Source organism: Dermacentor silvarum, chromosome 6, assembly GCF_013339745.2.
Source record: "Dermacentor silvarum isolate Dsil-2018 chromosome 6, BIME_Dsil_1.4, whole genome shotgun sequence".
NCBI lineage: Eukaryota > Metazoa > Arthropoda > Arachnida > Ixodida > Ixodidae > Dermacentor > Dermacentor silvarum.
Window position 1 is genome coordinate 147,014,384 of NC_051159.1, and position 208,824 is coordinate 147,223,207.

The following is a 208,824-nucleotide window of genomic DNA, read 5'->3' on the forward strand; positions in this document are numbered from 1 at the left end:
AGCAATTTAGAGAGTATCTCGCACAGTTGCCGCGATTAATGTGACAATAAACAAGTACAGTGGTGCAATATTTGCGCGTCGTGTCAACAAATAGGTCGGCAGTTCGTAGTAGCAGACATGAAATTGACGGTTACTCCTAGATTACATTTCACTGCACTGAATAACTTGTTAGAATGCCCAGAATTAGTGGAAGAGACGAGGCTGTCCTTGACGGACGGAAACACTGGGTGGCTCAGCGCGCTACTATGGAGGACTTATCTTCCCACAAAGACACCGGATTTTCAAGAAATAGGTACTATAGTCTCCTCCTGAAGTTTCTTGAAGATTCCCATGTATTAGGTTCTTAGGGTGGGGGAAGGGGGGGGGGGTTAGAAAGTAGTGTAGGGCATCAGCAATCATTTCAAGCAGTAGTTATTCTCAAAGGGAGCCGGGTAAATTAACGAAACTGTAGCATTATTCCTCTTGGTGACTATAGATCTGCTTATGCTGTGATTAACTCAGGAGCGGATGTACCGCGGCACTTAAACATGACTCAAGACAACCGTTTAAGTCTGAATATCATAGAAAAATAAATGAAAAAGCAATCCTGGAAACATTCTGACCAAGGGATTATAAGAGATTAATCAAGTAGGAATTTGGTGTGAAATAATATTGCCATTGGCATCTTAAATTCCAAATATCCCCATATTTCGACTCATAATCGTAAGGATAACGGAAGAATATGCTATGAATGGTTCCGTAAACCTGTGTAGCAAGCTTTAACGTACGAAATATACCGTATGGCTGCTTAGCATAACCTTTATCAGTACATTTCTTAATGCCCACTACTTGCAACCAGAAGTGATACCACACGTTCCATTTTCCCTCTGCTCTAGGCAACCACCTGTCGTGCTTCGAAGCTTCTGTTGTCACTTTGTACTAGCAGCCGCTCGAACGCTCTTCCAACAAGGGCGTTTGCTTTGGAAGTGCATATAAACATAGTAAATACACATAAGGGGGTTCTTCGTCTCAAGTCTTTCACTCGTGCGGAGACGGTGAGCTCTCCCGGTCCGCTGATTGGTGCTCGCAAGGTGCTGTATGTTGCAGAAAGATAAACTAGCAAGAATGGGACGCCATACGGCGATTAGACTATGCAGGAATTTTAAGAGTGCGTTTGATATTTGAACAAAAAAGTAATAATGCTTTATTCGTACATGGACAAAGTTCCAATGAACGATACAGAAAATAACGTTTAGATGGATGACCCCGTGTTACCGTAGGTAAACTTGCCCAGTTCATCCACCGCAGTGAAGCTAATGAAAAGACTGGAAGCACACGGGCCCCTGGGCCAGGGCTCGCGCGCATGCCCACTGTACGCGCCACCATAGTTCCGGATCTTATTTTCATCACAGCAGCCGGCAAAACAGACGTAAATAACATGACGATTGCTTGGGCAGCACGCTGAAGTGTGACCTGCCAGGCTGCTTGCTGCTTGCTTTTCGTTACCGTGAAGCGCATTTAAGCTCAACGCTTTGAGCCGATGGCTGTTTAAGCTCTCTGGTAAATTTGCCTTCACTAACACTTATCGGTTATAACTGAATTCAGTAAAAAACTTCGGTGGACCTTCCCGGTTTTCTTTCCATTATTATTTGTTTAGCAAGTGAGGCCCAAAACTTTGAAGCCTGGTCATAATTAATTTGGCAGAAACCTGTCAAACATTATAGAACAAAATCAAGGTCGAACTTTCAATTTTTGAATTTCGTGCCAAGCATTTGACGTGCCAGAGCGTTAGTGTGAAGTCACGGATATCAACGCATTGTCTCGTATTTGCACTGTTTTGGCGCCGAAAATTGTCAGAAGTTTGCTACGAGAAGTCTATATGGCTCCTTTAGAATGCAACGTGGACCTTTATCTCCGAAAAACAATTAACCAAGCCCCAGTAGACGCTTGCACTGTCCCTGACGTCACAGTGGGCGGGTGCGAGAATTTCAATCTGGCATCGAAACCGGTCTTTCGTGTTTGTATCGTTTCATTGCTTGGCAAGCCTCCGCTGAAAAAAATAGTAGGCTTTTTTTTTATTATATAAGCTGAACTTACTAATAGAACCTAATGATTCTCTTTACTGTTCCTTTAAAGATGTCCTTTTTTCTTCTCTCACGAATAGCTGGAACAAAGTCTAAATGCTAAGGTACAGACGGGATTACCTGAGAACATGACCGAGAGCTCGCAATCACCGCTCGAACCTATTTTACGATTAGGAGGCAGGAAATTATTTCATGGAACGCACGCAATACCAGAACAATCGCTGTAAGCGGATCTGGAACAATTGGGGAGCGCCTCAAGCTTCAAGACTGCAATGGGATTGCGGAGCTACAACCGCTTATCACATTCCCGCCTTAAGTGACCTTTGTCATTGCCGCCTGTCTGTGTTCGTTCACTATATATGGCTGCGATAATCTAAACGTTTGCTCTTCTCGACATCAGCTTCGCAGTGTATCCTTACAGAGCTCAGGCTGGCCTGTCCGGTTCTGGGGTTCATGGTTCGGACACAGGCGTTACAAAAGGGTCGTTAGCCTACGCCACCGGTGTGCCTAAAATCGTGTAGCGGTCCTGCGCTATACCGGGGCGTCGGACTAATCTAGTTAAGCGGACCCATGCCGCCGCCGGTCTCTATCGCCGACATTTGCTTGTGGGTGAGCAGGTGAGCTTGGAATGTTGAAGGAAACGAGAAACGGGTTTATTTTACAAATGTCCTCCTGTTTTACCCTATAAAGCATGCAGTCATGCGTGCGGGAAAAGGCGCTAGTGCAGGAGCATGCAATTTCTTGGAAGTCGAGTCCGTTAAAATGTCATTGGAAATCGCACAGTCGCAGGTGCGCTATGCGCAGCATGAAATGTTAAGCATAGCATTTACAAGGAATAATGAAATGAGGTTATGGCGACATAATCATCGGGAGATAATATTTATCTAAAGTTACGTCAGAACCTTGAAAAGTGCAGCACAGGCTTTGCGTTTCCTTTTGCCGGCAAGAACTCTCATTTCAAAGTTATATTTATGCGGCACCTCTGTTCTTGAATTCCAGTCATCCGTCTAGATGAAAACGGGAGGGGCATCAGGTTGGGACCTTAAGAAAGCAACTGAGGTGTGAGCAAAGGGCTTCCCACGAAGCATGACCTTTACGTATCTTCTGCATACACACCCCGATTGTTTCACAGAAGCCGTGCAATGTCCCGCGGAAAAGCAGGGCACGCTATATCGATCGAGAGCTGGCCCGTCTTCACCGGCGTCGTACGCGGCAGAAATAACAAAAGTAAATAGAGTGATAACGCACCGTCGGCCAACACCGATATGTGCCTTTATCGCGCGGGCTCCATACGTGCAAGCGGAAGAATGCACCCCGCGAACGCTGCTCTCAGACACCTCGACGAACGCATTTCGGCGAAGCAGCTATGCGCGTGCTCACGACGGTGCTTGCGATTTTATCCCTGGTGATCGGGAAGGCGATCTCCAGCGGTGGCGATGACTCCGCTGAAGTTCACGGTAAGCTTTAGAATGTTTACTGCAACGTTTTTGCGTACCCGTTATCGTATCACCGCTAGCGTTACCAGCGGCCTAGAGTCCCATCTGTGCAGGGGTGGCGCGAAAAAGGTTTTTAGCGCTGGCGCAGCTAACACACCCCTGAAGCGATAACAGTATGGTGTACTGAAGCGTTCTATTAAGTAACAGAACCGCCAGCGCGATAACAGGACCATTTCTTTGGGTTATTTCCATAACGCCGTCTCTAAGGCCTCATTTTCCAAATAAGGGCTTCACGGGTTTATCTTGAGCTTGCGAATCGCAGCGTTGCTTCCACATAGCGGAGACCTTCTGGCACATCGCTTAATCACGCAAGCTTGCTCACATCCCAAGGAACGCGCATGTTCGCATCTTTAGTAACTGCACTTCCTACAAACGCGCTTCCTTTCATTGTTCCCAGTTACTGTATGAAGACGACGAAACAGTCACCGAAATTGCGTTTAATGGCCCAGCATAGAGCTGTAGTGCGTGGACAGAGCTAAGCAATTTAGAGAGTATCTCGCACAGTTCCCGTGATTAATGTGACAATAAACAAGTACAGTGGCGCCATATTTGCTCGTCGAGTCGGCAAATACGTCGGCAGTTGGTATTAGCAGATATGAAGTTGACTGTTACTATTACATTGCATTTCACTGCAGTTGATAAATTGTTAGAATGCCCAGTATTAATGTAAGAGCACGAGGATATCCTTGACGGAAAGGAACACTGAGTGGCTCAGTGCGCTGCCATGGAGGACTTAATCTTCCCACAAGGACACTGGATTTTCTCGAAAGAGGTCCTCCTGAAGTTTCTTAAAGATTACGATCTATTAGTTGACTAGGTGGGGAGAGGGGGCGTGGGTGATGGTTATAAAGTATAGTGTAAAGCATCAGCAATCATTTCATGCAGTAGTTATTCCCAAAGGGAGCAGGGTAAATTAATGAAACTGTAGCAATCCTTGTCGTGGTAACTTTAGATTTGCTTATGCTGCGATTAACTCAGTGGCAGATTTACCGTGGCACTTAAACAGGAGACGCTCGGGCGAAGCAATTGCCGGCAAGCATCTACAAATCTGCAAGCCTACATCCTCCCGTAGCTAAAACCATCCTTTTCCGTGATGTAAAACAATAATATTATCTGTAATTTATGACGTACTTAACCATGTGTTTAAGAGGCAATTGTCTAACCTCAAAGTAAAAGGACAGGATAGGGGTGTCCTAAGCGAATGGAAAGTACGCTAGCGAGTTTTCTCCTTTGTTTGAGTCAAATTGTGCTTACTTGTTAATTGATCAGGATGACGTACGCGCGTGCGCTGTGGTTCATTGGGCAGGAAGAGCTTTCGCGGCGTTTGTGTTGTACGACGAATTCCGAGACTTTGTTGAAGCGCTTCCTACGCACGCAATAACAGGAAGGAATATAACGGTCAGCTCCGCATATCCATAAATGAATATTCTTAAGTTCCTCCTCATCATATTTGACGGACAGGTGACAAGGACGCTTTCACAACTTTTAGAGGTACTGTTTCGAAAAGGTTGTGCATAATATGGTCAACATTAAGCGGTTTGTAAATGCCATGTGTCAGTTTTCTCATTCAGGAACTTATACCTGACGACACCCATTATTGATACTTAATGGAGCATCCAGCCCACCTTCATTCGTATGCAATGTTACTTCGTATTAGGTCTGTTCTTCCTGGAATCCAATATTTCGCTCGCGCAGCGCTATAGGTGATTGTTGTGGACTCCCATAAAACCCCTTTATGATATGCGTGACACGAATAGCTCTTTCATACAGTAGTATTGGCCAACATGCAATTCCTTCAACAGAGCTTTGCAAGATGTACGGAAAAAAGGCCTGCGGAAACATACCCTGCGAAGTTCCACCTGGGTCCAACGACACGCTTTTATGCAGGTGTGAATCTGGTGAACAGTACTTTGACGCCGTGGAGAAGAAATGTCATGGTGAGTACTACTACATAGTTTTGTCGTCAGTGTTATGTTTGTACACAAAACGCTAATGCTGCTTAATCAATGAAGTGAATCGTTGCTTAAAGAGCACACTGACGTAGCACGGTCTGATGACGTTTTCAGACGCTTTTCTGAACCAAAAATAGTCTGCATTCAATCTCTTCATCAATACTATAATAAATAGCTATAGTCCTGGCGGTGAAAACAAGAGAGGAAAATAGGGACCGTAAAGTTTAATTTTTACGTTCATGCCTGCTTGAACAGTGGGTAGAATCACACGCACGCACGCACGCGCGCCTCCCCCCCCCCCCCCCCACACACACACACACAATACGCTGTATTGTGATCCCCCCCCCCCCCCATATTCCAGTTATCAATTTCCAATTCTATCATGGTCAAACCATAGCGTTAGCGTTTTAGGACTGCTTACTTCATGAAAGTGAGAATATGAGAACACATAGTGGAAAGTGAGAACACTTTTCCATAAGATATACCACAATCCAGTTCTGAAAACCAGTTCGTTACGACCCCATTTTATCGTTCAGTCCACTTAGATCACCACCATAAGGTACACGTTACTACTTGCCGCACTAACACTTCTTATTCTTTCGTCCCACCCACGTCCAGTGACTGGAACCACCTTCCCTCAGATATCGTTTCCATTTCGGACCATGAAGTGTTTTTTTTTTCTTAACGCGGTTCTTCGCATTGTATCTTCATTCCTACTTTTGTTGTATTAGCCTAACATTGTCTCGTCCTGTGTATTGTAGATGTTATTAGAATAGTACATATTAATAAATTTTGTATTTTGTTTACTATTTATGTACCCCACTCCCCTCTGTAAAGCTCTGTGCGCTTGAGGGTAAAATAAATAAAGAAATAAAATATTCATCCACCTGAAACCATCATGAAGGTATACAAAGGGGACCCGAACAGGTTCAAGAGGATAAGAGCTTCGCAGATGAAGGAAATTTTATCCTGTTCTTTGGATGGAAACTAAGACAAACGCCTCTTCGGGGTCGTCTCGCTGCTAGTCACCCTATTTTTTTTTCTTTGTGCTTCGAAATGTCGATTGATAAGGTCTCGCTCTTCAATTTGCTAGCCTCATGATTGGCTCCGACGGTAGAGCGATAGCCCCGGAAAGCCGTTGGTCTCGGGTTCAATCCCTCGAGCAGGCTGCATTTCTGGAGTTTTACGTGCATTTCCTTTCCAACGGAGAAGCTTTTTCGAGAACCCCGCATGAGTTTCCTTTTTTACTTCATGCTGAACTCGGTGGGTTGCAATTTTTCCTTATATGTTTCACTAACAGAGGCGTGAAAGTGATGACCCGCTATGGTGGCTTATTAATTACTGTCTTTGGCGTTGCGCTGCTAAGCCCTAGGGTGCGGGATCAAATCCCGTCAGTAGTGGTCGTATTTAGATGAGGCCGAAATGAAAAAGGACACCCGTGTACCGTGCACTGAGTTCGGTGCACGTTAAAGAACCCCAGGTGGTCCCCGACTACGTTGTGCCTCATAATCGTGTCATGATTTCGGCATGTAGAACCCCAGAATTTACTTCTTTAACTAGATAGGTGTATCTTTCAGAGTTGAAACTTCTGTGCATCTATGCCTGAAAATTGTTAGCACATTGAACTTTACCGCAAGGTTCGTTGACAACGAATATAAAAAGAAAGCACTGCAGTTAAGTGCAAGAGACACTCACGGAGGCTCTTTTCATTCTATTCCAGACAAAAATTCGTGCGACACAAAGGTTTGCGCGATGGGATGGTGTCAGCTCGATGAAAATGGACAGCCTCGGTGTGCGTGTGAACTAGCGGCATGGCTCACTCCAGATTGCGAAGGTAAGCTTACAAGAAACTTAATGACGCTAAACGAAAACAAAGTGTTGACACCGAGCACTGCAGCTGTTAGCGTCCCAGACAGGGCCTTGCCCATTTCTATAAAAAAAAAGACATTCTCACCATCACGGCCTTAATAACGGCTAAGGATGTGCAGCAGCTAAGTAATGCTGCAACCTCGTTAGCTTCCTCTGAATTCAGTCAGTGATAACAACTTTAATTAAAATAACAACTTTACTTTCTTAAGACAGCAGCTTTAATATTTGTTCTTCAACAAACCTTTCCCGAAAACTCTTTACAGGAAGCAAAATTTCGATGTCAGAGTGGCGCAACAACTTTTTAAAACTTGAAAGCTGCATCAATGGGCATATTGTAAACCAGTAATAGCCTTACTGAATTGCCGTTCTTGCAGTTGCACCTGAGTTTGCAGAAAGATGCAAAAATGGTAAAGTAGAGATCATCCAAGGGGCTCCCGAGTGTGTCTGCGATAGCGAAGCTGTAAAAAATGGCTCGCGTTGTATAGGTAAGTGTATTTATATTTCATGGAAAAACAATGCGCGCCCGTCGGAAGAAAAAGCGCGGTTGAATCAAGGGCGTCGCCCCGTTGCATTGTGCGCGCAATCTTTTTGACCTGTGCGAGGAAAACAGTACACACCATAAAACGCCGACAGAAACTATCTGGAGCTGACCGCCGAAACGCACTTTCGAAAACGTAACCACGTGTGCAACGCGCTAATTGGCCACGCAGAACCACGGTGCAGGACGTAATTCATTTCGTCACCCGTCATTGTTGCCAGATTTCTGTGCGGTTTAGCTGCGATATGAAAACATTAAAATTTTCAAATTTTCTGTCACCCCAAGTGCTCCGAAATTTCGCCAGCTTACTACGAAACGCATACAACTTAACAGGCGATGCGTAATTCAAGCTCAAAATTTTGGTATCAGTTTTGCTGAAGGCACTAAAAGATCGCTCCAGTCAGTAGGCGACGGTTTCGTGGATGCAGTCGTACGCTTTCTGAAACTGTTGAGGCAGATGTTTCATGTGTGTGTGAATGAATGAATGAATGAAACATCGATGTCTCATTTAGGGGACACGTATATTAATCATCACATTTTATACCGTTCTTATGCGAATCCTCATCGTGTTTCAGTGACAACTTGCCTCAACCCCTCCAAAACATGCTCTGAACTTTGCAAGGCGGGACTTCTGGAAAAGGACAATCGCTGCTGCCAAGGGTGGAGCCAACCCAACTGCGAAAGTATAGCAACCTTCAACACTTACACTTTAGCAGGGGGCAGTAATTCATGGATATGCGAAAAAAACATTGCCTCTCTTTCTTAATCACTTCAGCTGAATTATTAGCCGGTACCACGCTAAAGCTATTAATTGCAACCATGATCATGTGATGTAGCAATACCCGCGCGCGGCAATTCATAATACTGAGCAATGCAAAAGTAATGTATCTACTATCACGTGATGACGGGGTGACTGCTGGAGTAACCCGTGCTGTCCTAGACATGATTCGGGCTTATCTTCAAGTCTAGTGTATTACTTTTTTTATTCTACTTCGCAGAAATAAATCGAGCGAAGGTCTTGCGCAATACCGAAAGAAAAATTGTTCGTAGCAACCGCTTGTCCTTGGATGGCGCCATTCGCCAATTATATGTATATCAGTTATCACAATTGGTCAGCGCCTGCGTTACCAATTGCAAGCTCCTTTTGTGCAAACGGACGTCATCAATGCTGTTTAAACATGGGCCCAGCATCCATGTTAATTTCCTTGTTACCTTACTAAACCGCCAACTATTTCTCTGTTATTACGTGTTTACGCAATATTGTCTACCAGGGATTTAAAATACGTTTTGTTACTGCTTTCACTAGCACTTCCTGCCGTATTGATAACCTCGTGTGTTGCTGCTCGTCGTCTTCCTGTTTTTTTCCTCTCTCTCCCTTACTGATACTTTATGAAAGAGTTTTCTTCAATCGTCTGTACCTTTCAGAGCCAGATGCACAATATTGTTCACCTGGAAGCATCATGACAAAGGAGAAAAAATGTCAAGGTACTTATTGCGACGCGTTCTTATTCTTAGCCGAAAAACATTTATGTGGAGTAATGTATTGACTATAGCCTAAGAGTGCATCCGCTAATTTAAAAAATGACTAGCTCTTAAGCATAAGGTGCTTCATGTTTTAGGAGTGTGTTTTCATGCGTTATGCCATGTGCCATAAACTGTCTTTACAATATCAGTATTGCTCTTTTCCGGCTATTAAACAGACGCTTGCTCTACAAGAGACGCCGACATCTTATGTCGTCATGGGTGCAAAAGTACTCCTAATGGCAAGAGACCGTTTGAATGTAAATGCCCGCAAGGTTATGTAGTGGCAGAAGACGGAGTCACATGCAAAGGTAAGTACTTATGCTGATTTCCCAGCGAATAATTAGTGCAGTTCTAGTTTATATGTCATATGCAAAGTGGTGATCTCTAGAATGTAATAGTCTCAATTGTCCCGTGTATATATATATAAGGCGCCTATGCGTCCGCTTTTCTTTCTTTCCTTTCGTTTTTTTTTTTTTACTTGCAAGCGAAATACAAGTGTGCAGTGTACACTACAGCAAATGTATAGGATTAGGAAATCATTGCTATCAATTTCCCGACACAAGAAAGTGTGGTTCACTTGCGCTTGGGCTACTGTACTTTTGGTTACCAGGATGCTTAAAAAGGGCAAACCAAAATCCGTTGCTCGGCATGCTTCTTAAGCCATCGTGTTCAGCTGCCAAGCGCAGTGCCTGTAGAAAAGATTCTAGATGACTGAGGGGTTTTAATATCCGGATTCTGCATTCGCATTATCGGAGCAGCCGTTGTGGCGAATCCAGATTAAGCCTTCCCGCAGCCAACGCCACTTAACACTCAGTCCACTTATTGCCGCTAGATTAATACTCCTTGTAAAATTTTTCCAAGTGTGTGCTGGTAGTACTGTTTGTGGTTTATCCGTTAAGTGACCAACTATTTAAAAATCGAAGGGAAACGGTGAATACACGTATATTAATTATTACTACATTAATTACTTCCGGTATGCTATGAGGTTAATGACCAAAGTTTAAGTAAGCTCAACAGCTCTGGGGCACATAAGTTCATCAAAGCTCGGTGACATAGTGCCTGCATTGTGACTCAATTTCTTATTGGCTTACCCGGGGGGTCGTTACGTGCCATTAATTAGTATCAAATGGCACCTTCGCGCTCAGACATGCATGTCTACTTTGTCGCAACATTGGCTCCAAGCTAAGGCTTCCCATACTGGGCCATTGATGATCAATTATTTTTTGTGACTATTTTATCCTGTTCAGAGTTCTGAATTATGCCTAATATCAACAGACACACACTTGTGTTCTTGATGCATGTCATATTGTGTAATGGGTTATATCTGCGAGAAAAACCTGTGGTTCCGCTCGCCTTCATTTCTGCTCGAAATTTTCCACAGTGCGTGAGTGCACGGATGAGCAAAAGAAAACGTGCAGAGCAGATCAGGAGTGCCATATCCAATTCAACGATAATGTACGTTGCTCTTGTGGAGTCCATGAACGTGAACATGACGGAGTATGCACAGGTAAGCTTGCACTAAGAATATGTTCTTGCCAAATCCTACAGCACGGGTGGGTACCTAATTGGAATTAGGTTATCGGACTAACGCTGACAAGTTCTGAGACTGGGCTTCGTTGATACGGCTGCTTATTGCTGTGTTAAAAGAAGGCCAAAGTGCTCATTACGCACCTTATAATGTTCTCTCTTCGAAACTTATAATCATTTTCGTGAGCTCTACGCACCCTTGGAATATTAATTATTTACCTACGCTCCTCCAATGTGAATGTAGCCTATAGAAGCCGCAATTTCTTTACCTCTACTTCGCTTAAGTTTATATATTCTGTGTCCCTCGTAAGCGACCATTTATAACAATACTTAACGCCACGAAACTGCGTAAGTAGGTAGGATTCACCACATAAGTGCGATATCAATTACCAGTGAGCCTTTTAACCTGTTTTAGCTGTTTTCACAATTTCGTGACATGCTGAATCTGGGCTCATAAATCTAAACGAGACGCTTAGGCAAGAAAAATCCTGATTTTCATGTTCTGTGTCTTCACTTAGCAAAGACGCGTTAAGCTTGTCGCTATCTCTGGCACAAACAACCATGCTATGGTTGGTTGGCACATGGCAGTTCTAACGAGGGTGACAACTCCACGAATACTCGTGGGGCTGCATTCATTCAGGTGCATGAATTGAATTTAATGCAATTGAATTCTGCTGATTTACGTGCCCAAATTACGATATGATTATGAGGCACGCCGTAGTGTAGGACTCCGAAATGACTTACCACCTGGGATTCTTTAACGTGCCCACAATGCTCCATACATGAGCGTGGTTTTTTTTTTTTTCGTTTTTTTTTTTTCAAATAGCCTTCATTATACATGCGGCCGCCACGATTAGGGATTGAAACTGCGCCTTCGTGCTTAGCAGCGCAACGCCGAAGCCACGACACCACCACGGCGGGTGTGCATAAATTGGAGATTTATTTGATTGATTTATTATTGGCTTTTGATGGCACAAGGGTTAGTTCTGGCCAAAGAGCGCCAAACACACTGGTGCAATGAGTTAACAATGGTACATGTACATGGAGACAACGATGTAACACGGCCATAAAGAGGCCTAGAATCAGTCGAGGTATAAATGCATGAAATTATATATATATATATATATATATATATATATATATATATATATATACTAAAGATATTGCAATGACAAGTGAGGTGTGAAATGACCATAAAATATTTGCTGCGAAGTGATCATAAGATAAACATTTAGGAATATGCAAGCAGCACTGATGCCTCAACCGGGTCCTTGGGCGCAAGGGCAGGGAAATACGTGATCTAAATAAGCGGCTGTGCAACGCATCGCTTGAGTGTAGAACATGTGCGCCAACATCTAAGACTAATTTAGCGTCAAAGAGCGGGTCATTGCCTAGGAACATTGCTGGATGTAGCATAACTTGTTGAAGGTGTGGTAAGCAAAACTTTTTTTTTCTGTGGGCCTCTAGTTCACGACATTCCAGCAACACGTAGATGACAGTCAGCGTCGAGCCACATTTACTACAGATAGGTATCTCATAAACATTGAACAGGTACGAGTATGTACCATACGTTTGGCCTATTGTAAAAGTCGACCGATGAAAATCTCGGTTATTCGTATTTTTGATATGGATGGCCGATTTCCTAACTGTGCTTTAGGGACATGCAGCTTATTAGATATTGCAGTGTCGCATAAGCCTTGTCAATAGTTCCTAAGGGTGTTCCGTAGGAAAGCTTTCAAATATATGGCAGGGACAGCTTTAGAGGAGTTAGTGGCTTTTCTTGATGCAACGGTTTTGTCAGCAAGCACACTGCCCTCGATGCCTCCGTGCCCAGAAGCCTAGCATTTTGTGACATGCTGATTAGACATGTATGTTGTAAATAGGAGTCAATAAAGATAATTTAGTGCTGGATTTTTACTTTTATGAAACTAACTTAAGAATCTTACAACACTTAAAGTGTCAGTGTATATATTGGCTGTTTGTATCTTCGTTTTCTTAATATGGTTCCACGTGGAAAGACAGACAAAAGAGACTATTTACACTGCATTGACAAGAGCAGTGCAGCCAGAGACCAAGATAGAAAAACCAGCTCATGCCAAACCCAGATGCTCCTTTTCTTCTTCATTTGCGCCATGTCTCCTGAGCGTCTGTTGCATCGCAACAAAACCCCCGGCCGCGAGAGCACCATCCCGGTGCCGTTAGATATCTGTAGAAAGCAGACAGTTGTAGGGCTTGAGCGCAGCGACGTGGACGATTTCACTGGTGGTCGGAGCGGCGGACGTTGCCAAGCTGGCTGGAAGGATTTTGTAGGTGACATCGGTGGCTTGACGAACCACGCGATATGGGCCTTTGTAACAAGACAGGAGTTCGTCTCTCGCAAAGACCTACTTGACGGGAAGGCAACCAAGGCGTGGTAAACAAAAGTTGCCCGGCGAAAAGTACACGTCATGGTGACAGAGGTCGTAGAGGCGCTTCTGGTTCTTTTGCGACACTGATAGGCGAGCGCGTGCAAGTCATCGAGCGTGGTCAGCACGAGCGATGACATCGCGGGCATATTCACTTGTCGAGGTCGTAATCGATGGTAGCAAGGTTTCTACCGGTAGCGTGAGTTCACGGCCATACAAGAGGTGAAACGGGGAATAGCCGGCAGTGTCAAGGCGAGAAGAATTAGTCTAAGGTAATGTAAGGTAGAGCGATGTCCCAATTACGGTGATCGGCTGAAACGTATTTCGCCAGCATATCTGTAAGCGTCCGGCTCGGTCAGGCCGTTGGTTTCTGGATGGTATGAGTTAGTAAGCTCAATCTGGAATAGAGCAGACGCGCGTGATGTAATCAATTACCTTCGGCAAGAAGGTACGGCCTCGGTCTGTGAGCACTTGACGTGGAATTCTATGCATCAAGATGACGTCGTGTAGCAGGAAATCTGCCACATCAGTCGCGCAGCTGATTGGGAGAGCACGCGTAATGACGTATCTAGTCACGTGGTCAGCAGCGACAGCAACCCACTTGTTCCCCGGCGCACATAATGGAAAAGGGCCGAGGAGGTCCAAGCCGAGACGACCGAATGATTCTACCAGGATTTCAAGTTGCTGCAGGTAGAGTGTACTAGATTCTAGTACACTCTACTGCAGGTAACCAGTGGGAAACAGGGATGGTTTCTTGCGGCGTTGACATGGCTCACAAGCAGTGACGTAACGTCGCACTGAGGGTGCAAGACCGGGCCAGAAGAATCAGCAGCGTACTCTGTCGTAAGTTCGAGACATGCCAAGACATCCAGCGGTGGGCGCGTCGTGAAGTTCCTTTAGAACGGTCGAACGGAGGTGCCTTGGGATGACGAGGAGGAGATCGGGGCCTTCGGGATGAGCATTACGACGGTACGAAGTACCATCCCAAAGAACGAAGAGGTGTAAGGAAGCATCGTCGGGTGCGGATTCAAAAGTATCGATGTGCGCTTTGAGTGAGGCAGCTGGGAGTCGTGGCCTCGGAGTCCGAGTTCGACGTTAAACTGCGGGTCGCTCTCTAGCCTACGCCGCCGCTGCTACCAGTTGTAGTAGTTGGAGTCGGGCATATCCAAAGTGGTAGCTGGCCCATGCCGTCGTCCTCCTCATCCACGCTGAAGACGTTGTTGAAGGGAGGAATAGGTTCTCATCGAGAACGAAGAGTACTGGGTTTATTTACATTATTTACATGAGAAGTAGGAGAACGAGACGTTACGTCTCATCAGTCTAGCATGACTGGGTCGAATCACTGGCTACATCTCAGGGCAGATGGGAGAGCACTCGGTGAGCCGCCAAAGTCCGCTTAAAAGCCCTCTTCCTCCAATCGGAGCGTCTAGAGTCACCGAAGGTCCGCCTTGAGGGCGAGGGTGCGCACAATCCCCCGGCGCCTTCGTTTCCCGACCACGTTCGGAGAAGTGCCCTCGGGCACACACTGCTCACTCCCCCACAGAAAGGAGGGGACACTCGTAGACAGGTGGCTTCGCGCCTGACTTGAACTGACGCGTCTGTTGTTCCTGGAATGGCCAGCCATCGACGAATTTGTTTGGAGAACGGCCTTGGCGGTCAGCTGGTCTGTCGAGCGGCCGTGAGAAAGCGTCGTAGTAGAGGCCCTTTTCCAAGAGTCTCCTCCTCCTCCTAGCGTCGTGACACGTACTCTTTGAAAGGTGTAGAGGCACGGTGTCGTCGCTGATCTCTCCCGGCGGGACGTTTTTTAGCCTCCCGAAGCGATTCGTCGCAGGCAATTGGGAGATACTTCCAAGATCGCTGCCCCGTTGGTCGCCGAACGTAACAACATGTGGCCAGGCGGGCGTCTAATTGGCGTGCATGATCAAGCATCCTTAGCGGGCTACACCACAATCCTGTAATCCAAGCGTCACGGTACAAGGCGTTTATACATTTTTGTTAGGCACTTTCATTTTTTATTATACAATTTTTAAAATGTTTCTTGTTTTCAGGCACTTAGCCTTGTACTTGATGTGGGTGATGAATCGAGTATGACACCTAAAAACGTGCTCCGCGTTCTAAGGTAAGCGCTGTCAGTTAAGTTTCATACTGGGCTCTGGGACCAGGCCTATCTTCCTTGTAAAAAGGACGCGAAGGTGTTTCTGAGTATTAATGTTAAACCCATTCTCGTTAGCCCATTTTGTCACTTGTTTAGGCCGAGTTGAACGTGTCGCTCACAGACGGCGAGGCTCCACGATTTGAACCGTACCTGCCCGTCGTCACCGTATAAACGATAAAACATACATAGTGGAATTGACGAGCGTAAAAATTCATGTTTATCATAAAAAGGGCACATCTAAGTACCTGACCCGTCGGTACCGTGGTTTCCTGTGTAAACGGTTTGGATAAAACATTACCGTTTCAACCATCATACCGTATTCGTGAAGCAGCGCACTGACCAGGACAAAGTAGAGAGACACAAGAATACAAGACACTCGCTGCACTCCCAACTACTTTATTATCGTGTCTCTCCACTTTGTACTGGTCAGTGCACTGCTTCGCCAATACGGTATGATGATTAATCACCAACTCGCCCAACTTTGCACATTACTGAACTTCATTACCGATTCGAACCCGGAATGTCCGGTTTGATAAGTAGCTGTCGATAACGGTGAACTTGTTTCCACGAACACCCATTACCGACAAGTCCGACAGGATCCCATAGCACCACGTGGTGTCGTAGGTCCTGTCCTTGTCAAGGAACGCACACAAAAAAAAATTGTGTATGAATAAATGCATCATAATGTAAGCCCCGATGCGCACAAGGTTGTCGGCCACCCTTCTCGGAAACCACATTGGTATGGATCAAGTAATTTGTTGAATTCTAAGAAATGTAAGAGACGGCGATTTAAGATATTTTTGATTAGCTTACACGGTAACGTGTTAACGCTACTGAGCGGACACTTGTTACCGAGGATGGCCCTTTACCCTGCTTCAAAAGTGAGAGTACTATACGTCTCTCCAAGCAGTTGGAAGTAAAGCGGCCGCCCATATGTTGTTAAAAAGCGCGAGCAGTGTTATTTGTCTATCAGGATGATGGTTCTTGGTCTTCTCTTACACGATCTTGTCAGCTCTCGGTGTAGAGCTCTTGCATGCATTCAAGGCCGCTATGTAATTCGGTGATATTGAAAGGACAGTTGCATGATTCCTTTTGTCTGCATTGTTGTCGAGAGACATGTTCTTCTATTTATTTGTATTTAAGGAATGATTTGGAATAATGCATGGAGTTCTCACCTTCGAAGTGTTTCCCAAACGCATCTGCTTGGTATTCTAGGCTGTTCCCTTCGTGGTTTACCAGATGCAACGGATTGATTGACTGACGCTTTAGCCTTCTGAACGCATTCAGTACTTTTGCCTCCTTGGTATGGGAAGTGAGGCCTGAAGGAAATCTCTCCCAGCTTACTCTCCTAGCCTGCCATATCGTCCGCCTTCCTTGTTACTTCATCTGTCTAAATTAAATTAGGTTTTCCGCCGTTGGACATCGACGCAGTATGCCCTAAGCTTTTCAGTTCATTCATTTCATTCATCTTTACCCTCAGGGCTTTAGAGTATTACAAAGAGGATGAGAATTCTCAATCTGATCACGAAACGTGCATATTTATAAAGCATGTGCATGCTGTCAACTTCACACAACTGGCCCAAGAGGCATAAAAAAACAAAACAATAGATGTGAATGAACCAACTTATCTGTCGGTACCCGACCGTCTGTCTCGCCTTCCTTTGCCCCGTCTATCGCGCTTAACTATAGTCAAATATGCATCAGCAACTGGCCCCAAATTCGTACTTTTTAAAGTAAATTTGTTCGTTCTTTGTTTGTGTTTGTTCGTTCGTTTCTTTGTTTGGTGTATCTCGGCGTTCTACCAGGAAACATGTAACTTACATGACTAGCCATTTGGATGTGGAACGAACTTTTCAGCAGCGTCAATAGTAAACACGGTAAAATATCCTACAGCGTCCTCTGTGTTACAATCGCGTATAAGATCCCGCGATAAGTGAGCAGATTCTTCAAAATATTTCCGATCAGCAGAGGTAAGAGAGAGAAAGCATGCATAGAAAGGCAGGGACGATAACCAGAGGCAGTTCCCAATGGTTACCCTGCACGGGGGCACGGAGTAGGGGCCCAAAACGAGAAAGAGAGTGGAAGGGAGAGATATATAGAGAGAGACAAGCGCAAACAAACCATGTACACTATAGAGCGGTAAGGGGGTCAGTTTTTAAAGTCTATCTTGAAGACCCCTAGACCACAGTAATCTTAGTAGCGCGACTAAAACCTTCAACGCGGATGTTCTTTGGGAGCACTGGTCTAGAGATTTTAGTTCTTTAGTGGACGATTGTCGAATTGGTCCAGCACTTTGCCCATCACTTCACCTGAGGCAAGTTTCCAGTTAGGGCTATGCGGAGGAGGGTCGTGTTGTGACATTAAGCTTAGAATTACTGGGATGTGGTAACTCCCTAACGGCAAGACTGAAATCGCCATCTCTGCCATACTGACTGTTTTACAGAGTGCCATAAGATGCGAGTCTGTTCACCTGCTAAGTTTGTTTGTTCAATGCGAGAACATGCGTATATGAAGGCATTGTATTGTACCACATGACTGTTTCAGTTTTCTCTAAACGTCTTTACAAACCACAGTCGACGTATATCAATGGTTTGAGAGTAATTTTGGTTATTATTATTACGCGCGCAAATATTACTAATGAAAAATCAAGCGCTTTTCTTCAAACAACAAAAAAGAAACATTGAGGCTATAATAAGCGAAAGAACATCAAAATTTTCCTACATGGGCTTCCTTGCATTCAGTCCACAAGTGGGACAAGTGCTGCGGTTTGCCGGGCCGACAGCAGCGCCATTGTACGCCATTGAGAAGTCCTGAATTGCTTGGCGACTATCACCCGGATACATGAGTAGGCACCTTGCGGCACAGGCGCATCTACGCGTTCCGTACGTTACTGGACATCTGCTATGCGTCAATCCCCATCTTATTCTTCTTCACTATCACTCGGTGCACCTTTGAGGAACCGAACGGTAGTTTACTTATGGTGTTTAGGAATGTGGCTTGTGTTTTCCCAAAGCCAAACTCTCGCCGCTACGTTGCGCTGCATATGAAACATATATGCTACGTTTCTTGTTTATCGCAGCGCTAACGCAGGTACATGGGTTGGAAGAAAACGTTTCGTGGTTCCTGTGTATCGAAAACATTTATTGTCGACTGTACGTCACGCAAAACAATGGCGATTGTTTGCTTAATATTGGGGTGAAACGTTGTCCAACATCTTGCTGTGGGGTGCTGCAGAGTTTTATTGCGATAGCAATTATATGGACACTTCAACCGGATTTCTGCCGTAGCCGTCGCCGTGAGGTTCCCTATAGATAAAATCTTCGCCGCGCGCCGTATGCCCGAGCGTAAGCGTGCGGGGACGCGCGCTATCACGGAGAGCGAACGCACTCAATCACCCACGCGCAAGCAAGGAAGCGGAAAGCCAGCGCCGGAGGGAGCGCGGGGGGGGGGGGGGGGGGGGGGGGCGCACTTCTACTCTGCCAACAACCGCGCTCATCGCTCGCTCGCCCGCACTGTCTCTTACCTCCACACGGCTCTGACCTTCATGCGCCGTGCATTCGCCGCTCATTTTCCGTTGAAGCGATAGACCGCACGTACCTTCGCCCGCGGCGGCGTATGCGCTCGCTGCCAGCGTTTTGACAGTCGTCTGCAGTCATTCAGTGTGATCTATTCATGTTTGTTTGTGCGCGCTCACACCACGCTTGTTCATTCAGTTAGTAATGGTCGGGCCACATTTTCCAACGCACGCTACACATGCAATGCTGCCCGGATCGGCAGTGCAGCACTACAGGTGTGTCCCTTCGCACGCGCTGCCCACGGGAAGCGCTTCTCATCAACACCACCGTTTCACACGCGCCTTCTCGTGGTCATCGAGTCTCTCTTCATGTCGGTCTACTTACGCCGCAGCACACCTGCTTACTTAATCAGCTCATCTTTACTACAATTCATATTGCTACCAAAGCCGCTCGCTTTACTTCGTATGACATTGCTGTGTTGCTATCGCATTCATTGCTTCGCCCTTAGGGCGAAACTGTGACATTTTTATTTGTTGTCGACAATGAGTGCGGCCACATACTTTATTGCACTTAAAAAGAGATTTTAAAAAAATCTGTCAGCAACAGATGGGAATCATGAAGTCCTACTCAAAACAGTGCTACCTGGGCTACATTTTAGACTCATTTCCTCACGCATTCAAGCTATCACAAGTGTCGAAGCGAACGCCTTGCCCTTTTCTCGTCCCACACAGGGCACCATATCCACAGCTGAAAGGGACTATACAGCTTTTTTTTTCCTTATTATTTATTTGCCTGGGTAGCCACGCATAATAACAACGGAATTCAATTACACGTAAACATGAAGGCCTGCTTCAAGCAGATACTACAACAGTGACTTATGAAATGTGTTGTCCATGAACCATGATTATTGTGGTCAGGTTTGTTTGTTTACTTGACTTCTGTGAAAAGCGCGATAGGCGGGACAAAGGCAGGCGAGACAAACGAGACAACCGCTATACTAACGACTATAAATATTTTTTGGAAATGTTTGCTGCAGCAGGACAATGCACGCATGCGCCTAGGACTCTCTGAAACGAGCCCCGCAAAAAAGAGCAGAGTGCAAAAAACAAGGCGATACGACAAAAATTACATACAAAATGCGTGCACAATTTCATGACGAAATGCGAAAAATGCAAAGCATGTGTACACTGTGAACTACACACAACTGGCCCACAAGGCAAGAAAAACTACAGATGTGAATGAACCTGCTTAAGCTGTGGCTACCCAACCTTCTATCTCGCCTCCTTTTGTGCCGTCTATCGCGCTTCGTCGTAGTCAAATATGCAATCTCCAAATGACCCAAAATTCTAGTCTTCTAAAGATTTTTTGTTTGTTTGTTGTTGGTTTCTTTGTATGTTTGTTTGTGTGCGCAAGGAAACGATAAACCTGGTCAATTCCTAAATTCACATTATTAAGTAATTTTTTTAAAAACTGTATTGGTCCCACCCCATACCCAAAGTAGATCTAACGCTGCCGAAAATGAATTTTTCGCTGTCTATCCACAAATCCTGCCAACTTAGGAAGGAACTGCGTAAGTCGCAAATAAATCGGCTTTCGATTAGCGGTGGCGCGCCCATGCGCAGCGGAAATCAGACATTTTTAGAGCATCTATGTTCCGGAAGCTCCTGCGGGCAGCGGTACACGTTTTAGATAGCAGATGTGCACAGCAGACTTCACGTTACTGTCACTGTAGCACTGTTCACCCTGTTTGTTTTGTTCTGGAGGATAGAAGGGTACACATATATGTTCTCATGATATGATGAGATAGGAAGTAGCACAAGAATGACAAAAAAGAAGGGCTAAAGAACAGAGCACTACTATATACGCCAATATACGGCGATATGTTCTACCTGCAAGCACGGTTCTTTAATGTCACTCCTTTCTCTGCCCATAACTTATGTCACACTCATGAAGTTGTATACACCGATGTTCACCAACCGGCACCTTCACGCCATGGGGCCATAAATAAAATTACAACTTTCAACCGCTCTTACTCGACGTGAGGAAACCTTACTGTGCGCCGTGCAAATATGCGTTTTTTGTACGAGCGCCTAGAGAGAGAGAGAGACAAGTCTAATGATATGAAATGCAGAGAGGTCGGCCTGAGTTATATATTCCTCTAGCCAGCTACTCGGCGTTGGGGGAAGGGGAAGAGGGAAAGAAAGAGGGAAGGAAGAGGCACATTCACCACTGAATGGAACGGCGGTCAGTGGCCAATATACCACATTTGGCACTGAAGAAACATTGAGAGCTCCTACTGTGGGACTGTCGATCACGAAAACCTGAGGCTTGCTCTGGTTTTCATGCGAAGACGACAGGCCTCTTGCAGAAGTGAAGATGGTGAAGGTCCTGGGACCATTGCCTCGTGCTACTGCGATGCACAAAGCCGTAAAAGCGCTGGTGCGATTCTTCAGATGCACTTCCCTACATCCCCGCTTGTGACTGATTGAACGATGAGTGCTTCTGCATGTGCGTGCGTGCTGTGAAATTTTCTTTCTCTCTTTTGCTACTCATACTTCAGCCCCTTTCCCCCTGTCTTTAGACCGGGCCACTAACTAGACCGCCTGGTAAACCTCCCGGCTTTCTCTTATCATTTCACTTACTCTCTATCTACCTAGAAAATTATACGTATCTGCTTGTTCCTTTAGATAGATGTGGGACAAAGGAATGCCATCTGAGCAACACATACTGTGGGATCTACCATGGAAAAGAGGACTGCAGGTGTCCATGGCCATACCAAAATGCCGGAAATTGCCGACTAGGTAAAACATGTTTGTGTTGTTTAATTTTATACGATGAAGTCAAAATCTGAACTTGTAGAAATCATGTTAACTGTCTCACATGTCACTTCCTGGGAGCGGCGCGAAGAATGGGACTAGACTAGAATAACACAAGTGCAGACTATCATTTAGGGTTAGCGCCATATTGTGTTTGTATATACATATATTAGGTGTGTGTCGTTTTAATAAATGCCTATTGATAGTCTGCGCTCTTCTTTCTTCAGTCCAGTCCCATTTTTCGCTCAGCTCGCAAGAAGTTACGTAATATGCAACAACAAGCTCTATTTAAAACATTTCTTAAATAGATGTCGCAAATGTTATTCTGCGCCAGCCAAGTTCATACAGGCATAGTCGCAATCAGCGCTAAAAAATTGACTTTATCAATGTATGGTATCCCCTTTTCCAAAAATATTAATCATACCTAACAATAAATAATTTTGACCGGCATATGTTCGGTCATCTTTCTCTTGACTTCCTTCGTTTTCCCCCGCGGAACGAAGGAACATTTTCCCCCGTTTTCCCCCGCGAATCGTCAATGAATCGATGATTCCTTACGAATAACGTGTCAAATTAGTGCCCATCGCTGTGGGCGTCTGCCGAAAACAGCACATTCACCTGATATAGCACGTAGCTGTAGCTCTTTTGTCTATTAGGTCGTTGATCACATGTGTGCTCAGTAAAGCAGCGTGCGTTGTCTTGCATTGATATTGGATAGTGGTACGAGAGTACTTTTACTTTGTAGAGTGAGGACTTCTTGTCGTTTTTGTATCGTGGGGAGATAAAAAGTAACCACTCGTGGTAACTAGGGGTAACGCGGAAGACGTTGGCCGGCTTCCACCTACGGCAAGGCTTTTCGTCCACTTTCTTTACCTTTTTATTGAGTATTTTTACATTTCAATTAAAAGAAGAGCAATAAGTACCTCCTACGCATTTCATGCCTGAATTTTCTGTTTGCTTCATATGGTTGTAACTAACAAATCCAGAACCTCCCTGCTTCTTCGAGCTCACGAAATAGCGAGGGCCTTGGCTTTGGCAGCCTTGACGCCATGAGGTAGCATGGGGGGGGGAGGGGGGGGGGGGGGAGGGGGTTTGTTTGCCAGTTGCCTAGTTGCCTAACCCTAAGTTCACGTACTACATGATACGCTTGCTGTTGAAAGGATGTTCCACATCCCCCGTCATGGCCATGCGTGGCGCTGGCTAATGCTCCCAGGGATAATCTTGCATATGTACACAAATGACAGGAAGACGGCCGCCGCAGTAGCCTGTTGATGAATCGCCGCACACGTAATGTGAAAGACGTGGGTTGGGTTACCCGGGATACTTTTATTTAATTTGTTGTTGTCATATCTACATTTCAATTGAAACAGAGCAGTTTATTTTCTCTATGCATTCCCTGGCTTCTCTGTAAGTTTGCTTCATATGGTTCTAATTAACAAAACATCAAGCCCTTCGATTCCTTTAATTCTTGTCGCTTACTTGTGGCATAGTTGTGTAGCAACAGACGAGGGAGTACTTCAGCTATGGATGGATGGATGGATGGAAAAACTTTATTTTGGTCCATTGGGTCGCGCCAGTTGCCTAGCCCGAAGCGGGCCGCCCCACGTTGGGACCAAAAGACCTAGCCTATCGGCCGCTTCGCGGGCCCGTTGGACTGCCCATAGCTGTTCATCTAATGTGAGACTGCGTAGAGCTGCGTCCCACCGATCTTCAGTGTTGTCCTTGCAGCTATGGAGATTAGAGAAAAAAACAAGCACATATTGCGGAAATAAGCTTCTAACGCACCGTCTTTTTTGTGAACAAGAAGAGACGTAAGACTGCACTTTGTTCGAAACACCAAAGTGGGCGATAAAATTTAGAACCCTTCTTAATGTCATAAATCAACATAGGCCTAAAAATTCAAAAACAAAATGTGATATAAAGCTGGGGGATATTCTTTGCAGCATTCTGGCTCCGTTACAATCCATTTGTATGACACTGCGAAATGTTCTTTCTTTTTCTTCATATTAAGCTGTTACTGCAAAAGGCAGACAACAAGATGGCGATCATCTGGGCTCTTTCTTTTTCAGATGAATATTACTACATTGTTTCCTTTAAAACTAACGGGTCTCTCGATGCTGAAGACTGTTCTCGCATTGTTATGAAAGCGGTATGTAGACATTTGTTCTTTCCAAAGGCGTACGCCTTTATATGCAGACATTTGTACAAAGATGTCTCTCGGCTTAAGCATTTCATTGAGCTCAGTAATTAGAGGCATCCGAATTTTGAATAGTAGAATTGAACAAGCGACACACGCCTATGCGAGCCGTTGCGTCTAAAGCAAGTTCGAGAAGTCAGAGTACGCTTCGCCAAAGGTTGCTGTGTACATTATTTCTTGCGCAGGTTTCTATGCGCTCACACTGTTATAAACTACCATTACACATAGGTAGAACAAGAAAAGATGTCATGCAAACAAACAAAATACAGGGTGTTCATTTTTAGGTTCTACGGAATTTTTAGAAATCGCCTGTGGCAGGTAGCGTAATTCTTATCATTGAGCTGGGTTATTCGACGAGACGGACATTAGTAGCAAATTGAAACACATATTCAACTAATTAACAAAAACTCACTTCCTAATAATTACCTTCCTAGTAAATTACTTTACGGCACATATTGCAATTAACGAATTGTAGCCAGTGAGCTTGTCAGGCGTATCCACTTGGAATGAATTTCCAGAATGACACCAGTTTGGAGATATGCGCCGTCAAACTCGCCATAAAATTGCGCTGTTGTTCCACTTCTTTTTTTTTTTTTTACTAATATGCTGTTTTATACATTGAAGCACAGAAGTAACTAGAACGCCGATGTATTTCTTCCCACACTTTGGGAAATTACATCTCAAAACTGGTGTCATCCTGGAAAGTCATTTCAAGTGGAGGCGTCTTGCAAACTCACCGGCTACAATTCGCAAATTGCAATATTTGTAGTAAAGTAATTAACTAAGAGGTTCATTATTAAACGTGTGTTAGTTAGTTGAATATGTGTTTTGATTTCTCGCGCTACTAATGTTCGCCTCTACGAGTAACCCAGCTCAACGATAAAAATTCAGCTACCTGGCACAGGCGATTTTTAAAACTTCCGTAAAGCTTAGTTTTGAACACCCGGTATACTTGCTTTGTTAAAATATATTTCCAACACGAATGGTCATTCACAAAAACAGGGGTTGCAAAAGGCTCCATTTACACTGCTCCAGAATGGATGCACATATAGAAAAATGCTCTTTTTTTTCCTTTCCTGGTGTCCAAGTTGACCAGTGCTAAACGAGAATGGGTATTGTTTTGCTCAAAACATGCGCAGCGGCTATGCATTGTGGGAAACGCCTCTATCCCGCAGCCCACGTCAGCAGGCCTCTGTCTCGGCCCAAGGGCGCCCAGCCGCATCTCGCGCGTCCGTAATCTTCTTCATCCGCAGTTTGGCTCTTATGTCGCTGATCATGTCGGCGTTCCCACAGCATGGAGCTTTCTTGCATCACATTTCAAAATAAAGCCACCTAAGAACGGCTATGACTTTTTTTTTTGCCTTTCAACGCTAGCCTTTCATATTGGCTTGAAGGTAAATTGCATGTGAGCACGACCCTAACAGTCCATGGACATTGTTATTTCGACAACAATATCTCCATCTTTAATTCCTGCTTGTAACCGAAGTCCGCGTCGTCTGGCTCGTTACAATCAGCAAAGCATGTGGACTGTATGCACATAATTTATTCAACGGTTACCGAACGTGTGATGTCACGGGCGAGTCAACGTTTCGACAAGGGATTTGTCTTCGTCAGGAACAAGAGGACATCAAGGGTATTTGTGCCTGACGAAGACAAGTACCGTTGTGGACACGTTGGCTCTTCCAGCCTGAAGCTTTGCTTGTTCGGCCACTGCTAACCAGTTTCAAGTTAGCATCTACCTGCTGAACGTTTGTGCTTAGTTGTATACACACAATTTATATCTTAAAACGCTGTACGATAACAGCGCGTGCGTCATGTGCATGGATTGTGTGATGCTTTCTCCCCGCCCTGGCTATTTCTCACGCCTTCAAATGGGCGACTAAACTGTTGTACTTTTGTTATTTTTCAAGATGAGAACGGCATTCGGTCGTGACTTGGTCAATGTGGACGTCCTGAATTGCAGGTATTTCGCTCATTTCTGTGTGATATCTAGTCGCGTGCGAATAAACTTACCGCTTCATAAGCGTGGAATAGCCGCATTTAAAATGTTGATTTACTACTGTAGTGTACATTTATCGTAGTGCCTCCATGACATAAAGAGTCTGCATGCAGTAATTTACCGATGGATCGAAAATGTTATTCTATCTTCAACATTCATTGACAGCATAAGCGTAAGAAAGTGGCTTATCGCACCGTCCGTCTATCGGTTGGAATAATAATGTGATTTTCGTTCCAAGCAGTTTTTCCATGTAAGGCTGGAAGCTGCTCTAGAGACAACTATACCGCGATCGTCTACGGCGACTCTGAGATTATTAGAATAGTAATTTGAGATAAAAATTATTTTTTCTTGCCCGCTTACCAAGGTTCATAGCAGTAGTTGACATCATAATTCGCGCGATAGCAGCGAAATAAAATTATTAGTTTGCTGCTACTTCTCATCCTATGTCACCAAAACTAGTTACGGTTTCCGAATAAAAAAGCACACAGCAACTCATTATGTTCTTCATAATCTTCTTGTGTTTCTCCCACATCCCTATGCAACGCACATAGCGAAGATATGACCATCCGGCTGGTATTCAACAAACTGCCGCCGACCGCACTGCTAAATCGTCTTCGGGCGTGCCAATACCCAGATGGCGAATTTTGCATCTTTTACCCACGACTAGCCATCCTGAAGAATTCCGTGAGTGGTAAGTTGCCGATTTTTCTACAGCTCTCGGCAATCTTTCTTAGTATAGATATGCTAGCCTGGCAACGCATGTTTACGTATTCACAATAAATCAGTTATATTTCTATGGTGTGAGTTCTATTCTTAAGCTGCTAGTCTAGGAAATTCGATGGAATATAAGAAAGAAAAAAATCTGTGTATTCATGATAAGAGTATCCGCCAAAGAAGATGCAATGTTGAAGTCTCTGGCGTAATGATGTTTATTGCCACTGAAAGAAAATAATCGCGGCACGCCAGAATGCACAAATATCTGTACCTCAAAAGCATGGGCATGGAATGGAGAAATAAATCAGAATAACTTGTAACGAAGTACAGGGTTACTGGAAGTACAAGTACACAGCCTATAGTCACCATAAAGAAATCGAGAGAAACAGATGGTAAATTTGATGCAATGGATGGATGCAAAAATGTCCGCTGAGATTTTAAAAAATACAAGCAAGAAATGGGGAAAAATTTTGCACGATAACACAATGGGCAGTACTTTCGGTTGGGCAGGCCAGATCTGATTGCCTGAGGACAAAAACATACAAGGGCAAATATTCGCAATAGGATGATGCATTTGTATGCTGGAGGAAAAGTCCGGAGATGACTCCGCACATTTTAATGAAATGCCAAGTTATTCACCCAGCCAGGACCCACACGAAACGTCCACCTTCCAGGAGCGTTGAGTTTCAAAGTTGATAGGAGCGTCAACTGATCAGAGATGCTTAGAAAATTCGTGAAAAACAAAGCAGGGAAGAGATGGAACCGGCCGGGTCGTTACATGCATAGGTCATTTTTGCAAACAGAGAGATGATTCAATAAATATTTTCAAAAATGAAACAGATCGGCAACATGTTGCACTGCCGTAGGCGTAGTCTAACCTGATAGGTTCAAGCAGTCTAGGTCACTATTTGCCGCCGCCCCGTTTGAAAGGGAATGTCATTAGAAAACATAATCAACAATCATGATTGTGTCGATGGAAAGTTTCGAGCACAGGGACGCCCTAGATGACGGCGGTTAGTCTAATTTTAGTAAGGTGTAGCCGTGAATCTTTTACAGATTTTAAAATTGAGGACCTGTGTGCCGGAGCGCTGAAGAGAGTGGAGAGGGAGTACAACGGAACGAACAAGTGCGTCCAAGATGGTCACATGATTTCGTTCAAGTGCACCGAAGGATACGTGGAGAAAGAAGTTGTGCGGACAGAACGCGTGAGCCGTTCCATCTGTGAAAGTAAGTCCCCCCCTCCCCCGGGGGCCCCGCGCGGGTAGCGTAAACAATTCTTAGCAGCAAACATGTCGGGTAAGAATCTGTGGTGCAACGTTTCGACGCTGGATTGCTGCAAGAAGCACGCACAAACTTTACGAACACTTCACGTGGTTCGACAGATTAAAATTGCTTATGTTCATTCGTGTTTCGGGCCTAGTGTTTGTTGTGCTTCGTAGTGCTTGCAGTGATCGTGCTTAGTGTGGAGGCGAGTTGCAGGGATACCGAGCCAAAATACAATGGTGATCCTACGTTTAGTGGTGGAAGGACCTTGAACTTAAAATTTGTTTTGATTCACAAAGAACAAGGCTAAAGGTGTTATTCACACCTGACTAAGGTCCACCCTCCCAAATACAATGGACTGACCAAGAAGGCCGCCGACCAATGAGCGCCGTAGATTGCCTGCCCGGTACAGGCAATCGCTAATCACGTTTGCACGGGTTAGCGACCGTTCTTTAAGTCTTCATGATGGCGCCCTCAGCATTGACAGCGCTAGAAGAATTGTGAGAGATTTCAGGGGCTGTGCGACTACATGAATATGCGGAGTCGTTTGGTGGAAATATTCCTTTCACGAAATGCATATTTTGCCTTCTTCCTTTTTTTAACAGGCAGCACTGGTGGCTCGAGCACTACGTCTTTCAGTTCAGTGCTGTCGACTGGCTGCGCTGCTTTGCTCATCGCTTTGAATTTTATTTAATGTATGCAAATAAACATATTTGATCGCTGAGGAGTGGGCGTGTTGCAGCTTTCTTCACCGCCGAAGCTTGTGTGGTAGTTCGTTGCCTGTTGCAGATGCGCTTGCTTGTAACAGCAGCGACACTACTTCAAACGACTCGAATATCCCTGATAGAACCTTTCTGCCGTTAGGGCCTTACAGGATGAGCCTTCTTTTCAGTCTAAGAGATCGTCTGTATTTTACGTGTGCCACTTAAGTGCAGGAATTTCTGGCGTCGACCGATAGTGCCATCTGTCGGTAGCAAGAGTAGAGAGAAAGAGAGAGATAGATGCTGTCGTGCATGCAAGCACGAGATGTTTTCGTGGCTGACGGCACAACGTACTACTCCAGGTGTTGGGCGAAAGATATGATTTACACTGTGATCCGATAAACTCACAAACATCACATGCACCTATAGACAAACATACACTCAAACAGACCATAAATGAGGCATCACTCAATGTAAATCTTCGCTTATAAATTGACTGTAGCACGATATGCACTCAAATTGCTTCACTAATGTAACTTATAGGATAACCTCTCGCCGAGCGGCAAGTATAATTTATTTTCAGAAACTATTCTCAATTTTATGGCCACGTTTTGTTCCTATGAAGCTCCACAACGATGTGCTTAAAAATTTTATTGCAGAGAACTGTACTTTGAAGCTTTGAAATTATTTCATTGATTCGACTCTAAGATCAGCAGAGCAATAAATGCGGCTTGTTGGTTTTTGATAATTTTGAGAATGAGCTGACACGAACAGAGACAGACGCACACGGTCAGGTAAAATGCCCAAACGATAATTTGCACAAGCACCATGCGTAAACAACCACCCCCCGTTTCATTATTCATCTATTTCAAATACTCCGAACCCCAACCATAGGGGTTGTGGCCAGACGGGTACAAACAACAGCATAAATATAAATGTAAGAGAATGATAAACTATGTTCTTTAAGCTTACCAAGGAAAATGAATCAACAAGATAAGTATACATGCGTATATGTTCGTCAAGAAAAAATAATGTCGTCAAGTGCAGCTCGTAGTTCTGGAACATGCTGGAGTTTCTCCAACTAATTTTGTTCGACTATATCAGCGTCAAGTTCATTCCATTCAGAGACTACTCGAGCAAAGGAGCACTTAAAACTATTATTCCGGTATTTAAATAGAGCTAATGTACATGGACATCAGCGCCGAGTAGCATATACAGAAGAAAATTTATCACAGTATGGCTTTTCAATAGACGCTTGACTACCTTAACCATTAAATTCATTTGGCACAATCGATTTCGCTCTGAATTTCGCTTCAGATTAGCTTTGCCAGTAGATTAGAAATTGATGTTCGTCCGTATAGCTGTATTTGTTTACATAACTTTTGTTAAAGGGTGCCGAACAACCTAGTGTAATTAAAGACAGGTATTATAAAATATCTATAGGCAAGAAGGTTAGTGTAACTGGAAGCGTTACAAAGGGAACGTTTCAGGAAATAAAGCTTAGAAATTAGACACGGAGTAACACGCTGATATCAGTTGAGATTATCGCAAATATGCAAACTGAGGTAATCGAAATCCCTAACACGAGGCAGTAGGTTTCGATTCGCTATGTAATAAAAGGTCAAAGGTTGTTTCTTATTAGTCACTGACCTACTTACGCATTTCTCATATTTGACAGATACCTGCAATTAGATCAATTCATTTACTTCTGACTGAAGCTTTTGCTCACCATAAATAAAATTTATCTCTGAATACACTGCGCAATAATCAGCATACAATCTGACATGAACCATTATATTATCAACAGCATTATTAATGGAAATCATGAATAATAACGGGCGAAGCAATGAACACTGTAGGACCCCTGATACCACCTGTAACATTTCTGAGGTTGTATTATTAAACAGGACCGTATCGCTACCTTGGACTAAAATTAGACTCGACCCAGTTACAGATATGTGTATCTTTTAACGTACGCCGTAGCATGACAGCCAGTTTAAAACGACAAATATTATGTACTGATTTGGAAAAGTTGAAGAAAATTGCATCTATTTTTGTAGGATTGTTAATAGCTAGTCATGCGTTATTTCAACGACATGAGTTGAGGTAAAAAAACTGCTACACCCATGTTGAGATGCGGCCAGAAGTGAATGCCTATCCAAAGAAAAAAAAAAAGAACGCGACGTGTTTATGAATAATGTGTTGCAGTAATTTACAGCACGTACAAGCTGAAACTATTGGACGGTAGTTTATGATCTGCTGTCACCTTGTTTGAATAGTGGTTTAATTTTACAATGAACCTAGTCATCAGGCAACGCACCAGTAGAAAGTGATTAATTAAATATAGGCAAAATAAATCTTGACGATTCCGCATATATTCCCCCCGATCCCGCATATATAACTTCAGAAATGAGTTGAATATGTTGCCTAGACCAGCAGATTCCCGCTCATTAATTTGTAGGAGAATAAGAACACCGGCTTCCGAGGTTTTAAAGTCATCAAGAGGGGTCTAAGCCTTTTATATTTAAGAAAACACTGTCTTGCTCCATTTTCACGCACGAAGACAAATTCAAAGTGCTGGGTAAAATCTTTAGGAATGGGATTTGTATCCGCACTGGGGATTTATATTAGCGGTGTCAATATATGACGTCCTAGGATTAATAGCCTGCAAAACCACGTGGGTGATTCTTTCACTAGATTGCCTGAACGAACTTGAGAAAAGTTTCCAAAGGGGAAATCAAAGCTGAAACCCGGACTGGTCCGTGGGTTGTTGGCTCGCCGAGGCCTCTACGAGCTAAGGTGTATAATTTCGCGGACAGCCGATCTCGTATGCGATCACCCCCGGCACGGTTTGACCTAGGCGATTTTAACCTATGGTCCACCCCGGTTTCAGCTTTGATCCCCCCGTTGCCCTTTGGGTACTCTGACTTCCACCACCCGCTTTATTATAATGTCCGGTGCCCACCTGAGACCTCCGCTTGCGGGCACTATTTTTATTTTTGTGTGCTAAATGATCTCATTGCAATACATGTCGATATTGCGGTGAAGCTTACTTAAGCACATCCGCATTGATGGAGCGCATATAAGCTCCTTCTCAATTTTTCTACAGTTAAAGAAAAAGAAAGCTATAGATATGATGTTGAGTCTTCTTTGCATGGAACATTCCTTAGTGCGCTTAGTCGCTGCGCATCGTGTTTATTTTCACAATATCTTAGAGCACACCATGCACAGCTTTCCAGCGGGAGCACTTGAGAGGAAGAAACCAAAAGGATCGCAACAAGCTGTGCGCCTTCTTCGACTAAAACGTTTGCGTAAATAAGGCGTGGTACGTGGATGTTCATTCGACCGACTACTGTTCTAGAACTGAACATTGAGGACTGCAATTGCGTTGTCGCTGTATTGAGCTTATATATAAGGCTCGGGTTTTGCATTTTTCAGGGCCATGTGGACCGGCCGAAGCTGAGATGTGTTCGTCGGTCTTGGGCAAGTGCGAAGACAAGACCGGCTTCGCAAAGTGCTCCTGCCCTGAGTCGTTCGAGTGGAATGCAAAAGAAAGGGCTTGTTTTCTGGGTACGGAGGCACTTATTTCTGTGTGTTTACTGCTTGTATATATGGCATCCCGCTTCACTGAGTATGCTTAGAGTAGTTTAAGAAGCTGAGGGTAACTTAAGAAGAGAGAATATATACACTATAAACATTTTAGTACCCTTATGGGTGTGTAAATGGTGTTCGGTTCATTGCATGGCAAACCCCTTCAAATTTTATGGTGTGAAATCAAATCATTGATGAGAACAAATGACTTTTTGGGGGGATTCTTGTGGTAAGTAAACATGACGACACGAACGTCTATGACAAGAAAACTGCACGAAATAAATTATAATGGCTATCGCTGTCAAACCTAACATGTCAGATAGTTAGGTATGCACAAGTTTGCCGGAATTAATACACACTTTTAGACTACGGCTTTTCTCATCACAGGTGTGGTTTGAGCTGACTGTCACATGCGATAATTTTCCTATAGCCTCAAAGGTAAAGTTCTTAGCCAAGGGGCAGATGAGCATCATTAAGGGTGTATGATTTTTCAATCTGTACGGGACGTAGTACCTGAACTTCCTCTTTAAAAAAACTTTCTTGGACAGCGCACAGGATTATCTGCCTCATTTACCTACTACTCAAGGCTCCAAAGTTTTGCAAGTAGTGAGGTCATAAGTTCAACGTCTATTACGCGCTTATTTTTTGTTCACCTTAACACCTTATCTATATCGCATGTTTTACTTCTGCGTCATGCTTTTACGCAGCGTTTCCAAAAGTGGGAACGCTGCATAGATACAAGATAACCAGAAGTTCACGCGATCTGTTAACACCCATTTTCCCCCGATGCCCTCACGCAGAGCACGTGTATTGGTACAGCGTGTCTTTCAAGATAGCGAATGCTTCTAGAACGGCTCAGTACAGCGTCGACGACTGCGCTGACAAGCAGAAGGACGTGGAAGAGGCTGTAAGTACGCCACAAGGAATCTCTCACTCTTTGATTCCTAACGGTACACCAAGGAATACTGTACTTCATTGCACTTTACGCATCGGAAGTTTTGAATGACGCCGCAGGAGAGGTGTTGGGTCTAGTTTGGCTATTGGGACTTGTTTTTTCAAGGGTAAAATAGCGCAATACGCCGGACGGAGAGCAAAAGACAACAGCAGCGCTAGCAGCTTATGATAATTTTCATACTAAGGCGCATGCCCACTATACGCCATATCGCGCCAACGCCGACTAGTTCTTTAAGATGATTGTCGCGTGTTCATGATGACTATGATTTCCATACTATGGCACATACCAAAAACGGGGACTGGTCAAGAAGTGACGGGTACATTTCAAATAAATAAGAAATAAATAAAACATAAGCCTCCATAAGACATGTCACACTGCGTAGCATTGGTACGCCAGAGCACACGCACGCTTGCTTCCTTTAGAATGAAATGGGCAAACAGAGCATTTCATTACGACGAGGAATTCGCTTCGCACAGATTCCAACATCTTCGCTGGATCTGTGCGTTGTCTTAATATATGTGCCATTCATTCATTCATTCATTCGGTACTTTTGTACAGCCCTCCGCGACGTAATAGAAGTTCTGCAGATAAGCAAATCTATAGACTATGAGCACTTCCATCAATAAGTACGATAAAACACAAATGTAGGCGCCAGAGCGCCAGTGTCGTATTCTGTGCGACAGAAACACACATCAACAGTGTCATGTACTTCTTTGCCTGAGTCCTTGTCTGTTTTGCGCTGTTGCTTTCCTAAACAAATACAGGACTGCAATGATGGTGCGTTCGGAGTCACTGGATGGGGATTCATTACCATGAAAACTGAATATTAACCCCTCTCAACCTTGTTTAATGGTTTCACGCACCTCAGACAAGAAGATAAGTGGCTGATATGACACAGCTGGACGAGGGCAGAATGGCTAGCACAAGTCTTTCACCGTTTGAAATGCGTTTACAAAAGCTATGCAACCTAACTTTCACGTGCGACAATTTCAAAAGTTCGCTGCGCAGGAGTTCGCTGCACAGACACACAGCTGCAACTTGTGGAGCAACCACGTTCGAAGTTGTAATAACCTGAAGAAAAAAAGTGTGCGTGACACAGGTGGCTCAAGACTTGACTCCGCACCTCACGCACCTTGCGCGGAAACGGTATACCAACCAAGTACCACCAGACCATGCCACGGCGGAATCTCGCGATTGCCAATGCGCACACGTCAGGCAATTGTACTGGAAACCTATCGCCGAGATAAAGGTCCAACTTCAGGCCAGCTTTGGTTCCGTCTTATCTATTTTGTTTTACATAATCCCTTCAGTGCCTTTTTTTTCTATCTCTCTTTATGCTTTCTTGCGCAAAGAGCGGAAATCCTCGTGGGAGTGTTTGATAGGTTGTTTGATCTCCCATGACCCTTATGGTCATTTGTTGTACTAGTTACATTTTCTAATATACCTTGATCCTAATGAACCTGGTCATTGATATGGCAGGGTAGAGTAATAATGAAGTCATCCCCTTCTACATCGTTCCTGTTCAGGTCCGAAAACTGCACTTTCAGCTCAACCATGTCCAAAGTCGGCAAGGTTTGATTAATCGAAAGAAGAAATGCTGGCCCAATGCAGAAAACCAAGTTACTGCCTCGCGTAAGCATCGGGCTTTTATATACGTTGACGTGACAATTCTGAAAACAGCACTTGCGGTGGAAACGGTTTAGCGAAACCAACAGACGTTCAAGAGGATGGTAACACAAACTAACCTGCACAGATCGAAGAAATTGCACAACGGTGCACGCCATAACGCCGATTCCACGCCTTGCGGGGCAAATGCGCAGCCGGCTGTCGTCCCTGTGTCACACACCCCACACTGTTTGTAGTTCAAACGATGAGAAAGTTGAATACTGGGTGAAGTCACACCACTCGCTTGGCGTGCTCGAAAAGCGTCCGTTGACTAAAAACGCCTCGACACGCCATCGTCAGTGCCCTCACACTTGCCGTCACCGTCTATCGCTGGTGACTCTGCTGCCACCGGTGAAAAGCGGGCTGAATAAGGTAACGGAGGCAGTCCTTTAGGTAAGTATACAAACAACTTGGACTTGGCGGAAAGACACTGCGCAGAATGTCCGTGATTTCAATCCTCGCAATAGATCTTGCATGCGTGCGCGCTAAGGCCAGGGAAAATGCCACGGCGTCCTGGACGAATTTTGCCGACGTCGGCCAACTTGGGGCGTTACACCTGCTACTAATCTAGCTTGCAGAGCAAACTACATGGGGCGGCTGGCATGACGCTGATTTCAGCCGCCCGAGGAGACATAGAATTTTGACATAGTTCATTCAGTTCGGCTATCTCGGCAGCGACACAAAATCTTTACTTTTTCCATGATCGGCTTACAGCGAGAGAGTTACTCGAGGCGTACCATATAAGCAAGAAGGGACAAGATTGTGTCAGCGACACCTCAGTTTATCTGCACAACAGTGAGATGAGGTTTATTGACCAGCGTAGGTAGGTTGCGTTTGACATAAACAAGGTGGTTTTTTTTTTATTTTCTCGCGCACGCGCAGTGGTGTATGCCTGGGTTGTACTTATATGTGGTCCTTGTGGAATAAACTTTATTTGCAAGTCTGCGCCCGTTCTTGTCCCATGCTGTCTCTGTGGTCCGTTTTTTCGCGCAGTTAAACAATGTTCGCTAGTATGTACCAACTCGCCCAACAACAAGTTCTTCGAACCTAGATAAGTTCTTTCTTTTATTCATTTTTTTCACATGGGTTAAGTTTGTTTTAGTGTGAGAGCTCAATATTTTCTTTCTCTCTTTTTTAACTTTGATCTATTTCGAGGCTCTCGGTCAAATTACGGATAAGTGGTGGAATATGTTGTCTTCAGTCGGTGATGCAGGTACGAGTCGTGGGAGAAGAGGAGTGATTTACTGGAATAATAAAAGAGTTAGATGGCCACACAGGCTGACTACGCCACACAGGCTGACTACGCCACACAGGCTGACTACGCCACACAGGCTGACTACGCCACACAGGCTGACTACGCCACACAGGCTGACTACGCCACACAGGCTGACTACGCCACACAGGCTGACTACGCCACACAGGCTGACTACGCCACACAGGCGAACTCGCACACAAGAATAGCCACACGTTTTCTTCCTTCACCGACAACTGCTACGTGGGTCCCAAGCTATGTTAGGCCCACTAGCGCACTGCATGAAGAGCGCTTTCCAAAAGCACAGTCAGCCTGTGTGGCCATGTAACTTTTTTTATTATTCCATTAAAACACCCATCTTCTCCCACAACTTGTGCCTGCATCACCGACGGCAGACAACATATTTCAATATCATTCGCTAAAAGTTTTAATTAAGAATGACATACCATTTTCTAAAGCCCTTTCTATGCAGACCTGAACACAAAGAGTGAACAAATGCTCGATCTCTTGTATATATTTTCGTTATCTTCAGGTCTACCTGCCACAGCGGCCGCAGCAAATCATCGAGCGAACCAATATTCAGTAACGATTCAGCGGTAAATTCGAGTGAAATGTGTGAGCATTATGTCACACCTCTTTGAAGTCCCGGATCCATGATTGAAACCACGTTTACCACATTGCAAAGTGTTGTTCAGGAGCTCACTCGACAAACGTCTTGCCTCTTCGAGGAGGCAAGACGTTTGTATATATATATATATATATATATATATATATATATATATATATATATATACTTTGACACTCCTAATGCTGACGCCTTAAACCATGGCACTCACGCAAAATTAACGTGCGAAGCGTGTTTGATATTTCAGATGCAAGAGCTTTATCCCCAGACGCTGCGAACTGTCAAGCTGCTCGAGTGTTCGTAAGTGTATTCTCTTTGTGTTCCTAATTGATCCCTCTATGACGTCGTCAAAATAGCTCAATCTTTCCAAAGCGTACATATGTTTGCGCACAGTTTCCTTTGACATTGTTTGCACGCATTGAATTTATGCGTTTATATATATATGTGCGATTATATGCGTGATTATATTGATTATGTCATTACTTTTACAAAGAATTATCTTTACTATATTTGTTTATTCTGTGCCCTAGTTGTTGTTTTTTTAGAGTACAACCATGACATGTTAATACTGCGTCTCCGCAGAGCTTGCTTTCGCAACACGGAAATTGGAGTTCATTTAGACAATGGTATGGCTTTATACAGTTCGAGAATTCTACCACCGGAGGGCGATTCATCAACAGATGCGGCTCACACACTACTGTACGCAAGAAATACGATTCCGGATTGAAAGGGCAGTTGATAGCGTACTAGGTGCGACAGACAACGTTAGCCAAGAAGTTAAGAAAACGTGAATGCAATGTACGCGGATAAACCTTTTGTAAACCTACACGATATTGTTTGTAGTATCAGTGCCTTTTTTTAATTCTATGAATCGCGTATTTATTAAAGTAACTATTTATCTTCGCAATATAAATGAGAATTTTTTGAAATTAAGATTCTTGTGCAGCCTTTTGCTTGTCAACTTGTTCACAGTAAAAAAAAAAAAAAAAACACAAGGCAAAGGCGGGCTGGAAATAAAATTATTTCGTATTAATTTGGACCACCTGAGGACCTTGAACGTGCACCCAATGCCCGGCATACGGGCGTATTTGGATTTTGCCGCCATTGAAAGGCGGCCGCCGCGACCTCGTCGTGCTTATCAGCGCAACGCTATAGCTGCTAAGTAACCGCGGTGGGTGCGCATTGGGAATCGAAACAGCTGCTTAGCGATACCAATAAGCGACGTGACGACGTTAAAGAGAATGCCCAGCTATCGTGCTTTGATGCCTAAAGCCAACAATCATTGGTGTTCGGTCACTTCCATGAAGGCAACGCACCTGGGATCGAAGTTCGTCCGCGTGAAAGGTTCTCGGGCACTCCTGCGCCGTGATGCCGACAGCCGCGATTTCAGACATCGGTTTGAGCGCTTTTCTTTTTTTCAACAAGCAAAAGAAAAATGGAAAAGTGAAAGACCAAGCGATAGGTGGCTTTGTACAACGCAATCTGATGTATTCGATAATGTTCTAGATGTTCCTAATTTAAACATCACAACTATAGTCTTTTCGCATATTGCCGGTCAATTCTAGCTAAATAACTCATAGCAAAAGTTATAAAATGCCCTTGCTTTCTCAAGTTAACTGCCAACGACAACGCATCCATCTTCTTCGCTGTGATTTCATGTTACTTTTTCAGAGCCTTGATAATGGTAGGTAGGATTGTGTAGCGAAGAGCAACAATCATACGAAATTATGGATTGCCCTAGAATGCATAACAGATCATTTATTTTCGTATACTGCATGAAACTGAGTCACCAACGCGATCAGTCAAATTTACTGTTGATTCACTGATTATGTTGTTTATTACGCGTACTGCCCATTTAATGACTCTCCACGCAACCCTAACATCTTGCAGGGACGAATACAAACTGGAGCTGAACTTCAAAACGCCACAAGACCAGGTTTCCCTCGAAAAACTGCAGGCCTGTGATGACACCAAAGGAGAAGACATTTGTTTTTTTCCACCGGCTTTGTACGTAGTCAACGGAAGTGTGTCAGGTACTTGGTTGAAAGGGCTTTCTGGTGTTATTCCGGGGAAAAAAAATAGCCCGTCTTTTTTAATTATGTTCTTTCTTTTTTTTCGGCATCGATAACACGAACCGCCACTTGGCGGTAGAATTTGCCATAAAATTTCATTCAGTCTAACTAGAGGGATCTGTGGCGTTGGTTTCAACGGGAGCTATAGGGTCCCGTAGAAACCAGGTTCAGACCGCATGGGAGTGATGGGTAAGTTTATGGATTTGCCTAAATTTCGTCCTTCAAGCTTCAAACGGCTACCTGACTTTGTAAACTCGTCGTTTTCAACAAAGTTCTGTGTAATAAATAATTAAATAAGCATCATTAAAATTGTATGACGCCAGGATTCTAACACAGGACCTCCTGCACAGAAGCCCTGATATCGAAGCCATTACGCCACGAACGCATGCATCGACGAGCGGCATAGAACGACCGTATGAATTTTTCGCGGGTCGAAGCCGCTGAGGCGCTTAGCGCGTTTCGATTTGGCCGCGTCGACAGGCTGGAGCGGTGCATTTAGTAGCGATTGTGCGTGTTCGCAGAGTCTCCTGCACTTGGAAAAGTACAGGTTGCACTGAAATTTAGGACAAAGCCACAAGAACGTCTGAATCCGCAAGCACGAAAATAAGGCAAATCCATGTACGTATACCAATCAGTCCCACAGTGACCGAACGATTGCAGCGCCAGAGCTCCCTGTAGTAATTATTGTAAGGCACTCTGTGGAATTTGCTCACTTGCAGAATTGCAAAGTCAAGACAGTTACTGAGCAGTGCACAGTGACGCTCAAGCGAACACCCATTTGGGCAATGGTTCGGTAAAAACTCAGTTACGGCGCAGTTACGCTATTGACCCTTTTTCGAGGCGATCCCATGGGCGCTGCCATGATTGATCACGTGCTGATGCGTCTCTTGCTATAGCCTTAGCTGCCTCCGTTGCCTTATAGTGCCTGGAATATTCCAGGCACTATAGTTGCCTCTGTGTTTACAATGAATGTACGTACATGACGCCCGGCGCCACTCAGGAAACCTCTGTTTTGGGGTATATCGTAGACACTGACTTGGTGGACAGCACGAAACTTTGGCCACAGCTTCATAGGACATGTAAAAGCGCTTTCGGAGCTCATTAAGCTTTGCCCAAACGGCGCGAGCAGCGTAAATGGGGCTTGTTCTAAAAGCGAGGCTAAAATGTATTTCAAGCTATCCAAACTTTCTGCTTATGAATGGAATCAGGATCAGTGTGTTTTGCTCTTCATTCTTTATTTGGCAACTACTTTGAATCAGCGGCGTATCACGTTTCTGACTCAGTGAAGTTCGTCGATGCGGTCACTATTTGATTATTTTCTGCCTAATCGTTCACAGGTGTGCTCAGTTTCAATAGATTTGTTCTTGCTGCACACAAGGTGGGAACGTAGTTGTTCTGTACTTTGTAATAGCTTGTAGCAAAGATGTATTATCGCATGTAACTCGCTTACTCCTGTGGACCGTCACGAAACATTCAGTTTCGACCATCCCTGTGCTGTCGGTGTAGTCCCTGTCACCCATGCTTTGGCGCATTGGTTCGAGTGTGCGCCCATTCACATATATTTAATACGTTGAAGATAAAGTGTCCGTAAGTTCCGTGCGAGATAGGGTAGATGTGCTTAGATAAACTGTGCTAAATTTAATATGCCAGGAAGCGGCGCTACTCCCGTTTTCATTATTTAACGAGCGGTACTCACTCTTGCCGACGTTCCGGCGTTGAAGTCTTTAGAGGTTAGCGGCACAACGCTGGCAGATTAGTGAAATTTTTAGATCCACGAAGAAAGTCATGCATCAAGAAGGGCCGGCAACACAGGCTGTCCGTAGGTAGCAGCGGTCCGTGAACGTGGTCACACATATTCATTCCGTTCCTTAAAATGCCAGTCACTATTTTTCCAGCCAACTACTCCACACGTCTTCAATCTCCCGCTCCACATGTTCAGCAGGAATGGAGCACATTGCATGAGCAAAAACCCAGTTGCATTTGCGACAGCTGATAGCACAGAAACTGGGCAGAAGCGGTAATGCTTTCGTATTCGTGCGCTTTCGCTGAAGCAACGTGCGGCGCACCGCCGAAAGCGCCACCTCGTTTCTTGAGAACAAACTGACTGTTCCGCGAAAAGGGTCAATACGCCGGGGCAATGTGGACGCTCTAAAGCTTAGTCTAGCGTCAGCGCGCAGCCAGCGTACCTGGCGGCCACGGTGTAAGATATATACTCTTTAGGTGAGGACACTCGCCAGACTTGATCGACCAGATAAAGTAGCAAAGGCGCGCGCCGACCGGCCCGGTGACGGCAGCGGATACCTATCGGCAGTACGACGCAACTTCCACACAGAAAACTTTTTATTGGTTTAATTTCCCGTTGTTATAGCAACCGGCGGTTCGCGGGAAATCCGAAATGGCTGAGTGACGCGCGAAAGTAGGTCACCGGGGAGAGGGCATGTGCGCGTTCCTTGTCGGCGCACGCTTTCGCCTGCGTTCTAACTGAAGTTGCGCCGTTGCGCCGATAGGTATCCACTGCCATCACCGCCCCCGATAGACGCGCGCCCTTGCTACTTTATCTGGTTGATCGCGTCTAGCAAGCAAGCCGAGAAGTGTCCCCACCTAAAATGTATATATCTTAGACCGTGCTGGCGGCGAATAGTGTGCTTTGGCTCAGTCATCGCTGGAATAGATGACAGGGCACAAATAGAACGCGTCCCATCTCACGCCGGAGACGCTAGACCAGAGTGCATTGCGCGCTATCTTGGCGGGCCGGCATCATGCTGCAGCCTTCAGTTCGAATGTACTGAAGAGATTCCACTGAGTTAGCGCCTTTGCAGCCTTCGCCAAACGAAAAAGCGCTCACTCACCGCGCACTTGTGCCCATGCACTGATCACCGGGTTGCTGCGTACAACGTTCAACATCCCGATCTCTACAGGGAACACATTTTCGGTGATCGTAGCATCGTAGGCGTGTCGTATCCCACTTTGCTGGCAGCTGCATGGCGATTCCATTGACTGATAGCTGCGGAGTTTGTGCGTTGAGTGCGTGCTATTTAATTACGTATTTATTTATTTACTTCTTGCACGATAGTGTCATCTGGTAAGGCGTAAATTTGCATGGAAGTAAGTTTGTTTATTGGCATAGCAATTTGCGTAACTTCGTTAGTTCGGTGGAATCGAGTTTATTTTTTCTCTTTCTTTTGTTTTCTCTAAGTTTTGCAGCGAAGATCATTCGTAACCGAAGACGGGCTATTTGACATGAAATAACATTTCTTTTTTTTTTAGCAAAAAAAAAAAAAGAAGTAAGGCGATTATTTCTCACACGTAAGTCGTTACTTAGCAGCCAAATTATAATAGAAAAGAACGGAAAAGACGCAGGCTGTGATAAGAAGCATTGCGTGATTGCCGTACTTTTTAGGTACTATGACGTTGGTAAAAAATAGACGTGTCTGACAGTTTCAAACGCCTTCACTTTCTATCGCCGGCACGAGAACTTTTCAAAGGAGGGCAATCGTGCGTCCTCTAATGGATTCGCTTGCATACGTTACACTGAACACACTGCATCCGTGCATCCCTCTGGTGCTTAGCGGATACCAGAAACGTCATCCAAAGTAGGCCGCCTTCTTCGAGGGCTGATCTCACCTACAGTCGCGGATGCATGTCTCAGCTTGAGTGTGGGTTCATGGTCCCCATATAAGTTCACGCATTTCCTATATTACGGACTCAGGCTTTGATTCCTGATTTACGAACTGGATACTAACCTAGGCCTGGAGGCCACTATTTCAATCCTAGAGACGCTTACACCACCACCTTACACAAGATAATCGAAATAGGTACAGAAAACGCATGTTCTACCACCGCCCCCAATAAATCCCAGATTTATGACCGGCTAATTATTGCAGATTCTTTAAGCCACTAATGAAAATGACAGCAGCGAAGGCTAATGAAAATTATGTATTTATTTTGTTCACAGCTGCAACAGAAGAGAACCTGTGCGACACCTACTTGAAGGATGTAGCGCAGAAATTTGGGAAGCAGTACGAATGCGTTAAGAACGAGAGTTCGTACGCCCTGAAGTGCACAAAGGCGTACAAAACAATGACGTCATACGAACAGGGAGCTCTTAAGGTCGACGTTTGTGCAGGTATGTTTAATCAAGAAAGTCACAGCTGAGTTTTCACACATTTCCTGTTGTTTTTACATAATTAGATGAACGCTTGCTTACAACGTGCATAGGTTTTCTCAAAAATGCATACTAAGCTCCTACAACGACGTGTGCAAAAGACTACACACATGTCCTTATTATCACCTAAAGGGCCAATAAAATGAAAGATTAAACGAGTTTAGACTGATAAATTATTCTTTCAAACATCTATACTCGTTAATTTCGCTGTAATAGATTGATTATTTGAATATAAAATGAAGATGACAGTTTTGGATGTTAATATTCCGCCGGAACCCTAGTGCCGGTACGTCAGTTTGACGTCACGGATGTTTTTTTTTTTTTTTGCATCACCGATATTGTTTTTTTTTTTGAAGTTGATATTTGGCACTTTTAGAATTCCATGCAGTCAATTTTTGCCGACAAAAATTAACTAGGTCCGAGTAGTCACCATCAAAATTTAGGACTGCTGTCACTATAGGGTTTTTCTACATTCTTTGTCTGAAACTTTCTTTTCTGGCCCATTTATGAATTGAGAGGAGAACGGCAGGTGCCACCGTCTAACCGGCACTGACATGCCCTTGTATACTGGTAATAATAATAGCAAAATTAAAAAAAAATTAACGCAGCGTTGGGACCCCCTGTATTTCATTTTTGCGTCTGTTCTGTCTGACTAAGCGGCTTCTCATAGAATTACTTTGTTGGTGTTGCAGACGTTTAGGTGATTCACTAATACAGCTGAAATAATTATTTTCTCTTAGCGTATCATTACAGTTTTGTATACGTAATATAGTGAAAACGAAAAAGACCTACGGACAATAGAGAGCTTTAGAATAGGGGCCCCTAAAATGTGGGGCCCCAAAGAGCTTTGTGGGTGTTAGCGTTGGGGCATGCAGGAGCGAAGAGCTTTAGAATAGGGCTTTGCGTTTGCGGATAGCGCCTTGCGCTTGCAGCGCCACTACGGTGTCAAATAAAAACTATTAAAATATTAAAATAAAATGTACCATTCTATAATAAGAAAAGTAATTTAGACTTTCGTGTTTTCTCGTTTAATTACAATTGAGAAATTATTTTGTTAGCAGCAAGCAACTTGTTTCTTAGTTTTGAGTAACCAACTTTACGTGCCTTCACCAACCAAGTTAATCTGTGTTAGGCCTATACGAGCCATGAAATCGGCAATCTAATTCGGATTCAGCCATGTCTAATGAATTAATCTTTATTACACACATTAGTTGAGAGAAAGCGATAACCGCATGGTTATCGTTATCGCATGGTTATAACCGCAGTCACTTCTCCTAGCTTACGAACTTCACGAGTTACCGCGAATCGAGCCCAGTTTGGTGCTAGGTTAGAGCCGTCGCTTTGATGGGCGCCGCCATGTTTGTTGACGCAAAGCTTTTGGGTCAGCTTTTGGGGATCATGCTAAATAGGTGAAATTACGTGCTCGACGCAAAACTCAAACGCAGTTTGCGTCTCGCACATGCGCAGTGGCTTCAACGCTATTTCTTTGGGGTCCCCCAAACGCTTGCGGCCCCTATTCTAAAACTCTCTAATAAAGCCGCGCCTGTGGTTGACAGTATATGTTCCAGATCAACCTCCACGGCCATGAGTGGCGCTGGTTACCATTCCTATAGTGCTAGGTTTACTATACGCATACACAAATACCTAAGGATATTTACAAAGGAGGGGGGGGGGGGGGGGGAGAGCAGCCACTGCCATAGCTTCATTTATAGACATTCGCACACGTCATGCCAAGGTTCTGTGTTTGGCAAGCTGTCTTTCTTTTTAAAGCGATGCCTTATATGTCTAGGCGCAATGGTATATGGCTAGGCGAAATCGCCTGTGTGCACAAAACTATCATCATCAGCATTGGCTCGAGCGTCATCGTCTTCTTCCGCAGCTGGCTCGTTGGCGCCCCTCGGGTTGCGCTCGTGCTCGGCAGGCGCTCGTGCCACTGCTCCCGCGTTCGTCGTCGTCCTCTGCTTCCACAGCTGCCTGCGTTGCCGCTAATCCCTCCAGCGCAGAATTTCACTTCTCTTCTGTTGTCGTAATGGGGAGGCCGCGTTTACGGTGGTATGAGCCATTCATTGTCTTATGTAACGGACAAATTTAATTTTGAAGTAATTTAATTTCGAAGAATCGCAAGCGGCAATGGCGGGCGAATGCTGCTAACCACGGCACCGAGCAAACTCGAGATATGGAACGCAAGCGACAACGGCGGACTGCGGGCATACCATCACTGACGTCATTCTCTCCGTCGCAGACGAACGTCTGTGTAATTGAGAAGTACTTTAATGAACCCTCGGGATTAAACCAGTGATAAAAACCGTAGCCGCAGGTTTCAGCTTCGCTGGTTAACCATCTTCACGAAGTGGAAGGGCCGACGAATTTCTTCGCTTTCATTTGGCTTTTCTTTATTATTTCGCCATTTCAATTTTCAGCTAGTTCAATTCAGTTGCTTTCGCCTATGCTATCATTATGTGTTGTCTTCATTTAGTTGCTAGTAACAATGAACCAACCCCTTAGCTCCCTCCATTCTTCTTGCTCTATATAAATTCGCTTTGTTAATCGGACACACATAAAACACACCCGCCGTGGTTGCTTAGTGGTTTTGGCGTTGCGTTACTAAGCACGAGGTCGCGGGATCAAATCGCGGCCGCGGCGGCCGCATTTCGATGGGGGCGAAATGCAAGAACACCCGTGTACTGGGTGCACGTTAATGAACCCCGAGGGGTCGAAATTAAGTCCCCACTATAGGGCGTGCCTCATAATCAGATAGCGGTTTTGGCATGTAAACCCCCTGAACTAAATAAAGCACATAAAACAATAAGAATCATTAAGTTTTATTACTTCTTAAGACACATTTAACGCGTTCTCACTAGTTCTCCGAAGGAACTGGAATACTAACGCTGTAGGTTAATATCTAACTAATAAAGCATGAACGATGACAACTCCAGCAACAACACAAAGCGAGATTATGGGAGCTAGATAAATAAGTATGAATGGCAATTTCTTTTTGGACTCACTTACGGTCCTTCACACTTATCCCTTCACTATCCATCGAAACGAACGAACGCGAGTTGTGTTTTCTTTTCAGAGCGAAAATGCGAGGAGTACTGCACCGAGCCAGAACGGCAGTGTTTGGAAGGGAAGTGCGTCTGCCACATAAATTACGTCGAATCCGCCGAAGGCGTCTGCGTTCGTAAGTACTTTACCTCTAGTTCACGGATCATATACCGAATGCGGAGATTCTGCAGCGAATCCATATGAATCTAAAGGGATTTTTGTGCAGCCTAGCGAAAATAAAAGGAGCGAAAATGTACGACCAATTACGATGGTCGCGAACACCACTGGTTGGTCAGAGCTCGTCATACATCTTGCCGAATTTTGATTTTCGTTAGGTGTCGAAAAAAATTAAAATAAAGATAAAAATACGTGCATTGCGCTGAGTGAATAGTTCAGTGGAGTACTCGTATGCTTACATTGCTTAGTCACCGCCACCTGTCGTGTACACACAACTCTGCATGGTAACGAACGAAGTACGCACGCGACCGCGACATTTCCGAAGTACTGCGATACCAAGGAAACTACGCGTAACAAAAAGGATGTGTGGTATTCCCATTCCTAGGGAATGCTCTCATTCGCGGCTTGGTAAACGTGTTTTAGTTGCATGCGGAATTGGCGATCGAGGTGTGGCAAGTGGAATAATATCACAAATCTGTTCTAAACTGAAATATACACTTGTGCTTTCAACGATCTGCATCACGTATACACTATACATAAGAGGCACTTCTTATACTTTGGTACAGTAAAGCATCATACAGGGCTTGGTACATAAGATGTAGGTAATTGTGATAATAACAAAATAACTAGTAAAAATACAGGTATAAAAATAGAAACTAATCAAGTACATATATACAATGCACTCAAGCTACATCGTTCTGAATTGATTCATGATCATCATGATCACCACTCTATTTTATGTCCACTGCAGGACGACGGCCTTTCCCAGTGATCTCCAATTACTCCTGTCCTGTTGCGCTAACTGATTCCAACTTGCGCCTGAAAATTTTATAATTTCATCACCGCACCTAATTTTATGCCGTCCTCGACTGCACTTCCCTCTCCTTGGTACCCATTCTGTAACTCTAATGGTCCACCGGTTATGTGCCCTGCGCATTACTTGGCCTGCCCAGCTCCATTTTTTCTCTTAATGGCAACTAGAATATCGGCTATCCCCGTTTGCTCTGCGATCCTCATTGGAAATTTAGCTTTCCGTTCCAGGAAGAGCACTTGCAGTTCCGCTCGTGTTTCACGGAAATATTGTATGCAATCGGTGTTCTAGCCGATATAGGAAAAGCGCTGTACTGTCTCCTATTTTACATACATGACTAAGCCTTGGTTTTACTCCAGCTCTCTTCTTTTTGATTTTATGTTATGAATTGCAGGTTTAATTCGTGTAGCCAGCGCCACCGCTACTATCTCGTTCTAAGTTTTTACGTGGTTGTTTTTGACGTAACATCTTTTGTAAGTGAATACTCGTCAGGAGGTGCTTTACGAAATAATGCGGAGAAAGGGTGTACAGGTTCGAGTGTTACCTTATCCTACTGAGACCAACATAACTGCAACATTTGCCGCCATTGTTTAGCGCAGTGTAGCACCTTAAATAATCATCACTATAGCAGCCCTAGACATTTGTCGCGTCTGGGACAATTTCTTATTAAAAAGCTGTTCTTGTTCAGCTTTCATTCCTCGCTCTTGGTTTCGAAGGGAATAAGTGGTAGCTTCGGGTGCCTAGGCCCAGGGCGTATAAGAGCCCTTCTCTACGCTGAAGTACGGTGACTTGCCAAATGGATAACTGTGATTCTTGATTGCTTTCTTCAGCAATATGTGACAAGAATCCTTGCAAGAATCGCGGCGTCTGTGAAAGAAGTGAAAAAGTGTCCTACTACTGCCGGTACGTTTATTTGTGCATTACATGTTCAGGTTCTTATAGCGTTCCTTGGGGAACCCTTACGTATATACGTAAAATAAAAAAGATGAACTGAAGTGTCAATGTTTAAATGGCAAAAATATTGCACGACTGCAGAATGTTATCCATGACACTTAAATATTATTATACTTATTACACCTATTACGCAAACATAAATCTACTAATGTGAAATGCGAGACCCTCCGCGTGCGTGCGCGAGCTCACCGTGTCCTTCCTCCCCCCCCCCCCTCCTCTCTCTATCTCATCTTTCTATTCCCTCTTTCCCGTCCCCCAAAGTAGGGTAGCCAACCAGACGCATTTCTGGTTAACATCCCTGCCTTCTATCTTTGTCTCCTCCTCTCTACTAATGCAAAAAAAAGCAATATGCTTGTTTTGGATTATGTAAACATGATTACTTTACTACAGCTTCATCTATGGCACAGAAACATTTTGTGGAAGTACACATAAAGTGCGGGATTCTTTGATTATGCTCAGGAGAGGATTGCCTATGTAATTTGGATTTCTATCACTACTTTTTTACAGGTGTCCGCCGAGCTACACAGGGCCAAGTTGTGAAGTTCATTTCGAAAAGTACACTGGTATGACATTTTTATGACAACTCCAGAAAGTATTTTAATGGTTTTAGCTTAATGAGCCCGCGATTATTGGGTACGGCTTTTATTAGCCGCTGTCTATGAATAGGGGATTTTATTTTCTGATATTGATTGTCGTGGCCTTCTTTTCTTTTGCAATGGGCTCTCACATTTTTTATGCTGGTGTAAAAAAATGTCAGTTTCGCAGTACTTTCGCAGCTAGACGGTAAAATGACCTGAACAAATGCCGCTACGTAAGACGCACTGCTGCCACGTCACCGATTATGGCACGTGGCTTCAGTAAATCATCCGACCCAGAACGCGCGATACCGCCGTTGAGAGAGCACCGCGCTGCAAGGAAAAAAGAAATAAAAAAGAACGAAGAGAATAAAAGAAAATAGATAGTTTTAGAATTTGGGACCCAGGACTCCGGGTCACCACGCCGCGTTGGGTAGGCTGCTCTTGGCTTTAGAGGAGCAGCAGAGTTTGAGAATTGCGTCAAGCGCAGGCAGCGTTGAGTCGAGCGCTCGGAACGGTAAAATAAAAAGGTGCTTGAAAGTAAAAAAGTTGAAAAGTTTTTCTTACAAGTGAAAACAAACAGAATGCATTTTTAAGCAAAATGGGCAAACAGTAAAATGTAATCAACGTAATAAACCTAATCACTACGTTAGTACTACAAATTAGGTATGCTCTTTCGGGCCGAGCAATACCACGAGGGTGACCTAAGATGGTTTGGGGACACAAGCTAGTTTTCGATCTTTTTGTCTAGGGTCAACGCAAACGCAAGAACCCAATACTGACTTGGGTTCTGTGCAAGCGCGCTTGTGCTCCGCAGTTTTGTTGGGTCCCCAAACCACTTGGGTCCCCAATTCTAAAACTTTCTAATATGGCTGGGCTCATGACGTAATTGCGACGCTGTTCGTCAGCTATGATATGGGAGCAGACCGGGAAGGAATGTCGCTAGTCGAGGCAACAACAGAGAGCGTCTCTGTTGGCAGGGAAGCTCGCTTCCTGGCAGCGTGTTAACGCGACATTCCTGTTTCTACCATCGCCTATAATAATAAACCAATTTAAAAAACATTCTTGCGTTAAAATGGCTCCATAGACGCCACCGTGCGACTTACAATGCAGAACCAAATTTCCAATGGGGCCTGGTGAGGAGCTCTTTAAAACAATATACGAGTAGTTCAAGGAATGATACATCCGACTGTAACACTGGAATATGAGCAACTAAAGATGAACTTGTAGAAGCATAAAGAATTTGATGTATCCGGACGAGGCCCCATATCAATGTTGCAAGGTTGTTGCAATGTTGTATTGTCTGTCAAAACCTACTTAAGAGAGAAGAATTCATTGGCATGGTTATATTATAAAAATTGATTGCTTAGAGCATTTTTATTGTTTATCTTGAGCAAGCTTTTCAAGGGAATATCTTCCGGTTTCACAGTGAAACTCTGGAAGTATTAGAAGGAAGCTTTTGGTGTAGATCGCATGCACACCTGGGAATTTCATCTCATATTCTGGCGTAGCGAAGTTTGCAAAAAACTGGGGACAACGCACTGACCTCTCGTAATGATAACCTTGTAAACTTTTTCAGAGATATGCATATTTTTCCTTATGAGCACCCTATATAGTTCAGAAAGGTAGAAGTAAGTCCATGTCCCATTAAACTTCGATGCTTGGGTGAACCACACCTTGCACCTTCTATCACTTCTCGGAAAAGGCTGTTACTTAGTTTAAGGTCCAGTTGCGTGCGTGCGTGCGTGCGTGCGTGTGCGTGTGTGTGTGCGTGTGTGTGTGTGTGTGTGTGTGTGTGTGTGTGTGTGTGTGTGTGTGTGTGTGTGTGTGGTGTGTGTGTGTGTGTGTGTGTGTGTGTGTGTGTGTGTGTGTGTGTGTGTGTGTGTGTGTGTGTGTGTGTGTGTGTGTGTGTGTGTGTGTGTGTGTGTGTGTGTGTGTGTGTGTGTGTGTGTGTGTGTGTGTGTGTGTGTGTGTGTGTACGCGCGCGGCAAACTTGTAAAGCGTTACCTTTTGATCGAAGCTGAAAAGTACATATTTCTGCGTTTTTCTTTACAGCTGCACAGAGAAACATTACTATTGTTGGCGTGATTCTTGGAGTGTTCATTATAATTTGCCTCGGCATTTCTGGCGCAGTAATTAGAAGGTAAGAAAATAGCCCCTCGAGTCAGCATTTATTCGATATATGATTATGATTTTCTTTACTCTGGCTAAACTAATATAGCAGAACAGCTACGTATAAAATAAATTGAATCGTGGTTGTTAACAACCGCGAAACTTCACAGTGGGTTATAAAAGACGTCGTAGTTAGTGGCTCCGGGTTTATTTCGACCCGGTTTTCATTCTGCTCCCGTGATTAGCACTCCCACGATCGGGAACCAATCTCTCGGCCTCGTTCTCAGCAACAAAACGCCTTAGCCACTGAGCTTGCGGGTTTGTTGTTACGTATCAGAATGGATCACAGGATTGCATAGTTTTGAATTTTGCACCTATGTTGTACATTCTCTTTCGAGCACGCCCCCAAACCCGTCCGAGTCCGAAATCATTTTAAATTTGGTAAGTGAGACTAAGTAAACTTTGTTGACTAAAAAGGACACGTTTTGGCAGAAACTATACTACGATCTTGGCGCTCAACTCATGTGGCCATTTCGCCCTACATGTGCTAAAGAAATAAACTACTTCATAGCTGGCATGTTTTGCCAAAATTTGAACTCGGAAATTGTAACATGGTTTGGTAATCGCCGTTCTAACAGTTTTCTTATACAGCTATATGCGGTCTCGAAAAATTGGCGTCACTTAGTATTCAACCAAGTACGGTACTTACAAGGTACCGCATTCCGCTAAGCGTTTATTTCTCAACAAAATTTTAATGATCTATTCGAATTGAACCACATTGGCGCTAAAGCAAGAAAAAAAAGCAACAAAATTGTTAGCATATGTTCCTCGAACGTGCAGTTTCTCTCCTGAAATAATGAGGCAATGTCTATCTGCCACACCAAATTACGCACAATTCATGCTGTTCTAACGAGAGAAAAAAAACGGAACGTTTTGAACGCGGTCGGGCTGAGAAAAAAAAATGAGATAAAGGTATGGCTCATACTCAAGAAGTTCGTAATGTCGTGACAGCTTGTGTGTCTTTTTTTTATTTACAGGCTAAAAAATAAAAGTGTGGGCAATGAAGACCTTTAGCTTGAAGTTCATATAGAAAACACCTGAAGCAAGGAACAGAGTAACGTAAGTGAACTCTGCCAGCAATGTACACCTTGTTCCGCAATTTTTTTGCCACTGCCCAGCTGCTTCAAGGATGTAAAAAGAGTCGTCAATCTTTTTCCGTGTTTCTTGCTAATATGTCAACCTTTCAGCCTATGTGAAATATTTAGCTTAATTTGTCATGCAAGTATGGCGATTATAACTATATTAAGGCGTCAAAAACACACAGCACACAAGAGAAGACAACAAGACAGAGCGCCACTCACAACTGCTTTATTTTATGGTGTCTTCTCTTGCGTCCTGTGTGTTTTTTTTTTTTTTTTGGCGCCCTAATATAGTTATAATGAACAGATACCAACTTTCCCAACATCAAGTTCTCTTAAAGTATGGCTAAAATGAGCGCCCACATACAACGTAGGTGTAGGTTTTGCGAGCATTCAAACAAGTGCCACAATTTAGTTTTAGATCTTGTAACAGCTGTAGCTAATGTATAATAAAAGTGACTAGAGCGAAGAAATAGAAAAGGCGCGGACAACGAGGACGTCTCTTGTCTTTTTCTGTGCTGTAGTCACTTTCATCATGGTTTACCAACCCTAGTGTCCGTTCTTATACATTGTTCTAATTCATCTTGAGGGAGGGCGTTGTGTATGATATTCACTTTGTCCCAATGTAGAGAACTGAAGACTTTGCAAAATTTGACCAGTACTGGTATAGTATATGTTTTAGTTTATTATAGGACAATAACTGGGTAATTTACTATTATTTCTGAACTGAGTGGACAATATTTTCGCTTTGTAAACTACAGTGTGCGAAAGGTTCGAAACGACTTGAAATTAAATGTGTGCTGTGTCTTGTTTCGACATACAGCAGGGAGACCCATAAAATATTATTCAATAAAATAAGCACCCTCCTGCGATAACTAAAATTCGCTGGTCGAAATTTCGCATTTTATGAAGATTGCAGCCCATCATCGCACACAACAAGGCATCTTAGCACGTTTTCTGAGTCCTAGTTTCTGCTGCCTTTCAGTGTTTGCCGATATTCTGGGGTGGGAAAGAAGGCCGTACATTTCTTGTGTACTGCAGTCGTACAATTCACAACCCAAGGAGAATAGAAATATCGCAAAGATAATGTGCTAAAGCAGGACATTATAGTTTCAGTTTGTCTCAGTTTGTCATGCGAGCAACTTCCGCCCTATTGGAAGGCGTGTCGTAGTATCTCAGAAAATAGTGGATAAATAATGCGCATATGCAGTCCCTCTGAATGACAGAAAGAACTTTAAAAGTTTGCTGCCAGGCACGCGCTGTAGCACCATAAGATGCACAGCACTAGGCCCACAATTTCACTTTGTCTCAGTTTGTGCTTTGTGTTTTTGTGTCAATGATTTATTACTAAACTCAGCTTTATTTACTCTATGCAGGTGAAGAACATTTCTCCAGTTCAGCTGCGGCGCTATTATAGCCGAAGTTTGGATGCATTATGAATGCTGAAGAGTTCCGCAATGGTTCTGAAGCTTACTTTCGTATTACATGAACATTTGGTCGACTGCTATTGGCGATTCTATTTGAATAGCATCGAAAAAGATAAGCGCATAGTTAAAGATCGCGTATGTTAGTAGTCTGCACGTACGACTCCGCGTACACAAGGAATTCTTACGTAATGTGGACAAGCGCGGTTATTTACTGAATAATAGTGCCAGCAGGATTGAAGAAAGTGGGCTTGGAGCGCGAAAAATCTTTATAAGTGGTTGGTCCACGACAGTGATTTAGGAAGGGCGCCATTTTTGGTGCGAGAGGAGCCGTTCAAGTGATAAAATTTTCTGTTAGAACTATGCCTAAATTTATGAAGTAAAATGTTTCTATTCAAGCTAAGGACACGAAACAGAAACGTATATTTGAAATAACTGGTAAATGCATTTTATTTTCATTACATAAGACAACATTTATTGATACGAGCCCACGATCATTGTACGGAGCTCGTTCAACGAGCTATTCTTTCGTGGCAACGCTTACGAAAAGCAATGTACGTGCTCGGATTAATAAATCACGAACACACGAGCTCATTTTACGGTTCGTCGTATTATTCTGAACACACACACACACACACACACACACACACACACAAACACACACACACACACACACACACACACACACACACACACACACACACACACACACACACACACACACACACACACACACACACACACACACACACACACACACACACACACACACACACACACACACACACACACACACACACACACACACACACACACACACACACACACACACACACACACACACACACACACACACACACACACACACACACACACACACACACACACACACACACACACACACACACACACACACACACACACACACACACACACACACACACACACACACACACACACACACACACACACACACACACACACACACACACACACACACACACACACACACACACACACACACACACACACACACACACACACACACACACACACACACACACACACACACACACACACACACACACACACACACACACACACACACACACACACATAGGTACAGAACATCTTTGTCGCTTTATTACTTTTGCGTTACATTTTATATATCCCATTTATGTGGGTGTTTAAACACCACCACAACAAGTGATAACACTGTCACCACTGCGTCACCGTCCAGTAGATACCTGGCCACTCCGGTATTTCGGGAAGCGAAGGAGCGGATGAAGGTGCCCAAAATGGATATCAATGCTGAAATTTTAAAATAATGCTTTTTTTTGTTTTAGTTACAATTGCCGACGTTTCGGATACGGCAGAAATATGCTTATGAAAGAAGGAATCGGCTCCTGAGTGTGCCATTTTACCGAGATTCTGTGCGATTGGTTGACTCCGCAGTAAGAGTAAGATTGAGAATTCCGCGACTGCTGCCTCCTCAATCAAAGAGACATATACCACCGGCTTCAACTGAAAGTAGCATTCATAAACAGTTGTGTGTACCGCATATGGCGTATCACCGATTCCTACTGTGATAACTGTGGCAGTATAGAAGCAGTGCACCACATGTTACTTGAAAGCTCCGCGCACCGCGACAACCGATTTTGTTTTGAGCGTCACATGGACAAGATTTGTCACGCTGCAGTAACGTTACGTGGCATCTTATAGGTAATATGCCCTGCCCGTTTAAACAACGGGAGCCTTGAATTTATTCTTCTGAAACATCTGATAAATTGGCCTTCACGGAAAGCTTTAAACAAGGTTCACTTCATGATATAGAAAAGCCTGAATTCACCCATCGTCTAACCCGTGAATATCATGTTTAGTTTACTCGACATTTTATATTTATTTGTATTTTCTTTGTCCCACTCTCGTCTAGAATCTTTTAATCGCCTTCCTCCTTTCTATGCAGAGTAGCATATGAGCGGTCGTATGCCCGCCAGCAAACATATCTGCCTGCCGATAAATGGCTTCTCTCTCTCCTCTCTCTCTCTTGCTCTCTAATTCTGGCTTTTTCGCTCATCACTGCTATATGCAAATTAGAGATCTAAAGGGCTATTAAAAAGAACATATTACAAATGTCCTTTGCATGCTGACTTCCATTATTTCATAGTAATGTTTCGATGGACCAGCAGAAATATTGCACTCCATTGTGTCCACAACTCTACTCGTTCGTCATTGGAACTACTCCCCTTCGCGTACTAAGCTTCTGAGTGCTTCTTTTTTAGGAGTAATTTTGTCCCCCTTCGTCAGTGCAGGGTAAAGAAATATTGCAAGATACATCATACTTTTCTGCATATAACGAAATTCTCTTTGACCAGTACTTAAATGTATCAAATCCCATCAAAGTGCATGAGTCGTACACGCATAAAGCTTTAGTTCTGAAGCTAGCTCCTTTCATGGAGCACAGTTGTAAATGTTTTAAATTTTCACCGTGTAGAAAAAAACTGGCAGGATGTTGCTACATGATAAACCCTCATGAGATGTCCTACGTAAATTGCAGCCTTACTGTTCTTGTTTTTGCCTCGTTAGGTTACGCTTCATAGCGTAAAATACGTAGCGGTTACTTACCGTACTTGAGATCCTTAAAAGAAGAGTTGTTAGATGCGCTCTGAACAGCCCTGTACACTTCAAAATCGTCGCAGTGTATTTATTGCAATTTTTTATATGATGGGCATTGCGGCATTATTGGCATGTTTATTCAATGGTTGTCTTATTGAGCACGTGATATTTCCATAATAACTCATGAAAATAAATCAGCTGTGTTGCAACAGCATGTTTTCACATATATATTCAATATGAATATAATCCCGAATATTCGCAGCAACCATTGATGATCAACAAGTCACGCGCAGGCTTCTCCTTTATTTGTCCTGCGCCCGCCATCAGAAGCTAATTTCCAAGAAAAAGAATGCAGAAATCGTGAATGATACTACACGAGTGTTGCCCTCATTAAGTAACCCGTTGGTGCTGCTGCAACGTGACTTTCACGTAGCAAGGTCAATGCTTAGCTGTCATCATTCATTGAGCTTATCCAAACGTTGCATGGTGCTTCTTTTTTACACAACGATACGTCATCTTTCCAACTGCGCTGTTTGTTTTACCCGCATTCACTTTTTTACAACTGAAAACTAAACACTGTTATCCCAAATGCGAAGTAGAAACCGTCCGTGCTAGTTACTCAAAGTTGCACTTTATATATTTTGAAAGAAGGACCTTCGTATTTCGCGTCTAAAACGCCCACATGATTTGAGTACAGACACGTTAGTTAGACAGGCAATTCATCGTCATTATAGTATTGTTAACATATTCACAATATTAGTTACAATGCGCTCAGTGGTACACTTGTTTAATTATAGAAAGGTGAGTAAGCATATGAGCGACAAAGTTTCAGTGGATGGAAAATTCGTTTGCTATTCCCTTTGCACACGGATCTCTACGCGCGAGGCAAACAAAAGCTCAATAAATGTAAGAAAAGTAAGAAAAAAAATTTTTCGAGTTTTAATTTGCACAGACAAAGAAAGCGCTTATTCTACAGAAACCATAAAACTGTGCGAGTTTCTGTCTGGTTAGGTTTCTGGCACGAATTCCCCTAAAGGCATCGTTAACTACCACTGTTAACGAACGAATTCTCTTTCCTGCGAGAACAAATTCGGGTTGTCCAACATTCATATGGCACTGCACTTTTGGGTACGTGTTCTCTAATAGGTAATATTACCCGCATCGGAGCCTAGAGAGGATAATGTCTACTAATGCTTCGTTTCCTCCTATACGTGTCCTAGTCCCCCCTATGCTCCGTTTAATGCATAGCAGGCAATGACACCACTGGCGTTATAAACAAAAAAATATTGCGTGACTTATAAAATGTATAGACGCGCATCATCTAAATCTATGTAACATTAGGTCTTGTACTTTATGTAGCAATATATAGCGTAATGACTGCACGAAAGACATCGCACATCTGAAGCTGTTGACAACCAAATGAGCGGAGCGACACACAAGTTGCCGCAGCGCCCTGCTTACGCTCGTGCCCAGAACACAGTACAAGTAGCGTACTCGAAACACAAACATGCACAAATAATAGGTGTCCTGACGTAACGTCTCGTCCACGTTTTGTACATTCTTATTTTTCTCCGATATACAAATATAGCACTCAATGTAGACTGCTTCTAGCATCTGTCTATTTGAAGTTGAAGTTAAAGTTGAATTTGAAGTTTATTTCTTTCTTTGTTACAGAAAAAGGAACAAGAGCTCAAGGCCATGTGGCCTGACAGAGGCTCTTGCTCCTAAGCGCGTTCGGCAATTATATTCAAAGCAAATACAGCACAAAAACGAGTGAGGGCAATGTAGAAAATACAAATAAACAAGACCGATTTATACAATTATTACATGAATATACATTCTATGCTTGAAAAAAAATTATTGGTACGTACTTTCACATGACAGTGCAGATAGAAACATACATATACAGTGCATAACAAAATGTCAGTACAATAGCATTTTATTTATAATGAATTTGAGAATGTAAGAGAAAGGGTTTTATACATTCTTTAAAATGGGGTGCATAAAAAACATTTTTTTGTTCATCGATGTTTAGAAGCATAGGTACCTGCTCAACATTTCTTTCCGGTGCCACCCAGTGATCTGAATCATATAATGGTCATAGCCTGCAAGAAAAAAGCTATTTTTCCTAATAAATGCGTGATGTGAGGAAGTTGCTACGTTCATAATATTAGCAAGGCCTCATTATTGTTACATTCGCCTGGATAAGTACCTATATTCGTCCATAACTATACTATACCAGTATATGACAAACCTGTGTAGGCGAACCTGGATGAAGCGTTTTCAATAACGAAAGCGTGAAATTCACTGACCGATAATGATGCAAAATAAATTATTCATAACGAACGGCATGCACTGCTTTCCCCGCATCTGATTGGGGGCGTCCACTGCTAGCGCCGCAATGCCTTTTGCATGCGCGAAGACAGCGTTCAGAAGAGGTATTGTTTTTGTCGTTCTTATAATCTCAAGCACACGCGCAAGAATGCACGGAACACTGCCAGAAGCTACCAAAAGTGTACTGGAAGCCGACATTCAGCGAAATGTACTGGAGCAGGTCTACAGAATCTCGAGCATTGAGAACGCCACTCCTGCTGACATTTAGAAAGTGTTGAAGGCAAAGACTAAAAGTACTGCCGGCTACGCGTAGTATTGTTTCCAATAAAGTAATTTCGTGATTGCTTTTTATCCCCCCCCCCTGCATTGGAAATAACAATATTACCTGGTGTATCGAAGTATGTTTAGCGAATAAGCTTTTTCGTCACAACTTGGTTAGGCTGTATCCAATTTCTGTTGCTTCAATATATAGCATTTACCAGTGTGTTTATGTAAGTAGTTTTAGCATCTTGTCGTTTAATAATGTGCCACCGACGTAAACCTCCTAACTGATGCCCATCAGCTTAGGTTATGTAGTCGAATACGACAAGTAGTGAAAATCAAGTTGAATGACAGGTGCCTTTTGAGATTCGGGATTCCTTCTTGCTACGACTTTGTGAACTTGGTCTTACAGCTTTTTAGTAAAGTTTTATTAGAGTTCTGTTGTAGTTTTTCGTACTTCTAACTTGGCATATTTTTTATGAAGCGCTTGGAGGTCAACAAGAAGAGTTTCATTCATCTGTCACATCACTTTTTTTTAAAGAGAACTAATTCTATTTCAGGTTGAGCAGATACTTCAGAAGAACACGTTTGTGTTTTTGATCTTTTTAAACAAGGAAAGAATTTGCACCTGAGCTTCACTGTTATTCACAACTGAACCGTTGTGCACAATTTGTTGTGCCAAACAAACTGTGCGCAATTTATAACTTCCGAAGATCCAGTTTGGTATTTGGCGTAAGCTTCTTCTGTGTACTTCTAACACTTCTCCACACTCAAACTGGTAATCATCCTCACGACTATGCAGCGGCAGCTGCAGTCATGGCGGCCAGTAACAAAAGCGTTGTAGACGACACCGTGACAGCACTTGATGGTCCAGGATCTACAAATAGCAAAATACAAATACACAGTGGTGTAATGTCTGATCAAGAACACCGGCAACAGACTGGGCTAGTCGAATAAGAAATGAAGCACTTTGCTCAGGTAGCAGAAAATCTACAAGAACAGCCACTTTAAAACACTGCGTTATCCAGTGTGGTCGAACAAGGAATGTGGCTGGAGCCAACGTTTCGACTAGTGAATTGTCTTATCCAGACTTGCCCTGATGACAAGTCCCCTTCTAGAAACGTTGGCTTCAGCTACAGTCCTTGTTCGACTAGTGTTAATCACTTCAAGCCTCCAACTTCCTGTGAACGTTTGTTCTTTGCGTTGTCTACCATATCTTTCGAGTTTTTGATGTATTGCCCGCCAGATTTGTTGCATTTCCATTCATGCATATCATTCCTACTTTTTTGAACAATAAAGAAAGGCACTCCATCGAACAACCACAGTTAACGCTTCTATCATGTGTTTTTTTTTTTTTCACGAAAACAACGTCATGAAGAGAAATTTAAAGGTAGCTTAGCTAAAGACATCATTTGCAGTGGTAAAGAGGATGAGTTGTGTACAGACGTTGAACTGAAGCTAGATGTTCTGGCATGATGAATATAGACAAACTTATTAATTCTTCTACAAACCTGAACAACCTTGCGACGTTTCAACTTTTCCTTCAGGACATTTGCAGACTGCCTTTCCATCCACTGTAACACACTCCGCGCCTTTCTTGGTGCACTTCTTTCTGACTTCTTCACTGCATTGAGACGAAGCTGCAAGTTCATGTGAAAGGGGCTATGTTAAGGTTGTTGGTGTATATGGTTTAAAGTTATTTTTCCTTATCTAATGCTATAGCACCTCGAATGTACTCTAAAAAAACATGTCTTATTATTTTAAGTTTTTTTCTTATGCGGTAAGTAAACTAAGTAATTACCTGCAAGGTGTCCATACCCGAAGCTTTTATTATATACGAGTGCTTGCAGAGGTCATTGCTGAAACCATGTTGGCGGCCTTTCATTTATTGGTATTTCACGTTCATTGTTAAGAAGTATAAGCTTGGCCTCTTGTTCTACTATATTTATCTAGGACATGTCACCATGCTTTTATTGATACTTATTACACTGTTAATAACTAAACATATTCAACTAAAGAAAAAAGATACACTGAGAGCAGGGAACCCCATCTTATGTCAAGATAAATACGTATGTGTATAACATGAACTTGTAAAAATTATTAAAAATTTCAAGCATCGTTATTGTAAGAAGCATAATTTTTTTAATATTTTAGCCTTGCAACGAGAAGAACGTTAATGATATTTCGGAGTTCATCTGCTGTACACTCAAGACTGAGAAGCGAAATCTCTGTTTAAATAGTACTAAACAAATTAGTATACCGGGTGTTTCAACGTAGAACTTAAGTAATTTAAAAAAAAATAAGCGTTTTGAAATAGTAGGCTGGTTCCTTTCGAGACATGCCGTCAGCAGTAGCGACCGCGGGGTGACGAGTGATACGTGGTAAATAGTCGCTTATTAACAAAAAATCATAATTTAAAGTTTAATCATTTAGTTTCAGTGGTCTTATCGTAATTGGGAAATTGGAGCGACATCTCTGCACAGGCCATATCCACCTTTATATCTGGAAAAATTCGATTACCCGTGGAGCTGTGGCACGACGAACTTCGGCTACCAGAGTGCATGTAATCGAAACTGGGAGGCTGCAGCGAGCGCAACGCCGTGCCACTCGAGGCAACGTTCTGCTGACGTTACCTAGCAGCGGGCAGCCGGTGGCCAACCAGCGCGTTGCGGCTCCGAGCTCCTCAGTATCGTTTCCTCCGCTATCATTTCCTTACTCCATTTCCTCGTACGTATTATAACTGAACTAGAAAACCACAAGCGAAAATCAGCTCACAACAAACTAAAAACCAACTTAAGAATAGTATTTCAATGTTAATATTCTGAGGTAGAGGTGTGTCAACTTTGTTAAGCGTTCTCTCGCTTTTATTTCTGCTTCCTGTTGTGTCAATATTTATGTGTTGATGGTAATAAACGTTAAGGCGAGCATGGATTCTTCGATGTGGCATGTTGAAAATACATCACGCAGCGGCTGGAACAAAGATCCGTGAGAAACCAACAATAATGATTGTCCGAGGCAGCGTTAGGGTCTTTGAAATGTGCTGCTGCAATGCCGTTCAATTGCGCCTTCAGCACCCAACTTTCTCTCGCACCCCCCCCCCCCCCCCCCTCTCACGCTTCTTCTAGCTCTGACACCCCTGACCACATCCCCTATATTTTCTTTCCATGGGATCGACCAAGTTTTTGTTATACCATCTCCCGGGTCGGCTCACTTGGTCTTGACGGGAAACCGACTAAGCAGACGCAGTACAACTCGGAAAAGAAGGGAAAAATAAGAATAAAAAAAAAACTTGCGTTTAATAAAGAAATTATGTCTTTGAAAGCACATATGCAGTTCAGGTAAATTAGGTACCATTTGTTGTTTTATTTCGTAATTCCACAGAGACCAGAGCCGGTCACCGACATGTCTTTATGGGTCGCACGTATAACTACATAAGCCCCAGTTTCGTTAAATATGATTCATACGCAACACCTTCATCACATTTTCCCTCGCATTCCTTCGGTTAAATGGTGCATTCATTGCAGGAATCAATCGTAACGAGGAAGCTAACGCTTAAAGGCTGTTGTTGACGGTTGGTATTCATGTAAAACCAGCCTACTAGCATTTAAACGGGTGGATTAAGCTTCGCCTTGCTGTGGTTACTACAAACAAGTGCCCCAAGGCGATCTGCTCAAAAAATGAACTTGTGGCTTGTTTCTAGTCCAATTTGTATAGTAATAAATGTTCGTGCAAGTAAACCAGCGCACTTCTAACATATTTGACATACTTTTGATTGCTTAAACGGGCGGATTAAGTTTCGCCTTGCTGTAGTTACTACAAACAAGTGCCCCAAGGCGATCTGCTCAAAAAAATGAACTTGTGGCTTGTTTCTAGTCCACTTTGTATAGTAATAAATGTTCGTGTAAGTAAACCAGAGCACTTCTAACATATTTGACATACTTTTGATGGCTCGAACCAAGAGTTCGTTATCGTTTGGAATAGGAGTGAAAATTCGGCCCTCAGCATCCACTGAAACTATGCTATTTGTCGTATATTGAACGTATGCAAATCCAGGAAGAACTTCGGTGATGAGAGTATTTAAGGGTTCGTCTTGCATTTTTGACTTAAATATAGGAAAAATTCGAAGACAGGTATACATTTCTCTACACGTGGCAGCCCCATGAATGGAACATCCCAAACTAAATCACAATATTAGTAGTTCTGTCCGGTGAACAACCCTCCGGTTGCACTAGCCGACAGACATGCTATTCCAGCTCGAAAATGGAAAGCAATAAGTTATGCTATAGCTGTGAACGAGTTGGTTTAGAGTACGCACCTGGATCCACCTCCTTTGTTGCTGGTGTATTTGACGCTTCTTTACAAACAGCCTTTTGGTTTTCCATGACACAACGCTGCCCACTGCTCGTGCACTTATTACTTTCTTCTTCACTGCAAGCATCTGGAACTTCTGCAGGAAGAAAATGAATGGCACTACATCAACCATGCTGACGCTGTTCACCTTTACTTGTGAACAACATGACACAAAATCCGCCTTACCCAAGGCTATGGTAATTGACTTGGTGTGTGTAAAGTCAAGTGCACTGCACTAAGATTCGAAATATATTTAAGAAATTTAAGGTAAGCTTGGACTCACGTACCCTTGAAGCTTATTATTCTAAACTAATGGCCAAAAAGTAGATGCCAAAACATCTGCTTTATCTCGAAGGTCTTTGATTAACCATCTTTTGATGGCTCGAACCAAAAGACAGTTCGTTATCGTTTGGAATAGGAGTGAAAATTCGGCCCTCAGCATCCACTGAAACTATGCTATTTGTCGTAAATTGAACGTATGCAAATCCAGGAAGAACTTCGGTGATGAGAGTATTTACGGGTTCGTCTTGCATTTTTTATTTAAATATGGGAAAAATTTGAAGACAGGTATACATTTCTCTACACGTGGCAGCCCCATGAATGGAACATCCCAAACTAAATCACAATATTAGTAGTTCTGTCCGGTGAACAACCCTCCGGTTGCACTAGCCGACAGACATGCTATTCCAGCTCGAAAATGGAAAGCAATAAGTTATGCTATAGCTGTGAACGAGTTGGTTTAGAGTACACACCTGGATCCACCTCCTTTGTTGCTGGTGTATTTGACGCTTCTTTACAAACAGCCTTTTGGTTTTCCATGACACAACGCTGCCCACTGCTCGTGCACTTATTATTTTCTTCTTCATTGCAAGAATCTGGAACTTCTGCAGGAAGAAAATGAATGGCACTACATCAACCATGCTGACGCTGTTCACCTATACTTGTAAACAACATGACACAAAATCCGCCTTACCCAAGGCTATGGTCATTGACTTGGTGTGTGTAAAGTCAAGTGCACTGCACTAAGATTCGAAATATATTTAAGAAATTTAAGGTAATCTTGGACTCACGTACCCTTGAAGCGTATTATTCCTAACTAATGGCCAAAAAGTAGGATGCCACAACGTCTGCTTTGCCACGGAGGTCTTTGAGGTATGATTACCCATTATTGTGTCAACGAATTACAGCATTAAATGCTCTAATTAGAATTACAGCATTACAATTACAGCATTTCCACTGTGCCTTGTAGGCGTTTGCGCTCTGCTTATCGATCTTTGTAGACGCATTCCCGCGGCTTCTTCTGGCATTGCTGCCTCTTTTTTGGCGTTGCATGTTGTGCGGGCTGAAGAAAGACATTCGTTCTTAATTAAAGAACCAGTTCGTATCAAATCTCGTCATCAAAACTGCGTCCTAATTTCCCCCCTCAGATTTCGAATAATTTGTTTGCGAATCATGGGCACAACACAAGATTCCCCACGCATGTACCCAGTTTTTCGTAAAGAGATCTATTTTGCTAGGATTGTTTAACCTGGTCAGTGTTTAACAGCTTTGCTGTAAGCTGTAAACGTTTTCACTCACCAGAGCAACCGTCTTGCCCTGCAACCGTACCCAGCGGACACCGGCACTTTGATTTTTCGTCTTCGTAGACGCATATTTGTCCCTTCTTGGAACATTCCAACATTTTTTTCCGGGTGCACGACAGTCGAGCTGCGGCAAAAGAGAAAAACCACAGTTAAAAAAGTAAAATTAAATTCTGATGTTTTAGGTGCCAAAACATAAGGCACGCCGTAGTGGGGGATTCCTGTTTAGTTTCGACTACCTGCGGTTCTTTAACATGCACCCAATGCGGTGCACACGGGTGTTTTTGCTTTTCGCCCCCATTGAAGTGCGGCCGCCGCGGTCGGGATTTGATCCCGCACCGTTGGGCTTAGCGCAATTACAAAGCCGCTACGCCACCATGGCGGGTAGAAAAATTGCACTAAGAGAAAAGGTCTAAGGAATTTTGTGTATATTCACAACCTTTAAGTTATAATCAGTAATATAAATTTAAAAAAATGTCACAGTTTCGCCCTAAGGGTGAAGCAATGAATGCGATAGCAACACAGCAATGTCATACGATGTAAGGTGAGCGGCTTTGGTAGCAATATGAATTGTAGTAAACATGAGCTGATTAAGTAAGCAGGTGTGCTGCGGCGTAAGTAGACCGACATGAAGAGAGACTCGATGACCACGAGAAGGCGCGTGTGAAACGGTGGTGTTGATGAGAAGCGCTTCCCGTGGGCAGCGCGCGTGCGAAGGGACACACCTGTAGCGCTGCACTGCCGATCCGGGCAGCATTACATGTGTAGCGTGCGTTGGAAAATGTGGCTAACTGAATGAACAAGCGTGGTGTGAGCGCGCACAAACAAACATGAATAGATCACACTGAATGACTGCAGACAACGACTGTCAAAACGCTGGCAGCAAGCAGCGGGCGAAGGTACGTGCGGTCTATCGCTTCAACGGAAACTGAGCGGCCAGTGCATAAAGGTCAGAGCCGTGTGGAGATAAGAGACGGTGCGGCGAGCGACGAGCGCGGTTGCTGGCAGAGGAAAAGTGCGCCCCCCCCCCCCCCCCCCCCGCTCCCTCCGGCGCTGGCTTCCCGCTTCCTTGCTTGCGCGTGGGAGAGATAAGAGACCGTGCGGTCGAGCGACGAGCGCGGTTGTTGGCAGAGTAGAAGTGCCCCCCCCCCCCCCCCCCCCGCTCCCTCCGGCGCTCGCTTCCCGCTTCGTTGCTTGCGCGTGGCAGATTGAGTGCGTTCGCTCTCCGTGATAGCGCGCGTCCCCGCACGCTTCCGCTCGGGCATACGGCGCGCGGTGAAGATTTTATCTATACGGAACCTCACGGCGACGGCGACGGCGACGGCGACGCCGACGGCAGAAATCCGGTTGAAGTGTCCATATAATTGCTATCGCAATAAAAACTTCTGGAGTGGAGATGCCGCGCCGCGGCTGACGCCGGCGACCGCCATATTGCTCCAGGCAGAAAACATAGCTGCGGCGCTTGGGCCCTTGCGGTAGTTCGGCAGTTGCGGCCTTTATCCACGCTTAGTGCTTAGTTACGATCTGCTGAGCGGTAGTTGTTCGTTTGTAAGGGAACATCCAAGCTCTGCTGAACGGGATGGTGAACGCCTGCGTCGCCTTCGGCTGCACGAATCGTGCGAAGCAAAAATCAGGAGTAATGTTTCAAGTCTAAGTAGCGCGAAAAAGCCTTCAATCGCTCGACCAGTGCGGTGCACTATCTCCGCCGAGGAGCGCTGTTGTACCTGAAATCTACTATTTAACTGGCGAATATAGGCTGAAACAAGCTTTTTTTTCTGCGTATGTTTGCGCGACAGGTTCCCGAAAGAGAAAACGCATCGTGACGCATGGCAGCCCGCTCTCAGCAGAGATGGCTGGGCGCCAAAAGATTCGGATGTTCTTTGTTCGGCGCACTTTGAAGAGGGTTGTTTTGACAGGTCTGGTCAAACGACAAGGCTGCGACAGGGCAGCATTGAAACCATTTTTCCAGCGTTCCCCGCACATCTGCATAAAAAAGCGAGTTCGTAAGAAATGCTTGCTGTTCGTATATATTTTCGGTGCGCTTGCATATGAGATTCCGCTTGTCGAGAGGAACTATTTACTACTTATTTATATAAAATTATACAGCTCTCAGACCTGGCGGACGTCGCAGCTGCGTCTCACAAGTTGACTGTTTATAATTACGTGCATAAATATCAGCACGCAACAGTTTCGCATCAAAACGAGAAAACTGACGTAACTGGTAAATAAAGAGTATTGCCAGTCACATATCGTGTGTGTAACAACACGATATGTGCCTGGAGCGACAACAGTTCTTGTGCAGCCATAGGTATCCTATCTCGGCATAATTTAACTTAGGCTGGATCGTAAATATTACTGTTTTCTGAGATCAAGTTGCTGTTACATGCCGACGTGTAAAGTTCTATACAAATCAGAGTCCATCGCGCTCTAGATCCCGGTCCAGACCAAGGGGCGGCCACGGCCATCGAGGCGATCCGCCACTCGCGGTGAGCTGGTCAGACGCGGTTAAAGGGACGCGCCCCGGGTCTTCGGGGGAGACTGCACATAATCTCAATGAAATTGCCGAGATCAAAAAAGAAAACGCTCAGCTTAGAGAATTAATATCGCAAGTCATTATAGAAATTCAAAGCCTTAAAAGCTGTACTGAAAGAACTGCCAGTCAAACACGTTCCGCGGGCCTGGAGAGACCCGAGGAAATCCCATAGAATCGAATGGAAGAGGACAGCACCCCTCCGCCATTGAAAAGAAAAGCTCAGGAGTCTAGTGACAAAACCGCTACGCAAAATTCAAACCTGAATCAAACATTGTCCGAAATACAAAAGGCAGTTAAAGAACAGGCAGAGGCAACCAATAACCTTTCGCTTGCAATCTCCATGATGATGAATAGACTAGATAAACTCGAGGCTAACGTAGCCAGTCTCAACCCTAGGGCATCTTCGGCGCCTCCAGCCAACACCCTGGCGAATCAGCACCGTGGGCAATTCACAATTACCGCAGGGCACCACAACAGCGGCTGTCCCAACTAATGTCATGAGACCTGCCTCCTTCCATCCCCCTCCCTCCTCAATACCCAAATCAAAATAGGGGCGTACAGGAAAAAGTCTTAATACCGAAACCAAAATAGGGAAGTACAGGAAAAAAGATTTAATTATTTGGCAGTGGAATTGTAGGAGCTATGAGGGGAAGAGAGCAGTACTGCAACAACACCTTAGGAACAAAACCAAACCAGATATTCTAATTCTGCAGGAAACGCACGGTTTAGCTAAGCTATCGGGATATAAGGCGATCGGCCCCACGACCGGGGATAATAGAACACTAACCACCCTGGTAAGGAAGGGATTCGTACCAATCCGCCACGACACCCAGATCACAGAAATCGAGCACATACTCGTAGAACTTCCCCCTAGAAGAAAAAAACTTCCGAGCACGTTTATCCTAAATTTGTATAGCAATCCTGCGCACATACGACAACGCTTCCTTTCTCTCTTTAAGAAGGCAGTAGTAATAGCGGGAGCCAACCCCCTCGTCATTGGAGGAGACTTTAATGCCCCACACAGCGCATGGGGATACGGATACACACGAGTCAAAGGCAAAATGCTATGGCAGGATATTCAAGAAACCGCTTTAACTCTCATCACCGACCCCGACTCCCCCACGCGTATAGGGACCGGTTTCGCGAGGGACACAACTCCAGATTTAACATTAGTTCGCAACGCGGGGACCGCCAAATGGAAAAACACATTTGAAGATTTGGGGAGCGATCATCGTATAGTAGAAACCAAAATTGAAGAGGCGGTAGACGCAGTACTCAATAGACGACAGGTTAGATGGACGGACTGCGATAAGTTTCGAAAAGTCAGAGATGCCAAAAAAAAAAACAAGCTTCCATCAAGAATATTGCGCAATGGGTCAAAGACGTTATACAAGACGTCAACGAGGCTACGCAAACGATTACATCCGATCCCCCCATAGAAAAGATTGATAGCCGTCTCGCGCACATGTGTGAGGCCAAACAATCACTACAGAACAGATGGCAGGGGCAGAGGCACTATAGGAGCTTGCGCAAGCGTATAGCCAAGCTCAACAAGCAGATTGAAGAACATTGTCAGCAGCTAAGCAAACAACAGTGGAACGAGGTTTGCAATGCTTTGGATGGGCAAATGCACGCAGGTCAGACATGGCGCATGCTCAAACACCTGCTCGACCCAGATAACACCAAATCGGAACGTACGCAAACCTTGCGTAAGCTGACGCACCAGTATAAAGGCAGTGAGGAGGACTTTATCGCAGATGCTAGCAACATATATATCCCCATAAACCCCGTCATAGAGCACGGGCAATATACCGGAGATACAAACGAGCTCCTGGACGAGGAATTCACCCTAGCGGAAATTAGGGCAGCGCTACAGAAGTTAAACACCAAATCCGCACCGGGACCGGATGGGATCACCAACAGAACTCTCCGGAACCTAGACGATCAAGCAATAGAGAACATCACGCAATATATAAACGAATGTTGGGCCGAAGGCGTCATCCCAGCACTATGGAAAGATGCTAAAGTAATCCTTATCTCCAAGCCCGGAAAACAACCCGATCTGTCGAACTTACGCCCAATTTCACTCACGTCCTGCGCTGGAAAGCTGATGGAACACGCTTTCTTCAATAGAATCAATAACTATCTTGAGGAGAAAGAAATTTACCCAGACTCCATGCTGGGGTTCCGCTCCCAGCTATCCACACAGGACGCCATGCTGCAAATTAAACAGCAGATCCTAGACAATAAAACAAGATCGACTAGGGCGATACTAGGATTAGACCTCAAAAAAGCCTTCGACAAAGCAGCGCATGCAGCTATATTAAATCAGATAAGTCAATTAAGCTTAGGATCGAGAGCATATAAATATGTCAAGGACTTCCTAACGGACAGAACGGCATCCCTTGTAATGGGAGAACTCAGATCTGAGGAGAGACACATGGGTAGCGCTGGTACCCCGCAGGGTTCAGTCATATCGCCCATGCTGTTCAATCTAATAATGATAGGACTCCCGCAACGGCTCAACTCTGTACATGAAATACATCACTCCTTGTATGCAGATGATATCACCATCTGGGTGTCTGAAGGTAGCGACGGAGAGATAGAGCAGAGACTACAGGAGGCCGTCGACACGATCGAGGAGTATCTCGAAGGTACTGGCCTCGAGTGCTCGCCGGATAAATCCGAACTCCTCCTCTATAACCCACGCTCAAAGGCAGACCACCCAAGGGCTACAACCGCAACCGAGCCTACGAAGAAATCCAAATTCGCACCAAAAACGGCAGGACTATCCCCATAGTGGAACAGATTAGAATCCTAGGACTCATCATCGAATCCAAGGGCACTAACGGAGAAACCGTCAAGAGGCTAGTAACTAAAGTCACCAACGCAATAAGGCTAATCAAGAGAGTCACAAACAAACACCAGGGAATGAAAGAAGCTAACGTCGTCAGACTTATATATTCCTTCGCTATAAGTCACATTATATACGTGGCGGCATACCTCAATTGGTATTCAGCCGAAAAAGCTAAGATCAACGCACTCATACGAAAGGCGTACAAGCAAGCTCTAGGCCTTCCAGATAGCACCAGCACCGAGCGACTACTTCAACTGGGTGTACACAACACGTTAGAGGAGCTGATAGAGGCTCAACAGATTGCTCAGTTGGAGAGAATAGCCGGTTCGCGCACGGGTAGGAGTATCCTCAGCAAATTAGGGATAACCTATCACAATCAACAAGGATGTAAAGTGTCGGTTCCCAAGTAATCAGGCAAAAGATCCAGGTCCCCATTCTGCCTAAAAATATGCACCCCGAACTTGATCAGGGAAGGAGGGAAAGCAGAGCTAAAGCTCTACTCAAGGCATACGGTAGAGACAAGGAGGCGTTGTTTGTGGACGCAGCGGAGTACCCGAGTCACAAATCCTACGTCGCAGTAGTAATAAACTCCGACCACGAGTGCATAAGCGCATGCTCGATACGCTCTACTTACAGTGAAATTGCAGAAGAAGTAGCTATCGCTCAGGCCTTAATTTCCCCCAAATATAGATACGTCATCAGCGACTCGCAGTCAGCCATCAGAAACTATGCGCGAGGAAGAATATCGCCCGAGGCCGCCAACATACTCCACGGGAAAGCACAGTTCATATCATCAGAGGAATTCGAAGACAGATACATCATTTGGTTCCCAGCCCACACCTCCTGTGAGTCCCTCGCTCCCAACCTCAACGAGGAAGCCCACCGCGTCGCGCGAGGTCTCATTTACCGCGCTCGCGAAGAAGCTTCTCCCGAAGGAACGGGAGGGGAGACCTGGAAGGAGAAGGACAGAATGTTCAGATTGTGCGACGTCACCCGCTTCTAATAAAAGTCGAGGTGCATATTCCCACCTCCTAGCTCCAAATTAGACAGATCTCAGGCGGTTGACTGGAGGCGACTTCAAACTAGAACCTTCCCCAACCCGGTGCACCTACATCGCATCTACCCCGAACTATACCCAGATGACTTGTACAAATTATGTAGGACAGAACACGCCACCCTAGCACACATTCTATGGGATTGCGCACATGTTCAGGATGAGTATGCAGTCTCCCCAGAACAGCTTGGGGCGCGGTGGAAAGCCGCGTTGATCAGCTCAGATCTGCAAAATGAACTATGGGCCATCCAGCGAGCTCGAGAGGCGGCCGGGAGACAGGGTCTCTCTACCGCTCCTGGCGCGGCCTAGGCCCAGGCCTCAATCCGCTGGTCTAAATAAAGTTGTTTCACTCACTCAGAGTTCATACAAATATGTCTATTGCGGACTCACGATCTTTACAATATTTAAAAGCCATTATTCGTAGTTACTGAAGTGACATTATCAGAATGCCTTTAATTTTGGGCATTGGTGCAATTTTTTTGGTTTTGCGCAGCCAAAAATATGTTTGTTTTGATGTGTTTGCATTTTATGTATGGCTGTTGGATATTGTTTTCCTATAGTATACACTGTGATGCACCAGGTAGTTATGGAATATTTTATTCATTTTTTCCACCAGGTTGTTTTATGCTTATTTTTATCAAAATAACCAGGACATAATAAAAATTTATTTACCACTTTACTGATTTCACCTTGTACTTCGTGTCAGTTCGGTAATGTGGCAAACTGATGAGCATAAAGGCGTTACAGCTTCAGTCCACGTATTCTTGCATTAACAACTGCCTTGTGGATTTGTCCTTAACCTGACAAGACAAAGATTACTTGGGATTCCTAATGATACAACTAGGCGACAAGAAAGCCCTAGCGTCGCTAACTCATTATACGACGGCCGCTTTCCACCTCTTTTACGGAGTGGAGTCTTCGTCACTTTATTTCGTCATAATTTTTTCAGCAAAAAGTCACCATAAATTCGCCTAATTCACCTCTCTGTGCACGCATTATCGCCTCAGTTCAATTGCGTAATCACTTTTAGACTGTTAAATGTGGCTTTCTCATCATCATCAACTAGCCCAGCACCGCGTGTTCTTCCCATCATTACCTTTCGTTAAACTCCTATCAACCAGCTAAACCCCTTTAATCCACCATTATTTGCGCCTAATTCAACATCATTACAGTCCTAATACACTTAATTCACCTCTCTATATTCATTGTTACTTCAGTTCACATGCTTAATTAATATTGTATACTTAATAGTGGTCTTGCGCGCGCTATCGCCTCTTATCCTAAGAGGATCCTTTCGTGTCAACAACACGGTTTTGAAACGGCCTTGAGATGGACACCTCACCATGAGTTAAGCATAAAAGCCTGTCGCATTAAAAAAACATCTGCGCCAAATAAATCATAGTAATTCTCCCGCTTTCATCATAAAACACCACCACGAAAGCGCACTGGTTACGCTACCAGCGCGCAAGGAGCGCTCGCTCTTGCCCGGAGCAAGATGGCCGCCAACCGGTTTCCCAGGCTTCAGCCGGTTTCATGGGCGCGCATAGGGGATCTCCACCCCAGAAATTTTTTTATAACCTCCTTGGGTTATACTATACATATACATATGTATGTGTATATGCGTATGCATAGATATACGGACACGCAACTCCATCTATTGAGCAATTCATAAACTAGAGGTGGCTACATACTAGAGCACTGCACGGGCCGATTTTTGTGGCCCGGGCCCGGCCCGGGCCCGTTTTCACATTGGGCGGCCCGCCCAAGCCCGATCAAAACTTTTATGACGAGACCCGGGCCCGGCCCGGGCCCGGAAATAATCTACGTTACCCGCCCGGCCCGGCCCGCCACCCCTTTACCTTAAGCCCGAGCCCGGCCCGAGCCCGACTCGAAACCGGCCCGAACCCGGCCCGAGACCGAAAAATACATGTTTTTCAGAGTTGAGAAGCCCGAGAATAACTCGCAGAAAGCCCGAGCCCGGCCCGGGCCCGCGTCAAAAAACCCGAGCCCGGCCCGGGCCCGGGTCAAAAAGCACACGCCGTGCCCGAGCCCGGCCCGAGCCCGTGAAAAAACTCCTCTACCCGGCCCACGGGCCGGGCCGGGCCCGGGCTTTCGGGTAAGCCCGAGCCCGTGCAGTGCTCTACTACATACTACTACTACTACTACTACTACTACTACTACTACTACTACTACTACTACTACTACTTGAACTAATACTACTACTACAGAGGAGGGAACGACCCACACCCTAAGGAGCTTCGCCCCTAATACAGCGTCTGCCTCTTCGACCAAAGGTGCAGCGTCTCATCGACAGCGTCTCAAACCACTAGCTGTCATGGGGCCGGGTAGAATGCCAGAAGGCTCCCCTTGCCACTGCAGGGTGGTCGGCCGCGCGGTTTTCGCCGCTGTTTTCGACTGAATTGTCTTCAGGATCGGCCCACGAAAACGGCTTATAGACAGCCACTAGAAATCGTGTTTAGTTCCAGAGGAATGATAACCGCATTAAAAGCGCTCGCTGACGGGCACCTGCCTATGCTCGCCGTTTGGCCCAGGCCAGCACATCCGTCACAACTTACTGCATTCTCACAAAAAGCAGGCGCCGGTATTGGAGATGAGAGAGGGCAGTTCTGAGCCAGAAGGGTTGCTGGACATGTTCGTCACCGAACGCCAACTGTAGCTCAACTGCAGACGCACGTGCTCTGGCACGAGAGCACTGCGTCGTCCGAAGATGCTGTGGTTGATTGACGGCGGCGTTGTGCCGCGTTTTCCCGCCGAATGGGGTGGCGGTTGCGCAGCGCATTCGTCACCGTAATCCGCTGCGCGTCTCTTGTCAAAATGTGCTGGTTTCTACTGCATGGTGTTAAGGCGAATGATCTGAGGAATACCTGGCCTCCGTGGAGCCAACGAAGTAAGAAGGAAACGCAGGTGCGCAGTCGTTGTCATGCCAACGTCATCACACTGTCGTGATTCCACTGTCATAATATCATCTTGGTCACGCGGCCATCATTTCACTAAAATTATATGCAGAGGGCAAGAGTGCGATATGAAAAGCCAAGGATGAACGTCTTACATTCAACGCTGAGAAATCGCAAGCCTATTTTCGATACCTTGTGAAGCTGTAGAAATGGGTCACATGTATATTTACTAGATTGTCGGAATAGTTGAGTTCATCGCAGCAATCGAGTCCCGCGAGATCTCACAGAATTCCTGAGAAAGATATCACCTGAATTGATTCATTCCGACAGAATCAGTTTTCAGAATCACTGTAGAGAGATGCCGTATGTGCAGGAGGCAAATTTGATGCAGATAAACTATCTGAAATACCTGTGGCTGGTGCGTTACTTAGAGTTTGCTTTTGCAAAAAAAAAAAAAAAAAAAAACATTCATTGGTGATTAAGCGGTAAGTGCAAGAGAAATGCGTTAGCACTACGTCGCACATTGTTGAGGTCGCACATTTTTGTGTTACCGTACTCTGACGAAGGCTGGTTCACCAACCGAACACGTTAAATAAATATGTCTTATTTCCAAAAAGTTCGTCGTCTCTTTTCTGCATCTGTTACGTCGGGTCAGCAATATATATATATATATACTTCTAAGCTCTTTCATCCCCTCTCATCCTCTACCACGTGACCAGCTTCCAACACTTGACACACATACACTTTTTCCCACTTGGACACTCCTAATGCTAACGCATTAAAAAGCACGTTACTCACGCTCGCAGATAGAGCGGCGCACACGGCCTACTGTGACGTAGCCCACGGCTTCGTAGCCAGCCACGCACTTGAACCAGAATAAATCCTTGTCCTTGTCCTTAACGCACTCGTTCACTCCGTCGTAGGCTTCCTCCTGAACCTTGAGAAGACTGTTACAAAGATTTTCTTCTTCGATTTCTGCAAGTTAGATTTGCACATCAGCGTGTGATTGCTTAAATGAAGGGTTTCGCGCGGAAGCTTGGCCACGTTTAAACATAAAAATTGAAAAGGTGATTGTGACCGAAAAAAAAACAACAGGCCTACCTGTTGCAGTGTCCTTCTTGATTGGTAACTTCGGATACAGCATGCACAAGTCACCATCGGGATGCTCGCATGTTTGAAGCCTTTTTAGCAAGTACTTCGAAAGTGGCTTCGCTGATATAAGTCTCGCCTTGATTTTCTCCCTGCGAATTGCGGAAGATGCCCAGTGATGGCTTGATTGCTTAACTGACAAATTATGTCAATTCATTCATATGTCACTCGTCAATTACAAAAAAAAAAAAAGCTCAGTGGCGATTCAGCGGAAAATACGAGAGAAATGCTTTACCATTACGTGGCACCTTTTTGAGGTCCGGAATCCGTGATTCAAGCCGCGTTCCATACATTGCAAGGCGGTGTTCAGGAGCGCACTCGACACACGTCCTGCTTCTTCGAGGTGTGAAGTGCAACTCACGGTGGTCCGGAGCAGACAACTATCAGCTGAACTATGTATATACCGCTACCACGTGACCGGCCTCCCACACTTGACACACATACACTTTTTTCCCATTGACACGCCTAATGCTAACGCATTAAAAATACTCGACAGGAGACCTCGTGCATTGCGTAGTGCGCTGACCATCATAATGAAACCTGTAGATTAAATTTTATCGCTCATCTTTTTGTTCAGAGATTCACAACGTCCTCACAAAGGCTGTTTTGCCTTCCTTTTCTACGGGAACGACGACAAAATTGCTGACGGCTCAACCTTGGGATGTGCTGAACAAAGAATCACAAGAGGCGACCCACCACTACGGGCAGTTTACTTATTTATGGAAAGGGCATGTTTGCTTCTGGCTGTATCAGATAAGTGTGTTTCCCAGACTTCGGGAGTAAATTCGATGATGCGTGCAATGGTACAAGTATAGTTGAAGCATGAAAAACTCGGACTAGACCAGGACCGACACGGACAAGCGCCTGTACTGGTTATTCCCGTATGCCTACTTCAACTCTACTTATTATGCAATACAATATGCCCGTTCTTAAACATTGCTTATCCATTATAAATTCTCACTGCTCATCAACGTGTATTTATTTTATTTTTTGTTGTAAAAAAGATTGCCGGGAAAAGAATGTTTCACTCACGTGCAGTTCAGTATCTCAACCATAAAAACTTCTGTTCCGATATTCGTTTTCATCTGCAAAAGAAATAAGCCAGCAGAAGGAACACTCACAAACTATTTATGTTCATTGAACACATGCTCAGACATGTGTGTGGGCATTTTGGACAAACACAATGGCTGGCACAACTGATTTCGTGTTTTGTGAACACAAGAAGTAATTGTCACACTCACTTCATTCATCATATACGTTAGCTGATGAATGAAAAATACCAACTGCTACTTTGGTGGCTACGTTTTAGTCGTGCGTGCGATTTATATCCCGAAGTGATTACGACGACTTCATGCGAATAACCAAATGCTACCGGGATATATAAGTTAACCTCATATATAGTACAATAACCCGGATTTCCTGTTAATCAATCCGCAATTCACTCTTTCCACTGGATAATCGTAGTAACAAGGCGTACCAATCCGATAAGAGCTACCATAGAAACATGGCATTTCGGCACACTTTAAAGACTGTGCTCACTGGATGGGATGGAGAAGTGTGCGAATATTAGAATACAAATTGAAAAATTCGGTTTTGGGTCAAAGTATTCGATTTAAAAATGCGGTATGATCTTTTTAAAAACCGCGGATGGGACCTACGGACCTACGAATATTCCACGTCGCCTGCCTTAAGAAAGAGCCCACATATATTATCCAATGGCAATTTCAACCGCCGTGTGTAAGCCACCCATAAAATGTTGTGACCTTTCATTCTTTGCTCACTTACAAGCGCAACAGTTAAAAAACATCGCGTGCATTAAAATAAACATATAAGCATTTTCACTTTTTTTTTTACTGCCTCGTTTCGTCTCTCTGTTTTAACTACCCTTAGAACGAGGACTATTCGGTAGCCTGTCTCATATTTTGATACGTTTATTCAAATATACTTGTTTGGTTCGACTCCGAAATTTCGCGATTTACACATGTATATATATTTATTAAGTTATGCACACATTTTGTAAAGTATTTCAGCTCGTCCCAAAATCAGGCCATCTATAGCCGCACAGCCCTTCGTTAGCTTGGCGTATCGTCCTGAAGATAACGTAAGCACACCTGTGAAATGGAAACACTGAGAATGGTGGCGTGAGCAATAACAACATTAGCACACGTGCAAAGCCTACAAGTCAGATAAATGCAAACGACGCAAGATATTCCGCATTTAAAAAGCATTCACGTAATTCTTTCTCAGAGATACATAACATTATCTACAACCAGTCCCAATCAGCGACATTTCTCGTAAAGAAAAATACCGGTATGCATTGTCACTGCGCCAGAGATAGCAAGCTTTAAAAATGAGAGGACGCAAGATTACGGGATATTGTTCCTTACCGCTTCGAGAACACGGCCCTCGTACAACTTGCAATTGTTAGCGTCAAGTGAGATGTTAGGCGTGAAGGAAACAGTGTAGTAATACTCTCCTGCGAAAAAAAAAATACAAAAGAAACAAAAAAAACTTGCAGTGGCTTAGCTCAGCTATGCCAGGATATACGTAGCGTTAGCAAAGGTTCAGATGATTATTCTTAGCTTTCCTGGTTGTCTAGATTGTCAAGGATTAGCTTGATTGTCATGCTTACTGCTGCTCCAATGACACACACGCGGTGTACGTATTATGTGGCACATGTATATAGCCTTCTTCTGTTCATTCCTCCTACGCTCAACCGCTAATTGCCAGGCAACTACTTCGGGATCCGATAAGTCAAGCTTCTCCGTTCTTCTGCGCTGTTGAGCAGCATTTGCGCTCTCCTTCTTCATGGCTATACCACACTGGCAAACGCCAGTCAGAAGCGCAGAGGCTCCAGCGCAGTGTCAGACGGCGACTGCACAGCGAGCGCGCGCCGGCGCCAGTGCGTCTACCACGGCTACGACGTCACTCCTCTGGAATGCGCAGACCGGCGCCGGTGAGCCGCGCGCGGCGGCGGCGGAGTGCGCGAGAGGTGCCGGCTCCGGTGCGCAAGCCGTGTGACATCACTGATCCTTGCGCATGCGCAGCACGGCTCTTGATGTGCCGCGCGAAACGGGCTTGGCTAGGCCAGTGTACCTAACGCTACAAAAACGATAGCGTGATGTAAAATTATGTAGTCAGCCACAATCTGCGCACATCCCAAGCCACAGCACGCAATAATCCACAGCACCTGGAGGCGACAGACTTGAGTGCTCGGCAGTTTGCACGCTGCTCCTGGCGCGTGATTGATCTCAACGCTCAACTTCACTTGGCCTCGCCGTTTCACTCGCCCATGCCCATTTCCACGTGTAGAGTAACAACGCTCATATCGTCTAGTTAACCTTCTCGCCTTTCCTTCTCTGCCACCCTGTTTCTCCTTACGGTGGTTCCCTATCTCGCCACACTGTCTGACATGCTACTCGACAGGGAAAGGACAGGGGTTTCTGAACGCCCCTTCAAAGTAGTTTCCTATGAATAGCTGTCAAAGGCTGCTTAGATTAGAGATATAATCACTGTTCAACTTTTGCACACAAAGGAAGGGTGATTAGCAGTTTCGTGTGGCACACAAAGTGTTAACTTGGGCGGAGCTTATTCTCCGTTATCTGGTCTCCACGGCAATATTTCAGTAAGTGCGTATAATGTCAGTGCATTCCGACAGAGGACAGAGGGGAGGAGCTTAACGGAATGCAATGTATTTCTGCTCTCGTCAGGTAGCTCAAAAAAATGGAGCGTGACGCGAAGTGATTACAGCCCGTTACGTTAGATCAGGCCTGTTCAAGAGGCCACGTGCAAGCTCCCAGGAAGAAACTGGGAAGAAATTTTCCTGATCTCAACTAACGCCCATTTTCATGGGAAGGTTTACTGGTGATGTGTCACATTCTTAAAGCGCTCAAATCTCATGATTACCGAACGCAAACCAGAAATACTTTCATGCGCTTGTTACCATTAAAACAAGGTGTGCAAATATTCACAACTTCCAAAGCCAGAATCGAAGGTCACTATTCGTAAATACGAATAATTTTCGGATAGTTTTCGAATATTTCAGAACGTCAACCGCGCGTTTTCAAACATAAAATTGGTGAACGAGAAATAATAAAAAAGATACATTTCAACGCTCCAGGCATAGCATTGGAGGCGAGGACTCATGGAGTCGCCATTTATCGCAAGCGCCTCGCTTGCGTAGTATGAAGGAACGCGGCACGCTCCTCATGGTTTGGCTGTCGACGTTCAATTAAAACACCACGCGGGAGCCCTCCTGGACATTCCTGTAGGTACTCTCGAAACTAGCGAAGCTTTTTACTGTCGAAATAATAATCCTTGGCAAACAGAAATCATAGAATGGTTTACAGACACTATCTCTTTACCGAACACGTACGGTGAGCGCCCACTGAGCGCGGTCGCCGCGATGGAGTTCCCCGAACAGCTTCTTGCGTGAAAGGTATAGGCAATCGCCGAGAACAAACTATGTGAAATATGTTCTTGTAGTCAGCTGGCTGTATAACCAAATGGAGCATAACGGAACGAAGCTTCAATGCAGCCATCGCACGGGTTCGCAGCGACCGACTGCACGTCAGCATGAATGTCCGCGCACAATGTTTCGCGTTCGCTGCGAGCACGTTTTCGCACCGTGCCGTGAGCTTTAGGCCACAGCATATGAACATTTGACAGTACACAAGCAACCATTGTTGCGTGGACGCTATCAGAGCTGTTCAAATTTAATTTCGTTATAACTGGGTCTTCGACGCCTGCGGCGACTTGTGATGTGCTGTCGCAACGATTCATTTTTTAAGAATAAATTCTCGGACGCTTCAATATGATTATTTCTCAAGTTCTGTTATAGTTATCGGTGTTCTCAACGAGCAATCTACCGCTGCTTCTCTTACTTAATCCAGTGCATTCATTGTTTAGTGCTAACACAAACATGAGCATATGCCATGCCTTTTTTTAACGTGCTTCTTACCTTTCCATTCGAGTGAACTTGCCAGTCTCTAGCATCAACAAGTTCATAGACCAAAGCTTCGTGATATTAGCCGGGTAGCGCGCGCGGGCGACCGTCTCAGTGCGCGCTTTCTGCTACTCACCGAACATCGCAGCCCCGACGCCGATAGCAGAAATCCTAGCACAAATCCTCCTCGCGTAAGTGCTTGCTACACAACCGATTTGTAGCCTATGGCTGCTTGCCGGTTCTAAGTTTCGCGATCCAAGCTTCACGCAGCTTCTTGTCCTGCGGGTACGTGTGAAGGCTGACACCGCGCTCCGTTGCGTACGTCCGGCACTGCGGCACCGAGCAGTAGCCTACCATGTTGGACGCCTCCAAAGGCAGACACTACCTACTATAGTGCTTTCAAGTGTTGACAAGCAGACACCCGAAGCGGCAAAACCTCCACACTTTATAAAAAAATGTCACAGTTTCGCCCTAAGGGCGAAGCAATGAATGCGATAGCAACACAGCAATGTCATACGAAGTAAGGTGAGCGGCTTTGGTAGCAATATGAATTGTAGTAAACATGAGCTGATTAAGTAAGCAGGTGTGCTGCGGCGTAAGTAGACCGACATGAAGAGAGACTCGATGACCACGAGAATGCGCGTGTGAAACGGTGGTGTTGATGAGAAGCGCTGCCCGTGGGCAGCGCGTGCGAAGGGACACACCTGTAGCGCTGCACTGCCGATTCGGGCAGCATTGCATGTGTAGCGTGCGTTGGAAAATGTGGCCCGACTATGACTAACTGTGGTGTGAGCGCGCACAAACAAACATGAATAGATCACACTGAATGACTGCAGACAACGACTGTCAAAACGCTGGCAGCAAGCGCATATACGCCGCAGCGGGCGAAGGTACGTGCGGTCTATCGCTTCAACGGATACTGAGCGGCGAATGCACAGCGCATAAAGGTCAGAGCCGTGTGGAGATAAGAGACGGTGCGAGCGAGCGACGAGCGCGGTTGTTGGCAGAGTAGAAGTGTGCCCCCCCCCCCCCCCCCCCGCTCACTCCGGCGCTCGCTTCCCTCTTCCTTGCTTGCGCGAGGAAGATTGAGTGCGTTCGCTCTCCGTGACAGCGTGCGTTCCCGCACGCTTCCGCTCGGGCATACGGCGCGCGGCGAAGATGTTATGTATACGGAACCTCACGGCGACGGCGGCGACGACGGCGACGGCGACGCCGACGGCAGAAATCCGGTGGAAGTGTCCATATAATTGCTATCGCAATAAAACCGCAGCGCAGGTGGGAGATTAAAGTTTCGTTTTCAGCTAGCTTCGGCGCTTGCGAAGCAGCCGACGTGGCCGCTGTGTCCACGTGACCCTTTATACCACGCACGATATTCACAGTGTGCTCTGCCTCGGATCTGAAGGCCACATTCACTGTAGCCTCAGCCATCCTTAGAGTAATTTAGCAAGGATTCACTTTCAGTCTCTCAAATTGCAGCTCCTTATACGAAAAAGACCACGCCAACCATTCGCTTGTGTGCATATTGGCTTCCTATAGCCATAGCCGCTTGTTCCTGGCGTTATCTTTAGCAAGAGTGTATCATCGAATGTTATGACACTCTGAGGTGTTTCACTTAGCAATGTATTACTTCATGACATTGAGCAAAAGTGTTCATACATTTTATATGGTTAAAGCTTGTATGTGTACACCTGGTTATTACGCTGCTAACCATATATATGATTGATATGCGTTATTCTTATGACTAGTATGAGCACTACAACAGCTAATCTCGGCTGATCAAGCCGCACAAGCGTACACAGAGTAACTGAAACTAGCAGACTTCATTGTTACACTACAGATAAACAAGCTCAGCGCGTCTGTCTGCCTGTCTTCACTTTTAATGATTTTCCTTTTTCTGAATTTTCGCGCTACAAAAATTGAGTCTTACAAGCTACAGAGACGCTGTGGCTTGTCTAGTGCACGGGATTTGTCTGGACATTTTACGTCCTCTGTTGCGGTTTCTCCTGGGCTGCTTGCTCTAGAGACGACCCTTTAGATAAATCTTAGTTTCGTGCATGTATACTCACTCAGAATGCATTCTTTGATGTAAACTGCGCCCGGCGGCTTCCTACTTGTCCATGGACAGAAGCAGCTTTGTTTGCCCATGTACACGCCACAGTCCGTAAAGTCCTCGTGACATGTATTTTCGGTGCATCGACCTAAAGAAACAGTAAATTAGGGGAAATGATTAATTTTGCATGAGACGAAATTGCGGATTCACTTTGCGTCAGATCGAACAGGAACACTGAAATGGTAACGTCCAGTCACGACCAGCAATATCTATACGGCTGAGTCCCGTTAACCGGAGGCTTTAGCTTCCCTGTCTAGATTTTCCTTCAAAAGGAAAGTACACCGCTGGTCATGCTGGTATTCCACGATACTAAAACCATTCCCAGCACGAAACTACAAGAACTAACTGTTAACTGATAGTCAGCGCTTGTCCGTGTATCTTTTCTGTGTAGCTCTTGTCGTGTTGCGCTTTGCATGGTTTCAGTATAGATTTTCCTGTTGGATTTTGGATTTCGGTCTTCCCTGCCCAAGTACACGTAAAGCGAAGAAACGCTCTCATTTGACAACTGTAGAACACATGTGAATGAAAGCTATAGCATTTAAAAAAGAAGCTGAACTCTACTGACTATTGAAAATAGTTATTTTATTTGGGCATTTATGATTCCAGCGTGAAATAGACGGATGCGGGTAAGAGCGTATTTGATAAAAATAAAGAGTTGGTTTGAGTAACTATGCATCGCAGACTTCCATTGGTGTCTGGACCTTTCGACCTGTGAATCGCTTGAAGGCTACCAGGCACGCCGGAAACACGTCGTGGTTCGGTACAGAAACTGTCAGCTGGAGCAGCCGCATGGCCAAGGAGCGCGAAACACCTGGCGCTCTTTCTCAGTCATCCTCTGCTTGCATGGCGCTGGTTAAGTGAGTGGGAATTGAAGTTCAAAATAGAAAATCTCTCAAAGAAACGTAGGTACTATTTATAATTTGATTGAAATATGAAAACGACCTATTCGGAATCATATTCGCCAAATTCTAGCTATGCTGTAATAAAGCTAGACGTTCCTAGGCAGTGTGTTCTTTTGAACGGATAGCCCATTGAGATAATTAAGCTGCCTAGGAACATGGAGCTTTATTAGAACATCGCTGAAATTTGATGAACATGACCCGGAATGTGTTGTTTCCGTATATCAATAAAATACTAACGAATACCAAGCTTTTTGGGTAGATTAGATTTTTTGGTATCTTATGCCCCTTCAATTGCACTGTGCCGAACGGATGCCTGCCGAGAGAGATGGCATCAAGAGTCGATTATCTCGACACTCTTTATCTCGCCACGTGTGGAACATACGGCGATCTAGAAGAGTAGTCGCAACAGCCATGCACTCGATTTATCACGCATTCCAGACCAAACTACTGACGTTCGTAACGTCCTGCATTTTAACGTCTTTCGCTGCGACTTCAAGCAAGCATAAACTAACATCGAGATTAACTTCTATGTGTGTTCAGAATTGCCAATCATGTTTTATAACTGCCATCCTCCTTTATATGTGTCCCGTTGTTATGTTTCGATGATAGAAGTACCTAAAAGTCACAACAATTAAAATTCAATGAATATTTTGCGCCATTAGTCGAGGTAGGTCGCTTATTATGCTGAACCTCTGTAGTATTTATTTCTTTTCCTAGACCTTTCTATACATCTAAACCCAAAAGACGATTGCGCAGTATTGCTTGCGCTTACAGAGCTTAAATTGAGCAGACGTGAAAACACTGATAGAGTGAAACTACAGCCAGTCGACTTGGTTTTTGAGTGTATTTAGAAAACGTACAGTTGCAACATCACCATGTCTGCTGTTTACTTCCTCAGCTATTAAGACAATCTAAACTGAGTGTTTTGTCCAAAAGTGGCAATACATAGAACTTTGAAAAATATAATATTATTACCCGTATTCTCCAAATTAATGTAAGAAACTAACCATAAAACAGCGGTCACATTTTCTCTATGCTCACTCTCTTAGCATGACTTCACAATATGTTTAGAACATACACTGGTTTACTTTACCAAAAAGAATTACTCGGCAATATTGAAGTAAAAAAGGTAACTTTATGTTTGTGTGTGGACGCCTCCAAAGCATTTGATAAAATTAACCGTGAAACTTATTAGAGAAGCTTTCTTTTATGACATTCCAGGGTTTGCCTCACAAGTTATTAAGCGTTGTTTACCTTCTTGAAGTGAGAGAGAGTGTGGTGAAAGCTAGTAACCTTCGTTCAGGCAATGAAACATGGTGAAACTCAAAGAAGTATGTGGGCCGGCTTTTGCTCAGGACTTATATCAATAGCATTCTAAGGTTGCATCTCCCTATTCATAACTTAATTGGTGCCGACAGCACTACTAAACTTATAACCGAAAGTAACAGAAATGTGCTCAGTTATGCCATATTCTTGATTACATTCTATACATGTTTCCTTGAAAACTGATTACTGTGCAAACTATATTTGCGCTCTTACACAAAACCATTACGTATATCTCATCATTATATTAATGCAGATAGGTGCTCTTAAAACCCTCAGTACGTCCGGACTGTGCACTTTATCTGGCAAAGTCTCAGCTCCTTACAGATTTCTTTTGCCAGTAGGAATAATTTAAAATTGTGAAGCAGACAGTGGAGGCTGCGTATGTCAAGGAAACAGACTCGGACGCCATAGAAATGAATTGAAAGTCACATTGTCTGTTAACGCTCTAAAAACGAACCTATGCACAGTGTATGCCTGCCACCTGCATTAATGACTGTAAGTTGAACTTGACCATGAGAACACTACAATTCACTTGTCAGTATGAGGCTGTACGTAAAATGGTACGAGTAAATTTTCAGTTTTCGTAGAACCTGTAATCCGTCTACTTTTCCTGACAGGTGCATATGGCGTGGGAAATCGAGACGTCTGCTACTGCGATTACTGTCGCATGCGACGGAAATGGCCCTCCGGACAGACCAATTTCACACAATGTGAGATTGTCTTAACAGCCCACTTCAACAACCAAACATCTCTAAACATGTTATCGTGAGCTATTCGTTCAGCATAAAAAAAAAATCTTTGTTGTCTCTCTCTCGCTCCGAAGGAAAACTGTCGGACCACTTTTCAATAAAGCTTATTCTCTCTCTCTCTCTCTCTCTCTCAACCAAATGTTTTCTTTCCTTTTGTTTCTCTAAGTTTCCATTTAGTAGAAATGCAGGATGCAGAGATAAAATAGGCATAGACGTAGCTTGGGGTGTTCTAGGCACCCTACCAAATTCCATAAAGAAACCACAAAATGATTCTTACTTGTGCATTGGCCGTTCGCTCGCTGGTGAGTTAATGGGCATATACAGATTGGCCTATTTTTCACCACGCGGCATATCTGGTTAGGAACTAGGCAGGTCTTCTTTTGCTCTTCGTTGCAAGCGCGTGTCGTCTGCACAGCTGAAATTAGGAATAAAAAGAAAAGCGAGTACTGTTATAAAGGAAAATCGGAAAGTTACTTTTGTTTTATACAGTACAAGATGAAAACTAACCAGAGGAATTAGGGCATAGGAAAGTGGTTGGTTACAAGTATAAACCCCCACACAGCCAAGATTTGGTGACAATGTTCAATATTGCAAAAAGGAAAGAAAAATCAGGAAGCGTAGCTACCATTATCAAATATACGAGCAAGGCGGGATGAATTATTTCGGAAGGATGGTTGGCTGGGTAAGTTGGTTTGCAATCCTTAAAGCAAGGACTGCGAAAAAAAAGAGATTTATTATGAAGGCAAGGATGACTGCGGTGTGTCCGTCTTCGTTGCCTTCAAAATAAGTATTTCTTTCGCGCTGCTCGCCTCATGATGAATTGCCCTGTGCAAGTGTTATTTTGTCGATCTTAAAGGGGCCCTGAACCACCCCTCGGGCTTTTTAAAATAACATAGTCCGCGGGTAGCACACGCTGCTGTGAACATCTCAGCCAAATTTTGCTGTCGTACGCGGTGCGTGGAGCTCGCAAGCCGACCACGAAGTCACCTTTCTCTCAAACGCCCTCGTTTCAACAGAGCCATGATCCTGACTATCTTCTGTGTGCTTTATTGCACAACAAAGCACATTCCAATACGCGGCTGCCATTGGCCGCTGTGGTCGGTTACACTGCGGCTGCCGGGGGTGCCGCCACGAGTCCATTGGCTAAGCACACTGCGGCTCTCTGAGGACAGCCGCGTTTGGCTTACGTTTAGCGCGGCGTAGGCACCAAATCGGAAATTTGAACTGCGCGCCACGGTGACGTTTTGAAGGCGGAGCGTTGCGGCCCCGCCGTAGCCTTCGTGGTGCAAGGCATTGAAGAAGGAAGGGGGAGCACAGATGAGCCTTTGTTTGATGGCCAACATCGCTTCTGCTGAACGTATTGAAGTACTTTTTGCGGCAAAGTATTTCTGAAATAGCCTATTTTCACCTCAAATGTCTTTCTCCACTTCGATATAATGTGCTTAAGGGCCCCTTTAAAGCAATTTAGAGGTTGGAGGTCAGCTGTGAGCGGCTTGCTGAATTCTTATGCGATTCTTGTGCATGTCTGCGTTATCTTGCATCACAAGTGCCAACTTTTGCCAAAGGCCTCAGCTGGGTAAGAGACAGTGCCACATCAGCGTTTTCCTTCATACCTTGCTGATGTTGAATATAGACGAACGTTGGCAAAAACATTGAAACGTACGTTGTGCTGCTTCTACATCGAAAAAAATATTTGTTTATTTTAAAAGGAGCTGAACATTTGTTAGTTCAGAACGTTCAAAAGAACGATATGCGGTTATGTAGCAGACACAGCTTACTCAAGACACTAGGCTTGTGTGTTTCCATGACTGCACCACATTTTGAAGTTCTCACCTTTTGTACTTAGTAGGATTTCTTTTAAACACGGCATAGGTTGGAGCTACATAAGCGTTCTTGTGGCATTGCTGGTTTTTTGTGATTTCTTTTGATATGAATTTTCTTTCACAACACTGTAGAGTGGCTTGGTGTCTGTGGCAACCATCCTTGCACGAAACAGCGGAAGAATGGCCAACTACTGCTGATGAATGTATTGAGATCAAGCTGATAGCGTACCAAAAACCACTGAATTGTACACGCAATACATTAGAGAGAAGTGAAGCCGAGTTATGAATACCTTTGCAAGTAATGCCGTCTTCAGCGACCACGTAGTTATTGTCGCACGTGCATTCGTAGGCTCTCGTCGAGTTCATTGTCTTCCTGCATCCATTGACGCAGACAAACTTCGCTTCTTTTGCAGTGCAAGCATCTTGATAGAGGTGAAAGGGGAGCACGTTAATGCTAACGAAACAAAATACAACAAATATAATGCTCTCCTCGATACAGAATACAGTGAGGCTAGCAAGAAAGCGTCGGTGTTCTTTTATATTTCGTAGATGGCCTCTGAGCTGGCAATGCTAAGGTCAAGATCGCTGCCCACCTATTTCAGCAATGAGGGTGGCCAGCAATGAAGGAACGAGGTGCGAGCTGCTTTATTTTTCTATTTATGGAATAAGTAACGCTTGTCGGCACACACACACACACACACACACACACACACACACACACACACACACACACACACACACACACACACACACCACACACACACACACACACACACACACACACACACACACACACACACACACACACACACACACACACACACACACACACACACACACACACACACACACACACACACACACACACACACACACCACACACACACACACACACACACCACACACACACACACACACACACACACACACACACACACACACACACACACACACACACACACACACACACACACACACACACACACACACACACACACACACACACACACACACACACACACACACACACACACACACACACACACACACACACACACACACACACACACACACACACACACACACACACACACACACACACACACACACACACACACACACACACAAACATTTTACTTCAACGAAGAGCCAAATTTCATTAATTGACAAACACAGTTGAGATTCGAGGCAGCAAACAGCCTCACGATGGAGAAGTTGTGAAAATATCCGTGCTAGACGGCGTGCCCTTATTGCGCCTCTTCTGTACCACTTGATAATTCTAGTCTAGGGGAGTTCTACATTTTCTCAAATGAATGTCTGCTCCTTTCTAGCTGTATCTCTCTTTTTCATTCTCAACTAAAGTGGTTTCAAAAGAAGAAGTTGAAACTCAGAAGTGTTATAACGGTCATTCTGAACTTGAAATCTTTTGGCTTTATCTCAAAATATGTCATGATGTTACGGTTATAAAGCAGCTGCAATAAAAACGGAGCTTAGAGACACCGAACATTGAAATTTTAGTTGCAGGATTCTCAGCGGATAATGTAACAGATGTAGCCCTTTAATGGGCTTTGGAGATTTGAAAAAAAAAAAAAACGTCATCACATCGCCTAAACTTGTCATGCCTTTCCCGATAAGATATCATGTGCCAGCTCAAACGTGCTGTATTCAGTTGCCAGCTTAACATTCATATGAAATACAGGCTTGATTACTTGATTACGACTATTTATCACTTATGTGCACATAAAATATAGTCTTCCTGTGGACGACCAGAGGGCAGTCTCAGAGGAATCTTCTGGCAATATAGGATGTCCAATTCAAAGCCCAGATAACGTTTTCCTCTGTGTAACAAAAACAGATCTCAAGGCTGAGGCTTTGCAAACTGCATACACAGGAAGTAATTGCGGATCCGGAAATACATCATGGCCGAAATATTTTATACATCCCGTATTCTATCACTCTTACCTTCGCAGGTTCCGCTCTTCCCCATGATGCTACCAGGTGAGCAATAAGTGTCATCTTGAGGAACCGCTGAAAATGAAAACTAGCATTTAACACGTCCACTAACTTTTCAATGGCACAATATTGACTCGTTTATATTTAGAAGCTATATTTTATGTACGATTACTGCGCAATAGTAAGTTAATAGAAAATATTGCGTGGCTAATTTAGCTGCGTCCGAGCTCCCCAGAGGCATATCGTTCCAATAGGGTCGTGACTGCGAACGCTCCGCAAACATTGAGTCTGGCAAATCCACACTGGTCACACGCCAGTATTAAGCGCTTTATGGACATTTCAAGCAAATACGCGTTATCAGAGGCACTCACATAATCAGAAACCCTCGCGCACAGGCACAAATAAAATATTTCCATCCAAAGTGAAAGAAGCCACAAGTTTCCTTACTTGTCTTACCTGTGCGTGAAGCAGGAAATGAACCTCACTTAATATGCCGTCTTATTTTTTATCCTGCATACATTATTGGCCAGAGGCTATGGGCAAGTTATACGGCAGGACTATATAAGTGGAAAGATTATGTTTGACTAAATTCTTAAAATTAATCACAAGCAGTTTAACCTGAAAACATCTGTTCTCTTCACAACACTTTAACTTGTGAGTGTTCACTCCGTTCTCGAACATGCCTGGCGGCTTTGCCAAATATGTTGGCTAGGCTCCAAAGATATGAGGGCATAGCTATAATGTACATATATATATATATATATATATATATATATATATATATACAAAAAGGTGCCTGCCTTGTGTTTAAGTGCTGTAGGATTTACTGTGCTATAGACTCGTTTACGCGCGTTACCCCTGCCACGAAGAATTCGCGCATTCCTAATGCCGAACCAGGTGAAAAATATTAAAATATCAAATTAAACAGTATTTGCAGATTGCCCTTACGAAGAAGCAAACGGTTCGGCCTAATCGGGAGCGGCGGCTTGTTACGCCAAAAAAGAAGCGAACTCGAAATATTGTTATCAACGCAACGGTAAAATTTCAGCACAAGTTCATCTGAACGCCATGCGAATGTTCCTTTGTGGACAAAAGTGGCGAATTACAGAAACTCGTTTTTGGCTGCTTTTCGGTAATCGGATTCAGTAGCAGCCACAAATCAAGAAGTCTCAACAAGAATTCTCAGTGCTGGTTAGGTCGAATTGAATTGAATTATGGGGTTTTACGTGCCAAAACCAGTTCTGATTATGAGGCACGCCGTAGTGGGGGACTCCGGAAATTTGGACCACCTGGGGTTCTTTAACGTGCACCTAAATCTAAGTACACGGGTGTTTTCGCATTTCGCCCCCATCGAAATGCGGCCGCCGTGGCCGGGATTCGATCCCGCGACCTCGTGCTCAGCAGCCCAACACGCCTCCAAAGCCTCCAACTGAGCAACCGCGGCGGGTGCTGGTTAGGTCCTGTTGTCTCATATACAGGGCGCCCAAACTATCAGGCACCAAGTTTTTAAAATATGCAAATGCCACGTAGCCTGACAGAACCAAGGTAATGGTGTCTGCCGTCGCTTGGAGATACTCTGATTATTGTTTGCATTCCGCCTAAGTACATAATAAGTTTTAATTAATCAACTTCTCAAATATTATAATTAGATGAAAACTGTCAATGAGAAAAAATTGTAGAGAAATGTGAAAACTTCCCCATACAGCTTTCTGCTGCTCAATACGTGCTACATAAAATTTTTTTTCCAAGCGTGAAAGAAGCCAGCGAATACACGCAAATTGCAGCGCGACTGGCCGCTCGAGGCCCTTTTCGTGTATTTGCTTTTTCACGCTCAACAAAACACTTTTCTGTGGCACGTATTGAGCAACAGAAAGCTGTATGGGGAGTTTTTCATGTTGCTCTAAAATTTTTTTATTGACACTTTTTATGTAAGTATAATATTTGAGAAGTTCATTAATTAAGATTATTTATGTAATTAGGCAACATGCAAGAAATAATCTGAGTATCTCCTAGTGGCAAAGAACATTACCGTGGTTAAGGTTGTAAATATGCAAATGCAAATGTAAATGCAAAACATGCGAATGCCAGCTACGTAACATTTGCATATTGAAATCTTGATGCATGATAGTGAGGACACCCTGTATGGCTGGCTTCAAAATAACTGCTTTGGACCATTGAATATATTACGTGCCGCTAACAGATATCGGTGCTGCTTGAAACTTCAATGTAAAGAGAGCATTGCATATACCTGAGCAGTCTGTGGAGTTCCATCCTTGACAGCAGCGATTATCCTTCTCAAGCAGCTTTTTCTCGCAGAGGTCCTTGCATGTCAAGTCAGGACGCAGGCATGTAGTAGCTGAAAGTCAATGTAAAATGGTTCCACTCAGATTTCTACAAAAATTTTTATGCTATCTAGAATCGGTCAGAAAACGTGGTCGGAAGCAGAAATTACCAGTGCTGTCGAATCAGCGTAAATCTGCAGATATTTAAAAAAAGATAGCAAGAAGAAACGCTTGTTTCATTTTATATAGTCGCTGTTCCTTGTATGGCCATACAAAAGCATGCTGCTGGGCAACTGATAGATAACGAGATTTTTGCGCAAAGCAGACGACCATAAAAAGCACACACATAGCCGCGACAGGCACTTCTGAGACGGACAGGTGCTATGACCATGCTGGAGCTGTCCCAGTGTATTAGTTTCGTGGTGGTGCGTCCTGTGCACAACAAATCTAGTTTTTTATTATGTAGAAGAACATCCTTGCGCGTTGCAAGGAGATGCCGGTTTCCTCGAAATTACTTAAACTAATACGAAAGACGGATGTGAAGACCAAGGCTTGCAGAAGTGCTCTTAATGTCGAGAAAGAAAGTTATGAGCCACAGTCTGAGTGATGATTTAACTGATACTGCCCATTCTAAACGAAAATCGCGTGGAAGTAATACGCAAGAATCATGCACACCAATTAGCCTCTGTCACTGGATGCCTACTTAAACGCCAACATTATCGCTTGGTGTTTCTTCCGAGGTGGCTTTATCCATAGGCATGAAATCCTGCACCCGAATGCACCTACCACACACAAAGGAAATTGCACCCTTAAGGGTATTTTTTCGTCTCTATAACCCCCACCCTCCTTTGCACCCATAAATAGGGTGTTTAAGCGAACTAATACACCCACTATGAAGGGTCATATATTTTTGGAATTGCAACCTTTCCCCTAATGCGTGTTTTGCCGAAATTCAAACTACAATTTAATTTTACAACGATTTATTTTAACCCATCTCGACCTTTTCGAACAATGACTTGGCGCACACAGCTGGGAAATAGATACCTATAGCTTTTTACCTGCTTCAAGTTTTCACGTGCACAAGCCCACTTAAATTCTAGAATGTGTATGTTTTGGCACAATACACCCTTTTAGCGCTTGCCCACGTATTTTGCCCTCTCTTCTTCTGCGCTTCTACTCTGATAAGACTATGGAATAGCAGCTAGCCCAAACTGCCAACCTTTTATCACATTGCAATTCAAGAACGCGTGCACTAAGTGTGTTCTGCAAACGAATGCACCCATTTTTGAACATGTCAGGTAAAATACGGGTGCGAAATGGGTCTTTTGACATCCAGTACGTCCACCCTTGAGGGTATTATTTTCCTTAGTTTTCACATGAAACTTCTATTGTTCAATGAAACTTCTTACCCCTCTCCAAGAATATTCTAAGTTCGCCGACTATGCAGTGCCCGTTCATCGGTACTATGTAATTTATTACAAATTTTTAGTTCATCAGGTGTGGCCGGCACTCTTGGACACTCTCAAGGAATATGAAATATATACTGGTGTTAAACATAACGGGTTGGGCTTTATATTTTCTTTGTTTATGTTTAATTACTATGTCTCTCTTCTGTAATGCATATACAGGCGGTGCAGATAAAGAAATAAATTAATTAATACACAAAAAATCGCCATCTTGCACATCGATTGCAATAGCAAATTAGTCGACAAATATACGAACTAACGACAGTAGTTTTATCGGTCGCATAAGCTTGCAAACATTCGCTTACTAACTGAATTACCAACCACAGTGTCATGCACGCACAGGTAAACATGAACACATCTCTATCGATGACCGCGCAAACTCGCTGTCAAAACGCTGGACTGAGCAAGCGCGGCTGCGGCAGCAGCGAGCGAATTGACCTTCGTGCTACCTCTCGCTTTATAACGCGAACTAAACGTCGTAAGCACAGCGCATACGAAGCTACCGTCACTCGACGAACTTTGTCCACATCGCAGATCGCTTTGAAGATACGGCGCCTGCGCAGCCGCGCCAAGGTCGATCCACATAGGTCCCGAAGCTTCGGGCGAAAAGCGGTTCAGAACCAATTGTCACCGACATCAGCAAGGGTGGTTATGGGAGCAGCGATTGAAGCGCGACTATGTTTGGAGGGAATAAACACCGGGAAAGAAAAAAAGCGTTTTTAAATTAAAGCGAGACGCAGTTAGATTCATTCAACGAAAATAAAATTCCTAATTCATTTTAGATATGCATGGCGAGAAAAGATACAACTGTATTTTAATAGATCATTATCAATATATACCTTTTTTCAGGGCCCACCGTGAGAGCGCCCATCGATAGCGGCGGGCGTTGACGCCGCTATCGCTTGCAATGCCATGCAACTCTTGGAGTGCGTGGAAAGGGGCAAAGTTCACCTGTTACAATACGCCCCCGTCACATGTGTTGTGTTGCATGTCGACGTTTGTCTGAATTAGGTGACACGGGTAGTTTTATTGTATCTTAACCTGTGCAGTCAAACGTAGTGAGTTGCAACCGTCAGATACTTGTTTACTTTAGTTGTTTTCGTGCAACAGCGCTGGCCGACGGGCTTGAAGTCCGACGAAAGGACGAGCACTCTACGCAATCTACGCCCAAAGTGTTCGACGGCCTCCAAAGAAAGTGTGTTCTGTGCAGCGATGCGATTTCGACACCCGTACGGCTGATCTTTTCCGGCATCGCTTTTCGCGCTGAAAACTTGGAACGCCCATGAAGTCGAATGGCGGGGCATTTGAATGTACAGCTCTAATGGCAGGCCTCCGAAAACAAATTTCGCACCTATGAGAACAAAATGACGTCACTTCTGTTTTTGACGGATATGACGTCAAATTATTTTTTCTTCCGCCGGAAGTGTTCCCTCCTCACACAGATGGCGCTAAACCCCATGAACCGCCGATAAGCAACCATGTTTTGAACGTGTGGGCTTCTATGGAAGCTTCGCTACCAGGTATATCTACCTTGGCCGCGCCGTAAGCAAAAGCCGCCGCAGTGGAACCGCCTTGCCCTCCCTCGCCTACCCGCCGTGCCTCCCGCCCGAGAGAAAACGGCGCGCTTCCGCCCGCCTTCCTGCCTCACGCGCGGGAGATTGATCCGGGATCATGGGCTGGTCCTCGCAAGCTTTCACTCGCACGTACAGAGTACGGCGCGCGGCAACGATGTTATCGGGTTTGGACTTTATACGGAACATCACGGTGTTAGCGACGGCAGAAATGTGCTTGGAGTGTCCATACAATTCCTATCGGAATAATAAATGAGCGCCTTCCACAACGGGGCCTTACTCCTACTGAGTGCTGCAGAGAGCTTGTTAACCAGGTGTTTAGCAGTGCATCGGCAGATACGATACTGTACTACATTTTTTTTTCTTGTTTACATCTCGGTATTATGAGTAGCCCAATAAAACAAGCTTAGTTATGTTGCCGCGTTTTCTAACTCTCGTTCCACGCTCTTTTCATACACTGGAAGTTCTGACATCTTATTTATTCTGCCTGTTTCATCACCATAAAGGCCAACCTCCATGGAGCGAACTTTCGCCTAAACCTCTCTATTGATTATTGATCTCCTAGTTCTACAAATCGTATAGTTCCTTTTAACAGCGAAGCTGTTTAAGCTTTTCGTTTCCCCGCGTAGCGTTCGCAAAAACTCGCCTAGCGATGACGTCACTGCGCACAGCTGCACCTCGCTTCGCCTCGCTCTTCCGCCGCCGCGCTAGCGATGACGTCCCTGCGCACAGCTGCGCTCGCTTCCCCTTGCGATAGCCAATCGATAGCTAATAATCGATCAATAATCAATAAATGCCGAAAAATGCTGGGATGACTTGGTAGTGCTTATAGCCTAGCCCAAATACGTGGCCAACACCTTGCGATATCAACAATAGCTAATCGATAATCAATCAATAATTAATAAATTCTGAAAAATGTAATTGTACATAATAAATGTGGTTGAATCTGACATGACTCTGTGATTGCTTGATCTAGCTAAGTGAGAGACTCTACAGTCCTTGCATAGCAAGGTCAGTTGCATGGCTAAAAAAATAGCAAAAATCGAGCATCACCTCACAAAAATTAGCAATACCAAGCATCACCTTGCAAAACTTGGCAAAACTGAGGATAAACCGTAAGGCCAGGACCAGCTAGGTGTAGATCAGCTCCGCTGTTTCTTTAGCCTTGCGCCACTAGTGCAAGCTACGCTAATTTTTTTTTTTCTTTTTTTGTCTAGGTTCGTTCGCTACCGAAAATCAAGTGGTCTAAAAAGTTATTAAGCACGTGACAGTGAAGAAGTGCGGGTGGATCGAGCACAAAGTTTTCCGAAAATGTTTATTCTTATCTTTTTTTCCCATGAACACTATATCGCGAGCTGATATCACGCGTAGCTCTGTTGACAGCGCCCGTAGGCGCAATTGCTTTTATAGATGCGTACACAATATTTATGCGTATTTATCAAATAATCACAAGTATTGCATGCATTACTATAATTTAGTCGTCTTCAACTTTTTATTTTGCATGCGATGACATGTAGGTTAGGTTAAGTTGGGACAGAAACAAAACAAAAGAGTGCGGAGAAAAAAGAAACGTCGTATAAACAATTGTGGTTTTACTTGGCACACTACGATATGATTCTGAGGCACGCCATAATGGGGGACTCCACATTAATTTTGAACTGCTGTGCTTCTTTAACATGCCCCAAAGCACTATACGCGGACGTTTTTCTTTTTTTTTTTTTTTCAGTTTACCCACAGAGAAATGCGGCTGCCGGGATTCGATCTCGCGACCTCATTCTTAGCAATGCAATGCCATAGCCACTAAGTCACCGCGGCGCGTAAAAAGAACAATAAATAAACTGAACTTTGAGCACGAAGTTCTGTATAATCTCGGAATTTCATAGGGCATAAATAAATCCGGTTAAAGGTATTTATGGAACTTGCACCGAGGAAAAACTTTTTTTTTCGTTTATTTGACATTCGATGATTTTCGAAGCGAACGCGAACAACAATTTAAGATAACGCATGCGAAGGCAGCCAGATTTCACTCATGTTTTCAGGGCCTCTTTACACCGAGACATGTCAGGGAAAGATTTCTTTCAGTTTGTTAAAAAGAGGCAGGCGGAGATGTGAGTTAACGCAAAGCATGAGGCAATGTGGCAAAAATAATCCAGCATTAGGAACACCTTGGCTGAGCGCAGAGCAATAGAACTGGCAAACGCAGCACTCTTGTACTTACGAACACACTTGCTCTTGTTGCGGTCCATCACAGCCCATTCCCCGCAGTCGCACTTTGCACCAAAAGACCAACTCTCACGCAGCACAGCCGTGCCACCCTTTGTCTTGCAGTCTTGAACGAACCAATCGCGAACTGGAAAATGGGATGAAAAAAAAGATGTGTGTATGTGATTTGGTCATGATTTATTGGTTTCGGTGGATGATATGTGATGCGCTTCCACAAACTAAGCCCTGTTTGCAAGCACAGGTTTGTACGGAGCCATGGGAAGAATTGGTAGCTTCTGTGCAGGTGTATGTACCGGTAGTAAGGAGCAGCAAAAGACATTTTAGATCGCCGAGCTTCCGCAGATGTAGAAGGCGTGTTCACAGTTACATAGGCGCCACCCATCTCGGAAATTCTGACGGATCCTTTTCTTTTCTTTCTTTGAAAATTAAAGTGTAAATGAGGCATGAATTTGCACGTATATGTAGCATCGCAAATTCGCAGCACACATTAACGAGCGTGCGGTGACTCCGCGTGCCGTGTACACATTTGCGATTGTTACGGAAAAGCGCTGTACGCAGAATGATTCATTACTCCACGTTCCATGACAGTGAATCTCGTAACATGGTATAATAAACGGTTTAAGGATATTGTACGATGCGTAGATAAGCAGGCGATATTATGCGGAACTAGAAACTGTAAAAGAAAAGCAAGTATTGACCTCCTGAGCATTGCTATAAGAAAGAACTTACTTTCTGAACACACGTTATTGTATACATAGAAAGTACATTAATACTAAAAACTAATTTTTGAAAAGAAAGGTGCTAATGAAACAAGTAGCGGTAGCTTAAGATCGAGCCTTGATATTTATGTATAACAGATGTTTTTTTTTTTTTTCCTTTTTGCGCTCTCTCTTAATGTCATGCAAGACTGCAACCCAGTTGACTGTCGACAAGCGGATGACTTACTTTTTAGGTTGTTCGTCCGTCCTCCATGCATAAAATCATAATTTGTAATTGTACATAGACTCTTCACATTGCCACGTTGAGATTAGCGCAGATAAGTAACGTATGTGTAATTTATAAGCCACGTGCGAACACAGCCCTATCGTTCGACCAGAAACCTTATGCGCCTTAAAAAACAGATACTATCATGAAAACAACAACGGCCTTTTATACCACATGACATCGCTACCTACAAACAATTTGACAAAATTTTTCCAAACATTTTGTAGTCACTGTGTGGCTTTTCCTGAAAGAAGTGTGGTAAATCCTCCAATTTAATATTCATCAAAAACATCTTCAGTAGAACAGGTGTAAGAATGGACTTAAAGGTTTTGTAAACTTCACCTGAAATGCCATCAGGATCGGGAGTTCTTGACATGGGAAACAGATCAATGGCAATCTACCTTCTGTTCAATAAAGGGACCGCTTATCACTGAACAGTCTTGATCAGTTAGAGGAGTTATTATAGACGCAATGTACTGTAGAAGCTTGGTATTCTGGTCCCCAGAAACATCACTGGCGATAACCGAATAGAAGTCTTCAAATTGAGACACATTATGACACAATTGAGACACAATGCCATTTCCCCTCTTCCACTTTACAAAAACTTTTTTACAAATGACACTGCCGAAACATTGCCAGTTAGAACATGACTTCGGAAAAAAAATCATATTTTTCAATTAACTGGCGTTTATGTAACATGCCTGAAACTATTAAACACTGCTTTATTGATTATAACGATGCCATTTTATTCTGGCATGTCCTCCATAGAAGTTTGCAGAAAGACTTTGATCTTAATTCTGACAGTATCTGATATCTTGCCGTTCTTTGTGATGACGTACCATTCGATATGTTTTTACTGATAAGCCTGCATAGCGTATGCAAAATTCGTATGCAAAACCAAAATGAAGAAACAATTATTTCTTCACTAGCCCATTTCTCTCAGATGATAAGCACTTGAAGGACATTTACGATAGAAATGAATATCAGCTGCACTGGTGTCGTTAGGTGTTTAACTTTTCCTTTCAAGTTCTTGTTGTGATGGAAGGTGTTGCTTTGTACGACGTGTTCTTTGTATTTACTGCTCGTTGACTTGGCATTGGTTATGATCATCCGGTGCGCATAATATTTTAACGCGATAGCGTTTAGGGCCCCGTGTCGGAGAAAATCCGGCGTCGGCAACCGGCGTGTGATCGCGGGGGGCGGAGAAAATCATCCAACCACATCGACCGCGCAGGTCCTCCACGTGGTGCAAGGTTCTGGTAAACAAAAATTGAATTTCTCACAGTGAAATCCGTCAGAAAAATGGTAAAGTACGACTTTACCATTCGGCGTCGGATTCATCGTCGGATTGTTTACCAATCCACATCGGATTGTAATTTGAAGGTACGAGAAAACCTAATTCTGCTACGAGGAAACTCGAACACAAACCCCTTTTCCAGAATTTCTACCAGAACTGCGCGCGTCGGGGCAATAGCAAACAATTAATAGAACAATAAAAAAGGTGCTAGGGCCTTCACATTTTAATATAAGACCACTTATATTGCCCCTGAAAAAACGTCTTTTCAGCAATGCATTTCAGTTTAAAAGTGAAGCTGACTTTAATGGGATCGGTGTAAGCTTGGTCTTTGTAAGTTGGCTTTCCCACGTTCAGTGTTGCAGTGAATGAAGCCTACTTGCCGTATGCGAACGATGCGATGCGAACGGGTCCCGATAACGCTATCGCGTTTGTCACGGAGCGGCATATTTTCGAGAGTTTTCGAGTGGTTTTGACGCCAATTAACGGCCGCCAAAAACGTCGTGTCCTCACGGGGAAGCATATAGTCTCTCGAGACATCGACACGCCGATTAACGGCCGTCAAAAACGTCGTGTCCTCGCGGTGCGGCATGTGGTCTCGGGAGAGCGACACACCGATTAACGGGCGTCAAAAACGTCGTGGTCCCACTGTGCGTGTGCGTCCGTGTGGTGCAGTAGGGGGGGGGGGGGGGGGGGGGGCTGGACCTTGGAGAAAGGGCCCAGGCGCGTGCGTGTGCGTCCGTGTGGTGCAGGGCGGAGGCTCGACCTTGAAGAGAGGGGAATCTACCGTTCCTTCGTCCCTGGTGAAAGGGGCACGGCCAAGAGTTTTGGGAGGAGTCATGAATTAATTAGGTGAACTCTGCATTACCGGTAGTTCCCCTACATAGGGAACTAGGGAAAGGAGAGGCTATTTAAGCGCAGGTTTTGGGCCCTGCTAATTAGTCTCGAAGCTGAACTTATGAGCTGCTGAGAATCCGTCGGGGGGCTAGTGCCGTTCAATATCGCCTGGACCGCCTAGCCGCGTCGGAACTCCAAGTAACTAGTTGACGTACGAGACGTAAAACCAGAGTCTGCAACGAAGCTCACTGTAGTTCGCCTCAAGTTAGCTCAACCTGCTTGAGGGAAGTCGTCAGATCTTGACTCCCGGGAAACCCAGCCCAGCAATTGCATCCACCTCGACAAGATCGGTCCGCCAGCATTCTTCGGGAAAGCTCTGCGTGCCGACTACACGAATTGTGGACTTGCTGCTGCTGCCCGGCAATGCGTATGACACCATTTGTTTTCTTTTGAACTTTGCTTTAGTCAATTACTGTTAAGTGTATTCTTGTGTATTTGATCCACGCCTGTGTCATGTTTATATCTACTGTTAAATTGCTCGTCATATTTATTCGTCTTCATCATTATGTTATATTAAGTTCAGGTGTGTTAGTCTGTCTTTTGTCTTTTTTATTTTATTTTATTAATTTGTTTATATTGATCAGCCGAAAATATCTTGTTTTTGTTTTTACTCCCGACTCAGACTCTTTCAGTGTTCGCTCGAGTACGGAACGACCAACCGGCTTGTACACCCCGTCGATTGACTTCGCGCCGACGACGAAGGGGTGACAGCTGTGACAGCGTTCTACTCGTAAAGGCGAAGCTTAAACGTCCTCCATTTTTTTAAATTGTTCCTGTATTTGCATCATTTCATTCTTTGTAATAAACAACCTGAAAAAATCAGTAGCCCCTCCCCTACCGGAAAAAAGGTGCACGGGAAGCTTATCCAACCCTTAGTTTTTTGAGCGTTTGAAGACGTTCCCGGGCCCGCTGCCGCTGCCGTTCCTTCAACGCAGCCTGCTATTCGGCAGAACGAACCAAACGCGGCCTCCCCATCTGACTGCCGGGTTTGAACTGGCAGGAAACGGCGGGCGCAAGGCGAGCGAACACACGATCAAACTCTTCCCCTCCTCCTGAGGGAGCGGACGTCTTTTGAGCGTTTTATACGTTCACGGACCCGCTGCCACTGCCGTCGGTTGGCGTGGTGGTCTCGCAACCCGGAGGTCGGTGGTTCGAATCCTCAGCCCGATGAGCAATTTTTTATTTTCGCGCGCCTTCGGTTTTTTGGTACGCCAACATCAACACCGTACGCCAAAATCGATGCCTACACGAGTAAGACAATACAGGCTTCGCTTCAAAAAAGTTGTGGCCTAATTGCTTGAGCATCGGGCTCTCGCGCTTTGGGGAAAAGGTTAGACTCCCGCCGCGGGACATGCCTTTTTGTCGTTGATTTCCACCCTTTTTTTTTCCTTAATGAGTGCGAATCTACTCGGTGAGAACCTGACCAGCGACAGACCGACCAACTGACTCAGATAAAACCCTTGGATCGTAGGCAAAGAAAAAATCGCTTTCTTCGCTCTTCTCATCCGCCGTCGCACCTTACTGGTGTAAAACCGGTAGCAAATATACATTCCTCCAAGTGAAATGATCTAGAAAACAAAAACAAAATAAATCGTGGTATGACTTACTTTGGCAGTTAACCAATAGAGAGTCAATCTTTGGGCAGCCACACCTAGCTTTGTTTGGCCCACTTTCAATGCACGTGCCAATGGTACACTCGGTGGTTTTACACGTTCTTTTAACTGCAATAACAAAAGTAAATCAACAATGATTTTTAATGAGTGAAATAATCAAGGCAGAACACTGAGTTCACTGTTCTAGGTAAATGTGAGCCTACTACCAAGCACCAAGAAAGAAACAAAAACATTTCTTGAGACAAACATCTAACAAGACCCATCTCACGAAAACGCCTTTTACAGGATGTTTGCTTATGTTAATGAACAGTTTTATATAGAGAGATGATTTACAAAATGAACTCGAAGTTTGCAGTACACTGAACATTGTGTGAGCAGTGCCCTGATTTATGCCAATATGTCCAAGCCATCATAACGCCTTACGTCATATCGCTTCCATCGTTTTATTGCGATAGCAATTATATGGACACTCCAGGCGCATTTCTGCCTTCATCGCCGTGAGATTTCGTATAAAGTCCACGCGCGATAAAATCGGCGCCGCGAGCCGTACGCGGTATGTGCGAGTGAAAGCATGCGACGGTGAGCCGGCAATCGCGTCTCGCGCACGCAAGGGCGGCAAGCGGGATGGAAGCGCTCAGTCTTCCAGTCGCTCACAACGCTCCGGAGGGAGGTGGAGGGGCCGCGCTTTACGGCAGCCGCGTGCTCCCCCCGGGCCGGAAGGCTTCGGGAAGAAGGGGGAGGGCAAGGAAGGGGAGGCGCGCTCTGCGCCGCGAGCACCCGACGTCCCGCGCAGCTGTATCTTGAAAGCAAACTGCGTCGGCGGCAGATTCCGCCCTCCCGTGTTCTCGCGGCTAAGATCGCGTTGATGCGAGCGCCGGCACGAAGCCGCCACGCTGACTCACTCCAGCGTTTTGACAGCGAGTTTAGCGGTCATCGAGTGAGATGCGTTCATGTTTGCTTGTGCGCGTGTGACACCATGCTTGTTAATTTAGTTAGTGTGCCTATGTTTAAAGGTTCATACGGCCTATAAAACTACTATCCTTACGTTGTATAGCTGTCCATTAATTTGCTATCGCAATTGATGCTTCGCCTTTCGGGCGAAACTGCGACTTTTTTATAAAGAGTTGTAGATTTGCTGTACGGTCAGCATTTAGAGTCAAATTTTCTGAAATAATTATAAATTGACAAATTAGGCTCCAATAAGTTATCGTACAAAGGAGAAAGTCAAGTAGTAAAAGAAATTATACTTACATAAGCACGTTCTTTCTGCAGCATCGTAATACGTGTCATTTCGCTCACATCTGCATACGAAAGCGTCCGTTTTACCAGGGACCACCTCACATTTTGCGCTGCCACAGAAGTTCTTTCCGAAGTCTGAGCATACATCTGTGAAAACAAAAACAAAATGATGGTTACACGCAGTAGATAACTATTTATTATAACCCCTTGGGTAAACTATACTGCTGACCCCGAATTTCAAGAGGTTACTTTCAAAAGGATTTTATAGCGACTGGTTTTACAGAAATTTGCTTTGTTCAAGTCGGTAGAGCATTCTTCCGCGGAAGTGGCAGTGGCAATGGACTGCATGGGTGTGCCCCACAACTACCACGTCAAATTACACTATAGATAGAAACATACGGATATGGCACATTATATATTCTCATAATATTATTGGATATTGTGGCTATGTTGCATATGACTTCTTTCTTGCTATTCTGACCCGAGGATATATGTTCGGGGCGAGTAGAAAGCATCGGCGCTGCATCCTAAGTAGGATACCGGAGCAAACAACTGTATGTAAGGTGCCATGTTTGGACTGCCGGTGTATAATATGAACCCCACGTGGGCGCATTTTTGTTAGACACGATTATTTATAAAACTATAATACCGCCCGGACACTGCCAAATCACCTGTACCACCGAAGCAGAATGGTAAGTAGTGCCGGAATAAGTAGCGATTTTATTCCAATTCTTTTCCCTTTCTTCAACAACTTTATCAACGGTTCGCGTCCACTACTTGGGAAAAGTAGGTAATAAAAAAGAAATAGAATCGAACGAAAGGAACCACTGCATTATAGAGGCCTATAGGACACGGGAGCAGAGTGCGTAGCTACAGATGCCGTGTTTGCGTGACGTTATCTCGATTCGACCAATTAGGGGTAGCAGTTTTTTCAGGCATTTGGGAGTTTTCTGCACATTCATTTTGTAGCCCGCAGATCTGTTGCCTGTCGGCAACAGTACAAGGACTGAAGATTGCACACGCTGCACCGGCTCATTAAAGAGTTTACAGTCTGTTTGAGCAGCGCAGTTCGAAAACTTGTCATTTCAGGGAATGTAGGCAATCGTTCTTGCCATGTGAAATACTTGTGTAACGCCTTCGCAACTTACGTCAAAGGTGTTTCAGTGCGATGGCAGCGAGAGTTGCAGCAAATGTTTTACAGACTGTTTACGAGTGAGAAATTGTTCACTTAATCAGCCATTAGTTGTGAGAGTACTGACGCTCGTAGTACGAGCCTTGACTTCTGATCTTTAGCATGTGACGTGTGATATTCCCGACCCGAAAGTTCTTGGCGCACCGGATATCGGAAACGGGTCTCGTGAAACTCCAAGAACTAAGATTTTGCGCGACTGGCATCGTAAATGGCGCTGACAAATACTGCACGTTGCAATGGTGAACACATTGTTTTAATTCGAATTATGAACGTAGCACATCTTGCCCTCGCGGGCTAAAAGAGACGCAGGGATTCGCTGCCGCCTAACGCCGATGATTCGGGATGGGTTCGTGACATTGAGAAGGCTACGCTTAATAGCTTTGTCAATCCATAAAAATCGATAGTAAAACGCCCGCTGAGCACGACGTCACGCGTTCGATTAATGGCGGCCGCATTTTCATGGGGGAGAAGTGCAAATGCGCTCGTGTACTTATACTTTTGTGAATGTTAAAGAATCTCAAGTGATCAAAATTAACCTGGAGCCCTCCCCACAGCATCTCCTTTAGCCCCGGTGTTCATTTGGACCTCCATAAATAAGTCAATCAATTTTAACAGGAATAAAAAGTTCCCGGACACTTTTAAACTTTTACCACCTTTGCGAGTTAAATTCTGTCAGCTGTTTAATACGGCGCAGCCGCTAACACGCACGTGTTCACTTCGTCTTCTGCTGCACACGCGATGGCTACAATAATCATAACAAGAATAACTTAATGGCTCACAACTTACCTGGTAGTGCTAGCGCAGGAGGATCTTGTGGTGCCACATGAGGAATGTCATTGCTCGCGCACACTCCGATGAGCGAGATAGCGGCGACGAACAAAATAAGACTACGCATCTTCACTGCGCCGAACCACCGCAGCTGCCGCACCTTTTACGGCTGCACTTCAGGCCGGTGCTGAGGTATCGACATATGTCACCCGGCGCTATAGCGTAAACTGTTATCGCAGTGGACATTTGACCTTTATCGTTTTTAGTGTGCCGTCCCTTATCTGCTGCCAATCAGTCCTCGTGAGATGGAGCTGCGCAGTTTCGTTGCGCGACGTCCTTCACCTTCCCCGTGCTCCTCACCATTTGCACTCTATGCGATTAGATTACGTGTGGCACGTGCTGGAGCGCTAATAATTCGTTAAACAGATGGCAAGCTGCAATTTCAGTGGGAGAGAAAATTAAATGGCAAGGAATGCGCAAGGAGGTCAACTAGACGTCCTGCCGGATTTCTACCGTCTGCAGGGAGAACGGAGTTAAGGCATGAAAAGAACGAAAGAGAAAAGAGAATAAAAGGAAGGTAAAAAAATACTGAAGCTGTCGTTTTGTTCAGAGGTGCACATCGAAAATTTGGATGACGCTTAAGCTTCGCCTTTAAGAGTGGAACGCGATAGCATTCAAAAATCCCTGGCTGCTCATCGGGCTTTTTTTTCCCATATTCAAATTACAATCAGATGCTATCACGTCTGTAGCTTGTGGTTAAGTCGCACTTCACGATTTTTCTGACGTATTTTACTTTGAGAAATTTAATTTTGTTCACTAATGCCTTGCGCCACGTGGAGGGCCTGCGCGTTAGGGGTGGTTCGGGATGATTATTTCCGCCAACGACGTCGGTGAGCCCGCGCAAACGCTGACACCAGGTTTTCTGCGACACGGGGCCCTTCAACAGTAGCCGCTCACTGAGGTCTGTCGAGTCGAGAATTGAATGCGCGTATCGCTTTCGGCGGCTTGTGAAACATGTAGTCACGGTCCAAGTACTTTGATCACAGATAATGATCTCGAATACAGGTGCTCTAACGAGGTGCGTAGCAAAAGGCGTGGCCGTCATAGCAGAAACATATTCACAGGAGACGTTCAATAAACTCCTCATACCTGCAACTGTCGCGCGAAAGCGTGTCACTCTTCTCAATGAGCAAAAAAAAATTGTCAGTCACTTCAGTATCCTTAAAACATTTGATTGCGAAAGCATTCTGACTTCTCAATGTTACCACCATTATAAAGACTTCTTGAGTACTACAAAGTGTTTGAGTTCCGTTCTTCGCTTTTCTTTAACTGCGTTCATTAATCACCAGGCTGCAACCATTCAGAACTCATCGCCAAATAGCTACTGGTTCATATTATGATTCCTTCATTATATGCTTCATGACGTGACACGTCACCTGACATCGTATAGGAGCACCTTGGAACCAATTTCACTTCCAATTACCACGCGACCATGATACGTGACTTCATACGTTATCACGTGTCCCTGACAACTCTACCTTATTCCACCTCAATCCACCGTAATTCACCTTAATCCACCTTGCTCCAGTTTCTACCAACCTTAATCCACTTTAATCAAGCTTGATCCACTTCCATTCACCTTCATTCACTATACTTCAGCTTAATTGACTTTACTGCGCCGTAAGTCACTTTACTACATCTTAAGTCGCCGTACTCTAACGTCGGAGCCAGATGGCTGCGACGTGAGGTGTGCAATGACGCACACATAGGCAACCCTTTAGTCAGCAAGAACCGCGGAGGTGCCGCTGCGTCTGGTAAGCGTGCTCGTCTCGCACCCCAGTGGCCCGGGCTCGATTCTCACCCGGGCCCAAATGTACCAAATTTTCTTTTCAAAGACATCCATTTGTTTGCAGGAACCTCCCTGAGAAATTTGACGCCAATCCGAGAATTTATTGACGTGTGCTCACCTTTTGCGCCGTAGGCCATTTTGTTGCCATAGCAAATATGTGGACACTCCAGGCTTATTTCTGCCGTCGTCGTCGCCGTGAGGTTCCATATAAAGTCCAAGAGCATTGTTCTCCGACAGCAACTGCGCATTTCGCGACCGCGCATATGGGGAGCCGCCAATCGCGGCTAAATCTTGCGCGCGCAGGGAGTGAGAGATGGGGAGGGGGGAGTTGGAGTTTGACTCCGGCACCAACTGCGTACTTTGCACGGCCACTCACGGTCGCGCACGCCTTATCTTGAAAGCAATCTGCAGGCAGCTCATACCTTAATGCGTGCGGTGTTCTCGTCGCTCAGTTTGTGTTCAAGCGATACACAGCACGAAGGGTACTTCGCTTGCTGCTGCTGCCGCGCCTCCTGACACCAGCGTTTCGACAGCGAGTGCCCGTGGTCATCGAGTGCGATGTGTTGAATGTTTGTCTGTGCGCGCTGACACCATGCTTGGTAATTTAGTCAGCAAGCGAATATTTCCAAGTTTATATGGCCTTATCTACTATCCTTACACCCTATAGCTGTCTACAAATTTTCTATCGCAATCGATGCTTCTTCGTCTTTCGGGCGAAACTGCGGCTCTTTATTCGGTACAATCGCTTGATCACGCCGGATTTTCTGCCTCATGGGACATATAATGCTTTCGCATGAATACGTATGTCAACCAATGCTACACAAAGGCCTAAGCGACAAAATAACATTTCGAAAAATCGTTTCCACTCTCTCCATTATAGAAGCGCTAGCACGTGTTGTTTCTTGCGAAAGCGTCAAATGGCCCATTGGGCGAAAAAGCCGGCGTCTGTCGTCTGTAGCAGCGAAACGGCACCTAAACTCGCATTGCCCTTGTCTGCGACGCCACGTCCCGAGTGCGCCTCGGCGGAGCAGAGGGGCGATAGCGTACACGAATTGGTCGTTAGCGCGCCAGGTGTTGCGTGAGAGGTAGAGGGCAAACACATCACCCTCGCTCTCGGCAAGAGCGCTCCTCGACGGAGCAGAGCCAACGTCTCCTTGGTAGCGGGCTTGTGCACTATGCTTTATGACGTCATGTTACTTGTACCGAAATTTCCACTGTCAAGCCCGGCGTGACTAAATCGATGACGTCAAAATTACCGCGGCTTACTCGGGAGCATTTCCAATAGATTCTACGGCAGTCGGGCAAGGTAGCATGACGTCATGGACCGAAGTGCGCATGCCTTGTGTTATTCAAGAGGCGTTGACAGACCGAGCGAAAGGGAACACCTGCTGCAGCAATAGTGCGCCATATGTTGCATGAGGGGAGAGGGCATCGCTGCGACGCGTCGCCCGGTGGACAAAGCCAGATGGGAGGCATGTGGCGTTGTCACCGCAGGCTGCTATGCTTGATGGCTCGGGCAGCGTGTACCGCTATGGTACATTAGTCGCAGCGCAAAAACTCGAAGGACCACTCAGTGTTCTTCAATTGGACATTAATGCTTTCGCATTCACAACCCATAAGAAGTGCGTAGGTGTCCTCGGATTTGTTTTTAGGTTTTACTCAATGAAGTTATAGGTCTTGAGTTTATTCGTAGCCTACGAGAACGGATCGAAGATGTAGCCATTTATGGTGATGAAAGGAAAGTTTCGTGACTATGGTAGAAGAGGGAAAAGGATAATTTGAAATATCCGTTACTTGTCCGCTCTGTGCACTCAGCAGGCTAACGCTCAGCGCTTTTGTATGCTCCCTAGTGCGTCGTTCGTGCTCAGTTTTTTTTTTTTTTTACGAGAAAGCGTCATAATTACTTGTTTGTTAGCATTGGTCTCGTGCGTACACAGCGCAAGTACTTGCGATTCTCTGTTGAAATGCTGTCGGGTATGCGTATCACACAAGTTGCTGGAAGAGACAAGGTCAACGTCAAGACGGATTTGTTGTTACAGGCTCACAAGACAAACTTGACCTGCTCTGCAGCGTTAAGGCAAAATACGCACACAGTAAATCATTGAAAATTCCGAAGCTGAAACATGTTGCGAGAACTATCGTGGTCATGAAATTGCATTTCAATTAGTTCAAAGTCATTGTGGCCTCATTGAAAAAGAATGGGTGGACGATTTCACGAAATATACGCACGAGCATGAAGAATACACCAGTCTGCTGTTCCATTCACGACGTTACAAGTATCATACCAAAACTCTCAGCGATATCATCTGCGGCATGATCCAAAGAAGAGGCAAGATCTATTCTCTATACCATAGACCCTGGACTATCTGTATTTGAAGGGACCGCGAAGCATGCAGCTTGTTTTACCGCTTTCGCCTTGGCGTTGCCCACTTTGTTTAGGCACTGTCGAATTCAAGTTCACCGTGCAAGCTCCGCGTAGTGCGCTTGTGCAGCGGTGGAGGAGGACTTGTAGCCACCATGTTGCTGGACTGCCCCCAGTATGCCTAGCAAAACCAATACCTACGATACAAACTTAGGGTCCTGGGCCAGCATCCATTCATTATCACTTGGAGCAATATTTGGGCGATGGCCTGTTCGTTGCCTTGAAATTGAGTTTTCCTTGCAGTGAAAGACTTTATCGGTAGGGACATATCAACTGAAAACATTGGAGACACTTTATGCAGAAACTCGCGCTTGTTTTTATATTGTGCGTTTTATTCCTTGCGCGCGATAAAGTATCCTTCTTGGAGACAGTACTTCATGTATTTGTCCAGACAAATTTCTTCTTTTTTTTTTTACAGCGCAGATGTTATGCCCTAGTTTCCAGCGGATCGTTGCGTGCGTAGACCGAGCGCGGAGACCAAAAACGGCGTAGCCTCGATACAAAGCAAAAGCGTATCGCCGGTGTGACCCAGCTGCGTTTAATTGTTAATGGGTGTGTCTCTTTCGCTGGTGACGTCACGCACTGCATAGGCACGTTAACTCAGTTGCGTTCCGGCCGCGTATTGTGTGGACCGATGAAGAACATCATGGGCCTACGAAGAACGACGGCGTGAGCAGAATCGGAAATGGGCGCGAAGGCGGCGGGAGGATGATAACGCCTCCCGCCGCCTTCGCGCCCATTTCCGCTCGAGCACCTTTACAGAACCCATGGCCGTCGACCATAGCAACCGCAAAGCTATAGTAACCTTAGTGACAAAATAATAAAACATTAGACAATGACAATCCATGTGGAATGTGTCTTTATTTAAATCAATATAGTTTATCACCATATATACAGTTCCGCTGACCATTCACCTTCACAGAGTGGAATGGCATTCAGTTTTTTTTCTCCATTAGTCAAATAGAGTAATGGGAGGCGTACTGCTTCCGACCTCTCCGCTTGAGCACTATTAAACACTGGCTACCAAGGATTTGCCGCAGAAACTACGACCTTTAAACAAGCCAAAGAGAACGGCTATCGAGTATATTCTGACGAGCGACGCTTCCAGAGCAGCAAAATTTATTGAACTATCGATTCGCGCCCCTTTTTCCACAGGCACATATCTATGTTCTATATCTACCATGGCTGATGCCACCAGCTACTTCTCACTTCGCCTAACGCTACATTTCAGAGATAGGCCGCTTCAAACAAATAAACATGAAAATAATAATAGGAAATGTAATAAGTGTTAACGTACTATCACATAGTTTACAGGAAGATAAAAATGGCCTATTGCACGTTTCAATGCACACAACTTGCAGAGCAAGTAATGACTGGTAGTAAAAAAAATGAAATTATAATTAATTATGTCGCAGTCACTTTCAATACACACCTAGTGTAAGCTATTGACACAGGATACAACACAGGATACTATATTTACCACCAACATGGATACACCATCACGAATAATTAACATAGAACACTTGCCAGTGAATGGAATGTGAGTGATGGCACTATTTTCATAGGCGTCATAACATTTTGTGAACGCATTGTAAATGACATAAGCGCGTTAAGTGCTTCTGTAAACGCTTTTATCAAAGGAAACGTGGTTGCTCCTCAACTATCACCACCTATCATTCTCCATTCAAATCAAAGAGCCTCGTAGTTTTTTAGGGGAGCAGGTCTATGCGATAGGCGCAATGCACTTAGCGCCGAATGTCTTTATCGGGTGACGACGACGCCTGCTCAACACGATGACGTTATATCGCTCCCATGTTGGCGCACGGAAGTGTCATCGCTGACGCAAGTAGTGGCGTTTCATACAGCTTTGTAATACAAGGAGGAGAAAGAGCCGTAGAACAAGCTGGGGGTTGGACACTCCCAGCTTGAGTGCCTGGCATTAAAATCCCCAACTATCACTAAGGGGCTCCCCTTGGCCATTTTTTGCGGTCTCTTGGAATTATTTGCCGAACGTTGCTCTTTTATGACATGGGGAGCTGTAGATATTAATTATGAAGGCACTCTTTCCTCTGGTGCCTTTATATGTGATTTCTGTTATTATATGCGGAATGCCCGTTCCTTCTATGGGTTTGTGACATATTGCTGTAACTTTCTTGTCCACCAATGTTGCGACCTTCCAGTTTTCATCTCCGGTACAGAAGGTCTCGTATCCCTTAATTTTTGGTTTGTTCCGGCTTCTTGTAATGCTATGATAGCTGGCAACCTTTGTTGTGTCATCACCAGCTGTGCACTCTTCTGAAGCGTGCTTTTGATGTTAAGTATTGTTTATCACCTGGGTCATGGCCGACAGGCCTGGCCTGTTGTAAACTTTCTCTGCTTTTTCTCTTATGTTACTGCCTGTGGCATGCTTTTGTAACGCTTGTTTAGTGACATTGTTTAGTCACCGCCGCCTGTCGTGTATGCATAACTTTGCATGGTAATTAACCAACAAAGTACGCACGCGACCGCGACATTTCAGAAGTACTGCGATACCAAGGACACTGCGCGTAACAAAAAGGATGAGTGGTATTCACATTCCTGGGGAATGCTCTCATTCACGGCTTGGTAAACGTGTTTTACTTGCATGTGGAATTGGCGATCGAGGTGTGGCAAGTGGAATAATATCACGAATCTGTTCTAAACTGAAACATACGCATGTGCTTTCAACGACCTGCATCACGTATACACTATACATAAGAGGCACTTATACTTTGGTACAGTAAAGCATCATGCAGGGCTTGGTACTTAATATGCAGGTAATTGTGATAATAACAGAATAACAAGTAAAAATACAGTGTAAAAATAGAAAATAATCAAGTACATATATACATAGCACTCAGCCTACATCGTTCTGAATTGATTCATGATCATCATGATCACCACTCTATTTTATGTCCACTGCAGGACGACGGCCTCTCCCAGCAATCTCCAATTACTCCTCTCCTGTTGCGCTAACTGATTCCAACTTACGCCTGAAAATTTTATAATTTCATCACGACCTAATTTTATGCCGTCCTCGACTGCACTTCCCTCTCCTTGGTACCCGTGCCGAAACTACTTTTTTTTTATCCTAATGTCATCTAGAATAACGGCTATCCCCGTTTGCTCTGCATGTGATCCTCATTAGAAATTAAGCTTTCCGTTCCAGAAGAGCACTTAGAGTTCCGCTCGGGTTTCACGGAAATATTGTACGCAATCGCTGTTCTAGTCCATATAGGAAAAGCGCTGTATTGTCTCCTATTTTACATACATTACTAATCCTTGGTTTTACACCAGCTCACTTGTTTTTGAGTTTACGTTATGAATTGGAGGTTTCAATTCGTGTAGCCAGCGCCACCGCTACTATCTCGTTTTAAGTTTTTCCATGGTTGTTTTTTTGACATAAAATATTTTGTAAGTCAATACTCGTCAGCAGGTGCTTTCCAAAATAATGCGGAAAAAGGGTGCACAGGTTTGAGCGTTACCTTATCCTCCTGAGACCAACATAACTGCAACATTTTGCCACCACTGTTTAGCACAGTGAAGCACCTTAAATAATCATCGCTATAGCAGCACTAGCGATTTGTCGCGTCTGGGACAATTTCTTATTAAAAAGCTGTTCTTGTTCATCTTTCATTCCTCGCTCTCTGCAGACGTCGTATGCTTGCAGCATTGTTTCGAAGGGAATAATTGGTAGCTTCGGGTGCCTTGGCCCAGGGCGTACAAGAGCCTTTCTCTACTGCTGAACTACGGTGACTTGCCAAATGGATAACTGTGATTCTTGATTGCTTTCTTCAGCAATATGTAACAATAATCCTTGCAAGAATCGTGGCGTCTGTGAAAGAAGTGAAAAAGTCTCCTACTATTGCCGGTACGTTTCTTTGTGCATTACAGGTTCAGGTTCTTATAACGTTCCATGGGGAATCCTTACTCACATAGGTAAAAGAAAAAAAAGTTTGCTTCCAAGATGTAGTTGTGATGTGCAAAATCAACTGAAATGTCAATGTGTAAATGACAAAAATATTGCACAACTGCGGAATGGTATCCATGACACTTAAATATTATTTCTCGTCCCCCAGAGTAGGGTAGCCAACCAGACGCATTTCTGGTTAACATCCCTGCCTTCTATCTTTGTCTCCTCCTCTCTACTATATGTGAAAAAAAGCAATATGCTTGTTTTGGATTATGTAAACATGATTACTTTACTACAGCATCATCTATGGAACAGAAACATTTTGTGGAAGTACACATAAACACACATATATATATACATATATATATGTGTATTCTTTGATTATGCTCAGGAGCAGATTGCCTATTTAATTTGGATTTCTATCACTACTTTTTTTTACAGGTGTCCGCCGAGCTACACAGGGCCAAGTTGTGAAGTTCATTTCGAAAAGTACACTGGTATGACATTTTTATGGGAACAGCAGAAATTATTTTAATGACCTTAACTTAATGAGCCGGCGATTATAGTGTAGGGCTTTTAATAGCCGCTGTCTATGAATAGGTGATTTTGGGATCGATTGTGATTCTGGTATCTATTGTGGTGGCCTTCTTTTTTTTTTTTCCATAATCGGCCACGTCGCCGATTATGGCACGTGGATGCGGTAGATCATCCTACGCAGAACGCGCGATACCGCCGTTGAGAGAGCACCGCGCTGCAAGGAAATAAGAAATAAAAAAGGACGAAGAGAATAAACGAAAACAGATAGTTTTAGAATTTGGGACCCATGACTCTGGGTGCCCAAACCGCGTTGGGTAGGCTGCTCTTGGGTTTAGAGGAGCAGCAGAGTTTGAGAATTGGGTCAAACGCAGGCAGCGTTGAGTCGAGCGCTCGGAACGCCGCAGTGGGGAAAATAAAAAGGTGCTTGAAAGTAAAAAAAAAGTAGACAAGTTTTTCTTACAAGTGAAAACGAACAGAATGCTTTTTTAAGCAAAATGGGCAAACAGTAAAATGTAATAAACGTAACAAACCTAATCACTGTGTTAGTACTACGAATTAGGTGTGCTGTTTCAAGCCAAGCAATGCCGCGAGGGTGATCCAAGATGGCTTGGGTCTTGGGTCAACGCAAACGCAAGAACCGAATACTGGCTTGGGTTCTGTGCAAGCGCGCTTGCGCTCCCCAGTTTTGTTTGGTCCCCAAGCCACTTGGGTCCCCAATTCTGAAGCTCTCGAATATGGCTGAGCTCATGACGTAACCGCGACGCGGTTCCTCAGCTATGATATAGGAGCAGACCGGGAAGGAATGTCACTGGTCGAGGCAACGAGAGAGAGCGTATCTGTGGGCAGAGAAGCTCGCTTCCTGGCGACATTCCGGTTTCTTCTGACGACATTCCTGTTCCTAACCCATGTTAACGAGACATTCCTGTTTCTACCATCTCCTATAATAATAAACCAATTTAAAAAAAACATTCTTGCGTTGGCTCCATAGACGCCACCCTGTGACTTACAGTGTAGAACCAAATTTTCAATGGGGCCTGGTGATGAGCCTTTTAAAACAATATAGTTCAAGGAATGATACATCCGACTGCCACACTGGAATATTAGCAACAGAACTGGTTTAACATAAACTTGTAGAAGCATAAAGAATTTATCCGGACGAGGCCCCCATATCAATGTTGCAAGGTTGTTGCAATGCTGCATTTTCTGTCAAAACCTACTTAAGAGAGAATTAACGGGCATTGTTACATTATCAAAACTGATTGGTTAGGGCCTTTTTCTTTGTTGTTTATCTTGAGCAAGCTTTTGAAGGACATATCTTCCGGTTTCGCTGTAAAACTCGGGAAGTATTAGGAGGAAGCATTGGGGAAGATCGCATGCACATCTGGGAATTTCATCTCATATTCTGGAGTAGCGAAGTTTGCAAAAAAAAAAACTGAGGACAACGCACTGAAATCTCGTAATGATAACCTTGTAAACTATGTCAAAGATTCACATCTTTTTTTTATTACCACGTTATATAGTTCTCAACGGTAGAAATAAGTCCATGTCCAATTAAACTTCGATGCTTGGGCGAACCACACCTTGCACCTTCTATCACTTCTCTGAAAAGGCTGTTACTTAGTTTAAGGTGCAGTTGTGTATGTGTGCGTTTGTGTGTGAGTGCGTGCGCGTGCGCGCGGCAAAATTGTAAAGCGCTACCTTTTCATCGAAGCTGAAAAGTACATATTTCTGCGTTTTTTTTTTTACAGCTGCACAGAGAAACATTACTATTGTTGGCGTTATCCTTGGAGTGTTCATTATAATTTGCCTCGGCATTTCTGGCGCACTAATTAGAAGGTAAGAAAATTGCCCCTCTATAAGCATTCATACGATGTGATTATGATTTTTTTAGTCTGGCTAAATTAATTGAATCGTCGGTGTTACCAACCGCGAAACTTCACAGTGGGTTATAAAAGACGTCCTAGTTAGTGGCTTCGTGTTTACTTCGACCACCTGGTTTTCATTCTGCTCGCATTAGAATATGTATATAGCACTCCCACGATCGGGAACCAAACTCTCGGCCTCGTTCTCAGCAACAAAACGCCTTAGCCACTGAGCTAGCGGGGCTGTTGTTACGTATCAGGATCGATCACAGGATTGCATAATTTTGAATTGTGCACATATGCTGTACAATCTCGTTAGAGCGCACCCCCAAACCCGTCCAAGTCCAAAATCATTTACAATGTGGTAAGCGAGACTAAGTAAACTTTGTTGACTAAAAAGGACACGTTTCGGCAGAAACTACTACGACCTTGGCGGTCAACTCATGTGGCCATTTCGCCCTACATCTGCTAAAGAAATAAACTGCTTCATAGCTGATATGTTTGCCAAATTGGAACTCGTAAATTGGAACAGGCTTTGCTATCCCCGTCCTAACAGTTTTCTTATACAGTTATATGTGGTGTCGAAAAATTGGCGTCACTTAGTATTCAACCAAGGACGGTACTCACAAGGGGCCGCATTCCGCTAAGCGTTTATTTCTCAACAAAAATTTTAATGATCTGTTTGAATTGAACCACATTGGCGCTAAAGCAAAAAAAAATTGTTAGCATATGTTCCTCGAATGTGCAGTTTCTCTCCTGAAATAATGAGGCAATGCCTATCTTCCACATTAAATTACCTACAAGCCATGCTGTTCTAACGAGAGAAAAAAACAGAACGTTTTGAACGCGATCGCGCGGAGAAAAAATTTAAATAAATTTATGGCTCGTACTCAAAAAGTTCGTAATGCCGTGACAGCTTGTGTATCTTTTTTTTTTATTTACAGGCTAAAAAATAAAAGTGTGGGCAGTGAAGACCTTTAGCTTGAAGTTCATATGGAAACAACCTGAAGCAAGGAACAGAGTAACGTAAGTGAACTCTGCCAGCAATGTACACCTTGTTCCGCAATTATTTGCCACTGCCCAGCTGCTTCAAGGATCTAAAAAGAGTCGTCAATATTTTTCCGTGTTACTTGCTAATATCTCAACCTTTCAGCCTATGTGAAATATTTAGCTTAATATGTCATGCAAGTATGGCGATTATAAATATATTAAGGCGCCAAAAACATGCAGCACACAAGAGAAGACAACAAGACAGAGCGCCACTCACAACTGCTTTATTTTATGGTGTCTTCTCTTGCGTGCTGTGTGTTTTTGGCGCGTTAATATAGTTATAATGAACAGATACCAACTTTCCCAACATCAAGTTCTCTTAAAGTATGGCTGAAATGAGCGCCCACATACAACATGGGTGTAGGTTTTGCGAGCATTCAAACAAGTGCCTCAATTTAGTTTTAGATCTTGTAACAGCTGTAGCTAATGTATAATAAAAGTGACTACAGCGCAGAAATAGAAAAGGCGCGGACAAAGAGGACGTCTCTTGTCTTTTTCTGTGCTGTTGTCACTTTCATCATGGTTTACCAACCCTAGTGTCCGTTCTTATACATTGTTCTAATTCATCTTGAGGGGCGTTGTGTATGATATTCACTTTGTCCCAATGTAGAGAACTGAAGACTTTCCAAAGAAGCTAATTTGACCAGTACTGGCATAGTATATATGTTGTAGTTGATCAGAGGACAATAATTGTGTAATTTCCTATTATTTCTGAACTGAGTGGACAATATTTTCGCTTTGTAAACTACATTGTGCCAAAGGTTCGAAACGACTTGAAATGAAATGTGTGCTGTGTCTTGTTTCGACATACAGCAGGGAGACCCCTAAAATATTATTCAATAAATAAGCACCCTCCTGCGATAACTAAAATTCGCTGGTCGAAATTTCGCATTTTATGAAGATTGCAGCCCATCATCGCACATAACAAGGCATCTTAGGCACGTTTTCTGAGTCCTAGTTTCTACTGCCTTTCAGTGATTGCCGATATTCTGGGGTGGGAAAGAAAACCGTACATTTCTTGTGTACTGCAGTCGTACAATTCACAACCCAAGGAGAATAAAAATATCGCAAAGATAATGTGCTAAAGCGGATATTATAGTTTCAGTTTGTCTCAGTTTGTCATGCGAGCAACTTCCGCCCTATTGGAAGGCGTGTCATAGTATCTCAGAAAAGAGTGCATAAATAATGCGCATATGCAGTCCCTCTGAATGACAGAAAGAACTTTAAAAGTTTGCTGCCAGGCACGCGCGGTAGGACCATAAGATGCACAGCACTAGGCCCGCAATTTCACTTTGTCTCAGTTTGTGCTTTGTGTTTTTGTGTCAATGATTTATTACTAAACTCAGCTTTATTTACTCTATGCAGGTGAAGAACATTTCTCCAGTTCAGCTGCGGCGCTATTATAGCCGAAGTTTGGATGCATTATGAATGCTGAAGAGTTGCGCAGTGGTTCTGAAGCTTACTTTCGTATTACATGAACATTTGGTCAACTGCTATTGGCGATGGACGTCACGGTTTTATTTGAATAGCATCGAAAAAGATAAGCGCATAGTTAAAGATCGCGTATGTTAGTAGTCTGCACGTACGACTCCGCGTACACAAGGAATTCTTACGTAATGTGGACAAGCGCGGTTATTTACTGAATAATAGTGGCAGCAGGATTGAAGAAAGTGGGCTTGGAGCGCATAAAATCTTTATAAGTGGTTGGTCCACGACAGTAGTTTAAGAAGGGCGCCATTTTTGGTGCGAGAGGAGCCGTTCAAGTGATAAAATTTTCTGTTAGAACTATGCCTAAATTTCTGAAGTAAAATGTTTCTATTCGAGCTAAGGACACGAAACAGAAACGTATATTTGAAATAACTGGTAAATGCATTTTATTTTCATTACATAAGACAACATTTATTGATACGAGCCCACGATCATTGTACGGAGCTCGTTCAACGAGCTATTCGTTCGTGGCAACGCTTACGAAAAGCAATGTACGTGCTCGGATTAATAAATCGCGAACACACGAGCTCATTTTACGGTTCGTCGTATTATTCTGAACACACACACACACACACATAGATGTACAGAACATCTTTGTCGCTTTATTACTTTTGCATTACATTTTATATATCCCATTTATGTGGGTGTTTAAACACCACCACAACACGTGATAACACTATCACGACTGCGTCACCGTCCAGTCGATACCTGGCCACTCCGGTATTTCGGGAAGCGAAGGAGCGGATGAAGCTGCCCAAAATGGATATCAATGCTGAAATTTTAAAAGAATGCTTTTTTTTGTTTTGGTTACAATTGCCGACGTTTCGGATACGGCAGAAATATGCTTATGAAAGAAGGAATCGGCTCCTGAGTGTGCCATTTTACCGAGATTCTGCGCGATTGGTTGACTCCGCAGTAAGAGTAAGATTGAGAATTCCGCGACTGCTGCCTCCTCAATCAAAGAGACATATACCACCGGCTTCAACTGAAAGTAGCATTCATAAACAGTTGTGTGTACCGCATATGGCGTATCACCGATTCCTACTGTGATAACTGTGGCAGTATAGAAGCAGTGCACCACATGTTACTTGAAAGCTCCGCGCACCGCGACAACCGATTTTGTTTTGAGCGTCACATGGACAAGATTTGTCACGCTGCAGTAACGTTACGTGGCATCTTATAGGTAATATGCCCTGCCCGTTTAAACAACGGGAGCCTTGAATTTATTCTTCTGAAACATCTGATAAATTGGCCTTCACGGAAAGCTTTAAACAAGGTTCACTTCATGATATAGAAAAGCCTGAATTCACCTATCGTCTAACCCGTGAATATCATTTTTAGTTTGACTCGAAATTTTATATTTATTTGTATTTTCTTTGTCCCACTCTCGTCTAGAATCTTTTAATCGCCTTCCTCCTTTCTATGCAGAGTAGCATATGAGCGGTCGTATGCCCGCCAGCAAACATATCTGCCTGCCGATAAATGGCTTCTCTCTCTCCTCTCTCTCTCTTGCTCTCTAATTCTGGCTTTTTCGCTCATCCCTGCTATATGCAAATTAGAGGTCTAAAGGGCTATTAAAAAGAACATATTACAAATGTCCTTTGCATGCTGACTTCCATTATTTCATAGTAATGTTTCGATGGACCAGCAGAAATATTGCACTCCATTGTGTCCACAACTATACTCGTTCGTCATTGGAACTACTCCCCTTCGCGTACTAAGCTTCTGAGTGCTTCTTTTTTTAGGAGTAATTTTGTCCCCCTTCGTCAGGGCAGGGTAAAGAAATATTGCAAGATACATCATACTTTTCTGCATATAACGAAATTCTCTTTGACCAGTACTTAATGTATCAAATCCCATCAAAGTGCATGAGTTGTACACGAATAAAGTTTTAGTTCTGAAGCTAGCTCCTTTCAGAGCACAGTTGTAAATGTTTTAACTTTTCACCGTGTAGAAAAAAACTGGCAGTATGTTGCTAAATGATAAACCCTCATGAGATGTCCTACGTAAATTGCAGCCTTACTGTTCTTGTTTTTGCCTCGTTAGGTTATGCTTCATAGCGTAAAATACGTAGCGGTTACTTACCGTACTTGAGATCCTCAAAAGAAGAGTTGTTAGATGCGCTCTGAACAGCCCTGTACACTTCAAAATCGTCGCAGTGTATTTATTGCAATTTTTTATATGATGGGCATTGCGGCATTATTGGCATGTTTATTCAATGGTTGTTTTATTGAGCACGTGATATATCCATAATAACTCATGAAAATAAATCATCTGTGTTGCAACAGCATGTTTTCACATATATATTCAATATGAATTTAATCTCGAATATTCGCAGCAACCATTGATGATCAACAAGTCACGCGCAGGCTTCTCCTTTATTTGTCCTGCGCCCGCCATCAGATGCTAATTTCCAAGAAAAAGAATGCAGAAATCGTGAATGATACTACACGAGTGTTGCCCTCATTAAGTAACCCGTTGGTGCTGCTGCAACGTGACTTTCATGTAGCAAGGTCAATACTTAGCTGTCATCATTCATTGAGCTTATCCAAACGTTGCATGGTGCTTCTTTTTTACACAACGATACGTCATCTTTCCAACTCCGCTGTTTGTGTTACCCGCATTCACTTTTTTACAACTGAAAACTAAACACTGTTATCCCAAATGCGAAGTAGAAACCGTCCGTGCTAGTTACTCAAAGTTGCACTGTATATATTTTGAAAGAAGGACCTTCGTATTTCGCGTCTAAAACGCCCACATGATTTGAGTACAGACACGTTAGTTAGACAGGCAATTCATCGTCATTATAGTATTGTTAACATATTCACAATATTAGTTGCAATGCGCTCAGTGGTACACTTGGTTAATTATAGAAAGGTGAGTAAGCATATGAGCGACAAAGTTTCAGTGGATGGAAAATTCGTATGCTCTTCCCTTTGCACACGGATCTCTACGCGCGAGGCAAAAAAAAAAAGCTCTATAAATGTAAGAAAAGTAAGAAAAAAAATTGTTCGAGTTTTAATTTGCACAGACAAAGAAAGCGCTTATTCTACAGAAACCATAAAACTGTTCGAGTTTCTGTCTGGTTAGGTTTCTGGCACGAATTCCTCTAAAGGCATCGTTAACTACCACTGTTAACGAACGAATTCTCTTTCCTGCGAGAACAAATTCGGGTTGTCCAACATTCATATGGCACTGCACTTTTGGGTACGTGTTCTCTAATAGGTAATATTACCCGCATCGGAGCCTAGAGAGGATAATGTCTACTATTGCTTCGTTTCCTCCTATACGTGTCCTAGTTCCCCCTATGCTCCGTTTAATGCATAGCAGGCAATGACACCACTGGCATTATAAACAAAAAATATTGCGTGACTTATAAAATGTATAGACGCGCATCATCTAAATCTATGTAACATTAGGTCTTGTACTTTATGTAGCAATATATAGCGTAATGACTGCACGAAAGACATCGCACATCTGAAGCTGTTGACAACCAAATGAGCGGAGCGACACACAAGTTGCCGCAGCGCGCTGCTTACGCTCGTGCCCAGAACATAGTACAAGTAGCGTACTCGAAACACAAACATGCACAAATAATAGGTGTCCTGACGTAACGTCTCGTCCACGTTTTGTACTTCTTATTTTTCTCCGATATACAAATATAGAACTCAATGTAGACTGCTCCTAGCATCTGTCTATTTGAAGTTGAAGTTAAAGTTGAAGTTGAAGTCTATTTCTTTCTTTGTTACAGAAAAAGGAACAAGAGCTCAAGGCCATGTGGCCTGACAGAGGCTCTTGCTCCTAAGCGCGTTCGGCAATTATATTCAAAGCAAATACAGCACAAAAAACGAGTGAGGGCAATGTAGAAAATACAAATAAACAAGACCGATTTATACAATTATTACGTGAATATACATTCTATGCTTGAAAAAAAATTATTGGTACGTACTTTCACATGACAGTGCAGATAGAAACATACATATACAGTGCATAACAAAATGTTAGTACAATAGCATTTTATTTATAATGGATTTGAGAATGTAAGAGGAAGGGTTTTATACATTCTTAAAAATGGGGTGCATAAAAAAGATTTTTTGTTCATCGATGTTTAGAAGCTTAGGTATCTGCTCAACATTTCTTTCCGGTGCCACCCAGTGATCTGAATCATATAATGGTCATAGCCTGCAAAAAAAAGCTATTTTTCCTAATAAATGCGTGATGTGAGGAAGTTGCTACGTTCATAATATTAGCAAGGCCTCATTATTGTTACATTCGCCTGGATAAGTACCTATATTCGTCTATAACTATACTATACCAGTATATGACAAACCTGTGTAGGCGAACCTGGATGAAGCGTTTTCAATAACGAAAGCGTGAAATTCACTGACCGATAATGATGCAAAATAAATTATTCATAACGAACGGCATGCACTGCTTTCCCCGCATCTAATTGGGGGCGTCCACTGCTAGCGCCGCAATGCCTTTTGCATGCGCGAAGACAGCGTTCAGGAGAGGTATTGTTTTTGTCGTTCTTATAATCTCAAGCACACGCGCAAGAATGCACGGAACACTGCCAGAAGCTACCAAAAGTGTACTGGAAGCCGACGTTCAGCGAAATGTACTGGAGCAGGTCTACAGAAACTCGAGCATTGAGAACGCCATTCCTGCTGACATTTAGAAAGTGTTGAAGGCAAAGACTAAAAGTACTGCCGGCTACGCGTAGTATTGTTTCCAATAAAGTAATTTCGTGATTGCTTTTTATCCCCCCCCCCCCCCCCCCTGCATTGGAAATAACAATATTACCTGGTGTATCGAAGTATGTTTAGCGAATAAGCTTTTTCGTCACAACTTGGTTAGGCTGTATCCAATTTATGTTGCTTCAATATATAGCATTTACCAGTGTGTTTATGTAAGTAGTTTTAGCATCTTGTCGTTTAATAATGTGCCACCGACGTAAACCTCTTAACTGATGCCCATCAGCTTAGGTTATGTAGTCGAATACGACAAGTACTAAAAATCAAGTTGAATGACAGGTGCCTTTTGAGATTCGGGATTCCTTCTTGCTACGACTTTGTGAACTTGGTTTTACAGTTTTTTAGTAAAGTTTGAATAGAGGTCTGTTGTAGTTTTTCGTACTTCTAACTTGGCATATTTTCTATGAAGCACTTAGAGGTCAACAAGAAGAGTTTCATTCATCTGTCACATCACTTTTTTTTAAAGAGAACTAATTCTATTTCAGGTTTTGCAGTTACTTCAGAAGAACACGTTTGTGTTTTTGATCTTTTTAAACAAGGAAAGAATTTGCACCTGAGCTTCACTGTTATTCACAACTGAACCGTTGTGCACAATTTGTTGTGCCAAACAAACTGTGCGCAATTTATAACTTCCGAAGATCCAGTTTGGTATTTGGTGTAAGCTTCTACTGTGTACTTCTAACACTTCTCCATACTAAAACCGGTAATCATCCTTGCAACTATGCAGCGGCAGCTGCAGTCATGGCGGCCAGTAACAAAAGCGTTGTAGACGTGACAGTGACAGCACTTGATGGTCCAGGATCTACAAATAGCAAAATACAAATACACAGTGGTGTAATGTCTGATCAAGAACACCGGCAACAGACTGGGCTAGTCGAATAAGAAATGAAGCACTTTGCTCAGGTAGCAGAAAATCTACAATAACAGCCACTTTAAAACACTGCGTTATCCAGTGTGGTCGAACAAGGAATGTGGCTGGAGCCAACGTTTCGACTAGTGAATTGTCTTATCCAGACTTGCCCTGACGACAAGTCCCCTTCTAGAAACGTTGGCTTCAGCTACAGTCCTTGTTCGACTATAGTGTTAATCACTGCAAGCCTCTATCTTCCTGTGAACGTTTGTTCTTTGCGTTGTCTACCGTATCTTTCGAGTTTTTGATGTATTGCCCGCCAGATTTGTTGCATTTCCATTCATGCATATCATTCCTACTTTTTTGAACAATGACGAAAGGCTCTCCATCGAGCAACCACAGTCATGAAGAAAACCATGTTATGAAGAGAAATTTAAAGGTAGCTTAACTAAAGACATCATTTGCGGTGATAAAGAGGATGAGTTGTGTACAGACGTTTAACTGAAGCTAGATGTTCTGGCATGATGAATAAAGACAAACTAAATAATTCTTCTACAAACCTGAACAACCTTGCGACGTTTCAACTTTTCCTTCAGGACATTTGCAGACTGCCTTTTCATCCACTGTAACACACTCCGCGCCTTTCTTGGTGCACTTCTTTCTGACTTCTTCACTGCATTGAGACGGAACTGCAAGTTCATGTGAAAGGGGCTATGTTAAGGTTGTTGGTGTATATGCTTTAAAATTATTTTTCCTTATCTAATGCTATAACACCTCGAATGTTCTCTAAAAAAACATGTCTTATTATTTTAAGTTTTTTTCTTATGCGGTAAGTAAACTAAGTAATTACCTGCAAGGTGTTCATATCCGAAGCTTTTATTATATACGAGTGCTTGCGGAGGTCATTGCTGCATCCATCTGGGCGGCCTTTCATTTATTGGTGTTTCACGTTCATTTTTAAGAAGTAAGCTTGGCCTCTTGTTCTGCTATATTTATCTATGGCATGTCACCGTGCTTTTATTGATACTTATTGCACTGTTAATAACTGAACATATTCAACTAAAGAAAAAAGATACACTGAGAGCAGGGAACCCCATCTTGTGTCAAAGTAAATATGTGTATAACATGAACTTGTAACAAATATTAAAAATTTCAAGCATCGTTATTGTTAGAAACATAATTTTAAACATATTTTAGCCTTGCAACGAGAACGTTAATGATATTTCGGAGTTCATCTGCTGTACACTCAAGACTTAAAAGCGACATCTCTGTTTAAATAGTACTAAACAAATTAGTATACCGGGTGTTTCTACGTAGAACCTAAGTAATTTTTCAAAATAATCGTTTTGAAATAGAAAGGTGGTTCCTTCGGAGACATGCCGGCATCAGTGGCGACCGCGGGGTGACGGGTGATGCGTGGTAAATAGTGGCTAATTAACAAAAATTCATTGTGGTCTCATCGTAATTGGGAAATTGACGCGAGATCTCCGTACAAGCCATATCAACCTTTATATCTGGAAAAAATTAGATTACGCGTGAAACTATGGCACGACGAACTTCGGCTACCAGAGTGCATGTAATCGAAACTGGGAGGCTGCAGCGAGCGCAATGCCGCGCCACTCGAGGCAACGTTTGCTTACGTTACCTATACCAGCGGGCAGCCGGCGGCCAACCAGCACGTTGCGGCTCCGGGCTCCTCAGTATCGTTTCCTCCGCTATCGTTTCCTTACTCCATTTCTTCGTACGTACTAACTGAATTAGAAGAACACAAGCCAAAACCAGCTCATAACAAACTAAAAACTAACATAAGAAGAGTATCTCAATGTTACTATTCTGAGGTAGAGGTGTGTCAACTTTGTCAAGCGTTTTCTCGCTTTTATTTCTGCTTCCTGCTGTGTCAATATTTATGTGTGGATGGGAATAAACGTTAAGGCGAGCATGGATTCTTTGGTGAGGCATGTTGAAAATACATCATTCAGCATCTGGAACAAAGATCCACGAGAAACCAACAATAATGATTGTTCGATACAGCGTTAGGGTCTTTGAAATGCGCGCAATGCCGTTCAATTGCGCCTTCAACAGCCAACTTTTCCGCGCACCCCCCCCCCCCCCTCCTCACGCCGCTTCTCTCACTCTTTCACACACACCCCTGACCACATCCCCTATATTTTCTTTCCATGGGATCAGCCCAGTTTTTGTTATACCATCTCCCGGATCGGCTCACTTGCTCTCGACGGGAAACCGACTAAGCAGACGAAGCACAACTCGGAAAAGAAGTAAGAAAAAAAAACTTGCGTTTAATAAAGGAATTATGCCTTTGAAAGCACATATTTGTTGCAGTTCAGGTAAATTAGGTACCATTAGTTGTTTTATTTCGCAATTACACAAAGACCAGAAACGGTCACCGACATATCTTTATAGGTCGCACGTATAACTACTTAAGTCCCAGTTTCGTTAAATATGATTCATACACACCACCCTCATCACATTTTCCCTCGCATTCCTTCGGTTCTATGGTGTATTCATTGCAAGAATGAATCGTAACGAGGACGCTAATGCTTAAAGGATGTTGTTGATGGTTGGTATTGATGTAAAACCAGCCTACTAACATTTAAACGGGCGGATTAAGTTTCGCCCTGCTGTAGTTACTACAGACAAGTGCCCCAAGACAATTTGCTCAAAAAATGAACTTGTGGCTTGTTTCGAGTCCACTTTGTATAGTAATAAATGTTCCTGCAAGTAAACCAGAGCACTTCGAACATATTTGACATACTTTTGATGGCTCGAACCAAGTGTTCGTTATCGTTTGGAATAGGAGCGAAAATTTGGCCCTCAGCATCCACTGAAACTTTGCTAGTTGTGTGCATATTTAACTTATGCTAATCCATCAAGAACTTGGATGATGAGAGTATTTATGGGTTTGTCTTGCATTTCTGTTTAATTGTGGGAAAATTCAAAGAAAGGTATACATTTCTCTACACGCACCAGCCCCATGAATAGAACATCCCAAACTAAATCACAGTATTAGTAGTTCTGTCCCGTGAACAACCCTCCGGTTGCACTAGCCGACAGAAACGCTATTGCAGCTGCAAAATGGCAACCAATAAATTATGAAATAGCTGTGAACGCGTTGGTTTAGAGTATACCTGGATCCACCTCCTTTGGTGCTGGTGTATTTGACGCTTCTTTACAAACAGCCTTTTGGTTTTCCATGACACAACGCTGCCCACTTCTTCTGCATTTATTACTTTCTTCTTCGTTGCAAGAATCTGGAACTTCTGCAGGAAGAAAATGAATAGCACTACATCAACCATGCAGACGCTGTTAACCTTTACTTGTAAACAACATCACGCAAAATCGGCCTTACCCAAGGCTATGGTAATTGACTTGGTGTGTGTAAAGTCAAATGCACTGTACTAAGATTCGAAATATATTGAAGAACTTTAAGGTAAGCTCGGACTCACGTACCCTTGAAGCGTATTATTCCTAAGCAATGGCCAAAAAGTAGGATGCCACAACGTCTGCTTTACCACGGAGGTCTTTGAGGTATGATTACCCATTATTGTGTTAACGAATTACATAATTAAATGCTGTAATTAGAATTAGAGCATTACAATTACAGCATTTCAACCGTGCCATGTAGGCATTTGGGCTCTGCATATTGATCTTTGTAGACGCATTCCCGCTGCTTGTCCTGGCATTCCTGCCTCTTTTTGGCATCGCATGTCGCGCGGGCTGAAGACACTCGTTCTTGATCAAAGAGCCAGTTCTTATTAAATCCTGGCATCAAAACTGCGTCCTAATTTTCCCCCTCAGATTTCAAATAATTAATTTGCTAATCATGGGCATAACAAAAGATTCCCCACGCATGCACCCAATTTTTCGTAAACAGATCTTTTTTCACTGGGATTGTTTAACATGGTCAGTGTTTAACCCGGTCCGTGTTTAACAGCTTCGCTGTAAGCTGTAAACGTTTTCACTCACCAGAGCAACCGTCTGGCCCTGCAACCGCACTCGGCGGACACTGGCACTTTGATTCTCCGTTTTCGTAGACGCATATTTGTCCCTTCTGGGAACATTCCAACTCGTTTTCCAGGGTGCACGACACTCCAGCTACGGCAAAACAGAAAAACCACAGTTATAAAAATTAAAATGAAATTCTGATGTTTTACGTGCCAACACCATAAGGCACGACGTAGTGGGGGACTCCTGTTTAATTTCGACTACCTCCGGTTCTTTAACGTGCCCCCAATGCGCGGTACACGGGCGTCTTTGCTTTTCGCCCCCATCGAAATGCGGCCGCCGCGGCCGAGATTTGATCTCACACCCTCGGGCTTAGCGCAATGCCAAAACCGCTTGGCCACCACGGCGGGTACAAAAATTTCACTAAACGAAAAGGTCTAAAGTTCGTGCTACCCGAAATTTCTTGTATATGCAGAACTTTTAAATTATGCTTAGTAATAAAAATTAAATAAATGTTATATGTTAGCTACGCTAAGGCTGCCGGATAGGTGCCCTATGCTCTTTGGTGTGCCTAATGTATTGCGGAAATGAGCAGTAACTCTATACTTACCATAGAATTGTTGATTAATATTTTAATTTAGTTATAAGGTTGTGTATCTTTATTGCATATATACTTGAAGTCAGTCCTATTGAACGACAACTTTGTCCTGTTTGATATTTATAAAGCTCATGTGTTCCTAAATAGTCATCATCAAATGTGGCGCTCCATGCGCTAACTTCGCCTCCGAGGTTAGGAGTCTCGACATGAAGACAAGCATCTCATGTGACGCAGCTGATTACACGGAAAACGGAGAAGTGGGTCATGTTGATGCAAGCCGAGAGCTCCTTCCGTCTTCTGGACAGGCGCGCTATACGGAATTAGGCACAACACGTGAGGGTTACCTTTGTGCCCAGGTCCCAGCCTGTTAATACAATATTAGTATAATGAATGCTAAATTTGATTATGAATATCTCGCAACATAAGTTCTGTGGAAGTATCCAACAAAAGTGAGTTGATTTCGAATACTTGTATTTTCAAGTACTTAATATAAACGTGTACCATACTGGACAAAGTAGAATTAATTGAATATTTAGTGTTAATTTTAAAGCGAATAGCTTTTTTGGCTACATTATTGCTTGATTGGTTGGAAGCCGGCGGCAGGGCATCTCGCCCGAGGGGAAGGCAGCGCTCGATCGCCAGAGGTTAGAAGAGGAAAAAAGTTTAAAAAGAGCCAATGCCCGCTGCTGTCCAAAGAATGCGTTTATCATGCTTTGGGAGGTTGCTATTTCTGGCACTATGTTACAATTTGTGTTATCGGTGACACTTCCCTTAACATGGTCCATTACCCGTACGCGGAAGCCAACAGGTGCTTGGCGTGCCATTTCCTGAAGGACCAGTTCGGAACCATGGGCAGCACCTGCTACCGCGTCTGGTCGCAGACGCTGCCACCAGAGGCGCAGCGTCTCAAAATACAGCGTCTGCCTCTTCGACCAAAGGCGCAGCGTCTCAACGACAGCGTCTCAAACCACTAGCTGTCATGGGGCCGGGTAGAATGCCAGAAGGCTCCCCTTGCCACTGCAGGGTGGTCGGCCGCGCGGTTTTCGCCGCTGTTTTCGACTGAACTATCTTCGGGATTGGCCCACGAAAACGGGTTATTGACAGCCACCAGAAATCGTGTTTAGTTCCCGAGGAATGGTAACCGAATTAAAAGCGCTCGCTGACTGGCACTTGCTGGGCTCGCCGATTGGCCCAGACAAGCACATCCGTCAGGACTTACTGCATTCTCACAAAAAGCAGGCGCCGGAATTGGAGACGACAGAGGGCAGTTCTGAGCCAGAAGGGTTGCGGGGCATGTTCGTCACCCAACGCCAAGTGTAGCTCAACTGTAGACGCACGTGCTCTGGCACGAGAGCACTGCGTCGTCCGAAGACGCTGTGGTTGGCGGCGGCGCTGTGCCGCGTTTCCCCGCCGACTGGGGTGGCGGTTGCGCAGCGCATTGATCACCGTAATCCGCTGCGCGTCTCTTGTCAAAATGTGCTGGTTTCTAGGGCATGGTGTTAAGGCGAATGATCTGAGGAATACCGGGCCTCCGTGGAGCAAACGAAATGAGAAGGAAAAGCAGGTGCGCAGCCGTTGTCATGCCAACGTCATTCACACGGTCGTGATTCCACTGTCGTAATACCATCTTGGTCACGCGGCCATCATTTGCCTAAAATTATATGCAGAGGGCAAGAGTGCGATATGAAAAGCCAAGGATGAACGTCTTACATTAAACGCTGAGAAATCGCAAGCCTATTTTCTATACGTTGTGAAGCTGTAGAAGCGGTTCAGATGTATATTTACTAGATTGTCGGAATAGTTGAGTTCATCACAGCAATCGAGTCCTGCGAGATCTTACAGAATTCCGCAGTAAGATATCACCTGAATAGATTCATTCCTACAGATTCACTTTTCAGAGCCACTGTAGAGAGGTGCCGTATGCGCAGTAGGCAAATATGATGCAGATAAACTATCTGAAATACCTGTGACTGGTGTGTTGCATACAGTTTGTTTTTGCCCCCAAAAAATCATTCATTGCTGAATTAGCGATAAGTGCGAGATAAATGCGTTAGCACTACGTCGCACATTTTTGTGTTACTGTACCCTGACGAAGGCTGGTTCACCAACCGAAAACGTTAAATAATATGTCTTATTTCCAAAAAGTTCGTCGTCTCTTTCCTGCATCTGTTACGTCGGGGTCCAGCGTGTTCACCTTTCAAAAAAACCCCTGTACACACACACACACACACACACACACACACACAACATATTATATATATATATATATATATATATATATATATATATATATATATATACATGTATATGTTATATATATGCCCTTATGATCTCTTTCATCCCCTCTCATCCTCTACCACGTGACCACGGCTTCCAACACTTGACACACATACACTTTTTTTTTTTTCACTTTGACGCTCCTAATGCCTAACGGATCAAAAAGCACGTTACTCACGCTCGCAGACGGAGCGGCGCAGACGGCCTCGTCTAACGTAGCCCACGGCTCGGAAGCCAGCCGCGCACTTGAACCAGAACAAATCCTTGTCCTTAACGCACTCGTTCTCTCCGTTGTAGGCTTCCTCCTGAACCTTGAGAAGACTATCACAAAGGTTCTCTTCTTCAATTTCTGCAAGTTAGATTTGCACATCAGAGTGTGATTGCCTAAATGAAGGGTTTCGCGCGGAAGCTTGGCAATGTTTAAATATAAAAATTAAAAAGGTGATTGTGACCGAAAGAAAGAACAGGCCTACCTGTCGCAGTGTCCTTCTTGATTGGCAACTTCGGATACAGCATGCACAAGTCACCATCGGGATGCTCGCATGTTTGAAGCCTTTTTAACAAGTACTTCGAAAGTGGCATCGCTGATATAAGTCTCGCCTTGATTTTCTCCCTGCGAATTGCGGAAGATGCCGAGTGATAGCTTGATTGCTTAAATGAGAAGTTATTTCGATTCATTCATACGCCACTCGTCAGCTACACAAAAAAAAAAGTTCAGCGGCGATTTAGCGCCAAATACGAGAGAAATGCTTTACCATTACGTCACACCTTTTTGAGGTCCGGGATCCGTGATTCAACCCGCGTTCTATACATTGCAAAGCGGTGTTCAGGAGCGTATTCAACACACGTCCTGCTTCCTCGAGGAGTGAATGAAGTGCAACTCACGGTGGTCTGGAGCCGACAACCGTCAGCTGAACTATATATATACCGCTACCACGTGACCGGCTTCCCACACTTGACACACATACACTTCTTTCCACTATGACACGCCTAACACTAACGCTTTAAAAATACTTAAGAGGAGACCTCGTGTATAGCGTAGTGCGCTGACCACCGTCATGAAACCTATAGATTAAATTTTATCGCTCATCTTTTTGTTCAGAGATTCACAGTGTCCTCACAAAGGCTGTTTTGCCTTCCTTTTCTACGGGAACGATGCCAAAATTGCTGAGGGCTCAACCTTAGGATGTGCTGAGCAAAAAATAACAAGAGGCGACCCACCACTTCGGGCAGTTGACTGATTTATGGAAAGGCTATGTTTGCTTCTGGCTGTATCGGATAAGTGTGCTTCCCAGATTTCGGGAGTAAATTCGATGATGCGTGCAATGGAATAAGTATAGTTGAAGCATGAAAAACTCGGACAAGACCAGGACCGACACGGACAAGCGCGTGTCCTGGTTATTCCCGTATGCCTTTAGTACTTCAACTCTCCTCATTATACAATACACAATCGGCCCGTTCTTAAGCATTGCTTATGCGATTTAAGTTCTCACTGCTCATCAACGTATATTTATTTAATTTCTTGTTATAAAGAGGATTTCCCGGAAAAAATGTTTTACTCACGTGCAGTTCAGTATCTCAACCATAAAAACGTCTGCTCCGATATTCGTTTTCATCTGCAAAAGAAATAAGCCAGCAGAAGGAACACTCACAAACTGTTTATGTTCAGTGAACGCATGCTCCGACATGTCTATGGGCATTCTCGGACAAACACAATAGCTGGCACAACTTATTTTGTGTTTTGTGAACACAAGAAGTAATTGTCACACTCACTTCATTCATCATATACATTAGCTGATGAATGAAAAATACTGACTGCTACTTTGGAGGCTACGTTTTAGTTGTGCGTGCGGTTCATATCCGGAAGTGATTACGATGATTTCATGTGAATAACGAAATGCTACCAGGATATATAAGTTAGCCTCATATATAGTACAATAACCCGGATTTCCTCTTATTCAACACGCAATTCACTCTTTCCACTGGATAATCGTAGTAACAAGAAGTACCAATCCGATAAGTGCTGCCATAGAAACATAGCATTTCGGCACACTTTAAAGATTGCGTTCATTGGATGTGGTGGAGAAGTGGAGAAGAAAATCGAAAACTTCTGTTTCGGGTCAAAGTATTCGATTTAAAAATGGGGTATGATTTTTTTAAATCTGCGGATGGGACCTACGGACCTACGAATATTCCACGTCGCCTGCCTTATGAAAGACTCCACATATATTATCCAATAGCAATTTCAACCGCCGTGTGTAAGCCACCCATAAAATGTTGTGACCTTTCTCTCTTTGCTCACTTACAAGCGCAACAGTTAAAAAACATCGCGTGCATTAAAATAAACATATAAGCATTTTCACTTTTTTTTTCATTGCCGCGTTTTGTCTCTCTGTTTTAACTACCCTTAGAACGAGCCCAATATCCAGTATCCTGTCTAATATTTGTATGCGTTTATTCAAATATACTTATTTGGTTCGACTCGGAAATGTTGCTATTTACACATCTCTATATATTTATTAATTTATGCACACATTTTGTAAAGCATTTCAGCTCGTCCCAAAATCAGGCCATCTATAGCCGCACAGCCCTTCGTTAGCTTGGCATATCGTCCTGAAGATAACGTAAGCACACCTGTGAAATGGAAACACTCAGAATGGTGGCGTGAGCAATAACAACATTAGCACACGTGCAAAGCCTACAAGTCAGATAAATGCAAACGACGCAAGATATTCCGCCTTTAAAAAGCATTCACGTAATTCTTTCTCAGAGATACATAACGTTATCTACAACCAGTCCCAATCAGCGACATTTCTCGTAAAGAAAAATACCGGTATGCATTGTCACTGCGCCAGAGATAGCAAGGTTTAAAAATGAGAGGACGCAAGGTTACGGGATATTGTTCCTTACCGCTTCGAGAACACGGCCCTCGTACAACTTGCAATCATTATCGTCCAGTGAGATGTTAGGCGTGAAGGAAACAGTGTAGTAATACTCTCCTGCGAAAAACAAAACCACACAAAAAACAAAAAAAAGATCGCGTGATGTAAAAGTATGTAGTCAGCCACAATCTTCACCCATTCCAAGCCACATCAAGCAATAATCCACAGCACCTGGAGGCGACAAACTTGAGTGCTCGGCTGTTTGCACGCTGCTCCTGGCGCGTGATTGATCCCAAGGCTAGACTTCACTCGGCCTCTCTGTTTCACTCTCCCATGCCCATTTCCATGTGTAGGGTAACAACGCTGATAACGTCTAGTTTACCTCCTTGCCTTTCCTTCTCCGATACCCTGTTTCTCCTTACGGTTGTTCCTTATCTCGCCACACTGTCTGACATGCTACTCGACAAGGAAAGGAGAAGGGTTTCTGAATGCCTCTTCAAAGCAGTTTCCTATGAATAGCTGTCAAAGGCTGATTAGATTAGAGGCATAATCACTGTTCAACTTTTGTACACAAAGGAAGGCTGATTAGCAGTTTCGTATGGCACACGAAGTGTTAACTTGGGCGGAGCTTATTCTCCGTTATCTGGTCTCCGTGGCAGTATTTCAGTAGGTGCGTATAATGTCAGTGCATTCCGACAGAGGACAGAGGGGAAGAGCTTAACGGAACGCAATGTATTTCTGCTCTCGTCAGGTAGCTCAAAAAAGTGGAGCGTGACGCGAAGTGATTACAGCCCGTTACGTTAGATCAGGCCTGTTCAAGAGGCCACGTGCAAGCTCCCAGGAAGAAACTGGGCAGAAATTTTCCTGATCTGAACTAACGCCCATTTTCATGGGGAGGTTTACTGATGACGTGTCGCATTCTTAAAGCGCTCAAATCTCATGATTACCGAATGCAAACCAGAAATACTTTCATGCGCTTGTTACCATTAAAAAAGGTGTGCAAATATTCACAACTTCCAAAGCCAGAATCGAAGGTCACTATTCGTAAATACGAATAACTTTCGGATAGTTTTCGAATATTTCAGAACGTCAACCGCGCGTTTTCAAACATAAAATTGGTGAACGAGAAATAATAAAAAAGATACATTTCAACGCTCCAGGAATAGCATTGGAGGCGAGGACTCACGGAGTCGCCATTTATCGCAAGCGCCTCGCTTGCGCAGTATGAGGGAACGCGGAGCGCTCCTCATGGTTTGGCTGTCGACGTTGAATTAAAACACCACGCGGGAGCCCTCCTGGACATTTCTCTAGGTACTCTCGAAACTAGCGAAGCTTTTTACTGTCGAAATAATAATCCTTGGCAAACAAAAATCATAGAATGGTTTACAGACACTATCTCTTTACCGAACATGTACGGTGAGCACCCACTGAGCGCGGCCGCCGCGATGGAGTTCCCCGAACAGCTTCTTGCGTGAAAGGTGTAGGCAATCGCCGAGAACAAACTATGTGAAATATGTTCTTATAGTCGGCTGGCTGTATAACCAAATGGAGTATAATAGAACGAAGCTTCAATGCAGCCATCTCACGGGTTCGCAGCGACCGACTGCGTGTCTGCATGAATGTCCGCGCACAATGTTTCGCGTTCGCTGCGAGCACGTTTTCGCACCTAGCCGTGAGCTTTAGGCCACAGCATATGAACATTTGACAGTACACAAGCAACCATTGTTGCGTGGACGCTATCAGAGCTGTTCAAAATTAATTTCGTTATAACTGGGTCTTCGATGCCTGCGGCGACTTGTGATGTGCTGTCGCAACGATTCATTTTTTAAGAATAAATTCTCGGACGCTTCAATATCATTCTTTCTTAAGTTCTGTTTCACTGCATAGTTATCGGTGTTCTCAACGAGCAATCTCCCGCTGCTTCTCTTACTTAATCCGGTGCATTCATTGTTTAGTGCTAACACAAACATGAGCATATGCCATGCCTTTTTTTTAACGGGCTTCTTACCTTTCCATTCGAGTGAACTTGCCAGTCTCTAGCATCAACAAGTTCATAGACCAAAGCTTCGTGATATTAGCCGGGTAGCGCGCACGGGCGACCGTCTCAGTGCGCGCTTTCTGCTACTCACCGAACATCGCAGCCCCGACGCCGATAGCAGAAATCGTAGCACAAATCCTCCTCGCGTAAGTGCTTGCTACACAACCGATTTGTAGCCTATGGCTGCTTTCCGGTTCTAAGTTTCGCGATCCAAGCTTCACGCAGCTTCTTGTCCTGCGGGTACGTGTGAAGGCTGACACCGTGCTCCGTTGCGTACGTGCGGCACTGCGGCACCGAGCAGTAGCCTACCATGTTGGATGCCTTCAAAGGCAGACACTACCTACTATAGTGCTTTCAAGTGTTGCCAAGTAGACACCCGAAGCGGGAGAACCTCCACACTTTATAAGAACCGCAGCGCAGGTGGGAGATTAAACTTTCGTTTTCAGCTAGCTTCGGCGCTTCCGAAGCAGCCGACGTGGCCGCTGTGTCCACGTGATCCCTTATACCACGTCACGCCGATGGCGGCGCCAGCTTTTCCAGTGGTGGAGTTTATCCCCAATAGGCATAAAACATCAGAACTCACGTTATTCTTAATCTCCGAAGATTCCTATGTATGCGTACAAACTGTTGATTGTTTCTAATGCTCCAATTGTTCTTTTAATAACGCTTCTGCCTGTGAAAGTTGCGGTAGTGAGGAATCCATTGAACATGTCTTCTGGCTGTTATTGTCCTCGCTACAGCTACCAGGGACAGTCGCTTGCGCCGGTGCTGGAACACCTCGACGACCGGCCATTTTCTGAGCAGATGACCTTAGAGTGCCGGCTAATACGGTCTTCACACTAAAAGGCGACGGAGGCACTATTGAAGTTCCTCCGGTCAAGTGGCCTAGTTGAACGACTGTGACACTCCCGCGTTCCTCCATGTGTATTCATGTTTTCTTTTCGTTTTTAACCTCCCATCTTTCTCTGTGTCTGCTCTTCTTCATTATATTTCTGTCTCCCCTTACCCCTTCCCCAGTGCAGGGTAGCAAACGGGATATCTACCTCCCCGTTAGACTCCCTGCCTTTCACGTCTCATTTATCCACCTTTCCCAACCTCTAATAATGCTTCAAAGCAGAACCTTACTAACTTAATGAATACAAGGATGTCAACGTCATTTTATTTTAATTCTAAAGACAGTCGTACATTTCAAAACTATTTCAAAGGTATTCTACCTTCGATTCGATTCTATTTTGGCACTATTCGGTTCGTATTCGGTTCTGTCTGAAAAATTACGATTCGCAAATCCCTAGAGCTTACCTACGAGTACTCGCCTGAACCAGATTACATGGCACACCTAGCCGAAGAGTATACAATAATACCGTCTAGTTCGGGCAAAATGGCGCACGATATTCACGGTGTGCTCTGCCTCAGATGTGAAGGCCACAGTCACTGTAGCCTCAGCCATCCTTAGAGTAATTTAGCAAGGATTCACTTTCAGTCTCTCAAATTGCACTTCCTTATACGAAAAAGACCACGCCAACCATTCGCTTGTGTGCTATGTTGCCTCCCTAGCCATAGCCGCTTGTTCCTGGGGTTATCTTTAGCAAGAGTGTATCATCGAATGTTATGACACTCTGAGGTGTTTCACTCAGCAATGTATTACTTCATGACAATGAGCAAAAGTGATCATACATTTTATATGGTTAAAGCTTGTATCTACACCTGGTTATTACGCAGCTAAACATTTATATGATTGATATGCGTTATTCTTATGACTAGTATGAGCACTACAACAGCTAATCTCGGCTGATCAAGCCGCACAAGCGTACACAGAGTAACTGAAACTAGCAGACTTCATTGTTACACTACAGATAAACAAGCTCAGCGCGTCTGTCTGCCTGTCTTCACTTTTAATGATTTTTCTTTTTCTGAATTTTCGCGCTACAAAAATCGAGTCTGACAAGCTACAGAGACGCTGTGGCTTGTCTAGTGCACGGGATTTGTCTGGACATTTTGCGTCCTCTGTTGCGGTTTCTCCTGGGCTGCTTGCTCTAGAGACGACCCTTTAGATAAATCTTAGTTTCGTGCATGTATACTCACTCAGAGTGCATTCGTTGATGTAAACTGCGCCCGGCTTCCTACTTGTCCATGGACAGAAGCAGCTTTGTTTGCCCATGTACACGCCACAGTCCGTAAAGTCCTCGTGACACGTATTTTCGGTGCATCGACCTAAATAAACAGTAAATTAGGGGAAATGATTAATTTTGCATGAGACGAAATTGCGGATTCACTTTGCGTCAGATCGAACAGGAACACTGAAATAGTAACGTCCAGTCACGACCAGCAATATCTATACGGCTGAGTCCCGTTAACCGGAGGCTTTAGCTTCCCTGTCTAGATTTTCCTTCAAAAGGAAAGTACACCGCTGGTCATGTTGGCATTCCACGATACTAAAACCATTCCCAGCGCGAAACTACAAGAACTAACTGTTAACAGGTTGATAGTCAGCGCTTGTCCGTGTATCTTTTCTGTGTAGCTCTTGTCGTGTTGCGCTTTGCATGGTTTCAGTATAGATTTTCCTGTTGGATTTTGGATTTCGGACTTCCCTGCCCAAGTACACGTAAAGCGAAGAAACGCTCTCATTTGACAACTGTAGAACACATGTGAATGAAAGCTATAGCATTTAAAAAAGAAGCTGAACTCTACTGACTATTGAAAGTAGTTATTTTATTTGGGCCTTTATGATGCCAGCGTGAAATATACGGATGCGGGTAAGAGCCTATTTGATAAAATAAAGAGTTGGTTTGAGGAAATATGCATCGCAGACTTCCATTGGTGTCTGGAGCTTTCGACCTGTGAACCGCTTGAAGGCTACCAGGCACGCCGGAAACACGTCGTGGTTCGGTACAGAAACTGTCAGCTCGAGCAGCCGCATGGCCAAGGAGCGCGAAACACCTGGCGCCCTTTCTCAGTCATCCTCTGCTTGGCGCTGATTAAGTGAGTGGGAATCAAAGTTCAAAAGACCAAATCTCTCGAAGAAACGTAGGTACTATTTATAATTTGATTGAAATATGAAAACGACCTATTTGGAACCATATTCGGCAAATAAAGCGAGACGTTTCTAGGCAGTGTGTTTTTTTGAAGGGGTAACCCATTGAAGTAATCAAACTGCCCAGGAACCTGGAGCTTTATTAGAACATCCCTAAAATTTGATGAACTTGACCCGGAATTCGTTGTTTCCGTATATAAATCAAATACTAACGAATACCATGCTTTTGGGGTAAATTAGACTTTTTGTTATCTCATACACATCCAATTGCACTGTGCCGAGCGGATGCCTGCTGAGAGAGATGGCGTCAAGATTCGATTATCTCGACACTCTTTGTCTTGCCGCATGTGGAACATACGGCAATCTAGAAATGACTGCCGCCTATGTCGTGACGATCAGATCAGTGCCGCTTACACCGATGCTGCGTTGATCACAGCGGCCTTGCACTCGATTTATCACGCATTCCAGACCGAACTACTGACGTTCGTAACGTCCTGCGTTTTAACGTCTTTCGCTGCGACTTCAAGCAAGCATAAACTGACATCGAGATTAACTTCTATGTGTTCAGAATTGCCAATCATCTTTAATCACTGCCATCCTCCTTTATATGTATCCCGTTATTATGTATCGATGACAGAAGTACCTAAAAGTCGGAAAAATTAAAGTTCAACGAATATTTTGCACCACTAGTCGAGGTCGCTTATCATGCTGAAGCTCTGTAGCATTTGTTTTTTTTTCCTAGACCTTTCTATACATCTAAACACAAACGACAATTGCGAAGTATTCCTTGGGCTTACAGAGCTTAAATTGAGCACACGTGAAAACACTGATAGAGTGAAACTACAGCCAGTCGACTTTGTTTTTGAGGGTATTTACAAAACGTACAGTTGCAAAATCACTATGTGTGCTGTTTACTTCCTCAGCTATTAAGACAATCTAAGCTTAGTGTTTTGCCCAAAAGTGGCAATACACAGAACTTTGAAATAATATTATTACCCGTATTCTCCAAAAGAATGTAAGAAACTAACCATAAAACAGCGGTCACATTTTCTCTATGCTCAATCTCTTAGCATGACTTCTCAATATGTTTAGAACATACACTCGTTTACTTAACCAAAAAGAATTACTTGGCAATTTTGAAGTAAAAAAAGGTAACTTTATGTTTGTGTGTGGACGCCTCCAAAGCATTTGGTAAAATTAACCGTGAAATTTATGACATTCCAGGATTTGCCTCACAAGTTATTAAGCGCTGTTTACCTTTTTGAAGTGAGAGAGGGTGTGTTGAAAGCTAGTAAACTTCGTTCAGGCAATGAAACATGGTGAAACTCAAAGAAGTATGTGGGCTGGTTTTTGCTCAGGACTTATATCAACAGCATTCTAAGGTTGCATGTCCCAATGCATAATTTAATCGGTGCCGACAGCACTACTAAACTTATAACAGAAATGTGCTCAGTTATGCCATATTCTTGATTACATTCTATGCATGTTACCCTGAAAATTTATTACTCTGCAAACTAGATTTGCGTTGTTACACAAAACCATTACGTATATCTCATCATTATATTAATGCAGATAGGTTCTCTGAAAACCCTCACTACGTCCGGACTGTGCACTTTATCTGGCAGTCTCAGCTCCTTACAGATTTCTTTTGCCAGCAGGAATAACTTAAAATTGTGAAGCAGACAGTGGAGGCTGCGTATGTCAAGGAAACAGACTCGGAGGCAAGAGAAATGCAGTGAAAGTCACATTGCCTGCTAACACTCTAAAAACGAAGCTATGCACAGTGTATGCCTGCCACCTGAATTGATGACTGTAAGTTGAACTTCACCATGAGAACACCACAATTCACTTGTCAATTTGAGGCTGTACATATAATGTTACGAATAAATTTTCAGTTTTCGTAGAACCTGTAATCCGTCTACTTTTCCTGACAGGTGCATATGGCATAGGAAATCGAGACGTCTGCTACTGCGATTACTGTCGCATGCGACGGAAATGGCCCTCCGAAAAGACGAATTCCACACAATATGAGTGTCTTAACAGCGCACTTCTACAACCAAACATCTGTGAACGCGTTAACGTGAGCTATTCGTTCAGCATAAAAAAAAAATCTTTTTTTGGCTCTCTCTCGCTCCGAAGGAAAACTGCCGGACCACTTTTCAATAAAGCTTATTATCTCTCTCTCTCTCAACCAAATGTTTTCTTTCCTTTTGTTTCTCTAAGTTTCCATTTAGTACAAACGGAGGATGCGGAGATAAAAGATGCATAAACGTAGCTGGGGGTGTTCTAGGCACTGTACCAAATTCCATAAGGAAACCACAAAATGATTCTTACTTGTGCACTCGCCGTTCACTCGCTGGTGATTATATGCGCATTCACAGATTGGCTTATTTAGCACCATGCGGCATGCCTCGCTAGGAAGGCAGGCCTTCTTTTCCTTTTCGTTGCAAGCGCGTGTCGCCTGCACAGCTGAAATTATGAATAAAAAGAAAAGTGAGTACTGTTATAAAGGCAAATTGGAAAGTGTTTTTTTTTGTTTTATACAGTACAAGATCAAAACAAACCACAGGAATTAAGGCATAGGAAAGTGGTTGTTTACAAGTATAAACCCCCACACAGCCAAGATTTGGCGACAATGTTCAAGATTGCAAAAAGGAAAGAAACAACAGGAAGCGTAGCTACCATTATCAAATATAAGAACAAGGGATGAATTATTTCAGAAGGATGGTTGGGTGGGTGAGTTGTTTTTCTATCCTTAAGGCAAGGAGCGCGAAAAAAAAAACGATTTATTACGAAGGCAAGGATGACTGCGGTGTGTCCGTGTTCGTTGCCTTCAAAAAAAGTATTTCTTTCGCGCTGCTCGCCTCATGATGAATTACCCTGTGCAAATGTTCTTTTGTCGATCCTAAAGGGGCCGTGAACCACCTCTCGGGCTGGCTGAAATAACATAGTCCGCGGGTAGCATATGCTGCTGTGAACATCTCAGCCAAGTTTTGCTGTCGTACGCGGTGCGTGGAGCTCGCAAGCCGACCACGAAGTCACCTTTCTCTGAAACGCCCTCGTTTCAACAGACCCATGATCCTCACTGTCTTCTGTGTGCCTTATTGCGCAATAAAGCACATTCCAATACGCGGCTGCTATTCGTCGCTGCGATCGGTTACACCGCGGCCGCCGCGAGGTGCCGCCACGAGTCCACTGGCTAAGCGCACTGCGGCTCTCTGAGGACAACCGCGTTAACCGCGTTTGACTTACGTTAAGCGTGGCGTAGGCACCAAATCGGAAATTCGAACTGCGCACCCCGGTGATGTTTGGAAGGCGGAGCGTTGTGGCCCGGCCGTAGCCTTCGCAGTGCAAGGCATTGAAGAAGGAAGGGGGAGCACAGCTGAGCCTGTGTTTGCTGGCCAACTCCGCTTCTGCTGAACGTATTGAAGTACTTTTTGCGGCAAAGTATTTCTGAAATAGCCTATTTTCACCTCAAATGTATTTCTCCACTTCAATAAAATGTGCTTAAGGGCCCCCTATTAAAGCAACTTAGAGGTTGGAGGTCAACTGTGAGTGGCTTGCTGAATTATTATGCGATAAATGAAGAAGGCAAATTCTTGTGCATGTCGGCGTTATCTTGCATCACAAGTGCCAACTTTTGCCAAAGCCCTCAGCTGGGTAAGAGACAGCGACACATCACTGTTCTGCATATCTTGCTCATGTTGAATATAGACTAACGTTAGAAAAAACATTGAAACGTACGTCGTGCTGCTTCTACATCGAAAAAATATTTGTTTATTTTAAAAGGAGCTGAACATTTGTTAGTTGAGAATGTTCAAAAGAACGATATGCGGTAATGTAGCAGACACAGCTTACTCAAGACACTAGGCTTGTGTGTTTCCATGACTGCACCACATTTTGAAGTTCTCACCTTTTGTACTTATCAGGATTTCTTTTAAACACGGCATAGGTTGGAGCTACATAAGCGTTCCTGCGGCATTGCTGGTTTTTTTGTGATTGCTTTTGATATTAATTCTCTTTCGCAACACTTTCGCCTGGTGCCTGTGGCAACCAATCCTTGCACGAAACAGCGGAAGAATGGCCAACTACTGCTGATGAATGTATTGAGATCAAGCTGATAGCGTTCCAAAAACCAATGGATTGTACACGCAATACATTAGACGATAAAGAAGTGCAGCCGAGTTATGAATACCTTTGCAAGTAATGCCGTCTTCAGCGAGCACGTAGTTATATTTGCACGTGCATTTGTAGGCTCTCGTCGAGCTCGCGGTCTTCCTGCATCCATTGGCGCAGACAAACTTCGCTTCTCTTGCACTGCAAGCATCTTGAGAGAAGTGAAAGAGGAGCACGTTAATGCTAACAAAACAAAATACAACAAATCTAATGCTCTCCTCGATACAGAATACAGTGAGGCTAGCAAGAAAGCGTCGGTGTTCTTTTAAATTTCGTAGATGGCCTCTGAGCTGGCAATGCTAAGGCCAAGATCGCTGCCCACCTATTTCAGCAATGAGGGGGGCCAGAAATGATGGAACTAGGTTCGTGCTGCTTTCTTTCTATATTTATGGAATAAGTAACGCTTGTCGGCACACACATACACACACATGCACACGCACACACAAAACCTTTTACTTCAGCGAAGAGCCAAATTTCATTAATTGAAGAACACAGCCGAGATTCGAGGCAGCGAACAGCTTCACGATGTACAAGTTTGTGAAAATATCCGTGCTAAACGGTGTGCCCTTATTGCGCCTCTTCCAGTAGCACTTGATAATTGTAGTCTAGGGGAGTTCTACATTTTCTCAAATGAATGTCTGCTCCTTACTAGCTGTCTCTCTCTTTTTCATTCTCAACTAAAGTGGTTTCAAAAGAAGAAGTTGAAACTCAGAAGTCTTATAACGGTCATTCTAAATTTGAAATCTTTTGGCTTTAGCTCAAAATATGTCATGCCGTTACGGTATAAAAAGCAGCTGCAATAAAAACGGAGCTTAGATACACGAACATTCAAATATTCAGTTGCCGGATGCTCAGCTGATAATGCAACAGATGTAGCCATTTAATGAGCTTTGGAGATATGAAAAAAACGTCAACATATCGCTAAAACTCGTCATGCCTTTCCCGATAAGATATCATGTGCGAGCTCAAACGTGCTGAATTCAGTTTACAGGTTAACATTAATATGAAATACAAGCTTGAAGACTTGATCACGACTATTTATCACTTAAGTACACATAAAATATAGTTTTCCTGTGGACAACCAGAGGGTAGTCTTAGAGGAACCTTCTGGCAATATATGATGTCCAATTCCACGTCCAGATAACGTTTTCCTCCGTGTAACAAAAACCGATCTCGAAGGCTGAGGTTTTGCAAACTGCATACGCAGGAAATTTTTGCGGATACGGAAATACATCATGGCCGAAATATTTTATACATCCCGTATTCTATCACTCTTACCTTGGCAGTTTTCACCCTTTCCCATGATGCTACCAGGTGAGCAATAAGTGCCATTTGAGGAACCGCTGAAAATGAAAACAAGCGTTTAACACGTTCACTAACTTTTCAAGGGCACAATAGTGACTTCTTCATATTTCAAAGCTATATTTTATATATGAATACTGCGCAGTAGTAAGTTAGGATAAAATATTGCGTGGCTAATTTAGCTGCATCCGAGCACCCAAGAGGCATATCATTCCAATAGGGTCGTGACTGCGAACGCTCCGCAAACATTGAGTCTGGCAAATCCACACTGGTCACACGCCAGTATTAAGCGCTTTATGGACATTTCAAGCAAATACGCGTTATCAGAGGCACTCACATAATCAGAAACCCTCGCGCACAGGCACAAATAAAATATTTCCATCCAAAGTGAAAGAAGCCACAAGTTTCCTTTCTTGCCTTACCTGTGCGTGAAGCAGGAAATCAACCTCACTTAATATGCCGTCTTATTTTTTATCTTGCATATTTTATTGGCCAGAGGCTATGCACGAGTTATACGGCAGGACTGTTTGAGTGCAAAGATTATGCTTGACTAAATTCTTGAAATTAATCACAAGCAGTTTAACCGGAAGACATGTCTTCGCTTCACAATACTTTAATCTGTTAGTGTTCATTCTGTTCTCGAACCTGCATGGCGGCTTCGCCAAATATGTTGGCTAGGCTCCAAAGAGATGAGGTTATAGCTGTCATGTACATAAAAAAACACACCAGCCTTGTGGTTAAATGCTGTCGGATTTACTGCGCTATAGACTCATTTTCGCGCGTTACCCACGTCACGAAGAATTCGCGCATTCCTAATATCGAATCAGGTGAAAAAGCATTGAAGATATCAAATTAAACGGTATTTGTAGATTGCACTTATGAAGAAGCAAACGGTTTGGCCTAATTGGGAGCGGTGGCTTGGTACGCCAAATAACAAGCAAAATCAAAATATTGATATGAACGCACCGGCAAAATTTCAGCGCAAGTTCGTCTGAACGCCATGCAACTGTTCCTTTGTGGACAAAAGTGGCGAATTACAGACGCCCGTTTTTGGCTGCTTTTCGGTAGCCGGATTTAGTAGCAGCCAGAAATCAAGGAGTCTCCACAAGAATTCTCAGTGCTGATTAGTCCCTGTAGCCTCATATACAGGGTGCCCCAACTATCATGCACCAAGATTTAAAAATATGCAAATGCCACGTAGCCTGACAGAACCAAGGTAATGGTGTTTGCCGCCGCTTGGAGATAATCTGTATATGTTTTGCATTCCGCCTGAGTACATAATTATTCTTAAGTAATCAACTTCTCAAATATTATAATTAGATGAAAACTATCAGTGAGAAAATTGTATAGCAAGGTGAAAAACTCCCGATACAGCTTTCTGTTGCTCAATACGTGCTACATAAAATTGTTTTTCCGAGCGTGAAAGAAGCCCGCGAATGGATGCAAAAGTGGCGCGCGACTGACCGCTCGAGGCACTTTGCGTGTATTTGCGGGCTTCTTTCACGCTCGGCAAAACACTTTTATGTAGCACCTATTCAGTACAGAAAGCTGAATGGGGAGTTTTAAGCGAAGCTTTATAGGCTCATAAGTGTCGGTGGCGGTGGTGGTGGTGTCACGCTGAAAAGTGGGTCGATGCTGGCGATAGTGCAGAAAGGGTCCAAGCTCAACGGCACATGCCAGTGACAAAAAAGAAAAAGAGAGATAGAGAAAGAGAGAGAGAGAAAGAAAGAGAGAGGGAGAAGGAGAGAGAGAGAGAAAGAAAGCGAGAGGGAGAAAGTAGAGGTGGAGAAAGGAAGAGTGAAAGAAAGGAAATCACCACGAAGATCAGATACACAAACGACCATCTTCGCTTACTCCCCATTTTCTCGATAGGTGAAGGGCTGGTGATTTTTCACGTTGCTCTGCAATTTTCTCATTGACACTTTTCATCTAATTATAATATTTGAGGTTGAATAAATAATTAAAACTAATTAAGTAATTAGGCAGATTGCAAAATTAATCTATCTTCTAGCGATGGCGAAGAACATAGCTTTGGTTAAGGTTGTAAATATGCAAATATACAAATGCAAATGCAAAATATTCGAATGCCTGCTACGTGGCATTTGCATATTTTTAAAGCATGGTGAATGATAGTTGGGACGCCCTGCATGGCTGGCTTCGGAATAACTGCTTTCGACCATAGGATATACTACGCCCCGCTAACAGATATCGGGGCTGCTGAAACTTCAATGTAAAGACAGCGTTGTATCGTACATACCTGAGCAGTCTGTGGAATTCCATCCTTGACAGCAACGATTATCCTTCTCAAGCAGCTTTTTCTCGCAGAGGTCCTTGCATGTCAAGTCAGGACGCAGGCATGTAGTAGCTGAAAGTCAATGTAAAATGGTTCCACTCAGATTTATACAAGGTTTTTTTATGCTATCTAGAATCGGCCGGAAACGTGGTCAGAAGCTGAAATGACCAGTGTTGTTGAATCAGCGTAAATCTGCAGATATTTAGAAATTGATAGCAAGAAGAAACGCTCGCTTCATTTTATATAGTCGCTGTACCTTGTATGGCCATACGAGAGCATGCTGCTCTCGTATGGCCATCCTTAAACTAGTACGAAAGACAGATGTGAAGACCAAGGCGTGCACAAGTGCTCTTAATGTTGAGAAAGAGAGTTATGATTTAACTGACACTGCCCATTCTAAACGAAAATCGCGTGGAATATAGGAAGTAATACGCAAGAATCGTGCACACGAACCAGCCTCTGTCGCTGGATACCTACTTAAATGCCATTATTCTCGCTTGACTTTTCTTCCGAGGTGGCTTTATCCATAGACATGAAATCCTGCGCCCGAATCCACCTACGTGCACATGCAAAGGAAATTGCACCCTTAAGGGTATTTATTGTCGGTGTAACCCCCCCTTTGCACCCATAAATAGGGTGTGTAGGCAAACGAATACACCCGTTATGAAGGGTGACATTTTTACAATTGCAACCTTTCCCCTAATGCGCATTTTGACGAAATGCAAACTACATTTTATTTTTATAGCGATTTATTATAACCTACCTCGACCTTTTCGAACAATGACTTGGCGCACACCACTGGGAAATAGATACCTATAGCTTTTTACCTGCTTCAAATTTTGACAGGCACAGGCACCCATAAATTCTGGAATATGTGTATGTTTTTGTACAATATACCCTTTTAGCGCTTGTTCACGTCTTTTGTCCTCTCTTCTGCGCTTCTACTCTGATAAGACTAAGGAATACTAACTAGCCCAAACTGCCAGCCCTTTAGTACATTGCATTGCAAGAACACGTGCACTCAGGGTGTTCTGCTAACGAATGCACCCGTTTTTGAAAATTTTAGGTAAAGTAAGGGTGCAAGAAGGGTCTTTTGATATCCAGTCCACCCTTGAGGGAATTATTTTCCTTAGTTTTCACATGAAGCTTGAACTTTGTTCCATGAAACTTCTTCATGGTCATCATCAGCCTATATTTATGTCCACTGCAGGACTTCTTACCCCTCTCCAACAATAATCTAAATTCGCAGACTCTACAGTGCCCGTTAATCGGTACTATGTAATTTATTACCAACTTTTAGTTCATCGGGCGTTAGCTGCGCTCTTGGACACTCTCAACGAATATGAAATATATAGTAGTGTTAAACATAACTTGTTGGGCTTGATATTTTCTTTGTTTATGTTTAATTACTATGTCTCTCTTCTGTAATGTCTGTACAGGGGATGCCGATAAAGAATTAATTAATAAACAAGAAGTCGCAGTTTCGCCTGACAGGCGAAGCATTGATTGCGATAACAGATTAGTCGACAAATATACGAAGTAAGCATAGTAGTTTTATCGGCCACATAAACACGCAAACATTCGCCTACTAACTGAATTAACACGTGCAGTGTCACGCACGCACAGGTAAAGATGAACACATCTCGCTCGATGACCGCGCAAACTCGCTGTCAAAACGCTGGACTGAGCAAGCGTGGCGACAGCAGCGAGCGATTTGACCTTCGTGCTGTCTCTCGCGAAGTAACCGTCGTAAGCACAGTGCATACGAAGCTACCGGCACTCGACGAACTTTGTCCACATCGCAGATCGCTTTGAAGATGAGACCCGCGCAGGCGCGCTCTTTGTCCACGTCGCAGATCGCATTGAAGATACGGCGCCTGCGCAGCCGCGCTGTAAGCAGCTGCCGCCGGTGTAGCACCCCCTCCCCTACCTCGCCAACCCTCCGTGCCTCGCGCGCGACAAAAGACAGTGCGCTTCCTCCCGCCTTCCTTCCTTCCTCACGCGTGAGAGATTGAACCGCGATCGTGGGCTGGCCCTCGCAAGCTTTCACTCGCATATGAAGAGCACGGCGCGCGGCGACGATGTTATCGGGTTTGGACTTTATACGGAACATCACGGCGACGGCGACTGCAGAAGTGTGCTTGGAGTGTCCATATACTTCCTATCGCAGTAATAAATGAGCGCCTTCCACAACGGGGCCTTATTCCTACTGAGTGCTGCATAGAATTTGTTAGCCACGTGTTTAGAAGTGCTAATGTTCTTGGCAGATACGATACTGCACTACATTTTTTTTCCTTGTTTACATCTCAGCATTATTAGTTGCCCAATAAAAGAAGCTTAGTTCTGTTAGCTTACTAGCTGCTCGGGACAATGTGCAAGTTGTTTTCTCAGCACCTAGCAAGCTGGGTAGGTTGTGTAGGACTACTGACCCGACTGAGAAAGTAAAGAAAAGCTGCAAAAAGCAGCACAAAAATAGGTTCACTGAGTGCAAATCGGGCGTCGTTTATTGCATTCCGTTGAAGTGCGGTCGATGTTACGTTGGGCAAACGGGACGATGCATGAATGAACGGCTCAAGGAGCATTACTACAAAGTTAACAAAGCTATTCATTGCCATACTTGTGGGTGTCTCCCTCTCTTTGATAAAACGCAGATAGTTGGAAGTAGCAAGTGTGAACTAACCCGTCCGATAATTGAGAGTGCGCAGATAGACTATCATGGTGACTGTTGTATCAGTAAGACTTCCCTAGCGTTGAGTGACAAGGAACTTACTTCTCTGCGCATGTACAAATAAATTTTCATTGCTGTTTGTACCTTGTCACCTCGCTCCCCGCTACCAATATGGCTCACGTGATCGGTGACGGGCTTCCATGGCACTATATTGTTCGGCGTGGTCAAGGCAATAAACTTCATTGTTAAGAGTTGCGCCTGTGTGTTCGTACGTCTCCTTATTTGTCCTCGTCTTTACTAAGCGCTGAAATACTGCCTTCATGATGAACCAACAAGCCCATCTTGCCACTCTTTTAGTTCTATTGCCGCATTTTCTAACTCTCGTTGCACGCTCTTTTCCATACACTGGACGTTCTGACATCTTTTTTATTCTGCCTGTTTCATCACCGAAAGACTACCAATAGCTTCAAAAATTGCAACTCCAGCAATGGTATCAGCAGCCGAATATGTCATGGCATAGTCTTTCTGAATTACAAAGCAGCGCAGCCAAAATGAAAAGAAATAAGAAAAGAGTTCAAAGGAAATATAACACACCAATGTTGGAAACAAACCCGCCAACTAAGGTTAACATATTCACAAGCCTGCCGTGTGATTGTTATGCGTGTGACATAATTACGGCTGGCATTGGAGAACCTCACCTTTGTAGACCAGTACCATACTGTGGTATTGTGCCATGCATCGGCACAGGTAACGGCTCTGCGTAGCGTTCCCAAAAACTCGCCCAGCGATGGCGTCACTGCGCACAGCTGCGCCTCGCTTCGCCTAGCTCCTCCGCCGCCATGCTAGCATAGACTTCACTGCGCTCAGCTGCGCCTCGCTTCACCTTGCGATAGCCAATCAAAAGCCAATCAATAGCTAGTCGATAATCAATCAATAATCAATAAATTCCTGAAAATGCCGGGGATGACTTGGTAGTGCTTAGCCTAGCCCGAATACTTGGCCAATACCTTGCGATAGCCAATCGATAAGCCAATCAATAGCTAATCGATACTCGATCAATACTCGATAAATTTCGGAAAAGCTGGGGGCAATTTGGTAGCGCTTAGCCTAGCCCAAATACGGGGCCAACACCTTGCGATATCAACAATAGCTAATTAGCCTAGCCCAAATACGGAGCCAATACCTTGCGATATCAACAATAGCTAATTGATAATCGATCAAAAATCAATAAAATTTGAAAAAGTTGGCGCAGTTTCACCTGAAAGGCGAAGCATCAATTGCGATAGCAAACTAGTAGAGAGCTATACGGAGTAATGATAGTAGCTTTATCAGCTGTATAAACTTGGACATGCCGCAGCACCGGCAACACGCTGAACTGTTGTCGACGCCGTCGGCGTTTTGCTCGCGTTCGCACAAAATGCGTGCTGCGTTGGTGATTGTTGCCGGAGCCTCTGATATAAATAGGCACTTGGTGCCGCAGCTAAACGTCGCCTCCCTTCCCTCCCCCTCCCACCCTCCCCCACGGCCTCTCGCGCATCGGAAGAACGCGCGTTTGCTCTACGTATATGGTGATTGTAAAGGAGGAAAGAGACGCCTACTTCTGCAGCCCTTAAGGGAGCACGGCGCAGAACGCGCGTTTGTTCTCCGCCGTGCGTTCACTCCCCGTGAAAGCGCGCGCCCCTCGTGCCCTTTCACTCGCACATACAGCGTTCGGCGCGCGGCGACGATTTCATCTCCATTGACGTCATACGGAACTTCACGGCAACGGCGACGGCAGAAATCTGCTTTTGAGTGTCCATATAATTGCTATCGCAATAAAATGTAATTGTACATAATAAATGCGGTTAAATTTGATTTGACTCCGTGATTGCTTGACCTAGCTAAGTGAGAGACTCTACAGTCTTTGCACAGCAAGGTCAGTTGCATGGCTTAAAAAATAGCAAAGACCGGGCATCACCTCGCAAAAATTAGCAAAACCAAGCATCACCTTGCATCACTTGTAAAACCGGCAAAACCGAGCATAACCCGTAAGGCCAGGAGCAGCTAGCTGCAGATCAGCTCCGCTGTTTCTTTAGCCTTGCGCCACTAGTGCACGCTACGCTAATTTTTTTCTTTTTGTCTAGGCTCGTTCGCTACCAAAATCATGTGGTCTAACAAGTTATTAAGCACGTGACTGTAAAATAGTGTAGGTGGATCGAGCCGAAAGTTTTCCGAAAAGTTTTTTTCTTATCTTTTTCTCCAATGAACACTATATCGCGAGCTGATATCACGCATAGCTCTGTTGACAGCGCCCGTAGGCGCAATTGCTTTTATAGATGCGTACACAATATTTATGCGTATTTATGAAATAATCACAGCTATTGCATGCATTACTATAATTTGGTCGTCCTCCACTTTTCATTTTGCATGCGATGACATGTATGTGAGGTCCTGTTAGGACAGAAACGAAAAAAAAAACAGACTGCGGGGAAAAATGAAAAACGTCGATTAAAGGATTGTGGTTTTACTTGCCAAAACCACGATATGATTATGAGGCACGCCGTAATGGGGGAGTCTACATTAATTTTGAACTGCTGTGGTTCTTTAACGTGCCCCCAAATCACGATACACGGACGTTTTTTGCAGTTTATCCACACAGAAATGCGGCTGCCGGAATTCGATCTCGCGACCTCATTCTTAGCAATACAACATCATAGCCATTAAGTCACAGCGGCGTGTAAAATTAAAAATAAATAAACTAAACTTTAAGCAGAAATAAATGCGGTTAAATCCATTTACGGAATTGCACCAAGGAAAAACTTTTGCTTGTTTATTTGACATTCAAAAATTTGCTAAGCGAACGTGCACAAAAATTTAAGGTAACGCATGCGAAGGAAGCCAGATTTAACTCACGTTTTCAGGGCCTTTTTACACCGGAACATGTTAGGGAAATATTTGGTTCAGTTTGTTAAAAAGAGGCAGGCGGAGATGTGAGTTAACGCAAAGCATGAGGCAATGTGGCAAAAATAATCCAGCATTAGGAACACCTTGGCTGAGCGCAGAGTCAATAGAACTGGCAAACGCAGCACTCTTGTACTTACGAACACACTTGCTTTTGTTGCGGTCCATCGCAGCCCATTCCCCGCAGTCGCACTTTGCACCAAAAGACCAACTCTCACGCAGCACAGCCGTGCCACCCTTTCTCTTGCAGTCTTGAACGAACCAATCGCGAACTGGAAAATGGGATGAAAAAAAGATGTGTGTATGTGATTTGGTCATGATTTATTGGTTTCGGTGGATGATATGTGATGCGCTTCCACAAACTAAGCCCTGTTTGCAAGCACAGGTTTGTACGGAGCCATGGGAATAATTGGTAGCTTCTGTGCGGGTGTATGTACCGGTAGTAAGGAGCAGCAAAAGACATTTTAGATCGCGAGCTTCCGCAGATGTAGAAGGCGTGTCCACAGTCACAGAGGCGCCAGCCATCTCGGAAATTCTGACAGATCATTTTCTTTTCTTTCTTTGAAAATTAAAGTAAGTGTAAATGAGGCATAAATTTGCACGTATATGTAGCATCGCAAATTCGCAGCACACATTAACGAGCGTGCGGTGACTGCGCGTGCCTAGTACACATTTGCGATTGTTACGGAAAAGCACTGTACGCGGAATGATTCTTTACTCCACGTTCCGTGACAGTGAATCTCGTAGCATGTTATAATAAACGGTTTGAGGATATTGGACGATGTGTAGGTAAGCAGGCGATATTATTCGGAACTAGAAACTGTAAAAGAAAAGCAAGTATTGCCCTTCTGAGCATTGCTATAAGAAGGAACTTACTTTCTCAACACACGTTATTACATTATACTAAAAAAATTTTTTGAAAAGAAAGGTGCTAATGAAATAAGTAGCGGTAGCTTGAGATCGAGCGTTGATATTTATGTATAACAAACTTTTTTTTTTCTTTTTGCGCTCTCTCTTAATGTCATGTAAGACTGCAACCCAGTTCACTGTCGACAAGCGGATGACAAAGGTCGTTCGTCCGTCCTCCACGCATGAAATCATAATTTGTAATTCTACATAGACTCTTCACATTGCCACGTTGACATTAGCGCAGATAAGTAACGTATGTGTAATTTAGAAGCCACGTGCGAAGACAGCCCTATCGTTAGGCCAGAAACCTTCTACGCCTTAAAAAACAGATACTATCATGAAAACAGCAACGGCCTTTTATACCACAAGACATCGCTACCTACAAACAATTCGACAAAATTTTTGCAAACATTTTGTAGTCACTGTGTGGCTTTTCCCTAAAAAAGTGTGGTAAATCCTCCAATTTAATATTCATCAAAAACATCTTCCGTAGAACAGGTGTATGAATGGACTTGAAGGTTTTGTAAGATTCACCTGGAAATGCCATCAGATCGGGATTTCTTGACATGGGAAACTGATCAATGGCAATCTACCTTCTGTTCGATAAAGGGGCCGCTTATGACTGAATAGTTTTGGTCAGTTGGAGGAGATATTATAGACGCAATGTACTGTAGAAGCTTGGTATTCTGGTCCCCAGAAACATCACTGATGATCACCGAATAGAAGTCTTCAAATTGAGACACATTATCCCTCATGCTAGTTACCAATTCTTCATTCAAATACATGTCGGTAATCACTTTCGTAGAAGCCTTCCGGTGTTCATCAATCAAAGCCTGACGGGTTGGCTTCTCAGAAAGTAAGGCACGGTTATAGCGCTCTGCGTCAAACATTTGTAAGTGGCGTTTTACGTTTGCAGTGTCATCAGCGTACGTTCGTAGAGCTTCACATTCAAGCTCATAAAGGTTTTAAAGGCTTTTAAGCAATTCCTTCTCCTAAATTATTTACAAATTGCTTGATATAATCCCGTTCAATTGCAACTGATCTGATTGCCTGCTTAAAAAGCCGGCAGATCCCACGCCCTGTGGGAATCGATGTTATGCGAAGCAGCGTTGGGGAGCCTTCCAAGTTTACGAAACGACCATGAGAGCACCGAAATGTAGGAAGCACTTTCATCACTTACATGACACGCATGCCATGACATTCATGGCATGAGTCCTCAGAAGTCCCTTTAGCTACACCTAAGAGACATTAAGGCGAAAGCTTTAGTCATGCTCAAGACTATGACTTTGACCATCAACCTTTAGCCTTTTCTTTCACTTATTACCACATCCGAACCCATTCCAGTGGTTTTAAAGTGTAATTCTCTTTCGCTGAGCCATGCTCATGACTATGCCTTCTACCACCATCCTTTAGTGTTTCCTTCACTTGTACCCACGTCCCTACCCATTTCAGCTGTTTTTTCAGTGTTGATCTTCTTTCGCTGAGTCATTGTCATTTATGCTGCGTCATGCTCATGACTATGATTTCTACCATCATCCTTTAGTGTTTCCTTCACTTAGTGCGCACGTCCGAACCCATTCCAGTGCTTTTGAGTTTAATCTTTTTTCGCTGAGTCATTATCATTTTTGCTGAGTAATGCTCATGACTATGACTTTTTCCAGCATCCTTTAGTGTTTCCTTTACTTATTACCCATGTCCGAAACCACTTCAGTGGTTTTTCAGTGTTAATCTTTTTCGCTGGGCGATTGCCATGACCTACATGACACGCATGTCATGACATTTATGTCATGACCTATCACTTATGTTAGTAATACACTCCTGCCATACTATGCCAATTTTGGTACCTATATACCAAGTTAACGAAACGACTATGAGATCACCAAGACGTAGGCGCCTGTTTCATGACCTACATGACACGCATGTCATGACATTCATGTCATCACATATCATTTATGTTCGTCATATGCTCTTATCATAGTATGCGAATTTTGGTACATACCAAGTTAACGAAAAGACCATGAGAGCACAAAGACGTAGGCGGCTAGATAGATAGATAGATAGATAGATAGATAGATAGATAGATAGATAGATAGATAGATAGATAGATAGATAGATAGATAGATAGATAGATAGATAGATAGATAGATAGATAGATAGATAGATAGATAGATAGATAGATAGATAGATAGATAGATAGATAGATAGATAGATAGATAGATAGATAGATAGATACGGTCAAAGTAGCAAATGTTGGCCAAGAAATGCTTCGCATTTAAATTATCCCATGCAGCCAATAGAGGCAAATCAGGATATTAGGAATTTTTCGAAGCTAAGCAGACGTGATCAGTAAACTGTCTATCGCCCAATAATGCATTCATTTAACTTCCATAGTTACGTTGTTTATGGAGGTTCATGCATAAGTTTTATTTTCCGATTGTTTTTCTGACTGTTCGTTTTCCTAAATATAATTTGTTTACTGTGCCACGAAAAAGATATTTACAAAGATTTATATTTGATGCTGTTCCCGCGGCCATCTTATCGATCATTTACATCAGGGCCCGAACCCACAAAAACTTCTTACAGTAAAATTTTTGTAAGAAAGAATTTTGGCCAATCCGGATGCCAGACATATCATTGGAGAAGGCGGTCAGCCAATGGCAAAGCAAACTTACGAAAGAATAGCTTTGTGAATCTGGCCCCAGATTACCAGGGCATGACCCACTTGCAAGAGTGCGCAAAATGCCATTTTCCCTCTTCTACTTTACAAAAGCTTTTTTTACAAATGACACACCGAAACCTGCCAGTTAGAACATGACTTCGGAAAAAATCATAATTTTCATTTAACTGGCGTCTTTGTAACGTGCCTGAAACTATTTAATACTGCTTTATTGATTGTAATATTGCCATTTTATTCTGGCATGTCCTCCATAGAAGTTCGGAGAAAGACTTTGATCTTAATTCTGACAGTATTCGATATCTTGTCGTTCTGTGTGATGACGTACCATTCGATATGTTTTTACTGGTGAGCCTGCATAGCCTATGGAAAATTCATATGCAAGACCAAAATGAAGAGAGAATAATTTCTTCACTAGCCCATTTCTCTCAGATGATTAGGCACTTCAAGGACATTTACGATAGAAATGAATGTCAGCTGCACTGGTATACACCTTTCCTTAGGTGTTTAGCTTTTCCTTTCAAGTTCTTGTTGTGATGGAAGGTGTTGCTTTGTATGACGTGTTCTTTGTATGTACTGCTCGTTGACTCGGCATTGGTTATGATCATCCGGTGCGCATAATATTTTAACGCGATAGCGTTTAGGGCCCCGTGTCTCAGAAAATACGGCGTCGGCAACCGGCGTGTGATCGCGGGTGGCGGGGAACATCATCCAACCACATCGGCCGCGCAGGCCCTCCACGTGGTGCAAGGTTTTGGTGAACAAAAATTGAATTTCGCACAGTGAAATCCGTTAGAAAAATGGTAACGCACGACTTTATCATTCGGCGTCGGATTCGCCGTCGGATTGTTTACCAATCGGCGTCGAATTGTAATTTGAATGTACGAGAAAACCTAATTCTGCTATGAGGAAACTCAGACACAAACCCCTTTTCCAGGATTTCTACCAGACCTGTGGGCGTTGGGGAAATAGCAAACAATTAATAAAATGATAAAGAAGGTGCTAGGGCCTTCACATTTTAATATAAGACCATTTATATTGCCCCTGGAAAACCGTCTTTCCAGCAATGCATTTCAGTTTAATAGTGAAACCAACTTTAAGGGGATCGGTGTAAACTTGGTCTTTGTAAGCTGGCTTTCCCACGTTCATTGTTGTAGTGAATGAAGCCTACTTGCCGTTTTCGAACGGGTCCCGATAACGCTATCGAGTTCTACTCTTAAAGGTGAAGCTTAAGCATCCTCCAATTTCTTTAATTGTTCCTGTATTTACATAATTTCATTCTTTGTAATAAACAACATGAAAAAATCAGTAGCCCCTCCCCTACCGGGCACAGAGGTGCACGCGAAGCTTATCCAACCCTAGGGGACGGGTCGGTTAGTTTTTTGAGCGTTTGAGACGTTCCCGGGCCCGCTGCCGCTGCCGTTCCTTCAACGCAGCCTGCTCTTCGGCAGAACGTACCAAACGCGGTCTCCGCATCTGACTGCCGGATTTGAAGTGGCGGGAAACGGCAGGCGCGAGGCGAGCGAACACGAGATCACACTCTTTCCCTCCTCCGGATGGAGGGGACGCCTTTTGAGCGTTTGCGACTTTCACGGGCCCGCTGCCGCTGCCATCGGTTGGCGTGGTGGTCTCGGAACCCGGAGGTCAGTGGTTCGAATCCTCAGCCCGACGAGCAATTTTTATTTTCGCGCGCCTTCGGTTTTTAGTACGCCAACATCAACACCGTACGCCAACACCAACACCGACGCCTACACGAGTGAGGCAATATAAGCTTCGCTTGAAAAAAGTTGTGGCCTAACGGCTAGAGCATCGGGCTGTCGCGCTTTGAAGAAAAGTTTCGACTCCCACCGCGGGACATGCCTTGTTGTTGTTGATTTCCCCCCCTTTTTTTTCCCTTAATGAGTGCGAATCTACTCGGTGAGAACCTGACCAGCGACCGTCCGACCGACCGACTGCGATAAAACCCTTGGATCGTAGGCAAAGAAAAATTCGCTTTCTTCAGTCTTCTCATCCGCCATCGCACCTTACTGGTGTAAAACAGGTAGCAAATGAACGCTCCTCCAAGTGAAGTGATCTTGAAAACAAAAACAAAATAAATTGTGGTATGACTTACTTTGGCAGTTAAGCGATAGAGAGTCAATGTTTTGGCAGCCACACCTAGCATTGTTTGGCCCATTTTCAACGCACGTGCCAATGGTACACTCGGTGGTTTTACACGTTCGTTTAACTGCAATAACAAAAGTAAACCAAGAATGATATTAATGAGTGAAATAATCAAGGCAGAACACTGAGTTCAGTGTTCTAGGTAAATGTGAACATACTATCAAGCACCTATCAAGCATCATATATACTAGCATATATATACTAGCATATATATATTAGCATATATACTATCAAGCACATACTATAAAGCAGACAAAAACATTTCTTGAGACAAACACCTAACAAGACCCATCTCATGAAAACGCTTTTTACATGATGTTTGCTTATGTTAACGAACAGTTTTATTTAGAGAGATGATTTACAAGATGAACTCGAAGTTCGCAGTACACTGAACATTATGTGAGCAGTGCCCTGATTTATGCCAATACGTCCAAGCCGTAATACCGTTTTACGTCATATCGCTTCCATCGTTTTATTGCGATAGCAATTATATGGACACTCCAGGCGCATTTCTGCCTTCATCGCCGTGAGATTTCGTATAAAGTACACGCGTGATAAAATCGGCGCCGCGAGCCGTACGCGGTATGTGCGAGTGAAAGCATGCGACGGTGAGCCGGCAATCGCGGCTCGCGCACGCAAGGGCGGGAAGCGAGATGGAAGCGCTCAGTAGTCCAGTCGCTCACAACGCTCCGGAGGGAGCGTAGGAAGGGGGAGGGGCCGCGCTTTACGGCAGCCTCGTGCTCCCCCCGGGCCAGAAGGCTTCAGGAAGAAGGGGGAGGGCAAGGAAGGGGGGGGGGGGGGCGCTCTGCGCCGCGAGCACCCGACGTCTCGCGCGGCTGTATCTTGAAAGCAAACTGCGGAGGCGGCAGAGTCCGCCCTCCCGTGTTCTCGCGGCTAAGATCGCGTTGATGCGAGCGCCGGCACGAAGCCGCCACGCTGACTCACTCCAGCGTTTCGACAGCGAGTTTCCGCGGTCATCGAGTGAGATACGTTCATGTTTGCTTGTGCGCGTGTGACACCATGCTTGTTAATTTAGTTAGTGTGCCTATGTTTAAAAGTTCATACGGCCGACAAAACTACTATCCTTGTTTTGTATAGCTGTCCATTGATTTGCTATCGCAATCGATGCTTCGCCTTCCGGGCGAAATTGCGACTTTTTTATAAAGAGTTGTAGATTTGCTGTACGGTCAGCATTTAGAGTCAAATTTTCAGAAATAATTATAAATTGACAAATTAGGCTCCAATAAGTTATCGTACAAACGAGAAAGTCAAGTAGTAAAAAGAAATTATACTTACATAAGCACGTTCTTTCTGCAGCATCGTAATACATGTCATTTCGCTCACATCTGCATACGAAAGCGTCCGTTTTACCAGGGACCACCTCACATTTTGCGCTGCCACAGAAGTTCTTTCCGAAGTCTGAGCATACATCTGTGAAAACAAAACCAAAATGATGGTTACACGCAGTAGATAACAATTTACTATAACCCCTTGGGTAAACTATACTGCTGTCCACGAAATCCAAGAGGTTACTTTCAAAAGGATTTTATAGCGACTGGTTTTACAGAAATTTGCTTTGTTCAAGTCGGTAGAGCATTCTTCCTCGGAAGTGGCAGTGGCAATGGACTGCATGGGTGTGCCCCACAACTACCACGTCAAATTACACTATAGATAGAAACATACGGATATGGCACATTATATATTCTCATAATATTATTGGATATTGCGGCTATGTTGCATATGACTTCTTTCTTGCTATTCTGACCCGAGGATATATGTTCGGGGCGAGTAGAAAGCATCGGCGCTGCATCCTAAGTAGGATACCGGAGCAAACAACTGTATGTAAGGTGCCATGTTTGGACTGCCGGTGTATAATATGAACCCCACGTGGGCGCATTTTTGTTAGACACGATTATTTATAAAACTATAATACCGCCCGGACACTGCCAAATCACCTGTACCACCGAAGCAGAATGGTAAGTAGTGCCGGAATAAGCAGAGATGTTATTCCAATTCTTTTCCCTTTCTTCAACAACTTTATCAACGGTTCGCGTCCACTAGTCGTGAAAAGTAGGTAATAAAAAAGAAATAGAATCGAACGAAAAGAACTGCTGCATTATAGGGGCCTATAGGACACGGGAGCAGAGTGCGATGCCGTGTTTGCGCTAGAGCACTGCACGGGCCGATTTTTTCAGCCCGAGCCCGGCCCGGGCCCGTTTTTACGTTGGGCTGCCCGCCCAAGCCCGACCAAAAGTTTTATGGCGAGACCCGGGCCCGGCCCGGGCCCGGAAATAATCTACGTTACCCGCACGGCCCGGCCCGCCACCCCCTTTACCTTAGGCCCGAGCCCGGCCCGAGCACGGCTCGAAACTGGCCCGAACCCGGCCTGAGACCGAAAAAAAAAAACGTTTTTCAGAGTCGAGACGCGCGAGGATAACTCGACGCACGTTACATACACACCACCCGAAAGTCCGAGCCCGACCCGGGCCCGCGTCAAAAAACCTGAGCCCGGCCCGGGCCCGGATCACAAACCACATGAGCCCTGCCCGAGCCCGTAAAAAAACTGCCCTATCCGGTCTGGCCCGGCCCACGGGCTGGGCCAGGCCCGGGCTTTCGGGTGAGCCCGAGCCCGTGCTGTGCTCTAGTTTGCGCGACGTTATCTCGATTCGACAACTAGGGGTAGCAGTTTTTCAGGCATTTGAGAATTTTCTGCACATTCATTTCGTAGCCCGCACAGATATTTTGCCTGTCTGCAACAGTATAAGGACTGAACATTGCGCACGCTGCACCGGCTCATTAAAGAGTTCACAGCCTGTTTGAGCAGCGAAGTTCGAAAACTTGTCGTTTCAGGGAATGTAGGCAATCGCTCTTGCCATGTGAAATACTTGTGCAACGCCTTCGCAACTTACGTCAAAGCTGTTTCAATGCGATGGCAGCGAGAGTTGCAGCAAATGTTTTACAGACAGTTTACGAGTGAGAAATTGTTCACTTAATTAATCAGCCGTTATTTGTGAGAGTACTGACGCTCGTAGCACGAGCCTTGACTTCTGACCTTTAGCGTGTGACGTGTGATATTCCCGACCCGAAAGTTCTTGGCGCACCGGACATCGGAAACGAGTTTCGTGAAACTCCAAGAACTAAGATTTTGCGCGACTGGCATCGTAAATGGCGCTGACAAATACTGCACGTTGCAATGGTGAACACATTGTTTTAATTCGAATTATGAACGTAGCACATCTTGCCCTCGCGGACTAAAAGACATGCAGGGATTCGCTGCCGCCTAACGCCGATGATTCGCGATGGGATCGTGGCAATGAGAAGGCTACGCTTAATAGCTTTGTCACTCCATTAAAATCAATAGTAAAACGCCCGCTGAGCACGACGTCACGCGTTCGATTAATGGTGGCCGCATTTCCATGGGGGCGAAATGCAAATGCGCTCGTGTACTTATACTTTTGTGAATGTTAAAGAATCCCAAGTGATCAAAATTAACCCGGAGCCCTCCCCACAGCATCTCCTTTAGCTCCGGTGTTCATTTGGGTCTCCATAAATAAGTCAATCAATTTTAACAGGAATAAAAAGTTCCCGGACACTTTTAAACTTTACCCACCTTTGCTAGTTAAATTCTGTCAGCTGTTTAATACGGCGCAGCCGCTAACACGCACGTGTTCACTTCGTCTTCTGCTGCACACGGGAGCTACAATAATCATAACAAGAATAACTTCATGGCTCACAACTTACCTGGTAGTGCTAGCGCAGGAGGATCTTGTGGTGCCACATGAGGAACGTCTTTGCTCGCGCACACCCCGATGAGCGAAATAGCGGCGACGAACAAAATAAGACTACGCATCTTCACTGTGCCGAACCACCGCAGCTGCCGCACCTTTTACGGTTGCACTTCAGGCCGGTGCTGAGGTCTGACATATGTCACCCGGCGCTATAGCGTAAGCTGTTATCGCAGTGGACATTTGACCTTTATCGTTTTTAGTGCGCCGTCCCTTATCTGCTGCCAATCAGTCCTCGTGAGATGGAGCTCCGCAGTTTCGTTGCGCGACGTCCTTCACCTTCCCCGTGCTCCTCACCATTTGCACTCTATGCGATTAGATTACGCGTGGCACGTGCTGGAGCGCTAATAATTCGTTAAACAGATGGCAAGCTGCAATTTCAGTGGGAGAGAAAATTAAGTGGGAAGTAATGCGCAAGTAGGTCAACTAGACGTCCTGTCGGTTTTCTACCGTCCGCAGGGAGAACGGAGTTAAGACATGAAAAGAACGAAAGAGAAAAGAGAATGAAAGAAAGTTAAAAAAATACTGAAGGTGTCGTTTTGTTCAGACGTGCACATCGAAAATTTGGATGACGCTTAAGCTTCGCCTTTAAGAGTGGAACGCGATAACATTCAAAAATCCCTGGCTGCTCATCGGGCTTTTTTCTCCCATATTCAAATTACAATCAGACGCTATCACGTCTGTAGGTTGTGGTTAAATCGCACTTTACGATTTTTCTGACGTATTTTACTTTGAGAAATTAAATTTTCTTCACTAATGCCTAGCGCCATGCGGAGGGCCTGCGCGTTAGGGGTGGTTCGGGATGATTATCTCCGCCAACGACGTTGGTGAGCCCGCGCAAACGCTGACAACAGATTTTCTGCGACACGGGGCCCTTCAACAGTATACCCGCTCACTGAGGCCTGTCGACTCGAGAACTGAATGCGCGTATTGCTTTCGGCGGCTTGTGAAACATGTAGTCACTGTCCAAGTACTTCGATCACACACAATGATCTCGAATACAGCTGCCCGAAAGAGGTGCGTAGCAGAAGGCGTGGCCGTCATAGCAGAAACATATCCACAGGAGACGTTCAATAAACTCCTCATACCTGCAACTGTCGCGCGAAAGCGTGTCACTCTTCTCAATGAGCAAAAAAAAATTGTCAGTCACTTCAGTATCCTTGATTTGATTGTGAAAGCATTCTGACTTCTCAATGTTACCGCCATTATAGACTTCGTAAGTACTACAAAGTGTTTGAGTTCCGTTCTTTGCTTTTCTTTAACTGCGTTCATTAATCCCCAGGCTGCAACCATTCATAACTCATCGCCAAATAGCTACGGCTTCATATTATGATTCCTTCATTATATGCTTCATGACGTGACACGTCACGTGACATCATATAGGAGCCCCTTGGAATCAATTTCACTTCCAATTATCACGCGACCATGATACGTGACTTCATACGTTATCACGTGTCCCTAACAACTCTACCTTATTCCACCTCAATCCACCGTAATTCACCTTAATCCACCTTGCTCCAGTTTCTACCAACCTTAATCCACCTTAATCCACATTAATCAACCTTGATCCACTTCCATTCACCTTCATTCACTATACTTCACCTTAATTGACTTTACTGCGCCGTAAGTCACTTTACTACAACTTAAGTCGCCGTACTGTAACGTCGGAGCCAGATGGCTGCGACGTGAGGTGTGCAATGACGCACACATAGGCAACCCTTTAGTCAGCAAGAACCGCGGAGGTGCCGCGGCGTCTGGTAAGCGTGCTCGTCTCGCACCCCAGTGGCCCGGGCTCGATTCTCATCCGGGCCCAAATGTACCAAATTTTCTTTTCAAAGACATCAATTTGTTTCGGGAACCTCCCTGAGAAATTTGACGCCAATCCGAGAATTTATAGACGTGTGTTAACCTTTTGCGCCGTAGGCCATTTTGTTCAAATATGTGGACACTCCAGGCGGATTTCTGCCGTCGTCGTCGCCGTGAGGTTCCGTATAAAGTCCAAGGGCATTGTTCTCCGACAGCAACTGTGCATTTCGCGACCGCGCATATGGGAAGCCGCCGATCGCGGCTAAATCTTGCGCGCGCAAGGAGTGAGAGATGGGGAGGGGGGAGGTGGAGTTTGACTCCGGCACCAACTGCGTACTTTGCATGGCCGCTCACGGTCGCGCACGCCTTATCTTGAAAGCAATCTGCAGGCGGCTCATACCTTTATGCGTGCGGCGTTCTCGTCACTCAGTTTGCGTTCAAGCGATACACAGCACGAAGGGTACTTCGCTTGCTGCTGCTGCCGCGCCTCCTGACACCAGCGTTTCGACAGCTAGTGTCCGTGGTCATCGAGTGTGATGTGTTCAATGTTTGTCTGTGCGCGCTGACACCATGCTTGTTAATTTAGTTAGCAGCGAATATTTCCAAGTTTATATCCTTACACCCTATAGTTGTCTACAAATTTTCTATCGCAATCGATGCTTCTTCGTCTTTCGGGCGAAACTGCGGCTCTTTTTTTGGTACAATCGCTTGACCACGCCGGATTTTCTGCCTCATGGCACATATAATGCTTTCGCATGAATAAGTGTGTCAACCAATGCTACACCAAGGCATAAGCGACAAAATAACATTTCGAAAAAGCGTTTCCACTCTCTCCATATTAGAAGCGCTAGCACGTGTTGTTTCTTGCGAAAGCGTCAAATGGCCCATTGGGCGAAAAAGCCGGCGTCTGTCGTCTGTAGCAGCGAAACGGCACCTAAAATCGCATTGCCCTTGTCTGCGACGCCACGTCCCGAGTGCGCCTCGGCGGAGCAGAGGGGCGATAGCGTACACGAATTGGTCGTTAGCGCGCCAGGTGTTGCGTGAGGGGAGAGGGCAAACACATCACCCTCGCTCTCGGCAAGAGCGCTCCTCGACGGAGCAGAGCCAACGTCTCCTTGGTAGCGGGCTTGTGCACTATGCTTTATGACATCATGTTACTTGTACCGAAATTTCCACTGTCAAGCCCGGCGTGACTAAATCGATGACGTCAAAATCACCGCGGCTTACTCGGGAGCATTCCCAATAGATTCTACGGCAGTCGGGCAAGGTAGCATGACGTCATGGACCGAAGTGCGCATGCCTTGTGTTATTCAAGAGGCGTTGACAGACCGAGCGAAAGGGAACACCTGCTGCAGCAATAGTGCGCCATATGTTGCATGAGGGGAGAGGGCATCGCTGCGACGCGTCGCCCGGTGGACAAAGCCAGATGGGAGGCATGTGGCGTTGTCACCGCAGGCTGCTACTGCTTGATGGCTCGGGCAGCGTGTACCGCTATGCATGGTACATTAGTCGCAGCGTAAAAACTCGAAGGACCACTCAGTGTTCTTCAATTGGACATTAATGCTTTCGCATTCACAACCCATAAGAAGTCCGTAGGTGTCCTCGGATTTGTTTTTAGGTTTTACTCAATGAAGTTATAGGTCTTGAGTTTATTCGTAGCCTACGAGAACGGATCGAAGACGTAGCCATTTAGGGTGATGAAAGGAAAGTTTCGTGACTATGGTAGAAGAGGGAAAAGGATAATTTGAAATATCCGTTACTTGTCCGCTCTGTGCACTCAGCAGGCTAACGCTCAGCGCTTTTGTATGCTCCCTAGTGCGTCGTTCGTGCTTAGATTTTTTTTTTGTACGAGACGTCATAATTACTTGTTTGTTAGCATGGGTCTGCGTACGTACACAGCGCAAGTACTTGCGATTCTCTGTTGAAATGCTGTCGGGTATGCGTATCACACAAGTTGCTGAAAGAGACAAGGTCAACTTCAAGACGGATTTGTTGTTACAGGCTCACAAGACAAACTTGACCTGCTCTGCAGCGTTAAGGCAAAATACGCACACAGTAAATCATTGAAAATTCCGAAGCTGAAACATGTTGCGAGAACTATCGTGGTCATGAAATCGCATTTCAATTAGTTCGAAGTCATTGTGGCCTAATTGAAAAAGAATGGGTGGGCGATTTCACGAAATATACGCACGAGCATGAAGAATACACCAGTCTGCTGTTCCATTCACGACGTTACAAGTATCATACACAAAACTCTCAGCGATATCATCTGCGGCATGATCCAAAGAAGAGGCAAGATCTATTCTCTATACCATAGACCCTGGACTATCTGTATTTGAAGGGACCGCGAAGCATGCAGCTTGTTTTACCGCTTTCGCCTTGGCGTTGCCCACTTTGTTTAGGCACTGTCGAATTCAAGTTCACCGTGCAAGCTCCGCGTAGTGCGCTTGTGCAGCGGTGGAGGAGGACTTGTAGCCACCACGTTGCTGGACTGCCCCCAGTATGCCTAGCAAAACCAATACCTACGATACAAACTTAGGGTCCTGGGCCAGCATCCATTCATTATCACTTGGAGCAATATTTGAGTTTTCCTTGCAGTGAAAGACTTTATCGGTAGGGACATATCAACTGAAAACATTGGAGACACTTTATGCAGAAACTCGCGCTTGTTTTTATATTGTGCGTTTTATTCCTTGCGCGCGATAAAGTATCCTTCTTGGAGACAGTACTTCATGTATTTGTCCAGACAAATTTCTTCTTTTTTTTTTACAGCGCAGATGTTATACCCTAGTTTCCAGCGGATCGTTGCGTGCGTAGACCGAGCGCGGAGACCAAAAACGGCGTAGCCTCGATACAAAGCAAAAGCGTATCGCCGGTGTGACCCAGCTGCGTTTAATTGTTAATGGGTGTGTCTCTTTCGCTGGTGACGTCACGCACTGCATAGGCACGTTAACTCAGTTGCGTTCCGGCCGCGTATGGTGTGGACCGAGGAAGAACATCATGAGCCTTCGAAGAACGACGGCGTGAGCAGAATCGCGAATGGGCGCGAAGGCGGCGGGATGATGATAACGCCTCCCGCCGCCTTCGCGCCCATTTCCGCTCGAGCACCTTTACAGAAACCATGGCCGTCTACCATAGCAACCGCAAAGCTATAGTAACCTTAGTGACAAAATAATAAAGACATTAGACAATGACAATCCATGTGGAATGTGTCTTTATTTAAATCAATATAGTTTATCACCATATATACAGTTCCGCTGACCATTCACCTTCACAGAGTGGAATGGCATTCAGTTTTTTTTTTCTATTAGTCAAATAGAGTAATGGGAGGCGTACTGCTTCCGACCTCTCCGCTTGAGCACTATTAAACACTGGCTACCAAGGATTTGCCGCAGAAACTACGACCTTTAAACAAGCCAAAGAGAACGGCTATCGAGTATATTCTGACGAGCGACGCTTCCAGAGCAGCAAAATTTATTGAACTATCGATTCGCGCCCCTTTTTCCACAGGCACATATCTATGTTCTATATCTACCATGGCTGATGCCACCAGCTACTTCTCACTTCGCCTAACGCTACATTTCAGAGATAGGCCGCTTCAAACAAATAAACATGAAAATAATAATAGGAAATGTAATAAGTGTTAACGTACTATCACATAGTTTACAGGAAGATAAAAATGGACTATTGTACGTTTCAACGCACACAACTTGCAGAGCAAGTAATGACCGGTAGTAAAAAGTGAAATTACAATTAATTATGTCGCAGTCACTTTCAATACACATCTAGTTGAAGCTATTGACACAGGATACAACACAGGATACTATATTTACCACTAACATGGATACACCATCACGAATAATTAACATAGAACACTTGCCAGTGAATGGAATGTCAGTGATGGCACTATTTTCATAGGCATCATAACATTTTGTGAACGCATTGTAAATGACATAAGCACGTTAAGTGCTTCTGCAAACGCTTTTATCAAAGGAAACGTGGTTGCTCCTCGACTACCACCACCTATCATTCTCCATTCAAATCAAAGAGCCTCGTAGTTTTTTAGGGGAGCAGGTCTATGCGATAGGCGCAATGCACTTAGCGCCGAATGTCTTTATCGGGTGACGACGACGCCTGCTCAACACGATGACGTTATATCGCTCCCATGTTGGCGCACGGAAGTGTCATCGCTGACGCAAGTAGTGGCGTTTCATACAGCTTTGTAATACAAGGAGGAGAAAGAGCCGTAGAACAAGCTGGGGGTTGGACACTCCCAGCTTGAGTGCCTGGCATTAAAATCCCCAACTATCACTAAGGGGCTCCCCTTGGCCATTTTTGCTGTCTCTTGGAATTACTTGCCGAACGTTGCTCTTTTATGACATGGGGAGCTGTAGATATTAATTATGAAGGCACTCTTTCCTCTGGTGCCGTTATATGTGATTTCTGTTATTATATGCGGAATTTCCGTTCCTTCTATGGGTTTGTGACATATTGCTGTAACTTTCTTGTCCACCAATGTTGCGACCTTCCAGTTTTCATCTTTGGTTTGTTCCGGCTTCTTGTAATGCTATGATAGCTGACAACCTTTGTTGTGTCATCACCAGCTGTGCACTCTTCTGAAGCGTGCTTTTGATGTTAAGTATTGTTTATCACCTGGGTCATGGCCGACAGGCCTGGCCTGTTGTAAACCTTCTCTGCTGTTTTTTATGTTACTGCCTGTGGCACGCTTTTGTAACGCTTTCGTGAATTCTATTTGATGTGCCTGGGTTTTCTTGTCCAGAACATCTAGTTTTCGATCTACCTGTATCATCACCTGCTCTATGATTGTGGGTATAACTTCTTTTATGGGTTCTTTCAATATCGACAGGGTAATTATGGTGTCGCCTTCTAAGTTCGGTAGTTTCTGCCCTTTCTGTCCTGCCTGGGCAGGTGTACGTCCTTGTTGTGGTTGCTGTGTTTGATGCTTTTTCAATTTCTAGGTCTCCTATTCGCACTCGCGTTAGATCTAGTTCGTGTTCTAGGCGCGTGAGTTGTGTTGCTGTTTGGTGTGCAGATTGGGAAGCGATTGGCTGCCCATCTCACCTTGTTTTTGGCTTCCTTGTTATGCTTCTTCTTGCTCTTTTGCTGCTGTTGTTTTGTTATTTGGCCCCTCTCTTGGTCACTGTCCCTGGAGTTGGACTGGTCTCGGGAGCTGGACCTGCAACGGGCCCCATCTCGTGATGCAGAGTCCTCGTGGTCCTTGCGGAACCAGCGTCTCTTCAGGATCCCGTTGGTTTGTGGTCGGCTCTGACGTTGCGACAGTTGTGGCCTGCCCTTTTGTGGGACCCATTTCAGTTTCATGGCGCATTCCGATGCCGCCGTGGGATGAGACCCCCCGAACAGGGCGCACTCTGGTTCACACGTGTTGTTCTCAGGAGGGTCCCTTAGCCTACAGTTTCTGCACGCCTTTGCCGTTGGCGTTGGGCAAACGTCCGTTATATGTCCTTGGCTTTTGCGCAGTTTGCCGTATTGTCGGGTAGGGCGATAAGGAACACATGGCATTTCGCCACCGCAATAGTTGACGACGCGTGGCACTATCGGTCCATCCAACGAGATCACTGCGGTTTCAGACTTGCCGAGCATCCGGGCTTGGACGATTGTTACTCCTTGCGTGCGCACTCGGAGATGACTTAGGAGTTCATCTTCTGGGGTTTCGCGTTCCAGCCCATGTATCACTTCTTTAAGGTATCCTTCAGGGGTGGTTATGTAGGTGTTGATCGGATGTTTAGCACTGTTGAGCTCCAGCGTTTTGATCTTCAGGATCTTCTCCACCACTTGTTCGTAGGGGGTACTTGCAATGATTGTGTTTGACCCGTTGCGGAGGCGAAGCAGAAATTTATCGCTCTTGCCAGTCTCCGGGTCGCGGCTTGCAAGTTCTAATGCTCGTGCAACTTCATAGGTTTTAAGTTCTTTAACTAGCCCTGGCTTGGGCCGCATGATAAATGTTATGTCGTTTCTCGGTAGCACCGCGGCGCGCGTTCGCCGTCAAGCCCTTGCAGACGCTCCCCGCGTTAGCTCGCTCTCCTTTAGGCGTTCTGGCGTCGCAACTGTAGCCCTCGCCGCCGCCTCGAGCTCCGCTGTCATCAGGGGCTGCTCGCACTTGTTTTCGTAAACGTTTTCGCTCTCGCAACGATGTTGTTGTTGTTGTTGTTGCTTCAAAACATGGCTGCAATTTTCCACTGATGATGATGATAACCTCAGAAGATGGCTCGTACCCACTTCGGGGGATTGGCCAAGAATTGAGCACGTGAACTAATTAGATACGGTTCTTGAAACTACTGTTACAGTGCAATTTAGTAATCAGAACAGACAGAATAATTTTCCTATACTGCACTTTTTATAATATAAATGTCATGCTATATCTCTAATTGTAAAAGTATGGATTTAAAATTTTATTCGTTTTGTTGATTGAATGAAACCACAAACGGCATCAAGCACGTCCCTGTGGCTAAAGCCGAATACCGAGGCACCGAAAGAGAGTACTATTTCTGATGTTAAATTTACCCCTAATTTAGCAAGTGGAAATTTAAGAAGTCTTTTTCTTTGCAATTTATATACCGGCGACATATTAAAAAGTAGTGTTCTACGGTTTCTATTTCTAGACAGAATGGACACAGCGGCGATATCGCCTGACCAGCCCTACTTCTGATTGTCTTGATGGACACCAATGTACATTCCACGGAAATTTTAGGTGCTGAAATTCAGTCCATGAGGTTATTGTTTCAATTATATCGCTACGAATTGAAAAATTCCGATATCTGATCGCGGTTATTTGTGCCACCACTGGAAGGACCGATATTATTGGTCCATTCAGTGATGCTCGCGCTAATGAATTGGCCATTTCATTTAAATGTAATCCGCAGTGTCCTGGTACCCATAATAATGTTACAAGATTCAGCTGGGAGGGAACTAATGTTAGAAACGTCTTTAGAGCTGATGAATTAGTTGAAGCTGTAAGCGCAGTACAGACAGAAAGGGAATCTGTTATAATACCCGCGCTGGATTCATTTGAAGGGAGTTTACGCAGTGCAAGAATCATTGCTAAGAGCTCAGCTTCAAATACGGGAGTAAAATCTGGCAATCTCAAGGAGAGTGACCAGCCAAGCGACATCGAGAAAATGCCTACGCCCGCCTTATCGTCGTTCACAGAAGCGTCATTGGCTATTATGTTAATTGTGTGTACTTGCGCAAGGTAATCTTGCAATATATTATTTAATAACCTGACTGAATGAAACTTAGGGTTCTGTGGGAAAATTTCATCAAATTCAATCTTTAAATTTTGATTTGAGTCATATGATGGAATAAGTCTCGTATTTTTACACTTTGAACTGTCTAATTGTTTTTGTACAAAAATAATCTGTGGGGTGTGAAAACGTGGCCAATGAGCTAGAAAGAAGGAGTTTGGATCGTTTATAAATACATACTCGGATCGTCTAATTGGAAAACTGTAAAATTTTAGAAATGTTAGTATCGTTAAGATGCGGAATCTGCAGGGCAATGTTGGTAGATAGACAAACTTTAATTCAAATATAGTTTTGTCTTGCCCCAATGGGGCATCGCTAATGGTCGGGGGCCCTAGTCGAGGGCTCCGCTGGCTTTTGCCATCTTCTCTGCTCTCTGGATCAGCTTGAGCTGGTCGTCGAGGGCCGAGCTGGACAGCAGTGCCTCCCATTGCTCCCTCGTGGTGTTCGTGTCATGGTGTTCTATGTTGTGTAGCGTGCACTCCCACGTAATGTGGTATAGGGTTGGTGTGGCCCCACACCACGGGCATTCGTCCCTGTAGGCTGTGGGGTGCAGGCGATGTAATATGTGTAGGTTCGTGTAAGTGCCTGTCTGAAGCCTACGCCAGGCAGCGGCATCCTCCGTCTTTAGTATTCGATGGGGTGGGGGATATCGCAAGCGACTCCCTCTGTGCTAGTTCAGGATTGCTGAATACTCGGGGTCTACTGGGTCAGGGTCATCTGCAGTCGGCGTGATGAGTGCTCGGTTATGTGCAAATTCTCGAGCTGCTCTGTCGGCATACAGGTTACCCGTGATGGCAGCGTGACCCGGTATCCAAATGATGGTTATGATGGTGTTGTCGTCAGTGTCCTCCTTGGGTATTTGGGCTAGGACTTGTGCCGCAGGTCTTGCGATTCTTCCCTGTAGGAAGTTGCGGCAGGCCAGCTGGGAGTCCGTGAGGATCGTCAGTGGTTTACTTGCGTGTTGACCTTCGCGGATGGCTAACGCGATGGCCAGTTCTTCCGCTTCCGTGATCGTGCAGGGGCGGGTCGATGCACTGGAGGTGACGTGGCCTCGGCGGTCGCAGACCACTGCCACTCCGCCCTTTTTCTTTGTTCCATACATAGCGGCGTCCGTAAAACGGGCCGTGGTATCGAACCTGAATGTTTTCTCTATGTATTGGGCCCTTGCTTTCCTCCTTCCGGAGTGTAGGTTAGGGTCCATGTTGCGTGGTATTGGGGCAATGTGATACCTGTCCTGGACGTGACGAGGTATCGTGCAGGTTTCTTGGGTTCGTGTTGTTGTGGCTTTGAAGCCCAAAATTTGTAGGACCTGCCGGCCCGTGTGAGTCCGCGCAAGTCTCTGTTGTTGTGAGACGTGGAGGGCTTCTGTGAGTTCGCTGAGGGTGTTGTGTAACCCCAGCGCCAATAATTTCTCAGTCGATGTACTCATCGGCAGGCGGAGAGCGGTCTTGAAAGCCATCCTCAAGAGCGTGTCGGCCTGTTTCGTCTCGGATTGTGTGAGATGGTAGTAGGGCAGGCTGTATGTGATTCTGCTCACCACCAGGCTTTTGACCAGTCGGAGTGTGTCCCCTTCCTTCATGCCTCTATTCTTCGATGTTACACGGGATATCATGCGTGATATCGCCTTGACACTGGTTTTGAGGAGCGTAAGGGTGTGTGTAGCACGCTGGTTAGACTGCAGCCACATGCCCAGCACCCTGAGCAATGACGTTTCTGGTATGAGGCTCCCGTTGAGGTGTACCTCGATTTTTTGTGTTGGGTCTGTGGGGACTGTGTGGTTACCCCGGTCTCGCCAGACTCGTATGAGTTCAGATTTCTCGGGCGAGCATTGTAGTCCCCATTGGCTGACGTATTCTTGGATGAGGTCAGCTGCAGTTTGCAGCCGTTCTTCTTTTTCAATAAGGGACCCTGTTGTGGTCCAGAGTGTTATGTCGTCTGCGTAGAAGGCGTGGTGTAGGCCTTCTACGTCCTGCAGTTTTCTTGCGAGGCCGATCATGGCGACATTGAAGAGCGTGGGTGAGATGACTGCTCCTTGTGGTGTGCCCTTGTTGGGAGGGTGGTATACTGCAGTCTGGATCTCCCCAATCTTCAGCTCTGCCGTGCGGTGGCTTAGGAAGCTCTGAACGTACTTGTACGTTCGCTCACCGCAGTTGGTGTTGGCGAGCCCTTCTAGGATTCCTTGGTGGCTGACGTTGTCGAAAGCTCCTTTGATGTCGATTGCTAGGAGGGCATGTTCGCCGCTGCGGGGAACGTTGCTGAGGACTTCTTCCTTGATTTGGAGTAAAACGTCTTGTGTGGACAAGCCTGCGCGGAAACCAAACATGGTGTCTGGCAGGTGCTTGTTGTCTTCTAAGTGTCCCTGTAGTCTCTTGGTAATGTTGGTGTTGGTAATGTTGCAATGTTGGTAGGCGCACTTCCTGATAAAGAACATTGTTTGCTACAAACCTAGGGAGTCCCAGGCACAGGCGCCGGGCTTCCAGCTCCAAAAGAACCAGAGGCTTAGTTTTATAAGCAGGGCTTCCTGAGAATAATACACAGCCGAATTCCAATATTGGACGCATGTACATTTTGTATATCATTATGAGAGCGTCCCTGAGTAGCCCATACTTTCGGTTGCTCAGTCTACGTAGTAAACCTAAAGCACGCTGTGCCTTAGATGCTACATTTTCTATATGTGGACTCCAGTTGAGTTTTCCATCACAAATGATACCTAAATATTTAAGAGACTCAACCTGGGGAATTGGTTCTTGATTGTAAACTATAGAGATTGAAACCGGATCCGTTAGTGGGAACACCAATATTGCGCTTTTACTTACATTTAATGTCATGCAAATTGATTGAAGCCATACTTCAAGCATACTCAAGTATCTCTGAAATTTTTGGTATAAACAATATATGTCGTTATCGGCCGCGAAGAATGCAATATCATCTGCATAAACGTAAACTTGCACGTCCTGATTGGCTGGAATGGAGCTCACTATTATGTTAAATAATATTGGAGATAAGACTGCTCCTTGGGGGACACCACGAGTCTGTTTGAATTTAGAGGAAGAGCAGCCGTCCTTAAAGCAATAAAATTCTCTTGATCTGAAAAATTCTGCCAACCACGCAATAATATATTTTGGGATATTATGATTCCGCAGTACATTCAGTAAAACTATGTTCCACGGAGTCATATGCTTTAGCTATGTCTAATGTAACTAAAGCGGAATATTGTCTTCTTTTTCTAGCGAGTTGTATGCGGCTCTCTAAATCAGCATGGGCACACCATATAGGGCATTCAGCTCTGAAGTCTATTTGATTTTGATTCAATATTAAATTATCCGACATCCAGACAGTAATTCTGTAATGTAGAATCCTCTCTATGAGTTTGACCATATTAGAAGTAAGAGAGATAGGTCTGATGTTTTCTATGGTGTAACCTAATCCTTGTTTTTTAGGTATCGGGATTACTTTAGCTAGTTTCCAATCGTATGGTATCCAGGCGTTGTTTAGAGAATAGTTTATAATGCTTAGGAGGTCACAAGGCGATAGTTCAAATAAAATATTTATCATATGCACTGTATTTCCATCAGGACCTGGAGCTGACAAGGGTAAGTTTCGAATTACTTGAGCTAATTCAGGCACAGTAACTTCGTTAAAGTCAGACGTTAGGGCTGGTTTTTGCAAGTTATGTGGCATAGATGGCATGAATCTACGCTGAAGGCCGTTTGAAATCTGTTCTAGTGATTTTGTCATTTCATCAGATGATAGAGTTACATAATCAATATTAATTGGTGGCGGCAGAATTTTTCGATTTCGCATATATCTAAACAGCGCCTTTTTGTTTTTGGGATTTGAAAGAAAATCATAGTGTTTTCTATCATAATCTTCTTTAGATTTAGCTACTGTGCGTTTAAATACAGCAGCGTAAAATTTGTAATGAGCCCAATTTTTGGGGGACTGGTTATAAAGTAGTTTCTTCCAAGCTGCTTTTCTTCGTCTGTAGTCTCGTGTACAGTCTGGATTACACCAAGGACTATGAGAGGCTCTCTTGGCAGACTCAACAATAAATTCAGCTTCTTTGTATGATCGTTTGATTACAGCACAAATTTTCATAGGTTTTGTTTCTTCGCGCTCTTCAGAATGGTGAGCTAAATGTGCTTTTAAATCATCTCTAAATATATTGTAGTTTACGAATACTCGGATCTGAGAGCACGATGGTATTAACGGGCAAGCAATTTCAAATAAGATTGGACAGTGATCACTGTTGGTGGCACAGTCCAAGGCTGCCCAAGATTAACTTGTGAGAGATGAACTTATGAAACTTAAATCTCAGGCTGAGCGCGACCGATTGCAAACAAATGTAGGAATTCTAGTGTTGAGACAAGTCATATGGTTATCTATTGACCAATCCCACAAACGTTTGCCACATTGATCTGTGCGAAAACCCCAACACGTGTGATGGGATTTGAAATCTCCCACAAGGATTTTATCCTTGCACCATGACGACACCACGGAATCGAAACATCGAGTGTCTTGCACACCTGCAGGAAAGTATGCATTTACTAAAGAGAATGGTAGGCAGCCCGGTAAGGCTACATCTAAGGCAAAAATTTAACTTTCAGGGGACATATGCTTATATGAAATCTTCACCTTAAGACTAACTCTATTACTAATGAAAAATGCTAAACCTCCGCCTTTCGAACGACGGTCTAATCGGAAAGATCGGAAGTTATTTATATGAAAAGATTGATGTGTTGAAAGCCATGTTTCTTGCAGTGCAATAATATCCGGGGAGAATTTCGATGCCAAATACAATAAATCTGTTACGGCAGAGTGAATGGATCGGCAATTCCAATGAAGAATTTTGAGGAATCCTATGGTTGCGAAAGGATTGACTCAGTAACTGCTTTACTTAAAATGCTGTCTTTTAAGAAATCGTTCTTTGTAAGGTTGTCTTTGAGGTATTTTTTCGTCTTTGAGTGAATAAGTGAAGTGGCTGTTTTCGACAACGGGGATCTAGATCGCTTTAGCGATCGGGGGTCCATGTCCATTTCATCTGAGCTTTCTGCATCCGCATTGATGCCTTCACTGTGGTTGTTGCTTACATCAAGAGATGGACCAGCAATTTGATCATCTTGGGACGTGATTTTAGGCGCTACCTCTTCATTGATGGTCGTGAACACTCAGTAGTTTGCGAAGTCATGCTAATAGCTGCTGTTGTGCCGAATATCTGTGCTATCTGGTTAGTTAGGATTTGTGACAAGGACTCACACAGGTTTCCAGCTAGTCGCTCCATGGCCTTCTTCATTGCCCTTTCGACTGCATCAGCAATAGGAATTGAAAGAGACGCTTCCGTCGCGATTGTATGACGGGCTGTGACAGCTGCGTATCCCTGTGTTCTAGCCTGCATTTCAGATATGGCTTCTTGACGAGAACAACGTCTTCGTTCAATGATTTCTAGAACTTGTATTTCTCGTGCCCTTGCCGAGCAATTCAAATCATCAGCACAGTGGCCTTCATTGCAGAGGCAGCACTTTTCTTCCTTGGTGGTGCACTCGCTGGAATTGTGTTCCTGCCCACAAACTCGGCACCTAGGAGCAGACCTACATCCTCTCATAGTGTGTCCGTAGCGCCAACACTATACACATTGGAGAGGACGAGGGGATAGAGGTTCCACTCGATAGATTAGGGGCCATGCCTTAATTTCTGTTGGTCTATCTGTCCCTGCAAACGTTACAATGACCGATTCAGTAGGAATTTTGCTCTTATCTACCACACGTCCGCATCGATAAACTGAAATTGCACCTGCTGGTGAAAACATCTCTAATATTTCTGTTGGTGTCATGTTAACATCAACGCCACGCACCAGCCCTTTCACACACGCCAACTGAGGTGGAATGAATGCCCTTACCGGATTCGAAGCAAACGTGGAACACCTAAGAAGGTCTTGTACGCAGGGCTGGTCTGGGGAAAAACATAGAATACCTCCTCTGCCAAACTGGCGGACCTCTATGATATTCAGGAAATGGGCTGTCGCTGATCGCAGTTCCGCCTGAATCGCTTTCGGATTCTTCATCCGTATGAAGCCATCATTGGTTGGGACGATAGCCACGGGAACTGATCTGACGCCGTTGCGCAGAAACAAATCCACAGGTAAATCCTGCGAGAGAATAGAGGCAGACCAGAGGAAATCCCCTGGCCCTGGTGACGAAAATGACATCTGTCTGGTCTGATTGGCAAAAATGCACTTATTAGACAACAAATACTCTTCTAAAACAGTTAACAATCAAAAAAAAGTTAGCAACTACTCAATCCTTGGCCGCAACCCCCAGAGCCGAACACTCTGCACAAACCGCCAGGAGCTGATCAGCGCAGGAATCGGAGCATCTGCTGATGGCTGTTGTTGTTGTTGTCCTGAGTGGTTGTGGCGCATACCCACAGTAGGGGATTGGCCATGAATCGGGTGGTTATATTCGGTGCATAAAAACAAGGGAATTAACGAATAGAATACTGTAGTTTAGACAAGAAATTTTGTGAGACGAGAAGAAAAAAAACACTAAATAATAATAGGTTAAAAAAGAAATATATGAATAAAAGAAAACTATGGTGGCAAAGGTGACAATAAGTTTATCATGGTAATCGATTTGATTCAATGAGACAATTTTGGATTGCCAAGCAAGCATTTCTGTGGCTGAACCCAATAATGGAGGCTCCAAAAGATAGAATTACAGGTTCCGATAAATCTAGGCCAATATTGCGAAGCGGAATTTCCAGTAGTGTTTTCCTTATTGCAGAAAAACGCCTACAAGACAACAAGAAATGGTCTATTGCCTCCGCTTCGCCACAGAATGAGCATAATGGTGAGGGGACCAGACCAGACCTGTGTAAGTAAAAGTTTAACGTAGGGATACGGCAACGCAGCCTCGTGATGGCCACTTCAATTTTCCGGCTTTGGCAAAAGTCTCTGTGCCAAGGGTATAGGAGATGTCTGTATTCCAAAGAATTAGTTAGAGCAGAGCCTGACACTGCCTGCATAATGACACTCCTGCGAAATCTAGCAGCAGTGACATGAGCAGTCAAAGGACAATACGGAAAAATTGGTCCGGTTATCGATGCCTTGGCTAGTGAATCTGCTATTTCATTTATAAAAAGTCCTTTATGGCCAGGCACCCAAATTAAACGCGAACTTTTCAAATAACCAGCTATCAATGAATTAAACGTCCTCAATACGCGAGAGTCACAAGAAGCAGTGAGGGATGAGCATAATGACAATGAATCAGTGACTATCACGGCAGACGTAATTGATGGGTCTAATTTGCGTAGAGCCAGCACCACCGCCATAAATTCAGCTAAAAATATGGGTGTAAAATCTGGCAGCCGAAGAGAAAATGTCCAATCGAGAATAGGGGAAAATATACCAACACCTGATTTTTCCTCACATTGTCAGGCATCTGTCGCAATAACGATGTTTGTTTGCAGGCTCTGCAGATGATCTTGTAATATACCATCTTGAATACTATGTGGAAGTAATTTTGAATTATTAGGAAAGATGTCATCGAATTGAATATCAGTGGTAACAGATCTGTCGGGAATCGGAAGTACATCACAGATGCGCACATCCAAAGGGTCAAGTAAATGTTGCGTGAATGTAATTTGGGGAGTATGTGAACGCGGCCAGTTTACACGAAAAAACCAATCAGGTTGGGAAATGAATATTGTTTGAGAACGTCGCACCGGTGATTCGTAAATTCTCAAAAACGTCTGTACTGTCAAAAGATGGAACCTACACGAAAGAGGAGGAACACGGGATTCTAGATAAAGAACAGAATTTGCAACAAATTTAGGAATCCCTAGGCACAAACGTAATGCTTCCCTTTCTAAGAGGATAAAAGGGCGGGAAGTGTAAGCTGGAGCTCCAGAGAAGAGTGCGCAACCAAATTCTAATACAGGGTGAACGTACATGCGATATATCATTAGAAGTGTATCTCTTCTCAATCCTATTCGACGATTGCTCAGCCTGTGCAAAATGACAATTGCACGGGTACCTTTTCCAGTCACATGATCTATATGTGGTCGCCAGTTGAGAGAGGAGTTATAAATTATTCCAAGGTACTTAACCGATTCTACCTGTGGTATGTCTTGTAGGTGGTAAGAGAGAGAGAGATATGCACTGGGTCATTTATCGGGAAAACGAGAATGGCACATTTGCTGGTATTGAGTAAAAACTGGTTAACATCTAACCAGCTCTCCAGGGCACAAAGGTAAGTTTGCAGTCGTTGATATAACGTATGAATGTCATTTGCAGATGGGAAAACGCAATATCATCTGCATAAACATAAGTTGTGACTTCTTCATGATGGGGAATTGAGCTCTTGAGAATATTAAAAAGCGCCGGGGAAAGGACTGAACCTTGCTGTACTCCTCTCGTTTGTTTGCACCTAGAAGACGAAAAGTCGCTTTTGTAGCAGTAGAATTCTCTCACACTTAAAAATGAATGAATCCACGCTATTATATAAGCAGGAACACCACAAGATGTTAGCCGATTTATCAAAACTGTGTGTTTCACGGTATCATATGCTTTAGCGATATCAAGCGTCACTAAGGCAGCATATTGCTTATGACGTCGAGCAAGTTCTATCCGGCTTTCTAAGTCGACATGGGCATGCCAGATAGAGCAGCTAGCCCTGAAACCAATCTGACATAGACTAAAAATTGAATTATCGTTTACAAATTTCATGATACGAAGGTGAATAAGCCTCTCAATTAATTTTACTACATTCGACGTAAGCGCTATAGGCCTGATGTTCTCCAATGTATACCCTCCCCCTTGTTTCTTAAGTATCATTATTACTTTGGCAAGCTTCCATTGCAAAGGAATCCAAGCATTTTTAATCGAATAATTTACCACGTCTAAAAGAATTTCCGGCGATTCCTTTAACAATATTTTTAGCATTGCATTTGTGATTCCGTCAGGGCCCGGTGCTGTATTTGGCAAGCATTGTGCAGTCTGATTGAGCTCAGGTAATGAAATTGAGGTGAAGCCATCCGAAGAGTCTAAAGCATAATGAATAGTTGGAAACCGGGCTGCAAATCGATTTTCTAAACCTTTGGCAATCGCTTCTAAAGAAGAGCTAATTTCTTGCTGGGTCAAAACGATGGAGTCTAATGTTAACGGCGTTGGTAGCCCCTTTCTAGCGCGAAGAAATGCGAACAGAGCTCGCTTGTTTTTTGATTTTGATAGATAATCGTAATGCCTAATATTATATTCATCTTTGGCTCGGTTAACAGTACGTTTAAATACACCAGTGTGAAACTGTTAATTTTTCCAATTTGTCGGGCATTGATTATGGAGAAGTGTTTTCCAGGCTGCTTTTCTTTTCCTGTAATCACGCATACACTCATCATTCCACCAACGACAAGCGCTGCGTTTAGCCGAAGGGATGACAAATTCAGCTTGCTTCCGGGAACCCTCAAGAACCGAACAAATCATTGAAGCGATTTCCTCGTCATTGGCATTGGCAAGTTTCGAAACGGATGCAAGTAAGACAGTCTTAAATTTATTGTGGTTAACAAATGTGCACACCTGGTATTCTAAAGATGTTATTGGACACATGATTTCAAATGACACAGGAAGATGATCACTGTTGGTTGCTGAGTCAACCGTTAACCACGAAGAAACATTGAGGCCAGCTAGCACTACAAAATGTTAAGTCTAACACTGACCGAAAGTGGCCTCTAACAAATGTCACATGTCCTGTGTTCTGACATGAAAGGTTACTATCAATAGCCCATTCCCATAGTCGCTTACCACACAAATCTGTTTTTAGACCCCACGACACGTGATGCGAATTAAAATCTCCTGCGAACAAATTTTTTTTTCTACAGGCAGCTACAGTCCTATCAAGTTGACGCGTACTTTGCACACCGGTGGGGAAATAGGTATTAATAATTGAAAATGGTTGATACCCTGGGAGACATAACTCTATCGCCAAAATTTCGCAGTCGGAGTCCATGAATTTAAAAGAAAGGTTTGCCATATGACAAATTTTATTTGAAACAAGTATCAATAGTCCTCCGCCTCGCGGGTTACGATCTAATCGGAACGAACGAAAACCTTTCAAATGAAAATTTTTCTCTGGTGATAGCCAAGTTTCCTGAAGAAGTATAACATCTGGATTAAGCTGATGAGATAGGTAAAACAAATCTGTTAAAGCTGAGAAGATAGAGCGACAGTTCCACTGCCATACTTTCAACTGTCCAATGGTGCTGATGGCTACTGGCCGAGGCTTCTTCTTCTGCCGGGGCCACTGACCTTTCTTGGCTTTGTCGTCTTCCCTTGGTGAGTTTTCCTCCTCGTCGTCGTCGCTGGTTGATTCCCCCTGTACCACCTCGTCAGGTGAGAGGATCCCGCCGCAGATCCCACTTGGGTTCCGATGGCTTGGTCATTCATGTCCATGGTGTCCTGGGCTAGTTCCGGGTCTTTGTCCGTTGGGATTTGAACCGTCGCAGCGCTACGCTTGGGCCGGGAGCTGGCTGCCGGGGTTCCGCGCTCCGCTCCGCCGTTAGGCTTAGAGTGACGGGCCGGCATGCTGCGGCGGTGGTCTTATAGTTGTTAGAGGAAACCGGGTCCGCTTGTCCAAAAAATTACACCATCTTCTCGTAGGGGAACCCTGAGTAGTATGCGAAGCAGCCATGGGGTCGACTCAAAGTAGTTTTATCAGCTGTATAAACTTGGACATGCAGCAGCACCAGCAACGCGCAGAACTGTTGTCGGCGCCGTCGGCGTTTTGCCCGCGTTCGCACCGAACGCAGCACTAGCAACGCGCAGAACTGTGGTCGACGCCGTAGGCGTTTTGCCCGCGTTCGCACCGAACGTGCGCGACGTTGGTGACTGTTGCCGGTGCCTCTGCGGCGCCTACCGTCGCGCCTTTAACCTAAGCTGCTTCGCATTATCGCGCGCGGAGCCCCAGGTGTTACCATTCGTTGCGCAATCCGGAGAGGAGAGGAGAAATGCCGAGAGGAGAGGAGATGAGACAAGGAGTGGAGAGAAGGGGGAGGAGGGAGGAGAGGAGATGAGACAAGGAGAGGAGGGGGAGGGGGATGCGCATGCGCAGTAGGGGTGTGGACGCCGCACGGCGGAGGGAGGGAGGGAGTGACATTGCCCCGACCATAAGATGCTTCGCATCTAAAAATGTGGTATCAGCGAGATCCTGGTGCTTTCCTACACAGCTCCTGCAAATTTTTCAGGTGGTCACATGATTTTGACCGCTGCTAGGCACGATATTGACGGAACCGATGCGAACACGACTGCACTCCTCGACGCCACCTAGCGATCACCTTGATAGGTAATTTTCTACTTTTGCCAATGTAGCTGTAGAATCTTTGTAGATATTTCCCAAGATATTCACGTATGCCTCCTGTACACCTTGATTACGCAATGCCTCTATGACTGCTGGTATCTATACTGAATCAAATGCCGTTTCATAATATATTAAATCCATACAGAGAGGTTTATTGTACTCCGCAGATTTCTCGATTACCTGATTGATGACATGGATGTGATTCATTGGAGAATATCCCTTCCCGAAGCCAGCTTGTTCTCTTGATTGATTGAAGCCAAGTGTTGCCCTGATTCTATTGAAAATTATCTTGGTGAATATTTTACACAGTACTGAAAGCAAGCTAATGGGCCTATAATTTTTCAATTCTCTAACGTCTCCCTTCTTATGGAATAGTATAATGTTTGCGTTCTTCCAGCTCTCTGGTACACTTGAAGTCGTGAGGCATTGCGCATAAAGGGCCGCAAGCTTTTCAAGCATGATATCTCCTCCGTCTTTTATTAAATCGACTGTTATTCTATCTTCTCCACCAGCTTTTGCCCTGGTCATGTCTTGGAAGGCCTCATCGCTAGTTATAGATTACAAATTATAGATTCAGATTGATGGATGATTGAACTATACATTGAGATTGAGTGAATATAGATCGATTATAGATTGGGAATAGCGTGAGTTTATTCACTTACGACTGTATCAGTCTGGCAACAACTGCGATCTCCCTTTAAAGGGGGATCGCAGGACTTCTATCAATAAAAGCTACTTGTACAGCGGTCGTGTGGCGTCGCTGGCGCATTCCTCAAGGTAAACACGACCTTCTCTTGAAATTGTTTAATGTCCTCGTTCAATGGGCTATTAGTTTTGACCAGCCTGAGCACAGTCAATTTATACACGGAAATGGGAGAACACAACTTTCTGTATTACCCGTCGTAGTGGCTTAGCGGTAATGGCGTTGCGCTGCTAAGCACGAGGTCGCCCGATCAAATCCCAGCCGTGGCGGCCGCCGAAATGCAAGCACGTCCATGTACCGTCCATTGGGTGCATATAAAAGGAACTCCCATGCGGTCAAAATTATTCCGGAGTCCCTCACTACGGTGTGCCTTACAATCAGATCACGATTTTGCCACGTAAAACCCCAGAAGTTTCTGAATTTTTTATTCTATGTGCATTAAAATTCTGATACCACGGCTGTAGATTGAACCCACAGCGTACTTTTCAGCGGAACGCAGCACACACCAAGCCACTACAACGGGTATCATGTTTTCACAATGAAACCACCCAGAAGTTACCTGCGGCCGCATAAGGAAAAGAAGGACTGAAAAGAGGTTGTAAAACACTGCGCAAAGTTTCGATTTTTTTTTCATCCAGCACCTGTAGCCACACCTGCAGCGACGGAGTGACTGAAGTTATCTTATGGGCGTGTCTAGCGTTGCTCAGATAGTGCAGTGCATTGAGAGGATAAAAGGGGGGAGATACTTTTCGTTCGCCTAAGTGGCTAGCAGAAAATTGTGTATTGAGCAGTGGATGTAAGGTTAGCACCCCACACGTGTCAATGAACTATAGGTGACATCAGCATTGGAATGCTCTAACAGAGCATCTGCGAACATTATCAGAAAAAAAAATGATTTTTCACACGTGATAAGAATGAGACATCCTACTATACTCATACGCATTGCTTTGTCCGCCCTGGCCGGTACAAATTCCAATGGCCTAGATCTGCACTCTCTGTGACATGTAGGAGATGATACTCAGTACACGAACGGACTTATCGGCACGATACTCGAAAAAAATGCCCATGCGTCTGGAGATGGACGATGTAGTCAAGAGATAGAAAGAAAGAACAATAAACTTGAAGAAACATCGATAACAACCGACTGCCAGAAACGTTTAACGGCGCGTGTTTCGGCAGTAGGAACGCGTAGCAGCAAGCCGTACGGAAAACGCTAGGAATCGGCACCATTCGGCGAAGTACCGATGTTTTTCCACATAGCGCTGGCAGCTGCCGGTTGTCTGATTACGGGGACTTCGGCCAACATCCATACGAACACATCGACGACGGTGCAACAACTCTCCGGTGAGTTACGTCAGCTCAGCAAACAGAGCACGTATCTCTAGATAGCCAAGTGCGAAGTGTATACCAAAGTTGATGGCAGAAACAGGGATATGTGAACGAATGACTCAATGCTCTTCGTAGAAGCCAGCTACTAAAGGTTTGGCGGCTGTGAGTCATTCAGGAATGTATGCCCTTCATGAGGAGCGTGAATTGCTGTTGAGTTACCTACTGTTGAGCGCCAGATAAAGTTATGGGAAATCAGCAAAGATGTTTAATAATATATTGTGGTGATTCTCCCTCAGGCATAAGAGTGCGACAAAATTTCAGGTGAAATTCAACAGATAACATAGCTCGCAAAAAAAGAAAATATAGCTGAAATGTTTCTCGCTCAGGTTAACATCACATTGCCAGTGCATTCGCAGTAATGAAATAAGTGTATATGTCACTTTTAGGTGGGCAGTTTATATATGGTGTAAAACTCTCGGGGCCTTCGAAGCAATCTACAGGCTGACTCGGGACTACCCCCACTGGAACCTCGTTTAATTTTATAGCAGTTAAGCAATTGCCTACTTCTGCCGTTTTCAGCCTGTCTGTCTGTCTGTCTGTCTGTCTGTCTGTCTGTCTGTCTGTCTGTCTGTCTGTCTGTCTGTCGTCTGTCTGTCTGTCTGTCTGTCTGTCTGTCTGTCTGTCTGTCTGTCTGTCCCGTCTGTCTGTCCGTCTGTCCGGCTGTCCGTCTGTCCGTCTGTCCGTCTGTCCGTCTGTCCGTCTGTCCGTCGCCGTCCGTCCGTCCCGGTCCGTCTGTCCGTCTGTCCGTCTGTCCGTCCGTCCGTCGTATGTCTGCTCTGTCTGTCTGTCTGTCTGTCTGTCTGTCTGTATGTCTGTCTGTCTGTCGGCTGTCTGTCTGTATGTCTGTCTGTCTGTCTGTGTCTGTCTGTCGGTCTGTCTGTCGTCTGTCTGTCGTCTGTCTGTCTGTCTGTCTGTCTGGCTGTCTGTCTGTTGTCTGTCTGTCTGTCTGTACTGTCTGTCTGTACTGTCGTCTGTCTGTCTGTCTGCTGTCTGTCTGTCGTCTGTCTGTCTGTCTGTCTGTCTGTCTGTCTGTCTGTCTGTATGTCTGTCTGTCTGTTCTGTCTGTCTGTCTGCTGTCTGTCTGTCTGTCTGTCTGTCTGTCTGTCTGTCGTTGTCGTCTGTCGTCTGTCTGTATGTCTGTCTGGCTGTTGTCTGTCTGTCTGTGTGTCTGTATGTATGTCTGTCTGTCTGTCTGTCTGTCTGTCTGTCTGTCTGTCTGTCTGCTGTCTGTCTGTCTGTCGTCTGTCTGTCTGGTCTGTCTGTCTGCTCTGTCTGTCTGTCTGTCTGTCTGTCTGTCTGTCGGCTGTCTGTCTGTCTGTCTGGTCTGTCGTCTGTCTGTAGTATGTCTGTCTGTCTGTCTGTCTGTCTGTCTGTCTGTATGTCTCTGTCTGTCTGTCTGTCTGTCTGTCTGTCTGTCGGTCTGTCTGTATGTATGTCTGTCTGTCATGTCTGTTGTCTGTCTGTTGTCTGGCTGTCTGTCTGTCTGTCTGCTGTCTGTCTGTCTGTCTGTCTGTCTGTCTGTCGGTTGTTGTCTGTCTGTCTGTCTGTCGTCTGGCTGTATGTCTGTCTGTCTGCTGTCTGTCTGTCTGTATGTCTGTCTGTCTGTATGTCTGTTGTCTGTTCTGTCTGTCTGTCTGTCTGTCTGTCTGTCTGTCGGTCTGTCTGTCTGTCTGTCTGTAGGTCTGTCTGTTGTCTGTCTGTCTGTCTGTCTGTCTGTCTGTCTGTCTGTCTGTCTGTCTGTCTGTTGTCTGTCTGTCTGTCTGTCCAGGCGATCGCGGAAAAGTGGATAGACGGATGTGGATCAGCAATTATACGAACGGCGTCGCGTCACCTTGTCGTGCGATATGAAAACGTTGGGATGGCGGCGTTTTAACCTTCGGGATCGTAAACAACTTGTGCGCCACAACGCGCTTTCCGCAGGAACTCATGTTTGCATCTTCATTTGGCTCACCCTGGCAGCCCCGTGAGCGCGTCAGCGATAGTACGCGCGCTGCGATTGGCGTTTCCGTCTTTAAAAGCGTGCTGCCCACCAGGAGCGTGAGGTAGGAAAGAAATGCGAACCGTCCATGTGGCCTCGATCCGGCAAACTTGGAACGTTTCACCGGAGCAAGCAAGAGGTCAATCACCACCTACACAGCTTCGCTGGTCATCCACCCTCACAGAGTGGAATGGCACTGAATTTTTAAGCATGAAACGCTTTTTGCTGCCGTTGTCGGTGACCTTATAGTGACCTTGAGCCAAAAGCCAGAGTTGTTATCCGGGCACTCAAACGATAACATCCGGGCATCGTTGCGAGAGCTAAACGAGATCATCCGAGCAACCAGTCAAAAGTTAACAAAATGCGGTCTCTGGCCCCCAACCCTTTGTACAGGACCGCAAAACAAACGCTGGTTACTGCCCAAACAAGTTACAAAAATATTGCTTCGGAGTTCTGTTATTGATATTGTTCTTGTTCACAATATCACTCAACCTGTAACTTCTAGCCCATCGAAGTTTTATTTGCCATTTTCAATAGCGACGTTCAAAAGGCAGGCACAGGGCACCATACACTTCAGTACTTCAATACAATATGCTTACTACAATATACTTCAATAACAAAACCAAAAGTAACGTTCCCTGTAACACATGGAATGAAAAATAGAGCTTCATATTTAAAAATTTCGCTCTCGCTTGAATCTTCAGCTACAAAAGGGCATATTTATGTATACCCAGCAGCCAGAACGAAAAGGCTAATAATATCAATGATGCATGCATTCTGAAGAATAAAGAAGTAGGCATTTGGTTGTGTCGACCAAATAACAGAAGTTTAATAAACGTTCGACAAAGCAATTGTAAGCTTGGAATAACAAAGAAAAATGTGATGTAGACTGATACAGAATAAATATTTCTATTTTAAGGCTTTATCCATCCAGAAATAGCAACAATTGAGAAGGAAATAATAGTTGCCTCATAAATGGAGTGTCAAATTCCTCATTATATGATATTTTCCTGCGTTGACCTGCATTATACTTTTTAAACCTCACGTGTTCGTTATCAACGAGTGAAAACAATATTGTCATAGCTGAAGGTAATTGAAGACATACGGTTATCGATGGTGAAGTGCAATTATACAGGCGCGCATTTCCCGTCTTCGTACAGTCCACTTTTTATATTCGCATACATAAGCCTCAGAGACGATTGAGCCTGAAATGAAGTTGTCATCTTGGCCTTAAAGACGACAAAGAAATGTTACTTCTGAAATGTTTCAGAATATATAATTTTCTATTAAGTTCATGCTGTTATGCGGGACCTTAATAATATATATATATGTATCATGTATGACAAAGATTGTATGAGTCGAGACACTGATTGACTGAAAACATTCTGTAACTTTCAGGGCAAAGCAGGTAAATAAATTTAGAAACTGCTGCTTTCTCCTCCCTCCTTCTCTCCCATTACTTCTGTCTGCAATGAAAGGATACGACGTATTCGCACGCTGTCAGCGCGAACGCCGGTGTGGCTGCACAACATTACATTGCCTATACGCAAGTTCGTTCATTATGTCACCGTCATTGCGACGGGGCATATTGCTTGTTAGACTGCTGAAAATGTTCCTAAGAACAAGAGGCTCTCCTTGACGTGTAAAAACGTGAAACATCTACTTGGGCGACGATGCACGACTTCTCACCCGGACACTAAATTTTCTTCATGGAGATGTTCGCTACCTGTTGAATTTTTCTATATGTGCAGTAACACGTTTGCTTCCAATAACCATTGAAAACAATGGCCATCAAAACTCATGAACAACATAGTTTTTTTTTTTCGCGGGCTTGCGAAAAGGAGCCACGTAGCAGCCGATTTCAATGCCTTTTGGTTTGAATGGCCATTGCCAGCGAGCGTGTGACTGTGCTATTAGAGACACAGTTTTGATAAAGGAGTGGTGAAATTTAGAAAAAGGTTTACTAATTGTTGCCAGTCACTGAACATAATAAGCCCAGACTGCTCAGTGGATGTGCAGTGGACTTGATCGAGTGGATGTATTTCGCTTCGTCTAGTCACCTCGTTTATCGCACTTTGTTATGTTAGGGATACGTAACACGCTCAAGTCATTTAAGTCTGTGGTATGTTTAGACCTGAACACGTTAAAAGCAGACGCTTGGCCGGAAAGCCGTCGACGGCACGCACTTGCAGTGCTATTATGCGTCTGTAGCTAACGCCATCCTTCTTCATCCTCAAGAGATTACTAAAGAACGCCACACTCCCCGATGCCTCTGTGGCCATGTCGCTCTGCTGCTGAGCACGAGGTCGCGGGTTCGAATCCCGACAGATGCCGCCGCATTCCGACGGTGGAGTAATGCAGAAACGGTTGCTTACCGCGTTTTGAGTTCGCACTTAACTACTCCAGCTGGTCTACGTGAACCTTGAGCCCTCCACTGCGGCTTCCCTCATAACCCACTCTGCAGTTACGGGATGTTAAGCCCCATATTTGCCTTTATTGGAAATTAGCATATTATTGTTTCCTTCTGTTAGTATTAACATTCGCGATACGTATACCAACATCTCCGCTAAGACGGCATCTTGTGGGTTATTTATTTACTTCTGTCTTTATTTATTTATTTCAGTACTCTCAATATTGTTACGTGTAACTGATGCCCAAGGCTATTTACACTTTATTTACAGGGAAGATAGCGGAGGCCAAAATGGCCGCGCTATATCAAGCGGGAACCCGTTGTCTTCCTTCTCCTCAATGTAGCCACACGGTGGCGGCGGCGGTTCCGTAGCAATATAAGGCAGTGGGAATTATAGAGGGGGGTGGGCATAAAGAGCAATAAATGTATGAAAAGATTACAAACGTGGCAAAGTACAACAAATACAAAATCAAGTAGCTAAACCACATAGAATTGCATGTGCCATTATACGTTTATGAGCCTTATAGTCGCCAATTAGTTATGCAAAATGCACTTCAAGCTGGTGGGTGCATAGTTGCAAGAAATAATGGAGAGAAGGCTTAGCAGCCGCTGTCGCGTTCTCCTTTAACTTACAGATTCATGCTATTTTCACAGATGTAAAAGGGAGCGCCACTTTTTGCAAGTTGCTCGCTCGTGCTTGTCATTGCGCCTCGCAGAATGAAAAATATGAAATAGTGGCCACTGTTCGTGCCAATATTTTAGAGTTTTAGTTCTCTCAATCCCATCATAACTACATATATACTTAGCAGATGACTTGCAGAATATTGAAAAGACTGAAAAAGGTGTCCACTGAACGTCAGAACGAGGCTCTGTTTATTCGACGTTGGTCGGCCAACACTATCGACTCTCTCAATAAATACTGAACGCAGACGCACTTTGCACCGTTCCCTGAACTCTCAGGTACTCTTCGAACGGTCGGTGATTTATGGATATTGTTCCCTCTGCGATACTTCGCAATTTGTATACCGAGCGTATGACCGTACGTCCCTGATTGCAAGGACACTCTATAGACGTTTATGTGGTGGGTAATCCTAATGAATTGGAGGCGACAGAGCACAGGCAAAAAGGTGAACGATTTGTTTTTCTATTTGGCTGCCATATTCAAAGAATGGGAAGCGATGAAAAGGGAAGATTCCCGGGAAGCAGTGGTATCACTGTTTGGCGTGCACTATGCAATCATAAGGTAAAGAATAAGGTATACCGCCCCGGTACTTCACAATCTCCTTGGAGAGCTCCTCGGTAGAAGCTTTTGACCGAGTTCTGGCCAGAAGTCTGGATGTATGTCTCGAGGTACCACGTGCACCAGCAGGTGATTTAAAAATAGCGGAGGCTCGCCAAACTTCCTTTCGGGTACTAAGATTTGTTGAGATGTGCCACCATTATTTTCGCCTGGCGAAACAGCATGCTCATCACCTAATTCTTCAGGAATTAAATAATGTTAACGGTGCACATGTAGACGCGAAGTACAACAATGCAGCAGTATTGTCAGAGAGAATAAGTTTGGGCCAGCAGAAGCAGAGTATATTGCCATGGCGGCTATCAATTCCAGAGGTTTCGACCAAAATACCGGGTACCTCTCGTAAATGTGACCTACCGAAAATATCTGTGAGGCAAAAACCAATGCTGCAGCGATGACCACTTCGATAGTTACAATATGGCGCACAACAAATTTCCCAACTTATAGCAAAAATTCACCAAGGGCGCCAGATTCTGGGTAAATAAAAATAATAAATTACCATTAGGCCTATTTACAATCCTGGCAAGGTTTAGCATGTAGAAATTTTAGCTCATGGAAGGAGAGGCAAACAATGCTCTTCCTGCGGTGGTCTCGGTTGATTATTCACCTTAGGCAATGATAAATGTCCTAGCAGTAACATTCACGGAGCTTTCCTGTACATTTTTATGCGTCTCAGTATGTCCGTATTATAGAAAGGAGAGAATTCTTTAATAAGATGTCTGCGATTACAAAGGCTTACAATGAGCAGCGATCTAAAAGCTCAAGCAGTCATCTTGATTACCACGTGATGCTGCGATCAACCAAAAAATAAATATAGAACTAAGGTAAGTCTTTCCGAATACGTAGTAAGTAATATCGCTTTATTGAAGTTCAGTGTCAGTACAGGAATTCCTATTTTGAGGAACTCTGGCTAAATTACATACATCTAACATTTATGTTTTTGTTTTTTTCTCACCCCTAAGTATACCTCACATGTGAGGGGGAGTCATTTATCTTGCGCATTGTAACATGAGCACATGAGTACCTGTAGTTTATTCTCAAGATTCATTGTTTTGTCTTCACAGGTATATGTGAATCTTTTGGTAACACGTTCTGCAATGTACCATGCAAAGTGTCACCTGGCGCACGCGACATGTTTTTCTGCGAATGCCCCAAGAACACGATGTACTTCGACGCCGCCGAAAGAGGCTGTCTGCGTAAGTTGTTTCTCATCTTCTTGCATATATCCATCTATGAGCTTTCGTCAAATCAATACAGTATATGTTGCTATTCACATGCTCCTTAATTTTCTATGACTACTTCGCGCACGCTAAAAATGCGTGCTCCCTCAAAATTACATCTCAGAATTCTAATTTACGAGGCTTATTCGAGAAGTAAGGGCCGCTTGCTTATATTGAAATATTGGCTGGTCAGAACGAAGTTTGACACATGCAACGCCATCTGTTGATTGTTTTTGAAGGCAATGAAGTTATTGTTTTCATTACCTGTTTTGATTGATTTATTTATTCAATATATATAGCAGTCTGCTTGTTGGTGAATGCAGACGACAATTTCTGCGAAAATTGTTGCTCCCACCATTTGCCAAGTGCATGCTGTGATTCGATTGTTGTCTGCAAGAGGATCACCAGCTGCCCAAATTAATGGGGAACTGTGCCTTGTTTAAGCACTTAAACTAAAGGGTGAAGGAAAGGCTCGACAATGGTGTCCAGACTTGAAATATCGCCGCACAAATGGAAATGATGAAAAGCGGTGTGGCAGGCCCAGTATTCGGAACGATAAAATCGCTCAGCACGTGAACCTAGAACTGCGATTTGATCGATGATTGACATTTAGTGGTTTGGCTGATGAAATTCCTCTTGTTTGACGCATCACTGTTCAGGCGATTGTAACGTAAAAGCCGGGTATCATAAATTATGTGCAAGGTGGGTACCGAAAATACTTACCGACCAACACAAAGTCTGTCAAGCGGACCAGCGTTTTCAGACCTCTATAGACAAGACGAAGATCATCAACTTTTCCCACAATGTTACAGGCCAGGAGACGTAGATATCCTACACCAATGCATAAACAAAACCATAGTCAATGCGATCGCACCATTCATCTTGAACAAAACTGAAGAAATTCAAGCGATCTCCATACCCAAGTCGGATAATGATGGCTACCGTTTACTGGGACGAAAACGGCGTTCATTTGGTTGATATCATGAAACGTGGGACAACAATTACAACTGGCCTGTACTGCGAAACGCTCACCAAACTGAGGCGTTCGAGCCAAAATCGACGGCGCGGTGAACTGTCGCCCAGAATAGTCCTCCTCCATGAAAACGCCTATCCTCTCACCGCTGCCGGAATGAAGGAGAAAATTCAAGATCTCGGATAGAAACTTTTAGATCACCAAATCAGCAGTCACAACCTTGCACCTAGCGATTATTTCCTCTTCTTGCACTTGAAACAGTGGCTTGGTGGACAACTGTTTGAAGATGACGAGAAACTCAAGACCGCCGTTGTCAACCGGTTCCATTCTCAGGCGGTGGACTTCAATGCAGAGAAAATAAAGAAGCCGGTGCAACGTTATGGAAAGTGCCTAGAAGTTAACGGCGATTACGTAGAAAAGTGAAGTAGGTTCGTAAGAAACTAAAACTGCCAATAAAATCTTCTACCAAAGAATGTATATATTTTTTATCACCAAGGGCCCCTTACTTTTCGAATATGTTGGACAGTGTTAAACTGTCCATGTTATAAGTTGTTGGTCAAACATAGGTGAAGACAGGCGCGCCGATGCTTCATTAGGTGGACCGATTATTGCCAAAGGGGGCCTTGCCATCTTTGGCATGTTAATTTTAATGGGTTATTAGAGTGACGTCACGTATAATGTGAGCCTCGGTGGCAAGAGAAAGAGAAGTAAGAAGAAACGACCAAACACCTCCTGTGTTACTTCTCCGTATACGAAGATGAGAGGAGTGCCTTTCGGACAGCTTTGGGGCACTTAGACGACAGGCCTTTCACAGAGAGGATCTTGGGCCCGTGGGCTCGGGCGTCTGCTATGTGCAAGGCCACAAAGGCACTGCTGCATTTCTTGAAATGCACCAGCCTGTATGAGCGCCTTTAACTAACTCAGCGATGAACGTTTGTGTGTGTAACAGTGCAAAGTGCTAACTTCTCTTTTTCTTCTCCTTTTTCAAACACCTTTTCCTCTTCCCTAGTGCAGGGCAGCCTACCAGGCTCAGCCTGGTTCACCTCCCTGCCTTTCCCTCAGCTATAAAAACAACCGATAGCGACTGTGCAATGACAGTGACATTACGTGACGTGGTAGTTTGATGTAACTTATTTTAGCAGTTTTTCATACTGAGGCAGTTTTAGATTAACTTTACTTTAAATCGTCGCGTCTTTCTCTGTCTTGTTTCAGCCAAGACATCTTGCAAGACCACAGAGTGTGTTGTCGGCCATTGTACACAAATAGATACCAGAACCGTCACCTGCTCCTGTGACCACGTCTCCAATCTTACCGAAACATGCGAAGGTAAGCCACGGCCCACATATCATGCCCGTACAGGTGCATGCTTAAAACCTCCCTGCCCTAGCTTTACCTCCCTAGCTTTAGACGAATGGCAAATCAGCACTACCATTACAGTATCTCATTTGCTGGCGCGAAAATGCGAAGTACTGCTCTGCGAAATGTTAATATTTACTTTCTGAACGAAAACCCCCGACGAAGCTTGCATCTTGCTTGAAAAAGTGTTTCCTCTGTAAGCAGTGCACCCTGTAACATTACTAGCAAATGTGTAAATATAAAGTGCGTATGTGGTAAAAAATGTATATAGTATTTATATATTTTTCAATCGGATCGCATTGTATAATGTATCAATTATATGAATCCGCAACTAGCTAATGACCATAGATGCTTCTATCACCACTCATTGAGTACTCATTTTTATTAAGAGATAAATATTGCATTACGAGGAGTAATAGTGCTACAAGGAGACAAGGACAGATAAGGCGAGATGCACAAGTGCTTCTGTGTCTCGCCTCCTCTGTCGTTGTCTTGGTTGGCACTACCTACTACTTTTTCGTCTTGTGCGAGCGCACCTAGTCTGCTCTAGTTAAACATTTCATTTTTTATTACAGTCATGAAAATTTTAGGTATCTTAGCATGAGGAGTACTTTGGGTCTTTTACTTGTATTCTCAATGCAATTAACTCGATATAGCCAGTCACAAAAAGCTCCTAACAGAATCTCAGCAGCCTGATCTTCGCAGATGACGTTATCCTGTTGAGCAACGCTGGTGATGAGTTGTAGAAATGATTGAGAACCTTAGCCGACAAAAAGTAAAAGTAGGTCCCAAAATTAACATGCGGAAGACTAATGCAACGTTCAATAGCATTCCAAGATAACCAGAATTCATGGTCGGCAGTGAGTATCTGGAATGTGTACGAGAGTACAATTCAATTGGTCGCCGGAGGCCAGCATTATTAGAAGGAAGTTACAGAAGAATAAAAATGGGCTGGGGCGCATAGCTCAGGCATTACCGGCGGCTTATCGCTTATCGCTTGCAAAGCAACGTGTGTAATCATTGCATTGTTCCGGCTCTAACATATGGGACAGAAACATGTAGCTTAAAAAAGAAACATGATAAGATGATAAGGACCGCGCAACGAGGGATGGAACGAAAAACCATAGCCGTAACGGTGAGAGACAAGAACAAAGCGGTGTGGATTAGAGAGGAAATGGGGATAGCTGATATTCTAGTTAAGATTAAGAAGATGGAATTGTACAGGAGATGTAATGCACCGAGCAGATAACAGGTGGTCTGTTAGTGTAACAGAGAGGGTGCCAAGGGACGGGGAAAAGATCAGAGGGTGCATTGACATTAGGAAATTTGCAGGCATACGACGGAGCTAGGTCACGCTAAAGAAGAGTAAAGGGAGGTGACAGGGAGGATACTTCGTCCTGCAGTGGGCATAAACTAAGATGATAATGATGCTGCTGCTGATTATGGATTATGATGACGAAAAGGCTCCCGTGCTGATCGGGACAGCAAACATAATATCAGCGAAAACGGAGGGCTTTGTGACAACAAGCTTTTTGGAAGTGCCCATATAGCTCAAGATAACGAAGCTATTCAATGTAATTGTGGTCTGGTCCAGGTAAATCGTGATAGAGAATAAAACAATTGCGAAGGCTCGCGAACCGTTGTTTCGGGCTAAGTCCTATGCGACTTCGAGAGCAAAATTTAAGTTTCTTACGCGGTGTATAAATTCAATTCTACATTTTAGTTGTTCTCATAATGTATACCTTCATCTTTTTCAGTGGAACGGAGCTTTCGTGAAGATTGTGAAAGGAAAGGAGGCCGTGCCAAAGTGCCCAGTAATTGGGGACAGGGACCTGCATGCGACTGCGGCGAATGGTCAGCAATGGACGAAAAAGAGGGAAAATGCGTTCGTAAGTAGAACAGCTCCCGATACAGCTTTCTGTTGCTCAATACGTGGTACACAAATGTGTTTTGTAGCGTTAGCTACACTGGCCTAGCCAAGCCCGTTTCGCGCGGCACATCAAGGGCCGTGCTGCGCATGCGCAAGGATCAGTGATGTCACACGGCTTGCGCACCGGAGCCTCCGGAGCCGGCACCTCTCGCGCACTCCGCCGCCGCCGCGCGCGACTCACCGCCGCCGGTCTGCGCATTCCAGAGGAGTGACGTCGTAGCCGTGGTAGACGCACTGGCGCCGGCGCGCGCTCGCTGTGCAGTCGCCGTCTGACACTGCGCTGGAGCCGCTGCGCTTCTGACTGGCGTTTGCCAGTGTGGTATAGCCATGGAGAAGGAGAGCGCAAATGCTGCTCAACAGCGCAGGAGAACGGAGAAGCTTGACTCATCGGATCCCGAAGTAGTTGCCTGAAAATTAGCGGTTGAGCGTAGGAGGAATGAACAGAAGAAGGCTATATACATGCGCCACATAATACGTATACCGCGTGTGTGTCATTGGAGCAGCAGTAAGCATGACAATCAAGCTAATCCTTGACAATCTAGACAACCAGGAAAGCTAAGAATAATCAGCTGAACCTTTGCTAACGCTACGTATATCCTGGCATAGCGGAGCTAAGCCACTGCAACTTTTTTTTTTCCGAGTGTGAAAGGAGCCCGCGAATACACGCTGAATTGCCACGCGACTGGCCGCTCGAGGCGCTTTGCGTGTATTCGCGGGCATCTTTCACGCTCGGAAAAACACATTTATGTAGCACGTATTGAGCAACCGAAAGCTGTATCGGAAGTTTTTCATGTTGCTCTACAATTTTCTCATTGACACTTTGATAATTAGGACAGTACTTCTCGAGTTAGATAATAAATTACAATTAATTAATTAAATATCAGTAACAAAAAAATTGCTGGCGGCTACTCCACTGCACTAGAAACAATACGCACTAGGTTTGCTTCGCGTAACGCCGTTCTTTTTTTAAATCGTGCTGCGTGATAGCTGGGACACCTTGTATATTGTACAACCTGATTGCAAAGAAAGATATGTTGTTTGCCTTCAATTATTAACCCGGCGTTTTGTCTTTACGCCACAAAATTTTCCGACCAACGAGAGATATATACAGCTTCTCTGTAAAACAAACGTACTAAGCATCAGTCATTGCTCACTTCCCCTTTTGTGTAATACACGTGACAACGATAGTACCGGAGTGTAATTCAATTCGCGTACTTATTGCAGCCACTACTTGCTTGCATCCCGGAATCAACTGCCTGTATCTCTGCAATAAAAACTTGCTCGGCAAAGACTCCCGTTGCTGCCAAGGCTGGGATCCAAAAGATTGCTCGAGTAAGTGGCCTTTTTTTTTTTTAAGAGCACAGATCTTAGGACGCCCGTTCCGGCGGCGAGCGTCGGATGAAAAACGCGACGGAGGAAAGCGGAGAGGAGGGTGCAGCGGAACCACGATGCGGAAAGCGGAGGAGGGTATAGGCGAAATCGTGAGAAGAAAAGCGTAGTACGGCGACGATGGATACTAGATGCCGCCAGAGTAGCGCGCGTCGTCTGGGAGGTCTGTCGGCGGCGGCTGCTGTGAACCGCGGCCACGCGTCAACCACGCCCTTGCTCTCGCGATTTCCAGATTAGCGCAGGCAGTCGCGCCACACTTCGCTCCGTTTGCAACGTGCCGCACGAGACAGATTGTCCGCGCCAGCCAATACGGTATATCGCGAAACGAAAACACGTATAGAACTGCGCTCAAATTTCTCATTCGAGAGCATCGGAATTGTCGGTTAATTTTTGCTTAGGAGGCTATTAAAGGCAAACATTTAATGAGGGCCCAACAGCGAAGCACTGATGAACAAAGCAATTTATTTATTTACCCGCCGCGGTGGCTCAGTTTGCTAAGGCGTTGCGCTTCTGAGCACGCGGTCGCGGGATCGAATACCGGCCGCGGCGGCCACATTTCGATGGAGGCGAAATGGAAAAAACGCCCGTGTGCTTGCGTTATAGTGCAGGTTAAAGAACTCCAGGTGGTCAAAATTAATCCGGAGCCCTCCACTCCGGCGTGCCTCATATTCAGAAGTGGTTTTGGCACGTAAAAACCCCAGAAAAGAAGAATCTGTTTATTTAATTATTTATTTGTTTATTTATTGTTTATTTATTTCTTTGTCTGTTTGTCTGTTTGTTTTTACATACTGCAGCCATTTAGCAGGGCAATCGGAGGAGTGGATACATGTATAGCACAAATAAGCAACGGCACAGAAACAATGCCACAGAACATTAATATGTAGGAAAACAATGTAGTTCAGTGTACATGTAGTTCAAAGTACATATAAAGGAGAACCTTCTAGGACATTCAACAATTATTGTACGGGTAATAAACGGTGGTTACCGGATATTCGATACCATAAGTCTATGGTCAGCGGAAAAAAGCGTCATATTAAAAGGCAGTCCAACAATCACAGATAGATATGTTAGTTTCATGAGTATTTATGGTTGCCGATAATTTAGCATGTGTTAAGTAGATGTTCGGCAAGGCTGATGTTGATGTTGAAACCAACATAAACTGTTAATAAAACTTAATTATTGGAGGCTGAGGCGTTAAATAGAAGAGACTACTGGTACATGAGCTTTGTGTCGATGCTGTGTCTCGATGCTGAACACGGCACTGTGAGATCTGTCAGTCTTTTAAAGACTGACAGATCTTTCAAGGGCTACCTAAACACGAAAAACTTTATCTGTTTGCCTGTCACTCGATTCAATCGCCCGGCCAAAACCAGGCGTGAGGAGAGGAGGTGCAGATAGTGAAAGAAAGAGAGACAGACAGAGAGCGAGAGTAATAAATAAATGAATAAACTTTCTTGGCGAGGCGGGATTCGAACCCGGGTGCGTGTTTCTATTTGCGCCCAAGCCCAGTGCTCGACAGCTGGCGCCGCCATGCGCCGATCGCGCGTACCATGTTTCTATGTGGTTTCTTTCGCCGAGGCGCTCGAACGCAATCATATGGTTCAGTTTCAGTTTCAGTTTATTATCCATTCAATACAATGATTATGTAAACGATACTATACAGACGAGGGTCCCAAAGTCAAAGACTGCAACGGGACCCTCGGTTCAAATTTAAAAAAATGTATGCAAGGCATGGGTTAAAGCAGCAAAATTAACAACGTTGAAGGATGACAAAAGAACGCGCAAAATACAATACAATGGTAAGATACAAAAAACAAGGAAATGCCTATATCAACACGCGTAATTATACAGAACAGTATATTATCGGGCATGAAACTATTTACAAAGAATAAAACACTTCAATTCATGTTTGAATGTATTCAATTATGATATTTTTTTAAGTGGTATGATGTTTTTATGTGGTAGGTCATTCCATATTTTTATCGTTGAAAACTAGGACGTTATTTTTCCATAGTTGGTGCTACATTTAGGTAGAAGAAAGTTGTTGTTATGCACAAACCTATTGGAATTGGTATTAGTAAGTAAGTAAGTTGAAGTCTACAAAATCGTAAGCAAGCTGTTTCTTAAGCTATTTAAAGAAGATAATACTTAAATGATACTTAAACAAGCCAGATACAGGTAGAATAGAGTTAACCTTAAGAAGCGGGAGAGCATCTGAGTAAAAGGAACTGTTGGTGATTATACGAATGGCCTGGTTCTGTATGTGTTGAATAGACGAGAGGTGACAGCTATATGTGTTTCCCCAGGAAGCAATAGCGCATGAATACATGCTGTGGAAGCGTGGTTCAAGTGCATAAACTTCATGAATCCGAACCAGACTGGCTTCCTAGGTTAGAAGGGCTGATGTACATGCCCGAGTTTTGATTGTTCCCCTTTTCAGCCCTTGATGGGCTGGTATCATTGCGCACCGTATTTCTGTGTGAATTGAATAAAGGCAATAATGAAAGAAAAAAAGGCTGTATGGTCTAGTGGTTACGACGCTCACTTTGGCACCGCGGGTAGGCGACTTCGAATCCCGCCTTGGCTAAAAACTTTTTTTTCTTATTATCACCATTTTCTTTTTTTTTCTCTCTTTCTGTTTGGTGGCACGGTCGGTTGAGCCCCGGTGCCGCGCAGAAGCCGCGGTGCCGGGCGCCGACGCGAAGCGGTGGTCATTGCGGTGTTGCGGAGCGCAACGTAGCAACACCCCAAATAAAAAAAACTGCTCCAGTCAAGTAGAATGCTCCCTCCCTGATAGTGAGATTATATTTGGATCATGAAAACAGTGATGCGTTTATTTAGGAATAGCATCGATCCCTTAACAGCAGCCACAGTTGTGTCTAGCACGGTGGAAGAATATTTAGGTGTTGACACTGCGCGCGAGCGAGCGTCCAGATTATGTTCGGCCGCGCGCTGGCGCACCGAGTAGCTCTGCTGCTAGCAGATAGATGGCGCCGCGGCCAGCGGTCCCAGCTTAGCGGCGCCGGCGGCTTGGCATTCCTCTGCCTCCGCTAAATTTTCGTTCATAGTGGCGCCAGTATTACTCAAAACGCGAAGGAAATTCGTTATTTCAGATTAAGGTGATAAGTGTACCAGGCTGAATGCTTTGCTAACATGAACGTATATTGCGCAGGGCGTGAATGACGTGAACACGGATCGATCGGGCAGCACTCAACGCCCACTCACATTCCGCTCGCGCGCACATTTTGTTGCGGCCGATCTAGTCATGCATACAAGCATAAAAAAATGAAAGCGTAAGCCCGCGTGCTACCCCTCGATCAGAAGAAAATAGTGACTCCATCGGAAAATTCAAACTCAGAAAACCGTTCAAGCATCGTCACGCGAATTCAGTGTGGGCGCGATATAATTTAAGAAATGAAACGGCGCAAGCTTGCGATATGCAACGCACTAGAGCAAAGTGGGTGTTCATGGCTAGAACCTATGATGAGAAAGCACATAGCTATGTAAAGAAATCTTTCAAAAGATGATTTATCAGGCAGGACGAAGGCAAGCGTTTTATCTTAGATTACAATATCAGTAATACAGTTTACTTGTGAAAATATTTTTTATTTCAATTCCACTGAACATAGACTGTGTATATTATTCATTTGGCTTTCGTCGTTTGGGGAGCGAGTGACTCTTGCAGGATCTAAGAGGTGACTTTCTTTTTTCTTAAATTGCATATGAGAATGTGAGAATGTAAGCGTATTTGACAATGCATGCTACAGCGTGTCCACAAATACACTTATACCCAACACAATAATCTCATAGACTTTTTATTTTTATTTTGCAAAGACAGAATAATTAAAAAATTGTGCATGAAGCAGCTCGATAATTTTAATAGAGGATAGCCTTCCCAGAAGCTTACGCTCTGATACACTCCCACAATGCAAAAATGTTGAATAAAAACATGCAAGCGTGTAATATACACCGCACGCGCATTGTAAAGAACATTCAGTATCCAGGATGGCACAAATTTGTAAATCAGGCACACATCTGCACAGAAATCAGCAGTATTATACAGGGTGCACAAAGATTTAAAAACATGTAAATGTCACGTAGCTGAACAGAACCAAGGTAATGTTGTTTTCCGGCCCTTGGAGATACTGAGATTATCTTTTACATTTGGCCTAATTACATGATTAGTCTTAATTAATGAATCTACTTCTCAAATATTATAATTATATTAAAAGTTTCAATGAAAAAATTGGAGAGCAACATGAAAGACTCCCGATACAGCTTTCTATTACTCAATACACGCTACGTAGAAGTATTTTTCAGAGCGTGAAAGAAGCCCACGAATACACGCAAAGTGCCTCGAGGCAATTTGGAGTCTATTCGCGGGTTTCTTTCACGCTCGGAAAACACTTTTGTGTATCACGTATTGAGCAACAAAAAGCTGTATCGGGAATCTTTCATGTTGCTGTGCAATTCTCTCGTTCACACTTTTTTATCTAATTATAGCATTAGAAAAGTTGATTAATCAGTTATGAAAATAATTATTTAATAAGGCGGAATGCAAAAAATAATCTGAGTATCTCCAAGAGACGACAGACACCATTGCCTTGATTCTGTCCAGCTATGCGACATTTTCATATTTTTAAATCTTGGTGCATGATAGTTAAGACACCCAGTATATATCTTATACATGCAGCAAAATTTGCACAGACTGCTGTGGACACAACAGTTTTTGTGGCACACAGGAGGTTCTCTCTTCCGCAGCGGCTTTCGAGGTTTATTTGACCGTGTGAGGTTCTTTGGACAGTTCGGAAATAAGGTGGGAACTGTATTTGCAGACAGAACAGGGCTCTTTGGCGCGTCAAGTAGCACCATTTTATCGAGCTCCGCGTAATATGCCGTCGATATCATATCCTCTGAAAAATGCTTGGCGCAAACATGGTCGGTAGGCATTAGAGTTCGCTCTGCCCTCAGATTTACACGGCGCCACTGCTCTAGACGACCGCTGTCGGACGGCACTTTGAATAGAGGCACACGCTCCGCACAAGTTCGGTATCCAGAATTGCAGTTTGTGACGAAGCACTTTCTACCCATTTCAAACTCTCAGAAGACCGCTTCCACCTTTGTTGAGGGCCCGTGGAGACAATACACAAGCACAAGGTGATGAAAGGCGCGTGAACAAAAAGTGTGCCTTCAAAACAGCACGGCCGCACATGCAAGCAGAAAGCGCACAAAGACAGCGAAGCACGCGCCTTCCCGCCGAGGCTGGGACCGCATACCGCAGCGCCCTCTACGACGGCGCCGAACCAGCTGCAACCAAGCCGAACATAATCTGGACGCGAGCGAGCGGCGCTTTCGCGCGCGTTGGGGGGAGAGTGTCAGCACCTCTCCTTATTCTTACACCGTGGTGTCTAGTCACCACCAGCCTAGCGTGTTCTCCGTTTCAACGGCGGCGGCTAGCACGGCCGCCTGAATCGACGCGCGCGGCGGGGTTGGTACGCGCGACATGGTACGCGCGAGCAGCGCATGGCGGCGCCAGCGGTCGAGCGCTGGGCTTGGGCGCAAATAGAAAGACGCAACCACGCTTATAGAACATGCATTTATGGGAACCATATGATTTCGTTGCACCAACGATTGTAACAGAACTTGCTATGGGCGAGTGAAAGAGAAAATGAGAGCGAGGGAGAGACATTTAAAGAAAGAGAGAGAGAGAAAGAAAGAGAAACAGAGATAGAGAGAAAGAGAGAGACAGAAAGAAATGAAAAATGAAACGCTGTAAATGAAAAAATCGACGCGTTAGAAATGGTGTCGAAGAGACGCTACGCGTTAAAAACAAGCCGACTAAAGCCGCGGCTCTGTAGCCGGCTTTAAGCCAACAGTAATAAAAGGTCCCAACAGATGGCGCGAGAGCAGGGTGAACGCGGGAAATTTGAATTGAATTCAGTAAAACCTCCATTGCATCCGTCATTCGAGGAGTGAGGGGAAGAGTGTGAGGGGTGGAAGGGGGGAGAAGAGATGGTGTTACGTATCAGGGGCGGCCGAAGACTACCGTCTTTCGACGACATTTGCAGCGAAGCAAGCAAATATACGGCCATTTTTTTATATACACGCTGGAGTCTTGCTCGACATCACCAAATTTCAATCTCTTAGTTCGATGCTTGCATGACAAAAATAATAAAATATATAGAAACAAGATTAAATTTGAAGTAATAGTTCACCGAAAACCCACTAGGTGGAGAGAAGTAATTAAAATGGAAAATGAGACATCCACCTTATCGTAGTAATGTCTACAAAGGAAACCCCCTACGGGTTCCTCGAAAGAAAAGCATCGCAGTTGAAAAAAAATCGTCCTGGTTCGGGACTCGATCCCAAGACCACCGCCTTTCCGGTGCAGCCGCCCTGCCATCTGCTAACTGTCTGGTTAGCTCAGATAGTAGAGCGGCTGCCCCGGAAAGGCAGTGGTCCCGGGTTCGAGTCCCTGACCAGGACGAATTTTTCTTCAACTGCGAGGCTTTTCTTTCGAGGAACCCGTATGGGTTTCCTTTGTAGCAATTGCTACGATAGGGTGGATGTCCTCACTTTCCATTTTAACAATAAAATTTGTAAAAGGTGGTATGCCAGCGTCCGAACGTTACATTTCCGCCCGCAGTTGCTCAAACCTATGCACGTCGCACATATTTATGAAAGCGGTCTCCCAGGTTAAATTCACAACTTATTTCATTGAAAATAAATGGGGTGTATTCGAAACAATGTGCTTGCTTTAACTAGATTACCGGGTGTACTTACGCATCACTCGACCATACGAGTGTTTTTCTGCGAATAGGTCTTGTAAATTCAGATCGGGAGCAGCGCACAATTATACGGGCTCTCGCATGATGTGATTACGGTGTTTGTCAGTTGGCACCGGAAACCTTAAGTCTGTCGAGCAGACCGTGATACTGTTAGCTGCCACAGCAATGCAGCCCTTCATTCTCTTTCTTTTTCTTTTCAGAGCTGCCACGAGAAGGCACGTACTGTTCTCCTGGTACCATCTGGGATGAGGATGAGGGATGCATTGGTATGACTAAACGTATTTTGTCTAGTTTTTCTGTCCAATTTTGAGCATTTTTCAGGGGAATGACACCGAAAACATTGAGGTATGCAAATAAATTAGGCTTAAGTGCTTCATGAAATGCGTATTCTGTGATAAGTTATGGTTTTCAGACGAACTGCAGTAGCTTTGAATGTACTTCTTTTCTTGTTCAATAAAAATATAGAGTTTTTCTGTTCAAGTTCCTGTGGCATAAACTACATTAGGTGGCCTATGTTGAGGCACTGGCTTCAATGTAAACACGCTCGATGCCGATGATGCCTTCAAAACTATTCTCTTGGCCTTGTGGCACAAGGACGTCTCCAATTCATATGACTTAGAAATCATCACTTTAGGCGGAGTAAAACTCGATGTCCTCGCTTCTACTAGAAGGGTCTTCCAAATTTAATCGAGCTGATTCCTGAGGAAGATTACGAGCCCGGCGTAGTATATCGATGGGCTGTGAATTCATCACTGCAAAACTGGGAACGCCACTCTACAGCCTTGTAGTGCAAAAAAAAAAAAACTACAGAAACTTCAGACGCACTCATATATGTACTACGTACTAGAAACGATTTCCTGCACAAAAAATTAGTCCAAGGGAATGCATTTCTTTACTGTGTGCAATGCACTGGCAAATAAAGTGATGTGTTTCTTTCTTTTTTGGGGGAAAGCATGGCTCCCGGTGAAAATAGGGACGTCAGAATTCAAACCAGAAGAATCATTCTGACCATTGACGTTATAAACTAGAGAGCGATGAGTATTCTAAGAAATATAACGCCACCAGGCAAGATCAAAGTGCGGCGTCTAATACCTAAGGACAAGGCACTATATCCGGCGTTATCCATGATACTGACATATAGATATACTGAACGCAGACCTCCCGATATTTATAGAGTTTTCCACCTAAGGTGTCCACATCGCGCACATCGGCCGCCTCAGGAACATACGCTGCGTCAAGGATGACTCCACCCCATATCAACGTCGGCCACTTTCGACAAACGGTTCGTTCATTTATTCCAAAACCACTTTCTTGCAACATGTGCCTGTAGAACAGACCCGCGAAGGTGGTGCACCCAAGATCAGTGGCGTGGGCGGAGAACCACGCAGTTCTCATGACGCTACTTCCACAGACTGCCCTGAAATTAAAAAAGAGTTCACTATGGTCAAAGAAATTGTCAGGAAAAATTCTGCACACAGAGAAGGCGCTGAAATTGTACGGCGCCGCCGACGCATCCACTGACGGTATTCCAGGAAGAGTACGGTTGCTGGGAAGGAGGCCTCTACATCCACCACATTTTCTACCCTTCTACTCTGAAGTTCAGGGCACATCGGAGACATAATCCAGAAAGTCTGATTGCTCAGTTCTCTGAGCAGTCAGCAGTCAGTCTGAGCATGACAGAGATCATCAAGGAGCCCACGTGGGCTGCCCCTACCCTGATACACACCACACCGGGCAATGAGAACCCAGTGGAAGATAGACAGGTCATATTCATGCTACATGATGGTCAATATTACACGTTTCTGTGTGTGTTTAAATAACCAGCACACTACCATGGCCCAAAGTACAATGTACGTACACAGCAGGTGCACTGAATGCAGTGATGACATCCATTGAGCAGATGAATGCTTTACAAAAGTTGCCATCATTTCGTGCACAGAAGGTTCAAAAGCGACTTATTCGGTTTTCAGCACCATATGATGATGCGCTTCCTTCAAACAACTACCTGGGCGCACGACCACACCGTCAGCGTATTTTTGATTTAGTGTCTTTGTAGTAGGGAGCACGAAGTCGCGTGCTCGATGCTCTGCCGCAGCAGCCGCATTTCCATAGGAGTGAAATGCGAACGCGCCCGTGTAGTTAGGTTTAGGTGCACGTTAAAGAACCCTAGGGGATCAAAGTTAATCCTGGGCTCTCCCCTACAACGTCTATCATAGCCTCCAGCGTTGCTTTTGGACGTTGAACCATATAAATAAATCAGATAAATTAATCGCGTCTGAGTTGTGCCCACCTTGATCATGTACGCTTCATGTACTCTTCCTTTATCTTTTATCAACCTTTTATATATCTTTTCTTCTCCCCTAAGCTAAGGTAGTAAACCGAATATTGCCATCTGGTTAACCTCCTCCATGCCTTACCCTATATTCCTCCCTTTCCTTGTTAACGCTTCTTTTGTAGCGAGAGCTACATTGGCCGTATTCTCGCCGTTTCGCTGTGGTCGGTGGCCGCACAGCGAGCTGAGCCATTGCCTAGCAACCGCCGCAGCTGGCAGCGCCGCTCGCCGCGCCATCTGGCATGACGTCAGAGGAGGAGCCGGTGAAACCGCGAGCTGAGCCGTTGCCTAGCAACCGCCGGCGTTGCATCGGCGTTGCCGACGTTGCATCGTATATATAGAAGGGCTGGCTTGGTGGGATTCGTCGGCAGATATGGAAAGTGAGTCGGAGAGACTGAAAGAAGCCAGGCTTCGTCGTCGGAACAAATCCAAGGGGAGGCAGCGAGCCGAGGAGACGGAAGAAGAACGAGCCGCACGCCTCGAGAAGCGTCGTAAGTACGAAGCGGCCAGGCGAGTGCATTCAGATGAGGATGATTCGTCGTGTAGTTCGGCATCTCGTGCCAGGGCCGCGGATCAACAACGGAATGAAACCAGGAGGAGGCAACGAGCTGCGGGGACAGAAGAAGAACGTACTCGGCGTATCGAACAGAGACGGCAGAGTGATGCAGCTCGGAGAGCGTTGTGCCTAGCCGCCGATACAACGCAGTTGGAGGACGTGAAGGCTCGCCGTGTGACGGACCATGTGATTCGGCTGGCTGAAAATTCAAGTGTGACGCGCATGTTCCAAACGGACTTTACAGACGATCCTTTTGGATTTGCGTGGGACGTTTCCGAAAGAGTTTGGCATAACCGTACCTCTCGGTACGCACACCCAGGCATAACTGAGTTAAGCCACAGCCAATTTTTTTTAGACGCGACATAGCAAGGAACTGTATTGTATTGTATTGTAAATAAAATAATAAATAAAAAATTTAAAATCACCCTTTTAGCAAAGCTGGTACGTTATTTGAAGTAGGGCCATCACAGTAATTATTTTTTGTCCTCCATTTATCCCTCCCTCAGTGCAGGGTTGCAAACCGGACATATTCATCTGTTTTAAGAAGTATCTTGGTAATAACTTGAGCGTAATTTTGCAGTTTAGTTGGTTGTATCCGCGCGTATAAAAAGTGTCACAAACTACGGAAAACAGTGCTTGTGGGAAGGAATCCAATTATTTCATTTTTTTACTTTAGAAAATGCACTAGCAGGCATAACGCTGACGACTTCATAATCGTATCCTGTACTAAATTGGTATTACTTCCACGATTTGTTTTCTCCTAACCAGATGCGTGTATGGCGCACGAAGCAAGGCTCCTCTGTCCGCACGGGTGCAGGAGTACGACCGATGCGCTGAAACCTTACGAGTGCAACTGCAAAGAGGGAAGCGCTTTATCCGACGATGGAGTCACGTGCACAGGTATAAGGCGATTAAATGCCGCCGACTGGAGTCATGTTGCCCAAGTGTACCCACTAATGTACCTCGAAGATTATTAACGCGATTGCGTTAAGGGCCCCTTGCCAAAGAAAATCCGGTGTCGGCGTCGGCGCCGTAGTCGGCGTCTCGTGAGCGAAAATTGCCCTATGTATTCTATACGGCACTAAAGTCTTCTATCTCCAAAGTTGCTCATACCTTGTCTAACATTCTTTAGAAAGTTATTCCTCGAAATTTTGAGACTCACATCTCACAAACAAATGTCACGAAATAAAACACCGGCAGCGCATGCCTTTGATGTTAAATCGCCTCAGACTGAAATATTATAAGTGCGAAACAATAACAGAAGATCGGCCCATGCAAGAGGCCGCGTTTCTACCAGAAAGCTCGCCTTCGTGCATAGCGTTCGCCGCCAGCGTTTCCCGGTAAACATCACGGTTACATAAGCTACAGTTGGCGGGAAGCGTAAGAAGCTGTCAGGGATATTCGAAAGCTATCACGTTCCACTCTTAAAGGCGAAGCTTAAGCATACTCCAAAAGTTTTATTGCTCTTCCTTCGGTCTAACTGTGCATCGCTCGACTTATCAAAGAATGGTACGGTTTCCCAGCAAGCTTATTTTGTATACTTGCGATATATTTCGACACTCTGGTGGGATTGGAAGAATGAGAACAAAACGGCTAAAATAGTAAAGACTGTGCCATAACGCTTCGCTTAAGGCGCATGCAAACACATTATCGGTGACATGTCCTGCGTTTTATTGTCTATCAACGAAATAAATATGTGATTCGCAGCTGGTTCTCAAATTTCTTTGAACGGTCGGCGCACGCAGACCATGAGGCCCATTCCTGCGGTGCCTTGTCCCAATATTGCGCCGCCGTTTCAAGTTTGATGTGGTTATTTGTCTGGTCCGCATAAGTAGATGATGCAATGAGTCTGCAGTTTTTCGCCGCTCTTTAGCTGTAAATTCTTCGCTTCTTTACACAGGACAGGACAACAAGCCTCGCAGGCTTGCTGGGTAGCCCAACTCTGGGCTACCCAGCAAGCCTGCGAGGCGGCGAAGAGGCAAGACCTCGATGTCCCCACGTGGGAGGCCCAGGCCCAGCCAGCTAAACTGCTGGTTTAAATAAAAGTTTGTTCCTCCTCCTCCTTTACACAGGACAGTTTTAAGGCAAGTCCCACAGAAACGTTACTATCGAAGTATTTAACATACTTTTTGCCATCGCTGATATACGTCTCATTTCCTGCGCTCTTTTGGTTCCACACATTCGCATTCCCTCAAGGAGCCTTCCGAAGACTGAGCAAGACTTAATTAAGGTATCCGCATTAGAGGGCTTATATTTTGGAATGAGGTAGAATTCCCGCTTAGTTTTTTTTTTTTTTTTTTTGTGAGGCAGCCTTTTATTGTAAGTTCTTTTTATTCCTCGCCAGCAGATGTTTTCGCTCCTCTACGCAGACTGACTGGCTCAAATACGCGCGTCCTTAATTTGCACTTTTGCCCGTATTTGTTCTGCTATCCTTACATGTTCTCTAGTGACATTTATCGTAAGAATTTGTTGTTTTTTTTTTTTTCAGAATTATCCAAAGTTCGTTCTTGCAGTGACGTGGAAAAGCAGTTGTGCCGATCAGACCAGTCCTGCTCCGTGAAAGGCACAGAAGTCGTTTGCAAATGCGCGGAAAATGAACAGCTCGTCGATGGAGTCTGTACAAGTAAGAGTTCAGTTCACAAGTTGTAGCGAAACAGTAATCAAATATCAGTAACATTCGTGGTGAGATACTGGTGCTTATCTAGAGTAGAAAGCAGAGTGAATAGCAAGAAGCTTTCACAATCCCAAAAATAAAAGTGGTAGCGATATCAGCGTTCGTGCAGCTGTAGTTATCAAGGCTTGCTTGTAAAAAATCTTGGCCGCACGGACAAGCCATAAGCAATAAAAAGCATGGTCTGGAAGTCTCACGCCGTTTAAGGTGTGTCAGTATCTTGAAACGTGACTTGACAACTTTTGACATGAACCTATAGAATACAAAGAGGTCACAAGAATTAAGCCGGAATCGAAGTGATCAACAGTGGAACTGTGTGATATGTATGTTACGTGTTCAAGAGTATTAGCGCTATGTATAAGAGCATATATCAGCATGTGCGTAAAACACTGCCTCTTCATGTGACAAGGAGTGGCCGGTTCCATATTTGAGCGCCCACATAGCTTTTTTTATCATGCCGATAAAACGATTATGCGGATCTCACGCACTGCCGCAATCGGTTTGAGCGGAGCTTTTCTTGGTGTTTGCGAGGAACGCTGTTTATTTATGGATACGATTTGCAAGCAGAGCACACGGCGAAGTCGTACGCGATTTTACCGGTAAGCGCCTCGCTCAAGGCAAATATGTGGCACTCCAGCACCACTGACAGGGCTGACCGGAGCTAGCCTGACAAC

General features: G+C 44.4%; 4 protein-coding genes and 1 long non-coding RNA gene across 11 annotated transcripts in view; 3 read left to right on the forward strand and 2 right to left on the reverse strand.

Moving 5' to 3' along the window:
* Nucleotides 1–3,348: 3,348 nt before the first annotated feature.
* Nucleotides 3,349–117,950, forward strand: LOC119456166 (glycoprotein antigen BM86-like). Of its 7 annotated transcripts, none has more exons than XM_049669581.1 (24): nucleotides 3,349–3,520; nucleotides 5,362–5,496; nucleotides 7,232–7,345; nucleotides 7,755–7,865; nucleotides 8,494–8,601; nucleotides 9,344–9,403; nucleotides 9,619–9,750; nucleotides 10,824–10,949; nucleotides 21,732–21,845; nucleotides 23,930–24,009; nucleotides 25,968–26,020; nucleotides 26,608–26,747; nucleotides 27,827–27,997; nucleotides 32,173–32,304; nucleotides 33,126–33,232; nucleotides 37,070–37,122; nucleotides 38,713–38,855; nucleotides 42,850–43,020; nucleotides 46,136–46,240; nucleotides 47,923–47,995; nucleotides 48,554–48,609; nucleotides 114,770–114,857; nucleotides 115,828–115,909; nucleotides 117,299–117,950. In XM_049669581.1, the coding sequence occupies exons 1-23, from the start codon at nucleotides 3,430–3,432 to the stop codon at nucleotides 115,862–115,864; spliced, it is 2,400 nt and encodes a 799-aa protein (XP_049525538.1). In that variant the 5' UTR covers nucleotides 3,349–3,429; the 3' UTR covers nucleotides 115,865–115,909; nucleotides 117,299–117,950. The 7 variants fall into 7 exon arrangements, with proteins under 7 accessions (XP_049525538.1, XP_049525537.1, XP_049525536.1 ...); XM_049669580.1 differs by lacking the exon at nucleotides 48,554–48,609 and adding an exon at nucleotides 112,926–112,981; XM_049669579.1 differs by lacking the exons at nucleotides 114,770–114,857; nucleotides 115,828–115,909 and adding exons at nucleotides 50,677–50,764; nucleotides 51,771–51,852 and having other exon boundaries at nucleotides 3,350–3,520.
* LOC125946424 (uncharacterized) lies at nucleotides 38,891–42,131 on the forward strand. Its single transcript, XR_007467576.1, has 2 exons — nucleotides 38,891–41,094; nucleotides 41,536–42,131. It is a non-coding gene; the product is annotated as an uncharacterized LOC125946424 (long non-coding RNA).
* Nucleotides 57,547–104,499, reverse strand: LOC119456167 (glycoprotein antigen BM86-like). The gene is made up of 18 exons (XM_037717793.2): nucleotides 104,301–104,499; nucleotides 102,335–102,469; nucleotides 101,078–101,191; nucleotides 96,291–96,422; nucleotides 91,002–91,109; nucleotides 88,763–88,828; nucleotides 87,091–87,222; nucleotides 85,255–85,392; nucleotides 81,957–82,088; nucleotides 77,333–77,421; nucleotides 75,978–76,030; nucleotides 74,898–75,037; nucleotides 74,595–74,771; nucleotides 64,436–64,564; nucleotides 63,610–63,741; nucleotides 62,823–62,954; nucleotides 60,019–60,147; nucleotides 57,547–59,384 (listed from the first exon to the last, which is right to left on the reverse strand). Exons 1-18 carry the CDS (start codon nucleotides 104,407–104,409, stop codon nucleotides 59,302–59,304), a joined length of 2,130 nt encoding a protein of 709 aa, XP_037573721.1. The 5' UTR covers nucleotides 104,410–104,499; the 3' UTR covers nucleotides 57,547–59,301.
* A 2,474-nt stretch (nucleotides 117,951–120,424) lies between the features above and the next one.
* LOC119456168 (glycoprotein antigen BM86-like) lies at nucleotides 120,425–160,852 on the reverse strand. The gene is made up of 17 exons (XM_037717794.2): nucleotides 160,681–160,852; nucleotides 158,236–158,370; nucleotides 156,890–157,003; nucleotides 151,334–151,465; nucleotides 145,546–145,657; nucleotides 143,269–143,333; nucleotides 142,010–142,141; nucleotides 140,149–140,283; nucleotides 136,866–136,994; nucleotides 132,774–132,862; nucleotides 131,427–131,479; nucleotides 130,337–130,476; nucleotides 130,042–130,212; nucleotides 127,010–127,138; nucleotides 126,172–126,303; nucleotides 123,586–123,714; nucleotides 120,425–122,977 (listed from the first exon to the last, which is right to left on the reverse strand). Exons 1-17 carry the CDS (start codon nucleotides 160,787–160,789, stop codon nucleotides 122,895–122,897), a joined length of 1,989 nt encoding a protein of 662 aa, XP_037573722.1. The 5' UTR covers nucleotides 160,790–160,852; the 3' UTR covers nucleotides 120,425–122,894.
* Nucleotides 160,853–183,012: 22,160 nt separating this feature from the next.
* The window catches only part of LOC119456949 (neurogenic locus notch homolog protein 1-like), a 218,918-nt gene continuing 193,106 nt past the window's right edge, over nucleotides 183,013–208,824 (forward strand). The window contains exons 1-7 of the mRNA XM_049669151.1: nucleotides 183,013–183,205; nucleotides 190,000–190,131; nucleotides 192,341–192,454; nucleotides 194,242–194,373; nucleotides 195,639–195,746; nucleotides 202,792–202,857; nucleotides 206,248–206,379. Of these exons, the coding sequence (XP_049525108.1) occupies nucleotides 183,106–183,205; nucleotides 190,000–190,131; nucleotides 192,341–192,454; nucleotides 194,242–194,373; nucleotides 195,639–195,746; nucleotides 202,792–202,857; nucleotides 206,248–206,379 (784 nt within the window). The 5' untranslated portion in view covers nucleotides 183,013–183,105. The remainder of the gene's footprint in view (nucleotides 183,206–189,999; nucleotides 190,132–192,340; nucleotides 192,455–194,241; nucleotides 194,374–195,638; nucleotides 195,747–202,791; nucleotides 202,858–206,247; nucleotides 206,380–208,824) is intronic.

Coding starts and splice junctions, on each gene's coding strand:
- LOC119456168 (XM_037717794.2), bottom strand. CDS start 160,789: ATGCGTAGTCTTATTTTGTTCGTCGCCGCTATTTCGCTCATCGGGGTG. Junction 130,213..130,336: donor CAAGAAGGACACTGCGACAG/GTAGGCCTGTTC, acceptor TCTAACTTGCAG/AAATTGAAGAAGAGAACCTT. Junction 126,304..127,009: donor AGGGCCAGACGGTTGCTCTG/GTGAGTGAAAAC, acceptor TTCTTCCTGCAG/AAGTTCCAGATTCTTGCAAC.
- LOC119456166 (XM_049669581.1), top strand. CDS start 3,430: ATGCGCGTGCTCACGACGGTGCTTGCGATTTTATCCCTGGTGATCGGG. Junction 46,241..47,922: donor CGCCGAAGGCGTCTGCGTTC/GTAAGTACTTTA, acceptor TGCTTTCTTCAG/CAATATGTGACAAGAATCCT. Junction 47,996..48,553: donor AAAGTGTCCTACTACTGCCG/GTACGTTTATTT, acceptor ACTTTTTTACAG/GTGTCCGCCGAGCTACACAG.
- LOC119456167 (XM_037717793.2), bottom strand. CDS start 104,409: ATGCGTAGTCTTATTTTGTTCGTCGCCGCTATCTCGCTCATCGGAGTG. Junction 87,223..88,762: donor GAAGAGCGGAACCTGCGAAG/GTAAGAGTGATA, acceptor ACCTCTATCAAG/ATGCTTGCACTGCAAAAGAA. Junction 60,148..62,822: donor AACAAAGGAGGTGGATCCAG/GTGCGTACTCTA, acceptor ATGAACTTGCAG/CTTCGTCTCAATGCAGTGAA.